The 288,358-nt window shown below is 38.0% G+C and overlaps 2 pseudogenes across 2 annotated transcripts; one reads left to right on the forward strand and one right to left on the reverse strand.

Moving 5' to 3' along the window:
* Positions 1–147,340: 147,340 nt before the first annotated feature.
* LOC308620744 (non-histone chromosomal protein HMG-14-like) lies at positions 147,341–147,647 on the reverse strand (annotated as a pseudogene). Its single transcript has one exon. The product of its transcript is annotated as a non-histone chromosomal protein HMG-14-like (transcript).
* Positions 147,648–165,754: 18,107 nt separating this feature from the next.
* Positions 165,755–166,224, forward strand: LOC308620213 (large ribosomal subunit protein eL34-like; annotated as a pseudogene). The gene has a single exon. The product of its transcript is annotated as a large ribosomal subunit protein eL34-like (transcript).
* Positions 166,225–288,358: the final 122,134 nt, after the last annotated feature.

Below are 288,358 nucleotides of genomic sequence, written 5' to 3' on the forward strand. Positions count from 1 at the left end.
AAAGAAAGGTCAAGAAACACTGCTATGAGAGGACCAAACTAGCTTGAGATCACTGGAAATCAATAGACACAAGGATGGACATGGAGGTTGGATTTTGAACCAAGGGGTGGTCTGATCCATTTGTGATATAAGAGGACTTTTGCAATAAAGATGGGACCAAAATAAAAATTAATTTGACCTCAGGAAATGCTAAGAATTAGCTTCTGAATTACAAGAAAGATGGTGATGGTAACGTCACCAAGGAGGTCAGTCTCTAAAAATGAATTGTATAATCATTAAAGCTACCATAAATACAACCCCTAAATGTCTTTCCCAACGCTACTCTTATGACTGTGATTCTCACTTAGTTATACAGAGTTTTAGCTTATTTATAAGATGCTGCTGACTCAGATAAACTGCCTCAAGTTAAACCACAGGGAATTTTGGAACACAAAAGAATTGGTGAACACTAAATTTCACACAATTATAAGCGAAAGTATATGCTGCAATTCTTCTCACAGAATATTATGGTCGACTCTGAAGCTAGGAAGCAAGGCCTCTATGTTTATTGACCCCAGAGCTTCTGCCAATGGGTGTCAGAGTTATTCGTTTATTTGTGAGCCACATATAGTAAGTATCTTTAGTCTGGAAGAGCTTATATTTGTAGCTTAAAATAACAAATAGAGCACCCATGTGAATCAGAATCAGAGAAAAGAATGCTTGAATTAAAAAATAGAAAACAAAGCATGACTGGATGCTGTGATGCCCCCAAGAAGTTTCTAGTGCTGTCTTTGCCAGTGCCTGTCTCCAGTGGTCCTTGGAGAGAAAGTTAACAAAGCAAAAAACAAACAAAAAACAGTCTAATTCAAGACAGTAAACCAGCAGGAGCTTCGAAAGATGGAAGTTATGATGATTCTTCCAGGATTCCTTACCCCAGAACATAATGCAGGGAAAGGTAGTTGTGAGATAAAGGAGCCCATAGCATCAGAGATTCCTTTTTTCATTGATACAGTGGAATAGGAATAAGCAGAGACCCAGTGCAAAACTAGGTTTTGATCCCATATCAGACACAGAATTTTGCACTTCTTTTTAGCAATGCTGTAGATGTGAAAGTACTCAGTAAGGTTGCAGGTATCCAGGTAGGTCACAGCTGAGGTCAGTTATGTCCACATGTGCTGTTGGAGACACTCCACTGATGCACATCCTTGAAATCCAATTCGGCCGGAACACAGGAACCTCACTGGTAAAAACAGCTCAAGCCCTGACAGCAATAAAGGCTTAGGCACATATACACAAGTTTAATGGATTTGGGGAATTATGTAAAAGAATCCAACTTTCAGGAAGAAACAAAGCTCCTCAGAATGGGAAATCCCCATTTGTGAGGGAGTCAGGCAGGAGGACCCTAGTCAGCCATCACAGTGAGGGGAAGAGTGGCCATGTTTCTAGGAGCAATGTGAGCTGTTCTTGAACTTACTTTGTATTCACCCTTCTAGAGAATATCCAGGCATCCTGGGGTAGAGAGAACTGAAAGAACCCTGACCTTGGGTGACCACATAACCACACTAGGGCATCACACACAAAAACCATCCCCACAGGACAGGAGAAGAAGATGTATTTCCCTACCTGTTAGAAAGAAAGGCAGCATTTATTGTTTGTAGAAGTTTTTGATGAAGGCCATTCTGACTGGCGTGAGGTGATACCTCATTGTAGTTTTGATCTGCACTTCTGGTGTGGAGAAAAGGGAGTCCTCCTGCACTGTTGGTGGGAATGTAAATTGGTATGGCCACTATGGAGAACAGTATGGAGGTTCCTTAAAAAATCTAAAAATAGAGCTACCATATGATCCATCAATCACACTCTGGGCATATATCTAGAGAAAACCGTAACTCAAAAAGATACACACACCCCAGTGTTCATAGCAGCACTATTTACAATAGCCAAGACACAGAAGCAATGTAAATGTCCATCAAAAGATGAATGGATAAAGAAGATGGGGCACATTTATACAATGGAATATTACTCAGCCATAAAAAGAAACGAAATTGACTTATTTGTAGATGGACTTAGAGTCTGTCATACAGAGTGAAGTAAGCCAGAAAGAAAAAAACAATTACCGTATGCTAACACACATATATGGAATCTAAAAAAAAAAAAAAAAAAAAAAAAATGGTCCTGATGAACCTAGGGGAAGAACAGGAAAAAAGATGCAGATGTAGAGAATGGACTTGAGGACATGGGGAGGGAGAAGGGTAAGCTGGGAAGAAGTGACAGAGTAGCAATGACATATATACGCTACCAAATATAAAATAAATAGTTAGTGGGAAGCAGCTGCATCACATAGGGAGATCAGCTCGGTGCTTTGTGACCACCTAGAGGGGTGGGATAGAGAGGATGGGAGGGAGGGAGATGTAAGAGGGAGGGGATATGGGGATATATGCATACATATATCTGATTCACTTTGTTATACAGCAGAAACTAACACACCATTGTAAAGCAATTATACTCCAATAAAGATGTTAAAAAATAATTAAGTTAAAAACAAAAAAAAACCCAAAACAACAACAACAACAAGAACATTTATACAGTACTCACTATACTCCAGGCAATGTTCTCAGGACTTTACATTTTCCTATCTCATTTGATCTTAACCCTAGTAATTAAATAATATTATTACTCTATTTTTCAGATGAGGAAACTGATCCATAGGGAAGGAGGTTAAACAATGTGGTCAAGGTCACATAGTTAGGAAGCTATGGAGTTAGGATTCAAACCCATATTTTCTGTCAACTGTATATCTTTAACCACAATTCTATGATAACCTACTTTTTGTTCTTGTGGTTTTGTGTTGCTAACATGCAAACATCACCTAAATTAAGAGTAACAGTCACCTCCATAATTGTTTTAACAAAAATCTCCATAATGATTTCAATTAAAATTCCACAAGATTGGAAGACAAACTGGATGTCAGAATATTTCCAGTCTCTAAGATTATTTTAGCTCATGTCATGGAGAGGCTAAGGCCCTTTATTGGAATGATGGACTCCATCTTGTGTTCCTGGCCTTTTAAGTTTCTTTGCCTTCTAGGTAATTTCTTCCTTTCCTCATAGCTCCTCAGATTTCTTTCTTTTTTTGTATTCTCTCCTCTATTTTTGTTGTTGTTGTTGTTCTCCCTGTCAACTTGTCATCCTATTGTTATTGTGCTGTACCACATATTAACCTTCTTCCTAGAAATAAGCAACAAATTAACTCTTTAGGAATCATTCTACTATCCTTGGGGTGTGTGTCAAATGTATCAACAACATTTAAACCTATCTGACACCAGCTTCTATGTGCGGGTTCTTTCTCCACACCAAACAATTCTTCAACACCACCTGGGTGTCCTACAATTCAACTCAGTTCTGAAGCTATCTACCTGGAGTTCACATCAGATCCCACAGGTTAAGGGCTCAGTCCCATGAGACTGCTACCTGCTACCCCCTACTTCAGATGTCAATTGAAAGTCCAGGTTGTTACCTGTGCTCCTGACTGACTGGCTATAAATCAGAAATTCCCAAGAACCCCGCCTTGGGTTTGATTAATTTTCTAGAGTGATTCACTAAACTCAGGACACCAGTTTACTTGCCAGATTATCAGTTTATTACAAAGGATATTAAAGGATGTAAACTAGGTGAAGAGATACATATGGTGAGGTCCTGAATGCAGGAGTTTCTGACCTTGTGGCATGGAGTTGCAGAATTTGGGGGCCAGCATGGCAGCACATTGATGTGTTGTGGTTCACCAACCTGGAAGGTCTCCCAGCCCAATATTTTTGGGTTTTTATAGAGGCTGAATTCCATAGGTATGATTGATTAAATCATTGGCCATTGGTGCTTGAACTGAATTTCCAGCTCCTCTCTGCTCCCCAGAGGTTGGGAGTGGGGTTGAAAGTGTCAACCCTCTAGTCAGAGGGTTGGTTCCCCTGGCAACCAACCCTCACCCTTAGGTAACCTAGGGGTTTTCCAAAAGTCACTTCATTAACATAACAAAAGACACTTTTTGGCTCTCATCACTTAGGAAATTCCAAGGGTTCCAAGAACGGGAAGAAGACAAAATATACATTTATTATAAATCACAATATGACACGTCTATAATTTTTTTGCTATAGTGTAGATATACAAACTAGTGACCATACTAGTGGAAATTTTCTTAAAATGAAAAAAGAAGGGGGTTGCATTGCCTTTAAATACTGATCTATTACTAATTTTTTTAAATTGAAAGTAATTAACCACATGAATTTGCTTGCTAGGACTGCTATAGCATAGTAGCATAGAATGGCTGGCTTAAAAAATTTATTTCCTTACAGTTCTGGAGGCTGGAAGTCTGCTGTCAAGGTGTCAACAGGATTAGTTTCTTCTGAGGGCCATGAGGAAAGGATCTGTTACAGGTTCCTCTCCTTGGTTTGTAGGTGGCCATCTTCGCTCTATGTCTTCATTATCACCTTCTCTCTCTGTGTCTCTGTGTCCAGATTCCCTCTTTTTATGAGGAGACCAGGCATATTGGATTAAAGCCCACCCTAATAACCTAATTTTCACTTAATTACCTCTGTCAAGACACTGCCTCCAAATATAGTGACATTCTGAGATATTGGAGGTTAGAACTTCAACATGTGAATTTGGGAACAGGGGCATAGTTCAGTTCATAACACCATACAAAGTAAAAATTGTCCAGTAGATTTACTTCTATCCTGAAAAATAAGAGATTTCATGGGGAGGTTTTTCTTTCAGTGGCATTAGCAGAGTATGTAGAAAAAATGATTGCAAGTACAGACCATGCTGTGTTTCTGGAAATTATCACAATATCACCAGTGTCTTAAGGTGGATTCTTTTTTTCAATAAAAACAGTGTTATAACTGGGGATTGCATTTCTGACAATAGTTTTGGTAATAAGTGTTTTCCTCCATTTTCCCCATCTGGTGTAAGGTCCAGCTTTCCAACCCTTTCTTTTGTGCCTTCTGATTCTTTAGATCATAATGACATCTGAGAACTTTTTTACTGGGACCTCCTTTTCCACATTTTAAAAATAATGAAAAGGTCCCCGGAGGAAGATGGTGGAAGAGTAAGACGCGGAGATCACCTTCCTCCCCACAGATACATCAGAAATTCAACTACACGTGGAACAACTCCTACAGAACACCTACTGAACGCTGACAGAAGACCTCAGACCCCCCAAAAGGCAAGAAACTCCCCACATACCTGGGTAGGGCAAAAGAAAAAAAGAATAAACAGAGACAATAGGATAGGGACGGGACCTGCACCAGTGGGAGGGAGCCGTGAAAGAGGAAAGGTTTCCACACACTACAAGCCCTTTCGCGGGCGGAGACTGCAGGTGGCGGAGGGGGAAAGCTTCGGAGTAGCGGAGGAGAGCACAGCAACAGGGGTGAGGAGGGCAAAGCGGAGAGATTCCGGCACAGAGGATCGGTGCCCTCAGGCACACACCAGCCCGAGAGGCTTGTCTGCTCGGCCGCCGGGGTGGGCGGGGCTGGGAGCTGAGGCTCGGGTATCGGGTTTCAGTCGGAGCGCAGGGAGAGGACTGGGGCTGACGGCAGGAAGAGAGCCTGAAGGGGTTAGTGCACCACGGCTAGCCTGGAGGCAGTCCGGGGAAAGGGTCTGGAGCTGCCGAAGAGGCAAGAGACTTTTTTCCCTTTTGTTTCCTGGTGCGCGAGGAGAGGGCATTAAGAGGGCTGCTTGGGGAAGCGCCGGAGACAGGCGCGAGCCGCGGCTAAAGGCGCGGACCTCGGAGACGGGCGTGGGACGCTGGGGCTGCTGTTGCCGCCGCCGCCGCGGGGCCTGTGTGCGAGCGTGGGTCACTGTCCGCCCCGCCTTCCGGGGGGCCTGTGCACCCCGCCACTGCCGGGGTCCCGGGACCCGGGGACGGCTTTCCCGGGAAAGCGCACGGAGCGCCTCGGGCTGCTGCAACGTCACGCCGACCTCTGCCTCCGCAGGCCCGCCCCACTCTGCGCGCCCCTCCCTCCCCTCTGCCTGAGTGAGCCAGAGCCCCCGCATCGGCGGCTCCTTTAAACCCGTCCTGTCTGAGCGAAGAACGGACGCCCTCCGGCGACCTACGCGCAGAGGCGGGGCCAGGTCCAAGGCTGAGACCCGGGAGCTGTGAGAGCAGAGACAGGGAAATCTCTCTGTGCAGCCTCGGAGGCAGCGGATTAAAGCTCCACGGTCCATTTGATGTGCCCTGCGTCTGTGGAGTGCATAAATGGACAGTGAATCATCCCAAATTGAGGAAGTGGGCTTTGAGGACAAGATTTAAGACTTTCCCCCCTTTTCCTCTTTTTACAACGAATTATCCCAAATTAAGGAGGTGGACTTAGAGAGCAAGATTTCAGACTTCTCGCCCTTTTCCTCTTTTTACAACGAATTATCCCAAATTGAGGAGGTGGACTTGGAGAGCAAGATTTTTGATTTTTCCCCCTGCTCTCTTTTAGTGAATGTGTATGTGTAATCTTCCGTGTAAGATTCTCTCTGTATACCTTTGATTCCACCATGTGCCAGGGTTCTATCTGTCCGGTTTTTTTCAATAATTACTTTTTAATTTTAATAACGCTACTATATTTCATACTTTATTCTACTTTACTTTACCTACTCTTTCTATTTTTCCTACCTTCCCTCCCTCCGTCCCTCCCTCCGCTCCTCCTTTCCTTCTTTCTTTTTCTTTCCTCCCTCCCTCCCTCCCACCCTTCTTCTTCCCACTCTTTTTCTTTCCTTCCTCCCTCCCTCCCTCCTGTCTTTCTTTCTTTCTTTCCTTCCTCCCTCCCTCCCTCCCTTCTTCCATTCACTCGTCCTTTTGCTTTCATTCCTCCCTCCCTCCCTCCTTTCTTTCTTTCTTTCTTTCCATCCTTCCTCCCTGCCTCCCTCCTTTCTTCCTTCCTTCCTTCCTTTCTTCCCTTCTTCCTTTCTTTCCCTCTCTCTTTCTTTCTTCTACTAATTCTTTCTTTCTTCTTTTTCTCCCTGTTATTCTGAGCTGGGTGGATGAAAGGCTCTTGGTGCTGCAGCCAGGAGTCAGTGCTGTGCCTCTGAAGTGGGAGAGCCAAATTCAGGACACGGGTCCACAAGAGACCTCCCAGCTCCACATATTATCAAGCAGCGAAAATCTCCCAGAGATCTCCATCTCAACACCAGCACCCAGCTTCAGTCAACGACCAGCAAGCTACAGTGCTGGTCACCCTATGCCAAGCAACTAGCAAGGCAGGAACACAACCCCACCCATTAGCAGAGAGGCTACCTAAAAATATAATAAGGCCACAGGCACCCCAAAACACACCACCAGACGTGGACCTGTCCACCAGAAAGATAAGATCAAGCCTCAACCACCAGAACACAGGCATTAGTCCCCCCCACCAGGAAGCTTACACAACCTACTGAAACAACCTTAGCCACTGGGGACAGACACCAAAAACAACGGGAACAACGAATCTGCAGCCTGCAAAAAGGAGACCCCAAACACAGTAACATAAGCAAAATGAGAAGACAGAAAAACACACAGCAGGTGAAGGAGCAAGATAAAAACCTACCAGACCTACCAAATGGAGAGGTAATAGGCAGTCTACCTGAAAAAGAATTCAGAATAATGATGGTAAAGATGATCCAAGATTCTATTTCCAAGATCCAAAATCTGGGAAATAGAATAGACAAAATGCAAGAAACAGTTAACAAGGACCTAGAAGAACTAAAGATGAATCAAGCATCGATTAAAAACACAATAAATGAAATGAAAAATACTCTAGATGGGATCAATAGCAGAATAACTGAGGCAGAAGAACGGATAAGTGAGGTGGAAGATAAAATAGTGGAAATAACTGCTGCAGAGCAAAATAAAGAAAAAAGAATGAAAAGAACAGAGGACAGTCTCAGACCTCTGGGACAACATTAAATGCACCAACATTCGAATTATAGGGGTTCCAGAAGAAGAAGAGAAAAAGAAAGGGACTGAAAAATATTTGAAGAGATTATAGTTGAAAACTTCCCTAATATGGGAAAGGAAATAGTTAATCAAGTCCAGGAGGCACAGAGAGTCCCATACAGAATAAATCCAAGGAGAAATATGCCAAGACACATATTAATCAAACTGTCAAAAATTAAACACAAAGAAATCATATTAAAAGCAGAAAGGGAAAAACAACAAATAACACACAAGGGAATCCCCATCAGGTTAACAGCTGATCTCTCAGCAGAAACTCTACAAGCCAGAAGGGAGTGGCAGGACATAATTAAAGTGATGAAGGAGAGAAACCTGCAACCAAGATTACTCTACCCAGCAAGGATCTCATTCAGATTTGATGGAGAAATTAAAACGTTTACAGACAAGCAAAAGGTGAGAGAGTTCAGCACCACAAAACCAGCTTTACAACAAATGCTAAAGGAACTTCTCTAGGCAAGAAACACAGCAGAAGGAATATACCTACAATAACGAACCCAAAGCAATTAAGGAAATGGGAATAGGAACATACATATCAATAATTACCTTGAATATAAATGGACTAAATGCTCCCACCAAAAGACACAGAGTGGCTGAATGGATACAAAAACAAGACCCATATTTATGCTGTCTACAAGAGACCCACTTCAGACTAGAGACACAGACAGATTGAATGTAAGGGGATGGAAAAAGATATTCCATGCAAATGGAAACCAAAAGAAAGCTGGAGTAGCAATTCTTATATCAGACAAAATAGACTTTAAAATAAAGACTATTAGAAGAGACAAAGAAGGACACTACATAATGATCAAGGGATCGATCCAAGAAGAAGATATAACAATTATAAATATTTATGCACCAAACATAGGAGCACCTCAATACATAAGGCAAATACTAACAGCCATAAAAGGGGAAATTGACAGTAACACAATCATAGTAGGGGACTTTAACACCCCACTTTCACCAATGGACAGATCATCCAAAATGAAAATAAATAAGGACACACAAGCTTAAATGGTACATTAAACAAGATGGACTTAGTTGATATTTATAGGACATTCCATCCAAAAACAACAGAATACACATTTTTCTCAAGTGCTCATGGAACATTCTCCAGGATAGATCATATCTTGGGTCACAAATCAAGCCTTGGTAAATTTAAGAAAATTGAAATTGTATCAAGTATCTTTTCCAACCACAACGCTATGAGACTAGACATCAATTACAGGAAAAGATGTGTAAAAAATACAAACACATGGAGGCTAAACAATACACTACTCAATAACGAAGTGATCGCTGAAGAAATTAAAAAATACCTAGAAACAAATGACAATGGAGACACGACGACCCAAAACCTATGGGACGCAGCAAAAGCAGCTCTAAGGGGGAAGTTTATAGCAATACAATCCCACCTTAAGAAACAGGAAACATCTCGAGTAAACAACCTGACCCTGCACCTAAAGCAATTAGAGAAAGAAGAACAAAAACATCCCAAAGTTAGCAGAAGGAAAGAAATCATAAAGATCAGATCAGAAATAAATGAAAAAGAAATGAAGGAAACAATAGCAAAGATCAACCAAACTAAAAGCTGTTTCTTTGAGAAGATAAACAAAATTGACAAACCATTAGCCAGACTCATCAAGAAAAGAAGGGAGAAGACTCAAATCAATAGAATTAGAAATGAAAAAGGAGAAGTAACAACTGACACTGCAGAAATACAAAAGATCATGAGAGATTACTACAAGCAACTCTATGCCAATAAAATGGACAACCTGGAAGAAATGGACAAATTCTTAGAAATGCACAACCTGCCAAGACTGAATCAGGAAGAAATAGAAAATATGAATAGACCAATCCCAAGCACTGAAATTGAAACTGTGATTAAAAATCTTCCAACAAACAAAAGCCCAGGACCAGATGGCTTCACAGGCGAATTCTATCAAACATTTAGAGAAGAGCTAACACCCATCCTTCTCAAACTCTTCTAAACAATATCAGAGGAAGGAACACTCCCAAACTCAGTCTACGAGGCCACCATCACCTTGATACCAAAACCAGGCAAGGATGTCACAAAGAAAGAAAACTACAGGCCAATATCACTGATGAACATAGATGCAAAAATCTTCAACAAAATACTAGCAAACAGAATCCAACAGCACAGTAAAAGGATCATACACCATGATCAAGTGGGGTTTATTCCAGGAATGCAAGGATTCTTCAATATACGCAAATCAATCAATGTGATACACCATATTAACAAGTTGAAGGAGAAAAACCATATGATCATCTCAATAGATGCAGAGAAAGCTTTCCCAAAATTCAACACCCATTTATGATAAAAACCCTGCAGAAAGTAGGCATAGAGGGAACTTTCCTCAACATAATAAAGGCCATATATGACAAACCCACAGCCAACATTGTCCTCAATGGTGAAAAACTGAAACCATTTCCACTAAGATCAGGAACAAGACAAGGCTGCCCACTCTCACCACTCTTATTCAACCTAGTTTTGGAAGTTTTAGCCACAGCAATCAGAGAAGAAAAGGAAATAAAAGGAATCCATATTGGAAAAGAAGAAGTAAAGCTGTCACTGTTTGCAGATGACATGATACTATACATAGAGAATCCTAAAGATGCTACCAGAAAACTACTAGAGCTAATCAATCAATTTGGTAAAGTAGCAGGATACAAAATTAATGCACAGAAATCTCTGGCATTCCTGTACACTAATGATGAAAAATCTGAAAATGAAATCAAGAAAACACTCCCATCTACCATTGCAACAAAAATAAAAAATATCTAGGAATAAACCTACCTAAGGAGACAAAAGACCTGTATGCAGAAAATTATAAGACACTGATGAAAGAAATTAAAGATGATACAAATAGATGGAGAGATATACCATGCTCCTGGATTGGAAGAATCAATATTGTGAAAATGACTCTACTACCCAAAGCAATCTACAGATTCAATGCAATCCCTATCAAACTACCACTGGCATTTTTCACAGAACTAGAATAAAAAATTTCAAAATTTGTTTGGAAAAACAAAAGACCCCGAATAGCCAAAGCAATCTTGAGAACAAAAAATGGAGCTGGAGGAATCAGGCTCCCTGACTTCAGACTATGCTACAAAGCTACAGTAATCAAGACAGTGTGGTACTGGCATAAAAACAGAAAGATAGATCAATGGAACAGGATAGAAAGCCCAGAGATAAACTCACGCACATATGGTCAACTTATCTTTGATAAAGGAGGCAGGAATGTACAGTGGAGACAGGACAGCCTCTTCAATAAGTGGTGCTGGGAAAACTGGACAGGGACATGTAAAAGTTTGAGATTAGATCATTCCCTAACACCATACACAAAAATAAGCTCAAAATGGATTAAAGACCTAAATGTAAGGCCAGAAACTATCAAACTCTTAGAGGAAAACATAGGCACAACACTCTATGACATAAATCACAGCAAGATCCTTTTGGACCCACCTCCTAGAGAAATGGAAATAAAAACAAAGATAAACAAATGGGACCTAATGAAACTTCAAAGCTTTTGCACAGCAAAGGAAACCATAAACAAGACCAAAAGACAACCCTCAGAATGGGAGAAAATATTTGCAAATGAAGCAACTGACAAAGGATTAATCTCCAAAATTTATAAGCAGCTCATGCAGCTCAATAGCAAAAAAACAAACCATCCAATCCAAAAATGGGCAGAGGACTTAAATAGGCATTTCTCCAAAGAAGATATACAGACTGCCAACAAACACATGAAAGAATGCTCAACATCATTAATCATTAGAGAAATGCAAATCAAAACTACAATGAGATATCATCTCACACCAGTCAGGATGGCCATCATCAAGAAATCTAGAAACAATAAATGCTGGAGAGCGTGTGGAGAAAAGGGAACACTCTTGCACTGCTGGTGGGAATGTGAATTGGTACAGCCACTATGGAGAACAGTATGGAGGTTCCTTAAAAAACTACAAATAGAACTACCATATGACCCAGCAATCTCACTACTAGGCATATACCCTGAAAAAACCATAATTCAAAAAGAGACATGCACCAAAATGTTCATTGCAGCTCTATTCACAATAGCCCGGGGCTGGAAACAACCTAAGTGTCCATCATCGGATGAATGGATAAAGAAGATGTGGCACATATATACAATGGAATATTACTCAGCCATAAAAGAAACGAAACTGAGCTATTTGTAATGAGGTGGATAGACCTAGAGTCTGTCATACAGAGTGAAGTAAGTCAGAAAGAGAAAGACAAATACTGTATGCTATCACATATATATGGAATTAAAAAAAAATGTCATGAAGAACGTAGGGGTAAAACGGGAATAAAGACACAGACCTACTTGAGAATGGACTTGAGGATATGGGGAGGGGGAAGGGTAAGCTGTGACAAAGCGAAAGAGAGGCATGGACATATATACACTACCAAACGTAAGGTAGATAGATAGTGGGAAGCAGCTGCAGAGCACAGGGAGATCAGCTCGGTGCTTTGTGACCGCCTGGAGGGGTGGGATGGGGAGGGTGGGAGGGAGGGAGATGCATGAGGGAAGGGATGTGGGAACAGATGTATATGTATGACTGATTCACTTTGTTATAAAGCAGAAACTAATAAAAAATAATAATAATAATGAAAATAGGAACATCCCTGGTAGACCAGTGTTTAAAACTGCACACTCCCAGTGCATGGGGCCTGGGTTTGACTCCTGGTCAGGAAACTAGATCCCACATGCCACACCTAAAGATTCCACATACTGCAACAAAGATCCCTCCTGTGTCAAAAAAGATCCCACGTGTCGCAGCTAAGACCCAGCACAGCCAAATAAATATTTAAAAATAAATAAATAAAACAAAATAGTGAAAATAATGACCTTCTCCAGGGGTTGTTGAGGGCTACATAAAATTAACTGTGGAAAGACTCTTTCTCTTAATTGTATATAACTGGGTTTGCTCCCTATTTAAATTGTGAACTCCTAGGGAACAGGGAATGCATTCAACTCCCAATGGTTAAAAGTAGGCACTAAAATAAATGTTTGTTGAGTAAACAAATCAATTCTATGATAAAAAGCATTATACTTTGTTTTAAATTCTAAAATAATCTAGTTTCAACAAGGTATAAGATCCAAGGAGGAATATAAACCTGGGAACAGGCTAAAGGTATGACTTTGGAAATGGAAGGTTGTAATGACAGGATTATCAGATACAGAGCTGTGTCTTTCAGGAAAATGTGTTCCCATTGGATCTAGGAAAGAATCAGTAGTATGGGTTGAATAGTATCCCCCCAAATTCATATGTTGAAGTCCCAACCCCCTTTACCTCAGAATATGACTATGAAAATAAGGTCACTGAATATGGAATCAGTGAGGATGAGTCATACTGGAGAAGAGTATCCAATATGACTGGTGTCCTTATAAAAGGGGGAAATTTGGACCCAAAGGCAGGCATACTGGGAGAACGTGATGTGAACATGAAGGCAAAGATGAAGTGATACTTCCACAAGCCAAGGAATCTAAAGATTGCCAGCAACTCACCAGAAGCTAGGAGAGCAGATTCTCCCTCACAGTCTTTAGAAGGAACCAATCCTGCCAACATCTTGATCTTGGACTTCGGACTTCCAGAACTGAGACAATAGATTGCTGTCATTTAAGCTGCCTAGTCTATGGTGCTTTTTTGTGTCAACCTAGGAAACTCAAACAATAGGACTGGCAGCAATGAGGGCCAACTGGATAGGGTACAAGTCAAGGCTCTTGCATCCTAAGAATCACTGTTTTGGGGTAAGGAATGGGACACCAATAAATCTGAAAAGAATGTGAGAATGGGAGTTTGGTAGATTGATACATGAGGCAGCTCTTGAGGACTTTAGCCCTTTAGTATGGAGGACTCAAAACTATTTAATGGGGATAAAAACCAACTATAAACTTTTAAAATTTTTGGCAGGATCCTACTGGGTTTCAGAGGGTTGGGGTGAGAATGGATAACAAGGTTGAATTAAGATGGTTGTTTGACCATTATGGATGAAGAGATATATCAATGAGGATAGGTTAAATTTTATGTTATGTTGTGGCAACAAACAGCCCCAAATCTTAGTCATTTATAACAACAAAGGTTTATTTTGTGTTTGGGCCATATATCCAACATGGCTTGGGAGGAAACTGTGCTCATCAGTGTACTGGGATGATGGGTTCTACATTTTAAAAGATGCTTCTATGACCACCACAGCAGAGGGTACGATGCACAACAAATAACATAGTAGCTCTTGAAACATCTATCGGAAGTGGCACATGTCACTTCCCCTCACATTGCATTGATCAAAGAAAAATTTCAGGGGGTGCAATCATTGAACTTGAAGGTGGTCTTAGGGACCCCCAACAAAGCTTCCAAGTGTTAAGAGGCATTAGAAATAATTCCACAGATGAATCCTTTGAAACCAGCCAAGTAAAACAGAAAGGATGCTAAGAGATGCTGGGAGTAGAGGCAACAGATTGACTGCCAACCTGACACAACTTATAAGAGGCCAAGACAGGCTGCTCTGGGATTTAACAGAGAACATTTGGATGCACATTAATGTCGACACAGATAAACATCAGAATAAATAGTTTACCAATGAGGTAGCTGAAGGTTATTTGGATGTTAATGTCCACTATGGGAAAGAATAACACACATATAGCACATCTCCAAACTGGGTCTAAAAGAGTATTTTTAACCAAAGGTAACTATTTGTTTATTTGCTAAACCACTGCCTTTTCTAATTATTCTGTTCAGAAAAAGTTAATGGAGATTTGCTCCAGGTTATAAAACAGAAGATTTGTGAAATGCAAACATGCCATGTTTGTGAAATGTATTTGCAGCTAACAACTGGCAGTAATCAAGGTTGCTATTTTCTCAAAATTGGTTACTTTTGGGAAAGAGAAGTAGAAACATCATCAGGTTTAATGAATTTGCCAATTGTTCTTACTGAATATTTGAATTTGTATGTCTCTATGTAATCAGTCAATAAATAAAAATAAGCTTTGAATTTAAAAAAGCCTACTAATTACTTTAAAATATATTTTTAATGTACTTTATTGTTGGTGCAAATATTTACCTCCTTGATTGGAGAATGTCTCAAGTGCCAGTTTGTAAACGGACTGTTCTCTTGCAGAGAATCATTTTGCTATTTGAACATTGAATTATTCATTCAAATTAAATAAGGTATTATGTTAAATTGCTTTGCCCCTCTAAAGTGTTACGCAAAAGTAAGCATTACCAGTCATTCTTATGGGCAGTGGCCCACAGTATTCTGTGTGTAATTTCTTATGCACCGTACTTTTTTTAATCTCAAGCATGTCTTTTTGGTAAATGGAGGTGTCAAACCTTGGGGTTTGACTAGATGTGTTCTGGTTGACAAGAGCAGGTTGGGGCAGACAGGAAGGGCTGAGGCCTGGAGAAAGATCTGTCCCTGAGGGTGGGGAAGCCACAGAAGTGAGGGAAATAAGTCAGGGAAATATTTTGACATATAGAACACAAAATCCATGTGTATAGAAACTGACCAATGGGGTATTGGGAAATACATAGACTATGGGGACAGACAGTATAGGATCAGGCAGCATAGAGGTTATGAACTTGGCCCATGGGGTCACAGAGATATAGATTTGAGTTTCAGTTTTACCAGTCAAAAGCTGTATGATTGGGATACATGAAAGTCTCTTTTTAAGCTTCAAGTTTCTCAAATGTAAAATGAGACAATAGCAACATTCTGAAGGCGTCATTGTTAAGACAAACTTAGACAGTGTATGTAAGGCATTAGCACAGTTCCTGACAAGTGGGGAGTGCTCATTAACTCTTAGCTCATATATATTTTAGGAGAGCTATTTTCAAATCAGAATCAATTGTTTTCAGCTGTGTGGAGAGGGTCACTTTCGCTGTTTAGGATCACGCAAATCCTCTTAGAGAGGAGGAAGGGGAAGATAGCTCAGTCAGATCAACAGGCCACCTGTCATCATGTGAAGGACGATGCACACTACCTGGGTGGAGGAGACACATTTGCTATTTGTCTTGCTGCTGTGGAGGTGAGTCTTCTCTCAACAGCTGCTGTCCCTCACCTTTGCTCATGGATGAGTCAACAGAAAGTGCTTCATGGCTTTGCTGAGCACCATCAAAGCACCAGTCTCTTTCTCATCAGCCTGATGTATTTTTATGATGCCTGGATCACAGATGTGTATGTGTTTTTGGGGGGAGTTCCTGACACACAGGGAGGTAGAGGTGGTGTGGAAGGAAAAGGGCATTTCAGTGGAAATGAACAGAGCAGCTACACACCCCATTACAACGTGTCAGAGGTAACAAGACATTTACAGTGCTGAGGTCCTCTGACAATGTGTTTCAACACTTCATTTGAATTAGAATGATCTTAATTATTCTTCACACTTGGGCAAAACAAATCCAGCCACTTGCAAGGACACATGGACCATAAAATGCATTAAATGAGCCCAAGGAAAGAACCTCCAGACAATGGAAAGTGCATTAGGTCTTTACTCCCAGATCTGGGTAGGAACAGCCCCTCTAACTAATGAAGGAGTTGAAGCTGAGTCAGAGTGTCACTCAGGCAGCTAAGTGGGCAGCTCTGAGGCCACACAGTTCATTGATACCATGGGTGCACCTTACCATGGTAACAATGAACAGCAGAGATGGTGCCTCATGCTGAGGAAGAACTTGGAGAGGTGGAACAGATGGCCTGTCATCTGTTTCTACTTTTGGCATGACAGATGAGCAATGGATCCAATTATATCACTGGAGGGGAAGAACCATCTAAGACATTTGTGGCCTATGGGGCTGGCTGTGGAGCCATGGATCAGTACCAGGTGCATTGCCCGGTCCACCAGTCTTGTAGGGCCTGCTCAGGAGTAGACGTGTTAACTATAACCAACTCTGAGAAGCATATCCTGGACCACACGTCACTTGGGAAAGGAAGTGTGAGGCTAGAAGTGACTACCACCAAGCCCAGCAGATGGTTTCTGTAGTCTGTGCAGACAATATGGATATGAACGCTTTACCTTCATCACGAGACTGAATAATAAAAAAAAGACCTTCATTTTTTAATCCCTTTGTCAAAGGAAAAGTACTCACTTGTTGATCTTACTTAGTTTAGTGATTCTTCAAGTGTTTCCCAAGAATGCTGAGAATTATTTCACATTTAAGTAAATGATGAGCATATGTCCTAAAAGTGCTTTCTCTAAAGTTGGTTTCATAGTGCATTATAAGTGAAACTCAATAAAAGTTTCCTTGTCAAATAAATTTGACAAGGAATCCAAAATTAAACAGGTCTCTTCACTAAAAGACTTTATAGTCTTTAATTTATGATATGCATTATGGATATGTGAGTACAGCATATAAAATACAGTATTCCCAAAGCTTATTTGACTAAGGAGTGCTTTTAGTCTGAAGCATTTAGGGGAAGAGGGAACAAGGGTATATTTTGGACTAGTGTTTTGCAGATACCCCTTTTGGAAAAGGTCACTGTGCAGTACTTTAGGAATAATTGGGACAAAATCACACAATTTAGCACTGTACAAATGGTTGAGTTTAGTTAAATCTCTATGCTCTATTTAAGACCATGAAGAGTTCTTTACTTGCACTTGCTCCATGTGTAAATGAGAATAGTACCTCAGTTTTGAATTTTTTCATCAAAACCTCTATATATGTAGCAGATATTGTCCTGGCTTCCTTCATGTTTCTATTTAGTCCTTCAAGTCATGTGAAGGAAAAAGTAGCTGATTTATGGAAGAGTTTTCCAAATACGAGGCAGTGAATGAAAAGAAAAGTTATCTAGTGATTGACATGTCATATACTACTTTGTATTTCAGAAGACTTAAATTCCAAGAGCCTTGATATTCTCAAAAACTTCATTGAAAAATACCATAACCTAAGAAATAGGGTCTATGCTCTGTTAAATATTCATCCCCCATAATCTTTTGCAGCCATTGTACGGCACATTCCCAATCAGAGATTTGATAAAGAACAAGTTGTGCCTCAGAAAGGGTATCCTGAATAATGTAAAATTAATGGCTATATAATTCGCCCCACATATGCTAGGTAAATATACTCAGTTATGGTATATTTTCAGAGCACTAATAATCAGATCAGCCTAGACATTTCTCTGCTTTGTTTGTATTCTTGTGACACCAAATTGATAGCAGACCTCTAGCTCAGTATTTAATAAATCTTCTCAGGAAATCTTCACCGATAATGAAAAGGACAATGGAGCCTGCAGTGTAGCAAGTTCACAACCCAAAATACCGCAACTGGGGTCGGTGAGCAGGATGGAAAGAGGAACGTGCTCACTCTGAGGCTGCTGGCATTAATGTGTTCACAGGTGAGCAGGGGGCTTCTGAGTCTGCCAATCCCATGACAGAGTCTCCTCTTAGCACTGGGCAGAGCTGCAGAGGCTGGTTGGGAGATGAAGGAGGAGCATGGTCAGGAGCAGGGAGGGGACACTGCCTAGAGGCGCCATCTGGGCTGAGGGGTCAGGAGCAGAGATCCACGTTCTGCTCCAAGCTTTGCTGTCATTTACCATTCCCCTGGGGGAGTGTCTGGGCTCGGAGCCGCAGTCCCTGCCTTCCACACTGCACCTTGTAAATCACAGCCACGGTGGCCTCGGGGCCACTGGGTTCCTAATGTGCCCTTATATATTGCACTGAGAGCTGCCCACTCAGATGACCTCCACAAATCTTGTTACTTGGAGCTGAGTGCACTGGAGAAATAAGTGTTGTATTTGGAAGGAAAAATTAATCATCCAAATTAAGTGGGGAAGATTCTGGTGTGATGTAGTAAAAGCATTATTGAAAGGGAAGGAAGAGGTTATGGAGGGGTGTGAAGAAGAATTCACATATACGTGTGACTCTATGGTTATATACAGGAGCTGTTTGTACTGTGAATAACAGAACCTAGATGCAGTAATATTATAATAATTAAAATAATAATAATAACCATTTATTGAGTGCTTATGATGTACCAGGCACTGTGCTAAGGGTCCCACAGGCTTCATTTCATTTAATTTTCACTAAAATAGGCACTATTATAATCCACATTTTACTTATTAGGAAACTGAGGCTCAGAGGGGTTGAGTAACTCACTCAAGATCACACAGCCTGTTGACAGTACAGCTTGGTTTTCAGACTCTAATGATGGAAGGTCTTAATTAAAAGCTGTGCTGATAATGAATCATATTATTTGGGGTGTGAGGGTAAAACAGATTAAAAAAAAACAGAAGACATATTTCTTGCCAACATGGAGTTTATGCTCAAGCAGCGAAGATAGACAAAGTATTTCAAATAGTTAATTAGATGTTTATAGAGATATATGGGGCTGAGAAAGAGAAGTGCAGGATGCTGTCAGGGCACTTCACAGGGGCCCTTGACCAAACCCATGCTCTACGCCCTACATCATTCTGCTTCTCTCCACAGCTTTAGGGACCAGCTTATGTGTACAAATAGAATGAGTTAGGAAATTCAGGTTCATCCCTCCCATCCCAACTCATATTTTAGAGTGTACACTGATTATCAGTTCGAGAAGAAGAAAATACCATGTCAGTGTGCATATTATCATCTTCTGTGCCTTAAATGTCTACTGGATAAAAAGTATATCTTTTTAGCTGGTTTGTCTACTTGATTTTTATGCCATTTTGACCTTCTTAGGTGTGCAAGAGAACAGAGGCACATCTAGAATTCTGATTCCCAGTCTTTTTCACCTGCCTGATTGTGTCATTCCTTTGGGAAGAGCCAGAGGCAGAATGTGGGAGTACAGATCTGGGTGCCCCTGCTCACTTGGGTTCCAGTGGGGTTGAATCTCATTGGCCAGATATGACTCTGGAAACTGTGCAGTCAGCGGTGAGTTCCTTCTCTTCTGGGGTATTTTAGGGATTCCTCCCGAAGGAACGTTCCTCTCAGCTGAACCCTGCCACCTGTTCTTGTCTGCCCTGGCATTGGGAGGGAATAGTTTTGTCTCAGGTCAGGTTCTCTAGAAACAGGCCCTGGGACAAAGTGCTCTTTGAAAACACCTAAGGAAGGGAGCAAACAGGGTCTGGAAAGGGACGGGGTGAGAGCCCAGGAAAGGTGTGGTCTCAGGCCTGATCCCTGAGGGTTCTGAGTCTAAATCACGTGCAGAGGTGTCCCACTTGGAGGCCAGCAGGCCAGGCTCTTATATTCCATGTCAGTCCTCTCACCCTGAGGAGAGCTAACCTCCTGGGGGCGTCTCAAGAAGCCAAGGAGGTAGGGGTGGGTACAACAGCAGCAAGATCTGAAGGGAACCTCTGTTCCAGACATAGCAGGGAGCACTCCAACCACCCCTGAGTCTCAGTTCTTCAGTAGGGGTTGTGGAGGTTTATAGCACAAACACAACATAACATATTTTTACCTTTCTGATAACAGCCCAGCAGGTGGAGATTGGGGTGCTCAGATGCTGACATCAGAAGGCTCTCTAGATCCTGTGTTTCCTACTTCTAAGTGGGGAGACAGTGGTCCTGCCAGTGGGAGCGCCTCCAGATGATGATCACTCCTGGAATGCAAAGTTGTTTTAAAGCATCTGCTCTTCAGGACAGACATCCTCTGGTTTGGAGTCAATAAGTGACATTCTATTGCTTAGGGACAGTCTCCACATGGGCCACAGAAAGAGGAACCAGTTTAATACATTTTAAACTTACTCTCACAAGTAATAAAGATTCTTCCCACCTCTGTACATTTCAAACTGCAAATATGACAATACAGGAAACTCTTATAATTCATTAACTTTTCTATATGCAAATAGTTAATTCCAGTCAATATACAATTTAAATAATTGCTTCAATAATTTGTTTATGCATATCAGTCCTCCCAGAATGGCTTCCTTAAACCAATCACCTGGTCAAATTTTGTAAAGTGTCTTCCCAAGAGTAAATGCTCCCTTTAAAGGAGATTTCTTTCCCAAGTCTTGAGGTGTGGGGGGAAAAAAAAAAGTAAGGTATCTGCTTTCTAAGTCCTTGAAGCATATTTTGTGTCTTTGCCAGAAAAAAAATGCTAAATGCTGGGTTCCCTTCTGAAGGGTCACTGTGATTTTTTTTTCCCTTGATGTATGTATCTTCCAGAATCCTAGATTCTGCAGTTAATGTGTGGATAGCTGTTTAGAATGCCATGCTTCACTGAATAATCTTCTCTCCTCCCATTTTTCATGGAGCGATGTCTAATTAATTTCGCATTGTATTTTTGATGGTTGCAACCAATTGGTTGTTTCAAGTCAGAAGTTTTTACCCAGAGAAATAACTATGGTGAGTAAAGGAGACTATATAACCAAAATAGAGAATCCACTTAGCCTTTGTTTGCATGCTGACACTTCTAATTTTTATATACCTGACTTCAATCAATCACAGATTCTTTTCAGAAAAGATGTGCATCCAGAGTCCCAATTTATAGATTTGCTGGTTGTTTATATGTTGGAAAACTTACCTGATGTTTTGTCTTAAATTTACAATTTATACTCTGTGTCATTTGCTGCTGTTCTCCAATTGCAATGATTAACTGAATTACATGTTTTTTGAGCAGATGAAGACAATTTATGTAAGGAAGCAAATGCCTCCAAAGATGAAGGATCTATGCATCTGTGTATGGGCCTCAGTGAGCCTTCCTATGTGCCCATGCCAGGCCAGTGTTTTCCTTCAAGGTAGGAGCCTCCACCGTAATGGAATGCATCCCCTTATAATGTCCAGGAGCTATGGGAAGACAGATCCATAGTTCCTAATTAAAGCAGGGGTCGGTGACTGGTAAGACAACTTTCAAAATACACTGAACAAAGAAAATAAATTAGATTCAAGGGAAGTGGAAATCAATACTGGCTCAAAGAAACTATAAATCTTGATATTCCATACAACAAGTATACATGCTTATCATTACTCATTCAAACACATGAGCCAGAATCACATTTAATGCCTCCTGGAAAGTAGCCAGATTTCTACTTGCCTGTAGCAAATGATGATTTATGCCAGGTAAGTAGTAGAAAAGAACTGATTTAATTAATTTTGTCACCAGGGTTTCTCAACCGAGGAAGGGTAAATTGGGAAAAAGGCTAGCAGTATATTTTCTAATATTTTTATAAGAATAATTTAAAATAGCCTACTGTATCTTATGTATGCTTGATGTTAACTATCTGTCTTCAAATTGTATAACTACCTTGTTTACTCTGACCATCATCAAATCAGGTCAGTGAACCCACCGATTTTCTTCTCCACTTGAATAGTCATGGATCACTTCTATATGGGCTTTAGGGTTGTTCATTAATTATAATTATTATTAGTTATTTGATGTTCATTATGTGACAGGCTGTTCTAGGTGCCGGGGACATGATGATGAGCCAAATGGGCAAAGCTGCTGCTCTCACAGAACTTACTCTCTAGTCTTTATGATAAACAAGAAAGAAGGAAATGTGTATATGTCCCATGTTTCCAGCTCAGGATGAGTGCTATGAAGCAAATGAAGCAGAGTAAGGAGATAGAGTGTGAGGGAAGGGGGTGTTGTTTTAAAAGGCCTCTCTGAGGAGTTGCCCTTTGAGCAGAAACTTTAAATGACATAATCTATATGATTACATTAAGTATGTAAATTGAGATGAATTAGAAAAGATATAAGCTACATGAATATTTGGGGGCATAGAGAACACAAGTGCAGAGGCTTGAAGTGGACATGTGCTTGCCTTGGGGTTCTGTGTCACTGGCATCAGCTCAGATGAGCTGGCTAAATTATTGTCTAGGTTGAGGGTAAGGGAATAAGAGTGGGAGGTAAGGCAAGATTTTAGTGCTGAAACAAAAAAGAGATTCCAGAAACATTGTCCTGATGGGGCCAAAGTCTGAGCTGTTTAGGCAGTCCTAAAGCTGGCTGTGAGATTTAACAGATCCAACTGCAAGAGGAGCCAGCATGAGGGGAAGCCTGTGAGAGGAGTGTTGATATAGACTCACAGAGCATGGAGTAAGGGGGTGGTGAACTGGGGACAGTTCCTAAGCCAAAGGCTGATAATCTGTGATTACTTAAGGCTTGTATGTCTGTCTCACAGGTGTGCCAGGTGCACTGGAAATGTTGGATGGGTGGTCAGTGGAGTCAGGCAGGATGAGATAAAAGAACCAGCTGAATCCCAGAAGTATCAGCTCTAGTTTGGAGCATTCTATAAAAAATTGAGGTGTGGGAATAATGGGAGAGTATCAGAGAGGAAGTAGAGTTTCTAGGCTTATCAAGGGCTGGGGATAAAGTTGGCTGTTCAGAGTGGAAATGGCCACTATGTTACCTTTGTTACCCACATAACATGGGTTAATTATCTGACCAATTTTACTGTAGGATGCAAACGTTTTTTAGCAAACATATTATTTGCTTGGTTTGGCCCAGAGCATAAGGATCTTTCCAGACCTTGTTCCCTGGACCTCAGAGCTGTTTTCTCATTCATTCATTCCTTCATTCATCCATTTAACAAACAATTATTGAATAGCTATTTTGTGGCAGGTCTGAAGATACAAAAATAAATAGCAACTGGTCCCTGACTTTAAGGAACTTATGCCTTCTAATTCCAGGCCGAGCTACTTCCTTCAAACCCTTTTTAATTATTCAAGGAACATGTTTTTTCCTGCTGGACTTCATGCCACCCCTTAGGACTCTGACGGCACACTGCTGTTCTTGCAGGTCGTTTGCTAGCTTTTTGGGCTCTGCCCCAGGAATGCATCATTTTCCCTTTCTCTTGTCCCAGAGCCAGGCTCCTAGACCCTATTTAAAGTCTATTATTCCAAGATTTGCTGCTCTCTAGTCCTGTCTTTTCCTATTATAGTTGACAATATCACGCTTGCCCTGCCCATCCCCACCCAGCAACATATAGCCACTTGGAGTTTAAAGCATCCCACTCAGAGATTTCCCCAAACTCTTGAAACTTATAGCCCCTATCTCTGCTGCCTCCTTAATTCTCTCTCGTTTTATCTCAGGGGCATTAGGAGGGACAAGGAGAACAAAGAGATATCCATTCACATTGTCCTTCAGGTAGTAACACCACCTTCCTCTTCTAGTAGGTTTAAAATTTAATAGAACAGTTCCTACAAAAATAATTGTTTGGGCTATAATTAATTAATCTCACTTAGATTTTCTTATTATTTTTCTTATTCTTGATCCACTTCTTTAAACAAGAATACGAAATAGGGTAGAGATAGAAAGTTGAAACAGAAGTATAAGATTTTGAGCTCAAAGAAAATAAGGATGTTCTTTTATATCTTTCCTGTGGTACTTAGAGAAGAAAATGAAAAGAAATAACACATTAAGCTCCTCCTATGTGCCAGATGTTTCACATAAGCTCCTCATAATAATTAAAAACTAGAGAGCATGTTCAAGGTGGTCAATCAATTTATCAAATGTTATACAACTAATAAGTGGAAAGTTGGGATTTGAATTAACCTGTTTGTGATGTTGGAACTGGTCGTTTATTCTTTACCTTATTTTGACCTGGATCTGGAATTAGCTAGTTGAGTGACCCTGGCCTTACAGGCCTCAGCATTGACTTTGGGAAAATGGCGAGATTAGACCCAGGCTAATCTCTATCAGATTCAGAAGGAGAAACAGGTTTAAACAGGTTTGACCATTTGAATAGCAATGTAAAGTAAAATTGACAGACAATTGTGAAATGCCTCTGCTCTACCTAGTGATTTCTAAGATGAACCAACAGATCAGCTGATCAAGAGATTAAAGAATCAGTGGGAAATTAGGATAATGTCTATCTCAAAAAAGATGACTTGACACAATGTTGTAATAACTTAGAGCCACCAAAGCACTTTAAAAATTAATGTGAAATTCACCATCGATCATTTTAGATTTTTATACAAGGCACTGCATTTGTATAACTCGATTGCTCAATTGCAGAGCAGCATTAGGTTTCAGACCAGAGAAGAGGAATTAGATGAAATGAGCACTGACCTTTGTGACTGATGAAAATGAGAATCAGCATCTCTGGGCACTTCTTGTTTCACATTGTTCTTAACTAGACAATATTACAGAATGACAAGAAATGGAACTTGATATTGATGGAAACTGCTTTAACAGATGGGAGTATTTTGACACAGTAATTCCATGGTTTCCTAATTTGAAGGTGGCTGAACTGTATTTTTTTAAACTAAAAAGTATTTTTATAAACTAATCTCTAGAGGAGACATATGCAACAAATGTCTAAAATTGATCTATAAAATTTCAGTGTCCCAGGGATCCAATTACATGAAAACTCAGGTCATCTAACTATGTGCATGAAAGAGACAATTCGTTGGGTGTCTAACAGATTCAGACAGAAATGCCAGACAAATCTGAGACTCGTCAGCATCATACATACCGAAGCCATATATTGGGCTGTCAAAAGCCAGTCCCCTTTGATAATAAACCTGTATACACCAAACACACTGGGATCTACAGGGAGCAGAGAGCCCTTGAAAAAGTCCTAACAGGCTCAGGCAGGAACTCCAAGCAAGCTGCACTGGCATGAACAGAAATTGCTAAGAGATTTTAGAATTAAGGTCAAACACTGGACTGGACAACCTCACAAGAAATTGCCCATAGAACAGAATGTCTGAAGCTCTGTGACCTTCAAGGTTCTGCTAATCCTCCTCTGTGAGGCTTAAAGCTCTTGCTTTGCACCCTAATCTGTTACATGCTACACTGCCCCCCGCCCCCCCCACATACTCATAGAACACCTCCCTCCCCTACACACACACACACACACACACACACACACAGAGAAAATAACCAACCTCTGTCAGGGAAATGGTCATATCAGTAACATAATTGTTTGCTTGGCCTCTCTCTCTGACTCTTTTTATCTTCATGAGTGTTCTCTTCCACTCTTGGGTACCAAGACCTCACTGCTTTATGAGCCTTCTTCCAAGAAAAGCAAGCATTGATCTATATCACTCTTAGCCTTTGACATAAATTCATTCACTGGTCTGAGAAGAGATGTGAACCATGCCCTTCCCCATAGCCAGTACACCTTTCTTTGTGAAAGATGCTTTATTCCATGGGATGGTTATCTATAGACTTTCAGAGCAAGCTAGGAGGTCCAGGACCTAGAGAACTGGAACTTCCTCTTGGGGAAGGCAGGCATGGGGAAAAGAGATGCAGTGCAAATAAAATAGTTTGCCAGGTGGGCATGGAATCCAACAGGCATAGCAAGGATTGAGGAGGTTGAGTACGTAGGAGGCGGGTAGCAAACCCAAGATTAGGTAATATGGGCTAATGTGGATTTGAATAGAAGCTCCAATGCCTGCTAAAAAATAGATGAAATATTGTGCTTGACCCTAAATTTGTCCTATACCTAGGGATTCTCTAAAAATATAGAGTATAGTCATTTTAGGCTAGCCAAAGAGATAATCTACTTGTTGTCACTGAGCACGGACTCCATATTTTAACCATGACATCTCTCTCCATGTACTCCCTTCCTGTATCTTCACAGCTCTATACTTTTCCTCTGATTCACCACTGTCAGTCACTGCCACACCACCACTGCCTCCAGCTCCACATCTTGGTGACTGCTGGACAGACAACCTAGAGCCTCATGGCCCAGGATCTCTGCTGCCATAAACCACCTGATGGCCAGGACAATGAGCAGAGTTAGAGAGTATCTGGTATTAGGACTGGTGAGATGACAGTAAGAGAAAGAGCAAAATATGCTCAGAGTGAGGGCTCAAAGGATTAGTTACAGAAGTGGGGTGATAATAGACTGTACTATTTTTCACAACATTTGCTGCTTTTCCTGGGAAAGCATTACCTTCCTTGCCCCGTTGCAACTTGTGTTGGTAAATGAAATGAGTGGAAGTGGTTGGTGTCATTTCTGAAAATAATCTCGAGAGGCTAGCATATGGTAATCCATGTTCTTTCTCTGTTTCTTCTGCCACAAAGACCAGTACTGATCCAGAACAGAGACTTCTTCATTAGCCTGGGTCTCTATCTATCTATTTACCAATGAATAAACTTATTTTGTAAGCCGCTATGATTTGGGTTGTTTGTTATCTTATTTCAACTTAGCCTAACCTATTATACTGTTATAAGAGAGTGCCAGTAACAAGGTAATTCTAGTCACTGATAAATAATATTTAGGGTGTGTGTGTGTGTGCATATATACCTGTGTGTGGTAGAAAAATACACATGAAAAAAGGTCAACAGTAACAAAGATGACAAATATTGAGAACAAATGAAGTAAAAAGAAAAAAAATAAAACTTTAATGTGCTTTGGCTGTAATAGTAATGTTGATTATAATAATTTTTGTGAACTGCCTGCCATTTAAGACTAATTTGTATGCAGCATAATAAAAATTATGCATAGCATTAAAATATGCACCTGATTAACTCCATTGCAAACTTTGATTACAACAATAACCTCTCTATGTGTATATTCAATCTTTGTAATTTGTTGTTCATAGAGCAATTTAAAGTAACCTGTGAAAACATTCCCATTAAAAGGGTCAAATTAGTATGCATGCTGCAGGTGAGTGTATAAAACAGAAAGACGTGCAACTAAGAAGAGAAAAATGGGAATCTGAGTAAATGAGTAGGACCAATCTGACCCTGGCCCAAACTGTGCAAACACTTACTTATTGCACTGCATTTCCTCTAGGCTCAGTTATAGGCCTTGTATCACTCTAGTCAATCTCATCTATACTCATGGCTTTGACTACCAGCAACTGATAAATATCTTCCAAAATTACATCTCTGATCTGTATTGCTTCTATGAACTCTATACATATACATCCAACTTCCTCTTCATCATTTCCACTTGGATGTCTCCAAGGTACCCCAACCTCAACATGTTCAAGATCACATTCTTGGTCTGCCTCATAAGCAGGTTCTCTTTTTCCCCTTTCACTTTCCTACTCCCAATTCATCTTCAGCTGCTTGTTGGTTTTTATCCCTAAATATTTTTATTCTATTTCCTTATTTATAGCTATGTTTTCATCACTCTAGTTTATCATCATCTCCAGCCTGAAAGAGCTTAACTAGTCTCTCCACATCTACTATGTCTCCTCCAATTTATCATCTGCATTGCAGCTAGGGTGATTTCTATCAAAGCACAAATATGATTATTTGACTTCATCCTTTAAAATCCTTGCATTGTTTCCCATTGCTCTTATGGTAAAGACCAAAATGTTTAACATCCTGTAAATCTACCTGCAGTGAATATTTATTAGGTTCCCTCCTCCTTCCCTCTATCCACTCTTTGCTTTCAGAAATGCCTCTCCCTGATCTGGTGTGTTATCTATCACTTAGCTCCACCTTTTCTACATAGGAGGGACAAGCGACCCAACCTGGCACATCAGAGCACTCCAGTGACTGGTTCAAAGTTGGGCACTATATCCAAAGTGTGAGTCAGTGAGAGCCCTATTCAGACATTTAATGTAAAACCTAGGAGAAGAAAGACTTCTTATCTTCTGAGAACAGAGCTCTTAGGTCTGCCTCTAGGGCAAGTCTTTTCTACCATGCAGAGAAAGCCTACCTGAGATGGAGCTAATGCAGAGAAGAAGTAAGTCAAAAGATAAAGAAAAGAAACAGATGACTGGGAACCTGTTTTCGGGCCAGTGCTGAAAGCTATTATCAGTACTTGGGCTTCTCAATTACATGAGTCACTACACTCTTTTGATCTATGCTAATTTAAATTGAGTTAATATCATAACTAAAAGTTTCCTTCATAAGAGGGAATCTTATTCTTTGTTCTACATCCATATCTCCTCCTCACCTCACACTAAGTTAATTTCTTCAGAGTTTAGCTTAAACATTACTTCTTTAGGAAAGTGCTTCTTAACCCTCAAAACAAGATAAGGTATCAATTTTATGTTTGCTTATACTACTTATTTCCATTTGTAATTATATATTTACTTATGCTTTCATGTCTATGATTACATGATTCTTCTCTGTCTTCTCCACATGCCTCTAAGCCCCATGAAGGGACATTGTGGTATCCTCCAGCGCATGCTTGGTCCCTTGCTCAGTGCCTGACAATGAATATTTATTGAATGAATGAATGAATGAACAGAGAATAACTTGGTGTCAGGCACTGTGCTATGTGCTTTTACATATATTATCTTATTTAAACTTCACAACAATCTGGTGGCAGAAGGTCTGTGATCCATTTACAAATGTGGAAACTAAGGAATGAATATGTAAAGAAGCATTGTCAAATGAATATAAAGAGAGAGAGAGAGAGATCCAGGACATAAAATGAGGTCTTGTTCCAAATGCAGAGTTCCTTTTCTCATGCCACCTTCTAAGGGCCTCCTAAATGTCTATTTGCACTTTCTCCTTTCCCTACAAAATGCTTATCTTGACTCCAATTCCTACAGCATTATACTCTCTTCTACCTTTCATTAAACTGGTGGTTCATTAGGTTTAACATGTTTCAGGAATATTTTCATCTTTACCTGGAACAACTGAAACACACCTCCTTCACCCCAATAAAGCAAGAAAGAACATATTTTAGAGCAATGGCCCTGGTTTGGGGATGTATGGGAAGGGTCTGTCTTGAGATTGCCTGTACTTTTCTATATTGGTCAGTGACTTTCATGTCTACTCCTAAAGCCATCCATGAGTAAAAGAGGAGAGGTGAAAGAATAAGAGAGATTGGGAGAGGGGAGGAGCAAACAGAACCCATCTATGTTATTGATCTGGAATCCCTGAAGTCCTCAATGCTTCAAACCCCCTTCCCACTCACAGTGCCCCAGCCACCCAGCATTTTGGTCATCTGTACATTGTAATGGTATGATGACAATATCCATTAAATGGCAGAAGAATTTCAACCTAGTAAAGTGATGCTAGACAGCTCAGTGGACATTGATAATACACTTGGTATGTACTGCTCAGAACTATAACAATAAATGTTTAGATTACATGCCCAGGCTCAAAAGAGGCTACAGAAAAGTAAGAATTCCAAAGATTTTTGGATATGCTGTAAAGACTTATGGCAGTGCTACTCAAAGAAACAAACCTCCACATTCTCTGTTACAGATGTATGACAAGATGAGGAGCTTTCACCAGAGAGTAGATTGATGAACTACTTCTTTCACTGAGGCAGTCTTGGTATACAAAGAAAATGGCAGCTGAACCAAAGTGTGTAATGACATAGTTGATGCTGGCATAAACTTCTTATCTTGTCTCAAATGGCTAACAAGTTCACTCTCTAGCACTAGTCTCTAACTGCCCTTTGAGCAGTCAAGGCCTTGAAAAGTGGTGTGCAATGCTGGCCATATATTAGAAGCACCTGGGAAGCTTTACAATATATTTACCAATACACAATGAACTTATCCAGAGATTCTGTTTCAGTGAGTTCGGGGTGGTATCCAGTATGTTTTAGCATTACCCTTGGTGATTCCAGTGTGCAGTCAGGATCAAGAACTACTAGCCTCAGTTGTAGCAGGACTGGGAGACGTGAATTATTAATGCTGACCTTTGGCAAAGTATTGAGAGATAAGTATAGCTGACATAAGTGGAGGAGCTTGTCTTTGGAAAAACTTCTTGCTTCTTGGATCTTTTATTAGCCATTCAGGGAAAGGAAATAGAACTGAACAGAGTTACTAAGAGATAGGTGATGTGTGGGGGGAAGGAACACCTACAGGCTGTTTGGAACCTGAGGCTTTAAGAAATCTGAATTTAACAAGTGAATTGGTAGATGGGATGTTACCCCACTGCACAGGGAGAGTGACACAGAGCAGGCAGTTGAAGGCAAAAAAAAGTCATAATACTCTCATCATTCCCCCTCCTCCTCCACGGTAGTTTTCTGGGGATAATGGAGCTATCATTGATATCAGAAGGAAAAGTGAGGATTTGGGAGACGAGGGCTATAAATATGGCAGTATGTAGAACAAAGGGGATCTGCCATCTATTGAAAATACCTAAGTTCAGAGTTGAGCCTGGAAAATATGTAGTTCAAAGTTAACGAATGGATGCAGCAGACCTCCAGTTGTTCAGGCCATCCATCCCTCTAGCCATACAAGCTCGCAAAGCACCAACCATTATTCAACTCACCTACTAAATGAGGAAGGAATAGAAAGATAAACCTTATAAACACTTGTAGCGCAGTTGGAGCCTCTGCTTAATACTAATAACCCCTCAGACCCTACATGCCAAAAAAATTCATTTTGGAGGCCAAACTGATCTCCTTTGCAACACTGTGTTGCCCACAGTCACTGCCAAGTTTCCTTCCTGGCAAACACCCCCAAAGGAGTTGTTGTAGGATTCTTGTCCCTTGCATACTCATCTACTGGCTTATTACAAGTATTTAACACACTCGAGTGTATTAATAGGTAATTAATAGGTAGCAGAGCATAATGGGGAAAATATAAGCTTTAGACATTGGCCCTTTAACTTGTTAATGAGATCTTGGGTAAATTAATTTACTTTTTTGAACCTTGGTTTCTTTGTAAAAAGGTTTAATAATCTCTATCTCTAGGATTACTGTAAAGATTAGATGTGAGCTGACCACAGCTGTTGAACAAGCTGCATTTAGTAGGGTGCAAGTAAGAAGCAACTTTGCTTTTTGTCAACATTGCCTTTCAATCTGGTCTGCTGAGGCTTCCTTTCCCACTCCATTCTTGTCACTTCCTGGCATTAAAAAATCAACTTAAGAAATATGCCCCAATCTTACATCAAGCTTTCTTTTCTCCTACAATTTGAAGCATTGCTCTCCTCTGGATCAGGCCTGACCAGTCTTTAGAAATCTGCCTGACTCCTCCTGCAAAGCTCTGGGGCTTCTGAATTCTTCAGGACTGTAATGGGAGAAGGAAAAAGGAAAAGTTTTACTTACTTATCTAGCTCTGGGCTCCCTATGTGATAGACACTCAAGTGCTGGTGTTGTCTTTTGCAGAGAGCTTTTGCAGACCCTCCAGGGTACCAAAGAAAGCACAAGAAAACAGGAAATGATGGCTTATGTAAACCCTAAATGACTGGTGCCTGGATTTAAGCAAAGCTTGTGATGACAGGTTTGTGCAGACCTAGGCAGAACATTTGCCTGCTCTTTACAGAAAACACTCTTATGGACTATTTCAGAGATATGGATGTATATTTGCTTTCTCTTTATTTGACAGTTCCCTCCGCCATAACATACATAGTAGTTTCCTTGTCTCTTTCTTTTGTGTTGTGGCAAGATATACACAACATAAAATTTGCCATGTTAAGCAGCTTTAGGTGTACAGTTCAGCAGCATTAAGTACACTCACATCGTTGTGCAGCCATCACCGACGTCCATCCAGGACTTTTTGTATCTTCCCAAACTAAGGCTCTGCACCCATGAACCAACAACTCCTCCTTCTTCCCTCTCCCTCAGCCCCTAATCAGCACCATTCTACTGCCTCTATGAATTTCACTGCTCTAAGTACCTCATAGAAGTGGAAACATACAGTATTTGTCCTTTTGTATTTGACTTATTTTGCTTAGCATAATGTTTGCAAGGTCCATTATGTTGTAACATGTATCAGAATTTCCTTCCTTTTATTATTTATTTATTTATTTTACAGATCACATTTTTGAGTAGCAAGGACCCACTGTGAATCAAAGCCAGCTGTCTTTTCTTTTCTTTTTTTGTTAAATGTTGGGGGTAGGAGTTTATTAATTAATTTATTTATTTTGCTGTGTTGGGTCTTCGTTTCTGTGCGAGAGCTTTCTCTAGTTGTGGCAAGCGGGGGCCACTCTTCATCGCAGTGCACGGGCCTCTCACTATGGCGGCCTCTCTTGTTGTGGAGCACAGGCTCCAGACGCGCAGGCTCAGTAGTTGTGGCTCACGGGCCTAGTTGCTCCACGGCATGTGGGATCTTCCCAGACCAGGGCTCGAACCCGTGTCCCCTTCATTAGCAGGCAGATTCTCAACCACTGCGCCACCAGGGAAGCCCTCTTTCCTTTTAAAGACTGAATAATATTCCATGTTTTTGTATACACATTTTGTTGATGCACTCATGTATTCATGAACATTTGGGTCCTTCCCACCTTCCTTATCTCTTAAATGCCATTTTTAGATAAAAAAAGTTTATGCCATAAGTAATCATCAGTTGTTGGAGACACTTTGTCAACAGAGGATTCCTTCTCTGGCCCATCTCTTTCTCCATTTTTCTAAGTGGTAGACAAGCACTGGGAAGCAGTTTGACTCCTGTTCTCTGGGAACTACTTACCCTCAGGGAAGGTCCCTGGTAACCCAGGCATCTTCTCAGGGTACCTCCTGCCCCACCCCCACTCTCCAGCAAAATCAGCACTTGACTTTGGCTGGTCAACACTGAAATACACAGACACTGGGCATTGATAGCTGGGTCCTGTCCAGTAGGAAGGTCCACAAACACCCGTTGCAAGGCTTCCCATCCTGAGGTATGGTGACCCTCAAGTGGCAGTTCGTGTATTCAGTTCCCTCCAGTACTTCTCACACTTTTCTTGATTTAGTTCAGCTCAAAGAGGTGTTTTCTTTTACTTGCAACCAAATCACTTGACTAATGTTGTCTGTATTCTCTTTCTCACTTTCCTCTTCTCCAATGCATTTTTCTTCTCAGATTTATTCTCTGCTGGCAAAGGCATCCACCAGTTTTGCTCAGGACTGTTTTAGCCAACATCCCTTAAGGCTAAAGGGATTGTAAACTCCAAGCTAGACATTTTAAATTCAGCTGGTTCTTATTCTCCACCCTGGCTCCAGGCTAAGCCCTGGGTAATTTAATCTGACTTGCTGGCCCAAAGGCAGGAGACACAAGACATCCACTCAGGTCTGTATAGTGAGAAATACTCATGGTTCTCAGATGGTGGTATATAAAAGCCTGGAGCAAACGTCACTAGATTGGGTACACAATCAGCTTTCAGAAACCATAACTTTCTTTTACTTTTTCAGCAAGTTTTGTCCCTGACTTTCATACAGTAACTGGACACATTTGACCATAAAAGGTGCCTGAGGTTTCATTCTGCATGGTTGGATTTCATACTTCAACTGCTTCTTTAATTTCAAGTTTCTTCAGTTTATGTGGGATTCATCTTCCCTCCCTGTTCCCCCCTAATAATTTAGTAGTTTAAGGCTTTTGTTCTTTCTTTCTTTAAAAATTTTAAATCCACTAGGAACACTATATCAAAACAAAGACTGACTTCTTGATTTGGCACTTTGGAAACTGAAACTCTGGTGGGTCCCTGGGCAATCATCCTCCCTCGGCATTTTCTGTAAATGATGCAGGGGGCTGAACAGCCAGCCTCTTTCCACTCATTTTACTGCTCTTTTGTAGGAAATGTATCAAACATCCAAGTGTTAAATCTCCCTTTGTACAGTCTGTGCACTCTCCTTTATTGGAATGTTTGTTTGCTAAGGCTGGAGGGATGAAGAGCTGCTTTTTAATAATAATGATACTACTTCCATTTCTCAAGCATCTGCTAATGCAGGATATTTTACTTGCAAGATGGGATTTTCTTATGCCTGTTTATAGATGAGGCAACAGCCTCACCAAAACAGGCTAATAGATTTGCCTAGAATCACACAGCTTCAAGAAATGGGGCAAAGTTTTAACTGTAATTTTAAAGAAGTACAGGTATGATATGTTGCAAGATTGGCAAGAGCTGGGCCTCTTGAAAGATATCTTAGAACTCCCACACCAAAAGGCCCAAGGAGGGGGCATGTTGACTCTCCATCACGTGGGTGTGTCCTGGGACTTGGCTGCACTCTCTGTCCCCCATTATTTACCCAGACAGTCTGCCCTTGAGCTGTGTCTACAGGCACTACGAGCTGAGAGTGAATAACAGCACAGCTGTACTGTGCACACACTTCAGGGGTCAACCCACTGCCCTGTCTCTGATCGCATGCAGACCCCCAGCTGCCTCTGTTGCTGTAAGCCTGATTTCTGTAGTTGATCCAAATGGGAAGTTAGACATCTCCCTGTCATAAATAATTGGTCACAGAAAAGAACTAAATTCATTGGGTGACTTTGAGCTCTCACAATAACAAGGTTAGAAAAAATCCCCATTCTGTTTGGAAACAAACTCCAGTTCCTATTGAAATTAAAAATGACCTACATCTATACTGTTTGGGAGTGCATGTGAGCTACCTCTCAGGAAGAAAACATGATTCATCTTGTATGAGTGTGACTTTTGCCATGAGGTGCCCGTCATGCAGACCTGCCAGGATCGTCAAGCAGAGGCACAAAGAACTGCTGAGGCAGCTGTTTCAGTTAACCCTCACCCAGGCTTTCCAGGTCCCAACATCTTAATTGGTTCCCAGTGGCGGGTTGTCTCTCTGATCTCCCTGATCTTTCTGGTGACAAACACATCCTCCCTAAACCTATCTCTTTCAGTTGGTTTCTGTGACTCTGCACTAATTTCATTGGCTCTGCATTACAACTTCTTTGTTCTTACACCTCCAAAATGATAGCATTCTCCAAGGCTCTGTCTCAGGCTTCTTGGGCTTCTCTGGACATACTCCGCCCTCTGGCTAGCACGTAGACTCCCACAGCCTAGAGCATCCCTGCCTATGGTTACCATGGGCCTTTGCCCTGGGGGTCAGACCCCCTACTTCCCAGACTCTGCTCCTGACTTTCCCAGTGTCTGACATTCATCTGCTCTGGAATTCCTTTGTGCTCCCTTCCTTCTGTCTTGCTGGACATGTTATTTTGCTGGCCCTTCCTGATCCTGAAGATGACCTGGCCAGCATCTGTTGTCTGGTGCTTTCTTGCTGCACTGGACTTTATTCCAAGCCTGAGATGGGGCTCTCCCACTGTGTGCATTTGTCTAATTCCAAGTCATGCCTCCTCCTGTTCCCCCTCCTAGCCACATCTGAGAGGTGATATCCTCTATCAGATGTTACCTTCTCTTTCAACATTGCAGTCTCTATAACCTAGTACACTGTCTTGCACATAGTAGATTTTCCATTAATAGTTCAATTTAAGTAACAAATACTCAACAAATTGAAGTTATCATTCACCACACCAGGATAACATTAAGTAGTGTATATACAAGATTCTAGAAAGAAAGAGAGTGGGAAAAATTAAATTTGATAAGAAAATGTCACTTAAATGCCTCTGCAAGTTAGTTTGTTCGTATAGTGTGGAGATGTTTTTGGATCTGTGTTTATCATGTGAGGATGTGAGGATGAAGACAGATTAAATATGTCACAAAAAGTTGGTATTTTTTCCTCATTCAAAAAATTTTCCTTTAAGTCTAAACTAAGCATGACTCCAAGACTAAATTATTAACTGTGTAGAAAGCATCTCTTAATAACAGTGTACCCTTTTCCTCTTCAGGAGTTTTCTGGGCAGGTTGACATTTTACACTGCACAGTTTCACAGTTGCAATCTAGCATTTTTTCTTGTCACAGTTTTCTTGGGTTGGTTGGTTTCTCTTCATTACCTGTGTGATCACTGAGGACTAGACATCGACTAGCTCCTGTTTCGGCACAGCCCCAGCCACAGGTGGACCAAGATACATACCCAGATAGGCTAATAATTTGGCATTCTTTCAAACTGATATTCTCTAAACATTTAATGGACCTGAGGATAAACTGATTTTCTATTAACATGTATTATATCCTGAAACAAATTCACTTACTAAGTCATTTCCCCTGGCAGAAACAAGTCAATGCTGTGAAAACAATTCTATAAAAAACATTTTCCTATAGTTCTGTTCTCTTTTCAGCTCTTATTTGTGATTTCCTGAAGCAGATGTGCCTTCTTTGGGAGACATATTAAGGATTTGAAATGTGTATTAAAATGTGTGCCATTTGTTTTTGTTAAATAGTTCTATGTCATCCATGATAGTTTTCAGATGTTGCTGATTCTGAGGAATGATCTCAGGCAACTGTCAGTGGGCTGGTTTGGGGGTCATAGCTGCTCTATGCAACTTGCAAAAATGCTCAAAAGAGACATGTATCCTTGGTGAGGAATTTTATTTTTTTATCTTCATTAATGGACACTGCTCAAATCAGCTACAGTGGAACCAATTTACATTTCCCTAGTTTTGTGGGTTGTCCTGTGTAGATGTCATGTGTGAATTAACTGGTCCCATGTTTCCAACCTATTTCAATAACGCTTTAGTGTCTGTGGTGGATCGGCACACTTTGCAGCTGGCTTGCCTCTTGAATCCAGCTCTAACTTCATCCTGGGGCTCATTTCTGTATTCATTCCTCCTTCTGGCCTGACATTTTTTCTTTCTACTTGTACTTTGTCTTTTCCCCTCCATAATTCACAGTGCCTCCATTATCCTCTTGGATATTTTGACAATTCTGTTTTAAGGCCTATAGAAATTCTCTTCTGTGATAAACCTACGTTAAGGTCTCTGTCCAGTTCCTGATTTGAAGTTGCCCTGCCCATAAGCCACTTCTGAGGCCACAAGACCTCTGTTTCTGGCCAGGACTAACTGAATAGAGTGAAGGTCATAACCACCTGATTTTGGGGAACCACAGGTAGGTTGGATGAACCAATGTGATTCTCTTTCACAGGTATTTAGAATTGTGACCCAAAAATTGAGCAGTTGGATGGTGGCAGACATTCATGCAAGACCAGGTAAAGTCAGAGCTGTAACCCCAAGTGGGGTTATGCAAAGGAGATGAAGCCAGACTAGGAAAGAAGGAAGAGAATTGGAGAGAAGACGGGAGAAACCACATGCTTTCCGAGAACATGGTGACTTCTGCCATTTTTGGAATTCAGTCTGTCCTTGTCTTGGCCAGACATACTTCATTTTGTCTTTTGATAGTTCTGAGAAATATTATCTTTAATTAACTTCCCCTTTTACTTAAGTTACCTTGAGATAATTTCTGTTTCTTTTAACAAAATATCCTTTAACCAAGTCACTTTCTTCTTTCTGCCATCCTGCCTTGCTGCCTGAGTGTCTTCTAGGGCTCAGACTTTCTCCTCATCACCTGCTCTATTTGAGGTGGCAGCATTGCCCTAGGGACAATGCTTGTGACTGAGAATCACTTGCCCACTTTGTTAATCAAAGAAATTAATGATAACTGCCTCAACAGACAATCCCCCAAAGGTGCAAAAAGTATATTTCTCATTCACCTAACATCTGGTGTGAGTTGGGAGGCCCTCCTCCATCCAATAACTACATCATCTGGATCACAGGGCCTCTGCGGTTGCCAAGGTGGGAAAGGAGAGAGATGGAGGAGGCAGAATAACTCTGACTTGACTTGTGTAGGGATTGACATATGCCACTGGTGACTCTAAGCACAGGCCATTGTCCAGAATCACCTTAACTCTACGACCATGTGGGAAGCATAAGGGGGCACACAGAACTCTGGGTGAGTCCCAGCTGTTTATGCCGTACTCATGTTTGCCTACTACATCCAATGGCTTAGTTGGGTGCCCTGATAACTGGCTGTGGGGAAGCTTGGAGGGTGAGCCTTGTTCTGGGTTACTGCAGTGTGCTGCAGACAGTACAGCTGTTCAAGAAGACAGCAGGGGAGAATGCAAGGCCTAGCAGGTAAAAGCATGACCTCTCAAGGAGCCAGGCCATAGACTGGCTTGATCAGACCCTTCTTCCCCAGGCCTGGGAAGCTGCACCTCCAGACGTCTGATACACCCTCCCAGATCACCCCTCACTTGCCCATCTCCCAGTCACGCTTTCCACACAAACCTTGTGAGGGTCATGCAGTAAAGGAATGACTATTAAGGTACATGGCTTTTAAAAGAAGTTTAACAGAATTTATACTTTGAAATGGTTGTGGATCAGAGGGAAATATAGCAAACGATTGAGAACATGGGCTCTTATATTGTTATCCTTGGGTTAAAGTCTCAGCCTTGCTATTTGTCAGCTAAGTGAACTCAGGCAAGTTATTTAACTTCTGTGTGTCTCACTCTCTCATTTTTAAAATGAGAATAATAACAGCGCTTAAGCCCAGATTTGTTGTAAGGATTAAGTGTACTAATATATGCAAAATACTTAGAGTAAAGCCTGACACATGGCATGGGTTTTGTGTTATTGTTATTATTTAAAACAGGCATGATGGGAGGCTGTACAATTATTCCACTTCTGCTACTTTGGCGTGAAGCTCATTGGGAAATTCCTCCAAGTAGTCTTTCAAAACCAAGTCATAATCATATAAGATCAGCATCTCACAATACCTTTTGAATTGATTAACTGAAGGTGTCATTCATCCACTTGACAACTGTCTTCCTTACATGCTAGACTCCAGCCTATCTAAACTACTTCCCATTCCTTCAATGCACTGACTTTTGCTCTACACAGCTCCATGCATCTGTGCCTGTATATGTTGCTTTTTCTACAATACTGTGGAAGAAAGAGCCTTGCTCACATCTAGGATCAGCCTATCTTCTTGTGCCCCAGATCCCAGCACATCTCATTTTCTCAAAGGCTTTGCTTCTTCAACCATCAATTTCCCTTGACTACTTATTCTTTTCTATTAGCAATAAAGTATTTTGTGGTATTTCCTATCTTAAAAAAACATCTTTCTGGACCAAACATTCCCCTCTAGTGAATACTTTATTTCTCTGCTTTTCTTTGTTACAAAAATTCTTACCAAATTATTTATATCCACAGTGTCCACTTTCTTTCCTCCCATTTTTCCAGTCTAGTCAAGCTTTTGCCCCTACCACCTTACCACATCTTCAAAGACCTCCATGTTGCTAAACCCAATGGTCAATCCTCAATCCCCATCTTAGAGATATGTGACACAATTGATAAATTCCCTCCTTTCAGAAACACTTTCTTCAGTTGGTTTCTAGGTCATACTTTTTTTGGTTTCCACTTATTTTCAAGTGCCTTTGTTAAAACTCTCTCCTCTTCCCAGTCTCTACTTGTGGTTGGGGTGGGCTAGGACTCAGTTCTTAGATCTCTCTTTATCTACTCTTACTTCCTAAGTGATAACATCCAGACCTAGTTCTCTAAATACTCTCTTACTGTGATGGCTTCTCAGTGTGTACTTTTAGCCTTGACTCTTCTCCTGAATTCCAAAGTTGTATATACTAAAAAGTAGTCAAACATTGAATGTTCAGTCAGAATCTCCAACTTCACTTCTCTAATACTGAACTCATGATTCCCAGTCCTCCTCCCCAGTGCTCCCAATCCTGTTTCTTCTTTCCTGTTTATCTCAGTAATAATATCACCATTCACTCAGTTGATTAGGTTACTAACATTGATATTGTCATCATCATCCTTTCACATCTCACTTTCAGCTCATCAGTAAATTCAGGCATTTGCACCTTCAAGATATATCCAGAATCTGACCCCTCTGTTGCAACCTTAATCCAAGCCACCATCCTCTCTCTTTCATGATGCTTTGATACTTCCAACCTTGCCTTCTCATCTTCTTATATGTCCTGAGCACCACATTCTTTGCTTTACACAGCAACAAAAGCTATCTTTTTCAAGTTTTTACCAATGTCTATAAAACCCTATGTGATCCAGATCCAGGCTACCTTTCCTACCCCCATTTCAACCACATTGGTCTTCATGCTATTCCTCCAACACATCAAGTATGCTCCTGCCTCAGAACAGTACTTTCTGTTCCCTCAGCCTGGAAAACAATTCACTCACAATATTTTATTTTATTTTATTTTTTTATGTTATTGTATTTTTAATAGAAGTATAGTTGATTTACAATATGATATTAGTTTCAAATGTGCAACATAGTGATTCAATATTTTTATAAATTATATTCCATCTAAAGTTACTAAAAAACAATGGCTATATTTCCCTGTGCTGTAAAATATATCCTTGTTGCTTATCTATTTTATACATAGTAGTTTGTATTTCTTAATCCCATATCCCTATCTTGTCCCTCTCCCTGTTGGTAACCATCAGTTTGTTCTTTATATCTGTGAGTCTGTTTCTGTTTTGTTATATACATTCATTTGTTTTATTTTAGGTTCCACCTATAAGTGTTAACACAGAGTATTTTTCTTTATCTGTTGGACTTACCTCACTAAGCATAATACTCTCTAGGTCCATCCATGTTATTGTAAATGGCAGCATTTCATTCTCTTTTATGGTTGAGTAATATTCCATTACATGTGTGAATATATAGAATTTACATTCCCACCAACAGTATACAAAGGTTCTCTTTTCTCCGGGTACTTGCCAACATTTGTTATTTGTAGGCTTCCTGTACCCATTCTGACAAGTGTGAGGTGATATCTCATTGTGCTTTTCGTTTGCATTTCTCTAATAATTAGAGATATTGAACATCTTTTCATGTGCCTTTTGGTCATCTGCATTTTGTCTTTGGAAAACATGTCTCTTCAGTGCTTCTGGCTATGTTTTAAATTGGGTTGATTTTTTGATATTCAGTTTTATGAGCTGTTTATATATTTTGGATATTAACTCCTTATTGGTCACATCATTTGCAAATATTTTCTCCATTCAGTAGGTTGTCTTTTCATTTTGTCAGTGGTTTCCTTTGTTGTGCAAAAGCTTTTAAGTTTTATTAAGTCCCATTTGTTTGATTTTGCTTTTATTTATTTTGTCCAGGAGATAGATCCAAAAAATATTGCTATGATTTATGTCAAAGAGTGTTCTGCTTATGTTTTCTTCTAGAGTCTTAGCTTTTCAGGTCCTACGTTTAGTCTTTAATCCATTTTGAGTTTATTTTTGTATTTGGTGTGAGAAAATATTCTAATCTCATTGTTTTACATATAGCCATCCAGTTTTCCCAGCACCACTCACTGAAGAGACTGTCTTTTCTCCATTGTGTTGATATATTCTTGCCTTCTTTGTCATAAATTAATTGACCATAGGTGTGCGGGTTTATTTCTCAGCTCTCTATTATGTTCCATTGATCTATGTGTCTGATTTTGTGCCAATACCATTCTGTTTTGATTACTGTAGTTTTGTAGTATAGTTTGAAATCAGGGCGCATGATACCTCAAGTTTTGTTCTTCTTGCTCATGATTCTTCTGGCTACTAAGGGTCTTTTGTAGTTCCATAAAATTTTTAGGGTTATTAGTTTTAGTTTTGTGAAAAATGTCATGGGTCTTTTGATAGGGATTGCATTACATTTGTAGTACACTTTGTGTAGCATGGACATTTTAACAATATTAATTCTTCCAATCAAAGAACACAGCATATCTTTCCACTTCTTTGTATCATTTTCAAATTCCTTCATCAATGTTTTATAGTTTTTAATGAAATGGTGTTTCACCACTTGGCTTAAGTTTATTCCAAGGTATTTTATTCTTTTTGACACAATTTTAAATTTCTTTTTTTCTCTTTCTAATGGTTCATTATTAATGTATACAAAAGCAAGAGGTTTCTGTATATTAATCTTGTATCCTGCAAATTTACTGAATTCATTTCTTGGTTCTAATAGCTTTTTGTGGAGATTTAAGGGTTTTCTATATATAGTATCATGTCATCTGCAAATAGTGACAGTTTAACCTCTTCATTTCCCACTTGGATGCCTTTTATTTTTTTCTTGTCTTATTGCTGTGGCTAGGACTTCCAATACTATGTTAACTAGAAGTGGTGAGAGTGGGCATACAAGTCTTATTCCTGGTTTTAGCAAAAAAGCTTTCAGCTTTCACCACTGAGTATGATGTTAACCATGAGTTTGTCATAAATGTCCTTTATTATATTGAAATATGTTCCCTCTATACCAACTTTGATGAGAGTTCTTTTTTCTTAACATCTTTATTGGACTAAAATTGCTTTACCATGGTGTGTTAGTTTCTGCTTTATAACAAAGTGAATCATGTATACATATACATATATCCCCATATCTCCTCCCTCTTGTGTCTCCCTCCTATACTCCCTATCCCACCCCTCTAGGTGGTCACAAATCACCGAGCTAATCTCCCTGTGCAATGAACCTGCTTCCCACAAGCTATCTATTTTACATTTGGTAGTGTATATATGTCAATGCCACTCTCTCACTTGATCACAGCTTACCATTCCCAATCCCCATGTCCTCAAGCCTTTTCTCTACATCTGTGTCTTTACTCCTGTGCTGCCCCTAGGTTCTTCAGAACTTTATTTATTTATTTATTTTAGATTCCATATATATGTGTTAGCATACTGTGTTTGTTTTTCACTTTCTGACTTACTTCACTTGATATGACAGACTCTAGGTCCATCCACTGCACTACAAATAACTCAATGTTATTTCTTTATATGGTTGAGTAATATTCCATTGTATACATGTGCCATGTCTTCTTTATCCATTCATCTGTCAATGGACACTTAGGTTGCTTCCATGTCCTGGCTATTGTAAATAGAGCTGCAATGAATATTGTGGTACATGACTCTTTTCAAATTATGGTTTCCTCAGAGTATATGCCCAGTAGTTGGATTGCTGGGTTGTATGGTAGTTCCATTTTTATTTTCTTAAGGAACATCCATACTGTTCTCCATAGGGCTATATCAATTTACATTCCCACCAACAGTGCAGGAGGGTTCCCTTTTCTCCACACCCTCTCCAGCATTTACTGTTTGTATATACTTTGATGATGGCCATTCTGACTGGTGTGAGGTGATACCTCATTGTAGTTTTGATTTGCATTTCTCTAATGATTAATGATGTTGAGCATGCTTTCATGTGTTTGTTGGCAATCTGTATATCTTCCTTGGAGAAATGTTTATTTAGGGCTTCTGCCCATTTTCGGATTGGGTTGTTTGTTTTTTTGATATTGAGCTGCATAAGTTGCTTGTAAATTTTGGAGATTAATCCTTTGTCAGTTGCTTCATTTGCAAATATTTTCTCCCATTCTGAAGGTTGCCTTTTCATCTTGTTTATGCTTTCCTTTGCTGTGCAAAAGGTTTTAAGTTTCATTCGGTCCCATTTGTTTATTTTTGTTTTTATTTCCATTACTCTAGGAGGTGGGACAAAAAGGATTTTGCTGTGATTTATGTCATTGAGTGTTCTGCCTATGTTTTCCTCTAAGAGTTTTATAGTATCTGAACTTACATTTAGGTCTTTAAGCCATTTTGAATTTATTTTTGTGTATGGTGTTAGGGATTGTTCTAATTTCATTCTTTTACATGTAGCTGTCCAGTTTTCGCAGTGCTATTTATTGAAGAGGCTGTCTTTTCTCCATTGTATACTCTTGCCTCCTTTATCAAAAATAAGGTGACCATATGTGTGTGGGTTTATCTCTGTGCTTTATATCCTGTTCCATGGATCTATATTTCTGTTTTTGTGCCAGGACCATACTCTCTTTATTACTTTAGCTTAGTAGTATCGTCTGAAATCTGGGAGCCTGATTCCTCCAGCTCCATTTTTCATTCTCAAGATTGCTTTGTCTATTCGAGGTTTTTTGTGTTTCCATACAAATTGTGAAATTTTTTGTTCTAGTTTTGTGAAAAATGCCATTGGTAGTTTGATACAGATTGCACTGAATCTGTAGATTGCTTTGGGTAGTATAGTCATTTTCACAATGTTGATTCTTCTAATCCAATAACATGGTATATCTCTCCATCTGTTTGTATCATCTTTAATTTATTTCATCTGTGTCTTATAGTTTTCTGCATACAGGTCCTTTGTCTCCTTAGGTAGCTTTATTCCTAGGTATTTTATTCTTTTTGTTACAATGGTAACTGAGTGTTGCCTTAATTTTTCTTTCAGATTTTTCATCACTCGTGTACAGGACTGCAGGAGATTTCTGTGCCTCAATTTTGTATCCTGCAGCTTTACCAAATTCATTGACTAGCTCTAGTAATTTTCTGGTAGCATCTTTAGGATTCTTCATGTATAGTATCATGTCATCTGCAAACAGTGACCACTTTACTTCTTCTTATCTGTTTTGGAAGCTGTTTATTTTTTCACTTCTCTGACTGCTCTGGGTAAAATTTCCAAAACTGTATTGAAAAATAGTGGTGAGAGTAGACAACCTTGTCTTGTTCCTGATCTTAGAGGAAATGTTTTCAGTTTTTCACCATTGAGAATGATGTTGGCTGTGGGTTTCTCATATATGGCCTTTATTATGTTGAGGTAAGTTCCCGCTATGCCTATTTTCTGGAGGGTTTATCATAAATGGGTGTTGAATTTTGTTCAAAAGCTTTTTCTGCATCTATTGAGAGGATCATGTTTTTTCTCCTTCAGTTTGTTAATATGGTTTAGCACATTGACTGATATGCATATATTGAAGAATCCTTCCATTCCTGGGATAAACCCCACTTGATCATGGTGTATGATCCTATTAATGTGCTGTTGGATTCTGTTTGCTAGTATTTTGTTATGGATTTTTGCATCTATGTTCATCAGTGATATTGGCCTGTAGTTTTCTTTCTTTGTGACCTCTCTGTCTGGTTTTTGTTTCAGGGTGATGGTGGCCTTGTAGAATGAGTTTGGGAGTGTTCTTTCCTCTGCTCTATTTTGGAAGAGTTTGGGAAGGATAGGTGTTAGCTCGCTTTCTCTAAATGTTTGATAGAATTTGCCTGTGATGTCATCTCGTCCTGGGCTTTCGTTTGTTGGAAAATTTTTAATCATGATCTCAATTCCAGTGCTTGTGATTGGTGTATTTATATTTTCTATTTCTTCCTGATTCAGTCTTGGCAGGTTGTGCTTTTCTAAGAATTTGTCCATTTCTTCCAGGTTGTCCATTTTATTGGCATATACTTGCTTGAAATAATCTCACATGATCCTTTTTATTTCTGCAGTGTCAGTTGTTACCTCTCCCTCTTCATTTCTAATTCTATTGATTTTTCTCCCTTTTTTTCTTGATGAGTCTGGCTAATGATTTATCAATTTTTTTTCTTAAAGAACCAGTTTTTAGTTTTATTGATCTTTGTTTTCATTTCCTTCATTTCATTTTCATTTATTTCTTATCTGATTTTTGTGAAGTCTTTCCTTCTGCTAACTTTAGGAGTTTTTTGTTCTTCTTTCTCTAATTGCTTTAGGTGTAAGGTTATGTTCTTTATTTGAGATGTTTCTTGTTTCTTAAGGTAGGATTGTATTGTTATAAACTTCCCTCTTAGAACTGCTTTTGCTGCATCCCGTAGGTTTTGGGTCATCGTGTTTTCATTGTCATTTGTTTCTAGGCATTTTTTGATGTCCTCTTTGATTTCTTCAATGATCTCTTAGTTATTTAGTTGTGTATTGTTTAGCCTCCATGTGTTTGTTTTTTTTACAGATTTTTTTTCCTGTAATTGATATCTAGTCTCATAGCATTGTGGTTGGAAAAGATACTTGATATGATTTCCTGTTTCTTAAATTTACCAAGGCTTGATTTGTGACTCAAGATATGATCTAACCTGGAGAATGTTCCATGAGCACTTTAGAAGAAAGTCTATTCTGTTTTTTTTGGGTGGAATGTCCTAATAATATCAGTTAAGCCCATTTGTTTAAAATAACATTTAGAGCTTGTGTTTCCTTATTTCTTTTTAAATTTGGATGATCTGTCCATTGGTGAAAGTGGGGTGTTAAAGTCCATTACTATGATTGTGTTACTGTCGATTTCCCCTTTTATGGTTGTTAGCATTTTTCTTATGCTTTGAGGTGCTCCGATGTTGGGTGCATAAATATTTACAATTGTTATATCTTCTTCTTGGATTGATCCCTTGATCATTATGTAATGTCCTTCTTTGTCTCTTGTAATAGTCTTGTTTGAAAGTCTATTTTGTCTGATATGAGTATTGCTACTCCAGCTCTCTTTTGGTTTCCTTTTTCATGGGATATCCTTTTCCATCCCCTCACTTTCAGTCTGTATGTGTCCCTAGGTCTGAATTGGGTCTCTTGTAGGCAGCATATATATTGGTCTTTTTTAAAATATCTATTTAACTTGTTTATGTCTTTTGGTTGGATCATTTAACCCATCCACAATTAAAGTAATCATCAATATCCATGTTCCTATTACCATTTTCTTAATTATTTTAGGTTTGATTTTGTAGGTCTTTTCCTTCTCTTGTGTTTGCTGCTTAGAGAAGTTCCTTTAGCAATTATTGTAAAGCTGTGTTGGTGGTGCTGAATTCTCTTAACTTTTGCTTGTCTGTAAAGATTTTAATTTCTCTGTCAAATCTGAATGAGATTCTTGCTGTGAAGAGTAATCTTGTTTGTAGGTTTTTCCCTTTCATCACTTTAAATATGTCATGCCACTCCCTTCTGGATTGCAGAGTTTCTGCTGAAAGATCAACTGTTAACCTTATGGGGATTCCCTTGCATGTTATTTGTTGTTTTTCCCTTACTGCTTTTAATATGTTTTCTTTGTATTTAATTTTTGATAGTTGGATTAATATATGTCTTGGCATGTTTCTCCTTGGATTTATGCTGTATGGGATTCTCTGCCTTTACTTTACTTGAGTGACTAATTCCTTTCCCATGTTAGGGAATTTTTCAACTATAATCTCTTCAAATATTTTCTCAGTCCCTTTCTTTTTCTCTTCTTCTTCTGGGACCCCTATAATTCGAATGTTGGTGCATTTAATGTTGTCCCCCCTATAATTCGAATGTATGTGCATTTAATGTTTCCCCAGAGGTCTCTGAGACTGTCCTTAATTCTTTCAATTTTTTTTCTTTATTCTGCTCTGCAGCAGTCATTTCCACTATTTTGTCTTCCAGGTCACCTGTCCGTTCTTCTGCCTCAGTTATTCTGCTATTGATTCCTTCTAGAGAATTTTTAGTGTCATTTATTGTGCTGTTCATCATTGTTTTTTTGGTCTTTAGTTCTTCTATGTCCTTGTTAATTGTTTCTTGTATTTTCTCCATTCTATTTCCAAGATTTTGGATCATCTTTACTATCATTGTTCTGAATTCTTTTTCAGGTAAACTGCCTATTTCCTCTTCAGTTGTTTGGTCTGATGGCTTTTTCCCTTGCTCCTTCCTCTGCTGTGTGTGTCTCTGTCTTCTCATTTTGCTTAACTTGCTGTGTTTGGAGTCTCCTTTTCACAGGCTGCAGGCTTGTAATTCCCATTGTTTTTGGTGTCTGCCCCCAGTGAGTAAGTTTGGTTTAGTGCATTGTGTAGACTTCCCGTGTAGGGGACTGGTGCCTGTTTTCCTGTGGATGAGGCTGGATTTTGTCTTTCTGGTGGGCAGGAACGTGTCCTGTGGTATGTTTTGGGGTGTCTGTGCCCTTATTATGATTTTAGGCAGCCTCTCCTCTAATGGGTGGAGTTGAGTTCCTGTCTTATTAGTTGTTTGGCGTATGGTGTCCAGCACTGTAGCTTGTTGGTTATTGACTGGAGCTGAGTCTTAGTGCTGAGATGGACATGTCTGAGAGAGTTTTCACCATTTGATATTATGTAGAACAGGAAGGTCTCTGTTGGAACAATGTTCTGAACTCAGCTCTCCAACCTAGAGACTCAGAGCTGACACCCAGCTGGAGCACCAAAACCCTTTCAGGCACATGGCTCAAAAGAAAAGGGAGCAGGGTTTCCCTGGTGGCGCAGAGGTTGAGAGTCTGCCTGCCGATGCAGGGGACATGGGTTTGTGCCCCGGTCCGGGAAGATGCCACATGCCACGGAGCGGCTAGGCCTGTGAGCCATGGCCGCTGAGCCTGCATGTCTGGAGCCTGTGCTCCACAATGGGAGAGGCCACAACAGTGAGAGGCCTGCATACTGCAAAAATAAATAAATAAATACATAAATAAATAAAAGGGAGCAAAAAATAAAAGAAAGAAGAAAATAAAATAAAATAGAATTATTAATATAAAAAATTGTTATTAAAATTAAAAAAGAAAAAAATAAATAAAGGGACAGAGAGAACCCTACTACAAATGGTAAAAGCAATGCTATATAGACAAAATCACAAAAAGAAGCATACACATACCCACTCACAAAAAGAGAAAAAGGGAAAAAAATATATATATATTTATATATATAAAAAAGAAAGCAACCAAATCAATAGACTAACCTACAATGATAATGAACTCTAAATACTAAACTAAGATAAGCATAAAACCAGAAACAAATTAGATGCAGATAGCAAACCCCAAGTCTATAGTTGCTCCCAAAGCCCACCGTCTCAATTTTGGGATGATTTGTTGTCTATTCAGGTATTCCACAGATTCAGAGTACATCAGGTTGACTGTGGAGATTTAATCCGCTGCTCCTGAGACTGCTAGGAGAAGTTTCCCTTTCTTTTATTTGTTTGCACTGCTCCTGGAGTCCAGCTTTGGATTTGGTCCCACCTCTGCATGTAGGTCACCTGAGGGCATCTGTTCTTTGCTCAGACAGGATGGGGTTAAAGTAGCAACTGATTAGGTGGCTGTGGCTCTCTCAGTCTGGTGGGAGGGAGGGGTACGGAATTCAGGGTGAGCCTGCAGAGGCAGAGGCCAGCATGATGTTTCAAAAACCTGACTCCCACCATGTGTTCCCTCTGGGGAAATTGTCCCTGGATCACGGGATCCTGGCAGTGGCGGGCTGCACAGTCTTCCAGGAGGGAAGGTGTGGATAGTGGCCTGTGCTTGCACACAGGATTCTTGGTGGCTGCAGCAGCAGCCTTAGCATTTCATGCCTATCTCTGGTATCTGCGCTGATAGCCACCACTCGCTCCCATCTCTGGAGCTCATTTAGGTGGTGCTCTGAATCCCCTCTCCTCATGCACCCTGAAACAATGGTTCTTGCCTCTTAGGCAGGTCCAGACATTTTCCTGGACTCCCTCCCAGCTAGCTGTAGTGCACTAGCCCCCTTCAGGCTTTAGACTGTTTTCACGCAGCCAACCCCAGTCTTCTCCCTGGGATCTGATCTACCAAGCTGGAGCCTCAGTTCCTAGCCCCCACACGCCCTGGCAGGTGAACAGACAAAGCTCTCAGGCTGGTTAGTGCTGGTTGGCACCAATCCTCTGTGCAGGAATCTCTCCACTTTGCCCCCTGCACCCCTGTTGCTGTGCTCTCCTCCATGGCTCCAATGCTTCCCTCCACCCACCCTCCTGTCTCCACCAGTGAAGGGCTTCCTAGTGTGTGGAATCCTTTCCTCCTTCACAGCTCCCTCCCCAAGGTGCAGGTCCTGTCCCTATTCTTTTGTCTCTATTTTTTTCTTTTTTCTTTTGCCCTACCCAGGTACATGCGGAGTTTCTTGCCTTTTGGGAAGTCTGAGGTCTTCTGTCAGCGTTCAGTAGGTGTTCTGTAAGAGTTGTTCCACATGTAGATGTATTTCTCATGTGTTTGTGGGGAGGAAGGTGATCTCCACATCTCACTCCTCTGCCATCTTGAAGGTCTCCTGTTGAGAGTTTTTATCATGAATGGATGTTTAATTTTGTTAAATGCTTTTTTTCTGTAACTGTTGAGATGATCATGTAATTTTTACCCTTCCTTTTGTTAAAGTGGTGTATCACATTGCTTGATTTGTGAATATTTAACCACTTTTTGCCTCCCTGGAATAAATTAAACTTGCTCATGGTGTATGACCATTTTTATTTATTTTTGGTTTTGGTTTGCTTATATTATGTTTAGAATTTTTCCATCTATATTCATCAAAGATATTGACTTGTAATTTTCTCTTTTTTGTGTGGTGTTTTTGTCTGGATTTGGTATCAAGGTAATGGTGGCCTTGTAGAATGAATTTGGGAGTGTTCTGTTGTCTTCAGTTTTTTGGAATAGTTTGAGAAGGATAGGTATTATTTCTCCTTTATATGTGTGGTAGAATTTCCCTGTGAAGTAGTCCAGTCTTGGATTTTGTTTGCTGGGAGCTTTTTAAATTAAAAATTCAGTTTCACTACTAGTGATCAGTCTGTTCAGATTGTCTGTTTCTTCATGAATCAGTCTTGGGAGGTTGAATATTTCTAGAAATTTGTCCATTTCTTCTAGATTGTCCAATTTGTTGGCATATAACTATTTGAAGTATTCTCATGATTTTTTTGTATCTGCGTTTTTATTTTTCCCCTTTCATTTTTATTTTGTTAATTTGGTCCTCTCTTTTTTCTTCTTGGTAAGCCTGGCTAGGAGTTTGTCCATCCTGTTTCTCTTTTCAAACAAACCAGCTGTTTCTTTGATATTTTCTATTGTTTTAAATCTCTATTTTTTTCATTTCCTCTCTGTTTTTTTTTTAATTATTATTTCCTTCCTTCTCCTGATCAGGCTTTGTTTGTTCTTATTTTACTAATTTCTGTAGGTGATATGTTAGGTTGTTTGTTTGATTTTTTTTTCTTCTTCTTCTTGAGGAAGGCCTATATCACTATAAACAAACCTCTGAGAACTTCTTTTGCTGCATCCCATCAATGTCCAAAAGTTGTGTTTCCATTTTCATTTCTCTCGAGGTATTTTCTGGTTTCCTCTTTGAATTCTTCATTGACCCATTGGCTCTTTAATAGCAAGTTATTTAGTCTTCTCATGGTTGCACTTTTCCCATTTCTCTTTCTGTAATTGATTTCTAGTTTCATACCATTATGTTTGGAAAAGTGCTTGATATAATTTCTATCCTCTTAAATTGATTGAGGCTTGTTTTGTGACCTCACATGCATTCTATCCTGGAAAATGTTCCATGTGCACTTTAAAAGAATGTGTATTTTGCTGTTTTTTGGGTGGAAAGTTCTGTAGATATCTATTAAATCCAATTGCTTTATTGTGTCATTTAAGAACACTGTTGCTTTACTGATTTTCTGTCTGGCTGATCTATCCATTGATGTAAGTGCAGTGTTGAAGTCTCCTACTGTTATTACATTATTGTCAATTTCTCCCTTTATGTCTGTTAATATTTACTTTATAGATTTAGGTGTTCCTGTATTGGGTGAATATATGTTAATAATTGTAACATCCTCATCTTGTATTGATCCCTTTATCATTCTATTATACCCTTCTTTGTCTTTTGTTATAGACTTTTAAAGTCTATTTTGTGTGATATGTGTATTGTCACCCTCACTTTCTTGTCACATCCATTTGCATGAAGTATGTTTCTCCATCCCCTCACTTTCAGTTTGTATGTCTTGGCCCTGAATGGGGTCTCTTGTAACCAGCATATTAAAGGGTCTTTTTATTTTATTCAATCAGCCACCCTATGTCTTTTGATTGGAGATTTTAGTCCATTAACATTTAATGTAATTATTGATAAGTATTTACTTATAGTCATTTCATTACTTATTTTCCAGTTGTTTTCATTATTCTTCTCTCTTCTTTTCTTCTTCTTTTTGTTTCTTCCCTTGTTCACACCAAATATTTTAATGTAGTAGTTCTATGCATTTCATTTCATTTCCATTAATTCCCAAGCCAATTCACATTTTGTCCCCTCAATTAATTCAAATGTTATTTTTTCAAATGCCACCTCCTCAGAGCTGTCTTCCATGATGATTTTGTCAGAAATATCCTTCCTCAATCTTCTCATTCCTCTACTCTGCTTTATTGTTTATCAAGCATATATTTCTTTTTTTGGATGTGAAAAAAGTCCATGATTTATTTTTAAATGGAAAAACAGATTGCAGGGCAGTTAAACACAGAACTGAGAAAAGTGAAATTATTTATTACATCTAGCTTGTAAACAGGGATCTTACCTCATCATCTCTGAAGATTTGGTAAATGCCTACCTTCAGCTGACTCTGGGTATTTATTTATTTTTTTATATTATAAAGCAAGTATGATTCCATTATAGTTATTTAGGAGAAGCCACATGAACAAGCTGAAATAGCTCAGTTGGGAGAGCTTTAGACTGAAGATCTAAAGGTCCCTGGTTCAATCCCAGGTTTCAGCAGTAGTTTTGAGTTTTTGCACTAAATGTAGTTTCCTGGCAGTCTTAACCAAAATATAAGCTTTAAGTGGAATATTTGGTTATTATGTTTTGAGTGGGTCAATGACTTTTCAGGGAGGGGTGGTGTCAGGTGCCCTGGTGGGCCTTTTTACTAAACTCCCAATACCTTAGTACTTCCTGACTGTAATAATAATAGCTAACTTATCTTGAGTACTTGCTATATGTCAAGCTATCCTTTAAGCTTTTTCTGTGTATTAACTTATTTAAAATGACCACTAAAATTCTTGATAACTACTTGTTAAATAAATGAACAGTTTGGTGCCAGAGTCCTGACATGTAGTTGGTACAAAATGACCTTTCAAGCACATATTTCTTAAATATACATTGTAGATATATATGTATATATTTTTATATATCTTCTCTCCCACAGACACTCTTAACTAGTATCCAAATGGGTAGAGAATCTGTATGCTTTATCTACCACTATATGAATGATTCGCACGGAGTTTCATCTCTCCCTAGATCTTTCCTTTCTCTTTTTCTTCTGCCTAACTCCTTCTCATTCTTAATAAGTCAGTTAATTTATTATTCACATCTTTTGGGAAATCTTCTCTAGGTATGTTTTCTATGGGTTCATGAAACACCATTTCCAATCCTTATCATGGCACTCACTACATTGTACAGCAGTTTTCTGTTTCTCCAGCTGAGCAACACACAGACAGGCTTTCTGGTGCTTGGCTACATTTGTTTCTGAACCATTTCCCCAGGAAGAGTCCATGAGAAGAGCTCCATTTCTCTGCAGATAGGAGGAGACAATGTCTTCTTCCCACAGGACAGGGAGAGATGCCTTCTTCTTCTATGACCAAGGAGCTCCTTTACAGGGACTCTGTCAGGGATCAACCATCCAATCCCCAGAAAAGCTCAGTTTTGTCTACTATCGTGCAGTGACTGTCATGTGAGAGCCTGTGAAGTTGTAAGAAGCAATAAATGCCACTGAGCTGTGAAGGGATGGAAGAGCTGACTGGATAACAACCCTGTATTTACCATAATGACTTAGATTAGAGCAGAAGGAAATTCCAGTCGTTTTTCAGTCTGTCAGTTTTTCTATTATCCTCAAGACTGAGCATGAAACATTCATTATACAACAGCCTTATTGATTCAACTGATGAAAATATATTGGTATTAATAACATGAAACTCTAAGGCACTGGGGATAATACAACAATTGATTGGAAACATAACATGTTTCAGAATATTTTTATGTGGTAGTTCCATGCATTTCATTTCCATTCATAACTAAGCCAGCAAGTAGGTGATTTGGGCATCACCTCATCAAGCCATATAACCATCTTTATTTAGTATTTACATGATTATCCAGAATAAATAGTTTGATCGGTTAACAACAGAGTTTAATTTGAGGCAAAATGAAGAAAATCTGTTTGAAATGACTAACTCACTGATTAAAAATATGGAGCTTAGGTTTTAAATGGCTTAAATATGGTCGTTGAAAATAATGTTCTTTGGGGATATTTTTAATATTGTGTCCTCTTAGGAAGTTTCAAAAACAGAGTATCCTTTTTTTGGTGGGGAGGGAATCTAACTTAAGTTCTTGTCATTTGGTATTCAGATTATTATAATAAGGCATAGGAAAATAGAACTTTTTATCATGGATTTGTCTTTGTGGCTACACTTTTACCTTAAGAAATACTTTTTTGATCATTTTCTCAGTTCATATTACTCAATACACTTTTTTGATCATTTTCTCAGTTCATATTACTCAATAAGCGGCTACTGTCAGCTTATGGCAAGAATGAGCTCACCAAGATGTATGATGTCAAAAATACTATTTTCTAATGAATTGAGCAAAATAATTATAAAAAATTATGAGTTAAAAAATATCTAAATTCCACTGATCTCCAATCAATTTTGCCATATTGTTTTCTGGATTTTATTTCTATGTGTACATATTCTATGTCTTCATATTTAGAATATCATATGTGTTTAGAATACATATTTAGAATGACATTCATAAAATGTATTTTGTTTTATTCTTTTATCATTTTATCACATTTTCTTGTTTTTATATTAATTTTATGACAGTATAATATTTCATACAACTCTATAGTTGTCCCTTCCATTTTTCATCTTGTAAATAATATTGCAATGGAAATATTTATGCCTATGTTTTTCACATAATTTATTCTTTTATTAAGATATTCCTACGAGTAATTTTACTGGGTTAAATTGTATGACATTTTTTTAACCTCATAAAGTACATTTCCAAATTACTTTTCAAGAGGGTTGAACAAATTAAATTGCCCCTATTGGTGTATATAGTTAAAAATATGTTGGTCAGGATTATGGATTTTTACTTAAAATATTTGTTAATGTACAATGTGAAAAACAATACCCTGTTTCTCTTGGTATTTTTGGTGGTTTCAGAGACTATTAAAAGTTGGTTTAGCAATTGTCTTTCCTCTTGTGTGAACTGTCTTTTCATATCCTTTGTTTATTCATTGGGTGTAGGTACTTTTTGTGTCAAATTTTATGAGCATTCATGTTTGCTTCAAATATTATCTTAGTCTTTTGTTTTCTTTCATATTTTAGTTATGTTATTCTTTATTGTACCAGGGATTTAAATATTTATGCAATTGAATCTGTAGATTATTTATTGTTTACAATTGTCATTTCTCTAAAGTTGGACATAATATTTTTAATCCTATAGTCTGTTGATTTTCTTTGATTAAAATTTTATAGTTGTCTTATCATGTAGAATTTATTGTGGCAAAAGGGTGAGATGATCACTTCATATTATGTACTTTTATTCTTACATCAATTATTACATAACAAAGGATCATTTAAAATGCCCTGTTGGCAGTATTATATTTTTGAAGCTTATTTGATAATATGCACTGTTGAGTTAGGTAGTGTTCTAGGCACAAAGAAATGAAAATGGTCTCATTTTGGTCATTAAGGAGCTCAGAGTTTAGGTGAGGAAGGAGGTCAGGGAACAGTTTCTACATAACAATTTTCTGGTATTTCACACTGACCACTGAGTCACTATGATGGGAAACTGAACTCTGTTCTCCTCTGATTTCTATTTCCTTTTCTTTTTGTCACTCTCATTTGCTCTTGCCTGTTCTCTTTGTTCTCCTGCTCTTACATGCTCTTTGGCTTGCTTTGTCTTTCTCACTCTTTCCCTTTTCCCCTCCTTCCTGCTTTTTTTTCTTTCCCTCCCTCTTTATTCTTCTTCCTTCCACCTCCATCAGCACTGCTTTCTTCCTCCAAACTCCCTCCCTCTACCTCTCCTTCACCCATGCCTCCTCCAGAAAAAATAAATTTTGTCTCTCTCTGGAGAGACATGCATTTCTAAATCAATGGTAAGGCATTAGTCAAAGCATGGTCTTAGGAGCTAAGCCAACTAGAATTCAAATCTTGACCTTGTCTCTACCAGTTGTATCAATCTAAGCAATTGCAGGAAGTCCTTACTTTGCTCAGTTCTGATATGCATAAATTTAAATTCCCACAGTTTAGTTTAATAATACTAGTCCTTCAACAACATGGTTCAAATTTAAGTTACTTCAGTATATTGACTGTGAGTAATTGCATAACTTATAAAATTCACTACTAGCTTCTCAGACTACAAATCAAGTAGTTGTGTTGACTTCTTGTGTTCTAGTGATAAACCAAGATGAGTTTTTACAAAAATGAATAAGCAAAAGAGGAAACTGACCAAGAAAGATGAAAGTGCAGCAAAGAAATAAAATGATATTTCTAGAATTGAACTGAGCATAAATGGATTTATTAAAGAAACAGCTGACCTTGAGAATACTGACACTGCCACTATTCAAGAGACTCCAGACATACAGTCCAAGGAACTTAGTGAAGATGAGCTTACATACAAAAATGAAGAAATTGGTGGTGATGAAAAGGATAAAGATATCCCAGAGGACATGATGTCAGCAATAAACTTTACATTAAAGGAGTTCTTGGAGATATTTCACAACATGAAATGAGGAAAAGGTGAAATGTTAGAAGGTCATCCAAAAAGAGACAGAGTATGACAATTTACAAGGAATAGAAAAGATGCTCACTCTGTATCATAAGTTATATAACAAGAGGGTAAGCACAGTTCAAACTACTCTTGATACATTTTTTTTGAAGAAACTAAACACTTTAATTCTCTTAAATTACAGTGTCCTAAATAAATATTGTATTACTCTTTTTCATTTTGCTATAGATTTATAACAGATAGTTATAGAGTTCTTAATGTTTTGAAAAACATTTTTAAAGGTCACAAAATAAGAGTGATATTGATTGATTGATTGATTATTAAGATTGTTTTGCAAGATTTCTTGTATGGTCATTTTTATGACCCCAAACTAGTGTGCAAAGTGGCAACTGCCTATTCTTAACTTCTTTAAACTTTAGTTTCTCTGTCTGTGAAATGAAAGAGGATAACTCATGAATATTGCGAGAGTTAAGTGAGATAATGCATATAAAGTGCTTGGAGCAGCTGGAATTTGGTAAAGTTTCAATAAAAGGTAGCTATTATTAATGTTAGTATCATTACTATCAACCAACAGGTAAAGCAATATGGCATAATTCTACCAAGTTGAGTTTAATGAAACTTTTATTGTTTAAGCCAAATAACTCATGCAAAATATCAGAATTAAATGAGAAAACATAACAATGAATTACTAAAAAAGTAAATATTTTTCTAGCCATCAGGAACCTGCCTCCCCTCCAAGATACTCACTCTTAAACAAATCACATTGTCAGTCTTGATAATAAAATAAAGTGCTTTAACTTACCTTCTTGGACTTACCTAGACTAATTTCAGGAAGTTCAATTCTTTTTTGTTCAAGCTCTAGTATTTCATTTCTGTTTTCTTTTTGAACTAAGAAACACCAGTATGGAGGAGCCCAGAATTCATTATTAGAAGAGTGAGGAGTTGTGGTGGGTGGAAATTTAATCAAATTGCACTCTACTGTATTTCTATAGAAGCTCATAGCTATTCTCTGGTTGAATTGTGCCCACCTATTTATAAAAACACATATTAATGAACAAAAGAGAGAGAGAATTTCGTTAAAATCCATGTCAATTTAGCCATTGTTTTCAGACTTCTTCCTTCTTACATTTTTCATACCAAAGTAAGTATGGTTGATTTAAATTTTTACTACTTTCTCTACTTTAGTCTGAAGTCATTACTTAGAAATAAAAAAAATGTAGTTTTCACAAAGCAGGGAAAAATATAGAGTATATTTAAAGACTCCATCTGTGATTAAAACTCAGTGGTTCCCCATTGCCAATGACCAAGTAAGTCTACATGTGTGAGCACAGCACTAAGGCCTCTCTTTTTTGGGTACCGTCTTGCTCATCCACCCTCATCTAATACTCCACCCTACATTTCAGCTACCTCATTTCCTTCCTGTCCTCCAAACAATGTTAATTCCCCACGCAGTGTCCTTACTGTTGCCTTCTTGTCTTAAATGACCTTCCCTCTCTTCTCTGTCCAAGTGATGCTCACTCTTCCAAGTCCAGATCAAGCCACATCTCCCAATGAGGTCTTCCTCACTGTTCCATTTCCCACCAACCTGAGCTTTCTCTGACCTTCTCTTAACACTTATGGTTCACACCAGTGTTCTTTGACATTGAGTCTTTCAAGGACTTGTTATATTGCTTACTCATAGTTAGAGTTTCTGGGGGTCTCACAGCCTACTGTATATTTCCATTTAGTTTACAATTAGCTATACACAGAGTTTGCTAGAGTGGCTCCATGAAGGCAGAGGCATTGTCTTGTCTGTACTCTCTATAGTGTTTAGCATATAGTAGGAGCTCAATAAATAATTATTAAATAAACTAAGAAACAGATATAATTTAACATTTTAAAAATGTTGTTCATCCTGATATTTCCCCTCCATGTGGGGAAATATGTCTGCTTTAAGCATTCTAAAAAAAATCCATCATTTGTCTCTTTCAGTCTTTTTGGGAGATAAACTTCTCAGAGAGATGTGTCAACAAGCTGGGTAACTATTACATAGTGTGTCACCAGCCCCTTTGTGTGGGTCCATGGGGAACTGGTATTCTCCTTAGACAGGTTTATAGAGTCTTGAACCACAATAGAGTTAATATTTTTTTTAAATTACTATAAGGTATTGCACAGTCAATTGAAATGTGAAAATGTAATCAAACTTTTTTTGTTCTACACAACAAAGATAGCTAGCTGAATATATATATATATATATATTTTTTTTCTTTTGGAATTGATTGACTATTTTCATATAATTTAGATGTAGTCTAAACACTCCCCAATCAGCTAATTCTAGATGACATTACCATTCTAAAATTACAGCTGCAGAATGAACAGTATCAGTAAGCTGTACTGTCTTTTTAAGTTAAATGTATTTTTCTGTAAGTGCATATGTGTTGACTATATATATATATATATATATATATATACATACACATATACACACATGTGCATATACAATTTATATATATCTATTTGCCCCCTAATATAATCTGCTACACAATTTCTCTTGAAAATAGTACGTACATTGATATAATACAAATAAAAACAAACCACAGCAAAAGAAAATGTAAACTTCTTAGATGTTTTATATTCAGGTAAGAGTGACAGATAGGCTGAGATTTAAAAGTTCAAAAATGGATTTCTGAGGGACTCATGGGTGGTCATTTGAATGTTCAGAGGAGAACAGGTAGGGAGTGTCTAGAGTGGAAGGCCCAGTCATGTCCAATTTTTCAATCTTTCTCACTTTAATAGTTTAAATTGACATCAATAAAAAGAGGAGAGAGGATCTTCAAAGTTTTCCTGATTTAAATATGTCTGCATTAGTGACGCTGCATTTGATGGACCAACAAAGTGAAACTATAATCAAATACCTATCTTGTCATAAATTCCGTCTTGTCCTAAAGGATTTTCAACTTGCCAATCAGTCAAACCCAATTTAAATGATGGCTGCCTGCAGTTTCACACAGGTCGACCAGGCAGAATCATCCAGCTGCGGCCCAGCCCCAGCCGGGTGATTACACCATATGCCTTTCAGGATCTTTGTCAAGGGTACTGTCTCACTGGCTTGGTTACCCACCCCATGAAGACCACTGTGCTCAGATTGCGGGATAATGAGAGGAAGAAAAAGTTATCTTTTTTCTGTGCTCAATCACAACAGAATGGAGGAGACAGATTGCATTGAAATAGAAAGTTCATCTTGATCAGACAAAAAAAAAAAAGAAAGAAAAAAGAAAAGAAAATGACCCAGTCTTTGATTTTATGTGTTGGGAGTGTATGCACATGAGTGTATACATTTCAAAAAGACACTCTTACTATTCTAAGACACTCGTAGGACAGCCTTACACAAATATAGTGTCTTTTTCTTTCTTTTTCCTTTTGCTTGGAGTTATTGAAATCAGGCATGTCTGATTTATGAGGCCATTCCAGGTCCACAGAACACAAAGTCATGAGGTTTAACATAGTTAGATGGTCTTTCCAGCACATTTTATGAGACAGTGCTAAGCTGCTTCTTAGGCCAGACTATCAATCACCCCCACTATGACCACGCTCAGGTAGGACCAAACTGGAATTCTGAAACATTCCCAGCAATTTTTGAGCTGTCACTTAGCATGAGGCCCTACTTTGCCAAAGAAATTTATCAAAGCTTAAACTCATTCATATTCACTGCAGTTTTCTGGCGAGGTGGCAGCAGCAGGGAGCTCCTTATAGTGCTCTTTTCAAAAACTGCTTATAATTCAGGGATGGCAGTGAAGATTCTTATGCAGCATAAGAAATAACAGCAATAACCTTTCTAATTACAAGGAAGACTAATGCATTGACTGAGAAAATCACTAGAAAGAAGGGCTGAGCTCTTCCTTGAGGCTGTAGTTGCTCAGTAAAGAGTAGACCTTGTGCAGAACATGAGACTGTGCAGAGTGAGAGAACGCTTAGGGAGCTTGAATTGGAGGGAAAGAGCGTCCAGCCAAATGAAATTCTGGGTCCAGTGGAGCAGTCTTGGGATGGAAGTTTGCACCTAGAATTTGAAGCCTGGCAATGTGCCACAACTAAATGAGGCCAGATGCCAATTCTAAGGTGGAAAACCAGGCAGAGACTAGCCATAGTTATCAAATGGTCTTCCAAGGCCTTCAAAGTTGCGTAGCCAAATTTTAATTAATGTGTAAAATTTACTTTTGCTGCAACCAAGGATATGTACAGTTTGTATATGTACAGAATGCCTGTACATTAAAACATTGAGATAGGATGGTTCTGTAGCAAGCGTAGAGAGGGTATGAAATTGTCTGCCATATTCCAGTGAATAGATAATCTTCCTCTGTTCCTGGCTTAGTCTCTTCGTTTGCTCATTCTTTAAAATATATTATTCACTTAGGAATGCTTACCCCCTTCTTGTTCCTACACAGTATCCTTGGAGTAGTATAGCTTTACCTGTGGCTTCATTTAGCACATAGGCACTGATGACTTCTCACAGGTCTTGAGTCATGATCCTACCACTTATTACCTCAGTGATTAAGGAAAAGCTACTTTCTGTATAAAGTGGGAATTATGATATCTGTTTTGCAGAGTTGATGTGAGAATAAAGTAGTGTAAGTAAAGTACCTGCATGCAGTCAAGTGTAAATAAATATGAGTATTACTATAGGTGAATATGCCTCTAGCTCAGTTCCTCAGCCTTTTTTTAAAATTAGTTTCTGCTTTATAAAAAAGTGAATCAGTCATACATATACATCTGTTCCCCCATCCCTTCCCTCTTGCGCCTCCCTCCCTCCCACCATCTCTATCCAACCCCTCCAGGCGGTCACAAAGCACCGAGCTGATCTCCCTGTGCTCTGCGGCTGCTTCTCACTATCTATCTACCTTACCTTTGGCAGTGTATATATGTCCATGACCCTCTTTCGCTTTGTCAAAGCTTACACTTACCCCTCCCCATAACCTCAAGTCCATTCTCAAGTAGGTCTGTGTCTTTATTCCTGTTTTACCCCTAGGTTCTTCATGACATTTTTTTTTTAATTCCGTATATATGTGTTAGCATACGGTATTTGTCTTCTCTTTCTGACTTACTTCACTCTGTATGACAGACTCTAGGTCTATCCACCTCATTACAAATAGCTCAGTTTCGTCTCTTTTTATGGCTGAGTAATATTCCATCGTATATATGTGCCACATCTTCTTTATCCATTCATCTGATGATGGACACTTAGGTTGTTTCCATCTGTGGGCTATTGTGAATAGAGCTGCAATGAACATTTTGGTACATGTCTCTTTTTGAATTATGGTTTTCTCAGGGTATATGCCTAGTAGTGGGATTGCTGGGTCATATGGTAGTTCTATTTTTAGTTTTTTAAGGAACCTCCATACTGTTCTCCATAGTGGCTGTACCAATTCACATTCCCACCAGCAGTGCAAGAGTGTTCCCTTTTCTCCACACGCTCTCCAGCATTTATTGTTTCTAGATTTCTTGATGATGGCCATTCTGACTGGTGTGAGATGATATCTCATTGTAGTTTTGATTTGCATTTCTCTAATGATTAATGATGTTGAGCATTCTTTCATGTGTTTGTTGGCAGTCTGTATATCTTCTTTGGAGAAATGCCTATTTAAGTCCTCTGCCCATTTTTGGATTGGGTGGTTTGTTTTTTTGCTATTGAGCTGCATGAGCTGCTTATAAATTTTGGAGATTAATCCTTTGTCAGTTGCTTCATTTGCAAATATTTTCTCCCATTCTGAGGGTTGTCTTTTGGTCTTGTTTATGGTTTCCTTTGCTGTGCAAAAGCTTTGAAGTTTCATTAGGTCCCATTTGTTTATCTTTGTTTTTATTTCCATTTCTCTAGGAGGTGGGTCCAAAAGGATCTTGCTGTGATTTATGTCATAGAGTGTTGTGCCTATGTTTTCCTCTAAGAGTTTGATAGTTTCTGGCCTTACATTTAGGTCTTTAATTCATTTTGAGCTTATTTTTGTGTATGGTGTTAGGGAATGATCTAATCTCATACTTTTACATGTCCTTGTCCAGTTTTCCCAGAACCACTTATTGAAGATGCTGTCCTTCCTCCACTGTACATTGCTGCCTCCTTTATCAAAGATAAGTTGACCATATGTGTGTCAGTTTATCTCTGGGCTTTCTATCCTGTTTCATTGATCTATCTTTCTGTTTATGTGCCAGTACCACACTGTCTTGATTACTGTAGCTTTGTAGTATAGTCTGAAGTCAGGGAGCCTGATTCCTCCAGCTCCGTTTTTCATTCTCAAGATTGCTTTGGCTATTCGGGGTCTTTTGTTTTTCCAAAGAAATTGTGAAATTTTTTGTTCTAGTTCTGTGAAAAATGCCAGTGGTAGTTTGATAGGGATTGCATTGAATCTGTAGATTGCTTTGGGTAGTAGAGTCATTTTCACAATATTGATTCTTCCAATCCAGGAGCATGGTATATCTCTCCATCTATTTGTATCATCTTTAATTTCTTTCATCAGTGTCTTATAATTTTCTGCATACAGGTCTTTTGTCTCCTTTGGTAGGTTTATTCCTAGATATTTTATTCTTTTTGTTGCAATGGTAAACGGGAGTATTTCTTGATTTCACTTTCAGATTTTTCATCATTAGTGTAGAGGAATGCCAGAGATTTCTGTGCATTAATTTTGTATCCTGCTACTTTACCAAATACATTGATTAGCTCTAGTAGTTTTCTGGTAGCATCTTTAGGATTCTCTATGTATAGAATCATGTCATCTGCAAACAGTGACACCTTTACTTCTTCTTTTCCAAATTGAATTCCTTTTATTTCCTTTTCTTCTCTGATTGCTGTGGCTAAAACTTCCAAAACTAAGTTGAATAAGAGTGGTGAGAGTGGGCAGCCTTGTCTTGTTCCTGATCTTCGTGGAAATGGTTTCAGTTTTTCACCATTGAGGATGATGTTGGCTGTAGGTTTGTCATATATGGCCTTTATTATGTTGAGGAAAGTTCCCTCTATGCCTACTTTCTGCAGGGTTTTTATCATAAATGGGTGTTGAATTTTGTCGAAAGCTTTCCCTGCATCTATTGAGATGATCATATGGTTTTCCTCCTTCAACTTGTTAATATGGTGTATCACATTGATTGATTTGTGTATATTGAAGAATCCTTGCATTCCTGGAATAAACCCCACTTGATCATGGTGTATGATCCTTTTAATGTGCTTTTGGATTCTGTTTGCTAGTATTTTGTTGAAGATTTTTGCATCTTTGTTCATCAGTGATATTGGCCTGTAGTTTTCTTTCTTTGTGACATCCTTGCCTGGTTTTGGTATCAAGGTGATGGTGGCCTCATAGAATGAGTTTGGGAGTGCTCCTCCCTCTGCTATATTTTGGAAGAGTTTGAGAAGGATAGGTGTTAGCTCTTCTCTAAATGTTTGATAGAATTCGCCTGTGAAGCCATCTGGTCCTGGGCTTTTGTTTGTTGGAAGATTTTTAATCACAGTTTCAATTTCAGTGCTTGTGATTGGTCTATTCATATTTTCTATTTCTTCCTGATTCAGTCTTGGCAGGTTGTGCATTTCTAAGAATTTGTCCATTTCTTCCAGGTTGTCCATTTTATTGGCATAGAGTTGCTTGTAGTAATCTCTCATGATCTTTTGTATTTCTGCAGTGTCAGTTGTTACTTCTCCTTTTTCATTTCTAATTCTATTGATTTGAGTCTTCTCCCTTTTTTTCTTGATGAGTCTGGCTAATGGTTTATCAATTTTGTTTATCTTCTCAAAGAACCAGCTTTTAGTTTGGTTGATCTTTGCTCTCGTTTCCTTCATTTCTTTTTCATTTTTTTCTGATCTGATTTTTATGATTTCTTTCCTTCTTCTAACATTGGAGGTTTTTTGTTCTTCTTTCTCTTATTGCTTTAGGTACAGGGTCAGGTTGTTTACTCGAGATGTTTCCTGTTTCTTAAGGTGGGATTGTATTGCTATAAACTTCCCCCTTAGAGCTGCTTTTGCTGCGTCCCATAGGTTTTGGGTCGTCGTGTCTCCATTGTCATTTGTTTCTAGGTATTTTTTTTATTTCCTCTTTGATTTCTTCTGTGATCACTTCATTATTGAGTAGTGTATTGTTTAGCCTCCATGTGTTTGTTTTTTTTACAGATCTTTTCCTGTATTTGATGTCTAGTCTCATAGCATTGTGGTCGGAAAAGATACTTGATACAATTTCAATTTACTTAAATTTACCAAGGCTTGTTTTGTGACCCAAGATATGATCTATCCTGGAGAATGTTCCATGAGCACTTGAGAAAAATGTGTATTCTGTTGTTTTTGGATGAAATGTCCTATAAATATCAATTAAGTCCATCTTGTTTAATGTATCATTTAAAGCTTGTGTTTCCTTATTTATTTTCATTTTGGATGATCTGTCCATTGGTGAAAGTGGGGTGTTAAAGTCCCTTACTATGATTGTGTTACTGTCGATTTCTCCTTTTATGGCTGTTAGTATTTGCCTTATGTATTGAGGTGCTCCTATGTTTGGTGCATAAATATTTATAATTGTTATATCTTCTTCTTGGATCGATCCCTTGATCATTATGTAGTGTCCTTCTTTGTCTCTTCTAGTAGTCTTTATTTTAAAGTCTATTTTGTCTCATATGAGAATTGCTACTCCAGCTTTCTTTTGGTTTCCATTTGCATGGAATATCTTTTTCCATCCCCTTACTTTCAGTCTGTATGTGTCTCTACGTCTGAAGTGGGTCTCTTGTAGACAGCATATATATGGGTCTTGTTTTTGTATCCATTCAGCCAATCTGTGTCTTTTGGTGGCAGCATTTAGTCCATTTACATTTAAGGTAATTATTGATATGTATGTTCCTGTTCCCATTTTCTTAATTGTTTTGGGTTCGTTATTGTAGGTCTTTTACTTCTGTTGTGTTTCTTGCCTAGAGAAGTTCCTTTAGCATTTGTTGTAAAGGTGGTTTGGTGGTGCTGAACTCTCTCAGCTTTTGTTTGTGTGTAAACGTTTTAATTTCTCCATCAAATCTGAATGAGATCCTTGCTGGGTAGAGTAATCTTGGTTGCAGGTTTCTCTCCTTCATCACTTTAATTATGTCCTGCCACTCCCTTCTGGCTTGTAGAGTTTCTGCTGAGAGATCAGCTGTTAACCTGATGGGGATTCCCTTGTGTGTTATTTGTTGTTTTTCCCTTGCTGCTTTTAATATGATTTCTTTGTGTTTCATTTTTGACAGTTTGATTAATATGTGTCTTGGCGTATTTCTCCTTGGATTTATTCTGTATGGGACTCTCTGTGCCTCCTGGACTTGATTAACTATTTCCTTTCCCATATTAGGGAAGTTTTCAACTATAATCTCTTCAAATATTTTCTCAGTCCCTTTCTTTTTCTCTTCTTCTTCTGGAACCCCTATAATTCTAATGTTGGCACATTTAATGTTGTCCCAGAGGTCTCTGAGACTGTCCTCTCTTCTTTTCATTTTTTTTTCTTTATTTTGCTCTGCAGCAGTTATTTCCACTATTTTATCTTCCATCTCACTTATCCGTTCTTCTACCTCAGTTATTCTGCTATTGATCCCATCTAGAGTATTTTTCATTTCATTTATTGCGTTTTTAATCGATGCTTGATTCATCTTTAGTTCTTCTAGGTTCTTGTTAATTGTTTCTTGCATTTTGTCTATTCTATTTCCAAGATTTTGGATCTTGGAAATAGAATCTTGGATCATCTTTACTATCATTTTTCTGAATTCTTTTTCAGGTAGACTGCCTATTTCCTCTTCATTTGTTAGGTCTGGTGGGTTTTTATCTTGCTCCTTCTCCTACTGTGTGTTTTTCTCTCTTCTCATTTTGCTTATCTTACTCTGTTTGGGCTCTCCTTTTTGCAGGCTGCAGGTTAGTAGTTCCCGTTGTTGTTGGTGTCTGTCCCCAGTGGCTAAGGTTGGTTCAGTGGGTTGTGTAGGCTTCGTGATGGAGGGGACTAGTGCCTGTGTTCTGGTGGATCAGGCTGGATCTTGTCTTTCTGGTGGACAGGTCCACGTCTGCTGTTGTATTTTGGGGTGTCTGTGGACTTTTTATGATTTTAGGCAGCCTCTCTGCTAATGGGTGGTGTTCTGTTCCTTCCTTGCTGGTTGTTTGGCATAGGGTGTCCAGCACTGTAGCTTGCTGGTCATTGAGTGAAGCTGGGTGCTGGTGTTGAGATGGAGATCTCTGGAAGATTTTCGCCATTTGATATTATGTGGAGCTGTGAGGTCTCTTGTGGACCAGTGTCCTGAAGTTGGCTCTCCCACCTCAGAGGCACAGCACTGACTCCTGGCTCCTCAATTTGGGATGATTCGTTGTCTATTCGTGTATTCCACAGATGCAAGGTACATCAAGTTGATTGTGGAGCTTTAATCTGCTGCTTGTGTGTAGGGCAAAGCGGAGAGATTCCCGCACAGAGGATTGGTGCCAACTGGCGCTCACCAGCCCGAGAGGCTTGTCTGCTCGCCAACCGGGGCGGGCGGCTCTGTGAGCTGAGGCTCGGGCTTCAGTTGTAGTGCAGGGAGAGGACTTGGGTTGGCAGCGTGAACACAGCCTGAATGGGCTAATGCACCACAACTAACCCAGAGGGAGTCCGGGAAAATGTTTGGACCTGCCGAAGAGGCAAGAGACTTTTTCTTCCCTCTTTGTTTCCTGGTGCGCGAGGAGAGGGGATTAAGAGCGCTGCTTGGAGGATCTCCAGAGACAGGTGCAAGATGCGGCTGAAAGCGTGGACCCCAGAGACGGGCGTGGGACGGTGTGGCTGCTGCCGCCGCCGCGAGGCCTGTGTGCGAGCGCAGGTCACTGTCCACGTCCCCCTTCTGGGGAGCCTGTGCAGCCCCTCACTGCCAGGGTCCCGGGATCCAGCTCCTCAGCCTTAGATTTACATATCCAAATGTCTGCTGGACATCTCCCCCGGATAATTTATACACACATCACTGGTCATTCCCACAGTTAACATTCTCTCCCTAAACTTCCTCCTCATGTCTTCTCTGTCATCAGTTAATGACTCTCTCATGAACTTGCCAGTCATCTGAGGATCATTTTTGATTTCCTTCTCTTTCATTCACCACACCTAACCAATCATTAACTTTGACCAGCTTAACTTTGAATCTGATCTGAACCCTCTTTTCCATCCTTTTTTATGACCACATGGACCCACGATCTTTGCAACTGTCAGATTACTCCAGAGTCTTCCAAACTGGTCTGCTTATTTTAAGCCTTGTTCTCCTCAGATGCATTCTTGACTCTGCTGCCAGATTAATATTAGTGAAAGACAAACCTGAGCATGCATTTCTTTACTTAAAACCTTAAAGGATCTACATCTCCTATAAGATAAAGTACAACAGAACACAGATTATAAGATCCTCTTCCTACCTCTACAGGTTTGTCTTCACTCATTCCCTGCCATACACAAACCCACATCCTTCCTCCCTCCGATCTCTTACAATGAAGGTGTTTCTTTTCCATGTTCAGGGTTCATCCCTTACTTTTATTCCTCTGAATCTCTGCCCATCAACTATTTCCCTTCTCTCCTGTATCTGTAATTTCTCTCTCTTCTCACTTATTCTCCTCAGAACATTTAAATGTTATCATGTATCTAACCTTCACTTATAGTCCTATGCTTTCTCCTCTTTGAAATCCTATTTTCTGAGAGAGATGTCTTCATGTATGGTTTCCTCCAACTTACTTCCCAACCATCCCTCCTCCCAATTCAACCTGACTTCCTCCCTTACGAGCTAGGTGAGCCCACTCTCTCCTGATGTTTCATTCAGTGAAGGACTCCCAGTCCTTGACTTCTTGGCACATTCAATGCCATTGCCTGGTCCCTTCTTCTAAAACCCTCTATTCACTGCGTCTCCATGGTATCCTGCATTCCTGACTTTGCATCCATTTCTTTGGCTTCCTCTTTTGTTTCCTTACAAGATTTCTCTTCCTTTACATTTGGTATTTCTCCGGATTCTATCCTTATAGTCTCTCTCTGCGGGATCTCATTTTCTCCCATCACCTCAACAGCCATTTATGTCCTGATGGCTCCTGATCTCTGTCTACAACCTAGAGCTCTCTTTTGACTTTAACCATGTAACCAGTTGCCATCTGGACATTTCCACTTTGAGATTTAACGGGTACCTTTAACTCAATATGTCACAAACTGAACTAATTTATGATCTGTTTTCCCATCTTGAATGCAAGCTTAATGACAGTGAGGCCTTTGAAACACTCACTGCTGTTTTATTTTCATTAGAAGAGTGCCAGGAATTGAGTGGGCACTTGTTAGCTCTTTGTTGAGTGAATAAACAACAACTTTATCTCTGTGAATGACATCATATAGTTGCCGAGGCAGGAAATTCAGTTTCAATTTCGACTCCTTCATCTCCTTTACTTTCAAAACACATCAAATCAGTTATCAGTTCACTGATTTTACTTTCTACTGAATTAGTAAAAAATGTTAAGCTTGCTCTACTTGTTTGTTACGTGATTTGTCAAATTCAACCCACAGTAGAGCAGGAGGCCAATACTGATGTAGGTCTTTCTTGCCATTTGCAGCCTGTCTCTAGCTCCAGTTGGTTCCTAAAGAAAAATCCAGAAGATCATATGGTGCCTGATTCCAGCAGATTCTGACCTGTGAAATTTCATTTCATGTTAAAAATTCATTGTAGGAAGTAATATCATGCTGTTTCTCAGAAAGTAATTTTTTTAATGTAAAAATCATCAGTGTCAAGAGGATTTTCCTTAAATCTAATCTGAGGTGTTCTTAATGTACTTTACACTCATGTTCTTTGTCTGTAATGGAGAGAGAGGATTGTCCAAATTAATTTTTTTTATTGTAATACAAAACCAGAATTTCTCTTAGAATCCTTGGAGGCCATGATTGATAAGAGAGGGGACCAAAGAAAGCTTGGGTTTATAATAGCAATGGTTAACATGTATTAAGTACTTACCATGAACCAGGAACTGAGCTAATTCTTCATATAACTCCTGTAATTCTTGGAACAATGATATAAGTACAATTATTTCCATCTACGAAAACTAGGACACAGAATGTTTATGTAACCTAGCAATGTGCATACCACTGCAAAATGGCACCCCGGGGTCTGAAACAGTTTAGAGCAGTCTGGAGCAGTCTGGTTCTGGAGTCTCTGCCTTGGGCACTGCTATAAAACTTCTTTAAATGACAAATTTATTCCAAACAATGTTGTTACTTCATTTCATATCCATGAATTTTTCTTTTAAAAACAGAGCTAGAAAATATGTCCAAGAAAAGTAAGAGACTGATTTTGGAAGGAAAAGAATGGTCATTAATCTAAAGCATTCTTTTCATAACCCACAAAACAAACCGTATTCACTATTAAGACATCATGAGTACCTTGGTGCCAGAGGCTACCTAAGGGTTAGAGAGATAAAACCAATAGGAGATCAGTTCCCTGTATTAAGACATCTGTACCTACCATGTGCTTAATGAGCTTATAGTGTAGGAAAACAGTTGAATGAAGTTTTTGTCACATACTATGATTGTTTAAGAGCCTGAAAGAAACTTGGGAGAAATATCAAGCAGCCAAAATATTACTTATAAACTTCAGTATTCTACATTTTGAAATCCCAGGGCTGTAACTGGGGAGTGAGAAATGCCCACAACCCAAGTGGGCCCTGACCCCCTTACCTTAAACTATGTAATTAATATGACTCCAAATACTAAACACTGTGCTAAATACTTATAAAAGCCAACAAAAGCCAGTGTAATTATCTGAAATGAAATCATATCATAGCACTCATTCAAAATGTTTCTATGGCACTAATGACCTGAAATATCAAGTTCAATGTCTTTGATATATTACTGGTATATAAGACCATGTGTAATTCAAGCCCAACCAACATCTCTAGCCCCATCACCTCCCGCTTTCCACCATTCCTGTCAAAATCCCATACCTTATCCCTTTAAACACTTGCTAATTTGTGACAGGAAACCATGCTTTTAGATTTCTGTTCTTTTGAACAAACTGTTTCTTTTATCTAAAGCTATGCTGTCCAGTAAGGTAGCCACTAATGATTTAAATTTAATTATAAACTAGTTAAGATTGATAAAATGAAACATGCAGTTCCTTGGTCACACTATGCACATTTTTAAGTGCCCAATAGCCACATGTATTGGATAGTGCAGATACAGAACATTTTCGTCATCATAGAAATTTTTAAGGGACACCCTTGCTTTAAAGTACCTTGATTTCTTCCCAACCCTCAACTTCTGAATCCTTCAGAGTCTTACTCATTTTCAGGTTTCCACTAAAAAGTGACCCTGTTTGTGAAGCCTTCTTTGATGCCTCCCTATAAGCTATTTCCCACTGCATTTTTCTTATACTTCTGCTACAGTGCATATCAATTCTCTTATTGATGTGGTTATTTAGAAACATGAGAGAAGGGACTTTATGTTCTCATCTTTATATCCTCATCACAGTTCCTGAACTATAGTGATGATTTTTGGATGAATGAATGGTTTGGGATTAAAGACAAAGCTCCCTGAACTTAATTTTATTTTTCTTCTTCATTCCTCTAGAGTAGGAAAGAGAATGTTACATAACCTTTTCATGGTGTTTCATGGAAGGTTGAAAAAGCAGGAGCCCAGCTTTCTGACCCCTTTATGAATCTGAGTTCGTAAAGTGTGCTGGGCTCAGGGGACTTGAATTTATTGCAGCCTGTAAGTCTTCCCTGATTTCTGACAGGTGAATGTGGAGGTGGAACTGGTGATGCTAACTAATTATACCCCTCAGGGTTTTGTGAGGTTCTTACATCTGGGTCATCACCTCTGCGGATGTTGCTGCTGTGGTCCAAAGATACAACTTCCTTCCTTATTCTTTGGCTTTCAGGACCATCCAGATCCCTAGTTCTCAACACTATGATACTTATTGCCTGCAATACGTTGAAACACATATGTTATACTATTTCCTGAAATGAAATTTCACCCATAATTTAAAAAAAATCAATAATGTTCTCTAGTTTAAAAAGAACTGAGGAGAAATAAAAGTAAAACGATTAAACAAATTTATTATAAAATAGTACAAATTTAAATATGTAAATGTGAGGAAATGATTACACTAGAAAACGAAATGAGGTAGTCAGTTGCATTTGCATGAAGAATTGCTGTGAATGTGACAGCTACAAATGTACTTTGACACAAGTTTGTTGCATTGGTTACACAAATAGTGTGAGTGATGTTGTCAGTAACAATTTTCTCAAATGATGAAAAACTCTTGGTACACGTCCAAATAAAACAAAGTATAGTCTTCTTTCAGGTTACATGGTAGTTGCATTCCTGGAAATTCAGCATATATTGAAATGAATCTGCAAAAACATACTTTGAATTTATACATAATACAGAGTTAGATTCTAGGCTTGGAAAATCATCAGTGGTTTTCCTTACTTACATGAATATTGAAAAGGACATTCAAAAGTCATGGACATGGGACAAAAATGGAAAATGGGATAATTCCTTGTTGTATAGGACCGTACTATGCCTTGCAGACTGTCTAGTACCACTAGTCTCAGTGCACTAAAAGCCTTTAGGACTTCTTAATAACTGTGATAGCCAAAACATCTCCATAAATTTTCAAAACTTATTCCTTTGAGAACTACTAATTTAAAGAAGCAAAAAATTAAATTAGTCAAAAAAGAATAAGCAGAGGAGAATCCTGGGAAGATGGCAGTAGGAGTAGCATCACTTTTGAGTCTCTCTAAATTCACCTGTAAAAGTAGACAGAGGTGCTAGAAGAAACAACATAGGTAAAGAACAACTATCAAAAACGGAGCAGGGAAGGCAAATAGGGAGAGAATTTGAAGTTGCTGATTGGCTTACAGTTGTTAATATAAGTGTAAAAAGATATTATTTCAAATCAGATGCTAGGAAAGAAAAACAGGAAGGAAAAGAAGGGCTTTAACTCTATTTCAATATATTTATGGTGGGGAATCACTAGACAATAATCAAAAAAAGAGAGCTTAAGATGGTGAGTAAAATATTAGCATAAAAATAACCATTTGAACAAAAATGTAAACACTCCTAAATACCAAAAATATACTTAAGAAAAAGAGGACAAAATAGACATGTAATTAAAATACTGAGATAATTGGAAATATATACTATATGAAAAAAGGTAAATTTACATCCATCTTTCATATCATTAAAAAGGAAAAAGTTCAAAAGGACCTGAAATTTAAGTTAACAAAATAGAATCCATGAAAGTACTAGACACAAACATGAATGAATTCCTTTATAACCCAGAAATAGGGACAACATTTACCATAATTCAAAATCCAGTAGCAGTAAGAGAAGAGAGAAATAAATTTAATTACATTAAAAAATTAGCATGGAAAACAAAAACTGTAAATGAAGGAACAAGACAACAAATTGGGGGAAATATTTGTAATTTTATATCACAAAGAAAGGATTACATTTTTTAATATAAAAAAGTTTCTAAAAATAAAAAGAGAAGATAGAAAAAAATAGGTTAGAGAAATAGTTTTTTTTTCTCAATCCAGCACCATTTATTATTTTTATTTATTTTTTACATCTTTATTGGAGTATAATTTCTTTACAATGTTGAGTTAGTTTCTGCTGTACAACAAAGTGAATCAGCTATATGTATACATGTATCCCATATCCCCTCCCTCTTGAGTCTCCCTCCCACCCTCCGTATCCCACCTCTCTAGGTCTTCACAAAGCATTGAGCTGATCTCCCCGTGTTATGCGGCAGTTCCCCACTAGCCATCCATTACATTTGGTAATATATATATGTCAAAGCTACTCTCTCACTTCGTCTCAGCTTCCCCTTTCCTCACTGTGTCCTCAAGTCCGTTCTCTACATCTGCATCTTTATTCCTGCCCTGCCACTAGGTTCATCAGTACCGTTTATTTAGATTCCATATATGTGCATTAGCATAAGGTATTTGTTTTTCTCTTTCTGACTTACTTCACTCTGTGTGACAGACTCTAGGTCCATCCACCTCATTAAAAATAACTCAATTTTGTTCCTTTCTATGTCTCAGTAATATTCCATTGTATATATGTGCCACATCTTCTTTATCCATTCATCTCTCAATGGACATTTAGGTTGCCTCCATGTCCTGGCTATTGCAAATGGTGCTGCAATGAACACAGTGGTACATATATCTTTTTGAATTATGGTTTTCTCAGGGTATATGCCCAGTAGTGGGGTGTCTGGGTTATATAGTAGTTCTGCTTTTAGTTTTTTATGGAACCTCCATACTGTTCTCCATAGTGGCTGTATCAATTTACATTCCCACCAACGGTGCAAGAGGGTTCCCTTTTCTCCACACCCTCTTCAGCATTTATTGTTTGTAGATTTTTTGATGATGGCCATTCTGACTGGTGTGAGGTGATACCGTGTTGTGGATTTGATTTTCATTTCTCTAATGATTAGTGACGTTGAGCATCTTTTCATGTGTTTGTTGCCAAATTGTATGTCTTCTTTGGAGAAATGTCTATTTAGGTTTTCTGCCCATTTTTGGATTGCATTATTTGTTTTCTGATATTGAGCTGCATGAGCTGCTTGTATAGTTTGGAGATTAATCCTTTGTCAGTTGCTTCATTTGCAAATATTTTCTCCCATTCTGAGGATTGTCTTTTTGTCTTGTTTATTGTTTCCTTTCCTGTGGAAAAGATTTTAAGTTTCATTAGGTTACATTTGTTTATTTTTGTTTTTATTTCCATTACTCTAGGAGGTGGGTCAAAAAGGATCTTGCTGTGATTTATGTCATAGAATGTTCTGCCTATGTTTTCCTCTAAGAGATTTATAGTGTCTGACCCTACATTTAGGTCTTCAAGCCATTTTGAGTTTATTTTTGTGTATGGTGTTAGGGAGTGTTCTAAGTTCGTTCTTTTACATGTAGCTGTCCAGTTTCCCCAGCACCATTTATTGAAGAGGCTGTCTTTTCTCCACTATATATTCTTGCCTCCTTTGTCAAAGATAAGGTGACCATATGTGCATGGGTTTATCTCTGGGCTTTCTATCCTGTTCCATTGATTTATATTTCTGTTTTTGTGCCAGTACCATATTGTCTTGTTTACTGTAGCTTTGTAATATAGTCTGAAGTCAGAGGGCCTTATTCCTCCAGCTCCATTAGCAAAGATATGCAAATTTCTTTTAACCAGATGAAAGGTGATCAACCTCACCCATCATAATATACACACAAATTAAAACTGTACTGAGATACCATTTATAACCTATTAGGTTGGTTAATATAGAAAAGCTAGACAACATAATATTTTGGTAAGGCTGTGAGGAAATAGATACTTTCATACACTGTAGTAGAAATAGAAGATGAAACAAACCCTATGGTAGGAAATTTTTCAGTACCAAGCAAAATAAATAATTCACTTACCCTTTAGCCCAGCAACCAAACTTCTAGAATTTCATTCCAAAGATATACTGGCAAAAATATGAAAAGATGTAGGACCATGACTAGTCACTGCAGAATGATTAGTAATAGGGAAAGACAGAAACAGTATAAATATCTATCAAGGCAGAACTGGACAAACAACTATGGTATATCCACCTAATGAGTTTCTATGCAGCTGTAAAGGAATTAGAAAAACCCATACACTACTGTGAAATATGTTGTAGAATATATGGTTTTGTGGAGAAAAAGAAAAAACAGGAAATACTTATACAGAATGCTTAATCTGATGCAGGGAGGAGCATGGATATATTTTGTTTAAAAATAAAAGAAAGGAAAGGATAAACTATAAAAAGGAGGTTGTCTATAGAGGGAAAGGGAATAGAGTAGAAGGGACAGGGATAAAAGCTAGACCCATTTGTTTGTATTATAGATTTGACTTTGGAATACATATATAATATATTTTGCATAATTATGAAACAAGATTAAATTAAAAAATAAATCTCAAGATTTAAAGTAAATATGTACTGAGTTGATAGTATAACCACACAGAGAAGAACTATTCCAAGTGACCTTGAAGCACCGTTATTTGCATGTATTTCCTAGTGAGATATAACCTAAGGACAACATTTGTTGAAAAAACAACTAAAGTATTTACAATGATTGTATTTTTGGTGGTAGTGTTGGTATTGCTATCCTGAGATTGGTGTCTGTGTAGTGTAGGATAAAACATATGAGTACTTACATACTATTCTACCTTTCTCATTCCCAGTGTTTTCAAGAATTGAAATTCTTTGCATAGAAGAAGGAGATATAAATGTAAGTTATAAGAAATTACATAAAATCTCTGTGATCCTCAAGTTAATCAGAAGTATAAGTTTAAATCCATGATTTATTTTAACTTGCACATATATATATATATATGTAATTTTTGTTTCATAACTCTGTTTACTCAAAAGGCCTAGAAACAATGATTTCTCTGTAGCAATAATATTCCTGGCTCCCAGATTGTTGTATTAAAAATACCATTTTCCACTGCAAGAAAACCAGGGCTTCTTGGATAACAAAGTGATTCCAGGTTTGGGGCAGAAAATGTACCACATGAGCTTGGAACATTTTGTCATTAGTAGATCAAGAAAACTATTAAAGACCACAGAGTCATGTCAAAAGGATTGAGGAGGAAACTTAGACTCCTACGGGTTAAACTTGAGACAATTTGAGCATCGATAAGGATAAGAACTATAAATTATTGGAGCTTGTCAATGGATTTATGGTTAAATCACGAGTTCACAAAGTTATTTAAAAAAAATTCCCATTGATCACTGTTGGGAGATGGTAGTGGACCAAATCATTATTTTGAAATCTGGCAAAGTAGGTAAAGAATAAAACACTCATCCTATCATTTCCACTAGAACTAATTCACCACATGAATGAAAAGTTGATGAAATAATTTCTCTTTGTAGAAGTTTTCAGCTCATAAAAAAGAGGGATCATGAAATTTTATTACCATTTTCAACCTCTACTTAATTAATGGATCTAGACATTGACCATTAATGTCTGTCAACAACCTCAAAATAGAGACCATCACTCACAATATGTTTCCAAGTTGGACAACAAGGCACAATCTATGAAACAGCCATGCCAAAAATCAAATCTGAATTTGATCAAATCTCTGTATTCAGCTATCAATTTAAGTAATACAAAGGAGAGAGAAGCATGTTAAAAAACATCATGGGAATGAATGAGCAAAATCCAAAATGTAGGATATTCTACACAACAAATGAGTGGTTTCTTTGACAATAAATTGCTAGAAAAATAAAGAACTGGAAGAAGAATGCATAGGTTAAAAGAGAGTTAAAAGACAGATCACCAATATCTAAGGGTCTTATTTGGATACATATTCAAGAAACAACAACCATAATAAAAAACTTAAAAAATATAAGCATGGACATTTATAATATGATTAGAAATTTAAGTGCTGATGCTTTGGTATTATTAGAAATTAGTATTATATTTTAGATGTGATAATAGTATTGTGGTTATATTTTTTAAAATACATTATGTCAGAAATTCATACTGAAATATTTGAAATGGCATGATGTCTAGAGTTTGCAAGAAAATAATGCAGGAGTGGAATGATGAGTGAGGAAAGAGATGGACCGAGTTTGGGCCATATATTGGTAATTGTTGGGGCTGGATCACAGCTTCATGAATTTCATTACATTATTCTTTCTATGTACATTTAAAATGTTCTATATAAGAAACTTTTCAAAGTACATTAAAAAAACACATATATTCAGAATGGTAGTAGATGAAATTGCTACTACTTTAGCTAGATGGGCATGGCAACATATATACCTACAAAGTTCCTCCGTTTCTCTCCCCTTACGAGATCCTGTTCTGTATCCACTTTCTTCCCAGGGTCTCTTTCTCTTTTTCCTCTTTTCAGCAATATTCTTTTGTTCTCTGTTATGTCTACTGTGTCCTTCCCCTACTTTTCTATCTCCCTTTCTATTTCTTCTACATTGTGCTCTCTTCCTCTTTCTCTACTACATCCTCTTTTTTCCTGATCCCACTAACAACTGGCCATAACACTGAACTGAGATTGTTTTCTCTTTAAAATGGTGAAAACAATGGATTAAAGTTTATGCTTTTGATCTTGTTTGAAAAGTAGGTGAACTGACTAATTTCCTGATGGGGAAGTTGCAGCTTCTTACTCAAACCTGATCGTGGAAAAGTTGAAATCAAAACCGAAACTATTCCAGCTCCCTCTCTGTCCACGGTAGCTGAGATGAGGGGCATCCACACTTATGGGGTCTCCTGATAAAGAGGAAAGACTAAGGGGTACCGAACCTTCCCACTCTGTAACCCACTCGAGTGAGATCTCACAGCAGCAGTCCTGGATGTGCAGAGCTCTGCACTGACCTTCCACCAGGAAACAGAATTTCTTTGGGAGCTGGTGTAGGGTGTGTTTCTGGCGCCTCCCTGTCAGCAACATGGTTGATCACTGCTGATAAACAGCCGAACCATTAAGAAAGTTCCTTCTTTTTCTACTTTATGTCTACTCATGTGAAGTCAGTTGAAAGCTTTCCTTGATCAAAGGCTGCTGGAAGAGGACTACAGGACTTTTATTATTTATTATTTATAGAGCATCACAAGTGTTACACAGTGGTTTGCAAAACATAAAACACCAGAGAGAAGAGCCATGCTGTGAGGAGGTGACAATGTAAATGAAATGTAAACATCATCACGGACAACAGTAAAACCTTTCAGAGGTAGAAATATGGGGTCTTTAATCTGGGGGGAGTCTGGGCAGAAGCAGATTCTAAGAGGAATGTACCTAGAGAAAATCCATGGCAGAATGCCAAATTAATATATATTCCACAGACCATGTATAATTTAATGCTCAGTGGACCTATAAAATCAATGCAAATGAGAATGAAGTATTTCTCATCAAATTATCAAAGGTTTAAAAACTTATACTATGTAATTTTTGTGAAGATGCTGAAACAGTGTCATCATCATACTCATTTCTGGAGCATTTTATATTGGTAGAACACTTTAGGAAAGCAATTTAGTATTGTATATCTGTTAGGATTCTTATGTAAGACTTTAATCCTTTTGCAGTATTTATAACTTTAACATATTGCAGAAGAGAGTACAGTACAATTCAGCCTTTATATACAGCACAGCATTGAACATCCTGTATTCCTATTATCAAGTGCATTTCTTCTCTCTGTTATATCACACTTCCAGACAATTTATTCTAGTCCCCATGAGCTTTTATTCATTACAAGTTTTTTTTGTAACACCCAATATCTCCCTATTATATCAAGAGGTATAGAAGTAGTTTTGCCTTTTAACCCTGTATTTCAATTTCTAGGATCATACTCTAAAGAAATCAAACTAAAAGAAGAAAAAGTAATCCGTATAGATAAAGATATTCATAGCACTATTTATAGTATAAAAATATAAATAACCTGATATCAAGTGGAAGATTCAATAAGTAATTATGATACATTCAATTGATATAGCATTTTTATAGTATTTAAATAATGATTTTGCAGATTATATAGTAATGTAAAGGATACTTAGACTATAATATTAACAAATAAAAGCAAAATATAAATTAAATATCTAGGACTCCCCTGGTGGAGCAGTGGTTAAGAATGTGCCAGCCAGTGCAGGGGATACGGGTTCGAGCCCTGGTCCAGGAAGATCCCATGTGTTGCACAGCAACTAAGCCTGTGCACCACAACTACTGAGCCTGAGCTCTAGAGCCTGCGAGCCACAGCTACTGAGCCCGCGTGCCACAACTACTGAAGCCTGTGTGCCTAGAGCCCATGCTCTGAAACAAGAGAAGCCACCACAGTGAGAAGCCCATGCACCACAAGGAAGAGTAGCCCCTGCCTGCCGCAACTAGAGAAAGCCCGCACGAAGCAATGAAGACACAACGTAGCCAGAAATAAAAATAAATAAATAAAGAATTTAAAAAAGAATTAAATATCTAATGTTACTATAACCAAATCAGAAAAAAAAATGGTCCAGACGAAGAAGAGAGAAGGCACTATAGTAACCTGCTAAATGTGGTCAGAGTAGGATGGTGGGGTTACAGATGATTTGTTTTTGTTTCTCCATTATTTAATATTGCTTGATATGCTAATAAATGTGGGTTTTGCTAATATATATATATATTTTTTAATTTATTTATTATTTACTTTTGGCTGTGTTGGGTCTTCGTTTCTGTGCGAGGGCTTTCTCTAGTTGCGGCAAGCGAGGGCCACTCTTCATCGTCATGCACGAGCCTCTCACTATCGAGTGGCTGCGGAGCACAGGCTCCAGATGCGCAGGCTAAGTAGTTGTGGCTCACGGGCCTAGTTGCTCCGTGGCATGTGGGATCTTCCCAGACCAGGGCTCGAACCCATGTCCCCTGCATTGGCAGGCAGATTCTCAACCACTGCGCCACCAAGGAAACCCACTAATATACTTTTGAAATAAAGGAAATAAAGGAAGTGTAAGTGACAGAATAAACATTGTGTGTCATCTTTTGTGTAAATCTCTACCTACAGTGCAAAGTTAATAAATCTTTAAAATTGGTCAGAAAAACTATTCCAGGGCTTTCTGGACCACTGTCCATGCAAGGACTCTTTGTGGAACGCTATGGAGCTGACTTCTCTAGGGAAGGAATTTGATTTTTCCTATATTATATTTATCTTAATATTTGTACCGATAATAAAAAGGATGCCTGTTCCATAGTAGCTACTTTAGGATTTTCTGTGTGATACTTGTATAATCAAAAATCCATAGCACTAAAATGTCCCTATATAAAGAGATCTTGTGTTTAATAATACAACTGATGACAAAAATAATAAGAAGGAAGTAGTGTAATGAAATTTGTAGAAAATAGTCAAGAAACTTCAAAATGAGATATGTATGTAGGGAAGCTTAGCCCAAACGTCCTCCTATTAAGCTCCCAGGGGCTTGAAGAGGTATTGCTCAGATTCTGAATGACTAATCAATATTGGTCAATAATGATTCTATTTTGATGAAAACAGCACTGCATATTTCTATTTACTCTTCTGACATTTGATAGCATCTGGGCCTCTTTTGAAGTGCTATGTCCTGGGCAGAATGTGAAGTTTGGAGACAGATAGATCTCAGCTCAAATCCCAGCATCACTACCACATACTGGCTGTGTGACCTTGGGCAGGTTACGATGTTTACGTAACACAGCGACTCACAAGAGGTAAAAACAGCCCCCAGCTGGCTGCAGGAATCAGGGCAATAGCTTAAATATAAGGTGCTTTCTATTGATGGTGAATCCCCTGCAGCCAGGTAGAAAGCTTCCTGGCCTCTCACATTGTCACTTTAGAAGTGGCACGAACTGCCCATTAGTGGGAGCGATGTGGTTAATATGCAGCAAGAAAGTCTCCTCAGTGTCCCAGCAAGAACATTTCCACTACTCTGCTCTGAACTTCGACATTCCCCTGCCTCCTGCCTCAACTCCACTCCATTCTCAGCACCATCTGATTGTGTCCTCCTTTAAATCTTCAATCGGCCTCATTTATCAGGATCTCCATACACTTTCATATTTAAATCTACAGTGTTTCTTTGGAACAGACTTGCTTGACCCTTGGTTTTCATTGAAGTTAAATCTCTAACTGACCTATTTCCACCTACCCATTCCCACATTTTCCTTAACAGATCCCATTTATTACCCCCCTGTGCTGCCATGCTCCCCTTGTAAGTTCCAGCCCTCCCATAAGCCCAGCCAGTCCCTTAGCTGACATTTGGCAATAAATCTCACAAACCTATGCCAGGAGCACATGCCTTTCTCTTCCTGGAAAGGGAAAATCAATGATCAGGCCAAAGGATGCTGATGTAGGTAACTGTGTGCTAATTATCAGCTAATAAATCAGCCCTCCCACCCCTTTCACATCACCCACAACCAACTCCTTCTGAGCATGAGGCAGTATTGCAAAGTGGATATGAAGTGAAGGCTCTGGCATCTGAGTCCTCAGGAGAATCATGATAAAAAAATGTAAAATTCGTAGTGCCTGGAATTTGGTAAGCACTCATCAAATGTGAGCTATTGTAACATCTCCACATACTCTACAAGGAAGCTGTGGCCAGCTGTTGTTTGACCTCATGGAGGTCACTCAGTGCAGCTTCTAGGACCCTCTATCTTTCACAATTCTCACCCTTCTTCTCCCCTCTTTTCTGAATTTCCCAGTTGACCTGACCAGAGGCTATTTACTGTTGTGGAATCCTAAACCTCTTAGAACGTGAAAAAGCTATGGGCCCATAATTTTGCATGTAACTTTTGGAGTTCACAAAACTTCTAAATACCATCTCTGAACCTCAAGTTTTTTTTTTAACTTTTAATTTTATATATATTTTTTATTTTATATTTTATATTTTTAACACAATATTGATTAACAATGTTGTGTTAGTTTCAGGTATACAGCAAAGTGATTCAGTTATACATATAAATGTATCTATTCTTTTTCAAATTTTTTTCCCATTTAGGTTGTGACGTAATACTGAGCAGAGTTTCCTGTGCTAAAGAAGATATGGCACATATATACAATGGAATATTACTCAGTCATTAAAAAGAATGAAATAATGCCTTTTGCAGCAACATGGATGGACCTAGACCTCAAGTTAAGAGCCCTAGGTTTTAGGATTAATTTTTCCAGTGGAGATTTTTCTTTAAGTATTTTAAATCACCATCATTTAAGTTATTAATATATCTCTGTTGGTATACGTATATTTTTACATAAAGTAAGGCATTTCCTTGATGGGGGCTAATCAAGTCAAATAAGCAAATCATTTTGATCTATACAGGCTGAATTGGATCAACTTGTAGAAGAGGTTTGCATTGCCCTCGAGGGCATCGACAGATAGCCAACCTAGATTCCAGCCCCCAGTGCTGTCTCTTACTGTGTTATCTGACAGTAAGAAGTGCCTAACTTCCCTGGTTTTTGTTTTTCATCTATAGAATAAAGATAATAATTCTAACAATATGGGATCCCTCAAGTGATTAATGATTAAGTAAGATAATACTTATGAAGCCCTTACCATAGCACCTGGCACATTGTATGTTTTCCGTAAGTGTTAGCTACCATTAAATGACAAGTCTATCTCCTTTTCCTATTTAAAATCATTTGCATAATTTGACAATGCTGCAGATCTTGTGGAGTTGTGATAGCAAATAATGATTTGCCCAAAGCTTTTTAGATGGACAGGCACAAATCCAAGAACAATATCTTGGCCAGTGAAGTAAACCTCCTTCCATCCTTTCTGACCCCAAAAAGAAATCAATGGGCAAGGATAAATGTAACATTTGCTATATTTAAGGAAACTGATTTTGGAGACATTTTCTCTTCAGCCATAAATTCTTTAATACCTAAGTACTTATAAATAAGCTGCCACCATTCTGTGTTTGTTTAATGGCATTCTTAGGTTTCACCTTTGTATTGACAAGTCCTGTTGTGGGGAAGCTGCCTTTGAATAGCAGGAAGGACCACAGTGCTGTGCATGACATTTATTTACCCAGCTCTGGTCCATGGTAATAACTAATTTTATAATAAGATTTAGCTACTTTGCTAGGTAGAAATAAAATTTCATGTTTAGTGGCTTATTTCTTATTTAATTTACACTAATCACTGTTTTAAACAAAACACATGACATACAGCATGTGTTTTGTTTAAAAGCACATCATAGCATGTCAGCATGTGACATACACAGGAGACCCAGGGTCTTCAATCCTCCTGTCTGGGTGCAATGCTAAGCCCAGCTTCGAGGTGAAAGACATATACATTTTCTGAGTGAATCAATATTTCATAGAGTGTGCCTGTGATTTATAAATAAATTAATCTATATGTGTTGAGGCTTTTCTTACTGTGATTTGCATCTATTTTCTAGCTCTAAGTTCCTTAAATTTGAATGGAGAAAGCCTCATTGGGACTTTCCTTTTATTTGCAAGACCTAGAAAGAGCCAAGATAAATCTTCCCGTGACTAGGAAGCAAACTTTTATTTCAGGAGAAATTACTTTACATCTAAATTAGCTTGTATCTCCAGAAATCTTGTCTCAGGTGTGATAAGCCATAAATAATTACCAATGTCATGTTGGTGAAATTAAAATCCATGAAAAGCTATTTGAAGCAATTTACAACTTGACAGAGGAAAGAGATTCTGTTTAAAGGGTAGTAAATTTTTCCTCCACTGAATTTAGACTAAGGTGCAGAGAGGATGAGAATTGGAAGAAAACAAATTAAAATTTTGTCCTTTCTTCCCTGGAACTTTAATATTAAGGTTGAGTGTATGCCCATCTTCCCAAGTGAAAAACCAGTTTCCACATCCTTTCAAACATTTTCTTTCCTTTGAATGATTTCAGGAACATTGCGAGGTCATTTTGTTTGGATTTCTATTTCCTAAGTTTTCTCATTTTGGTTTGTACTTCGACATGGGTGCTAAACTACAGTATCTTTGGAGAAAAGCACCTTAAGGCTTATTGCAGGTTCTGGTCGCATAGTAAATGTTCCTTTCTGGAGCTGGCAAACTGTTATCTTGACTCAAATGCTAAGCTTCTGTCACAAGCCATCCATTCACATGGATGTCAGGCATGGCTGGACAGTGCCTCACAGTGAGCAATGTGGATCATATATCTGCCCTGAAAGAGAAATTTATTTGTCTTAGGTCTCTGACAACACTTGATTACAAGCCAGGCTCCTAGCACTGCAGAAGCTCTCACCAGACAGGCAAGCAACCAGCTTAGACCAGACGCAAGAGGGAAGAGATATGGGAACATATATGTATGTATAACTGACTCACTTTGTTATAAAGCAGAAACTAACACACCATTGTAAAGCAATTATACTCCAATAAAGATGTTTAAAAAAAAAAGAAAGAAATCAGTCTTTTATTCTAGTCTGCTCTTGCTGTTGGTATTTCTTCCATTCTTAATTATCACACTTGTCACCTAGACCCTGGAAAGATGAATGTCATATCCCATATCATGCTGCAGAACCATTTTCTGAGCAAATACCCTCTTGCAGACATCAGAAGTACAAAGAACAAGAAGGAGAAACATCAGCTAAGGTCAAGCGAGGGAAACAGCATATTGAGGTGAGTGAGGTAGGCTCTGCTAGCTCTTTCCTTGGGTCACTGAATCTTCCTGAGGAACTTAGATCCACGAGCCTTTACAATTACTCTGTAGGCTGCAGTGTCAGCAGGAAGGTGTCCCATGTGACTCCCTGGGAGTCTTGGTCTAGTCTTGCAGTAATCTGCTCTTAAAGTTGTTAAAGTGGGTCAAAAGGGCATGACAGCCAAAGTTGGCCAAAGAAAAACACGAGGTCTGAGTTTTAATTGTCCACAGGCTACTTATCCCTATTTATTATTATACATGTATATATTTTATTGGAATATAGTTGATTTACAATACTGTGTTAGTTTCAGGTGCATGGCAAAGTGATCCAGTTATATATGTATATATATAATTTTTTCAATTATAGTTTATTGAAGATATTGAATATAGTTCCTGTGTTATTCAGTAAATCCTTGTTGCTTATCTATTTTATGTATAGTAGTGTGTATCTGTTAACCCCATACTCCTAATTTATCCCTCACCCACCCCTTTCCCCTTTGGTAACCATAAGTTTGTTTTCTATGTCTGTGAGTCTGTTTCTGTTTTGTAAATAAATTCATTTGTATTATTTTTTAGATTCCACATGTAAGTGATATCATATGATATTTGTCTTTCTCTGTCTGACTTACTTCACTTAGTATGATAATCTCTAAGTCTATCCATGTTGCTGCAAATGGCATTGTTTCATTCTTTTTTATGGCTGAGTAATATTCCATTGAATATATATACCACATCTTTTTTATCCATTCATCTGTTGGTTGGCACTTATGTTACTTCCATGTCTTGGCTATTGTAAATATTATTTTATATTTTTATTTTTGCTGAGCTTTGTTTTCTTTTTATCTATTCTGATTCCATGTTCCTCCCTATTTTGTTCACCTCAAGTAACTATTGTTACATATCCCCAAACACATATAGCAACAGAATGCCCATGTTCACTGATCTGACATCTTGTTTTGAAGAAGACTATTTTTTAGAGCAGTTTTAGGTTCACAGCAAAATTAAGAGGAAGGTTCAGAGATTTCTCATATGTCTCCTGCCCCCACACATGCATAGCCTACCCAGTTATCAGCATCTTCCACTAGAGTGGTACATTTATTATAGCTGATGACTTACATTGACATCATAATCACTTAAAGCCCATACTTTACATTACAGTGCACTCTTGGTGTTGTATATTCCATGGGTTTGGACAAATATATAATGACACATATTCACCATTGTATATCACACAGAGTATTTTCACTGCCCTAAATATCCTTGTGTTCTGCCTATTCATCCCACTCCACCCATGCAGCCCCTGGCAACTGCTGTGGCACCTCATTTTTTTATAGATTTCCATTCATAACTCATTGTGTATAACAAGAAGAATGTGTCACTTTTCAAAAAAATCCTCCCCAACTTCACAGAGTGAAGTAAGTCAGAAAGAGAAAAACAAATACAGTATGCTAACACATATATATGGAATCTAAAAAAAAAAAAAATGGTACTGATGAACCTAGTGTCAGGGCAGGAATAAAGATGTAGACATAGAGAATGGACTTGAGGAAAAGGTGGAGAGGGGGAAGCTGGGGCAAAGTGAGAGTAGCATCGACATATATACACGACCAAATGTAAAACAGTTAGCTAGTGGGAAGCAGCCGCATAGCACAGGGAGATCAGCCCTGTGGGTGGGATAGAGAGGGTGGGAGGGAGATGCAAGAGGGTGGGGATATGGAGATATATGTATGCATATGGCTGATTCACTTTGTTGTACAACAGAAACTAACACAGTATTGTGAAGCAATTATACTCCAATAAAGATCTACTAAAAAATAATATGGCTGTTTGTGTTTATTTATGACTTCATTCCTATATTCTATGGCTGCAGGTCTTGCATCTTATTTTGCCTTACTGGGTAGAATTTTATGAACCTGTCACTTCACTTTCTTTACTGTTTTTCTTGACTGTAATGGGAAATGAGTTAATATATAGCCAGAGGCACATCATTATTGGAAGAGTTAGGACAAATTAATGGTGATTAACTAAGATCATGTGGTTCAAAGTTAAATTTGATGTTAAGTATTTTTGCCCCTATGAAAATTTTTGTAATTAAATCATGAAATATTAAATTGGCCAGGAATGATATTCAGCTACCATGAATCTGGAAAGTGCCACGTTCATTCTATAGTTTTACATATGCTTAATTACTTTTACTAAGAAAAATTAAAATTATTTTAAAAATGTAATAATACATCCTTACATCTCCATGATACTTCAATATATCTTGACATACATATATTTATTCTCAATATCATTAAACCATTTTAATTTCTTGAAAAACAGGTGATACATTTAATTAACAATATAATTCTTTAACAGGTGAATGAACTAACTTCTGTTAAACCCTGATTATTTCTAGCTATTTCACATAAGCTATTTAATTTAATCCCATAGCAGCCCTGAACATTTATCTTTACTTTTCGGTTACTCTCATTTTCCAGATGATGAAATTTGAGGCTTAGAGAAGTTAAGCAAGGTAGAAGGTAGTAGGGCTAGGATCAAAATTCAAATCCACCTAGATCTTAAATCATTGCCTGAAAACTCATATTCATTGCCTATGCTGTTAATCAGGATTTGTGGTTTATTGTAATTATAAATAAATTCATTTGGATTGGCTTGTAATATTGTTTCATGGTTTGTCATGTCTGAATATGGGGTCTATGGGTCTAGCTTTATGAAAAGGTCAGGTTGTTGAATCATTTACCTCTCCTGGCAGCCTAGAGGGATTAATTAGTTGTATATGAGGGAAGAGCCTCTAGTAGTGTAACAGGCCGCTCAAGCACTGAGAAGGGAAGAGTAATTCAGAGGTTTGTGGTTTCAGGGAGATCAGAGAAGAGACAGGCTGATTTTGAGAAAAGGCAGAACAAGAAGATCCATGGCTCTGTGTTGTCATTTGGTAATTCAGAGAAATAACAAGGTAGTGTCTCTTGGTTTTTAAATATTGGGACTTGTTCTACTTGATTGATAATAAACTTAGAGAGAATCAAAACAGAATAATTAAAACTGAGTTAGGAAGATACAAAGAAGCAAAGAAATAGGACTGAAGGAAAATACAGTACTTCAAAATATTATCAGTAGTTATGTCTGGGAGTAGAAGGGCAAATTATGTTTCCCTTTTTTTTTTAACTTATGAATTATTTATATTAAATATGCACTGTAAACACAATTTAGAAAAAAGTACATTATTATTATTACTATCATTTTTTGGTAACATAACATGATGATTTTTAAGTACTCTGGAAGCAAAGACTGATTGAGTTTTAAAACTAGTTTTACAACTTACTAGCTTTGCAACATTGGACAAGTTATACACCCTCTCTGAGCGTTGGTATTTTTACTTATTAAGTTACTACTGAGTACTATTTATTGAAAAAGTGACTGCTATTATAATTAATATAATTACAATTATTATTCCTAGTGTCTAGAATGTGTTGTTAATTATTAGTGGAATCGTTTAGTTTTCTTCTTTTTATGAGTTAACAACTTTATTTTATTTTAAATAATTAATAATTAAAAGTGTGATATTTCCTAAAGATTTTTTCCCCTAAAAATATCCAGATCATAACTTCAAGGTTCACCTCAGTACCCCCACCCCGCCAGCATCACAAACCAGCTACTGGCTGTGCAGAGATGGCAGGGAAAGCTTAGATGAGGGAGCGCTCTTGCTCAGCCAGGATATTTCAAACCTTCAGTTGGTGACTGTAATACTGGGAAGCTGTAGGAACTGCATATCTGTGCTATCAGCTCACCCATGGGGCCTCAGAAGTTCCATTTCTCTCTTAATTTTGAGAAACTCAATAAGCATTCAATACATGTTTAAATATAAGATTTTGACTACATGTAACCCAAATATATTCCAGGTTCTATGTGGCCCACATTTGTCACAGTGTCACAAGAGAAGAAATACAGTCCTGCAACTAAAAGTAATAAAAGTGATTCCAATCTCTACTTACTCTCTCAAAGAACATCACTATTACCAGTCACAACACTGACATAGCACTACAAAAAGCTATTTTTTTCCTCAAGAGGAATTTCTCAAGACTTAATTTTTCTTAAAATTCTTTTCCCTATTCATCTTGCTCTTCCCCTCTCATATCCCAAGGCTTCCTCTAAGACTCTCCCACCCACAATATTCACCTTCTCTTGTCAAAACTGCCTCTCACTTTATACCAGTCAGGCTTCCCTTGTGTTCTCCCACCCCAACATTTTTATTCTTATTTTTCCTCTGGAGTAAACCATGGCCTTTTTGACTAAAAATATTCTAGTTTTCTCTTTTCCCACCCACCACAACAATACACCCATCTACTGAATATGACCAAGGGCCTGAAGAGGATATAGAGAATAAAATATTCTGTATACCCATTACACATGACAGCTATATCATGTTTAAAGCAAGCACAGGGATGTTGTAGTTTCCAAAGATATTTTATTATATTAAATGACTATATATGCAGCAAATTGCCTTCATCCCATTATACTTTTCTATTATCAATAGTACTAATAGGTACAGTTAGTCAAACACCTACTATGAGCTAACTATTGTATAACCTACTATGTTATCTATTCTTCATAACAAACTTCTGAGAGTTTAGCTAGCTTGCCTAAGGCGATATAGTAAGTGGTAGAATTAAGACTTAATCTGAAAAAAAAGGGATTTAATCTTGATCTCAGATCTACATAACTCCAAAGCCCATTAGATTAACCACTATACTATTTCTAAGTAATTATAAGAGTACAGCTTCTGGTTAAAAAAATAATCATCCATGGTCCAATACTGGGTTAGTACCTGAGCTTATTAGCAGCTGGAAGACACTACGTTCTATTCCCTCATATAGAATGGAATTAATTCGATGATTTTATGGGTGCATAAACAAAGGCAAGAAGAGAAGTGGATAGTGTTACATCTGTTATATCTGATTTCTCCTCTAAAGGTTTATGACTCTGATAAATTTCTGAAGAAGAGTGTTAAGGACAAAATGACAACACTCCTTTGTTGACTGCTTCAGATTTTCTAGTTCTGAATTTTACTTTTAAGTGAATAAAGCCTCCTCAGTCATAAATCCTAGAATATTTGAGCTCCTGGGTTTAGATGCAAGTATGTTTGAGCCCCTATTGCACAAGTTGGCTCTTGCTTTTGACACACTTTGAACATTTCCTTATGGGACAAGCATGTAGAACACAGGCCTGTAAAACTCAATCATTCTGAGTTTAAAAACATGTGTGGAGGAGACCAACGTCAAATGCATCAACATCTTTTTGTTCATCCTTTCTGCCAGCTGCCACTAAAAGTTAACTTTGCTTTAGATTGCTGGTCGATGTGTGTGTGTGTGTGTGTGTGTGTGTGTATGTGTAAATAAAGTATTTAATATGCATAGCCTGTCTTACTATCTATATAAAATGCATCAGCCTGGAAATCTTATAAGGATAAATCTTTCCCTCTAGATTTTGAAGCTATTTTTCCCTCTAATCTTGGCTGGAGACATTGTGAAAATGGCTTCTTACCCAGTTCAGCCCTACTCCTGTGGCCAACCATAGCAGAGAGTGGAAAATGCATGGGGTATAAATTGCTGAAATAAAATGATTGAAGAGCTTTCAGGCCCCAAGGAAAACCTGGCTTCTTTAGCTGGATATGAGTCAAAAGGCATGTCTCAGTTGCTAAGACAATTCTTTCATCCCTGGTGAGTAAATACAGAGCCCACGACACGTTCTGTCTTCACCCATGGACTTCACCCAGATGGTTCTAGCAACTCCAGGGAGACGATATAAGATTAGCCCTAGGTGTTATAAACAGAGTCTGAGAGTTCTTAGCATGTTTCCACCTATGTTGACTGTGTTACAGTAGTATGTCTGAGCTAAACCCAAGTTGATATACTGAACAGTAATGATTTACCATGGCAGCAAAAGGCTTTCACAGGCTGTCTTTCCACCAGCTAGTACCAGGCAAGATTAGTCTTGTCTCTTCTTCTCTTTTCCTTTAGCTTCAAACAGCATAAGTTGTCTTCAAATATACTTGAGTTGTCATATTTTCTCTCACTCTAGTTACAGCTATCAGAACTTTTCACTGTGGCCTTTTCAGATTCTTGTCTTTCTTTGCCACAAATTAGAGTCACAGGTATTGCCTCATTTGTTTACTGTAAGAATTAACTTCAAATTGTCTCAAAATATCTACTATTCCTCCAAAATGCTTTCTTGCCTATAAACCTTTCATATGATACCATCTAATTCTGTTGCTTCCTAGCAACAAGGCCTGGTGAGTTGAGGATGAATAGGCTGTATTAATTAAGTAGGATGGGCCAAAGCTGATGACAGAGAGGAAAAGCCCTCTCTGTTTCTTTTCCCCCACAACCTTGGGTTTGGACAGATAAATATATTAAATCTAAATTGCACTGTGTATGTGAAAAAAAAAATTTGAGAGCATATTTTTAACAGAGGGAAGACTACTCTTAAATATTAAGTTAGAAGAACTCAAATTCTAGCACCTATTGTATGAGGCCTTGATGGAAACCTAGACTTGACTTCTGGTTGGGTCAGTCCATGTTTCAGGGGAGTGTGTGTGTGTGTGTGTGTGTGCGCGTGTGTATGTGTGTGCGCGTGTGTACGTGTGTGTGTGTAACAGGTACAATGATAGACTAAAGAGTTGTAATTAGAGCAGAGTGACACAGAGAGGAGAAATCAAAGACCAATTCACATGTGAGATATTTGATGCAACTGGGAAAGAAGAGAAAACTGAGAGGCGAATAATAAACCCAAGGAAAGCCGCCTGACTTCTGGGCCCATTAACATGTGATCAGTTTAATATACAAGTTAAAAATGTATTTCTTGTAATTACTTTTACAGTAAAGTTGAAGATAATTATTTTCATAGACTAAAAACTGTTACTCATACTTTCACAATTCAATCCAAATATTTTCATTCATAAATATTCCCTCCCAGTTTTCACCTCTATACATTGATTTTTACATAATAGTCATAGTAGAAACAATTTGTGTTCTTTGTTTAATAAACATCATATCAAATGTGTTCCTTGCTGTCTAGTTCTCAAAATCATTTTCATTTTTAGTCGCTACAGCTTAAGTGGTTGTTGGATATTTTTAGACTGTTTTGACATGTAGCTATTATAACTAAAACTGCAGTAAACATATTCTTGAGCACAACTTGTCTTCTTTTTAATTCTTTACTTAAGATAAATCCACAGAAGCTAGTGTTTGGGTCAAAAGCATGAGTTTTTTGCTTACGGTTCTTGAAATTACTTGCCAAATCACTTTCCAAAAGGACAAAAAATAATGCCAATATACAAGTTTATATATTACAACTTTCATAATAATCCTATTATTGTGTTTTATAATTTAAAGGTAATTTTCAAGCTGAAGATTGCATCTCTACTTATTTAATATATTCTTTGTTTAGTTGTAAGGTAGAGTACATAAACTTATCATACTATTCATTTTTTATAAGATTTACTTCCTGCGATCATTTTGTTTTATTTTGTTAAATTTATTCTTTCTAGCTTTGTACTATCACCCCAATTTTAAAATCATCATCTATCATTCCCTCAAGTTTTGTAACTTACATTTAATAAACATGATTTCTTACATCATCATCCAAACTCTGGATTTAAAAACAAAATTAAAAACAAAACCCACCACCTACAAAACTCAGATCTTCCAACTCTACCTCTATTTCTGTCTTAGATTTATTTCTTATGATGTTTGCTTTTCCACTGAATTTACTTTATTTTATTTTTTGTTTATTTTTGTAGTTCTAAACATTCCAAGAAAGTATACCTAAGTGTGGATTTATTTTGACTGCCTGGCACATAAAATGAACTTTATACATATTTATGTATAGATGATTTCCCAGAGTTAAAGGACATGACTCTCCAGAATGAAAAAGCCCAAGTGCCCAAGAAAATGAATTGCTTCTGGAGAGTTTTTTGTCTTTCTGTTCTGGGAAATTATCTCTATTATTTTTAAAATACTTTCCTCATCTCCATTTTCTTAGTTCTCTCTTCCTGAAATTCCTGGATTAGGTCTCCTGGATTGATTTCCTGTTAGCATCATTTTTTTTTTTCTCCTCAGATTCTGTCTTTGACTTTTTGTTCTACTTTCTGGGAGATCCTGATTTTAGCCTCTAAACCAATGGGAGATCATAGCCTATAACCCAGACCCCCAATCAGGACTGAGACAGTCATCTGCCAGGGTTGGTGCTGAAGATGCTCAACAGAGTCCCACTCCAAGAGTTGCCCTCGCTGGCTTTCCTGAAAGCCATATAGCCCATCTTGGGGGCTGTCTGCATCCAGTGACTGGTCAATGTGGGTTATAAGTACCTGGCCTCTTGCCTCAGTTAAGACAATTCTAAAGGGTCATACCAGCTGAACAACCCCCTGAGGTCTCTATGGCAACTGCATCCATTGGACAAGTCAACTTCTCTCTCTGCCTAGTCCTGCTTCTTTCACTCCACAAATGTGTTTGTCCCAAAAGTTCTCCCCAGTCAACATTCTGCTCACAAATTTCAGTTTCATTCAGTCTCATCAGGAAGCTGACCTATAACAAAACTGTTCTTTTGAATTTCCAATTTCTTAGCTTTCTCTTCCTAGGTATTGGATAACTTGGATTTTTTTTTTGCAGTACGCGGGCCTCTCACTGTTGTGGCCTCTCCCGTTGCGAAGCACAGGCTCTGGACACACACGCTCAGCGGCCATGGCTTCACAGGCCTAGCCGCTCTGCAGCATGTGGGATCTTCCCAGACCGGGGCACGAACCTGTGTCCCCTGCATTGGCAGGTGGACTCTCAACCTCTGCACCACCAGGGAAGCCCTGCCCTTGTTTTATAATTTTTTTTGTATTGTTTTAGTTCTCATATGTTGTCTCCATTATGGCATTTTAACTCTCATGTTGGAGATGTTTCTTGAGTGTTTTTTGACCCTCAGTTTTTGGAAGCAATGTACACATTTGTGGGTTTTGTTCCCTGGAAGGTTTTACTCTATAGAATGAAGAGGTGACCATTGTTATCATATACTCGCAAATGCCAGGAGTTTTTCTCTGAGGCATTTAATCTCCAGAGATGAATCCTCCATCTTCAGCCTAATGAATGGGATCTGTAGTCAAGCATTCCAAAGAGGGAGTAGTCAGAAGAGGGGAGTATGTGTAGGTGTACATTTCTACATTCTGCATTTTAACTGTGCATCTCATTCAGCTTTTATTATTATTGCATTTTCTTTTTCTGGATCACTATTAGGTTCCTGTGGTTTTTTAAAACAATAGCTTCACTGAGATATAATTCACATACCAAAAATTCACTCTTTTAAAGTGGACAAAGAAGTATTCTTAGTATATTCACAGAACTGTACAACCATCACAACTGTCTAATTTCAGAACACTTTCATCACCTCTCCTCCAACCCCAACAAAAATACCCTGCACCCCTTAGCAGTCAGCCTTATTCTGCCTTCTGGACAGCCTCTAATGACCACTGGTATACTTTATGTCTGTATGGGTTGGTCTATTCTGGGCATTTCATATAAGTGGGATCACACAATGCATGACATTTTGTGTCATAGCTCTTTTCACTCAGTTTTCAAGATTCATCCATGTTATAGCCTGCATCAGTATTTTATTTATTTATTCCATTATATAGCTATGCCACATTTTGTTTATCCACTTGTCAGTTGGTTGATATTTGGTTATTTCCACTTTTGGACTTTTATGAATAATATTGCTATGAATATTTGTGTACAAGTTTTTGTGTGAACATATATTTTCAGTTACTTTGAGTATGTAATATATCTAGGAAAGAATTTCTAGGTCACATGGTAACTCTATGTTTCATGTTTGGAGGAACTGCCAAACATTTTTCCAAAGTGGCTGCACCATTGTACATTCCCACCTGCAATGTTTGAAGGTTCCAATTTCTCCACATCCTCATTGACATTTCTTATTTTCAGTCTTTTTGATTATAGCTATCTCATCATGGTTCTGATTTTCAGAACATCTCATGTGCTTATTGATCATTTTTATTTCTTCTTTGGAGAAATGTCTGTTCAAAACTTGCTCGTTTAAAAATTAAGTTAATTGCCTTTTTATTATTGAGTTGTAAGAGTCTTTTTCATATTTTAGCTGTGAGTCCTTATCATATAAAAATTTATTAAAATTTTCTCCCATTCTGTGCATTATCTTTTCATTTTCTTGATGGTGTCCTTTGAATCACAAAATCTTTTAATTTTGATGATGTCAAGTTTACCTATTTTTGTAAATAGTGCTACAATGAACCTAATAGCCAGGACATGGAAGCAACCTAAATATCCATCAACAGAGGAATAGATAAAGAAAATGTGGTACATATATACAGGGGAATATTACTCAACAATGAAAAGGAACAAAATTGGGTCATTTGTGGAGATGTGGATGGACCTAGAGACTGTCAGGAAGAGTGAGGTAAGTCAGAAAGAGAAAAATAAATATCATATATTAATGCATATATGTGGAATCTAGAAAAAAATGGTATAGATGACCTTATTTGCAAAACAGAAATTGAGACACAGACATAGAGAACTAACATATGGACACCAAGGGGGGAAAGTGGTGTGGGATGAATTGGGAGATTGGGATTGACATGTATACAATATTGATACTATGTATAAAATAGCTAATTAATGAGAACCTACTGTATAGTTCAGGGAACTCTCCTCTGTGGTGTCCTAAATGGGGAGGAAGGGAATATATGTATATGTAAAGCTGATTCACTTTGCTGTACAGTAGAAACTAACACAACATCGTAAAGCAACTATACTCCAAAAAAATTAATTTAAAAAATATTTACCTATTTTTTTAATTTTGTTTCTGTGCTTTTTATGTCATATCTAGGAAACCATTTCTTCTAGGAATTTTATAGTTTTAGATCTTACATTTGATCCATTTTGAGTTAATTTTTGTACATGGTGTGATGTAGCATTCCAATTTCATTCTTCTATGTGTGGATATGCAGTTGCCCCAGCACCATTTATTGAAAAGACTAATTCTTTCCTCCTTAAATTGTCTTGGCATCCTTGTCAAAAGTTAATTGACCATAGGTATATAGATTTATTTCTGGACTTTCAATTCTATTCTATTGACATAAATATCTATCCTTATACCAGCACAACATAGTCTTGATTGCTTTAGCTTTGTAGTAACTTTTGAAATGGAGATGTGGGAATTCTTCAACCTTATTCTTTTTCAAGATTTTTTGGCTGTCCTAGATCCCTTGCATTTCCATATGAGTTTTAGGTTCATCTTGTCATTTTCTGAAAAAATGGCAGCTTGAATTTTGATAAGGTTCTCATTGAATCTGTAGATAAATTTGGGGACTACTGCCATTTCAACAATATTAAGCTTTCCAATACATGAACACCGAGTGTCTTATTTGTGTCTTCTTTAATTTTTTTCAATGATGTTCTGTAATTTTCAGTGTACAAGTCTTATACTTCTCTTGTTATTTTTTCTAAGTATTTTATTCTTCTTGATGCTAACTTAAATGAAACTGTTTTGGATTTTTTCAGTTTTGGATTTTTTATTACTAGTGTGTAGAAACACAACTGATTTGTGCATATTGATCTTGTATCCAGCCACCTTGCTGAATTTATTATCTCTAATTATTTTTTGGTAAGCTCTTTAGGGTTTTCTATATACAAGATCATGTCACCTACAAATAGAGAAATGCTTGCTTCTTTCTTTCCAATCTGGGTGCCTCTTATTTCTTTTTATTGCCTAAATTGTTCTGACTAGGATCTCCAGTACAATGTTGAGTAGAAATGGCAAGAGTGGACCTCCTTGTCTCATTCTTCATTTTAGGAATGCTTTCGGTTTTTTCTACCATTAAGTATGGTGTTAGATGTGTGTTTTTCATGGATGTCATTCATCAGGTGGAGGAAGTTCCTTTCTATTCCTAGTTTGATGTTGGTTTTACCACTGTATCTCATTCTTGCCCTAATACCTGGTGATACCAAAATCTATCAGTGCTTAGAATTCTATGGGTCAAATGGAGCTCCTCTCAATTGTAGACTCTCCCTCACACATTTTAGACTGTGGATTCCTCTGCCCTGCCTATGGCAGTCACTATTAATATAATGTAGTGTTTATGTGGAAATGTGAGACTTCAAAAAATATCACAATTTTTTATCAATTAGCACACATAACACACACTAACAATAGACTCTCTTTTGTTCTTCCCCTTTTCTACAGTGTATTGACTTGATACATCATAGTTTACATAACTTACTGCCTTCCAAAACTAACTTAGTCATGACTCCCTTTTTATTTTGCTATTTTTTCATTCTTTTAACTTTTTATTCATTGTCTTACTTTTTTATACTCCCATTTTCTTTAACCTGCTTTTTTTTCTCAACATTTTTTCAGTTCAGTGGTTTCTGTCAAACCTAACATTAAACAGAGTGCTATGGAAATCTTCATCCTTCATCCTTCATGCACATTATTGCATTCTGAGCTTGAAAGCCAAGACTTTTCTGGACTAGAAATCAGAAAGTGTGGTGTTAAGACATGGCTCTGGCACTTAAATTTGTGATCATAGGTGAATCAAGATTCTCTGAGCTTGGCTTTTATTATCTATTTCATGTGGTAGTTTTAATAACTGAATGAGATTTCATATACAAAGTTTCTATTACATTGCCTTGCATGATCCAGTGCTCCATTAAATTTTAACTTCCTTCCCTTTCTCAGCTACTAATATGTAAGATGGGTTTTATTCTTCTATGCATCTCTCTCTCTCTACTGAGTCATAACGACAGAATGTAAATGCATTAATTTACTGACTTACTGTTAACTTTCTTTGGCTTTTCTCCAGGAAACTTCAGAAGGTACTCTACAGCTATAGCTCGCATAGGTAAGTGGCAATAATCTTGCGTTGGGAATGAATCACCATTTGGTGCATTTTTTTCTTAGTCTTTAACACCTTATGGCTAACTTTAAGCTCATTGTAGCCAGGGTTTTTTGGCATGACTTAGAAACTCATTGTGAATATTCATCTTCTCACATTCCTTTTGTAAGATCTGTTCACCTCAGGTTTAATCTTTGTGTTAAACAAGATCGGAATTATCTTTGCGTCTCCAGCTTCCAAACTTATTCTCTTGGGAGCTCTGGTCAAGACGAGATTTTCATAAGAGTAGTAGCTTAGTAGCTACAAGCAGGTCCAGTGATAATGTGATTTCCTAGGTTTAAAATGTGTTTCAGCCTTTCCTATTCCATCAAAAGTCATTTTAGTCCTTTTATTAAAAATTAAATGCAAACTTTTTTATATTAAAAAATGCTCTAATTGTTTACCGTAGAAAAAGTAGAAAACATGAGTAAGTATAATGAAGTGTGAATATTTAAAAATCCACTCATAATTTTACTATCTAATACATAATAATATTTTCAGATATTTTTCTATAGTTTTATACTTGATTCAGGTCAGTGAGTGGAAGCTTCATATGTCTGTGTGGACACCACCTAAATATGAAATATGTGTAATCAAATTGGCTGCCAAATATTCAGAAGATTTGGTAGAAGGGAGTGGCAGCCTTATTTTTCACATGCTTTTTAGTACATATGCAAACTAATAACTCACTACTGTATGATGTGAATCAGGTTAGCTGTTTAAAATTCTTTCTTTTCTAATAATAATGTGTTGTTTATAACACATTTAATGGTTTCTCTTCAGTGTTCCTACAAAGTTCCTCTAAATAATAAATATTGTACTTGAGAATGTTTATAGCTAAATTCTCAGATTAAGTTAAATTTCACAAATGTGGCAAAGATCAGAACTGTGAGATAGGATATTTGCTGTCACTTTTGGAGGTTAACTTTGCAAGGTCAGGATATAACACACTATTTTGTTTCTCCAAAACAATCTCTTGCTAGTAGATGGATGGTGGAGAATGATCTCTAAAAATGAAAACCTCTCTTGCAGGTATAATGAAATGCCTCAATCTGATTTCACTGGACTACCTCTTCTATTAAAATACTTTATTAGTCTTTAAAGCACAGCAAACGGTGGATATTATCATATGTAAATTTTACATATCATGAATATGTGTACTATTTTGAGCCTAATTTTAAGAAATACAAACACTTGGGACCATTTAGCTTTCTTCTTCACTAAGTTAAGACTTTTTAAATCCTTTGACTATTTCTTAGAGTTAGGTAGAAAACTGCTTTCTTATCTACTCTGTACATTTAGAGTAGTGAGTCTCAACCTTGATTGCATGTTAGAATCATGGAGCTTTTGAAATCCTAATGTCCAGGATATATCCCAGAATAATTAAATCAGAATTTCTGGATGTGAGACACAGGTATATTAATTTCTTAGGGCTGTCATAACAAATTACCTCGAGCTTGTTAACTTAAGCAATAGAAATGTATTCTCTCACAGTAGTCTGAAATCAAAGTGTTGGCAGGGCCATGCTCTCTCTTGAGGCTCTAGGGAAGGGTCCTTCCTTGTTTCTCCCTATATTCTGATGGCTGCCAGTGATCCTTGGCATTCTTTGTTTTGTAGTTGCATCACTCCATCTGTTGTCACATGGCCTTCTTCCCTGTGTCTCCTCTGTGTCTCTGTATCCAAATCTCCCTCTCCTTTCTCTTATAAAACCACAGTTAGATTAAGGACCTACTCTAACCCAATATGATCTCTTCTTAACTGGATGACATCTGCAAAGACTGTATTTCAAATTAGGTCACATTCACATGTAATAGAGGTTAGGAGTTCAGCATATATTTTGGGGGGACACAATTCAGCCCATCAGAGTAGGCACTAGTAGTTTTGTTTCCCCTGGGGGTTCTACAGCTCAGTAGCTAATGCAGAGAGACACTTCTTTCAGAAAGGTGCTTCTCAAACTTTAATAGGCATATGAATCACTTGGGGATCTTGTTAAAATGTAGATTCTGGTACACAAGTTCTGAAGTGAGGCCTGAACCCTGCATTTCTCACAAACTCCTAAGTGGTGCCAGTTGTATGGTCCATACCACAAGGAGCAAGCACTCAGAGTAAAGGCTTTGTAGGTTTCTTTGTAGCTCCACCTCTGGCTCCCCTTCTAGAGTCAGGAGCATCTCTGTGTTAAAAGTCTTTACAAGAAACTCCCATTAGGTTAAACATCTAGCTGAGGAAGAGATTAATTTTTCCTTCTGAATTACATGCTCTAGCCCTTGCTTCATCTCTTCTCTTTGTGGCAAAACTGAAATGTGAAAAAAAGTAAAAGTGTAGACACACAATGAACTTTCAGGGAACATACTTTTTAAATGAGTGAGAGTTTCCTGGTAACCACTTTTAAATCACTCCATCTTCACTCTTCCTTTCCTCATCCATTCCCATAATAAAAATCAAGAACTTCCATTTAATTTTAAAGAGACTTTTATCCTCATGCTAAAATTCTAAAGCACATTTAAACAGAACAAAATTCAGATTGACTAGAGATATAAATTGATATGGACAAGCCCTGCTAGGGTCGGTTTCACTTATCCTTCTAAAACAAATTTAAACTTCTCTAACTGGGATTAGTGACATAACTTGCTGGGCACAACAAAAACATGAAATAAACTAATATTTTAACAGATGATTTTTTTTCCTTTTGGATCACAGATGTCATTTTTTTTCATGTGACTCTTCTCTGAAATTTAACCAGAAATAATCTTGTGTTTATGAAAACAATATTGGCCAATTAAGGAGAAATCACAAAATCTACTTAAGAGACCTGTGAAGGATGCTGGCACATAGTCCTTTTTAGTTGAGCTGAAATATAAGACTTACCAACATGAAGAGTTGAGGTTTTCTTTCCTAAATTTTTAATTTTGAAATATGTCAAACCTACAATTTAATGAGTCGTATACTGAACACCCATATACATGTCAGCTAGATTCCTCTATTGTTAATATTTTGTCATATTTGCTAGAATATTCAAATCATCCAGCAAAAATAAAAATGGAAAGAGACAGATAAAAAAGACAAATATGACAAAATATAATATTCCAGCACACCCAAGAAATTTACCATATATAATAGTATTATCCAAAATACAGTCCATATGAAAAAAAAAACCTTTAGTTTTCCTCTTTATTTTCTATATAGCTGAGTTTTTCTTTTCCTTCTTTTGCTTTTTATTATTTTAAAAATTCAGGTTACAACCAAGCATGTGCCCTGTTTCTTTACTTCCCCTTATTCTAGAAGAGTTACCTCTACCATCCCACTTCTCACCCAGGTCTTTTATGACATCGACATAAATCAAATGACATTGTATTAAATGACATATGACATTGACATATGACAAATTTGGTCTGTGGGAGACCCTTCAGGCCAGTTCCTGTCCTTTTGATATGTCCCCATAATTGAGCGCTTCCTTAATTTTTGGCATAGCCCAAGGTTGTATTTTTGTTGTTGTTCTATATCTGAAATCAGCTATTTATTTCTCCAAGGAGCTCTGGAGTGAAGAATGGTATTAGAAATCAAGATCTGACTGCTAGGCATACTCACTGCAACCAAGCTTCATTGCCTCTAAGTCTTGTAAGTGGACAGAACTGAAGAAATGTAATATAAATAAACATCGATATTGATAATTCATACCTTAATTTCATGTCTTTTCCTTACCTTTCCCCTTTGCATGTTTCTATTTTCCTACTGCTACAGTCAAAATTCTGGTCCCCCAAACATAAATGCATTTAAGTCATTAGTTCTGTCTTTTTTATTTATTTTATTTTATTTCATTATTTATTTATTTCATTATTTATTTATTTATTTATTTATTTTTTGCGGTATGTGGACCTCTCACTGTTGTGGCCTCTCCCGTTGCAGAGCACAGGCTCCAGATGTGCAGGCCCAGCAGCCATGGCTCATGGGCCCAGCCGTTCCACGACATGTGGGATCCTCCCAGACCGGGGCATGAACTCGCATCCCCTGCATCGGCAGGTGGACTCTAAACCACTGCGCCACTAGGGAAGCCCTATTTTATTTTTTAAAAGTTTTATCAGCTTTATTGATATACAATTCACATCTAATACCGTTCACCCATTCAAAGTGTACAGTTCAATGGCTTTTTATATTCAATATCTACTGAATTGTGCAATAATCACCACAATCAATTTTACAACATTTTTATCACCCCTGAAAGGAAACCCTACATTCCTTAGTCACCCCCCTACCCTACTCGCCCATACCTCCCAGCCTTAGGCAACCACTAATCTGTTTTCTGTCTCTATATATTTGCCTATTAGGATATTTCATATAAATTGAATGATACAATATGTTGTCTTTTGTGTCTGGCTTCTTGCACTTAGCATGATTTTTCAAGGTCCATCCATGTTGTAGCATGTATCATTACTTCACTTCTTTTTATCAACAGATACTAATCCATTGTATGGATATGCCACATTTTATTTATTCATTCACCAGCTGATGGTCATTTCATTCTTTTTTAGTTTTGGTCTATTATGAATAATGCTGTTATGAACATTCGTGTACAAGTTTTTGTGTGGATGTATGTTTTCATTTCTCTTGGGTATTCCACCTAAGAGTAGAATTGCTGGGTCATATGGAAACTCTTTGTTTAAACTTTTGAGAAACTTCTAGAATGTTTCCTAAAGAGACTGAACCATTTTACATTCACATTAACAGTTTATTAGGGTCCCAATCTCTCCACATTCTCGACAACACTTGTTATCTAACTTATTGATTCTAGCCATCCTAGAGGATGTGAAGTGGTATCTTGTGATTTTGATGCACATTTCCATGATGGTTAATGATGTTGAACATTTTTTATATGCGTATTGCTCATTTGTATTTCTTCTTTGGAGAAATGTCTATTCATATCCTTTGCTCATTTTAAAATTGGATTAGTTGTCTTTCTATTACTGAGCTGTAATTGTTATTTTTATATTCTACATAAAAATCTCTTATCAGATATATGATTTGTAAGAATGTTCTCCCATTCTGTAGGTTGGCTTCTCACTTTCTTGATGGTGTCCTGTGAATATATGTGTGTGTGTATATATATGTACATATACATATATAAATACACATATATATATCACTGTGTTCCAATGATAGTAATAAATACACTTTACTTTCAAGTTCCTATAGAGCATGTAGGGAAAAAAAAGACACTATGTATGATCACAAAGAAAACTTCAATAAATAGCAAAAAGTAGCCACAATTCAGCTAATGATCTCTGACAAAAATGCAATAAAAGTAGAACAAAATTTTAAAAAATGGCCTTTCATCCTGTAAATATTTTAAATATCTCTATTAAATAACTCATAGGTCCAAAGGAGATATAAAATCCAAATTTCAGAATGTTTAGAAAATCATAATAATAATGCTACATGTCAGAAACTATGGAATATTGCTAACACAATAATCAAAAGGAAATTCATCACCTTAAATACCCGAATAACAGTAAAGCTATAATACATAATTTAAGCATGGTGACAAAAAAGAACAACAAAAATAAACTAAATATGGGGAAAAAATTAAAGCAAAACTGAGTTATAAATCAGAAAACAAATAAAATTTTAAAACATTTTTTGATCTTTTCAACAAATGGTAATAAAACAACTGGATATCCACCTGCAAAAGAATTGGGATCCCTACAACAGATCATATATAAAATTAATTCAAAATGGATCAAAGATCTTAATGCAGGAGCTAAAACTATAACACTCTTAGAAGAACATAGAGTCATAAATTGTTGTAACCTTCAATTAGGCAATCATTTCTTAGTTATGGCACCAAGAGCATTCTCAACAGAAGAAAAAGTAGATAAATTGCATATCATCAAATTTTAAAGCATTTCTTTTCCATCTTTTAATATACACAAAATGTTTTCAGAATTACTACATCAAGACCATGATCAACAACAAATCAACTAAATGTAGTTCAAGATGTCTTTACTGTTCTTTTTGTCTTTAGATTACATCCTCCTAAGGAGGCACAGTCAGAGAACCATATTCAAAAGTTGTTGAATTAATATTTTTTCTCTGTGATTAATGTTATCAATTTGATATAAAGCTAGATTCACTTAGTTTTGTTTGTATTTAATGCTTCAGTTTGTGTTTAGGAATATTTTTGATTTAATTTTCTGTTTTTTGACTATGTATAGCATATACATGGTTGAAAAGTTAAAATTATATGGGAGAGTATACTCAGAGAAGTCTCACTCCCATCCCTAACCCTTTCAGTCCATGTTTACCCATCCCTTGTAGGCAATCATTTTTATTATTTCTGGTTGGTCTTCTCCATGTTTATTTTCAGAAAAACTAAAAAAAATACTTAAGACACATACCCATTTTTTTCTTATTTTCCCTTCTTTCTTACACAAAAAGTTTATGGACCCTTGTGTGAATATTTTCATCTTGTCCACAACTTTTTTATCCTATCCCTGTTCTTCAGTATACATTTTCCAAACAAAAATCAACAAGGTATTTAGAAGCTTGTTAAAGCACAGAAATCTTTAATTCATAAGATACTTTTACTAACATATCATAGAAGTTAGAAATCATCTTAAGAAAGACTTATTCCCACTGTGCTGTTTATATCAGTCATCAGGAGAAAACCAGGACTTTCTCAGCTCTTATTCTCAACCCCATCAAGCTCCTCACATCCCCCTTTCTGACCTTATTCCATCCCTCCCAGCTCCTAAAACTAATGAGTTGCACTTTCTGAAACTCAAGATCAGTTTTCAGCAAAATTCCCTCATCATCAGAACTTGTTCTGAATGTTCCTTCCAATTAGAACTGAAGTTTGGTTCTAATATCCAAGTTTGGTACCCTTGTACCACTGGGTTTAGAGGTGGGGTGGGTATCTTCCTTGCTCTTTCCTTCCAGAAATCCACCATCATTGGGATTCATGTCATCTACTACCTCTCCTTGTTGTAGACATCTACCAACCTCAAAGTAAATCCTCCTGTTTCCTTGAGTATTTTAGCTTATAACTAATCATTTTATTTCTCTCATGCTTTTAAAATGCATTTATAATGGGAGAAATTCAGGGCTGCATTTGTATTCAGCATGTATCATGTTTGGAAGTGGACTTAATGCCAATTATTGGTCAGTCTCTCAGGAGACTGTGTATTTCATTATTTTAAAAGCTGAATAATTAGAAAAAACTGTCAAATTAATTTGGACATTTAAATAGTGGGACAGCATCACTCATATTACAATACAGAAAATTACTTTATGTTTGAATATTGAATTGTAACAGCAAAAAAAAAATAGTTGATTGAGATAAGCAGAATAGATGGAATATAAAGAATTGGCTGCAGGCAAGTACTCATGTTTTTATTCTTTCCTGAGAGAGAACAATGGGAGAAATTGATGAAGACCCAGAGGTAAGTACAGATAAGTAAAATGTAAGTAGACTGTAGATGTCAATTAGTCTTACAAATTTGTGTGTGTGTGTGTGTGTGTGTATTTCATATATATGCATGGCGTTATCTGTTAATATTTCACAACCTACTGTCAAGGAGTTTAATTTGTATTCAAAGACTAGTTTACATTTTCTAAATTCAAGAAAGTTTCAGGTCTGAGAATTTATATTGATTTAGAAAAATTATTTTGATTTCTTCTCTGAAGAATTGATTCCAGTAAAATCTATACCAGTGAGATGTCTGTAACATAAATTAGCTCAAATGTTTCTTCTTGATCAAATATGACAGGTCTGTGGACTCACTGTTGGCTAACACATAGACAACTTACCATACAGATTTAAAGGAATTTCTTCTTATTTGGAGAATTTGTGAGATGAATGATGTACTGGACTCCATTTTTTTGTATTTATTCCAGAGGGATGAAAATTTTGCTGTATCAGGTTATGATTCCTTATGTTACTATTTTAGAGGCTTATTTAACACAGTAAGGAAATGTAGGAAGTGTTTAATTTTCCTCCTCCTCCTCACTGTACAGACTACTATTACATGCATAGACCAGCATTTGTAATCCCTAGCCTGATCCCAGGAATCTTCTTTAAGGTGACTGCAAGTATGACTGGGTTGGTGTATAAATCTTTAGAGTATTTACACCAAAATATGAACAATTTTCTCCCTTAAATGTGGTAAGACAGACATGGTCAACATAGATGAGTAACTTCATTTACTAGACTGGATAAACAGAATTAAACATCTCCTAAGCTAATATACACCACCTTGTATTTTGCATTCTGTCCAAAAGAAGGCTTTAGAATATGTGTTGTTCCAGAATTTCTACTAGGCTTATCTCCTTGAGAGTGGTTGAAAGCAGTTTCAAGCTCTTCTAGCCCTAAATTTTTGGCCAAGACATTTAACTCTTGAAGGTAAATATTACTGTTCTGAAAGCTAGTTTTTCCTTGATATTTGGGTAGGAAGAGAACTTGATGAGATGGCATCAGTGGTAAAATCCACAGCTTATGAGAGACCTGCATTTTAAATCCTTTCCATAAAATTGATAAGCATTTGTTGGTTGCAAGTGGCAGAACTCTGGTCATGTTCATTTAATAAACACAAGAATTATTATTGACTTATGCACCTGCAAAATGCAGTGATGCATCTGACTTCAGGACGATTGGATCCAGAGGCTCAAATGTTAACAAGAAGATACTACCTGTCCATCTCTAGACTGGCTTGCCTTTCTGTATATTGGCTTCATTCTGAAATAAATTATTCCTTTTATGGTAGTTACCAGCAGCTTCAGACTTATTACCTTAGCAGCCCCAGTGAAAAGAAATAATTTTATTATCAATAATTTCAAAAGCTCATGTATGTTCCTCATTGGCCCTGCCTGGATTATGTACCCATACCTGAACTAACCATTTTGGTCAAGGAGATGGTGACCTCATCAGCTAAGCCTGGATCATCACATTACTAGGTGTGGGAAGAGAGGAGTTCCTTAAAGAGAGCATGGCCAGTCAAAGGCATAATATAAATTTATCTTTAATTCATTGCAGCATAAAATGAATTGGAGCTGCTCTAATACATGAATTCTTCAATTTGGTCTAAAGACAAATCAAACAGTCCCCTTTTCAAAAGAGTAGCTTCTGACTTGATCAGCATAACATATAACCATCTTTAATATTCAGAGTTCATATAGATTGATGCTTACTCCTCAGGCTGCACAATGGAGCCAGACTTCTGACCTTATACAGAAGTCAAAATGGTAAAGTATATAACAACATAAATATATAAATACAAATAACTAGATGGATACACACATTGGCATATATATTTATATATATATGTATATACATATAAAATTCAAAATAAACATTTGTGTGATGCATTATAGTTTACAAAGACTGTTTATATTATCCCTTGGAAGCTCTTTGGCTCATGTAATTTTTTTTAAAATTGTCCCAGAAATAAACTCTAGAAACACTCAGACCCTTTTTGATTTCTATATTCTGCTCCTTATGCCTTCTACATCATCAGGATACATTTTGTCCATAACTATTAGTTCTTCTGAGATGTACTAAAGGATACTTAGTTTTTAGTGTTATCCGTGTTTCATACTTTACAAAGCTCATTCACTTTCATTATTTCATTAGTTCCTCTCATAACAAAAAGCATATGCTTTATACATATTTACAAGTCTTCTCAACAATCATTAAACAAAGAACTCTCCCAACACCGAGTTACATTCAGTTTTGCATAACTATAAAATAAAATTATCTTGTTCCTCATCCTTGCTGCTACTTTCTGCAGAGCTTTGTCAAATAGAGTTCCTAAACTTCTGTATTATAGGCTTTCTCATAGTCAGTTATACCCACAAAGCCTGAGTAGGTTTAGATAACCCACTATAGCTTCCTTGGATATCTGTCTTCCTTTGATGCCTTTCTTTCTATTATTTGTACTGGTCTCAAGGTCTATCCATTATGTTCTGGTTGCTTCCATTGTTGGTCCTTTTGTTTTTGGTATGTTCTCTAGGTCAGCAGAGGCCCATCTACTCAACAAGATGCTACAATGAGTCAGGAGGAGGCAAGGACAAAGCAGTCTCTTGGGAAAGAAGGATCACCTTGAGCAAAGGTGAAGGACACTGCTCTTGTTATTACCTGAGATTAAGTTGGGGTGTTATCGAGATGGAATTTAACTAGGGGCCCAGTGATGCTCAAGTTGTGTTCCAGACCAGAGCTAAGTCTCTCAAAGGACCCACAGGAAAACAGATGAATAGAATCATGAAGAATTAGATGATTACAGTAGTTGTCCTAGAATATTCTTAAACAGCTTTATTGAGTTACAACATACTATAAACTGCATGATTTAAAGTGTACAGTTTGATAAACTTTGACATGCAAATCACCACTGAAGTTAACATAATATACTTATCTATTGTTCCAAAAGTTTCATCATATCTACCATAAGTAGAACTCTCTCTAAGAAACCTATTCCTCTATATTTTGTCATATGTTCCTGTCCAGAGATAAATCTGCAAAGTAAAAAGTGAATGTTGATTATGTATGTTTCTTTCACCACTCGGAGGGTCAAGGCTGAGCCAAGGCTGCATGCCCAAGTCAGTTTATTATACCCTCTTTTATGCACACATGACCTTTACCTTGGTTTACATAGATATACATTGATTTCTCTTCAAATATTTTAAAAAATTTGTAGGTTTATTTGGTTATGTCATAATCTCTCTTTTCTTTTGGGCTTACTTCCAAAAATTGTCTGTGGAACTATCTTCTAAATTTTAATTAAGAGTACTTTTTGTTTGGGCCATAAATTAAAATGTTCTGAGTTTCTTTTCCCAGTGTCAGTTTCAAGGAAGGCAGCCAAATGTGAAGCACAACCAAAGAGATAGATTCTCTATAAATGCCTCCCCTCTCTCTGTAGTCATTGATGTAGAACATAGATTAAAGAAGTGTTAGAATTAGAATGCATCTTCAAGAGATAGTTGATAAGACAATGAGGAAGTCATTAAAACACCCCAAAGGGCAAGGCTACTTGCCTAGCGTCACACAGCTAGATAGCGGCAGAGTACTCATTCAAACCCAGTTGTCTTGACTTTTAGCCTCATGAACTTGCAACTGTAACTTCTCTTGCTTGCCATCTCTCAGGACTTTACTCTTTAAGATGAGACGGTAAGATGTAGATGTAGATAACCGCTTTTAAACAAAGAAGTCTTATATATATATATATATATATATATATATATATATATATATATATATATATATATATATATATATATATATTGAAGGCATCCCAGAAAACTAGAGATAGGACATTCACTTTATTGGAAGTTCTTCGGCACTCAGTAAATACTACTATCACTACTACTACTACTACTACTACTTCATATTTATTGAATGCTTACTATATGCCAATAAATACTTTGAGTAGTTTGTATGTACTGATTCATTTAATCACCACAAAATCATGTTGTTGAAACTTGGGCACGGATTGGTCAGGTAACTCTTCCAAAGGATCAACATGGGTTTTGGAGGAGTATTTTTGTTATTATAGTTGAATGAAGCCAACTATACAACAATTTTATGTGTATAGAGATTCCTCTCACCTGTAAAAGAAGATTTGGAAGAGATGTTCTTAATCTGGGGTCAAGGGGTCAGATTTAGAAAATCTTAGAGCTCCCTAAAATGGTAAGAATGTGTTTCACAGATCAGAAGGGTGCAAGTAGACGGAGGGAGTGGGAACAGGGTAGGGTAGTATCAAACCAACTCTGGGCCAAGCATTGCTCCAAAGGCTTTTCATATGTTGTATGCCTCACAGCAACCAGCAAGATAGGTATTATCATTCATACTAATTTATTTTTTTTCAGATGAAGAGTCTGAATTTCAGAGAGATTAGATAATGTGATTAAACCACCCAACTAGAAGAGACATAGTTAGAATTCAAACTATTTCAAATTCTCTGCTGTCTCTATACTATTCTTTCTTTTTCTTTGGGGGACCAGGAGGTGAACAGGAAAGAAAACAAAGAGGGGAAGAGAAGAAAAGTGAAGAAGTGTTCATAGGACAACCAGGTACTTAGGGCATTCTGTACATAGTATTTTACCTTCCAGTCTCAGGAAGTGATGGACAAGAGAGGACCAGGAATTGCTCCTGTAAATCAGAGACCTTATACAAATTGAGAAAAAAAAAGTCAGGCAAAAGGAGAATACTCAAGAAGTATAGAAGCTAGAGACCGAGGCATTTAAAGATCATTTGTGGCTAGAGAGGTGTTCTGTAAATTCCACTGATTTCAAAAACAGCTGGCGTATTCTTGCTACAATGACATCTTACATTTGAATGGCAAAAAAATATTTTAAATATTTAGGAAGACTTCACAAGCTTTTTCTCACTTGATAATCTTCAAACCCTTGTGAAGGGTATGGGAACATCGTAACTCTCCCTAAACCCCTCTGCCTCACATGTTACCACCCCCACCCCTCCAATGCCAACTCCCTCCACTTCCCCACACTCCATAAACACAGAATCACAGGGTGTGATGGGGCTGGTGTTAGAACTCACATGTCTTAAGATTGCCTTCTACTCAGGGCTATAGCGAATGGCTTCTGTCTGCAGTGCCTCCTACCTGGAGCTCCACAGTTGCTTACCTATTTTTGGTCTCTGTAATCAAAACATGAGACAGGTTCAAGGAGGTGTCAATTACCAGAAGAATTTGCATTCAGTACTTAACTGCAATCAGCTAGGGAGCCAAAGCTTTCCAGCTGGGCCACTGCAGACTGACTCAGGGAGAAATGGCTTCATCAACACAACCGACTGTGCTCTTTACCTGTTGGGGCAGTGCTCTGCCAGCAGGATGTCATATGTGATTTTAGAGAGCAAAAGTAGAATTAAAAGAAAGCACTTTTCCTTAGATATCCTGCACATTCCCCAACAGTTACTTAGGAAGGAGATGATTTAGAAGATAAGCTTTTTTTTTTTCATGCACAGAACCAAATGTGTTCTGTTCCCAGAATTTATATAATTCATGCTTCTTTAGAAATTTCCTTTGGCCCAGGCTTGGAGGCTGGCTTTGCTGAAGTAATAGCCTCTGTTTCTTTGGATCCATGGCAAAGTCAACAGCAGAGAGGGAGAGATTGGTTGTGAAGAAATGGCACTTAGCCACCCTCTGATGTTTACTACCAAGGGAAGGTTTGGGATTTAAATTTTTATATATTCACCTGCTGGCATGTACGTAGTAAGAAGCAAGGGTTGCTGAATAAACATTTGTTGGATGTGAGCATGTGGAAACAATGCTTGTTTTCCCACCTTTATTCCCGACTCAAAATCCCATCAATCAACAACTCAGTGAGAACAAGGTTATCAGAGCATTCCTCAAGAACTGTTTAGGACAGGGGGCAAGTGAGCACCCCGGGCATCTTGTGATGAGAGTTCTTTCAGGAGCTTAGAGCTCCAAAGATAAAATTTGCCAACTTTAAGGATTTGCCTGGGCTGTCTCATTATGGGTCAATCATCTAATAGCAGAACAAAAGAAGAAAACAAATGTGATATTTCAAAGCTAGAGATATTTTTGTATTATAAAGGAAGGGACAAGGAAGACCACCATCATTAAAACAACCCCTGTGTAGAAAAACATTTTAAGGAAAGGAGCATTGCTCTTGTAATAAAGTGACAATCCTTTCTGCCAAGCATGTAGAGAAATAAGGAAGAGTGTAGATTCTAGTGACATGGGAATTAGTTTGGGTTTAGGGAGAGAAACAAGAAATAAGAGAGCCCCTGAGGCAGGAAATGGCCAATGGGCTTAGGAAGAGTAGTGTCCAGATTAGTTCCCAGTTTTCTTCCATAATTACCTTCTGTTTGCCTGTTGTGAACTGATCTTAGATCATCTCACCATGCACAACTCTGAGGTTCTTTCTGATAATAACAGTAGGCTCAAAAGAAGTTTGAAGTAAGTGAGAGGTAGCTATTCCCCACGATCTTACTACCATGAGGTTTAAATTATTACTAATGGGAACAAGTCTCAGACCACATTTTGCATACAGGTCAACATTTATTAACATACATGCTTTAATAACCAAGCTCAGTATGGTTGATTAAGTGTGTCCTTTAAGTTCAGTGATGTCCCAGCTCTTTGTCATTGCTCTGTGTGCCACTTCACATGAAGGGTCACTTGAAATATTCAGACAAGATTCCAGAGGCAGGATTTCTGTTACTTAACAGTTGACGTCAGCCCATCAGAAATCCTTGTATGTACTGGCTGAATCTAGGACAAAGGGTACAGCCTCCAGGCTTGCAAGAGTCTTATACTCTCTTCAAGCAAGGGCAGGAAATATTTCTAAAATACCTAAGCCAATACACATATATTGAATGCCTACAATTTCATTAGTGAAAGTCCATTTCTAACATTTATCATATTAATTGACAAGCCACTATTTTCACCAATAATATAGCCATGTATATTATTTATGTCAATTAGCCAAGACTTAGGTGTTGAGTGGGACCTGGATAAAGATCCAATGCAGTTGTCTTAGCTTGCGTGTGACCCTTGATGCACAACTAGCAGACTACTCCTGCAGTGTGATCTTCAAATCAATCAACTGATTATTCCTAGAGCTGAATCTTAAACTGCCTACGACATAAATGATAATGTGCTTGTATTTAGATGTCAAAGCATTTGAAGACAAAATATAGACAAGTAACAATTTCCAAAGTTTTATGAAAAAGTGTTTCAGATAATAGTTGTATATCCTTGGGATAGGACAGAAGAGTAGAAAGAGTGGTGGTGAGAAGGGAATGGGCAAGAATTGCACCTGGAGCAGTTTTTCAGGGTGAGAAGAGTATAGCAACCGTCTGAACAGTATAACTGTCACAAATGTACCCACTTACTAGCTCTCCTATTTACTCAATCTCTTAATGACCCCAGTTTCTTCATCTACAAAATGCAGACAATAGTACAAAGCTTATAAGGTTGTTGTTACAACAATTAAATGAATTAATATTTCTAAAACACTTAGAATGGTACCTGGCTATATAAATGTTTGCTAAATAAATAAATCACAAATGATGAAAATATCTCTTGGTGGCAATCTTATGCAGTTGCTCCTGGCTTTAGAAAACAGGTATTTTGTTTTGTTTTGTTTTTTCTGAAATCAGAGGAAAAGGAAACTGTTAATGAAGTAGATACTAAATATACTTAACTTTCATGGATCAATAATCTTAAAATGCAGTGTCTATCAGTGATATGGCTTATTCAATATGAAATTCCATAAGACACCTCTGATAACTTTGGACTTCGGTATGGAGACAGAATGATGGTAGCTGTCAATACTACTTTCTTCAATTGTCTGGGGCACTTGGGGATAAGAGAGATAGGCTGTGAGTGCTGAATCTACCATCTTGAACAGAAACCTAAATTTTCTTCTTCCTGTGTGTTTTCCAAAGTTTACATAGTGAGCATGAACTCCATAAAAATCCTAATAAAACAACATGTTTTATTTACAAGTTAGTTTTTTAATGACCCAATTCCTATTGTCTATTATTTTCTTGGAGGAGTAGGGGTAATCCATTGGTTATCCAGATCAGCATTTCTTTTAAATTGAATTAAAAACTAATTCAATTTATCTTATTTCACAGCTTGGTTTTAAAACTCTGCTTAAAATCATCTTTAAAACATGGTATTTGTCAAAGCAGTCGTGTCTCTGACGCAAGTGTGCAAAAGTTTCCATAGCTGCTGTTCTACTCTGGGAAATTGCTAGGCTATCTCCATGGAAACAATTGTTTCAAATGATTAATAATATAAGTTTGAGCTCAGAGGCAAAAATCTAAGGTTGGGAGAAAGAAAGTGTATCTCTTCTCTAAGTAGAGAGAATATTGAAAGATTAGAGCAAGAGGCATTTTATTAAAATTAAATTTCATTCTCATTGTTGGGTTTGGCTTTGTTTTGTTACGTTTGCTTCAGGGACCATGGACGTTTCTATCTCTCAAGTTGTTCAGGCAGGACTTGGAAGGCTCAAAGGGCCCAACCTGTAAAACTCACTGCTTTTTCTGTCTTACTCAAAGGATCTGGGAATTCAGTAAGGAATAAATATATGCGAAGGTTGTCAGGGTTCTCTAGGGACCTGGAAATGATTCCAGGAAATCATTCATTCATGTATTCATTCATTTGTTCATCATTTATTGAACCCTGTTATGTAAAAGTCACTGAGCTAGGTACAGAGATAAAATATATGACTCTTGTCCTCAAGGAGGTCACCAGCAAGTGAAGCAGACAGAGAATTAAACAGAAGTTATCATCCAGGGATAAGAGTTTGCACACCGAGGCATGAAAATCCTGCACCAGCATAAGGTATTTCATGTAAATTCCATGGCAGCAGGAGTTTGTTCTACATATAGGCAGAAATTGACTCATATCTGGAATATTAGTAAACATTCAATAAATATTTGTTAAATGAATGAACAAATTAATGGAACTAATCCATCTGCAATTGTGAAAGATGTCAGCTCACAATGTATGTCCCAGTTATATTACCATAGGATGCTGCCTGCTTGCAGAGCCCCCAAGAGACAGTGGAAAGTACACATAGGGCCACCCAGCCCAGTCATCATTCACTCATCATTGATTTGGTCAATATTTAGTAATCTTCTGCTGTGGGAGTACTGTAAAGGGCCTGTGATACAAAGACAAGTAAGAAATGATCCCTGACCCCATAGAGTGTATAATTTCTGAAGGAGGAGAAAGGCACTAATAGCTATTATTTAAGGTTGTATATTATGAGTCCATTGAATGAAAACTTGTTTAAGAGGTATAAACAATAATAACTAATGTTTCCTGAGTGTCATGTACACTGTACTAGGCATGTTATACATATTTTCTCACAACACTAGATGGTTGGTTCATTTTTATCCTCATTTGATACATGAAGAAACCAAGGTTTAGTAAACTACCCTGGGTCATACAGTTACTATGTAGCACAGCCAAGACTCAAACCCATATCTTAACTTCTATATTTTATCAATAAATAGAGGTCAAGTAAATCCTGAATTGTTTCTATTGGGTCAGAAGACTCCAAAAGACTCATTTTAGAAAAACAGTGCAAAGATTCCCCCCCACACAAGTTTTCTTCAACCCCTCACCTCTTTTCCAAAATGACAGGAACTCCAAATTCATCCTGATGACATAGTTCATTTCACCACTCTGGAAAAATCAGGTTAGAACATGATAGTCCCAAGGAATCCAAGGATATGGAAATAGGGATCTGATTCCATCATGTCTCCCTTCCCGCTCTGGGCTGGGTCCTCCTAAACTCTGTCTGCCAAGAATTCCACTTCTTCTCAGAACTGTCCCCTCCATCCCCATTTGCATGGTTAGCATGGGAGCCACAGTATTAATCTGGCCTGCTTCAGCCCTCATGGCCATGGTGGCTGGTCCAGGCCTGGGCACCTGATACAAGCTGTGCCCATCACAGACATGGTTGTTGTCTAGGGGTGGCTACCTTGTCCAAACTGGGCAATTACTGTCTTTCCTTGATTGTTTGTAACTGGATCTCACAAAGATAAGTTAGTCTGGTTCTACGTACCTAGACTGTAAACTGTAAACCCAAAAATATCTTCTGCTGCTTGGATTCCACTGTTACACGGCTCCACAGTGATGACCTCAGCAAAAGAGGCAATGAAACAAACTTAGAAGAAAAGTTTAAGGACACAGTCCAGGCTCTAGTAGCAACTCCCGTTGACTTTCTGAGCACAAGCTTAGCTCTGTTCTGCCTTGGGAACAGAAAAAGAGAATCCTACTCAACAAAGCAAAGCAATTGGGTCCCTGCCTTCTGATTCTGGTTATTACTGAGACCCAGCCGCATTTCTCTTTGAATTTTCCTGAAACATTCTAACATCCTTAAAATAAATTGCTTCTTCTATCTTTTTCTAGTTCAAGCTGTTTAGTTTAGTTTGTTTGTTTTTGTCATGATTATGTGCAATGCCAGAGAGACTGATGGCCTAGAGTAACGGCCACTGTACTCTGGGACTTTCTACCTCCCTTAAGAATAAAGTTACAATAGCCTTGAGAAGAGAGATGCTTTTCTTCCCAGCGCCTATGACACTACTACCACCACCAGTGACCTATTGAGTGCTGGGCAAGTGACAAACACCTTAAAAACATTATTTCCCTTAATCCTCACAAGTACCTTCTAAGATTAAGTTTTATTATAACATTCATTTTGTTCCTGAGAAAAACTAGTTTACTTTAGGTGACAAAGGTCCTGAATGAATAAGAAATGACTGAGCTTGGATATGAAAATAGGTCAGCGTGATGCCAACCTCTGTAGCTGTTCTCCTTTTAGTATGCCAGAGTGCTGAGCAGAGTCCTCCAGCCCTACTCTGTCCCACAGTCTCCCTTTCCTCTGGCCCCCAAGTTTCAATTTTCACTGGACACCAAGGGATGTTGCCAACAATAGTGGTTTGTTTCCACCCCCTTTTGGCCTTTTCCTTATCTTTTTCCCAATGGTTCTCTATTCAAAGAGAGAATGTGACTTTTCTTCTGCACATGGTGCTGCTCTTCTGATTCACCCACTTGCCATATAGCCCCACCCCCAGTCCAGGTTGTTCCTCAAGGATGTGAATAGTTACATCAAGTTTCCAGGAATCTCTGAGATGTTGGTAAAGCCAATAAATTCCATTTAAATCTGATATAGTAGAGCAGCAACTCCATTTGGCTTCTCACTGACTTAATTCTGTGCTGCTTCTTGAAAGAGAGAGAGGAAAAAATCAGATTCACGAGACAGAGTAATTGAGCTTAACCTCCATTTTGAATGGGTTTCACTATAGTTTAAAACACTGCCATCTAAAACCATAAATTAATATGGCCTCTCTGAGTCAAGGGCAACTATTATTTAATCTCTGCAGCTGCCCAGCATGTAGTTGCTACCTGGATCTAAAGCCCACATGGCAGATGCTATGAAGTAGAGACTGTAGCTGATTCATAAAAAGGGTGGGATACAACTACCTGACATGGGCCTTTCTCTTTGGCTCATTGGGTCTGCATATTAGAGTGAGCCTGTTTGAAACCACCCATCATTGCTGCTGGATGCCTTCCCAGCTCACAGAATGAGCTCTTCTGGAATCTACCAGCCCATCACAAAAGGGTGGGGCTTCTCAGTTGCTCTGCTCCATCCAGGAGGGTTCCTTCCCTCCTACAATCACAGAAGGTACTGATTTACCTTCCACTTCCTGGAAACGTGCTGATACATCTAATTAGCCAAAACATTCTCTGTATTTTTAGACTGTCCATGCCAAGAAGAAAAATATTATTAAGAACAAGTCCAGTACACCCTTGAAGTGTGTCCCACACCCCCATCTGGGCTCTAGGCATAAAATTACACAAACATTATGAAGCAATCACACAGGAATTGGGAATTTAGACCTCAAATTTCTCTTTTCTTTTACTCCCCACAATCTTTTCCACCTGTCTTTGGACAAACTTGGCTTGCCATCATCTCTGCTGAAAGATGGAGAGTAAGAATAAAATTTGAATCTATCAATTGCATTGCTATCAAAGTAGCTCTGGTAAAAGATTCAGGCAGAAGAGGATCAAATGATTAAAAGGAAGAGCAGGGATTTTCCTTATTGCTCTTTTCTCTATTCCTGTCCCCATGTTTTCATGAAGAATTGCACCCTGCATTTTATTCCATTCTGTCTTTACTTATGAAATTGGGCTTTAAGAAATCAGGTTTATTTACGCCACATCAGACTTGGAAAATGTGTTACCTTGAAAAAGGCAGAGCTAGTTATTACACAAGCTAATATGAGGTAATCTTGCCATCTCGGCCTTGTCTGTGCTACAGGTGAAAAAGTGGCTGCTACAGGTGAAAAGCTGGCTGCCACAGGCCATGAGCAGGCTTCCTAGGGCAGTACACCTCAGTGGGATCCTCCCAAGAGTCCCCTAAGCGTCATGGACTGGGTCACCTGAGGCCCCAGGAATGGGAGAAGGCCAGAAAGAGTGAATGGCTCCAAGAAGGAGTTGTTTTCCCCAAACTATAACCGAGCACTTGAACAACCAGAGATCAGAAGTTGTTCCACTCCATGTCTGAGGCCACCTCCTTTTAGACAACTTAAGCCTCTACATTGAGTTGGGAGAGCTCCTCCATGTAGTGGAGTGAGTTGAGAGGGCTCAGCCTCAAGTCTTTCTGGCCACAGTGGATGATTGGACAAAGAGTTTATACTTGAACTTTAGACTTATTCATGGTGTCTATCTTTTAATATTCAAGAAACTGCTTTGTTTCACGTATGATTTATTGGCTGAAACAAAGAATCCTTAAGGGACAAAGAAAATATATCTGTTAGCTTTTAAGGTCTTTTAGTTTTTTGTATTATTTAGATTAGAAACAAAGTATTTGAAACAAAGGATATAGAAAGACTGAGGACCTAATTTTGCAGAGGTTCAGGAATTGAAGAATGAAATAATTTATTCAGCAGTTTTCAAATTTTTAATGCTTTACATACAATGGAAGGTTTTGATTGCACAAAGAATCCACGAGTTCAGAAAGTCCTTAGGAACATTGTCTTATTGATGTGCTGATGACCTATATTCAAGCCGAGTTTTCACTGATATTCAGGGATTTGACCATTTGGTTCACTTATGCTTAGAAAAAGAAGATAAAATTTTTGATGAATTCATTGTATAGTTTTTCAACCTTGAATAAATCCATTATATTCTACCATTCTCTCTCATCTTATTCTCAGGAATAACCTTGCCTCTGTTGTCCTGTGTTAGGTCCCATTGTGTCTGGAATCATAGTGCAGTGGCCCCCTCTACTACAGGAAAAGAAAAATCTTAGTAGTAAAAAAAGGTCTTAGTAGTAGCCACTCATGAATGCATTGGGATTACTGAGATGTATACAAAACATTTCTTAGCAGTTGCCACTGATCAACTTTCAACCATAGATTCACTTTCCAGTGAAGTGTCTGGGTCCCATTTCTCTTGATCCCTTCCTCCTTCCATACTCTTCTTCCCTTGGGTACTATCTTCCCAATTTCTCCTGCTCTCTTCTCCTTTTGTCAAGGCTGGTGAGCTCTTCCTCTTGTGTTGCAGGTTGATACTGGACATATTTCAGCACCTATAGGATGAAAACCCTATCCACAATAATATGGATCAGTTCTCAATGCCTAACTTTGGTATATTTTTTGTTTGTTTAATGTAGGAAAACCCCCCTCTGAAGAAGGTTAAGTGCCTTTGTCTGAAATTCTAGTCTGAATCCATGCAGTGAGGATCGTTCCTTGAATGTAAATCCCTTGCTATCCATTTCTTTTTGTTGTGTATCTCATGAAACCATGTTTAAGCTTTTGGCTTCAGCAAACTCTTACTTTAAGATTAACTTGGTAGACAGCATTTATTCTGCTTCATCCTGGAAACCTCACAAAAATGAAAGTAAGAAATTTTTTTAAATTGCAAAATTACACAAAAAGGAAGAAAACAAAGCAAAAAACAGCAACAAAAGAACAAAAGCAAAAGGCGGTGTGGTTATTGACTCAGCAGCAGAGTAAGCAAACCAAATTCATAAACACCTTAGGAATTGGAGGCAATAGTTGGGTAAGACAGAAAATAAAAGAATTAACTTAAGTAGCTAGGAACCCAGGTCTACATCCTCCATCCATTCCGTACAGCCAGGCAATTACCCATCTCCTACCAATAGAAAACTGGAAGTTATTTTCTAGAAACAGTACAAGAGAGAGTCCTTCAAATGGGAGTCACCTTAGGTGTAGTTCAGGATGGGGAACGAGGTCAAGGGGGGTGGTAAATATTTATATCAAATGTATAGCACATTTTTTTCCCAATTCAATTGCCAGGACAACATGGCCACTAGGCAGGAGCTTTGTGCATCTGAGCAGCCCAGTGTTAAAGCCCCAAAGACAGCACTATCAGTTACTAGTGAAAGTGCCTAGCAAGAACTCATCCAGTGATGCCCAAAACAGCAACCCCCTTTATGAACACCTGGATCATTATAAATTCATAAGAAGTTGCAAAATATAGTATAGAGAAGTCCTATGTGTCCATCACCCAACTTCCCCAAATGCTACATCTTAATTCTAGTGCATTATCAAAACTAGAAAATTGACATACTCACAATATATCCAATTAGTTTTTTAAACAATTTCATTTTTAAGTATGAACAGATGGCTAAGGATAGTCAGATATATCAGGAAATATTTTTCTTTAATTAGAAAGAATATCTTAGAAACCAATATTGTGAGTGACAGTGAAAACTTCAAAACATAAGAGAAAAGAGAAAAAAGAATATCCAAGAACCAAGAACAGGATTAATAAAGGAACTTTAGTGAACAATAAAGAGAACCCAGAAATTAAAAATAATTGAAACATAAAGTAAAACAAACAAAACAATAAAAATGAACAAATGAAACTTCAGTGTAAAGGTTGAAAGAAAAATTAATGTATAACATGGTGACTGTAGTTGAGAACACTACTGTATAATTAGAATTTTCAAGGATAATAGAACTTAAATTTTCCTTAACTTAAATTTAAACTTAAATTTAAAGAAGTAAATATGTGAGATGATGGATTATTAACTCAATGGTGAGAATCCTTTCACAAGGTGTATGTATATCAGATTATCACATTGTACACTTTAAATTTCTTGCAATTGTATTTGTCAATTATATCTCAATAAAGCTAAAAAAGAAAAATTATGATAATTTCACAGAAGGTAGAGGGAATAAAAGGGAAATAAGAGATAAAAGAAGAACATTAAAGAATCCATTCAGGAGGTTCAATATCCCAATAATAGAAGTTACAGAAAGAGAAAACAGACAAAAGACAGGGGGAAAATAAGTAATGAAATAATGGCAAAAAATGTCAAGGCCATGAATTTTTACTGGAAAAAAACAGACAAATTACTCCACCAACTAAAGACCATGAGTTTTTAGATTAAAGGATTCCATTGAATATTTAGCACAATGGATAAAAAAGACTCACATTTATATGCATTACTGGGAATTTAAGAAAAATACTATAGACTATTAGAGATTAAAAACATGTCATACATATAGTATAATGATTCAGAATGGCTTTGAACTTGTCAAGGCAACACTGAGAACCAGAATAAATCCATGCTTCCACAATTCTGGAATAAATTCAACATAAAATTCTATATCTAGAAAATTTATTGATTAAGTGTGAGGATAGACTATAGATTTTCAAACATGCAAGGACTCAGAAAGTCTATCCCTCCCACTCACACACAGGCTCACATGCACCGACACTCTTTATGAGGAAGCTGCTAGAGAATGTGCTCCATGAAAACAAGGGACAAGGCCAAGAAACGAGGAAAAAACAGGATCTAGTGATCAGATCAAACTCAAGGGAAACACAAAGGAATCCCCAGCTTAATAATTAAGGGCAACTCCAAGATGACAGCCATGAAACATAGAGACCATATTTCATATTCGAATAGAGCAGAAAACTATGAGAAAGATGTTTCAAGGATATGAAACTGATAAGATGTCTGATGTGCTGCATATATTGAGAGAAAGTTTTAGTTGACTGGGAGAGAGTTTGTTGATGAATTGATAGGTGCATAGAAAACTAAGCAAACAGAGTACAACACAATTTTTAATTCCAGGAAACAAAACAAATGCAAGAAAGTAAAAGTAATTTTAGTATACTACAAGTCTCAACTGAGAATAATGTCTACATTGTCATACTAATGTAAGTACTGAATGCTGGTTTAATCATAACTTGTTACAATCATTTCAGAAAAATGAGGCACAAATACAGTGGAGGGCTAAATCCTCATCTTCCATAGAACCACAATCATTAATACCAAAACACTGTAAATTAAAAAGTGGTCCAATAATCATGTTACTTATAGATGTGGAGGTAAATGCTGAAATAAACAACCAAACAAATTTAGAGTCGCTGCCCCTGGGAGCAGGAAATGGGCAAAGTGTTGGGCAGATGACAGCTGTTTTGTTTAATTTTGTTTCAATAATAATAATTATGGAAATTTTGATGTTTTTAAATTGTGTGCATTTATAGCTCTGATAAAAATAAACATTAAGTAAAAAAGATTAGAAAGAATAAGGATTAGCCCAGAATAGATAAGTCTCAAGCAAATAGTAATATGATAACCTGAGTTTAAAGGAGACTGACAGTATTTGGGGGCAGTTTTATAGGACCTATCCACATTCAAGAAGTGGAGATTAATTATTTTAAGTATTCTCAGACACAGGTGCTAAATGATAAAATGATAATCGAGAAGCCAGATGTTCATTTATGTTCCTGTTTCATCAAGTGCAAGAGTCATTCTGATAGGAGGGGCTATGTTTACTACTAATCCAGCATGCTCTCCTCTACTCTTCTTCAGCCCATCCAGCAATACTCATCTAAGAAGAGCACGCGGGAGAGGCAAAGTAAGGAACATCTTCTGTGGTATGAGCCCTCACTGTAATACATCCACCATAATAAGCAGAGACTTTGCTCTTTGCCAAGAACAAGATTCTTTAATCTACCCTATTTATAGAGTCTTTGTCATTAGCCATATAGATCAAGAGAAGTCTAAGGTGTTGTCAAGTTTAGAAATCCTGGCAATGTATAATTTATTTGGAAAACAAATAGTCTGAATCTTATACAGTTAGAATGCTAGCTTTGTAAGCATTTTAGAGATGTAGATGGAAATGGAGATAAAGAACACACAACATATTAGAATGATATCATTAACTTATTAACACATTAAGCAAGAAAAAAAAAATGTGTCCCTAGCCAAAGGGGCTGATTAAGCAAGAAAAAAAATTTGTCCCTAGCCAAAGGGGCTGATTAAGATAAGGTTAAGTGATTAACTAGAAAAAATGTGCTCCACGTGCTTTAAATATTCTTCTAAGGCTCAGCAAATATCATGAACCTGTGAATGCAGGATGTATATAATAGATTCAAGGGGTGTCTATATAGACAGGATGTATTTATAGGAGGGGTGAGGTGAGAGTGGGGGCTGAAAAGGTAATAAAATCACTATCCAGATTTTAAATATACATTCAAAGGTATTTTACTATATAAATTGTGATTTTGGAGATTTGTTCAAGATGGTGGAGTAGAAGGACGTGCATTCACTTGCTCTTGAAAGAGCACCAGAATCACAACTAACTGCTGAACAATCGACAGGAAGACACTGGAACTCACCAAAAAAGATACCCCACATCCAAAGACAAAGGAGAAATTTCAATGAGATGGTAGGAGGGGTGCAATCACGAAAAAATGAAATCCCATAACCACTGAATGGGCAACTCACAAACTGTAGAACAATTACACCACAGAAATCCACCCACTGGAGTGAAGGTTCTGAGCCCCAAGTCAGGCTTCCCAACCTGGGGAAGGGACTCCACTCTTGGAGGGCACACACAAAGTAGTGTGTGCATCAGGACCCAGGGGGAAGGAGCAGTGACCTCATAGGAGACTGAACCAGACCTACCTGCTACTGTTGGAGGGTCTTCTGCAGAGGTGGACAAGGATATTGGCAGCAGAAGTTATGGGAAGTACTCATTGGCATGAGCCCTCCCAGAGTCTGCCATTAGCCCACCAAAGACCCAGTGCTGGGTTGCCTCAGGCTAAACAACCAACCAGCAGGGAACTCAGCCCACCCATCAGCAGACAAGTGGATTAAGGTTTTACTGATCTCTTCCCACCAGAACAAAACCCTGCTCTATCCACCACCAGTACCTCCCATCAGGAAACTTGCACAAGCCCCTTAGATAGCTCATCCACCAGAGGGCAGACAGCAGAAACAAGAAGTACAATCCTGCAGCCTGCAGAACAAAAAACACAATCTAGAAAGACAGACAAAATGAAAAGGCAGAGGCCTATGTCCCAGATGATGGAACGAGATAAAACTCCAGAAAAACAATTAAATGAAGTAGAGATAGGTAAGCTTCCAGAAAAAGAATTCAGAATAATGATAGTGAAGATGATCCAAGACCTCGGATAAAGATGGAGGTAAAGATGAAGAAGATGCAAGAAATGTTTTTAAAAGACCTAGAAGAATTAGAGAACAAACAAACAGAGATGAACATACAATAACTGAAATGAAAACTACACTAGAAGGAATCAATAGCAGAAAAACTTAGACAGAAGAACAGATAAGTAACCTGGAAGACAGAATGGTGGAAGTCACTGCCACAGAACAGAATAAAGAAAAAAGAATGAAAAGAAACAAAGACTGCCTAAGAGACATCTGGGACAACATTAAACACACAAACATTCACATTATAAAGGTTTGAGGAGAAGAGAGAGAGAAAGGACCCAAGAAAATATTTAAAGAGATTATAGTTGAAAATTTCCCTAACTTGAGAAAGGAAATAACCAGCCAAGTCCAGGAAGCACAGAGAGTTCCAGGCAGGATAAACCCAAGGAGAAACATACCAAGACACATATTAATCAAACTAGCAAAAATTAAATACAAAGAAAAAATATTAAAAGCAGCAAGGGAAAAGCAACAAATAACATAGAAGGGAATCACCATAAGGTTAACAGCTGATCTTTCAGCAGAAACTCTGCAAGCCAGAAGTGAGTGGCAGGACATATTTAAAGTAATGAAAGGGAAGACCCTACAACAAAGCATACTCTACACAGCAAGGATCACACTCAGATTCGACAGAGAAATGAAAAGCTTTACAAACAAGCAAAAACTAAGAGAATTCAACACCACCAATCTGGCTCTACAACAAATGCTAAAGGAACTTCTCTAAGTAGGCAACACAAGACAAGAAAATGACCTACAAAAACAAACCCCAAACAATTAAGAAAATGGTAATAGGAACATACATATTGATAATTACCTTAAATGTGAATGGATTAAACCATCCAACCAAAAGACACAGACTGTCTGAATGGATACAAAAAGAAGACCTGCATATAAGCTATCTACAAGAGACCCAGTTCAGATCTAGGGACACATACAGACTGAAAGTGAGAGGATGGAAAAAGATATTCAATGCAAATGGAAATCAAAAGAAAGCTGGAGAAGCAATGCTCATACCAGAAAAAATAGACTTTAAAATAAAGAATGTTATGAGACAAGGAAGGAAACTATAAAATGATCAAGGGATCAATCCAAGAAGAAGATATAACAATTATAAATATATATGCACCCAACATAGGAGCACCTCAATACATAAGGCAAATGATAAGAGCTACAAAAGAGGAAATCAACAGTAACACAATAATAGTGGGGGACTTTAACACCTCACTTACACCAGTGGACAGATCATCCAGACAGAATATTAGTAAGGAAACACAAGCTTTATATGACACAGTAGACCAGAGAGATATATGTTACATATATACAATGGAATATTACTCAGCCATAAACAGGAATGAAATTCTTCTTTCGGGTCATTTGTAAGGACGTGGAGGGATCTAGAGACTGTCATACAGAGTGAAGTAAGTCAGAAAGAAAGAAACAAATATCATGTATTAATGCATATATGTGGAATTTAGAAAAATGGTATAGATGAACCGGTTTGCAAGGCAACAATAAAGACACAGATATAGAGACCAAATGTATGGACACCAAGGGGGAAAAGCAGCCGGGGGGGTGGGATGAACTGGGAGACTGGGATTGACATGTATACACAAATATGTACAAAATAGATAACTAGTAAGAACCTGCTGTATAGCACAGGGAACTCCACTTCACTGTACAGTAGAAACTAACACAACACTGTAAAGTAACTATACCCCAATTAAAAAAAAATGTGATTCTACCACATCTAAACTAGATACAGTGAATTCCAATACATAGCCAAATCATCTGAGAGTGAAATATTTCATTTCTTCAGGTAAGTGGTAAGTAGGTATGGGTTGGGGTTTGAAGTTAGCTTTGTAATATAGCAAAGAGTAGAAGAATTGTATCAATTTTAATAGACTTAACCTGCTATTTTAAATAATACTAGTCCTCTTTAATCTTGGAATAACCATATGAGTGAATGCTAGCTCAGAAGCCAGATAACTGTTTCTCCTGGGAGAAGTCTCATTCCCTAATGCCAACCTCTGATTTTCAAACCATCTTATTTGACTTCAATCAATATCTCAGATTTGGCCAATATTTTTAAAGTGCACACATTCTGTTATTTCTTGGAAGCTTTTCTTAGCTACTAATCCTTCTTGGAACCTTTATTTATTTCACAGTTTGAAAGTGATACAAAAGATAAACTCACAGGGACCATCCCATTTATTTAGTGAAACATTTCATTAGCTTTATATCAAATATCTTTCAATTAAAACACTTGTGATAGAGCCATTTTCCTCCCCAAAATCCCAGATCAAAAATAATTTTAATTGTCTGTAGATCTATTTCTATACTATGATGCCAATTCACTGAAAGAATAAAGGATAGGGCAAGGAAAGTTTATCACTACCATTATATATATATATATATATATAATGGTAGTGATAAACTGAGTGGCTCTGTTGAGGAGAAGAAGAGAAGACAATAATATAGCCAAAGAATTCCTTTTCTTGACAAGAAAGAATATCCAGGCAGATGGTTATCGTGGAATGAAATTGCATCTTTTCTTTAACTGAATCTCAGGTGGAGAAAATACTCAAAGACCTTCCCTCCAGTGGCAGCATCTTCCCCCAGCAGTTTATTGTAGGCTGCCATGAATTATGTAAACCATGCCTACCCAAAAATTGCCCCTGACCCAACAGAAATCAGACCCAACTGTTGATTAGAATTCAGCTCTCAGGACGAAGGAGGATTCATAAGGGAATTATAATTTAGGATGGTAAGTATCTTGTATTTTATCTGGTAATAAGGAATCATTTTTTTGTACTAAGAAAAACATTTGTAGGTTTTCAGACTTGGAAGGGAATATGTAATTCCTTCAGTTCCCTTTCCCTTTCATCCTACCTTAATAAACTCCCTTTCATATCTTTTTCAGATCAGGCTCACTTGGATGCTTGAAATATCAGGATGCTCCTTCCACTGGTAGCCTGTTTATTCACTTGGCTCCCAAAAGTGGATTCAGAGTTCAGCAGATGAAGCCTTTCTATCGTGCTCTCCAGATAGTGAGAGTAGCAGACGGGGCATCCTTTTTTTTTTTTTTTAATTTATTTATTTATTTTTGGCTGTGTTGGGTCTTCATTGCTACACATGTGCTTTTTCCAGTCGCTGTGAGTGGGGGCCACTCTTCATTGTGGTGCACGGGCCTCATGGGGGTGGCCCTTCCTTGTTGTGGAGCATGGGCTACAGGCACGTGGGCTTCAGTAGTTGTGGCGCACGAGCTCAGCCGCCCCACAGCACGTGGGATCCTCCCAGACCAGGGCTCGAACCCGTGTGTCCTGCATTGGCAGGCAGATTCTTAACCACTGCACCACCAGGGAAGTCCCCAGGCGGGGCATCCTTACAGTTTCAACTCATGAGAAAATAAAATCAAAGAAGTAGCAATTCACTCAAAATAGAAAAAGATTAAGGTAAGTAGAAAATATCTATATATTTAAATTTTATGCCCCTAAATCCATTCCTTACTGGAACTAACCCCTTCCTCATCTCCTTATGGTTCTATGGAGTTATTAATCAACGGATCTTACCATTCTTACCACAATAGTAGATATGTGACCTAGGCTTGCTAATCAGAATATCCCATCAAAGTTTGGATAGGATTGGTCAAAGATAAGCACATAACCCAATCAGCATCATTTTGGGGTATTGATATAGATATTGGGAAAGAATAAATATGTGGAAACTCAGAGCTTTCAAGGTCCACCTTTGCTACTCCTTAGGGATAACCTTCCAGAAATGGAAACTGATCAGAGAAAAACAGTCAAGGGAAGAAGAAATAAAGTCCTGTGTGAGTACTTGGATCTTCTTGTGCTTTCCATTAAATAAGCCAATACATTATCTTGTTTTAAGTTACTGTACGTTCTTCCCTTAATGGTTTCATTTCCTCTCTAGGGTATGTATTGTAGTCTAGATTGCCTTATAACTCCCAAGATGAAACACATATCTTAAAAGAATAATGAGAGACAAGTACCACTGAAAATAAAGATTATGCTAAAATATCCAGTGAAACCTATTATACTTCTAAGTGGGGTCTCAAAAAAAAATCAGATAGACAAATTCTTACAAGACTTCAAAACAAGACCAGACAGCTCTCTAGAAAGAAAAGCAACAGGGAACCCTAGTCTCAGCAGGGGGAAACAGCATAAATGAACAAATCTCTTCAGTCTCTGCTTTCAATAATTCTATAATAATTGTCTGAAGCTGTTCTTAATTAGATTCAATTATGGGATTAGTTTGAATTATATTATGAGGCATGGATTTACAGAATATAACCACTGAAGACCTAGGTGCTGAGTGCAATAAATGTGTTACAATCTTGTGTAACGAAATTGCAGCAGGGACCAGAGGGATTATTGATCTATTTATAATGAACTTATGTCCAAATTGCTTTTTATTTCCAGTTAATAAATCTAATGTGGGTAGGGAAGAATTTATTTAGAAGTGGTGCCCATTCATTAAGGAGAGACAGAGAAATGTGCTGGGGAAATCCAGTTGCAGGAGCCTCTGAACTTGCAGGTTTCTGGAAAGATAGTCTTAGAGGAGAGAACTGGAGAAGTAATATTCAGCACTTCCTTCATGAATTTAGTATAAAAATTCCTACAATCTTTCTTTGAGGAGTTTCTCAAAATGACATACGTGGTAAAGTTCAAGGAGACATAAATATGGTATCATGTGGAAAGCAAATCAGATTCATTTCAAAAGCCATGGCTAATTCCTAGGGTGTAAGTTAGTGATACTCCAATGTTGAAAAGCTGAGGGAGGTATTATAAGGGCATTTATTTCGACCTAACCCAAGAAGAAATAATATTGATAACAGTTAATTTTGTCAAATGGTTACTTACTATGTGCCAAGCTGTGGGCTAAGCAATATACTCCTCTCAATAATATCATTATTAGCCATATATTGTAGACAAGGAGGTTGATAAAGTAAAGATGGCTAATCTTCTGGGACATAAATTTTACATCCATTTACAGGGGAAAGTGAGTTATTTGCCTATGTATTTAAAACATGTTTAGGGCTTCCCAGGTGGTGCAGTGGTTGAGAGTCTGCCTGCCGATGCAGGGGAAACGGGTTTGTGCCCCGGTCTGGGAAGATACCACATGCCATGGAGCAGCTGGGCCCGTGAGCCATGGCCACTGAGCCTGCACATCCAGAGCCTGTGCTCCGCAATGGAAGAGGCCACAACAGTGAGAGGCCCGCCTACTGCAAAAAAACAAAAAACAAAAACAAGTTTATACTCATGGTGGATTACATTAATGGCTATGATTCTTCACCATCCTGCAGCCATGATCTTTGCTAGTGATTCCTCAATTATGCAGTATATTACTTTGCCCCTGACTTTGGATTTAGCCATGTGACTTATTTTGACCAAAGAAATGTTAGTGGACTGGACATGAGCAAAAGCTTAAAGACTACTTACATGATGGGACTTACTTTCTTGGATCCCAGTTATTGTTCTTCTTCCTCACTGGTCACAAGAGGAAGATGAGAGACAGGTGGATTCCAGTTGAGCTGCCCCAGCCAAGTCCTGACCATATCAGTCAACTCCTATCTACCTAGGAGTCCCTTAGTCCAGTCAAGTTGACACATAAAATTAACTATTGTAGGGTTAGATTACAAAATTTTGTGTCAGAGAGACTTGGATTCAATTCTTTTCTCTACCACTTTTTAAACTGTGGGAACTTCTGCAAATCACTTGAATTGTTGTTTCCCCACCTGAAAAAAAAGGGGCTCCATCTCCCTCATGCTCTAGCTGGAAGGAGTAAATGAGTTACATGTGTGAACTGTTTAGGCTGAGATTAACACATAATAACTCTTTTGATAATTTATAGTTATTATCATTATCCTCATTATTTCTGGAATAAGCATAAAATCTATACCCATGTTGTCCCATCATCAAATTTTTACACCTGTTGGGATGTTAAACATACACCCTAAGAGTTAGTTATAGATCTTGCAATAACACTTCTGGGCATATATCCAGAGAAAACCATAATTTGAAAAGACACATGTACACCATTGTTCACGACAACACTATTTACAATAGCCAAGACATGGAAGAAACCTAAATGTACATCAACAGATGAATGGATAAAGAAGATGTGATATATATATATATATATATATATATATATATATAATGTAATACTACTCAGTCATAAAAAAAGAATGAAAAATAATACAATTTGCCACAACATGGATGGACCTACAGATTATTATACAAAGAGATTACTATACTAAGTCAAGTAATCCAAACAGAGAAAGACAAATATCATAATATCTCACATATATGTGGAATCTAAAACAAGATACAAATGAATTTATTTACAAAACAAAAAGAGACTCACAGACATAGAAAACAAATTTATGGTTAACAAAGAAGAAAGGACAGTGCGGGGAGGGATAAATTAGAAAGTTGGGGTTAACATATACACACTACTGCGTATAAGATAGATAACCAACAAGGACCTACTCTATAGAACAGGAAACTATATTTTTTAATAACCTAAACCTATAAGGGAAAATAATCTAAAAAGTCATATATATATATATATATATATATATATATATATATATATATATGACTGAATCACTGTGCTGTACACATGAAACTAACATATTATAAATTAAGTATACTTCAATTTTTAAAAAGTAGCCTCTGAGAAGAGAACTGGGATATAAAGAAGACATTGTATGCTTTTAAAAATATTGATTTGGGGGGCACCTTCAAGATGGTGGAGGAGTAAGATGTGGCAATCAACTTCTTCCCCACAAATACATAAAAACTACATTTAAATGTGGAACAGCTCCTACAGAACACCTACTGAATGCTGGCAGAAGACCTCAGACTTCCCAAAAGGCAAGAAACTTCCCACATGCCTGGGTAGGGCAAAAGAAAAAAGGAAAAACAGAGACAAAAGAATAAGGATGGGACCTGCACCTCAGGGAGGGAGCTGTGAAGGAGGAAAAGTTACCACACACCAGGAAGCCTCTTCACTGGCAGAGACGGAGGGGTGGGCAGGGCAGAAGCTTTGGAGCCATGGAGGGAAGCACAGCAACAGGGGTGCAGAGGGCAAAGCAAAGAGATTCCTGGACAGGGGATCAGTGCAGACCAGCACTCACCAGCCTGAAAGGCTTGTCTGCTTACCTGCCAGGGTAGGTGGGGGCTGGGGGCTGCGGCTAGGGCTTCAAAGGTCAGATCCCAGGGAGAGAACTGAAGATGGCTGTGTGAACATAGTCTGAAGGGGGCTAGTGCACCACAGCTAGTCAGGAGGGTGTCCAGGAAAAGTTTGGACCTGCCTAAGAAGCAAGACACCATTGTTTTGAGGTGTGCGATGAGAGAGGATTCAGAGCACCACCTAAATGAGCTCCAGAGATGGGTGTAAGCCTTGGCTATCAGCATGAACCCCAGAGAAAGGCATGAGATGCTAAGGCTGCTGCTGTAGGCACCAAGAAGACTATGTGCAAGCACAGGTCACTATCCACATCTCCACGACCAGGAGCCTGTACAACCTGCCACTGCAAGGTTTTGTAATCCAGGGACAACTTCCCCGGGAGAACACATATCATGCCTCAGGCTGGTGAAACACCACACCGGCCTCTGCCACCACAGGATTGCCCCGCATTCCATAACCCTCCTGCCCCCCGACCTGAGAGAGCCAGAGCCCCCTAATCAACTGCTCCTTTAACCCTGTCCTTTCTGGGCAGGGAACAGATGCCCTCAGGTGACCTACATGCAGAGGTGGGGCCAAATCCAAAACTTAAGCCCTGGAACTGTGTGAACAAATAAGAGAAATGGAAATTTCTCCCAGCAGCCTTGGGAGCAGGGGATTAAATCTCCACAATCAACTCCATGTATCCTGAATCTGTGGAATACATGAATAGACAATGAATCATCGCAAAATTGAGGCACTGGATTTTGGGAGCAACTGTAAACTTGAGGTTTGCTTTCTGCATCTAATTTGTCTGTGTTTTTATGTTTATCTTAGTTTAGTATTTAGAGTTTATTGTCATTTGTAGATTTGTTTAGTGATTTGGATGCTGTCTTACTTTTTTTAAAGTATATATATATTTTTTTCTTTTCTCTTTTTGTGAGTGTGTATGTGTATGCTTCTTTGTGTGATTTTGTCAGTACAGCTTTGCTTTTGCCACTTCTCCTAAGGTACTGACTGTTGGGTATTTCGTGTTTGTTTGTTTGTTTGTTTTAGTATACTTTTTGGTGCTTACTATCATTAGTAGCTTGTTTTTTGGCTTGATTGCTCTCTTCTTTCTCTCCTTTTTTATTACATTTTTATTTTCAATAATATTTTTCTATTTTAAAAACTTTATTATGATTCACCAGAGGGCAGAGAGCAGACTCAAGAAGAACTACAATCCTGCAGGCTGTGAAAAAAAAAAAACACATTCACAGAAAGATAGACAAGATGAAAAGGCAGAGGGCTATGTACCAGATGAAGGAAAAAGATAAAACCCCAGAAAAACACTAAATGAAGTGGAGATAGGTAAACTTCCAGAAAAATAATTCAGAATAATGATAGTGAAGATGATCCAAGACCTCAGAAAACGAATGGAGACAAAGTTCGAGAAGATGCAAGAAATGATTAACAAAGACCTAGAAGAATTAAAGAACAAACAAACAGAGATGAACAATACAGTAACTGGAATGAAAACTACACTAGAAGGAATCCATAGCAGAATAACTGAGGCAGAAGAACGGATAAGTGACCTGGAAGACAGAATGGTGGAATTCACTGCTGCAGAACAGAATAAAGAAAGAAGAATGAAAAGAAATGAAGACAGCCTAAGAGACCTCTGGGACAACATTAAACACAATAACATTTGCATTATAGGGGTCCCAGAAGGAGAAGAGAGAGAGAAAGGACCAGAGAAAATATTTGAAGAGATTAGAGTCAAAAACTTCCCTAACATGGGAAAGGAAATAGCGACCCAAGTCCAGGAAAAGCAGAGAGTCCCATACAGGATAAACCCAAGGAGAAACACGTTGAGACACATAGTAATCAAATTGGCAAAAATTAAAGACAAAGAAAAATTATTGAAAGCAGCAAGGGAAAAATGACAAATGACATACAAGGGAACTCCCATAAGGTTAACAGCTGATTTCTCAGCAGAAACTCTACAAGCCAGAAGAGAGTGACATGACATATTTAAAGTGATGAAAGGGAAGAACCTACAACCAAGATTACTCTACCCAACAATGATCTCATTCAGATTCGACGGAGAAATTAAAAGCTTTACAGACAAGCAAAAGCTAAGAGAATTCAGCACCAGCAAACCAGCTCTGCAACAAATGCTAAAGGAACTTCTCTAAGTGGGAAACACAAGAGAAGAAAAGGACCTACAAAAACAAATTGAAAACAATTAACAAAATAGTCATAGGAACATACATATTGTTAATTACCTTAAATGTGAATGGATTAAATGCTCCAATCAAAAGACACAGGTTTGCTGAATGGATACAAAAACAAGAACCCTATATATGATGTCTACAGGAAACCCATTTCAGACTTAGGGACACATACAGACTGAAAGTGAGGGGATGGAAAAAGATATTCCATGTAAATGGAAATCAAAAGAAAGCTGGAGTGGTTATACTCATATCAGATAAAATAGACTTTAAAATTAACAATGTTATAAGAGATAAGGAAGGACGCTACATAATGATCAATGGATCAATCCAGGAAGAAGATATAACAATTATAAATATATATGCACCCAACATAGGAGCACCTCAGTATATAAGGCAACTGCTGACAGCTATAAAAGAGAATATCGACAGTGACACAATAATAGTGAGGGATTTTAACGCCTCATTTACACCAATGGACAGATCATCCAAAATTAAAATAAGTAAGGAAACAGAAGCTTTAAATGACACAATAGACCAGATGGATTTAGTTGATATTTATAGGACATTCCAACTGAAAAGAGCAGATTACACTTTCTTCTCAAGTGTGCATGGAACATTCCCTAAGATAGTTCATATCTTGGGTCACAAATCAAGCCTCAGTAAATATAAGAAAATTGAAATCATATCAAGCATCTTTTCTGACCACAACGCTATGAGATTAGAAATGAACTACAGGAAAAAAACCCGTAAAAAACACAAACACATGGAGGCTAAACAATACGTTACTAAGTAACCAAGAGATCACTTTGAAGAAATCAAAGAGGAAACCAAAAAATACTTAGAGACAAATGACAATGAAAACACGACCATCCAAAACCTATGGGATGCAGAAAAAGCAGTTCTAAGAGAGAAGTTTATAGCTATACAAGCCTACCTCAAGAAAGAAGAAAAATCTCAAGTAAACAATCTAAACTTATACCTAAAGGAGCTAGAGAAAGAAGAACAAACAAAACACAAAGTTAGCAGAAGGAAAGAAATCATAAAGATCAGAGCAGAAATAAATGAAATAGAAACAAAGAAAACAATAACAAAGAGCAATAAAACTAAAAGCTGGTTCTTTGAGAAGATATACAAAATTGATAAACCATTAGCCAGACTCATCAAGAAAAAGAGGGAGAGGACTCAGACCAATAAAATAGAAATGAAAAAGGAGAAGTTACAACAGACACCGCAGAAATACAAGCATCCTAAAAGAGTACTACAAGCAACTCTATGCCAATAAAATGGACAACCTTGAAGAAATGGACAAATTCTTAGAAAGGTATAACCTTCCATGACTGAACCAGGAAGATACAGAAAATATGAGCAGACCAATCACAAGTAATGAAATTGAAACGGTGACTAAAAATCTTCCAACAAACAAAAGTCCAGGACCAGATGGCTTCACAGTTGAATTCTATCAAACATTTAGAGAAGACATAATACCCATCCTTCTCAAACTCTTCCAAAAAACTACAGAGGAGTAGGGCATTCCTGGTGGCACAGTGGTTGAGAGTCTGCCTGCCAATGCAGGGGACACAGGTTCGTGCCCCAGTCCGGGAAGATCCCATATGCTGTGGAGCAGCTGGGCCCATGAGACATGGCCACTGAGCCTGCACGTCCAGAGCCTGTGCTCCACAATGGGAGAGGCCACATCAGTGAGAGCCTGCGTACCACAAAAAGAAAAAAAAATTTGCAGAAGTAGGAACACTCCCAAACTCATTCTATGAGGCCACCATCACCCTGACAACAAAACCAGACAAAGATACTACAAAAAAAGAAAATTACAGACCAATATCAGTGATGAGTATAGATGCAAAAATCCTCAACAAAAAACTAGCAAGCAGAATCCAGCAACACATTAAAAGGATCATACACCAAGATCAAGTGGAATTTATCCCAGGGATGCAAGGATTCTTCAATATATGCAAATCAATCAATGTGATACTCCATATTAACAAATTGAAGAATAAAAACCGTATGATCACCTCAATAGGTGCAGAAAAAGCTTTTGACAAAATTCAATACACATTTATGATAAAAACTCTCCAGAAAGTGGGCATAAAGTGAACCTACCTCAATATAATAAAGGCCATATATGATAAACCCATAGCAAACATCATTCTCAATGGTGAAAAACTGAAAGCATTTCCTCTAAGATCAGGAACAAAGCAAGCATGTCCACTCTAGCCACTTTTATTCAACATAGTTTTGGAAGTCCTAGCCATGACAATCAGGAAAGAAAAAGAAATAAAAGGAATACAAATTGGAAAAGAAGATGTCAAGCTGTCACTGTTTGCAGAAGACATGATACAATACATAGAGAATACTAAAAATGCCACCAGAAAAGTACTAGAGCTAATCAATGAATTTGGTGAAGTTGTAGGATACATAATTAATGCACAGAAATCTCTTGCATCACTATATACTAATGATGAAAACTCTGAAACAGAAATTGTAGAAACACTCCCATTTACCATTGCAACACAAAGAATAAAATACCTAGGAATAAACCTACCTAGGGAAACAAAAGACCTGTATACAGAAAACTATAAAACACTGATGAAAGAAATTAAAGATGATACCAGCAGATGGAGAGATATACCATGTTCTTGGACTGGAAGAATCAATATTGTGAAAATGACTATACTACCAAAAGCAACCTACAGATTCAATGCAATCCCTATCAAATTACCAATGGCATGTTTTATGGAACTAGAACAAATCATCTTCAAATTTGTATGGAGGTACAAAAGGCCCCAAATAACCAAAGCAGTCTTGAGGGAAAAAACGGAGCTGGAGGAATCAGGCTCCCTGACTTCAGACTATACTACAAAGCTACAGTAATCAAGACAATATGGTACTGGCAAAGAAACAGAAATATAGATCAATGGAAAAAGATAGAAAACCCAGAGATAAACCCACGCACCTATGGTCAACTAATCTAACAAAGAAGCCAAAGATACACAATGGAGAAAAGACAGTCTCTTCAATAAGTGGTGCTGGGAAAACTGGACAGCTACATGTAAAAGAATGAAATTAGAACACTCCCTAACACCATACACAAAAATAAACTCAAAATACATTATAGGCCTAAATGTAAGACCGGACATTATAAAACTCTTAGAGGAGAACATAGGAAGAACACTCTTTGACATAAATTACAGCAAGATCTTTTTTGATCCACCTCCTAGAGTAATGGAAATAAAAAGAAAAATAAACGAATGGGACCTAATGAAACTTCAAAGCTTTTTCACAGCAAAGGAAACCATAAACAAGATGAAAAGACAACCCTCAGAATTGGAGAAAATATATGCAAATGAATCAACGGACAAAGGATTAATCTCCAAAATATATAAACAGCTCATGCAGTTCAATATTAAAGAAACTAACAACCCAATCCAAAAATGGGCAGAAGACCTAAATAGACATTTCTGCAAAGAAGACATACAGATGGCCAAGAAGCACATGAAAAGCTGCTCAACATCACTAATTACTAGAGAAATGCAGATCAAAACTACAATGAGGTATCACCTCACACCAGTTAGAATGGGCATCATCAGAAAATCTACAAACAACAAATGTTGGAGAGGGTGTGGAGAAAAGGGAACCCTCTTGCACTGTTGGTGGGAATGTAAATTGATACAGCCACTATGGAGAACAGTATGGAGGCTCCTTAAAAAACTAAAAATAGAATTACCATATGATTGAGCAATCCCACTACAGGGCATATACCCAGAGAAAACCATAATTCAAAAAGAGACATGCACCCCAGTGTTCATTGCTGCACTATTTACAATAGCCAGGTCATGGAAGCAACCTAAATGCCCATCGACATACGAATGGATAAAAAAGTTGTGGTACATATATACAATGGAATATTATTCAGTCATGAAAAGGAATGAATTTAAGTCATTCGTTGAGACATGGTTGGGTCTAGAGACTGTCATACAGAGTGAAGTCAGTCATAAAGAGAAAAACAAATATCATATATTAACGCATGTATGTGGAACCTAGAAAAATGGTAGAGATGAACCAGTTTGCAAGGCAGAAGTTGAGACAGAGATGTAGAGGACAAAGGTATGGACACCAAGGTGGGAAAACTGCAGTGGGTTGGGGATGTTGGTGTGCTGAATTGGGCTATTGGGCTTGACATGTATACACTGATGTGTATAAAATTGATGACTAATAAGAACAGGCAGTATAAAAAAACAAACAAAAAAACCACTTTTCTTTTCTTTCTTTCTTTCTTTCTTTCTTTCTTTCTTTCTTTCTTTCTTTCTTTCTTTCTGTTTTTTCTCACTTTGCTTCTGAGCCATGTGGCTGACAGGGTTTAGGTGCTCCGGCCAGATGTGAGGCATGTCTCTCTGAGGTGGGAGAGCCGAGTTCAGGACATTGGTCCACCAGAGACCTCCCGGCTCCACATAATATCAAATGGCAAAAACTCTCCCAGACACCTCCAATTCAACACTAAGACCTAGCTCCACTGAGCGACCAGCAAGATACAGTGCTGGACACCATATGCCAAACAACTAGCAAGACAGGAACACAACCCCACCCATTAGCAGAGAGGCTGCCTAAAATAATAATAAGTTCACAAACACCCCAAAGCATACCACCAGTCATGGTCCTGCCCAACAAAAAGGCAAGATCCAGCTTCATCCACAAGAACACAAGCACCAGTCCCATCCACCAGGAAGCCTACACAACCCACTTAACTACCTTAACCCACTGACAGCAGACACCAAAAAAAAAAAACGGGAACAATGGCCCAGCAGCCTGTGAAAAGGAGACACCAAATACAGTAAGTTAAGCAAAATAAGAAGAGAGAGAAATACACAGCAGATGAAGGAACAAGGTAAAACCCCACCAGACCAAAAAAATGAAGAGGAAATAGGCAGTCTCCCTGAAAATGAATTCAGAATAATTATAGTAAAGATGATCCAACATCTTGGAAATAGAATGGAGAAAATACAAGAAATGTTCAACAAGGACCTAGAGGAACTAAAGAGCAAACAAGCAATGATGAACAACACAATAAATGAAATTAAAAATTCTTTAGAAGGAATCAATAGCAGAATAACCGAGGCAGAAGAAAGCATAAGTGACCTGGAAGATAAAATAGTGGAAATAACTATCACAGAGTGTAATAAAGAAAAAGAATGAAGAGAATTGAGGACAATCTTAGAGCCTTCTGGGACAACATTGAATTCATCAACATTTAAATTATAGGGGTCCCAGAAGATGAAGCGAAATGAAAAGGGATGGAAAAAATATTTGAAAAGATTATACTTGAAAACTTCCCTAATATGGGAAAGGAGATAGTAAAGCAAGTCCAGGAAGCAAAGAGAGTCCCACAGAGGACAAATCCAAGGAGAAACATGCCAAGACACATATTAATCAAACTATCAAAAATTAAATACAAAGAATAAATATTAAAAGCAGCAAGGGAAAAGAAACAAATAATATACAAGGGAATCCCCTTAAGGTTAACAGCTGACCTTTCAACAGAAACTCTTCAAGTGCAAACTCTTCAGTGGAAGGACATATTTAAAGTAATGAAAGTGAAAAACCTACAACCAAGATTACTCTATTCAGCAAGGATCTCATTCAGATTGGACAGAGAAATTAAAACATTTACAGAAAAGCAAAAGATAAGAGAATCCAGCACCACCAAACCAGCTATACAACAAATGATAAAGGAACTTCTCTAGGCAGGAAACACAAGAAAAGGAAAAGAACTACAATAACAAACCCAAAACAATTAAGAAAATGGTAATAGGAACATACATATCAATAACTCCCTTAAATATAAATGGATTAAATTCTCAAACCAAAAGATATAGGTTGACTGGATGGATACAAAAACAAGACCCGTATATATGCTGTCTACAAGAAACCCACTTCAGACCTAGGGACACATACAGACTAAAAGGTAGGAGATGGAAAAAGCTATTCCATGCAAATGGAAATCAAAAGAAAGCTGGAGTAGCAATTCTCATATCAGACAAAATAGACTTTAAAACAAAGACTATTAAGGAGACAAAGAAGGACACTACATAATGATCTAGGGATCAATCCAAGAAGATATAACAATTGTAAATATTTGTGCACCCAAAACAGGAGCACCTCAATACATAAGGCAACTACTAACAGCCATAAAAGGGGAAATCAACAGTAACAAAAACAGAGTATGGGACTTTAACACCCCACTTTCACCAATGGACAGATCATCCAAAAGGAAAATAAAAAAGGAAACACAAGCTTTAAATGATACATTAAACAAGATGGACTTAATTGATATTAATAGGACATTCCATCCAAAAACTCCAGATTACACTTCTCAAGTGTACACGGAACATTCTCCAGGATAGATCAAATCCTGGGTCACAAAATAAGCCTTGGTAAATTTAAGAAAATTGAAATTGTGCTACACATCTCCTCCTACCTCAACACTCTGAGATTAGAAATAAATTACAGGAAAAAATGTAAAAAACACAAACACATGGAAGGTAAACACTACACTAATAGAAAACCAAGAGATCACAGAGAAATCAAAGAGGAAATTTAAAAATATCAAGAGACAAATGACCATGAAAACATGATGATCCAAACCTATGGGATGCAGCAAAAACAGTTTTAAGAGGGAAGTTTATAGCACTAAAATCCTACTTCAAGAAACAAGGAACATCTCAAATAAACAATCTAACCTTACACCTAAAGCAATTAGAGAAAGGAGAACAAAAATCCCCAAAGTTAGCAGAAGGAAAGACATCCGAAATAAATGAAAAATAAATGAAGGAAATGATAGCAAAAATCAATAAAACTAAAAGATGGTTCTTTGAGAAGATTAAAAAAATTGATAAACTGTTCGCCAGACTCATCCAGAAACAAAGGGAGAAGACTCAAATTAATAGAATTAGAACTGAAAAAGGAGAAGTAACAAGTGACACTGCAGAAATACAAAGGATCATGAGAGATTACTACAAGCAACTCTATGCCAATAAAATGGACAACCTGGAAAAAATGGACAAATTCTTAGAAAAGTACAAACTTCTGAGTTTGAACAAGGAAGAAATACAAAATATAAACAGACCAATCACAAGCACTGAAAGTGAAACTGTGATTAAAAATCTTCCAACAAAAAAAGCCCAGGACCCAGATAGCTTCCCAGGGGAATTCTATCAAACATTTAGAGAAGAGCTAACACCTATCCTTCTCAAACTCTTCCAAAATATAGCATAGGGAGGAACACTCCCAAACTCATTCTATGAGGCCACCTTCACTCCTATACCAAAACCAGAAAAATGTCACACAAAAAAAGAAAACTACAGGCCAATATAACTGATGAACATAGATGCAAAAATCCTTAATAAAACACTAGCAAATAGAATCCAACAGCACATTAAAAGGATCATACACCATGATCAAGTGGGGTTTATTCCAGGAATGCAAGGATTCTTCAATATATAAAAATCAATCAATATTATAATCCATATTTAAAAATTGAAGGGAAAAAAAAGTATGATCATCTCAATAGATGCAGAAAAAGCTTTTGAAAAAATTTGACACCCATTTATAATAAAAACTCTCTAGAAAGTAGGCATAGAGGGAACTTACCTCAACATAATAAAGGCCATATATGAAAACCCACAACCAACATCCTTCTCAGTGTTGAAAAACTGAAAGCATTTCCACTAAGATCAGAAAAAAGAAAAGGTGGCTCACTCTCACTACTATTATTCAACATAGTTTTGGGAGTTTTAGCCACAGCAATCAGAGAAGAAAAAGAAGTAAGAATCCAAATCAGAAAAGAAGAAGTATAACTGTCACTGTTTGCAGATGACATGATACTATACATAGAGAATCCTAAAGATGCTACCAGAAAACTACTAGAGCTAATCAATGAATTTGGTAAAGTAGCAGGATACAAAATTAATGCACAGAAATCTCTGGCATTCCTATACACTAATGATGAAAAATCTGAAAGAAATTAAGGAAACACTCCCATTTACCATTGCAACAAAACGAATAAAATACCTAGCAATAAACCTACTTAAGGAGACAAAAGACCTGTATGCAGAAAACTATAAGATGGTGATGAAAGATATTAATGATGATACAAGCAGATGGAGAAATATACCATGTCCTTGGATTGGAAGAATCAACATTGTGAAAATGACTCTACTACCCAAAGCAATCTACAGATTCAGTGCAATCCCTGTCAAACTACCAATGGCATTTTCATAGAACTAGTGCAAAAAATTTCACAATTTGTATGGAAACACAAAAGACCCCAAATAGCCAAAACAATCTTGAAACAGAAAAACAGAGCAGGAGGAATCGGTTCCCGGACTTCAGACTATACTACATAGCTACAGTAATCAAGACAGTCTGGTACTGACACAAAAATAGAAATATAGATAAATGGAACAGGATAGAAAGCCCAGAGATAAACCCATGCACATACGATCACCTTGACTTTGATAAAGGAGGCAAGAATATAAAATGGAGAAAAGACAGCCTCTTCAATAAGTGGTGCTGGGAAAACTGGACAGCTACATGTAAAAGAATGAAATTAGTACACTGCCTGACACAATACACAAAAATAAACTCAAAATGGATTAAAGACTTAAATGTAAGGCCAGACACTGTAGAACTCTTAGAGGAAAACATAGGCCGAACACTCCATGACATAAATCATAGAAAGATCCTATTTGAATCACCTCCTAGGGAAATAGAAATAAAAACAAAAATAAACAAATGGGACCTAATACAACTTAAGGTTTTTGCACAGCAAAGGAAACCATAAACCAGATGAAAAGACAACACTCAGAATGAGAGAAAATATTTGTGAATGAAGCAACTGACAAAGGATTAATCTCCAAAATTTACAAGCAGCTCATGCAGCTCAATATCAAGAAAAACAAACAATGCCATCCAAAAATGGGCAGAAGACCTAAATAGACTTTTCTCCAAAGAAGATATACAGATTGCCAACAAACACATGAAACGATACTCAACATCACTAATCATTAGAGAAATTCAAATCAAAACTACAATTAGGTATCACCTCACACAGGTCAGAATGGCCATCTTAAAAAATCTACAGACAATAAATGCTGGAGAGGTTGTGTAGAAAAGGGAACCCTCTTGCACTGTTGGTGGGAATGTAAATTGATACAGCCACTATGGAGAACAGTATGGAGGTTCCTTAAAAACTTAAACTAGAACTACCATATGACACACATCCCACTACTGGGCATATACCCTAAGAAAATCATAATTCAAAAGGAGTCATTTATCACAATATTCATTGCAGCTTTATTTACAATAGCTAAGACATGGAAGCAACCTAAGTGTCCATCGACAGATTAATGGATAAAGAAGGTGTGGCACATATATACAGTGGAATATTAGCCATAAAAAGAAATGAAATTGAGTTGTTTTTAGTGAGGTGGATGGACTTAGAGATTGTCATACAGAGTGAAGTAAGTCAGAAAGAGAAAAACAAATACCATATGCTAACACATATATATGGAATCTAAAAAAAAAAATGGTCTGAAGAAACTTGGGACAAGACAGGAATAAAGACCCAGATGTAGAGAATGGACTTGGAGACATGAGGAGGGGGAAGGGTAAGCTGGGACAAAGTGAGAGAGTGACATGGACATATATACACTACCAAATGTAACATAGATAACTAGTAGGAAGAAGCCACATAGCCCAGGAAGATTAGCTCGGTGCTTTGTGTCCACCTAGAGGGTTGGGATAGGGAGGGTGGGAGGGAGAGGCAAGAGGGAGGAGATATGGGGACATATGTATATGTATAGCTGATTCACTTTGTTATACAGCAGAAATTAACACACCATTGTAAAGCAATTATACTCCACTAAAGATGTTAAAAACATTATTTATTTTTTAAAAAACCCTATGAATGTCAGAAAAAAAAGTTAATTATAGCCCATACTAGGGTTACCAATGTGTTTTCCTAGAATATACATTGTAACAGGCCAAATTCTAATATTTTTGCTTTCCCACCCTGAGTATATGTAGGACACTATATGATCATTCTTGAGAATTGCTTCCACAGAAAGAGAGAAATTAGAAATCACTTTGTCAAGGTAAATTTTTTTTTAGGTAGCAAAGCAGCCAAGAGTGGGAACAACTGCCCCCTACTCTCCAAATCTATATCTCCTTTAGACAATTTCTCTGAGAAATAAACCAAGGCCCTTTGTCTCATGTCTGTCATACCTTTCAACTAAGGTTTGCAAAATAATATTTTCAACGCCCTTGATGGTGTGATCTTCTCTCTTATATGCCAGGCACATCTATTGAATACAACGGGACCTGACTGCTTTCCCAAAGTTGACTCAGCAAGAGCACTCAGAACTCAGTTAAGGCCCCAGGAGGGCAAGTGTTGGGAGTTCATGCTTTGCCCTTGGGAAGAAATCTCCTCCTGCCTACATTACTAGAAAATAATTCCTAACTGTTTTTTTACTGTATTTTTAAAAGGGCCTCTGGAGCCCAATCTTCCTGTATATTGAGAAAAGAGGTTGGAATGAAATCAACACTAATATTACAAATAAAGTTATTATCCAATAGAAGAAAAATTGGAAGTTTGAATAACGAGTATTACAGCCACTGCCTGTTCCTAAAAGCATGTTCATACAGGGCAGATACTGATTACAGCATGCTGTATTTATGTAATCCAACAGAAATAAGCTAATTTACTGACAGAGGGAAGAGAATGGATCTCAGAAAACAAGAGCCAGTGACATGTTACAACTTTGCTTTCTTTCTCTTGGTTTAACATATTTGTAAGCTATCATTCGTTATAATAATTGACAAAACTGTGCAGACGTTTTGCTTTCTGGAAAGTTGGATGTCATATGTTATGCCTAAGATCCATCAGTAATGAGTTAAATTGGGCTATTGGACTTGTGGAGGCACTTCTGTTCTTAGCCTAATGATTTGTTTATTTAACCACTTTTGTTAGAGACAGCCCATAAAAAAGGAGATTTTTTTTTTTTTTTTTTTTTTTTTTTTTTTTGCAGTACGCGGGCCTCTCACTGTTGTGGCCTCTCCCGTTGCGGAGCACAAGCTCCGGACGCGCAGGCTCAGCGGCCATGGCTCACGGGTCCAGCCGCTCCACGGCACGCGGGATCCTCCCGGACCAGGGCACGAACCTGTGTCCCCTACATCAGCAGGCGAACTCTCAACGACTGCGCCACCAGGGAAGCCCAAAAAAGGAAATTTTATTTTAAAAATTAATCTTGAGAATAAATGTGTAAACACAAAAACAGTGTTTTGTGGCCAATTCAGTTCTCAATCAATACCATTTTGAAATGCTAATTGTAATGAAGACAATGGACACTAATTAAATAAGCAAGATATACATCATCATGAAAAGGCCAACTTAACTGACCCAGCTTATTAATTTTCTGATGGTTATATTTAGAACAATAGCAACAAAATAAGTCTTTTGCATCCATTGGAACTCTGCACAGTCTTTCAGTACTAGATGTTATAAAATAAACAAATCTTCTAAATATGCCAGTCAATTGGAGGTATATTTACAAGATGGTTAACTCTTATGTCTTTATAAGGTCTTTGGAAGCCTACAGAAATTAGCTTTTCCCTATGTTTTCTTATAAGACATTGTTTAAAATAATCTCACCCACTAATAATTAATATTTCTTGACCTTCTTATGTCTAAAGTTAGATAGCCCAGAGTTCAAGTGCAAATTCTCCCACTTATTAGCTGTGTGATTCTGATATCTTTTATACCTCTGTAAGCTTGGCACAAATAAGTATTAATATATATTAGCTTCTATTATTATATTATTATTATTAATATAACAGCCATCAATGCTGGCTGTTCAATGGTGGTTTCATCACTCCTTGTTCTACTCTGATCCCTCATCTGACGATGCATGTGCATTCAATCTTACTTTAGTTTGTGCAGTTACTCAGTGCTTATGCTTGGGTCAGAATGTGCCTGGCCACTCTCCACTTCAACCTTGTCATTTGGTGGATGGAAGATTGCAGAGGGTAAAAAGGGTCATTGCTATTTTGTGAGCCCATTATACAGCAGACATCTCACTAACCATGTAGCAAATGTTATCTTATCATCATTTAACTCTTATAGAACTGTTATGTAGGTGTTATTACCTCCATTTTTATAATGAAGAAATTGAAATTTTAAAATGGCAAGGCAACTTGCCCCAAGTCACAAAGGAACAATTGGTAGGATTCTGACTGAAGTCAAAATCTCCACATCATGAAAACTTACTTTATTATGTCAGACTGTTTTCAGATGTCAGGAGCTCAGTCCATTAACTAACTCAGTGCCTAAGATAACACTAAATGCTTAGTAAATAATATTTCTGATGGCTGTTATAGTAATAATAATGATATAATAATAGAAGCTAATAGATATTAATACTTATTTGTGCCAAGCTTACAGAGGTAAAAAAGATATCAGAATCACACAGCTAATAAATGGGAGAATTTGCACTTGAACCTGGGCTATCTAACTCTGAAAACCATATCTTAAATTTCTATGTCATAGTACTCCCCTAAAGCCTTAGCAGCATAAATTAACATCCTCAGAGGAAGGCTGATGGGAAGGCAAACATGCTTTACAAGTAAGTTTTATTTTTCTAAGGTTCTTGAGGATCTATATATTTCATAATTGGAACCGCATCTGCACTCCCGGTGACTGGTTTTCAGTGAGTGTAAAGGCTGCTAGTCCTGTTCGTATCCTGCCATTGTTTGTTCATGATTACACATCCCATTTAGGTTGATTTCTCAACACTCAACATGCTGTGGGTGCTCTATTGGAACTACCAACTGACGTACAAATACAGACGTTTCTATTGGTTTTGTGATTTTCTTTATTCACAGACATATTTTGGTCGCATTTTAGCCACTTACTCCTTAGCCTCTGCTTGCATAATTACTCCTCCTTATATATAGGACCTTGCAATTTTTATTTTCTGCTACATATCTTTATTTATCTATTTTTCTTTCAAAATTGAGATTTTATTGGTTGTTTTGAGAATCAGTACTCAGACATTTCAATTTGTACACAATTCTTTTTTTTTAAGTTAATTAATTAAATAATTTATTTTTGGCTGCACTGGGTCTTCGTTGCTGTGCACAGGATTTCTCTAGTTGCAGTGAGCGGGGGTTACTCTCCGTTGCGGTGCCGGGCTTCTCATTAAGGTGGCTTCTCTTTGTTGCAGAGCACGGTCTCTAGGCATGTGGGCTTCAGTAGTTGCGGCATGTGGCTCCGTAGTTGTGGCGCACGGGCTTAGTTGCTCTGCGGCATGTGGGATCTTCCCGGACCAGGGCTCGAACCCGTGTCCCCTGCATTGGCAGGTATTCTTAACCACTGCACCACAAGGGAAGTCCCTGTACACAATTCTTAACATACGTACCAAAAATCTAAAAAATCCTGTAGTTATGGTTCTTTTCTGAACAGTTATTGCAGTGAATTTCCAACTTAAAATTTGGAGGCAAATTTTCCTTAACAGGATAGCAAGTACTAATATCTTCAAATATTGATATGCTGTTCCGTCATAAGTCCCACTAACTCACAATTTAATATCATATACTGTACATACTCAAATTGTCAATTGTTCACTGTACATTAACAAAGTTACTAGAACTGTACTACCGCGACCAAAGATGTTACAGAACACACAAAATTCTGACCAGGAGAGTCAAGATCAAGGAGTGAGTGGTTTGCTCTAGGAAAAATTCAACCAAAAACAATATGGGAAGAGAAGTAATTTAAAGTTGGGAGTGGGAGGGTGGGATGAATTGGGAGATTGGGATTGACATATATACATTACTGATACTATGCATAAAATAGATAGCTAACGAGAACCTACCGCACAGCACAGGGAACCCTACCCAGTGCTTCGTGATGACCTAAATTAGAAGGAAATCCAAAAAAGAGGGGATGCATGAATATGTACAGCTGATTCACCTTGCCACACAGTATAAACCAACGCAACACTGTAAAGCAACCACACTCCAACAAAAATAAAAAAAAAAAAGTGTTCAAGACATTAAATGCACAACTTACTCCAAATGCCATTTAGTATGCTGTGTATTATAGTATATAAAAGCTACCCCCATCTGTGGAATGTTAAGCTGACATCAAAGACAATCAAAGCCTCCCATATTCAATATCCCACTATTTTCTGGTTGTACCAAAAATAAACGACCAGCAAATGATTTCACCTTAAAAAAAAAATTACCCTTAAAAAATTTTTAAGGGTAAAAAATTTACGATGAGGGGGTATTCCCTCCTTTTTAAAAATGTTTCTAGAGCTACTAAAAAACGCATTTACAAAATAGTTGATAAAAATATTCCTCTGGATTGTGCAAGAAGAGAGACAGGGACCACTGATAGGACCAGGTGCGTGATATTAATCAGACTTGGCTTCTTTCTTTCCTGCTTCCTCAGAAGCTGGGCTCTCCTCGTTTTTAGTTTCTCCATTTTCTGCAGGTACATCTTCTTTAGTCTCTTGGTTAGCCTCTTCAGCCTGTTTTCCCTTTGCTCCCCTTTTCCCTTTTGTTTGCACTTTTGTCTGAAGATTTATTCTTTCCTGCCACATTTTTGGGCTTCGTTTCCACTTTTGCAGGAGCCGGTTTAGCTGACAACCTCGCCGATCTCCTCTTGGGCTCCTCCTTCGCCGCCCCCTCGGCGGAGTTGAGCTTCCTCTCGGGCACCATGGTGGCGGTGAAGCTGCCACTTGCCGCCGCCCTGCTGCATATCGGCGGCTGCCAGGCGACTAGGCGGAGAATGCCGGCGGGGACAAGAGCTGCTGAGGCCGAGGGGGTGGCCCGGCCCACCCGACCTGACAAAACCCGCCGGCCCAGACCTTGCACTTTCCTTCTTCTTCTCTCCGGTCATCTTTTATGTTGGTCAGATCATCATGGTCACAGACAAGCGGTCACTGGTGTTATGACCTTTAGCATGAGAAGAGTCAGTCAGGGGCAGTAAAAGTAAAAGTTAAAAATCACTTGCCACTTTCAGCAAAGGAAGAAAAATGTAGCTTAAAAAGACGTTTATGAAGTAAGCTAAGCTTTTAAAAATTTCTGTATGGTTCGGACTGGGATGGTGTAAATATACTGTACATCCGTGGGCAATTATAAATTAAACCTGAGCTGTGAAATCTGACCTCTTTACCTACCTGATCATGAACAAACGTGAGAAAGAAAAACACTTAGATTTGAATTTCTTTTTTGATTCCTCTACATCTCACAGTTTGGCTGAATTGCTAATAAGGAGTGAAATGTCCAAAGAGGTTGCCTCAGAAAGGCAGAGAAGCAAAGAGTCTGTATGATCCACACTGAATAATTATGTCTCAAGGAATCAGATGTGCGATGTGCTGCCTAATTATAGGAAATGGCAAATTGAGAAAAACACTGTAGTCATGAAAAATCCCCAGAAGATATCTGACAATGTCCCAGAAATCTGTTTCCATTCCAAATGCTGCCAGTTCTTAATGTGGGGGAAATGCGAGAAGGAAATCAAACTTTGAATCTCCTTGTAAGTCATGAAATCAAACCCAATGGACAAAAGGCTGCTCTTGCCTGGGTTATGACACCAGCTGTCTGGAGGGACTGTTCTAATTATCACTAGTCTTATTCGTTCCAAGGTTATTTTATTTATTTATTTGTTTTGCTTAAACGTTACCATGTATGGACATATTCCCTTGAAAACTGCAGTTAATGCATTTTCTTTCCCTAGGTACACAGCTGATATTAAGAAAGTAGGCTGTGTTGCCTGCTAGAATCAAAAGGTTAAGAGGGCATTGAGAATAGTGACAGAAATTTTAAATAACCTAAGGGAGTGTTTTGGAGTCGGAGGCACAAAGGTCCCTGATTAAGCACTGAATTAAGAGCATGCCCTAGACAATTACTACTTGAAGGAATAAGCAGAACATCTGCAGAATGGGGGTCACTGTAGCAGGTTAGCCCATGAGAGCTTCAATATCCAACGACTAAAAGCAGTTCTGAGATTGAGGACCAACGGTGTTTGCACAATAGAATCTTCTAGGGATTTTTTTTTAAGTATTTGTGTTTAAACTTCACCCCAGATCAATTATATCATAGTTTTTGAAGTGGTACCCATATATTTTAAAAACTGTCTAATGTGCAGCCAAAGTCATGAACTATTGGATGAAAGTCTACAATAAAAAGATGAAATGATTTCTTAACTCTTTTTGAAAGTCTGATGAAAGTCATAGATTATTCATTTTACCAGACCAAATTAACATAGGGAGATACATGGTTAGATAGACAAAACTAGGATTCATGAATACCATGAAAGATCACTCATAGACCTTGTAGGAGCCAATGAGCTTCAGACTAATAACCACTGGTTAGAGTTCTAGCAAAGCTAGAGGATCAGGTGGCATAATTTACCCATCAGCCAATGTGTTTATTGTTTATTTTCTTCATTAAACACATTGTCCTGGAAACCCTTGGAGTAGGGTTCAAAAATTACATTTAACGGATCTTTAAAGGGTTCACAACCTACTGTGGGACATAGGACATGCACACAAATACTTCACTACAAGGGGGTAAAAAGCACCCAGAAGGTTAGCACAGATTAGATCTGCTCCAGTAATTTAAAAGAACAAGCAAGTCCTTCCATCTGGGAAAATGAGGGAGAATTCCATCAAGAAGGCAGAATGATCATCTCAGAAGGGAAATGTCAAATGCACTGGAATTATAGAATTCCCTCACTGTTAAGACTCTTCCAGAAAGGCCTGCTGACTCAAGGTGGGAAAGAGGTATGGCACAGTTAACACTTTATGCCTTTCAGACAAATCTAGTTTTGCATGATTATTTTTTATCATTTGCACATTCTTCCTCACCCTACCCCATCCCCAAATAAACAAAAATGCTTGATCATATGTCTAAGTATTTTTGAAATAAAGTGATAACTAGTATTGATGGACAGTTTTTATTTTTTGATCCTGAATCTATACCTCTTCAAGCAGAGCATGAATTTGAGAGCTCACCCATAGTATGGCACATCCATAGCAGATAGAACTACTGCCCCCATCTCTTCTAGTCTAACACTGTAGGTATGAAGTCTTCACAGTACTTATAAATGTGGTTAATGTTTTTCACAAGTGTCCCTTAAAAAATGAAATAGTACTATCATTTTGTGCGTTTAAATGCATTTGCATTTCATTCAAGGGAAATGAATTTTCTGTTTTAATTTCATCTCAGTTCCACTTAAAGCCTAGCTCATTGTGTCATTGAACACTTTCTTAAGTGTTAGTTTTGCTAAATCACTCAATGGGAATTTGAAATTTGGGTAAGATTTTTCAAGTTATGAATAAATTTGCATCTGCTGCTGATTCTCAAATCTATAGATTCCCTTCTCTTAATATTTTAACTTAATATTTAAGTTAATATTATTAATTAATTAATTTATTTTTGCTGTGTTGGGTCTTCGTTTCTGTGCGAGGGCTTTCTCTAGTTGTGGCAAGTGGGGGCCACTCTTCATCGCGATGCATGGGCCTCTCACTATCGCGGCCTCTCTTGTTGCGGAGCACAGGCTCCAGACTCACAGGCTCAATAGTTGTGGCTCACGGGCCCAGTTGCTCCGCTGCATGTGGGATCCTCCCAGACCAGGGCTTGAACCTATGTCCCCTGCATTAGCAGGCAGATTCTCAACCACCGCACCACCAGGGAAGCCCCAATATTAATGCTTTGTATTTCTCAAGGTAAATTTTCATACATTATTTCACATGATGTTTGTAATAACTCTACAAGGCAAATAAATCAAGTCTCATTATCTGTATTTTACAAACAGAATACTGATATTCAGACTTACCTGAATTAGATGTAGGTTTGCCACTGAATTAGAGTTAGAACCAGATCTTCTGTTTACTAGTCCAGTGCATTTTAAATGTATTGTTCTTTCTTTCCTTGCATCCATTTTGTTAAGGAAAATATGCAAATTTATCATTTCTCGACACTGAAAAAATATCTTATAATTTGGTTGCCATATATATTAGGAGATTCAAGCTGAATTCTAATGGTTCTAATGCCTATCATGTGGCAAGCACTGGGGCATGTGCTTACCAATATTATTTCTAATCTTCATCTTAATCTTCATCTTCATTTTACAGAAGAAAAAATGAAGCACGCAGACACTAAGTAACTTGTTAAAGTCACATACCTGCTAAATTTCTGCCCTTCTTAGTTCTCCCTCAGGCTATGGCTGACTTGGCAAATCCATCTAGTCTAGCCTCTACTCTAGAACCCATGGCCAGATGTCTTACCAGATTCTCCCAAATATCCTCTAGCAATATTATTATTGTTGTCATTGTCAAGACAAATACTTATTTACTGTTTATATCTAGAAAACACTTCCGTAGATACTAGAAACAGAAATATGAGTGCAGTGTTTGCCTTCTAGAAGTTTAGCATCCAATAAAGGGATATAGTGCAAACATAACAGCACAAAAATCAAACAATAGAACAACAGAGGGTCTCATTCCCCAGGTATAAGATAAAAGTTTCAAACTTTAGGCTGTAAATACAAAACAGAAAGGGGATCAATGTAGACTAAGATAATAGAATCTCTCAGAAAGGAGATAATATTTAACAAAAGATGGAATTCAGATAAGAGGAGAGAAATGAGAGGGAATTATATGTAGGAGCAATTCTAAAAAGATTAAAGAAGTCAAGAAATATAGTATGTTCAGTGGATTCTAAGATGATTCCTTTGGTTGATTTATCTGTTAAATTGGATATAGCTACAAGTAACTGAAACCTCAATTTACAGTGGCTTAAGCAAACAAGGGTTTGTTTTTCTTATATAACAAGATGTATAACCATTAGAAGGTGGTTGCTGGAACTGTTTCAGCTGCTCAATGATGCTGTCATTTAGCATGTTAGCTTTCATTGTTTATGTCTGCAGCATCATGGTCATGTGAAAGCTGCTGCCATTTGACATATCTGTACTTATTTGAGGCAGGAAAATTGTGGTGAGAGAGAACACACCAGCATCTGCTCTTTTCCTCTGGGAGAGGCTGTGACATAGGGAGCCAGATTGCTGTGTTTGATTTGGATCATAGAAACACATTACTGACCCAACTAAAGCCAGGGTTTCAATAGTAAGGAAAAAGGGGAAATTAACATTGAGTGGCTAAATAACAGTGTCAGTAGCACTTGATTATCAGTAATAGAAATGTACTCAGTTCCTTCAGTTAGTGGTTTTTTTTTTTTGCACAAAATCATGAAGCAGTAGAAAGCCCGGGTAACAGTCTCAACAGGGCATAGTTAGAGTTCCTAAGGAACTGGGGTGTTATAACGGGTACCTCAGCATCCTTTTCACATAGCAGCAGCTCTAGTGGTTGGGTTATCTTTTAGTTCCTCCAGTAATAGGTGATGATAGCTTCCTATTTATGAATTCCATCCATTTTCTCATCTCTGTCTCTTCTATTACTTCTGCTGTTTTTTCTCTATTACCATGTAAGTTTCTGTACTGGGTTCCAATCTGACTAGAGTTGCCAGATGAAATACAGGACACTCAGTGAAATTTGAATTTCTGATAAACAGCAACTATATTTTTGTATAAATATGGTCCATGCAAATTTGTGATGTACTTACACTAAACAATACTGTGTTATCTGTCTGAAATTCAAATTTAATTGGGAGTCCTATATTTTCTTTTGCTAAATCCAATAGTCCTAAAGCAGATCTATTTGGCTAATTACCAGTTAAGACTGTCTCTTGTGGAATACTTCTAATATCATTCCACCTGATAGACCTCTGTCTAGCACATAGATAGCAGCCTCTGGCTTAGAAATCTATCCTTAGCACAGTCATCTTAGATCACTATGGTAGGCTCATGTGGGCAATGCATGGAAACATATACTTAAGGAATTTCTTGATTCTTCAGCTCAGTCAAGCCAGTCTGTGGGAACAGAATTCCCAGAGTACTGAGTTTTGTTCAACAAAAAACATATTTCTACTCTATGCTGCTTCTTTTAGATAGAAGATATGCGGGTTCAGGTATGCTGGTTTCCCTCCATCTCTTTCACCTTTGTTTGTATCAGTCAAAGATTCCATAGCATCTTTTTTTCTAGGCACAAAGTCAGCTTATATTCCAGCAGGCATTTGTTGACCTCTACAATGGGTAGGGTGTGCATAGAATAAAATGTTTTCTTTTACATTATGCACATAATTCCCTCTAATTTCTCTCTATTTATCTGAATTCTGTCTTTGGTTAAGTATTATCTCCTTTCTGAGAGATCCAACAATAGCTTCTCTGTGCCAAGAATACATGGTAGATGCTGGACTGGACAAGTAGAAGAGTAAGACATAATCACTAAGTTCAAGGAACCCTAAAATCTACCCTAACTGATTTCAGTTTTATAATCTAATTACACAATCTTATTGTCTAATCTTGTCATTCTCCCTCCTGTTTCTTTCTTTCGCTTTGATCTAGAAGTATAGATTTATAAACTGTTGATCCTTAAGTTTCAAAAATATCTAATGTAAGAAGGCAGCATCTTTAGAAATCTCATTTCTGACTGGCCTTCCAGACTAGATCAGTGTTTTACTCATGTTCTTTTTAATGTTCATTTCTCTGCATCATCTCTCTTTTTGCTCCAGGACTGCTGATACCGATTATACTTCTACACCAAAATCAAAAAACCTTAGCTCCCACAGAATTATAATCATAGAATCAAAGAATAATGGTGGGTGCTACAATGAGTTAAACTCATCCTATTCTCTGCTCAGTACGGAAGTTCCCTTTCAGTCTCTCAGACAGGATTGTTAAACCTCTGTGTCAACACCATATCATGTAGCCTATTAGGTTTGGAAATATTATCAAATTACAATAAATCATTTCTTATGGTGGGCTGATATTTTCCTTTTTCTAACAGTTATCTATTCATCCTCAGAATGTGTGCAATCTTTCTGTCCTATATAAGCCCTTCTTACATTAAAGATGCTCATCAAGCTCCTTGATCAGGCCTCCTCCATTTCCTCCCTTTCTTTGACTTTTCCTTATGTCAAAATGTCCAGATTCTTCCCCATCCTGGTCACCCTTCTTCAAAATGACCTTCAATATTATTTATTGAGCCCCCAAATGTAGAATACAAGAAAGTGTATCACTACATACTCTGCTGCAGGAGTGTCACCTTTTAATTGCAACTCTTACAATTGGTTATAATGAAGAAAGTAATGAGTCTAATTTTTCTTATGTGTTAGCATGATATAGAGGAGAGAAAATGGCTTCTAGAGCTCGTCTGATCTGTGGTAGTATTTGAACTCTATTTTTTTGAGACCATGTACACGTTTCTTTACCACTTATAACTTCAGTTTCCTCTTCTGTAAAATGGAAGTAATAAAACCTATCTCCTATGAGAATAAAGAAAAATATGTTAAGTGCCTTGAAAAACACTAAATTGGGGCTTTGTAAATCATTCTTGCTTCCTCCACTTGGGGACCACAGAATAAAATGGCATACCCATAGAACATCATGGGAAAAAACAAAAACAAAAAAACTTGCTTTTCTTATATTTCTGATCTTGATGGGAAAGTTCATGGTTAAGGATTTTCTGCTCATTCTGATGATTTTCGGAGCCTTAAAAGGCAGGTTTATGGGTCTAGTAGTCCCCTATGATTGTTGTCCCCACTTCTTATTCATGACCATTAATGTAATGTGCCCTATTTGGCCTGGGTTGCAGCTATTTTCCAGTCCTGCAGAAAATCACAGAAGGAATTATTTTCCGTAGCTCATTTCTTTACTTCCCCCCACATGATTGGTTTCAGCAGGCATTAGCCACAAGGAAGAAGGATGATTGTTATTTCCCCTCTCATTTGAGGAAGCAGCATATGTTGCCGCCATGAGAATTGGTCACTACAGGTAATAGAGGCAGCATACCAGTAACTAAATAGTAATGGGATGACAGCCTCAGCTTTTTAAATGACTGTGAGAGCCACCCTGGTTATTTTCTTAAAGGAGGTGAGATGTAAATATTCAAGCACATGTTTTGCATATCTGTGCTGAATCCAATCCATTTTTAAACTCAAACCATTTCTTTTTATTTTTTTTAAAATTGGGCCTGAGGGCAAAAAATCAGGACCTGGTGAGGAAGATTTTATTTTTAATTAATTAATTAATTATTTTTTGGCTGCATTGGGTCTTCATTGCTGCGTGCGAGCTTTCTCGAGTTGTGGCGAGCAGGGGCTTCTCATTGCATTGGCTTCTCATGTTGCAGAGCACAGGCTTTAGGCTCATGGGCTTCAGTATTTGTGGTCAAGCCATTTCTTATTGTATATTTTAGTGAATTAAAGTCTCATTTTTTCCCCAGAGATAACATGTCTTTAAACAATTGTGCATTATATAAAAGGAAACCCTATTATTCTATGCATGTCATTGTGGAGCATGGTGAAAATTATCCCAGAGCCTGTGTTAAAGAAACTGTATCTGAAATGTGCCTAAATTCCCTAGTGATGAAATTTGTGGGCTATATTTTGATAATATCAGTGAAATTTACTTGCTCTCCATGATCTCTTCCTCTGGGGAACAATGTAGAACTCCCTTTTCCAATTCAGAACAGATCCTGCTTTCACTATGCCAGAATGGAAAGAGTTTGAAGGCTGTGGTGGCCACATGGTGGCTCTGGGATTTGTGCCAAAGCTGTGCCTGGCATGGGACAATGACAAAACCCTGTTCATTTGGGATTCAGAACACAGGAGCAAGAAGATACATTTACCCTTATGCTGTCCCTGTGTGGCACTAAAACAGCTAGTCAATCCAGTCAAAAATATAGCCCTGATGCTTACTCGGCAACAGGTTGTCCAAGCCCCTGTCACATTAGAGCTGGACTTGGAAGATACTCAAAACTTGTGTATGAACTATTGGGCACAGGAGGCTATTTCCTGGCTGAATATATTGTCCTATTGACTTGAGTGCCTTGGTAATGATCAATTTAAAATTGTGTGCAGACTGCTAAACACTGTATGCATATTTTCTCTTGCCTGTTTTATCTTCTATGTGTAAGGCAGCATGGATTATGGACAGAATTATGCTGAATCCTGACTCTAGTTTTGCCACTAAAAGGCTATACGCAACTTGTTTAATCTGTCTGAGCATCATTTTCTCAATCTGTAACATGGACATAATGATATCTTTATGACACCTTTTGAGGATAATATATATTATATATAAAAGATGTATATATGATACTAGATAATAAAGAATAATGTTTATATATAGAATAATAATATATAGGATAAAATATGTTTAGGAATATATATAATATGCATTATATGTATGTGTATATATATGTATGTATGTATGTATGTGTGTGTGTGTATATATATATATATATATATATATATATATATATATATATGCAAAACACATAACAATATGCTTAGCACACATTTAAGGTACTCAATAAATTTTATTTCCCTTCCAAATTCCCTTCTCAGATATCCATAAATGAACTATAGTGGACTCATGTCATATGTGCAGTTTATTTAACTGACCACAGCTATAAGGACTCAGAAAAATGAGAGGGGGAGAGACAGACAGACAAACAGACAGACTGTCATTTGCCAGTTTTCATTTTACTTCTTTTAATGCAAGGCATGAACATGCACCACTGAAAATACTTGATTTCACATTTTCTCTAGCAACAAGGGAATGGCCGTGTTCTGTTTAATACGACCTCTGAAAAAGTCCTTGGGGAGGGCATCTACATAGCCTCTCTGGAAAAGGTACTTTTTCCTCTTAACCTTTTTGTCCTTCTTCCTTTTCTGCCTAAGTGTGAACGTGAGGCCTGAGCCCACGTCATCTTGAGTGCACGTGGCTCTAAGAATAAGGACAAAGGTCAATGTGCTAAGGACAGTGAAGAGTTAAAAACTAGGTCTCTGGTTGTGTGGCTGAGCCCCACAAAACCATCTCTAGACTTCCTATGGAGCTCTTCTTATCATATGGAGAAAGTCAGTTCCCATTTGCTTATGCCACTGGAGTATCTTTGTCTTGTGTTGTTGTTCTAAGTTGAGGCAAACACAATCCTAACAGAAACATGTAGATGATTTCACCTGCCAGTCCTTCAGTGATCATTTGCTCTGCATGATAGGAGATAGGAGAGAAGCAGATCTGACTCTGCCTTTCATAGTATATGCATCTCACTGGTCTGCTGTGAGTCTAGTCTTTAGGTTTCATATTTTTCATATAGCTTGACCCCCAACACAAGCCATGGTTTCCTGGGGTGCTCATCTGAGAGCAGAATCTGTTCTGATACTGGAGGAAAACCTGCTGTGTTGGACTTACTAAGTGGTGCAAGTTGCTTTCCCAAGGGAATTTTCATGGATAGTTTTCTCCATAGGGAATTCTGGAATCATGCCCTGAGCCTAAATCTAACTCTTGGATAAGAGGTGGAAACAGTGCATTGAACTGGGGAGCTGAGTTGACGGTGGCTGAAAGCAGAGAACAAAGCTGAGGTGTGTGTGTATTTGTAAACTTATCTGAATCCATCCAACCCTAGATGTGTGTAATTCCAAAATACTACAGTAAAGTGAATTTTTCTTACAAGAAAAAAAGGAAAAAGTGGAAGATATACTCTAAAATGCTTTTAAAACCCAGTTTATGTTCTTTTATGTATTAACATAAAAAGTAAACATTTTCAGGAAGTGGCACATGTGATTATATAATGATGTATCCTGAAATAAACAAAAAATGTTACCAAAAATGACCAGTGGTATTGCAGAAAGCATTAGTATATAATCTTCAGTTCGCTGTACAGTAGAAACTAACACAACATTGTAAAACAGCTATACCCCAATAAAAGAAAAAAAGAAACATCAACAGTGTTGTTCTCTACTTTCTGCATTACAAGAATCCCTGATTAGTTCAATATATATGGAATCCTCATATTCAAAGTATTTGAAAACTTTCACTCTTCTAAACCTAAACTTTCTTTAAATTCTTTAAAAATATATTTTATTGAAAATAATAGCCCCATATAGTTGCTTCTTCTAGAGCAATGTTTTCCAGATGGTAAGTTGTACCACATTAAACATGAAATATTCAGGTGGTTGTGATTCTCACTTAAGAATTAAATAGAATGTAAAATCACATGTAATAAGGGTATTATTTTGTGATGTTTGTTTTGGTTTTATATATGAATGTATGTATTTAATGGGTCACAGTGTTAAGTATATTCTTAATTGTAGATTTCCCTCAAAGTTTGAAAGCCACACTGTTCCAGAGGGTCAGTATACACCCAGGTATGAACAGCCCTCTAGAGGTGGTGCCCAGCTTGAGTAAGATAGTAATTTGGTGCTGTCCAAATACAGAGGATATTTGAGGAGGCAAGAAGCATCATGGATGTATAAGAGCATCTAGTGGCTGATCCTACCCAGAGCAGTTGGGATTACCACATTCTGGGAGTTACTATGGACATGAACAGCTATATCTAGAACATCAGACCTAAAGCCTCCTTACTCTTTGGCCTCATACCTTTCAGACATCTCAGAATAAGTTATTAGTTAGGGAGAGACAGAGAGATCAGGCTCTGTATCTATTTATTATCTGGGAAACATTTGTTATTTTCTATCCAATTACGTATCACAAATAGGTAACCACTAATTACCCAGGGGATTTGATTCATTTGGATCCTCAACACTCAATACTTTTAATACTACATTGTAGTTTATCCAAAAATCTAAGTTAAATTTATAAAATCATTAAAAAGGTAAAATAAAATAATTGAAGTAAACTTAAAAACTCCAGCTCTATTAGATAATGAAACAAACTCCTAACATCAAGGCCTGGTATCTAAGCTTCTTGGCTTAGTCCAAAATTGTACTTCTGTGATTTTTTAAACTTAAGGTATATCATGAAATCATAATATTATTGACTATAATGCTAACTCATAATTAAGTGGATGGAAAAGGTAAGCCATTTAAAGTGACTAAATGGTGACTCAATCCTCAAATTTCCAACAGAAAATAATCCAGGACACTGTTGTCACATAAGGGGTACTCAGTAAATATTGATTAATAATAGTACATTATCATATGGAGTATAAAAAGGTTTTCCACCCCAAACATCCAAAACATATTATTGCCTTTAATGCTAAGTTAGCAGTAGAGGCAATGATATTATCATGTCATAGGATAGCTTATTTAAAACAAAAACCATAGAATATATTTTTTGACTAAACCATGAAGTCTAGATACCAAGACGATGTTAGGATTCTATTTTGTTATCTAATATCTATTTTGTTATCTAATATCCTTGTTCCACTTTACCTCCAATAATTTATTTTACCTTTTTATGATTTTATAAATTTAGTCTGGATCTGTTAAATCATTTTGGATAATTATGCTATGAAGTAGTATTAAATGTATTAGGATTAGGATCAGAATGTCTTTTTTTTTTTTTTTTTTCCTGAGCACTGCTTCATTCTTCCTCAGTGACTTTGAGACAGATATTTTTCTGGGTTCTGTTTCCTCTTCTGTAAAATAATGGTAGTGGGATTCTTTATATCTAAGGTTTTTACTTTCTGGCTCAAAAAACTCACTAACTTAAGGGAAAAACTTCATTTTATCATATTAATGATTAATTGAGACAGAGCAGGGATTTCATAGCCAACTGCAGATCATAAATGCTTTTTTAATCAAGGTGAACTATCGAAATTTTAAACGTGATTTAATGTTTTGATAAAGGTATACACGAATATAACCAATACCTCCATACTCAAGATATAGAGTATTCTCATAATTCTCAGAAATTTTCCTCCTTGTCACTTCCAGGCAACTCCCACAACCCATGGGCAACTACACTTCTGATTGCTACCACCATTAATTAGTTTAGCATAGCCTTGAACTTTATATAGATAGAATCATTAAGAATATAATATTTTATATGTGAATTAAATGATTTTTTGAGATTGGCCTATGTTAATGTATGTATCAGCAGTTCATGTTTTTATTGCTGAGTAGTATTCCATTATAACAATTTATACTAAAATTGTTAATATGTTACCCTGTGCATGGACATTAGGTTATATCCTCTTGTAGTCTATTATGAATAGACTATTATGAATAGACTGCTGCTATGTTATTTATACACATAATTTTGAGGACATATATTTTCATTTCTCTTAGGTAGCTATCTAAGAGTGAAATTGCAGGGCCACTGGGGAGGAGAAATTTTAACATTATAAAAAACTGCCAAACAGTTTTCCAAAGTAATTTTGATGTTTTACACATCTTCGAAAGATATATGAGTTTCAGTTGACTCATATACTTGCCAAATATGTGCTGTTGTTATTTTTAATTTTAACCATCACAGTGTGAATAGTGATATCTCATTATGATCATAATTTGAATTTCCCTGATAACTAGTGATGCTGTACATCTTTTCATTCCTTATTTGTCATGGATATAACTTCTTTACTGACCTATCTGTTCAAACCTTTTGCCCATTTTTATTCAGTTTTTATCTTTTGTTATTAATAGCTAGAAGTTCTTGTATACATTCTGGATAGAAATTCATATGCATATATTTTCCTTTTGAACTTGGTGCCTGCTTTGTATTTTTGAATGGTGTTCCTTAAAAACAGAAATTTAAAAATTTTTAATTTTTAAATTTAAAAAATGCTTTTCTTTTCTTTTTTTTTTCATTGACATATAAACACTACCAAATGTAAGGTAGATGGCTGGTGGGAAGCAGCCCCATAGCACAGGGAGCTCAGCTTGGTGCTTTGTGAACACTTAGAGTGGTGGGATAGGGAGAGTGGGAGGCAGATGCCAGAGGGAGGGGATATGGAGATATATGTATACATACAGCTGATTCACTTTGTTATACAGCAGAAACTAACACAACAATATAAAGCAATTATACTCCAATAAAGATGTTAAAAAAGAAAAAATAAAAGAAAGCATTAAAAGTTTAAAAAAAGTTTTCTTTTATTATTATTGTTTTTTGTGTTTTCTCTAAGAAATCTTTGTCTCTAAGCTTTCTTCTATAGTTTTAGCTTTTATTTTTAGGTATTAATTTTTGTTTATCATGAGAAATTAATTGAAAATATTTACTTCCCCATTGAAATTTCTTGGTTCATTTGTTAAAATCAATTGACCATATACTTGTAGATGTATTCTGGAATCTCTACTCTGTTCCATTGATCTATTTTCTATCCTTATGCAAATATGGCATAAGGACATGACAGTATTAATCATAGTAATTTTATAGTTATATTTATGATTATGTTTATGTTGTTTTGAAAGTAGTTATTATAAATCTCCCTACTCTGTTTTTTTCAAGATTATTTTGACTCTTCTACATCCTTCATTTTTCCATATCAGTTTTAGAATTAGCTTATAATTTCTGCAACAAAAAAAACACTGCAGAAAAAATCTTAATTTTTATTGTAATTGTGTCAACTCTACAGGTCACTAAAAGGAGAATTGATATCATTGACATTATTGTGTCTTCCAATGCATATGATCTATCTTACTGGTTGGAACTTTAAATTTTCTCAGCAATGCTTTGTAATTTTCAGTGTAGAGATATTGAATATCTTTTGTTAAATTGATTATTAAGTATTTTAAGTTTGATAAAATTGTGACAAACTGCTTTTTCCTTAAATTTCATTTTCTAAATGTTATCTTTGTATTATAAATACAGTCAATATTAGTATATTAATCTTGTATCTTGTGACCTTACTTATTATTTCTAGTAGCTTTTTCTGGGTAATCTACATGAGCAATCGTGTGGCCCACAATAAAGATGGTTTTACTTCTACCTTTTATTTATTTTTTTTATTTTTTTTGCGGTACGCGGGCCTCTCACTGTTGTGGCCTCTCCCGTTGTGGAGCACAGGCTCCGGACACGCAGGCTCAGTGGCCATGGCTCACGGGCCCAGCCGCTCCCTGGCATGTGGGATCTTCCCGGACCGGGGCACGAACCCCTGTCCACTGCATCAGCAGGCAGACTCTCAACCACTGCGCCACCAGGGAAGCCCCTACTTCTACCTTTTAAAATGTATTCCATCCTTTTCCTTGTATTATTGCACAGGCTAGGATTTTCACTACAATGTTGAATAGAAGTAATAATTGATCTTGATCTTGATCTTGATCTTAGGAGAAAAGTGTTTATGCTTCATCATTAAGCATGAGGGTAGCTGTGGGCTTTTCATAGATGTCCTTTATCACATTGAAGAAATTTCCTTCTCATCTTAGTTTGTTTGAGCATTTTTGAGCATTTTATCATGCAAGGGTGACAAATTTTGTCAAATGCTGCTTCTGTGTCCATTGATAATCATTGATTCTTATCCTTTATTCTAGTAATGGGTTCAATTACATTGATTACTTTATAAATGTTAAACTAACTTGCATTACAGATATAAAACCCCCCTTTAGGCATGGCTTTTCATCCTTTAATACATTGCTACATTTGATTTTTTATATTTTGTTAACATTTATTGCAATTATGTTAATGGAGGCCATTGATCTGTAATTATTTTTACCTATAATATCTTCTTCAGGTTTTGATAATAGGGTTATGTTGACGTTATAAAATATGTTGGGTTGTGTTCCCTCTTAAGCTTGGGATCCATAACCCAACTTCCTGTCAGGAACTACCTGTAGGCAGAAATCTAGGGCAAGTAAGGGGATAACCTTCAATGTTCCTTCTCTCAAATATCATGTTCTTATACTGTTTATTGTTCAATGATTGAAAGCATACATATCTATCTAACTAGATATTTCCAGTTTTATCATGGTTTATGGCAGGGGTAAGTCCAGTGCTAGTTACTCTATCATATCTAAAAGCAGAATACACGTTGTGGATTCTTGTTTAAAAAACAAGATTTTTAAATTTCTAGGTATAGTCAGTTTTATTTGTAACTCTGAATTAGTGAAACCACATTTTTTACAGTTTAATAAAGAAAGTTCAGAAATATTGTTGTGACAGAAGGATCTGTACATAGAAGAAACTGCAGTGTAAATAATAGATACTAGAAAATAATGAATGTTAGGAAAAGGAGTGAGACAGGAATAGAATTTCTGATTGGAGTTGGTCATTTAACTCAATAAATACTTACTGAATAAGTATTATACAGAAAACATTATACCATTCTCTTTGGTTTGGTTTATAGGAAGAAGTGCTATGGAGAGACAAAAGAATTAGGGAGATGTGAAAATAGAATGACTTGCATATATGTTAGTATCCTATATGTTTACATTTATCAAGTGCCTGGAGATTAATTCATTGGTTTGTCTATTAATTTAGTAAATATTTTTTGAACATTGACTTTGTGTCATGCACTCTCCTAGATGTTGGAGACACAGTAGTAGATGTTATTGAACAGGACTTTACACATGTACTGAATAATGAAAAAACCTGTAGCAACTAGAAAACATTGAATGTTTCCCACCTCATTCACATTTGATGTAGTTATTATTTCTTTTATTTTTTATTGTGAAATGGCTTCCATACCACAAAACCTATTACACAGACTTTCTGTTCAAGTTTTGTAACTAAGCATTGAGAAAAAGAGAGTTTAGGCTGAAATTATTTATACATTCATCATATATTTCATGTGACTTTGAATCCTGACAAACATATATAAAATAAGTAGATGAGACTTCTAGATAGGAGGTAGTAGATTAGAACAGAACAAAACTCTAATTATAAAACTAGAAACATTCAGTTGATTTGCAAAGTCATATTTTTAAAAATACCTAAGAACTGTGGAAGTAATGAGGAGTACAAAAAACTAAAATTACAGAATGGTGAAAACTGTTCTAAGCCTTTAGGGTTGAGGAAACAATGGTTATTCAAGGTCCTCAATAAAAGTCCAGGATGGCCATGCACAAAGTACAGGGATGAATCAGAAGTATACAGAGTTTTACTGAAATCTCAATCCACTCAGGTCAATTCTTGATTGGATTGAGGTTATCAAACTCTACTGAAGGAAAAAGCAAATTATCTCTACTAGAAGATTACATGATATATGGCAATCTATGGTTCTTTAATTAATAATGACTTACACTACAATAAAAAATTAGCAAACAGAGGGACTTCCGGGTAAGATGGCGGAAGAGTAAGACGCGGAGATCACCTTCCTCCCCACGGATACACCAGAAATACAGCTACACGTGGAACAACTCCTACAGAACACCTACTGAACGCTGGCAGAAGACCCCAGACCTCCCAAAAGGCAAGAAACTCCCCACATACCTGGGTAGGGCAAAGCGGAGAGATTCCCGCACAGAGGATCGGTGCCGAGCGGCACTCACCAGCCCGAGAGGCTTGTCTGCTCGCCCGCCGGGGCGGGCGGCGCTGGAAGCTGAGGCTCGGGCTTTGGTCAGAGCCCAGGGAGAGGACTGGGGGTGGCGGCGAGAACTCAGCGTGAAGAGGGCTAATGTGTCACAGCTAGCCGGGAGGGAGTCCGGGAAAACTCTGGAGCTGCCGAAGAGGCAAGAGACTTTTTCTTCCCTCTTGGTTTCCTGGTGCGCAAGGAGAGGGGATTAAGAGTGCTGCTTAAAGGAGCTCCACAGACGGGCGCGAGTCGCGGCTGAAAGCGCAGAGCCCAGAGACGGGCATGGGACGCTGGGGCTGCTGCTGCCGCCACCAAGAAGCCTGTGTGCGAGCGCAGGTCACTGTCCACACCGCCCTTCCGGGAGCCCGTGCAGCCCGCCACTGCCGGGGTCCCGGGATCCAGGGGCGGCTTCCCTGGGAGAATGCACGGCACGCCTCGGGCTGGTGCAACGTCACGCCCACCTCTGCCACTGCAGGCTCGCCCTGCACTCCGTGCCCCTCCCTCCCGACCAGCCTGAGAGAGCCAGAGTCCCCGAAGAGGCTGCTTCTTTAACCCTGTCTTGTCTGAGCGAAGGACAGACGCCCTACGGCGACCTACATGCAGAGGCGGGGCCAAATCCAAAGCTGAGACCCAGGAGCTGTGAGAACAAAGAAGAGAAAGGGAAATCTCTCCCAGCAGCCTCAGAAGCAGCGGATTAAAGCTCCACAATCAACTTGATGTACCCTGCGTCTGTGGAGTACATGAATAGACAACAAATCATGCCAAACTGAGGAGCCAGGAGTCAGTGCTGTGCCTCGGAGGTGGGAGAGCCAACTTCAGGACACTGGTCCACAAGAGACCTCCCAGCTCCACATAATATCAAACGGCGAAAATCTTCCAGAGATCTCCATCTCAACACCAGCACCCAGCTTCACTCAACGACCAGCAAGCTACAGTGCTGGACACCCTATGCCAAACAACTAGCAAGACAGGAACACAACACCACCCATTAGCAGAGAGGCGGCCTAAAATCATAAAAAGTCCGCAGACACCCCAAAACACCCCACCAGACGTGGACCTGCCCACCAGAAAGACAAGATCAAGCCTCATCCACCAGAACACAGGCACTAGTCCCCTCCACCACGAAGCCTACACAACCCACTAAACCAACCTTAGTCACTGGGGAAAGACACCAAAAACAACGGGAACTACGAACCTGCAGCCTGCAAAAAGGAGACCCCAAACACAGTAACATAAGCAAAAGGAGAAGACAGAAAAACACACAGCAGGAGAAGGAGCAAGATAAAAACACACCAGACCTAACAAATGAAGAGGTAATAGGCAGTCTACCTGAAAAAGAATTCAGAATAATGATAGTAAAGATGATCCAAGATTCTATTTCCAAGATCAAAAATCATGGAAATAGAATACACAAAATGCAAGAAACAATTAACAAGAACCTAGAAGAACTAAAGATGAATCAAGCATCAATTAAAAACACAATAAATGGCAGTCATATTTGACCCTTGAACTCGCGGGTGCTTTCTTCTTCCTCTTCCGGGGACGGTACCTAGAGGCATTCAGGATGGTTCAGCGTTTGACGTACCGTCGTAGGCTGTCCTACAATACAGCCTCTAACAAAACCAGACTGTCCCGAACCCCTGGTAATAGAATTGTTTATCTTTAAACCAAGAAAGTTGGGAAAGCACCAAAATCCGCATGTGGCGTGTGCCCAGGCCGACTTCGAGGAGTTCGTGCTGTGAGACCTAAAGTTCTTATGAGGTTGTCTAAAACGAAAAAACATGTTAGCCGGGCCTATGGTGGTTCCATGTGTGCTAAATGTGTCCGTGACAGGATCAAGCGCGCTTTCCTCATTGAGGAGCAGAAAATCGTTGTGAAAGTGTTGAAAGCACAAGCACAGAGTCAGAAAGCTAAATAAAAAAATGAAGCTTCTTTGAGTAATAAAAAAATCAAAAAGCAAAAAAAAAAACAAAAAAAAACACAATAAATGAAATTAAAAATACTCTAGATGGGATCAATAGCAGAATAACTGAGGTAGAAGAACGGATAAGTGAGATGGAAGATAAAATAGTGGAAATAACTGATGCAGAGCAAAATAAAGAAAAAAGAATGAAAAGAACAGAGGACAGTCTCCGAGACCTCTGGGACAACATTAAACGTACCAACATTCGAATTATAGGGGTTCCAGAAGAAGAAGAGAAAAAGAAAGGGACTGAGAAAATATATGAAGAGATTATAGTTGAAAACTTCCCTAATATGGGAAAGGAAATAGTTAATCAAGTCCAGGAGGCACAGAGAGTCCCATACAGAATAAATCCAAGGAGAAATACGCCAAGACACATATTAATCAAACTGTCAAAAATGAAACACAAAGAAATCATATTAAAAGCAGCAAGGGAAAAACAACAAATAACACACAAGGGAATCCCCATCAGGATAACAGCTGATCTCTCAGCAGAAACTCTACAAGCCAGAAGGGAGTGGCAGGACATAATTAAAGTGATGAAGGAGAAAAAGCTGCAGCCAAGATTACTCTACCCAGCAAGGATCTCATTCAGATTTGATGGAGAAGTTAAAAGGTTTACAGACAAGCAAAAGCTGAGAGAGTTCAGCACCACCAAACCAGCTTTACAACAAATGCTAAAGGAACTTCTCTAGGCAAGAAACACAACAGAAGGAAAATACCTACAGTAACGAACCCAAAACAATTAAGAAAATGGGAATAGGAACATACATATCGATAATTACCTTAAATGTAAATGGACTAAATCCTCCCAACAAAAGACACAGATTGGCTGAATGGATACGAAAATAAGACCCATATATATGCTGTCTACAAGAGACCCACTTCACACCTAGAGACACAAACAGACTGAAAGTAAGGGGATGGAAAAAGATATTCCATGCAAATGGAAACCAAAAGAAAGCTGGAGTAGCAATTCTCATATGAGACAAAATAGACTTTAAAATAAAGACTACTAGAAGAGACAAAGAAGGACACTACATAATGATCAAGGGATCGATCCAAGAAGAATATATAACAACTGTAAATATTTATGTACCCAACATAGGAGCACCTCAATACATAAGGCAAATGCTAACAGCCATAAAAGGAGAAATCGACAGTAACACAATCATCATAGGGGACTTTAACAGCCCACTTTCACCAATGGACAGATCATCCAAAATGAAAATAAATAAGGAAACACAAGCTTTAAATGATACATTAAACAAGATGGACTTAATTGATATTTATAGGACATTCCATCCAAAAACAACAGAATACACATTTTTCTCAAGTGCTCATGTAATATTCTCCAGGATAGATCATATCTTGGGTCACAAATCAAGCCTTGGTAAATTTAAGAAAATTGAAATTGTATCAAGTATCTTTTCTGAACACAATGCTATGAGACTAGATATCAATTACAGAAAAAGATCTCTAAAAAATACAAACACATGGAGGCTAAACAATACACTACTTAATAACGAAGTGATCACAGAAGAAATCAAAGAGGAAATTTAAAAATACATAGAAACAAATGACAATGGAGACACGACGACCCAAAACCTATGAGATGCAGCAAAAGCAGTTCTAAGAGGGAAGTTTATAACAATACAATCCCACCTTAAGAAACAGGAAACATCTCGAATAAACAACCTAACCTTGCACCTAAAGCAATTAGAGAAAGAAGAACAAAAACATCCCAAAGTTAGCAGAAGGAAAGAAATCATAAAAATCAGATCAGAAATAAATGAAAAAGAAAGGAAGGAAACGATAGCAAAGATCAATAAAACTAAAAGCTGGTTCTTTGAGAAGATAAACAAAATTGATAAACCATTAGCCAGACTCATCAAGAAAAAAAGGGGGAAGACTCAAATCAATAGAATTAGAAATGAAAAAGGAGAAGTAACAACTGACACTGCAGAAATACAAAAGATCATGAGAGATTACTATAAGCAACTCTATGCCAATAAAATGGACAACCTGGAAGAAATGGACAAATTCTTAGAAATGCACAACCTGCCAAGACTGAATCAGGACGAAATAGAAAATATGAACAGGCCAATCACAAGCACTGAAATTGAAACTGTGATAAAAATTCTTCCAACAAACAAAAGCCCAGGACCAGATGGCTTCACAGGCGAATTCTATCAAGCATTTAGAGAAGAGCTAACACCTATCCTTCTCAAACTCTTCCAAAATATAGCAGAGGGAGGAACACTCCCACACTCATTTTACAAGGTCACCATCACCTTGATACCAAAACCAGACAAGGATGTCACAAAGAAAGAAAACTACAGGCCAATATCACTGATGAACATAGATGTAAAAATCCTCAACAAAATAGTAGCAAACAGAATCCAACAGCACATTAAAAGGATCATACACCATGATCAAGTGGAGTTTATTCCAGGAATGCAAGAATTCTTCAATATACGCAAATCAATCAACGTGATACACCATATTAACAAATTGAAGGAGAAAAACCATATGATCATCTCAATAGATGCAGAGAAAGCTTTTGACAAAATTCAACACCCATTTATGATAAAAACCCTGCGGAAAGTAGGCATAGAGGGAACTTTCCTCAACATAATAAAGGCCATATATGACAAACCCACAGCCAGCATCGTCCTCAATGGTGAAAAACTGAAACCATTTCCACGAAGATCAGGAACAAGACAAGGTTGCCCAGTCTCACCACTCTTATTCAAGTTAGTTTTGGAAGTTTTAGCCACAGCAATCAGAGAAGAAAAGGAAATAAAAGGAATCCAAATTGGAAAAGAAGAAGTAAAGCTGTCGCTGATTGCAGATGACATGATACTATATATAGAGAATCCTAAAGATGCTACCAGAAAACTACTAGAGCTAATCAAAGAATTTGGTAAAGTTTCAGGATACAAAATTAATGCACAGAAATCTCTGGCATTCCTATATACTAATGATGAAAAATCTGAAAGTGGAATCAAGGAAACACCCCCATTTATCATTGCAACAAAAAGAATAAAATATCTAGGAATAAACCTACCTAAGGAGACAAAAGACCTGTATGCAGAAAATTATAAGACACTGGTGAAATAAATTAAAGATGATACAATTAGATGGAGAGATGTACCATGTTCTTGGATTGGAAGAATCAATATTGTGAAAATGACTCTACTACCCAAAGCAATCTACAGATTCAATGCAATCCCTATCAAACTACCACTGGCATTTTTCACAGAACTAGAACAAAAAATTTCACAATTTATATGGAAACACAAAAGACCCCGAATAGCCAAAGCAATCTTGAGAACGAAAAATGGAGCTGGAGGAATCAGGCTCCCTGACTTCAGACTCTACTACAAAGCTACAGTAATCAAGACAGTATGGTACTGGCACAAAAACAGAAAGATAGATCAATGGAACAGGATAGAAAGCCCAGAGATAAACCCACGGACATATGGTCAACTTATCTTTGATAAAGGAGGCAAGAATGTACAGTGGAGAAAGGACAGTCTCTTCAATAAGTGGTGCTGGGAAAACTGGACAGGGACATGTAAAAGTATGAGATTAGATCACTCCCTAACACCATACACAAAAATAAGCTCAAAATGGATTAAAGATCTAAATGTAAGGCCATACACTATCAAACTCTTAGAGGAAAACATAGGCAGAACACTCTATGACATAAATCACAGCAAGATCCTTTTGGACCCACCTCCAGAGAAATGGAAATAAAGACAAAAATAAACACATGGGACCTAATGAAACTTGAAAGCTTTTGCACAGCAAAGGAAACCATAAACAAGACCAAAAGACAACCCTCAGAATGGGAGAAAATATTTGCAAATGAAGCAAGTGACAAAGGATTAATCTCCAAAATTTATAAGCAGCTCATGCAGCTCAATAACAAAAAAACAAACAACCCAATCCAAAAATGGGCAGAAGAGCTAAATATACATTTCTCCACAGAAGATATACAGACTGCCAACAAACACATGAAAGTATCCTCAACATCTTTACTCATTAGAGAAATGCAAATCAAAACTACAATGAGATATCATCTCACACCAGTCAGAATGGCCATCATCAAAAAATTTAGAAACAATAAATGCTGGAGAGGGTGTGGAAAAAAGGGAACACTCTTGCACTGCTGGTGGGAATGTGAATTGGTACAGCCACTATGGAGAACAGTATGGAGGTTCCTTAAATAACTACAAATAGGACTACCATATGACCCAGCAATCCCACTACTGGGCATATACCCTGAGAAAACCATAATTCAAAAAGAGACATGTACCAAAATGTTTATAGCAGCCCTATTTACAATAGCCCGGAGATGGAAACAACCTAAGTGTCCATCATCGGATGAATGGATAAAGAAGATGTGGCACATATATACAATGGAATATTACTCAGCCATAAAAAGAAATGAAATTGAGTTATTTGTAATGAGGTGGATGGACCTAGAGTCTGTCATACAGAGTGAAGTAAGTCAGAAAGAGAAAGACAAATACTGTATGCTGACACATATATATGGAATTTAAGAGAAAAATATGTCATGAAGCACATAGAGGTAAGACAGGAATAAAGACATAGACCTACTAGAGAATGGACTTGAGGATATGGGGAGGGGGAAGGGTAAGCTGTGACAAAGTGAAAGAGCGGCATGGACATATATACACTACCAAACGTAAGGTAGATAGCTAGTGGGAAGCAGCCGCATAGCACAGGGAGATCAGCTCGGTGCTCTGTGACCGCCTGGAGGGGTGGGATAAGGAAGGTGGGAGGGAGACGCAAAAGGGAGGGGATATGGGAACATATGTATATGTATAACTGATTAAATTTGTTATAAAGCAAAAAAAAAAAAGAAAAGATAAAAAGACAACCTTCCTTGCAAACTAAAAAAAGAAAAAAAATAAGAAAGTGGGCATGAGCTTTCTTTTTGGAGTGGTGGAAATGTTCTAAAACTAGATTGTGGTGATGGTTGCACAACTCTGTAAATATACCAAAAATCATTCAATTGTACACTTAAAATGGGTGAAATTTTTGTTATGTAAATTACATCTCAATAAAGCTGTTTAAAAAAAATTAGCAAACATACAAAAGCCAAAATTATGTGGTTGATAATCAAGGTAAAACTGTACATCAAAAGCAGCGATACATATAAGTCAGAAGTGATAAATATGGTCAAGAAAATAGTGGAAAAGGGAAAGACAACAAATGAATAACTAGATACTTAAACTGAGAATAAGAATTTTGAAAAAAGAATTAAATAGTCATTAAGTAATTAAAAGTTTACAATATATTAAATCAAAACTCCTTAAGTTAAAAACCACACTGGACATGGTTGAAGACATGGTTAATGAATTCAAACACAGACATAGATAAAATACACCTTAGCACAGAGAGAACTAGAATGGAAGAAATCGAAGAGAGCTTGAGAAATATGTGGGACATAGTCAAAAAGTCTAAGATGTGTGTAATTAGAGCCCCAGAAGGACAGAGAAGAGAAAATGGGGAGAAAAGTATATTTGAAAAGACAATAGACAACATTTTCTGTAAGCAATAAAAAATATTATAGCTGACTTATCAACAGAAATGATGGAAGCCAAAGACAATAAAAAGACATAGTTAAAGTAAGTGAAAAAGAACTGCTTACCTAGAATTTATAAATAGCAAAAAATCCCTTTAGAATAAAAGGAAAGTAAAAGCATTTTTAGGGTAAAAAGCTGTAATTTTATCACCAGAATATCTATTATTCAGACTGAACAAAAAATGATTCAAAGTGGAACTACAAAATTACTGAAAAAAAATAAAGATTACTAGAATAATTAAACCTGTGAGTTGATTTAAAAGAATGTTGACTATTTACAAGAAAAAAATAATGTCTTCTGGGTTTATAACATATGTAGAAATTATGATAACAATATCACAAATACTGAAAGAAAAGAAATGGAGTTAATTTTTCTTTAACTGTTTGAGCAATGGTAAAAGTAGTAAGAAGGTAGACTGCAGTAAATCAGTGATGTATTCTGTAACTTCTAGAATAACCATTAAAATAATTATACAGGAATGTAAAACTAAGGTTTGATAGAGGAGAAATAATGAATAAGACATACTTGTTTGATTCAAAAGAAAGGCAAGAACACAGGAAAACATGGAAAATTTTAAGAAAATTTTTCTAAAAATTTGGTACACTTAAATCCAAACGTCAGTATTTACACTGAAGTTTAATTACACATATCAGTTGGTTGTCTACTGAAAAGAAATGTATAACATCTACAATTAAAGACAAAGTGAGAATTATGTTTATAAATATTATATATAGTAATAAGGATTAAGCTTAACCTCTAAACATAAACAACTAGAAAACAATTATTTTCAGACATTAATCAGGCAATGCAGAACTGTGAATGAGAGAAAGGAAATACATAAAATGAATCTTTTTATTACCTTGGATTTCTGCACTGAGGAAATTTCTGGACCATGGCACAGGGAGGGGGAGAATAACTAGAAACTGATTTGTTTGTTTGTTTGTTTGTTTTCTTAATAATATTGGTTTCTGAATGTTAAACCAGCCTTGCATTTCTAGGATAAAACTTCTTTGGTTACAATGAATTATCATATATATATATATGTATATTCCTTCTTAAAGAAACAGCTTTTGGTTTTGTTGGCTTTCTCTATTTTTTTTTCTTTGTGTGGTGTGTCTTTTTTTATTTCATTGATTTTATCTCAACTTTTATTATTTTCCATTTTCGATTTAGTTTTAATTGGCTTTTATTTTTCTAGGTTCTTAAAGTTTATAGTATACATCTTTAACATATCGCAGTTTGTTCAGATGATAATATACCACATTCATTACAGAGTAAAATCCTTACAATAGTTATACTTCTAATTCTTTCCTTCCAGCCTATGTGCTATTGATTTGACACTTTTAATTTTTATACATACTATAAATCCCACACTATGCTCATTGATGTTATTTTAGTCAATTATCTTTTAAAGATATATAAACAAAATAATAAATTGTGTATATTTCTTAGTAGTTATTATTTCCAGTGTTCTTTATTTCTTTATACAGATTTATAATTCCACTTGGTATAATTTTCCTTCTGTCTGAAGGACTTCCTTTAACATTACTTGTGGTGTAGTTCTGTCAGTGATGAATTTTTTTCTACTTTCTTATGTCTGGAAAATTCTTTATGTCACTCTCACTTCTGAATAATATTTTTGCTGGTTAAAGAATTCTTTTTGTCTTTCAGATTTTTTCAAATCAATTTTTTTCACTCAGGATTTTAAAGATATTGCTCCACTGCCTTCTTGTTTATATTATTTGCAGTGAGAAATGTGCTGTCATCTTAATCTTTGTTCCTTAGTACATCATGTGTTTTTTTTCCTAGGGCTGCTTTTAAGATATTTTTCTTTATTATTAGTTTTTAGCAATTTGATTATGATGTGCTTTGGTGTAGTTTTTTTTTCAAGATTATATCAATCAGTTTTATTTTATTTGTTTTATATATTCCTGTTCCCTGTTTTTAGAATTATTGGGCTTGTGGATTTATAGTTTTCAACAAGTTTGTAAAACTTTTAGCTATTCTATATATTTTTTCAAATACTTTTTCTATCCCCCAACTTTCCCCTCTTCTTTGGGACTCCACTTAACAATATGTTAGGTCAAATGAAGTTGTTTTACAGGTCACCAATGTACTATTTGTCTAGAAACGTTTTTTTTAATTCTTGTTTTATTTAGGATAGCTTCTCTTGATATGTCTTCAAGTTCACTAATATTTTCTTCTGCAGTGTAAAATCTGCATTTTTATAATTTTTATTTTTTTCTTTTTTTTTTTTTGCTTTATAACAAATTTAATGTTATACATATACATATCTTCCCTTATCCCCTCCCTTTTGCGTCTCCCTCCCACCCTCCCTATCCCACCCCGCCAGGCGGTCACAAAGCACCGAGCTGATCTCCCTGTGCTATGCGGCTGCTTCCCACTAGCTATCTAACTTACGTTTCATAGTGTATATATGTCCATGCCGCTCTTTTGCTTTGTCACAGCTTACCCTTCCCCCTCCCCATATCCTCAAGTCCATTCTCTAGTAGGTCTATGTCTTTATTCCTGTCTTACCCCTGTGTTCTTCATGACATTTTTTTTCTTAAATTCCATATATAAGTGTTAGCATACAGTATTTGTCTTTCTCTTTCTGACTTACTTCACTCTGTATGACAGACTCTAGGTCCATCCACCTCATTACAAATAGCTCAATTTCATTTCTTTTTATGGCTGAGTAATATTCCATTGTATATATGTGCCACATCTTCTTTATCCATTCATCCGATGATGGACACTTAGGTTGTTTCCATCTCCGGGCTATTGTAAATAGGGCTGCTATAAACATTTTGGTACATGACTCTTTTTGAATTATGGTTTTCTCAGGGTATATGCCCAGTAGTGGGATTGCTGGGTCATATGGTAGTTCTATTTGTAGTTTTTTAAGGAACCTCCATACCGTTCTCCATAGTGGCTGTACCAATTCACATTTCCACCAGCAGTGCAAGAGTGTTCCCTTTTTCCCACACCCTCTCCAGCATTTATTGTTTCTAGATTTTTTGATGATGGCCATTCTGACTGGTGTGAGATGATATCTCATCGTAGTTTTGATTTGCATTTCTCTAATGAGTAAAGATGTTGAGGATACTTTCATGTGTTTGTTGGCAGTCTGTATATCTTCTGTGGAGAAATGTATATTTAGGTCTTCTGCCCATTTTTGGATTGGGTTGTTTGTTTTTTTGTTAGTGAGCTGCATGAGCTGCTTATAAATTTTGGAGATTAATCCTTTGTCACTTGCTTCATTTGCAAATATTTTCTCCCATTCTGAGGGTTGTCTTTTGGTCTTGTTTATGGTTTCCTTTGCTGTGCAAAAGCTTTCAAGTTTCATTAGGTCCCAAGTGTTTATTTTTGTCTTTATTTCCATTTCTCTAGGAGGTGGGTCAAAAAGGATCATGCTGTGATTTATGTCATAGAGTGTTCTGCCTATGTTTTCCTCTAAGAGTTTGATAGTCTCTGGCCTTACATTTAGGTCTTTAATCCATTTTGAGCTTATTTTTGTGTATGGTGTTAGGGAGTGATCTAATCTCACACTTTTACTTGTCCCTGTCCAGTTTTCCCAGAACCACTTATTGAAGAGACTTTCCTTTCTCCACTGTACATTCCTGCCTCCTTTATCAAAGATAAGTTGACCATATGTCCGTGGGTTTATCTCTGGGCTTTCTATCCTGTTCCATTGATCTATCTTTCTGTTTTTGTGCCAGTACCATACTGTCTTGATTACTGTAGCTTTGTAGTAGAGTCTGAAGCCAGGGAGCCTGATTCCTCCAGCTCCATTTTTCGTTCTCAAGATTGCTTTGGCTATTCGGGGTCTTTTGTGTTTCCATACAAATTGTGAAATTTTTTGCTCTAGTTCTGTGAAAAATGCCAGTGGTAGTTTGATAGGGATTGCATTGAATCTGTAGATTGCTTTGGGTAGTAGAGTCATTTTCACAATATTGATTCTTCCAATCCAAGAACATGGTACATCTCTCCATCTATTTGTATCATCTCTCATTTCTTTCATCAGTGTCTTATAATTTTCTGCATACAGGTCTTTTGTCTCCTTAGGTAGGTTTATTCCTAGATATCTTATTCTTTTTGTTGCAATGGTAAATGGGAGTTCTTCCTTGATTTCACTTTCAGATTTTTCATGATTAGTATATAGGAATGCCAGAGATTTCTGTGCATTAATTTTGTATCCTGCTACTTTACCAAAATCATTGATTAGCTCTAGTAGTTTTCTGGTAGCATCTTTAGGATTCTCGATGTATAGTATCATGTCATCTGCAAACAGGGACAGCTTAACTTCTTCTTTTCCAATTTGGATTCCTTTTATTTCCTTTTCTTCTCTGATTGCTGTGGCTAAAACTTCCAAAACTAAGTTGAATAAGAGTGGTGACAGTGGGCAGCCTTGTCTTGTTCCTGATCTTCGTGGAAATGGTTTCAGTTTTTCACCATTGAGGACGATTCTGGCTGTGGGTTTGTCATATATGGCCTTTATTATTTAGAGGAAATTTCCCTCTATGCCTACTTTCTGCAGGGTTTTTATCATAAATGGGTGTTGAATTTTGTCGAAAGCTTTCTCTGCATCTATTGAGATAATCATATGGTTTTTCTCCTTCAATTTGTTAATATGGTGTATCACGTTGATTGATTTGCATATATTGAAGAATCCTTGCATTCCTGGAATAAACCCCTCTTGATCATGGTGTATGATCCTTTTAATGTGCTTTTGGATTCTGTTTGCTAGCATTTTGGTGAGGATTTTTGCATCTATGTTCATCAGTGATATTGGTCTGTAATTTTCTTTCTTTGTGACATCCTTGTCTGGTTTTGGTATCAAGGTGATGGTGGCCTCGTAGAATGAGTGTGGGAGTGTTCCTCCCTATGCTATATTTTGGAAGAGTTTGAGAACGATTGGTGTTAGCTCTTCTCTAAATGTTTGATAGAATTCACCTGTGAAGCCATCTGGTCCTGGGTTTTTGTTTGTTGGAAGATTTTTTATCACAGTTTCAATTTCAGTGCTTGTGATTGGTCTGTTCATATTTTCTATTTCGTCCTGATTCAGTCTTGGCAGGTTGTGCATTTCTAAGAATTTGTCCATTTCTTCCAGGTTGTCCATTTTATTGGTATAGAGTTGCTTGTAGTAATCTCTCATGATCTTTTGTATTTCTGCAGTGTCAGTTGTTACTTCTCCTTTTTCATTTCTAATTCTATTGATTTGAGTCTTCTCCTTTTTTTTCTTGATGAGTCTGGCTAATGATTTATCAATTTTGTTTATTTTCTCAAAGAACCAGCTTTTAGTTTGATTGATCTTTGCTATCGTTTCCTTCATTTCTTTTTCATTTATTTCTGATTTGATTTTTATGATTTCTTTCCTTCTGCTAACTTTGGGATGTTTTTGTTCTTTCTCTGATTGCTTTAGGTGCAAGGTTAGGTTGTTTATTCGAGATGTTTCCTGTTTCTTAAGGTAGTATTGTATTGCTCTAAACTTCCCTCTTAGAACTGCTTTTGCTGCATCCCATAGGTTTTGGGTCATCATGTCTCCATTGTCATTTGTTTCTAGGTATTTTTTAATTTCCTCTTTGATTTCTTCAGTGATCACTTCGTTATTAAGTAGTATATTGTTTAGCCTCCATGTGTTTGTATTTTTTAGAGATCTTTTTCTGTAATTGATATCTAGTCTCATAGCATTGTGGTCAAAAAAGATACTTGATACAATTTCAATTTTCTTAAATTTACCAAGGCTTGATTTGTGACCCAAGATATGATCTATCTTGGAGAATGTTCCATGAGCACTTGAGAAAAATGTGTATTGTTTTTGTTTTTGGATGGAATGTCCTATAAATATCTATTAAGTCCATCTTGTTTAATGTATCATTTAAAGCTTGTTTTTCCTTATTTATTTTCATTTTGGATGATCTGTCCATTGGTGAAAGTGGGGTGGTACAGTCCCCTACTCTGAATGTGTTACTGTTGATTTCTCCTTTTATGGCTGTTAGTATTTGCCTTATGTATTGAGGTGCTCCTATGTTGGGTGCATAAATATTTATTGTTATATCTTCTTCTTGGATCAATCCCTTGATCATTATGTAGTGTACTTCTTTGTCTCTTCTAGTAGTCTTTATTTTAAAGTCTATTTTGTCTCAGATGAGAATTGCTACTCCAGCTTTCTTTTGGTTTCCATTTGCATGGAGTATCTTTTTCCATCCCCTTACTTTCAGTCTGTATGTTTCTCTAGGTCTGAAGTGGGTCTCTTGTAGACAGCATATATATGGGTCTTGTTTTTGTATCCATTCAGCCAATCTGTGTCTTTTGTTGGGAGGATTTAGTCCATTTACATTTAAGGTAATTATCGATATGTATGTTCCTATTCCCATTTTCTTAATTGTTTTGGGTTCGTTACTGTAGGTATTTTCCTTCTGTTGTGTTTCTTGCCTAGAGAAGTTCCTTTAGCATTTGTTGTAAAGCTGGTTTGGTGGTGCTGAACTCTCTCAGCTTTTGCTTGTCTGTAAACCTTTTAACTTCTCCATCAAATCTGAATGAGATCCTTGTTGGGTAGAGTAATCTTGGCTGCAGCTTTTTCTCCTTCATCACTTTAATTATGTCCTGCCACTCCCTTCTGGCTTGTAGAGTTTCTGCTGAGAGATCAGCTGTTATCCTGATGGGGATTCCCTTGTGTGTTATTTGTTGTTTTTCCCTTGCTGCTTTTAATATGATTTCTTTGTGTTTAATTTTTGACAGTTTGATTAATATGTGTCTTGGTGTATTTCTCCTTGGATTTATTCTGTATGGGACTCTCTGTGCCTCCTGGACTTGATTAACTATTTCCTTTCCCATATTAGGGAAGTTTTCAACTATAATCTCTTCAAATATTTTCTCAGTCCCTTTCTTTTTCTCTTCTTTTTCTGGAAACCCTATAATTCGAATGTTGTTGCGTTTAATATTGTCCCAGAGGTCTCTGAGATTGTCCTCTGTTCTTTTCATTCTTTTTTCTTTATTTTGCACTGCATCAGTTATTTCCACTATTTTATCTTCCACCTCATTTATCCGTTCTTCTGCCTCAGTTATTCTGCTATTGATCCCATCTAGAGTATTTTTCATTTCATTTATTGTGTTTTTAATCGATGCTTGATTCATCTTTAGTTCTTCTAGGTCCTTGTTAACTGTTTTTTGCATTTTGTGTATTCTATTTCCATGATTTTTGATCTTGGAAATAGAATCTTGGATCATCTTTACTATCATTATTCTGAATTCTTTTTCAGGTAGACTGCCTATTACCTCTTCATTTGTTAGGTCTGGTGTGTTTTTATCTTGCTCCTTCTCCTGCTGTGTGTTTTTCTGTCTTCTCATTTTGTTTATGTTACTGTGTTTGGGGTCTCCTTTTTGCAGGCTGCAGGTTCGTAGTTCCCGTTGTTTTTGGTGTCTCTCCCCAGTGGTTAAGGTTGGTTTAGTGGGTTGTGTAGGCTTCGTGGTGGAGGGGACTAGTGCCTGTGTTCTGGTGGATGAGGCTTGATCTTGTCTTTCTGGTGGGCAGGTCCACGTCTGGTGGTGTGTTTTGGGGTGTCTGCAGACTTTTTATGATTTTAAGCAGCCTCTCTGCTAACGGGTGGCATTGTGTTCTTGTCTTGCTAGTTGTTTGGCATAGGGTGTCCAGCACTGTAACTTGCTGGTCGTTGAGTGAAGCTGGGTGCTGATGTTGAGATGGAGATCTCTGGAAGATTTTCGCCATTTGACATTATGTGGAGCTGGGAGATCTCTTGTGGACCAGTGTCCTGAAGTTGGCTCTCCCACCTCCGAGGCACAGCACTGACTCCTGGCTCCTCAATTTGGGATGATGTGTTGTCTATTCATGTATTCCACAGATGCAGGGTACATCTAGTTGATTGTGGAGCTTTAATCCACTGCTTCTGTGGCTGCTGGGAGAGATTTCCCTTTCTCTTCTTTGTTCTCACAGCTCCCAGGGCTCTGCTTTGGATTTGGCCCCGCCTCTGCGTGTAGGTCGCCAGAGGGCGTCTGTTCTTCGCTCAGACAGGACAGGGTTAAAGGAACAGCCGCTTTGGGGACTCTGGCTCACTCAGGCCAGGGGAGGGGGAGTGGCACGAAATATGGGGCGAGCCTGCAGCGGCACTGCCCGGCATGATGTTGCACCATCCCGAGGCACACCGTGCGTTCTCCCAGGGAGGCCGTACCTGGATCCCGGGACTCCGGCAGTGGTGGGCTACACAGGCTTCTGGAAGGGTGGCATGGACAGTGACCTGCACTCGCACACAGGCCTCTTGGCGGCGGCAGCAGCAGCCCCAGCGTCCCACGCCCGTCTCAGGGCTCCGCGCTTTCAGCCGCGACTTGCGCCCGTCTGTGGAGCTCCTTTAAGCAGCACTCTTAATCCCCTCTCCTTGCGCACAAGGAAACCAAGAGGGAAGAAAAAGTCTCTTGCCTCTTCGGCAGCTCCAGAGTTTTCCCGGACTCCCTCCTGGCTAGCTGTGGTGCATTAGCCCCCTTCAGGCTGAGTTCTCGCCGCCAGCCCCAGTCCTCTCCCTGCACTCTGACCGAAGCCCGAGCCTCAGCTTCAAAAATCGGCATTTTTAAAATCTCTCACTTTGTAGTTTTCATCTACAAAAGTTTTATTTAGGTTCTATAATCTCTCTTTACTTAAATTTTCATATATATGCAATAAAGTTATTCCATAACGTCCTTGTCTGCTAACTCTAAACTCTGTGTCACTGCTGGGTTAGTTTCACTGAATTGATTGTTTTCATTGAGAATCTTATTTCCTGCTTCTCTGTGTATCTGTCAGTTTTTATTGGAGGCCAAGCATTGTGGATTTTAGCTTGTTACATGGTGGATATTTTTGTATTCCTATAAATATTCTTGAGATTTGTTCTGAAATGCAGCTAAGTTACTTTAAGCAATTTGATCCTTTCACATATTTTTAAGATTCATTAAGAAGAACCATAGAATTTCTCAGACCAGGACTAACAGTTTTCCACCCTTGAGGCAGGACCCTTCTGTGCATTCTATACCATGCCCCATGAGCCATAAAGATTTCCAGTCTGGCTGTGGTAATAGGCACTAGTCCTAGCCATATGTGAGCACTGGACACAGTTATTCCTATTCTTTTCAGGTAGTTCTTTCCCCAGTCACACATTGTTTTTCACAGGTATGCATTAATAAGTGCTCTACTGAATACTTGAAGGGGACCTTCTGTAGATCTCTAGGTGTCTCTGATTTCTGATATGCTGTCCTATGAATTCTAACCATCTTGGCCTTTCTGGACTTTCAGCTTCATTTTGCCAACTCAGAGAGTATTCCAGGTTCTTCCTGATTTCCCCTTCTTGATGCTGCAGCCTGGAAATTCTTTCAAGGCATTAAGATGAGGTAATTATAGGTCTCACCTCATATGTTTCCCGTCTCAAAGGGATCACTATCCTTTATTGTCTGATGTCCAGTGTCTTCAATCCATTGTGTGATTTGTATTGTCCATATTTTTGGTTTATTCAAGAGGGTATTTATGGTCCCTCTATCTTGGATGTAAATGGAAGTCCTCTCTTTGTTAGATTTTCTATTACCACAATGCCTAGTGCAGCATTGATTAAATGTTTATTAAATGAAAGAGTTTATGATGAAAGCAGTGTCTTTTTATTTCCAATGCCAACAGTATGAGATATTTCACTAAGAAGGAACTATTGGAACTAAAAATACTATTAATTTTCAGAATAAGACCCAAGAACTAAGAATTGCTTATACCAGCTGGTGCAATATTCAGATTTCATTAGGTAGGGGAACTTCATAGAAACTTGCAAAGAATATTTTTGTATGCAAGATGGGGAGAAATCCTTTTACTCCTCTGAGGGAAATTTTTATAGGAAAATGAGATGCATTAGTCTTGCTTTTCCTCCCTGTTTCATGCTAAAAGCAGTTATACATCTCGAAAAAAAGGAAGCAGAGCTGAATGAATTTTCCAAGGATCTAGAGCACAAAAAGTATAAAAGATAGCATAATGAGATTAGGCTTTATTCATTTTCTGTACCACATTCTTCAGATACATGAAAGTCAGCCTATAAGAAGTACCAACTCCCTTTAATGCTATCCCTTCTCTCAACCTTAGCAGCCTTTTCTAACTATGTAAGGTGCCACTTTCAACGTGTTAAAATATAAAAGATATGTGAGATTTTATGTATTTATATAACCTGAATTAAAATTATGGTCTAATCTTCTAATAAATCTTTCTTTTCATAAGGGTCTGAGGTCAGTAGGTATGTTAATTTTGACTAAACTCTACCTTACACAGTGAAGCTTCAGCAAGCCTGGTTATGAGCTGGGAAGCAGATCTGGAACCATGTCCTGCATTTTGGTAGTAATAAATATAGTGTTTATCTAGTTAGACCCTATAGGGGCTTTGGCCTCATATTGCTAGAGAAATAATTAATGCTAATATTTGTATAAAGATTCCAAGTTTTACTTCTTGTTGTTACTTTTCTATATCTGGTCTCATACTTTGAGGAAGAAAGATATTTTATTACAACTCTTTGGCTTTGAGCAAATAATAGAAAAGGTTGTTTTAGAGTGTGTTGGGGAAATGGCCAATTACATGCCCATGGCAGGGCAAAACAGCTGTTCCTTATTTTTTTTAATTAAAATTCTGTAAGTCTCTTAGCTTCGAAAGACCTTGGGGTTTTACATCTCTGGAAGGCTTATGACTGTCTCGGGACTTGTAGTTAGTCCAGTAATAATTCTCTTAAATTGTCAGTTGCCTTTCTGATTTGCTATTAAAGACTCAGCTGAAAACAGCTTGCTGGTTTGACTGAACCATCAGACTTTAAGATGTTCATTTCTTTTCTTTTCTTCTTCTTTTTTTTTTTTTTTTTGTGGTACGCGGGCCTCTCACTGTTGTGGCCTCTCCTGTTGTGAAGCACAGGCTCTGGACACGCAGGATCAGCGGCCATGTCTCACAGGCCCAGCCACTCCACGGCATGTGGTATCCTCCTGGACCAGGGCATGAACCCATGTCCCCTGCATCGGCAGACAGACTCTCAACCACTGCACCACCAGGGAAGCCCGTGATGGGAATTTTTGAATAAAGAAAAAATGTTGACAGTTGTTGAGCTTACTCCTTTCTTGGGGTTCCAGCTACAACTGCAAAGTTTTTCTCAATTCATTAGTTGTATAAATGTTTGTTGAGTACTTTCTACGTGGCAAAGACTTTACTTGGTGCTGGTGATCATGGCAGCAACACAGACCTGGTCCCTGCCTTTATTAAGCTTACAGTCTAATGGGAGTGATAGATAGTTTTTAAAAATTAATCAATTCCAGTTGTGACGAGTATTGTGAAGGAGAGGTGTAGGGTGATGTGTAGTCTGAAAAAGGGGGAACCAACACACTCTGGTAGGGACTGGAGTGGGTGGGTGGTCACAGTCTCTCTGAAGATATGCCATTTTGGTTGAATATTGTACAATGAGTAGGAGTCAGCCATATGACAAAGACTGAGGTCTTCCTTCCTTTCCCTCCAGTGCTGCTGGCAGAAGTTGTCTGAAAAAAATTGGTTACCATTCAACCATAAAAGGAGTTTCATGTACAAGGAAAGGATGGGGCCTGAGAATCTGATGCCATGGTCAGCCTCATTAGTTGAGTGCAAGCCTAAGGCTAAGCTCCATACTAAGCAAGAGAAGCCGGGAGCAAAGGGATATATGAATTAGCTGTGTACTCAACACAAAAGTGGAGTTCATATAAGTTTTCCCATTAATAATAACAAAAAAGTATAAAGCAGATAAAATTGTCTTCATTTGATCTGTGAGAGAAGTAAAGCATAGAGAGTTAAAGCCCTTGCTTCATATTCACAGATAGTGAGATAGTATTCAAACCCAGATCTCTGGTCATTCCATGTTGCCTTCCAAGACTGCAAAGGAAATAGGGTATCACGTTAGGTCCTGGATGTGATCGACTTAGTTAAGACCCTTAAAAGGGCGTGATAGGGGCTTCCCTGGTGGCGCAGTGGTTGAGAATCTGCCTGCTAATGCAGGGGACACGGGTTCGAGCCCTGGTCTGGGAGGATCCCACATGCCGCGGAGCAACTAGGCCCGTGAGCCACGACTGCTGAGCCTGCGCGTCTGGAGCCTGTGCTCCGCAACAAGAGGCCGCGATACTGAGAGGCCCGCGCACCGCGATGAAGAGTGGCCCCCACTTGCCACAACTAGAGAAAGCCCTCGCACAGAAACGAAGACGCAACACAGCAAAAATAAATAAATTAATTAATAAAAACTCCTACCCCCAACATCTTCAAAAAAAAAAAAAAAAAAAAAGGGCGTGATAGTCAAATATTGTGTATTTATTTATTGTGTTTCCTACACTAGACTGAAAGTTCTATCAGGGCAGGATCATGTCTTCCTTTGTCCACTGTTCTTTACCCTGTGCCTTGAACATTGTATGGTAAGTCGTAGACATTCCATAAATATTTTTGTATAAATAGATGTAAGGACAAATAAGACAGTCTAGAAGTGGAGAAACATCTGTAAACAAGTAACTGATATAAGGTAGAAGATGATAAGACTGGTAAGAGAAATTCATCTATAGCACTCTGGGAGTTCAGAAAAGGGAGGCATCTCTCTGACTGGAAGAATCAGGACATTCTTCCTGGCATGTGACTCAGTCTTGAAAATGAGTAAGACTTAGGAGAATACAGATGTGAACAAGAGTTCACAACACTCTACACTCTTATGCACAACAAAGAGATAGGATGAAAAGAGATAAGATGATCAAGCATACAAAGATTGGGAATCTAAGATCAAACATAGAGAGCAGCAGAAATTTAGTTTGACTGAAATATAGCATAGTATGAAAGAATGTTCTGGATGTTTAGACTGAAAAAGCTCCAGACTAAGGAACCTAGAGTCTGGCTGGGAAGAGATGTGACTGTGAATTCACATAGCAAAAGAGAAGATAAGATAGGAGTTGTTCTAAGTATCCATTGCAGCATAACACACCAACCCAAAACTTAGTCTTACAACAACAATGATGATTTATTTAGCTCCTGAATCTGCAATTTGAGCAGGGTTTAGCAGAGAAAGTCTGTTTTATGAGCATTAACCAGTAGAGGGGCTCAAGAGTGGGAGGGATGGGTTGGAATCAATTAACGGTGATTCATTTACATGTCTGAGGAGGTTGATGTGAGTTCATAACTGGGACCTCAATTCCTCCTCTAGGGCTGTCAGTGGAAATGCTTACCTATGACCTCTCCATGTGACTTAGGCTTCCTCACAACATGGTGGCTGAGTTTCAAGTGCAAGCATCCAAAGAGAACCAGGTGGAAGGCATATTGCCATTTTACAACTTAGCCTCAGGAGTCACATAGTGTCACTTTGCTTGTAGTTACAGGCCCACTCAGAATCAAAGGGAGGACACAAGACCCTACTTCTCAATGGGAGGAGGGACAACATCACTTTGTAAGCAGAGCATCTGGACCGGAATATATTGGTTCAGCCATCTTTGGAAAATACAATTTAAAGATGTGTTCTATTGCAAATCTGCTGGTACTAAGGGGTAAATGGAGGTACAAAAATATTTGCCCTTGCCTCAGAGGAATATACAATAGAATGTGTTGGTGGCAGGGAATGGGATGGGTGTACGTGTGTGTTGGGGGGTTGGGTGGGGAGAAAGCCACACATACAATACCAGTAGGAATCCATATGTAGGAAGTGCTGGTTCAAGTCTGCACTGGTCATGCTCTTGAGAAGAAGGATTCACTCGTGTTTACTCACTGAACTTGCACAAACAAGCCTGCATATGTAAGACACTCAATCTAAGATTTAGTGAACAATAAAATCTGTTGTGGAAACAAAGAAGGCATAGATCTGTATCAGTCAAGTTTTAAGAACATTTTGGGCAAGTGCTACTTGCTATTCAGTAGACCAGATTCAGTTCTGCCAAAATTTTGGAATGCCAGGCCGACATCCCTAACCTCACTTGTACTCCAGAGTAAGACAGAAGGTGCAGCGAAACCCTTCCATTAGTTGCTTATATAGGTGCTCAAATATCTGAGCACAACTGTTTTCAAATATTTCCCCTGTAGCTTCAAATCCTGCATGATACGTGACTATTTTCCTGTGATAAAGTCCAGTCCAACGTATGTGAAATTCATAACCCTACCTAGGTTACTTAGTTCCCTTAATGTCCATATTATCCCCAAAGTTCTTTTTCTCTCTCTCATGCTCTCTCTTAACTCATTCTAATGTAAGCGGAGCTGACAGCCAGAGGAATCAGAAGAATCCTCACAGGTCTGGTAGAAATCAAACTAATGAAAGGAAAAAGCAACTGAATGAGCATGGGTGTCAGGTGTGGACAGAACTGGGGCAGAGGTGCATATGAAGGTGAGCAGGAGACCAAGGGAGACTGTGTTGGTAAGAGAAGTCTGTGGGGAGAAGGAATCTCTGAGGTTAACATGAAGTGTCCAGTTCCTTGACAGCCTGAGTCTCTGCACTGGAGCAGATTTAAAACAAGTGTATGTGAAAAATCCAAGCCTTGTGGGTGGATACACACTTGGCTCACCATAGAGCTTGGGTGGGCTCACCTTCTATTCAGGCCTTGTCTTTGTTATTGTCCTCAGCTTTCACCCAATAATTGAAGCCTCTCTTCTGGCTGGATGGTCTGGTTCAGGTGGCTGCACTCAGCTGGCACCAGCAACTAGCTGCTCTCTAGGAGCTTACCCTACAATATACAAGCATCACAGGAATCACTAGTCCTCCCACCTGAGTAGAGACTGGCCTCTACACAATGATCTCTTTATTCTCTTTGCACATGACCCCTTCTTGACTTTAGGCCTGAAACTCCAGATTCTGCATTTAGTGTCTCCTCAAGACATGGTTCCTGAATCCTCTCTTCTGTGGTCACTGGCCACCTCACTCCTACGGCCCTGGGTGTAGCCATTTGCATTCCCTCAATTTATCTCATGGGAACATGGCAAGAGAGAAGGGAACCAGAAGGAAATATTATTCCTGTCCCCAGTAGAGGTGGAAACGAACTGCATATTCAAAGGAAAGTAAAGGAATGTTTTGAATTGCCTTTTCACTCTACATATGTTCTTGATTAGATAATATCATAAATCCTTCCAGTAAGAGGCAGTATCTGCACACTCTTCCACTGCTGAGGTCATGAATTAGGAGTTATTTACCAATCAGATGCCTCTGGCCTCCTAGCTGAACTCCCCATCTCTAGTCTCCTTATTCCAATCCTTCCCCAAAATGTTTCCAGAATGACCTGCCCACAATAGAGATCTCACATTATTCACCTAGTTCAGACATTTGAATGGATCTCGACTGCCCTCAGAATAAGCTCCAGAGCACTAAATGGAGCTAGAAGGTCTTTCATAACCTGGCCTCTGGTACTATGTCAACCTTAACTATCGCTGACAACCATGTATTCTGTTTCTTCTCTGTGTCTATATATGCAAGTCTATGTTATGTACTTCTTGTATTAGAACCATTATCAAGCTAAATCACAATATACTATTTAGTTGTCTTAGTACTAGAGGAAGTAAGTTCCCTGAAGATAAGGACTATGCCAAGTTCTTGTTCACCATAGTATATCAGCTCTAAGGACAGCACTTGCACATAAGGAGGGTCTCAAAAACACATTGTTGCTAAATGGATGGATGGCTTAGACACTGCGAAGTCAAACTTTATATGGAGATTAAGTATGGTCTAATATTCTAATATACATTGGAGATGTGTATACATGTTAAGTTGACAAGGGGTAGTCTTCTGATAGTTATTTTACATGTCAACTTGACTGGGCTAAGGGATGTCTAGATAGCTGGTAAAACATTTCTGGGTGTGGCTGTGAGGGTGTTTCTGGACGAGATTAGCATTTGATTCAGTAGACTGAGTGAAGAAAGCTGCCTTCATCATTTGAGCAGTTATCATCCAATCCACTGGGAGCCTGAATGGAACAAAAATTTGAAGGAAAGGTGAATTCTCTCACTCCTTGAGCTGACATATTTATCTCCTCTTGCCCTCATACATGAATATAGGCATTCCTGATTCTCAGTTTGGTCTTGGGCTGAGAGTTGCACAATTAAGTTTCCCTGGTTCTCGGGCCCTCAGACTCAAACTGAAATATATCACTGTCTTTTCTGGTTCCCTAGTTTGAAGACAGCAGATTGTGGGACTTCTAAACCTCCATAACTGCATGAGCCAATTCCAATAATAAATCTCCTCTTATATCTATCTATGTATCCTAGTGGTTCTGCTTCTCCCAAGATCTTAATACACTAATAATCTCTCCCACAGCCAATAATGTCAGACACCAAAAAGATAGATTCCAAGGCAGACTCAAGACTCAAACCCAGATGTATCTTACAACAAATCTCATCACTTAACCCCAATCTGTGAGAGGAGACACAGGAGATTTTCCCTAACTGCCTAACTATCCGTGTTCACGTGTTCCGTGGTCTTTGTGATTTGGGAAACATCATCTCTGTTTCTGCAGCGTAGTCTTCCAAAGCCAATCCTACTCCAGTACAAACATATTTTGAGTTTAGTGTCATCATTAGGAAGGCTGACAAAAAGAAGTTAGGATAGAACCAGAGTCAAAATCCTGGTGGCTTAAAATAGAGAGTTTATGTCTCTCTTACACAGTGATCTGTACACAGGCAGACCAGGACTGACATGGAGGCTCTATGATATCAGGGACTCAGGCTCTAGTAGAGATTTACTATCATCAACATGCAGCTTCCACCGTTGATCTAAGATGACTTCATGAGTTCCCACCTTTATCCCAGAGAGTGAGTGGAAAGGAGGAAAAAGAAGTGGATGATACAACTGGTAGTTGTAAACATCACTTCTCTTCATAATCCATTAGTCAGAATTTAGTTGCATGGCTACATGTAGCTGAAAGGGAAGCTGAAAATGCAAATGTCAAGCAAAAGCCTGAGGTTCTATTACTGAAAGACGGGGGGGGGGGTAGATATGGGGAGATCACATGCTATCTCTGCCACAGACAATAAAATTAATGAATATTAAATTTGACTAAGCATGGATGTGTCTTAAAGGTTCAGAAGAGGGTGAGCATTGATACGACAAGGACAGTAAATTTATCTATTCATTTTCTCACACAGGTTAAGACAGGTCACCATTAGAACCAGGCTGTTTTTATCTCAGAACTTCAGTCTTCCATGTTACTTTTTATATTAAATTTTTTAATTTAAATTTTAAAATATCAAAATGTATACATTTATGTATATATTTCAGTTGAAAGAAGTGTTAGATGTTCATACAATAACAGTTTTTGGCAAATGCCTACCTCATATGTGGTAACATACAAACACATAGTCAATCATTTATTTAGTAATAATAGCAACATATGTGTGTTTATACATACACACAGCAATGTATATATATTATATGTGATTATATATTAATACTTATGATATATTAATATATTAATTTTTATTTTACTATGGAAATGGCAAATATAAGGTAATACAAGAATCTAATATATTTGCAGATGTAGAAACTGGGGCTACCACATTATTGAAAATAAAAGCTTCACAACATTTATAATTTTTTCTCAGGATACAGAATTCATTATATCTGAAATGTGAAACATTTCACAATGTTTTCTTTATATTTTATCCCATTTCACATTACTTCAGCTGAAGAAAGAATTTTCAAAGAGTGTATTGCATGGATGTGCTCTCATTTTAAAGAATTTAGCCTATATGACTCTGGTTATAGAAACCTAAGAAGTTAAGAATAGAGGAAAAAAAGATGAAAATCTAAGCAGAGTGGACTTCTAAATCTATATCTCTGCAACCAGACTTTTAAAAAATAACATTTTCTAAATTAGGGCAGATATGAAAAAGTCACAGCATGCAAAGGTCCTTGATGTGTCATGCATTCCTTAATTCTTTAATTAGATATGCCTCTAACACTAGACTAAGAGGCACCAGTACCTCATCCATGCCCATGTCAGGCATTAGTAATCAACCACTGCACTGCACAGTCTGTTTCTAGCCAGACACTTTCAGCTGATGAGAATTAATATGTAAAATGACATCTATTTGTCATCTGTCTTTTCATGCAAGCCTTTAGTCTAAACTCATTTAACGGATACATTAGTATACTGGAGTTGTAGAGATAAACAGTTATTTCCCTCAGGAGGAAAGTAGGAACAAGGGTAAATATAACACAGTTTGATAAGATGTTTAGAGATGAGCATGGGATACTATGGGAACCCAGAGGAAAGCAGAGGGGAGGGCAGAAATTACACAGGGAAGATTTCATGGAAGAGGAAGCCATTAAGCTCATATACTCAGGATAACAATTTCTGACACAGAAACCCAAGTCATGTGTGTGGTTGTTTTCTCTGACCCACTCTACACAGTGAATTTGACAGTGATGGTTGCACATTATTGCCCACACTGACACACCTTCTCTTGCAGCTATGAATGAATCACTATGCCTGAGAGAACCTCCACAATCAAACTGACCTCCAGCACTACTGAGGGCAGAGAATTTCCATGGACTCAAGTGATAATGACACAAATTTTGAAAGCTCAGCAAAATAATCATCATCTTGAAAATTTTCTTTCTTACACAAAGTGGAAACAAAACTTAGTGTGCAGGGTTGGATACTTCCTGGGTCAAAGCAACCACACTATGATGAGTTCATCCCTGTCCCTACCTCATAAAATGGCATGTGGCTTGTGGGCTCATAGAATAAGTGATGAATATCTGGTCTGGCTCCAGATGGAGAGAAAAGAGCCAGCTACCTCTGACTTCAATGACTGCAGTGATCAGGAGCCATACTCTGGCCCGGAGCTTCTTGGGAAGCTACTGAAGCATTTAGGATAGGGGAGGAAGTGGAATGGAGAGGCTGAAGAAACCTACATGATAATTCATAGTGGCAGTAAGGCTTAAAATAATATTAAATCCTTCAAATAATGTAAACAGCAATTTCCTAAGGATGTTCTATCAAAAGGCAAAAAGAAAAAAAAATTTCACATGAATAGTTTATTACACTCATTCTCCCTAAAATCATTTCCCTTCAATCCCATTGTAGCCGCAAGGGAAGACATTGGGGTCTGGCTCCTGACCTTGGCACGGTTGGCCTAACTTACATGAAGGAGCCATTTACTAGAACCAAAGCAATTAGAGTCTATTAAAAAGCAATGCCTCTGGAGGGGAACTTCAAGATGGTGGAGAAGTAAGACTTGGAGATCATCTTCCTCCCCACAAATACATCAGAAATACATCTACATGTGGGACAACTCCTACAGAACACCTACTAAACATTGGCAGAGGACCTTAGACTTCTCAAAAGGCAAGAAACTCCCCCACTTACCTGGGTAGGCAAAAGAAAAAAGAAAAATCAGAGACAAAGAATAGGGACGGGACCTGCACCTCTGGGAGGGAGTGGTGAAGGAGGAAACGTTTCCACACACTAGGAATCCCCTTCACTGGTGGAAACGGGGTGTGTGTGTGGGGGGGGGGAAGCTTCAGAGCGAGCCACGGAGGAGAGCACAGCCACAGGGGTGCAGAGGGCAAAGCGGAGAGATTCCCACACAGAGGATCCATGCCAGCACTTACCAGCCTAAGAAGCTTGTCTGCTCACCCGCCAGGACAGGTGGGGGCTGGGAGCTGGGGCTGGGGTTGGCTGTGTGAACACAGCTGTAAGGGGGCTAGTGCACCACAGTTAACCAGCAGGAAGTTCAGGAAAAAGTCTGGAACTGCCTAAGAGTCAAGAGAGAATGGCTTTGGGGTGCACAAGGAGAGGAGTTTCAGAACACCACCTAAACAGCTTCAGAGATGGGTGCAAGCCGCAGCTATCAACACAGACACCAGAGATGAGCATGAAACACTAAGGATGCTACTGCAGCCAACAAGAATCTTGTGTGCAAGCACAGGTCACTACCCACACCTCCTCTCCCAGGAGCCTGTGCAACCTGCCACTGCCAGGGTCCCATGATCCAGGGACAACTTCCCCAGGAGAACACAGGGTGTGCCCTAGGCTGTTGCAATGTCATGCCGGCCTCTGCTGCCACAGACTCAGCCCGCATTCCATACCCCTCCCTCCCTTCGGCCTCAGTGAGTCAGAGCCTCCGAAATAGCTGCTCTTTAACCCCCACCTCTCTGGGCAAAGAACAGATACCAGAGGGGAAACTACATGCAGAGGAGGGGCCAAATCCAAAGCTGAATCACAGCAGCTGTGCGAACAAAGAAGAGAAAGGGAAATTTCTCTGTGCTGCCTCAGAAGCAGTGGATTAAATCTCCACAATCAACTTGATGTACCCTGCATCTGTGAAATACCTGAATACACAACGAATCATCCCAAAATTGAGGTGGTGGACTTGGGGAGCAACTGCAGACTTGGGGTTTGCTGTATGTGACTGACTAATTTCTGAATGTTATGTTTATCTTAGTATAGTTTTTAATGATTTTTATTATTGGTGGATTTGTCTATTGGTTTGGTTGCTTTTTTCTTCTTTTTTTTATTTTTTATATTTTAATATTGTTTTAAATTTTTTATCTTAATAAATTTTTATTTTATTTTATATTATTTTATTTTATTTTTATTTCCTTTATTTTCTCCCTTTTCTTCTGAGCCATATGGCTGACAGGGTGTGGGTGCTCCGGCCGGGTGTCAGGCCAGAGCATCTAAGGTGGGAGAGCCGAGTTCAGGACATTGGACCCAGGCCACATGTAATATCAAACGGTGAAAGCTTTCCCAGAGATCTCCATCTCAGTGCTATGACGCAGCTTCACTCAATGACCAGCAAGCTCCAGTTCTGGAAACCCCATGCCAAACAACTAGCAAGATAGGAGCACAAACCCATCCAAAAGCAGAGAGGCTGCCTAAAACCATAATAAGTTCACAGATACCCCAAACACACCAGTGGCTGTGGTCCTACCCACCAGAAACACAAGATCCAGTGTCATCCACCAGAACACAGGTGCCATTCCCCTCCACCAGGAAGCCTACACAACCCACTGAACCAACCTCACCCACTGGGGGCAGACACCAAAAACAACAGGAACTACCAGCATGCAGCCTGCAAAATGGAGACCCCAAATGCGGTAAGGTAAGCAAAATGAGAAGACAGAGAAATATGCAGCAGATGAAGGAGCAGAGTAAAAACCCACCAGAACAAACAAAGGACGAGGAAGTAGGAAGCCTACCTGGAAAGGAATTCAGAGTAATGACAATAAATATGATCCAAACTCTTGGAAATAGAATGGAGAAAATACGAGAAATGTTTAACAAGGACCTAGATGAACTAAAGAGCAAACAAACAATGATGAACAACACAATAAATGAAATTAAAATCTCTCTAGAAGGAATCAATAGCAGAATAACTGAGGCAGAAGAATGGATAAGTGATCCAGAAGATAAAATAGTGGAAATAACTACCACAGAGCAGAATAAAGAGAAAAGAATGAAAAGAATAGAGGACAGTCTCAGAGACCTCTGGGACAACATTAAATGAACCAACATTCGAATTATAGGGGTCCCAGGAAAAGAAGAGGAAAAGAAAATGACTGAGAAAATATTTGAAGAGATTACAGTTGAAAACTTCCCTAACATGGGAAAGGATATAGGAGATCAAATCTAGGAAGAGCAGAGAGTCCCATACAGGTTAAATACAAGGAGAAACACTCCAAGACACATATTAATCAAAATATCAAAAATTAAATACAAAGAAAAAAATGTTAAAAGCAGCAAGGGAAAAACAATAAATAACATACAAGGGAATCTCCATAAGGGTAAGAGCTGATCTTTCAGCAGAAACTCTGCAAGCCAGAAGGGAGTGGCAGAACATATTTAAAGTGATGAAAGGGAAAAATCTACAACCAAGATTACTCTACCCATCAAGGATCTCATTCAGATTTGATGGAGAAATTAAAAGTTTTACAGACAAGCAAAAGCTGAGAGAGTTCAGCACCACCAAACCAGCTTTACAACAAGTGCTAAAGGAACTTCTCTAGGCAAAAAACACAAGAGAAGGAAAAAACCTACAATACCAAACCCAAAACAATTAAGAAAATGGGAATAGGAACATACATATCAGTAATTACCTAAATGTAAATGGATTAAATGCTCCAACCAAAAGACATAGACTAGCTGAATGGATACAGAAACAAGACCTGTATATATGTTGTCTACAATATACCCAATTCAGACCTAGGGACACGTACAGACTGAAAGTGAGGGGATGGAAAAAGATATTACATGTAAATGGATATCACAAGAAAACTGGAATAGCAATTCTCATATCAGAGAAAATAGACTTTAAAATAAAGACTATTATAAGAGACAAAGAGGAATACTACATAAAGATCAAGGGATCAATCCAAGAAGAATATAGAACAATTGGAAATATTTATGCACCCAACATAAGAGCACCTCAATATATAAGGCAAAAGCTAACAGCCATAAAAGGGGAAAATGACAGTAACACAATAATTGTAGGGGACTTTAACACCCCACCTTCACCACTGGACAGATCATCCAAATTTAGAAATAAATAAGGAAACACAAGCTTTAAATGAAACATTAAACAAGATGGACTTAATTGATATTTATAGGAAATTCCATTCAAAAACAGCAGAATACACTTTCTTCTCAATGCTCATAGAATATTCTCCAGGATAGATCATATCTTGGGTCACAAATCAAGCCTGGGTAAATTTAAGAAAATTGAAATTGTATCAATTATCTTTTCCTACCACAATTCTCTGAGACTAGATATGAGTTACAGGAAAAAATCTATAAAAAATGCAAACACATGGAGGATAAACAATATACAACTAAATAACCAAGACATCACTAAAGAAATCAAAGAGGAAACCAAAAAATACCTAGAAACAAATGAAAATGAAAACAGAATGGTACAAACCTATGGGATACAGCAAAAGCAGTTCTAAGGGGGAAGTTTATAGCAATACAATCCTACCTCAAGAAACAAGAAGCATCTTAAATAAACAACCTAACTTTACACCTAAAGCAATTATAGAAAGAAGAACAACAAAAAAAAACAAAGTTAGCAGAAGGAAATAAATCATAAAGATCAGATCAGAAATAAATGAAAAAGAAATGAAGGAAACAATAGCAAAGATCAATAAAACTAAAAGCTGGTTCTCTGAGAAGATAAACAAAATTAATAAACCATTAGCCAGACTCATTAATAAAAAAAGGGAAAAGACTCAAATCAACAGAATTAGAAATGAAAAACAAGTAACATATGACACTGCAGAATTACAAAGTTTCATGAAAAATTACTACAAGCAACTATATGCCAATAAAATGGACAACCTGGAAGAAATGGACAAATTCTTAGAAATACACAACCTGCCGAGACTGAACCAGGAAGAAATAGAAAATATAAACAGACTAATCACAAGCACTGAAACTGAAACTGTGATTAAAAATCTTCCAACAAATAAAAGCCCAGGACCAGATGGCTTCACAGGCAAATTCTATCGAACATTTTCAGAAGATCTAACACCTATCCTTCTCAAACTCTTCCAAAACTTTCATCCCATCTCCTCTAGTTACTAGCCAAGTGGGCTGGAATGGCTGGGTCTGTTTCCTTTTCTGATCAGGAATTTCCTCATCGTGCTCTCTCTACATTCTCCTCTGATCATAAGACTTCAGCGGCAGTGCACAGGAAAGCTTTTTGTATAAACTATAACATGATGTGTGAGGAAAGCACTGACACTAATATGATTATCCACTATTTCTACAAAAAGACACCTCAAATGTAGGATGATGGGTCAACAGTTTAATCTTCCTATATTCTATCCAAAGCAAAATCTGACATTTAATTTGAGATACACATTTTCTTTCCTTGATGGAAAGAAAGGAGGAAAAATGAGGAGGATTGTTCTTTTGAAAGATTTGCCTGTATTCTTAACTAATTTGAAACCCCAGCTTCAAAAGCAGTTGTTGTTTTATTTAATCAGCAAGAAAACATATCCCGCAAAAGGCAGCTCCCTGAAGGGGAATCTGCTCAAACACCATTTCCATGGCTGCCGCTGTAACAATATTTTTTACTGAACTAAGCATTGCTAATTTTAGCCACGGATTATCTGGAAAGCAAGGAAGAAATAGTTGAAAGGCAATTTTTACCTGAGCCTCTGAGAACTTCTACTAAGAAAAAGATGCTTCTAGAAAAAGCAACTACATAACTCCAATGCCTTGGGGACATTTGTCAACTGCTCTCCAGCAGCCTCTGCAAGAAGGAGGGAGGTACCATTTTTCTAATTTAGGAAGAAATTGAAACTCAGTGGTGAAATGATTTGATTCAAATCACTACAGCTTATATAAGAAAGAAGTGTATCACCCCAGCAACCTTAATTCCCAGCCTGGCCTCTGGTCCCAGACTTTTCCGTTAACGGCATGACATTTGCTTAGAGATCTAAGCTATTTTGGATGCTGGTTTCAGTAAGCTGCCTCATGAAGGGACTTGAAAAAAAGAGATCTGCATTAAATGGACTGGAAGTAATATCTGCAACAGGTTACTTTGATTTTGAACAAGACAGTAAGGTAAACAATAGTAATAGATAGACTCTGTCCCATTCATGAAGAGTCAGAGATTGCTTAAGTAAGTGACCTTAAATGACCTGCAAAGGAGTCATAGAGAGCCAGATACATTCCTTATGATCTTAGCTGCTGTATCCTCCACAAGCAACAAATCCTCCAGGCAGCAATGAATATTTTTCAGACTGCATTTGGAGGTGTCTAGCTCCAGGTGTGGGGTACAGAAGTAGTTCTTGTGTAATCTTTGAATGAGGAGGAATGGGGCCTAGATAGCCAAGTTAGGTCCCAGTGGGTACTGACCAGCTGCTTTTACAGAAATTGAAGGCAAAAGTGTAGGGATTGCCCTTGTCACCTAGTAGAAATCCTGGTGAGTTTCCAGGCCCAGGTTCCCCAAGGCTCACTCCTCTGGGGTTGGTGGCTGCAACTCTGAGGGTTAGATGTAGTCAGGGAAGGACTTTGGAAATTTCAGAATGCTCTGTTGTTTTCCTTCACTGAATACTTCTTTCAGACCCTCATTCATACTAAGGAATAGAGAACAAATAAAAGTTTGGCTGACTTCTGCACCAGTAAACTTGGCAGGTTACTGGGGGAGATGGGCAAAAAGAGACAGTCAAAAGCTGCCCTCCCAGGCTTCCCTGGTGGTGCAGTGGTTGAGAGTCCGCCTGCCGATGCAGGGGACACGGGTTCGTGCCCCGGTCTGGGAAACTCCCACATGCCGCGGAGCGGCTGGGCCGGTGAGCCGTGGCTGCTGAGCCTGCACGTCCAGAGCCTGTGCTCCTCAACGGGAGAGGCCACAATAGTGAGAGGCCCGCGTACCGAAAAAAAAAAAAAAAAAAAGCTGCCCTCCCCCAGGGTTCTCTCATGATCCAGGGAAATTGATTCCTATGGGATTCCACAAGATCACTCGAGTAGAACTAGACTCCATAAAGCAAGCCTGTGGAATATTCAAATATAATGTCTAGGCTGACCTTGTCCCTGAATGGATTTATTCCCAACATGCGAGGGGTCCCCAAGTTTTTTTCTTGTCCCTGGGTGCCATGTGATGACACAGATGGTGATCATATACCCAGCTCAGAGTGTGGTGGAGTCCAAGAAAAAACTCTTCCTGGAGGAAATAATTTCTGCATAGGGTCTTAAATAATTAACAGGTTAATCTGGGGAAAAGGAAAGAGAAAGCATTCCAGGAAAGAGGACTATTAAAAACTAGGGTACAGGAGAATACTATTCAGCCATAAGAAAAAAAAAAAGAAATCCTGCCATTTGCAAGGATGAACCTCGAGAGCATTATCTTAAGTGAAATAAGTCAGACAGAGAAAGATGATCTTACTTATATGTGGAATTAAAAAAAAAAAAAACAAGCTCATAGAAGAGATTGGCTGTTGCTTAAGGGAATGGGGGCTGGGTATGGGGTGGGGTGGGGGGTGAGTGAAATGGCTGAAAGGGGTCAAAGGGTACAAACTTCCAGTTACAAAATGTCATGGCAATGTAATGTACAGCATGGTGACTGTGGTTAACAATATTGTATTGCATATTTGAAAGTTGCTAAGAGAGTAGATCTTAAAAGTTTTCATCACACACACAAAAATTATTTTTAGCTATATACGGTGATGGATGTTAATTAGACTTATTGTGATGATCATTTTGCAATATATACAAATATTCAGTCATTGTTGTACACCTGAAACTAATATGTTTATGCCAATTAAATTTCAATTAAAAAGAAAACTAGAATATGGGAAATAGTATGGTAGGGAGCCTTAAATTTTTCTTCAGGGTGACTATAGGGCATCCAAGCATGAGTATAGCTGGGTCACAGAGAGCATGTGGTGTGCCCTGCAGAGGAACTTGGATAATATCCTATAGGAAACAGGAGCCCCTGGAAGTTGTAAGCAAAGGGATAGCATGGTTGCTTTCATATTAGAGAGAGAACTCTAGCTGTGGTGTGGAGGACAATTTGAGGGAACAAAAATGGAAACAAGTCAACATTGTAGACCTCTTCTTTTCATGTCTCATTGCTTCCTTTACTGTCATTTTATTGATTTAGCTTTTGTTGTATTAACATTTACATAGAATTTTTAAATAAAATGGATAAATGATTATGATAATATGCTGGTAAATTAGAAAGCAGGATAAAAAATTGCAGGCACAGTTTGATCTCAACAATGTACATATGCAAAGAAAAATTATTGGAAGAAAATGTATCAAACTTTAATCAAGGGCTAAGAATTTATCTTAAGAAAATAACCAGTTAGATAAAGGAGGCTATGTTTAAGAATGTTCACTTTTGGGCTTCCCTGGTGGCGCAGTGGTTGAGAGTCCGCCTGCCGATGCAGGGGACACGGGTTCGTGCCCCCGTCTGGGAAGATCCCACATGCCGCGGAGTGGCTGGGTCCGTGAGCCATGGCTGCTGAGCCTGCGCGTCTGGAGCCTGTGCTCCGCAACGGGAGAGGCCACAACAGTGAGAGGCCCGCGTACCGCAAAAAAGAAAAAAAAAAAAAAAAAAGAATGTTCACTTTTATTTATAAATGAAAAAGTAGAAGCAAATTAAATATTTATTAATAAATGGTTAAGAAAATTATATTAAATCTAAAATATATATACAGACACATATTTATTATATATTAATAATGTGAAAATATACAATAAATAAAGATAAATGCAAAAGGAAATTTCCAAAGAATTGCAGAGCTTGATCTAAAACATATATTTACAAACATATATGTGTGAGTGTGTACATGTGTGTAATAGTGGGAAGTATTTATATATTATTGTAATTAAGAGCAAAAGCTCAAGAGTCACAAACAGTAGCTATGTACCAATGGACAAGTTTCTTACCCCTTCTGTGCCTCAGTTTCTTCATTCATAACGTGAGGATAATAACAGTACCTTCTTCAAAGTATTATTATGAAGATTAAATAAATTAATATGTGTAAAGTATATAAGCAGTGTCCACAATTTTATTATGCTAACAATTATTGCTATTAGTTATACAAAAAATGGTAGAAAAAAAGCATGCTAAAATATTTTCAACATTCAATCTCCAGGTTATTTGTTTTGAGTGATTTGTATGCATTTTATTTTGTGTTGTAAATATCCCATAAAAGCCATAGGTTAATTAATATTCAGGGGAAAGAAAAACAAAAAAATGGATTGGTCTAAAGGACCAATGCTTCTGATCCTGACCCCAGATCATTTAATAAATAAGACTTCTAAAGTAGAAATACAGGTGCTGGTTTGTGAAGTCTCATCTCTAAGGCATTCCATGAGTGTAATCTTGGACTGACCATAGAACCTCTCTGAGTCTGAGCTTTCCCACTCATTGGATGTGAATAACCATGTCTCTTCCATCTTACAGCATTCCTGGCAGACACAAGACAATGAATGTGAAAGTTCATTGTGAGCTACAAAACCCAGTACACACGTGAGGATTTCTTAATAAATCAATTCCTTTACTGACTCTATTTCTCATTTCTCCACCTGCAAATTGCAAATCTCCTCAATGCGGGAGATTGTGCTTACAGATTAGGTAATTACTGTAGAGTTTGCCGTCTTTGAAAAAGCAAGGGGCTGTTTGGGATGCATGAAAATTTTGCAAATCAGCAGCTCTTGATTTTTCAGAGAAAGTTTGTGTTGTTTGGGATTATCCATACCATTTACTTCTCTGCTTCTCTTTCCTATTGTCTGCCCTTGCTCATTTTATTACTTATTAGTAGCTGGCTGTGAGGTAAGGAGGAAACTATAAAGGGGAATGAAACATAAGCCATAATATAATGCAACTCTTTAGTGAAAATAGCATCAGTCAGGGAAGATGCTGGAACTTGCTGTGTTTTTATGAAGGAGATCCAGTTAATCTGTGACTTTTATTTCTCCTTGATATAATACCTGGGCAAAGTGTATGCACTCTTCCCACACACTCAGAGATTGGTGTTGCTGCTTAAGGCTCATGAAACATTAGTGTTAAGAATGTGGCCTGCAATTTCAGGTTTCACTTCTCATTGTTATGCTCTGAGTTGAAAACATCTTCTCCCAGAAGAGTGAAAATATCCTCTATGCATGCTGACACTCCATTATATATCACACCTGTGATCTTATAAGCCTGGTCTGAGTCACATAACCACCTTTCCATGACACAAGGCTCTCCCCATACCTGACTCTAGTATCTCTGACATAAATTGACATTTCCCACTTCAAGTTGAAGATGGAAAAGCCTATTGTCCATGGTTATTCCTCCTGGGGATCATGGGGCATGAGGACTTCTCAAGGTGGTTTCAACCAGACAGAAATCGAAATCCTGTAAATAGTCTTCAGAGAGAGAGAGAGGTTTGCATGCAGAAATAGAAGAATGTGGTGTTACTGTATTACATGATGACAGTCCAGGCTACCTTAGTCAGGTCTTTAGTTCCAAGTAACAAAAAGACAACTCATATTAGTTTAAGGAAAATCTGGACTCACTGAAGGATAGGAGCTCCAGGGACTTGTATCCCCTCAGAACATTCTCTCTCTTCCACACCTCCTTTACCAACTCCATTCTCTTTGGCTGGTTGTCCTTACACCCCATGGCAACAAACATCACCAGACTTCATCTTTCAAGCCTAATAACCAGAGGAGAGGGCCCTTGCCTCTCTAAAGGAATCATTCTTTTCCAGAGGTTTTTTTTTTTTTTTTTTTTTTTTTTTTTTTTTGTCAGTATGGCTGTTGGCTTTCAAAGAACCAGGACTTTATGGTACGCTCTATTTTCTCCATGATTTTCCTAATGCATATGAACACAAGTGTGTGATACATATGTAAATAGATACATATAAATGATTAAAGAACAAAAATTTAGGAAGGCAGCAGGAGGAGAGACTTTAGCCTCACTTACTGCCCATGAGGGGTTGGGAAAATTTTTGAGTGAGACACAGAATTCTGTCTCTTCAATTTCCTTGAGGAATGACAGGTAATAAAGAAACATACTGAAGTCCTATCTGACAATTATCTATACTTGTTTCATATGTGTATTTGAAAATTTAAATGACCTATTTTATAAAAATTCTTCCAAAGCATGAGATCAGTAATTCTTAACTAATTCTGATGTTGAATGTATGAAAGTGTAATTTAAATAAACTCATTCAGGAAAGTACCTGAGCCAGGTGAGTGCAGCTAATATTTAAATTTCTGTGCTCACAGAATTCAGTGCGAATGACACATGGAGTTGTACAACATGGTAACCTTGTCTGTGTTGGGGGGTGTATGTGTGTGCAGATGTGGTAGAAACTGCAAGTTGCCTACCCAATGTCCATTCCACCTTTCTTCCCTACTAATAGAATGCTCCTTTTCCTTCTGGGTTATAGAATGCCCAGCTAAAAAGTTACATTTTCCTGGTAGCTTGGTGTCAGTGGGATATAAGCAGAAGTTGTTGGTGGAACATCTAGGAAAACTCCTTTGCTCTCCCTCCCTTCTTCTTTCCTCAATATGGATATGATAGCTGCAGCTCCAGCAGCCTATCTGAATGACTAAGAGACATGGGAAGTATGGCAGAGAACAAAGATAGAAAGTGCCTGGGTCATGAAGACCATGGAATGGAGTGGTTATACCTGTCCTAAACTGTCTAACCTCTACACCATTTTAAAAAAGTAAGATCTGCTTTTTTTATGTAAAGCCATGGATGGTTTCAATTTTCTCATTTATCTAGCCAGTTAAACAGTGACCCTTATAGAACAAGTGTAGGGCAGGACATTTGGATGGATAATCAGCATAGCTCAGGAAGGTCCTCACGAGGCTAAATTCTTTGAGATTTCTGGAATTTTTATGTGACATGACTTCTAGACATGAATGATATCCTAGGTTTCTCCAGAGTTAGGAATAGAGGGAAGGCAGAAATAGAACGCAGATATCCTGGCCACTGCTTTCTCTACAATCTCCATACCCAGGTATAAAAACAAGTTGACCTGTCAAATCAGAAAAGTGCATTCTTGTGCTTCCCAGCCACAGTGCTGGTCCAAGAACTACAGGACATGTGTTATGGAACAGTAAAAATAATAAAGTGTGTACACCCGGGTTCAAAGTTTCATTCTTCCATCCACTAACTATATGGCTTCAGACAAGTTATTAACCTCTCTGAGACATTTTCTACACCTGAACATGGAGATAATAAAAGCTTTCATTGGGTTTTCAAGTGGACAAAAATCCTAGATTTTATGAATATCTGAGGTGAGATTTTGGACTGCTGTGCATACAGTAAGTGAGCCACTAGCATGGAGAACCAGGACTACCTCTCAGTTACTGAGCACACAAAGTCCAAAGAGCAAGTCAGAGAGAATTTAAAAGTCCAAGGTTCTGAGGCCACTTTTGTGCAAAACTATAAACACATAAACTCAGTACAATGGACAAACCCAGACCATTAGACACCAGGCTCTAGTCATATCACAAATTAGAGCACTCTTCTCCCATAGAGAGAAGTCAGTGAGAGAGAGGAGAAAAAAAAAAAAAAAGACAAGCAATTTCCCCACAATTCTGAGAATTCTGAGAGGTCAAAAGTTCTTATTTTATGGGCCCAGGCAAAAAAGCAAGAAGAGCTAGATACTTCTTTACCCTACATCCAGCTTTCAGGGTTGGAATGAGGATTAGATTATATAATCAAGTATATTTTCTAAAAAATCCATGTATTTTTGTAACACAGAAATCCTGAAAAGAAATTTGACTGTAGCAAAAATAGAAGAATGCATCATTGTCTTCTGGGCTTTGCTGTCACTTGGCTTCCCTTCATCCATGAACAATCCACCCGCCTTTCTCATAGCCTACTTTCACCTTGAAAGTTGCACAGGGGAAAAGGAAGAGAAAAGCAGGGGAGGTGAGCTGAATGGAAAGGCTGCAGGCTGGCTTCTTCAAGTTCACTTCTTAATCTCCTGTGTGGATGCTCATGGTTGGGAAGAAATAAAAGTAGTGAAGGCCATTGCTTTACTTTAATCTTAAATCTTATATTAGAAAAGCTTTCAGATGGAAAAAAGAAAGACTTAAATAAAATCCCTTGCCAAAAAGAGTTGCACTGAAGCTTGAAAATGGAACTTATATCTAGTAATATATTTGGGGTTATAGCAAGAGTCCTGAGATACAAATTCATTCATTTTATCTTCCAGTGTCTCACATTCATGTAAATGGCTCAGGGCACATATTTGAAAATTCTCATGGAAAAAAAGTCACATTCTAAAGTACACTCAGATTATGGTTATAAAACTAACTTTTTTTTTTTTAAGGGGGGATGACCAAGCATTCCAGGTTTAAAGTGGAAATGAGATCAAAATATTTAGGGAACAAAGTGTGATTGCATTCCTGAATAATTAAATTAGGTCTTTAAAAATAACTGAGATTAACAAATACCCAAAATCCAAGCTGATCTCAAGAACTAATCAACATAAGATGATACAGGGAGCTTCAGTTGAAAACATTGAAAACTAATAGGATTTGAAATGTAAATACCTGGGATTTTTGTGCACTGCTTGGTTTGTTTTTTAGTGAGAACAAAAAGTACAGTTTCTAATTTATTTAATATTCCTAAAATTTTTGTTTGTTAACTATCAACAAAACAAAAAAGACAACCTACTGAATGGGAAAAATATTTGCAAATCATATATCTGATAAGGGGTTAATATCCAAAATACATAAAGAACTCATACAACTCAGTAGAAAAAAACCCAATCTGATTAAAAATTGGGCAAGGGTCTAAATAGACATTTTCCAAAGAAGACATACAGATGGCCAAAACACACATGAAAAGATGCTCAACATCATTAATAATCAGAGAAAAGCAAATTAAAACATGTAAAGGTGCTCAACATTACTAATGATTAGAGAAATGCAAATCAAAACCACAGTGAGATATCACCTCACACCTGTCAGAATGGCTACTATCAAAAAGACAAGAAATAATAAATGTTGGCAAGGATGTGGAGAAAATGAACACTTGTGCACTAATGGTGGGAATGTAAATTGGTGCAATCATTATGGAAAACAGTATGGAGGTTCCTTAAAAAATTAGAAATGGAACTACTATATGATCTGTAATTCCACTTCTGGGTATTTATTTAAAGAAAATCAAAATGCTAATTCAAAAAGATATATGCACCTTCATGTTCATGGCAGCATTATTATAATAGCCAAGATATGGAAACAACATGTGTCCATCAATGGATGAATGGATAAAGAAGATGTGGTGTGTGTGTGTGTGTATATATATATATATATATATACATATATATATATATTGTATATATATGTGTATATATATATATATATATATATAGACAATGGAATATTACTGATCCATAAAAAAGAATGAAAATTTGCATTTGTGACAACAAAAATGGACCTCGAGGGCATTATGCTATGTGAAATAAGTCAGAGGAAGACAAATATCATATGACCTCTCTTATATAAGGAATCTAAAAAACAAAAACAAAATATAAACAAACAAATCCAAGCTCACAGATACAGAAAACAGATTGGTGGTTGCAAGACGTGGGAGGTGGAACAAAAAGGTAAACTGTTTTTTTAGTCTAAATAAATTGAATAAAATTTTTCTAAATAAAATAAAAACTAATTAGCTTATATTGTGCATTTTAAGAATATATAACTTGATTCACTTGCTCTCTCTTTCAATTTTAAAAATAAACATAATACTGACTGGAAGGGTGTGGATAAGAAGAGTCTTTTTTTCTCTAGCTATTGGAAATACTTATTATAACGCCTTGTGAAATATAACCTAAGCTACATTTTAATCAGACTTTGTTTTCTTTCTGAAGAGAGCATCTTGGAGAATAATTTGGCTACATTTCCCACAATAAAATGACCTATTGTGGATTATTTCAAAATACACCTCACAACCATTAAAAAGAGTAGCCAAGTTACCAGCTTCCGAAGTTGCCTGTGGTCATCAAATGAGGGAGATGCATTCTTAGTGGAACCATCCATATCAACTATCAAGAGACTATATCTGTATGACATGAATAAAGCTTTCCTGGTCTATTTTGACAAAGTCTTCAATGGTAATTTATATAACTGGCTGTCAAAATCCTGACTTTTGTTGCAAACAGAATGAGCCAGATTGGGGGCAGGATAGAAGTCTACACCCCCACATGGCATGCCACTTCCTTTTCTCAAAATATTCAAGGCTTTCCCATTGCTAATAGGTAGAGATCAGACTTCTTACCTGTGTGATCTGGGCTCCAACCCACTTCTCTCTCATTTCTCATTTTCTCAAGCATGTTTTCAACCAGCTTCAAACGTGCCATGTTCTCTTTCTCTCATCCCCTGGCCTTTAATCTAGTTTTTCTGCTTGATATCATCTCTCTTTACCCCTTTTCTCATCTTTTGCCAGTTGTCTGGCTTAATCTTCCGGTGTAGGTTTAAATGTCACTTCCTTCAGGATGTCTTCTGTCATACCCAAAGTTCATGTCAGTTTTTCCCTAAATTCTTCCATAGTACCCAGCATATCCCTTACCACAGCTCTTTCACACTGTTGTAATTGCCATCTCCTTGCCTGCATGTCCCACTAGATGAAAAATACTGTGATCATGATGTCCTGTATCTTATACAATATTTTGTCCAAAGTGCCTACCATAGACACTCAATAATTTTTTTTGAGTGAACAAATTTCCAATCGTGTGAGGTGGCACCAGTATTAGGGAATTAGAAACAAAAATGGACAGGTGGAGTGTTAAAGAAGGCTAAGTAGAAGTTTGACCCAAAGCATAGTGTATATTGGGTAGATATTTTAGTGGTGCCAGCTAAGGGCTGTAGGTAGGTGTCCCTGAGACAAGCAACGCCTGCATCAGGGGTCTGGCTTTGGGTTTCAAGTACCTCATATGGGAATTAGCATTCAGAGCCCAGATTCTGGTCCTCAAGAAGATTACCCAATGCAAGAGAGAAGTCTAGTCCTGAAGGAACCTGTCTGGGTCAAGATACTAAGCTAAGGTAAGGATCCAATTACTGGAATTAGTGTTTAACACAAATGTTCAGGCATTAAGAACAAAGTGAGAACACATTTATTACGCCTGCAGCACAAGGTCAGAACATGGCTAGAACAAGACCAGTGATACAGAACCTAGGAATCGTGTACTTCCTAAAATTCATGAAAATAATTGGTTCTAGAGCCTGGGGAAAAGCTAGGCCTGCAGAAGAAAGTGAAAGGATATGATAATCTGAGGGATTTGAGGACAAGGACTGAGGAATTCATTACACCTGTCAGGGAATTCAATCGTCAGGAAGGCCAAACTGACTTAAAGCCAGACTGCGTATAGTGGTTGCTTCGCACTGACTATCACTGAACAATCCACATTGAGACTGGCAAGGGAAGCCAGGTAAGAACAGACGCCTAAGTCTGCAGTGTGCACTGTATTTATTATTTCCTCTGAGGATTGTCTACTTATTCTAGGACAAAGTTGCAAAGAACTTTTGTCCTTCTCAGGCGTGTGTGATGGTACTCTTGCCAAACAATATTTTTAAGTTGCATCCCATGTCCAATTCACTCTGAGTCATCACAACTTTAGGAGAACTATCTCATGATCAAAGAATTTCAGAGGAGTAGAATTTGTTCATGGTACTTCACTAGATGCCATCCTGGTCTCTACCATTTTAGACAAGCCTCCACTAAAAACCTCCCTGGATACGCCAGAAAGGAATCATTTTAGCTCAGACCAAGTAGAAAATATATTAGCCTTAAGAAAAAATAAGACAAAGCAACCAAAAATATTGTCAAACATGTAATAGAATTAGGGCATTCATAATGATAACCTTATGGAGAGTTTTGCCAAGAAATCAATACTTCCTAACATTGTATTTAAGACCTGGAATTGGATCTAATTCAAACTTCACAAATTTTTCTGTAATGTTGACATATTTTTCTTTCAACATGAAAATAAAAGGGGACTCAACAGTAGTGAGCCAATGCATTCTAAGAGACTGGAACAGTCAAAGAGTTTCTTGATTTAAGAATTCCAGAGAGGACATTCAAGATGATGGAGGAGTAAGACATGGAGATCAGCTTCCTCCTCACAAATACATCAAAAATGCATCTACATGTGGAACAACTCCTACAGAACACCTACTGAATGCTGGCAGAAGACCTCAGACTTTCTAAAAGGCAAGAAACTCCCCACGTACCTGGGTAGGGCAAAAGAAGAAAGAGAAAACAGAGACAAAACAACAGGGACGGGACCTGCACATCTGGGAGTGAGCTGTGAAGGAGGAAAAGTTTCCACACACTAAGAAGCCCCTTCACTGGTGGAGAAGAGGGGGGGCAGGGAGGAAGCTTCAGAGCCATGGAGGAGAGCACAGCAACAGGGGTGCAAAAGGCAAAGTGGAGAGACTCCCCCACAGAGGATCGGTGCTGACCAGCACTCACCAGCCCAAGAGGCTTGTCTGCTCACCCGCCAGGGCGGGTGGAGGATGGGAGCTGAGGCTCGGGCTTCGGAGGGCAGATCCCAGGGAGAGGACTGGGGTTGGCTGTGTGAACACAGCCTGAAGAGAGCTAATGCACCACAGCTAACCAGGAGGGAGTCCAGAAAAAATGTCTGGAACTGCCTAAGAGTCAAGAGACCATGGTTTTGGGTGCATGAAGAGAGGAGATTCAGAACACCACCTAAACAGCTTCAGAGATGGGCGTGAGCCACAGCTAACAGCGTGGACACTAGAGATGGGCATGAAATGCTAAGGCTGCTGCTACATTCACAAAGAAGCCTGTGTGCAATCACAGGTCACTATCCACACTGCCCCTCCTGGGAAGCTGTGCAGCCCATCACTGCCAGGGTTCCGTGATCCAGAGACAACTTCCCTGGGAGAACACACAGCACACATCAGGTTGTTGCAACATCATGCTGACCTCTGCTGTGGCAGGCTTGCCCTGCATCCCATACCCCTCCCTCCCCCTGGCCTGAGTGAGCCAGAGCCCCAGAATTAGCTGCACTTTTAACCCCCTCTTGTATGGGTGAAGAACAGATGCCAGAGGGTGACCTAGATGCAGAGGCAGAGCCAAATACAAAACTGGATCCCAGGAGCTGAGAAAGGGAAATCTCTCCCAGCAGCCTCAGGAGCAGTGGATTAAATCTCCACAATCAACTTTATTTACCCTGCACCTGTGGAATAGGTGAATAGAAAATGAATCAACCTAAATTTGAGGCAATGGACATTGGGAGCAACTGTAGACTTGGGGTTTGCTGTATGTGACAGACTAGTTTCTGATTTTTATGTTTATCTCAGTAGAGTTCTAAACACTTGTTGTCATTGGTAGATTTGTTTATTGGTTTGGCTGCTCTCTTCTTTTTTTATTACTTTTTTACATTTTTAATACTTTTTTATTTTAATAACTTTCATTTTATCTTATTTTTCTTTCTCTCTCTTTTTTTTTTCTCACTTTTCTTCTGAGGCATGTGGCTGAGAGGGTATTGGTGTTCTGGCTGGGTGTCAGGCCTGAGCCTCTGAGGTGGGAGAGCTAAGTTCAGGACACTGGAGCACCAGAGTCCTGGGACCATCTCCCAGCCCCATGTAATAACAGTTGATGAGAGATGTCCCAGAGATCTCCTTCTGAACGCTAAGACACAGCTCCACTCAACGACCAGCAAGTTCCAGTGCTGGAAACCCCATGCCAAACAACTAGCGAGATGGGAACACAACCCCACCCGTTAGCAGAGAGGCTGCCTAAAATCATAATAAGTTCACAGACACCCCAAAACACACCACTGGATACAGTCATGGCAACCAGAAACACAAGATCCAGTGTCATCCAACAGAACACAGGCACTAGTCACCTACACCAGGAAGCCTACACAACCCACTAAATCAACCTCACCCACTAGGGGCAGACACCAAAAACAACAAGAAATGTGAACATGCGGCCTGTGAAAAGGAGACCGCAGACATAGTAAGTCAAGCAAAATGAGAAGACAGAGAAATAAGCAGCAGATGAAATAGCAAAGTAAACAACGACCAGACCAAAGAAATAAGGTGAAAATAGGCAGTCTACCTGAAAAAGAATTCAGAGTAATGATAGTAAAGATGATCCAAAATCTTGGAAATAGAATGGAGCAAATATGGAAAACAATTAACAAGTACCTAGAAGAACTAAAGTGCAAACAAACAATGATGAATAACACAATAAATGAAATTAAAAGTTTTCTAGAAGGAATCAATAGCAGAATAACTGAGGCAGAAGAACAGATAAGTGACCTGGAAGATAAACTAGTGGAAATAACTACCTCAGAGCAGAACAAAGAAAAAAAGAATGAAAAGAATCGAGGACAGTCTCAGAAGCCTCTGGGACAACATTAAATGCACCAACATTCAAATTATAGGGGTCCCAGAAGAAGAAGAGAAAAAGAAAGGGATTGAGAAAGTGCCCAAAGAGCTTTTAGTTGAAAACTTTTCTAATATGGGAAAGGAAATAGGCAATCAAGTCCAGGAAGAGCAGAGACTCCCATACAGGATAAATACAAGGGGAAACATGCCAAGACACATATTAACCAAACTATCAAAAATTAATATAATGAAAAAATATTAAAAGCAGAAAGGGAAAAGCAACAAAAAACATACAAGGGAAACTCCATAAGGATAACAGCGGATCTTTCAGCAGAAACTCTGTAAGCCAGAAGGGAGAGGCAGGACATATTTAAAGTGATGAAAGGGAAAAATGTACAACCAAGAATAAGCTACCCAACAAGGATCTCATTTAGATTCGATGGAGAAATTAAAACCTTTACAGACAAGCAAAAGCTAAGAGAATTCAGCACCACCAAGTCAGCTTTACAACAAATGCTAAAGGAACTTCTCTAGGCAGGAAACACAAGAGAAGGAAAAGACCTACAATAACAAACCCAAAAGAATTAAGGAAATGGTAATAGGAACATACATATCAGTAATTACCTAAATGTAAATGGATTAAATGCTCCAACAAAAAGACATACACAGGTTGAACAGATACAGAAACAAGACCCGTATATATGTTATCTACAAGAGACCTACTTCAGACCTAGGGACACATACAGACTGAAAGTGAGGGGATGGATAAAGATATTCCATGCAAATGGAAATCAAAAGAAAGCTGGAGTACCAATTCTCATATCAGACAAAATAGACTTTAAAATTAAGACTATTACAACAGACAAAGAGGGACACTTCATAATGATCAAGGGATCATTCCAAGAAAAACGTAGAACAATTAGAAATATTTATGCACCCAATATAGGAACACTGCTATACATAAGGTAAATGCTAACAGCCATAAAAGGGGAAATCGACAATAACACAATAATAGTAGGGGACTTTAACACGCCACTTTCACCAGTGGACAGATCATCCAAAATGAAAATAAATAAGGAAACACAAGCTTTAAATGACACACTAAGCAAGATAGACTTAATTGATATTTATAGGACATGCCATCCAAAAACAACAGAGTACACTTTCTACTCAAGTGCTTATGGAACATCCTCCAGGATAGATCATATTTTGAGTCATAAATCAAGCCTTGGTAAATTTAAGAAAATTGAAATTCTATCAAGTATCTTCTCCGACCACTATGCTATGAGACTAGATATCAATTACAGGAAAAAAAATAGTAAAAAAAACAAACACATGAAGGCTAAACAATACACTACTAAATAACCAAGAGATAGCTAAAGAAATCAAAGAGGAAATAAAAAAATAGCTAGAAACAAATGACAATGAAAACAGGATGACCCAAAACCTATGGGATGCAGCAAAAGCAGTTTTTTTTTTTAACATCTTTATTGGAGAATAATTGCTTTACAATGGTGCGTTAGTTTCTGCTTTATAACAAAGTGAAACAGTTTTACATACACCTATGTTCCAATATCTCTTCCCTCTTGCAACTCCCTCCCTCCCACCCTCCCTATCCCACCCCTCTAGGGGGTCACAAAGCACCGAGTTGATCTCCCTGTGTTATGTGGCTGCTTCCCACTAGCTATTTTATGTTTCGTAGTGTATATATGCCCATGCCACTCTCTCACTTTGTCCCAGCTTACCCTTCCCCTTCCCCATATCCTCAAATCCATTCTCTAGTTGGTCTGTGTCTTTATTCCTGTTTTACCCCTGGGATCTTCATGACATTTCTTTTTTTCTTAGATTCCATATATATGTGTTAGCATACGGTATTTGTCTTTCTCTTTGTGACTTACTTCACTCTGTATGACAGACTCTAGGTCCATACACCTCACTACAAATAACTCAATTTCGTTTCTTTTTATGGCTGAGTAATATTCCATTGGATATATGTGCCACGTCTTTATCTGTTCATCTGATGATGGACACTTAGGTTGCTTCCACCTCCTGGCTGTTTTAAATAGAGCTGTAATGAACATTTTGGTACATGAGTTTTTGAACTATGGTTTTCTCAGGGTATATGCCCAGTACTGGGATTGCTGGGTCCTATGGTAGTTCTTTTTGTAGTTTTTTAAGGAACCTCCATACTGTTCTCCATAGTGGCTGTATCAATTCACATTCCCACCATCAGTGCAAGAGTGTTCCGTTTTCTCCACACCCTCTCCAGCATTTATTGTTTCTAGATTATTTGATGAGGGCCATTCTGACAAGTGTGAGATGATATCTCATTGTAGATTTGATTTGCATTTCTCTAAAGATTAAAGATTTGGAGCATTCTTTCATGTGTTTGTTGGCAATCAGTATATCTGCATTGAAGAAATGTCTATTTAGATCTTCTGCCCATTTTTGGATTAGTTTTTTTTTTTCGTTATTGAGCTACATGAGCTGCTTGTAAATTTTGGAGATTAATTCTTTGCCAGATGCTTCATTTGCAAATATTTTCTCCCATTCTGAGGGTTGTCTTTTGGTCTTGTTTATGGTTTCCTTCGCTGTTCAAAAGCTTTTAAGTTTCATTAGGTCCCATTTGTTTATTTTTGTTTCTATTTCCATTTCTCTAGGAGGTGGGTCAAAAAGGATCTTGCTGTGATTTATGTCATAGAGTGTTCCGCCCATGTTTTCCCCTAAGAGTTTGATAGTTTCTGGCCTTACATTTAGGTCTTTAAAATATTTTGAGCTTATTTTGTTGTATGGTGTCAGGGAGTGTTCTAATCTCATACTTTTACATGTCCCTGTCCAGTTTTCCCAGCACTACTTATTGAAGAGGCTGTCTTTTCTCCATTGTATATTCTTGCCTCCTTTATCAAAGAGAAGTTTACCATATGTGCATGGGTTTATCTCTGGACTTTCTATACTGTTCCATTGATCTATCTTTCTGTTTTTTTGCCAATACCATACTGTCTTGATTACTGTAGCTTTGTAGTATAGTCTGAAGTCAGGGAGCCTGATTCCCCAAGCTCCATTTTTCTTCCTCAACATTGCTATGGCTATTCGGGGTCTTTTGTGTTTCCATAGAAATTATGAAATTTTTGGTTCTAGTTCTGTGAAAAATGCCAGTAGTAGTTTGATAAGGATTGCATTGAATCTGTGGATTGCTTTGGGTACTAAACTCATTTTCACAAAGTTGATTCTTCCAATCCAACAACATGGTATAACTCTCCATCTATTTGTAACACCTTTAATTTCTTTCATCAGTGTCTTATAATTTTCTGCATACAGGTTTTTGTCTCCTTAGGTAGGTTTATTCCTAGATGTTTTATTCTTTTTATTGCAACAGCAAATGGGAGTGTTTCCTTGATTACACTTTCAGATTCTTCATCATTAGTGTATAGGGATGTCAGAGATTTCTGTGCATTAATTTTGTATGCTGCTACTTTACCAAGTTCATTGATTAGATCTAGTAGTTTTCTGGTAGCATCTTTAGGATTCTCTATGTATAGTATCATGTCATCTGCAAACAGTGACAGCTTTACTTCTTCTTTTCTGATATGGATTCCTTTTATTTCTTTTCCTTCTCTGAATGCTGTGGCTAAAACGTCCAAAACTACGTTGAATAATTGTGATGAGAGTGAAAACCTGATCTTAGTGGAAATGCTTTCAGTTTTTCACCATTGAGGACGATGTTGGCAGTGGGTTTGTCATATATGGCATATATTTTGTTGAGGAAAGTTCCCTCAATGCCTACTTTCTGCAGGGTTTTTATCATAAATGCTTGTTGAATTTTGTCGAAAGCTTTCTCTGCATCTATTGAGATGATCATATGTATTTTTGTTTTTTTGTTTTTTTGTTTTTTTTTTTGCGGTACGCGGGACTCTCACCGTTGTGGCCTCTCCCGTTGCGGAGCACAGGCTCCGGACACACAGGCTCAACGGCCATGGCTCACGGGCCCAGCCACTTCGCGGCATGTGGGATCTTCCCAGACTGGGACACGAACCCGTGTCCCCTGCATTGGCAGGCGGACTCGCAACCACGATCATATGTTTTTTTTCCTTCAATTTGTTAATATGGTGTATCACGTTGATTGATTTACGTATATTGAAGAATCCTTGCATTCCTGGAACAAACCCCACTTGATCATGGTGTATGATCCTTTTAATGTGCTCTTGGATTCTGTTTGCTAGTATTTTGTTGAGGATTTTTGCATGTATGTTCATCAGTGATATAGGCCGGTAGTTTTCTTTCTTTCTGGCATCTTTGTCTGGTTCTGTTATCAAGGTGATGGTGGCCTCGTAGAATTAGTTTGGGAGTGATCCTCCATCTGTGATATTTTGGAAGAGGTAGAGAAGGATAGGTGTTATTGCTTGTCTAAATGTTTGATAGAATTCGCCTGTGAAGCCATCTGGTCCTGGGCTTTTGTTTGTTGGAAGATTTTTAATCACAGTTTCAATTTCAGTGCTTGTGATTGGTTTGTTCATATTTTCTATTTCTTCCTGATTCAGTCTTGGCAGGTTGTGCATTTCTAAGAGCTTGTCCATTTCTTCCAGGTTGTCCATTTTATTGGCATAGAGTTGCTTGTATTAATCTCTCATGATCTTTTGTATTTCTGCAGTGTCAGCTGTTACTTCTTTTTCATTTCTAATTCTATTGATTTGAGTCTTCTCCCTTTTTTTCCTGATGAGTGTGGCTGATGGTTGATCAATTTTGTTTATCTTCTCAAAGAACCAGCTTTTAGTTTTATTGATCTTAGCTATCATTTCCTTCATTTCTTTTTCATTTATTTCTGATCTGATCTTTATGATTTCTTTCCTTCTGCTAACGTTGGGGGTTTTTTTTGTTCTTCTTTCTCTAATTGCTTTAGGTGCAAGTTTAGGTTGTTTATTCGAGATGTTTCCTGTTTCTTAAGGTAGGATTGTATTGCTATAAACTTCCCTCTTAGAACTGCATTTGCTGCATCCCAGAGGTTTTGGGTCATCGTGTGTCCATTGTCATTTGTTTCTAGGTATTTTTTTTTAATTTTTTATTTTTTTATTAGTTTCTGCTTTATAACAAAGTGAATCAGTCATACATATACATCTGTTCCCACATCCCTTCCCTCATGCATCTCCCTCCCTCCCACCCTCCCCATCCCACCCCTCCAGGCAGACACAAAGCACCAAGCTCATCTCCCTGTGATCTGCAGCTGTTTCCCACTATCTATCTACCTTACGTTTGGTAGTGTATATATGTCCATGCCTCTCTTTTGCTTTGTCACAGATTACCCTTCCCCCTCCCCATATCCTCAAGTCCATTCTCAAGTAGGTCTGTGTCTTTATTCCCGTTTTGCCCATAGGTTCTTCATGTCATTTTTTTTTTAATTCCGTATATATGTGTTAGCATACGGTATTTGTCTTTCTCTTTCTGACTAACTTCACTCTGTATGACAGACTCTAGGTCTATCCACCTCATTACAAATAGCTCAGTTTCGTTTCTTTTTATGGCTGAGTAATATTCCATTGTATATATGTGCCACATCTTCTTAATCCATTCATCCGATGATGGACACTTAGGTTGTTTCCAGCTCCGGGCTATTGTGAATAGAGCTGCAATGAATATTTTGGTACATGTCTCTTTTTGAATTATGGTTTTCTCAGGGTATATGCCTAGTAGTGGGATTGCTGGGTCATATGGTAGTTCTATTTTTAGTTTTTTAAGGAACCTCCATACTGTTCTCCATAGTGGCTGTACCAATTCACATTCCCACCAGCAGTGCAAGAGTGTTCCCTTTTCTCCACACCCTCTCCAGCATTTATTGTTTCTAGATTTCTTGATGATGGCCATTCTGACTGGTGTGAGATGATATCTCATTGTAGTTTTGATTTGCATTTCTCTAATGATTAATGATGTTGAGCATTCTTTCATGTGTTTGTTGGCAGTCTGTATATCTTCTTTGGAGAAATGCCTATTTAAGTCTTCTGCCCATTTTTGGATTGGGTTGTTTGTTTTTTTGCTATTGAGCTGCATGAGCTGTTTATAAATTTTGGAGATTAATCCTTTGTCAGTTGCTTCATTGGCAAATATTTTCTCCCATTCTGAGGGTTGTCTTTTGGTCTTGTTTATGGTTTCCTTTGCTGTGCAAAAGCTTTGAAGTTTCATTAGGTCCCATTTGTTTATCTTTGTTTTTATTTCCATTTCTCTAGGAGGTGGGTCCAAAAGGATCTTGCTGTGATTTATGTCATAGAGTGTTCTACCTATGTTTTCCTCTAAGAGTTTGATAGTTTCTGGCCTTACATTTAAGTCTTTAATCCATTTTGAGCCTATTTTTCTGTATGCTGTTAGGGAATGATCTAATCTCAAACTTTTACATGTTCCTGTCCAGTTTTCCCAGCACCACTTATTAAAGAGGCTGTCCTTTCTCCACTGTACATTCCTGCCTCCTTTATCAAAGATAAGTTCGCCATATGTGCGTGGGTTTATCTCTGGGCTTTCTATCCTGATCCACTGATCTATCTTTCTGTTTTTATGCCAGTACCAGACTGTCTTAATTACTGTAGCTTTGTAGTATAGTCTGAAGTCAGGGAGCCTGATTCCTCCAGCTCCGTTTTTCGTTCTCAAGATGGCTTTGGCTATTCGGGGCCTTTTGTTTTTCCAAACAAATTTTGAAATTTTTTATTCTAGTTCTGTGAAAAATGCCAGTGGTAGTTTGATAGGGATTGAATTGAATCTGTAGTTTGCTTTGGGTAGTAGAGTCATTTTGACAATATTGATTCTTCCAATCCAGGAGCATGGTATATCTCTCCATCTATTTGTATCATCTTTAATTTCTTTCATCAGTGTCTTATAATTTTCTGCATACAGGTCTTTTGTCTCCTTGGGTAGGTTTATTTCTAGATATTTTATTCTTTTTGTTGCGATGGTAAATGGGAGTGTTTTCTTGATTTCATTTTCAGATTTTTCATCATTAGTGTACAGGAATGCCAGAGATTTCTGTACATTAATTTTGTATCCTGCTACTATACCAAATTCATTGATTAGCTCTAGTATTTTTTCGGTAGCATCTTTAGGATTCTCTATGTATATTATCATGTCATCTGCAAACAGTGACAGCTTTACTTCTTCTTTTCCAATTTGGATTCCTTTTATTTCCTTTTCTTCTCTGATTGCTGTGGCTAAAACTTCCAAAAGTAGGTTGAATAAGAGTGGTGAGAGTGGGCAGCCTTGTCTTGTTCCTGATCTTAGTGGAAATGCTTTCAGTTTTTCACCATTGAGGACAATGTTGGCTGTGGGTTTGTCATATATGGCCTTTATTATGTTGAGGAAAGTTCCCTCTATGCCTACTTTCTGCAGGGTTTTTATCATAAATGGATGTTGAATTTTTTTGAAAGTTTTCTCTGCATCTATTGAGATGATCATATGGTTTTTCTCCTTCAACTTGTTAATATGGTGTATCACGTTGATTGATTTGCGTATATTGAAGAATCCTTGCATTCCTGGAATAAACCCCACTTGATCATGGTGTATGATCCTTTTAAAGTGCTGTTGGATTCTGTTTGCTAGTATTTTGTTGAGGATTTTTGCATCTATGTTCATCAGTGATAGTGGCCTGTAGTTTTCTTTCTTTGTGACATCCTTGCCAGGTTTTGGTATCAAGGTGATGTCGGCCTCGTAGAATGAGTTTGGGAGTGTTCCTCCCTCTGCTATATTATGGAAGAGTTTGAGAAGGATAGGTGTTAGTTCTTCTCTAAATGTTTGATAGAATTCACCTGTGAAGCCATCTGGTCCTGGGCTTTTGTTTGATGGAAGATTTTTAATCACAGTTTCAATTTCAGTGCTTGTGATTGGTCTATTCATATTTCCTATTTCTTCCTGAGTGAGTCTTGGCAGGTTGTGCATTTCTAAGAATTTGTCCATTTCTTCCAGGTTGTCCATTTTATTGGCATAGAGTTGCTTATAGTAATCTCTCATGATCTTTTGTATTTCTGCAGTGTCAGTTGTTACTTCTCCTTTTTCATTTCTAATTCTATTGATTTGAGTCTTCTCCCTTCTTTTCTTGATGAGTCTGGCTAATGGTTTGTCAATTTTGTTTATCTTCTCAAAGAACCAGCTTTTAGTTTGGTTGATCTTTGCTATCGTTTCCTTCATTTCTTTTTCATTTATTTCTGATCTGATCTTTATGATTTCTTTCCTTCTGCTAGCTTTGGGGGTTTTTTGTTCTTCTTTCTCTAATTGCTTTAGGTGCAGGGTCATGTTGTTTACTCGAAATGCTTCCTGTTTCTTAAGGTGGGATTGTATTGCTATAAACTTCCCCCCTAGAACTGCTTTTGCTGTGTCCCATAGGTTTTGGGTCGTCGTGTCTCCATTGTCATTTGTTTCTAGATATTTTTTAATTTCCTCTTTGATTTCTTCAGTGATCACTTCGTTATTGAGTAGTGTATTGTTTAGCCTCCATGTGTTTGTATTTTTTACAGATCTTTTCCTGTAATTGATGTCTAGTCTCATAGCATTGTGGTCGGAGAAGATACTTGATACAATTTCAATTTTCTTAAATTTACCGAGGCTTGATTTGTGACCCAAGATATGATCTATCCTGGAGAATGTTCCATGAGCACTTGAGAAAAATGTGTATTCTGTTGTTTTTGGATGGAATGTCCTATAAATATCAACTAAGTCCATCTCGTTTAATGTATCATTTAAAGCTTGTTTTTCCTTATTTATTTTCATTTTGGATGATCTGTCCATTGGTGAAAGTGGGGTGTTAAAGTCCCCTACTATGAGTGTGTTACTGTCGATTTCCCCTTTTATGGCTGTTAGTATTTGCCTTATGTATTGAGGTGCTCCTATGTTGGGTGCATAAATATTTACAATTGTTATATCTTCTTCTTGGATTGATCCCTTTATCGTTATGTAGTGTCCTTCTTTGTCTCTTCTAATAGTCTTTATTTTAAAGTCTATTTTGTCTGATATAAGAATTGCTACTCCAGCTTTCTTTTGATTTCCATTTGCATGGAATATCTTTTTCCATCCCCTTACTTTCAATTTGTATGTGTCTCTAGGTCTGAAGTGGGTCTCTTGTAGACAGCATATATATGGGTCTTGTTTTTGTATCCAGTCAGCCACTCTGTGTCTTTTGGTGGGAGCATTTAGTCTATTTACATTTAAGGTAATTATTGATATGTATTTTCCTATTCCCATTTCTTTAATTGCTTTGGGTTCGTTATTGTAGGTATATTCCTTCTGCTGTGTTTCTTGCCTAGAGAAGTTCCTTTAGCATTTGTTGTAAAGCTGTTTTGGTGGTGCTGAACTCTCTCACCTTTTGCTTGTCTGTAAAGGTTATAATTCCTCCATCAAATCTGAATGAGATCCTTGCTGGGTAGAGTAATCTTGGTTGCAGGTTTCTCTCCTTCATCACTTTTATTATGTCCTGCCACTCCCTTCTGGCTTGTAGAGTTTCTGCTGAGAGATCAGCTGTTAACCTGATGGGGATTCCCTTGTGTGTTATTTGTTGTTTTTCCCTTGCTGCTTTTAATATGATTTCTTTGTGTTTAATTTTTGACAGTTTGATTAATATGTGTCTTGGTGTATTTCTCCTTGGATTTATTCTCTATGGGACTCTCTGTGCCTCCTGGACTTGATTAACTATTTCCTTTCCCATATTGGGGAAGTTTTCAACTATAATCTCTTCAAATATTTTCTCAGTCCCTTTCTTTTTCTCTTCTTCTTCTGGAACCCCTATAATTCGAATGTTGGTGCGTTTAATGTTGTCCCAGAGGTCTCTGAGACTGTCCTCTGTTCTTTTCATTCTTTTTTCTTTATTTTGCTCTGCAGCAGTTATTTCCACTATTTTATCTTCCACCTCACTTATCCATTCTTCTGCCTCAGTTATTCTGCTATTGATCCCATCTAGAGTATTTTTCATTTCATTTACTGTGTTTTTAATCGATGCTTGATTCATCTTTAGTTCTTCTAGGTCCTTGTTAACTGTTTCTTGCATTTTGTCTATTCTATTTCCAAGATTTTGGATCTTGGAAATAGAATCTTGGATCAGCTTTACTATCATTATTCTGAATTCTTTTTCAGGTAGACTGCCTATTACCTCTTCATTTGTTAGGTCTGGTAGGTGTTTATCTTGCTCCTTCACCTGCTGTGTGTTTTTCTGTCTTCTCATTTTGCTTATGTTACTGTGTTTGGGGTCTCCTTTTTGCAGGCTGCAGATTCGTAGTTCCCGTTGTTTTTGGTGTCTGACCCCAGTGGCTAAGGTTGTTTCAGTAGGTTGTGTAGGCTTCCTGGTGGGGGGGACTAATGCCTGTGCTCTGGTGGTTGAGGCTCGATCTTGTCTTTCTGGTGGACAGGTCCACGTCTGGTGGTGTGTTTTGGGGTGCCTATGGCCTTATTATGTTTTTAGGTAGCCTCTCTGCTAATGGGTGGGGTTGTGTTCCTGCCTTGCTAGTTGCTTGGCATAGGGTGACCCCCACTGTAGCTTGCTGGTCGTTGACTGAAGCTGGGTGCTGGTGTTGGGATGGAGATCTCTGGGAGATTTTCGTTGCTTGATATTATGTGGAGCTGGGAGGTCTCTTGTGGACCCGTGTCCTGAAGTTGGCTCTCCCACTTCGGAGGCACAGCACTGGCTCCTGGCTGCAGCACCAAGAGCCTTTCATCCACCCGGCTCAGAATAACAGGGAGAAAAAGTAGAAAGAAAGAATTAGTAGAAGAAAGAAAGAGAGAGGGAAAGAAGGGAAGAAAGGAAGGAAGGAAGAAAGAAAGAAAGGAGGGAGGGAGGGAGGAAGGATTGAAAGAAAGAAGGAAAGAAAGGAGGGAGGGAGGGAGGAAGGAAAGAAGGAAAGACAGGAGGGAGGGAGGGAGGAAGGAAAGAAAAAGAAAGTGGAAAGAAGAAGGGTGGGAGGGAGGGAGGAAGGAAAGTAAAAGAAAGAAGGAAAGGAGGAGCGGAGGGAGGGAGGGAGGAAGGGAAGGTAGGAAAAAAGAAAGAGCAGGTAAAGTAAAATAGAATAAAGTATGAAATATAGTAGCGTTATTAAAATTAGAAAGTAATTATTGAGGGGAAAAAAAAAAAACCACGGACCGATAGAACCCTGGGACATATGGAGGAAGCAAAGCTATACAGAGAGAATCTTACACAGAAGAATACACATACACATTCACAAAAAGAGAGCAGGGGGATAAATCAAAAATCTTGCTCTCCAAGTCCACCTCCTCAATTTGGGATAATTCGTTGTAAAAAGAGGAAAAGGGCGAGAAGTCTGAAATCTTGCTCTCTAAGTCCACCTCCTTAATTTGGAATAATTCGTTGTAAAAAGAGGAAAAGGGGGGAAAGTCTTAAATCTTGTCCTCAAAGTCCACTTCCTCAATTTGGGATGATTCGCTGTCCATCCATGTACTCCACAGACACAGGGCACATCAAATGGACCGTGGAGCTTTAATCCGCTGCCTCCGAGGCTGCACAGAGAGATTTCCCTGTCTCTGCTCTCACAGCTCCCGGGTCTCAACCTTGGACCTGGCCCCGCCTCTGCGCGTAGGTCGCCGGAGGGCGTCCGTTCTTCACTCAGACAGGACGGGTTTAAAGGAGTCGCTGATTCGGGGGCTCTGGCTCACTCAGGCAGAGGGGAGGGAGGGGCGCGCAGAGTGGGGCGGGCCTGCGGCGGCAGACGCCGGCGTGACGTTGCAGCAGCCCGTGGCGCTCCGTGCGCTTTCCCGGGAAAGCCGTCCCCGGGTCTCGGGACCCCGGCAGTGGTGGGGTGCACAGGCCCCCCGGAAGGCGGGGCGGACAGTGACCCGCGCTCGCACACAGGCCCCGCGGTGGCGGCCGCAGCGGCTGCGGTGGCGGGCCGCGGCGGCGGGCCGCGGCCGGCGGCGGCGGTGGCGGCGGGCGGCGGCGGGCGGCGGCGGCGGCAACGGCGGCCCGCGCCCGTCTCCGAGGTCCGCGCCTTACCCGCGGCTCGCGCCTGTCTCCGGCGCTTCCCCAAGCAGCCCTCTTAATGCCCTCTCCTCGCGCACCAGGAAACAAAAGGGAAAACAGTCTTTGCCTCTTCAGCAGCTCCAGACCCTATCCCCGGACTCCCTCCGGGCTAGCCGTGGTGCACTAACCCCTTCAGGCTCTCTTCCTGCCGCCAGCCCCAGTCCTCTCCCTGCGCTCCAACTGAAAGCCGATACCCGAGCCTCAGCTCCCCGCCCCGCCCGCCACGGCGGCCGAGCAGACAAGCCTCTCGGGCTGGTGTGTGCCTGAGGGCACCGGTCCTCTGTGCCAGAATCTCTCCGCTTTGCCCTCCGCACCCCTGTTGCTGTGCTCTCCTCCGCTACTCCGAAGCTTTCCCCCTCCGCCACCTGCAGTCTCTGCCCGCGAAGGGGCTTGTAGTGTGTAGAAACCTTCCCTCCTTCACGGCTCCCTCCCACTGGTGCAGGTCCCGTCCCTATCCTATTGTCTCTGTTTATTCTTTTTTTCTTTTGCCCTACCCAGGTATGTGGGGAGTTTCTTGCCTTTTGGGGGGTCTGAGGTCTTCTGTCAGCGTTCAGTATGTGTTCTGTAGGAGTTGTTCCACGTGTAGATGAATTTCTGATGTATCTGTGGCGAGGAAGGTGATCTCCGCGTCTTACTCTTCCGCCATCTTCCTCCGGCGCCCTGTTTCTAGGTATTTTTTGATTTCCTCTTTGATTTCTACAGTGATCACTTCGTTATTAAGTAGTGTATTGTTTAGCCTCCATGTGTTTGTATTTTTTAGAGATCTTTTCCTGTAATTGATATCTAGTCTCATAGTGTTGTGGTTGGAAAAGATACTTAATACAATTTCAATTTTCTTAAATTTACCAGGCTTGATTTATGACCCAAGATATGATCTATCCTGGAGAATGTTCCATGAGCACTTGACAAAAATGTGTATTCTGTTGTTTTTGGTTGGAATGTCCTATAAATATCAATTAAGTCCCTCTTGTTTAATGTATCATTTAAAACTTGTGTTTCCGTATTTATTTTCATTTTGGATGATTTGTCCATTGGTGCAAGTGGGGTGTTAAAGTCCCCCACTATGAGTGTGTTACTGTCGATTTCCCCTTTTATGGCTCTTAGTATTTGCCTTATGTATTGAGGTGCTCCTATGTTGGGTGCATAAATATTTACAATTGTTATATCTTCTTCTTGGATCGATCCCTTTATCAGTAAGTAGTGTCCTTCTTTGTCTCTTGTAACAGTCTTTATTTTGAAGTCCATTTTGTTTGATATGAGAATTGCTACTCCAGCTTTCTTTTTATTTGCATTTGCATGGAATATCTTTTTCCATCCCCTCACTTTCAGTCTGTATGTGTCCCTAGGTCTGAGTTGGGCCTCTTATAGACAGCATATATATAGGTCTTGTTTTTATAACCACTCAGCCAGTCTATGCCTTTTGGTGGAAGCATTTAATCCATTTACATTTAAGGTAATTATCGATATTTATGTTCCTATTACCATTTTCTTAATTGTAATATGTTTTATTGTAGGTATTTTCCTTCTGTTGTGTTTCTTGCCTAGAGTAGTTCCTTTAGCATTTGTTGTAAAGCTGGTTTGGTGGTGCTGAACTCTCTCAGCTTCTGCTTGTCTGTAAAAGTTTTAATTTCTCCATCAAATCTCAAAGAGATCCTTGTTAGGTAGAGTAATCTTGGTTGCAGGTTTTTCTCCTTCATCACTTTACGTATGTCCTTCCACTCCCTTCTGGCTTGCAGAGTTTCTGCTGAAGGATCAGCTGTTAACCTTATGGGGATTCTCTTGTGTGTTGTTGTTTTTCCCTTGCTGCTTTTAATATGTTCTCTTTGTATTTAATTTTTGATAGTTTTATTAATATGTGTCTTGGCGTGTTTCTCCTTGGATTTATCCTGTATGGGACTCTCTGTGGTTCCTGGACTTGATTAACTATTTCCTTTCCCATATTAGGGAAGTTTTCAACTATAATCTCTTCAAATATTTTCTCAGTCCCTTTCTTTTTATCTTTTTCTTCTGGAACCCCTCTGATTCGAATTTTGGTGAGTTTAATGCTGTCCCAGTGGTCACTGAGACTGTCCTCATTTCTTTTCATTTTTTTTTATTGTGCTCTGCAGTAGTTATTTTCATTATTTTATCTTCCAGGTTACTTACTTATCCAATCTTCTGCCTCAGTTATTCTGCTATTGAACCTTTCTAGAGTATTTTTAATTTCATTTCTTTTGTTGTTCATCGTTGCTTGTTTCCTCTTTATTTCTTCTAAATCGTTGTTAAATGCTTCTTCCATTTTTTCTATTCTTTTTCTATGATTTTGGATCATATTTACTATCATTATTCTGAATTCTTTTTTCAGGTAAACTCATTTCTTAGGTCTGGTGGGTTTTTACCTTGCTCCATCTGCAGTGTGTTTTTCTGTCTTCTCATTTTGCTTATCTTACTGTGTTTGGGATCTCCTTTTTGCAGGCTGCAGGTTCATTGTTCCCATTGTTTTTGGTGTCTGTCCCCAGTGACTAAAGTTGTTTCAGTGGGTTGTGTAGGGTTCCTTGTGGGGGGGACTAGTGCCTGTGTTCTGGTGGATAAGGCTGCATTTTGTCTTTCTGGTGGGCAGGTCCATGTCTGGTGGTGTATTTTGGAGTGTCTGTGACCTTTTTATGATTTTAGGCAGCCTCTCTGCTAATGGGTGGAGTTGTGTCCCTGTCTTGCTAGTTGTTTGCCATATGTTGTCCAGCACTGTAGCTTGCTGGTCGTTGAGTGAAACTGGACCTTGGTTTTGAGATGAAGATCTCTGGGAGATTTTCGCCACTTGATTTTACATGGATCTGGGAAGTCTCTGTGGATCAGTGTCCTGAAGGTGGCTCTCCCACCTGAGAAGCATAGCACTGACTCCTGGCTGGAGCACCAAGAACCTTTCATCCACACGGCTGCTAGTGTTGGAGGGTCTCCTACAGAGGTGGGGGGTGGCTGTGCCTCACCAAGGGGAAAGGACACTGGCCGCAGAATTTCTGGTAAGTACTCCTTTGCATGAGCCCTCCCAGAGTCTGTCATTATCCCCAACAACAAAAATCAGCTCTAAGAGGGAAGTTTATAGCACTACAATCCTACCTCAAGAAGCAAGAAACATCTCAAATAAACAACCTAAACTTACACCTAAAGCAATTAGAGAAGAACAAAAAATACCCAAAGTTAGCAGAAGGAAAGAAATCATAATGATCAGATCAGAAATAAATGAAAAGGAAATGATGGAAACAATAGCAAATATCAATAAAACTAAAAGCTGCTTCTTTGAGAAGATAAAGAAAATTGATAAACCATTAGCCAGACTCATCAAGAAAAAAAAGGGAGAAAACTCATATCAACAGAATTAGAAATGAGAAAAGAGAAGTCACATATGTCACTGCAGAAATACAAAGTTTCATGGGAGAATACTACAAGCAACTCTATGCCAATAAAATAGACAACCTGGAAGAAACGGACAAATTCTTAGAAAAACACTGCCTTCTGAAACTGAACCAGGAAGAAATAGAAAATTTAAACAGACCAACCACAAGCACTAAAATTGAAACTTTGATTAAAAATCTTCCAACAAACTAAAGCCCAGGACCAGATGGCTGTACGGGTGACTTCTATCAAACATTTAGAGAATAGCTAATACTTATCCTTCTCAAACTCTTCCAAAATATAGCAGTGGGAAGAACACTCCCAAGCTAATTTTATAAGGCCACCATCACCCTGATACCAAAACCAGACAAAGATGTCAAAAAAAAAAAAAAAAAAGGAAAACTACAGGCCATTGTCACTGATGAACATAGATGCAAAAATCCTCAACAAAATACTAGAAAACAGAATCCAAGAGCACATTAAAAGGATCATACACCATGATCAAATGGAGTTCATCCCAGGAATGCAGGGATTCTTCAATATACTCAAATCAATCAATGTGATAAAGCATATTAACAAATTGAAAGATAAAAATTATATGATAATCTCAGATGCATACAAAGGTTTTGACAAAATTAACACCCATTTATGATAAAAACTCTCTAGAAAATAAGCATAGAGGAAACTTACCCCAACATAATAAAGGTCATATATGGCAAACCCACAGTCAACATCATTCTCAATGGTGAAAAACTGAAACCATTTCCACTAAGATCAGGAACAAGACAAGGATGCCTAGTCTCACCACTATTATGCAACATAATTTTGGAAGTTTTAGCCACAGTAATCAGAGAAGAAAAAGAAATAAAAGGAATCCAAATTGGAAAAGAAGTAGTAAAGCTGTCACTGTTTGCAAATGACATGACACTTCACATACAGAATCCTAAAGAGGCTACCAGAAAACTACTAGAGCTAATCAATGAATTTGGAAAAGTAGCAGGATACAAAATTAATGCACAGAAATCTCTTGCATTCCTATACACTAATGATGAAAAATCTGAAAGAGAAATTAATGAAACACTCCCATTTACCAATGCAAAAAAAAGAATAAAATACCTAGGAACAAACCTACCTAAAGAGACAAAAACCTGTATGCAGAAAACTATACAACACGGATGAAAGAAATTAAAGATGATACAAACAGATGGAGAGATATACCATGTTCCTGCTTTGGAAGAATCAACATTGTGAAAATGACTACACTATACAAAGAAATGTACAGATTCAATGCCATCCTTATTAAACTATCAATGGCATTTTTCACAGAACTAAAACAAAAAATTTCACAATTTCTATGGAAACACAAAAGACCCTTAATAGCCAAAGCAATCCTGAGCAAGAAAAACGGAGCTGGAGGAAACATGTTCCCAGATTTCAGACTATACTACCAATCTACAGTAATCAAGACAGTATGGTGCTGTCATCAAAACAGAGACATAGATCAATGGAACAGGATAGAAATCTCAGAGATAAACCCACGCACACCTTGTCTTTGTTAAAGGAGGGAAGAATGTACAATGGAGAAAAGACAGTCTCTTGAATAAGTGATGCTGTGAAAACTGGACAGCTACATGTAAAAGAATGAAATTAGAACAGTCCCTAACACTATGCACAAAAATAAACTCACATTGGATTAAAGACCTAAATGTAAGTCCAGACAGTTAAAACCCTTAGGGGAAAACATAGACAGAACATTCTATGACATAGATCACAGCAAGATCCTTTTTGACCCACCTCCTAGAGTAGTGGAAATAAAAACAAAAATAAACAAATGGGACCTAATGAAACTTAAACGCTTTTGTACAGCAAAGGAAACCATAAACAAGACGAAAGGACAACCCTCAGAATGGGAGAAAATATTTGCATATGAAACAACTGACAAAGGATTCATCTCCAAAATATACAAGCAGCTCATGCAGCTCAATATCAAGAAAACAAAAAATCCAATCCAAATATGGGCAGAAGACCTAAATAGGCATTTCTCCAAAGAAGATATACAGATTGCCAACAAACACATGAAAGGATGCTCAACATCACTAATCATTAGAGAAATGCAAATCAAAACTATAATGAGTTATCACTTCACACCAGTCAGAATGGTCATCATCAAAAAATCTAGAAAAAATAAATCCTAGAAAGCTTGTGGAGAAAAGGGAACCCTCTTGCACTGTTGGTGGGAATGTAAATTGATATAGTCACTATGGAGAACAGTATGGATGTTCCTTTAAAAACTTAAAGTAGAACTACCATACGACCCAGCAATCCCACTACTGGGCATATACCCTGAGAAAACCATAATTCAAAAAGTCATGTACCACAATATTCATTACAGTACTATTTACAATAGCCAGGACATGGAAGCATCCTAAGTGTCCATTGACAGATGAATGGATAAATAAGATGTGGCACATATATACAATAGAATATTAGCCATAAAAAGAAGCGAAATTGAGTTGTTTTTAGTGAGGTGCATGGATCTAGAGTCTGTCATACAGAGTGAAGTAAGTCAGAAAGAGAGAAACAAATACCTTATGTTATAGCACATATATATGGAATCTAAAAAAAAAAAAAGGTTCTGAGGAACCTAGGGGAAGGACAGGAATAAAGACACAGAGGTAAAGAATGGACTTGAGGACATGGGGAGGGAGAAGGGAAGGGTAAGCTGGGATGAAGTGAGAGAGTGGCATTGATATACATGCACTTCCAAATATATAACTAGTGGGAAGCAACCGCATAGCACAGGGATGTCAGCTCGGTGCTTTGTGGCCATAGAGTGGTGGGATAAGGAGGGTGGGAGGGAGACGCAAGAGGGAAGGGATATGGGGATAAATGTATACGTATAACTGATTCACTTAGTTATACAGCAGAAACTAGCACCACTTTGTAAAGAAATTGTACTCCAATAAAGATGTTTAGAAAAAAAGGAACAGCACTTCTAAATTTTAAAAATTTATGTATATTATGACAGCAAACAGGGTATAATTTGTGCCATGGAGAACTTCTGTGGTGCACGATTTTAACAACAACATACACCCATCACCTCCATGTGAGCTGATTTTCTTTTCAGTGTGACTTGCAGGAATAAACTATGGTCCAACATTCAAAAAAATAAAAGATCGGAAGGATTTTCTGCTACACGTTCAACAATTTGAAAGTAGCCTCAGCTTTTTCATGTTGGTGTTAATGTTCTGTAGCAGCAGTTGTGATGGCAGATTTTTTTTTTAAAAAGAAGCAGGAAAAAACTATATAGAGAAAGGGGTGTTTGTTTGTTTTGCTTGTTAACAGCCTTCATTATTCTGCTGAGGTCTGTAGAAGCATTTCCCTATTTCAATAAACCCTGAACTTTCTCAGAATAGGGTCTGCATTTCATTCACCTCTTTAACTTATGTGTGACCCAGAGAGCAGGTATCCAATAAATAGTTGTTGAACAATTGAATGAATGAACGAAGGTATCAGTTTTAAAGTGACAATTCCCCTAGAAGCACTGTCAGGAAGCTATTTCCTTTCCTACACGAGGAGAAAAAGATAAATCCACCTAGCCAACATGCTAAAAGTAGAACCACTCAGAAACAAGTCCACCAAGAGGAAAACTGGTCTGAGCAGCTTACAGGGAAGTTAATTAGCCTTGAGGGAACTGTTTGTTCTCTGTGACACCTCCCCAAATGCCTTCAGTCTTCTCTTTACACTCCCCCTGACTACTCCTCTGCATTTATCATAGCCCTTTCTCATTGCAGACTTAGATGTATTGGGCCTTTGAAGAGGGTGAAATGAGAACAGAGAATAGGGCCACTTCTTGAGACCAAGCCTGTACCTTATGGCCAGCACACAGCTTTACTTATACGGTGTTGTCTAATCCTCAAGTGATCATTAAAAAAATGGGTATTAGTTCTCTTACCATTAGGCAGTTAGAGGAAACTGAGGTATAGAGAGGGTATAAAAAGTTACACAGCTAACCAATGGGGATTCTGATCCCAAAGTCTCCGTCTTTAGTGCCCACAGAGAAACGTGGCTGTCTTCACAATTTTGCCTCATCTCAGAACCGTCACCTCATCACTTTGTTGCCAGAGGGGTGAAAAATATTTTCCGAATAGACCGGTATTTTAGAAAACTCATTGAAGTTGTTTCACTGAGTCCTCCTGCTATTCTAAAGGCATGTAAGTTCAAGTGCATGGGGCAGAGGTAGGGCAAATGGGAACATGAAGGTGATCTCGAAGCATTTTCAAGCCAGCCAGAGCTGAATTAACAGGCGTGTCAAAGGGCTGGAACGCCGAGCTTGGGGGAAGGCAGGGAGCCTGCCAGCTTTCATCTTCCTGCCTTTTCACTGTCACAGACCTCCTTGCCACCAGTAATTTCCAGCTCTAGCGCCCTGCCACGTGTCATAGGGTCTCCATCCTCCTGACCGTAATGAGCAATTTGCTCTAATCCGTGAGTAGAAATGGGAATTTAATTCATTTTAGTGGCATTTCAAGAAGGGAGATGCTTAAAAAGCTGTCTGGTGTCCTCTATATTGCTATTGAAGGTTAATCGCTCCCCAATGTGCATACTTGAGCTCCAAACTATGTTCTTGAGAAAATAGATTAATTAAACCACAAGAGGTAATTATTTGTATTTTAGTGGGCTTCTTGCTGTAGCAACATTACTAAGTAATATCTTTCCTAAGTTAATATCCAGCTCTTAAATTTCTATTTTCAAATGTGTGTGCTATCTATTAATTTCTGCTAATTTTTTTCCCTATTGAAAATGGAAAGAGGTTGTCATCTGACTGACATCTGAAGTTGGTATTTTGTACTATGGCTTATTCTCCTGATAGAACTCTTGCTTCAGAAATTTGTCTCCACTTGAATATATTCTAAACATATAAACACAGCGCTATTAGAAACAATTCTGAATTTATTTTAGAAATGTGGCTCTGATACGTCCATGTAGACTGAATATTTCACAGCCACTTAAAATTCTATATTTACTGACATGCAAAACTGTTCATAAAATGAGTGGGAAATAGATTACACTTTATATAGAGAATGAGCATCATTTTCAAAATATAATTCTATATGTTCACAGATATACACATAGGAAAAACTATTAGAAAGAAATATGCCAGATACCACAGGATGGTGGATTTTAGATAGCTTTAATTTTTGAAACTTTTCTGTATTTTCTGGGTTTTGTAATGGATACATATTACTTTCATACTTTATTATGTTTATGAATAGTTTATAGAATACAAGAAGTGTCTTATTTAAAACTCAAACTCTACAGATAGAGCTGAAATACTCTTTAAATATTTAACCATTTCAGTCCCTCACCAGAAATTAACATTGTTACTAATTTTGATGAATAACAGTGTACCTCAACAGTGGCAATGTGGACATTTGGGGCCTTGTAAGGTATTCGTAGCATCCTTGGCCCCTATCCCCTAGATGCCAGTAGCACCCATCTCTTAGTCATGACCACCAAAAATGTCTCCAGATGTTATCAAATGACCTCAGGGGACAAAATAACTCCCTGGTTGAGAACACTGGTGTATAGCCTCCAACGCCTTTTTTTCTCTGCATTGGCACACGTATTAACTCATTTAGAAATATATCATTAAAATATAAATGATGTTATTCTGTACATATTTTTAACTTGCTTTTTAAAAATTCAATATTACACCTTAGTGGCCTTTATAAATTAATCTATACAGATCTCACATATTACATTAATAATCAGACAATGAAAAGAATGTAATAAAAAAATAAAATAAAATAAAAAGAATGTAATAAAAACAAAGAAGTGTGTGCAATCATAATCCAGTCAAGGACATTTATGAAACCGTCAGTCTACATAAATATAATGTGGAAAGTTTCACCGGGGCATGTTCAACCCTCTAATGAAAGGAAAAGTTCCAGAAAGCAACCATGACTGAGAACCGAATTAAAAGAAAAGAATGGAATCATAGGATGTCCTATCTAGGAAGAATGTGGGGAAAAAAAGATGTGACCCTTGAATTCCAGAAGCAGCAGTGTGCCAGTCCCCAGAACAAAGCTGGCCAAAGGATCCCCCTGAATTGTCTTCTCATCGGTTACTGTAATCCAACAGCAGCCAATCCTGTGTCCACTTTTCTCCAGCAAAATTTACTACTACAAACCTTCTTTTTTGATGAAAATAGAGATTCCAGAACCCACATTAAGGCAATATTTAACCTTTGAGTTCAGAATCAAATTTTAAAAACAAAATATAGGTTCGTTCCTCTCCCCCAATGTATAACAGTTAGCTTCTTCAAGAAACAGAGCAGTCACACTTCCCTGGCCGTCCAGCGGTTAAGACTTCACCTTCCAATGTGGGGGGTGTGGGCTCGATACCTGCTTAGGGAGCTTAGATCCCACATGCTTCGCAGCCAAAAAAACCAAAACACAGAACAGAAGCAATGTTGTAACAAATTCAATAAAGACTTTAAAAAACAAAAAATGGAAGAAACAGAGCACTGACAGATCTCCAGAAGCTCTCAACCCTAGGTGGCTCTTCCTTATTCCAACTCCAATCCTTCTTCCAGAGGTAATGACTATTCTGACTTTCTAGGTGGTCATATTCCTTTTTTTATGGTTTACTACCCATGTATGCATCCCTCCACAATACGGTGGCTTGGCCTATTTTAAACCTTACTTAAATAAAATAGCATTGTATTTTCTTCCCTCTTTGATTCTTTCACTCATTGTTATTTTTGTTTGTGAGAATTGTCTACAATGTTAGCCAAAGTTGCAATTTGGTCATGTTCACTATTGTAGGTATACTGTTTTATACAATTTATTTATATATTCTATTTTTTCTGGATATTTGTATTTTTCCAATATTATTTTTTACAATTCTGTAACACATGTATTTCTCTTCAGGGATCCTGGGCATATGAGTATAAGTTATTCTAGGGTGCGTACCTAGGAGTGGATTAACCATGTCAGAGGATCTGAATGTGATTTAAACTTCTGATAACTCAGAAGAAAAATTCCATTGCTCCACAAGCCCACCAACAATTTGATGTCCAAAGACATTGCAGCTCTTGCAAAATGCTGTTGCAGCTCTTGCCTTTTAATACTGTACAATGGAATATAAACACCCACGAATAAGATAGGTGGATGACATATAGGCCTCTGTCTTAGGTAAGGCTGCTATAACAAAATACCATAGACTGGGTGACTAATAAACAACAGGAATTTATTTCTCACACTTCTGGAGGTTGGGAAGTCCAAGGTCAAAGGTGTCAGCAGATTCAATGTCTGTTGAGGACCTGCTTTTTGGTTCACAGCTGCCTGTTTTCTTGCTGTGTCCTCACGTGGTAGAAAGAGCAAGAGAACTCTCTAGGACTCTTATAAAAGCCATTCATAAGGGCTCCATACTGATGACCTAGTCACCTCCCAAAGGATTCACTTCCTGATACCATCACATTGGGGGTTAGGATTTCAACATACACATTTTTAGGGTACACAAACTCAGTCCATGACAGCCTCTAAACAGAAAGAACACTAGAAAAAGTTATCTCAATGATCTCCTCCCCATCCCTGGGTGACGTGAGGCCAGTGCCTTACAAATTTCTCCATCTTCCCCTTGACAGAAACTTGTGAGAGGAGATGAAAATGAGCTACCAATGGCAGAGTCTGGAGAGTGCGAGGATTAAAGCTAGAGAATATTTCAAATGCGCAGTCGCCAAATCCAGGAGGTTAGCTAAAAAGTATGTATTGAGAGGGGGAACATGGCGGAAGAGTAAGACACGGAGATCACCTCCCTCCCCAAGGATACATCAGAAGTACATCTACACGTGGAAAAACTCCTACGGAAGCCTACTGAACGCTGGCAGAAGACACCAGACCTCCCAAAAGGCAAGAAACTCCCCACATACCTGGGTAGGGCAAAAGAAAAAAGAATAAACAGAGACAAAAGAATAGGGATGGGACCTGCACCAGTGGGAGGGAGCTGTGAAGGAGAAAATGTTTCCACACACTAGGACGCCCCTTCGCGGGCAGAGAATGCAGGTGGTGGGGGGGGAAGCTTCGGAGTCGCAGAGGAGAGCACAGCAACAAGGGTGAGGAGGTAAAAGTGGAGAGATTCCCGCACAGAGGATCGGTGCCAACCAGCACTCACCAGCCTGACAGGCTTGTCTACTCACACGCCAGGCTGGGCTGGGGCTGGGAGCTGAGGCTCGGGCTTCGGTCGGAGCGCAGGGAGAGGACTGGGGTTGGCGGCGTGAACACAGCCTGAAGGTGGTTAGTGCACCACAGCTAGCCGGGAGGGAGTCCGGGGAAAAGTCTGGACCTGCCAAAGAGGCAAGAGACTTTTTCTTCCCTCTTTGTTTCCTGGTGCACGGGGAGAGGGGATTAAGAGCGCTGCTTAAAGGAGCTCCAGAGACGGGCGTGAACCGCAGCTAACAGCGTGGACCACAGAGACGGGCATAAGACGCTAAGGCTGCTGCTGCTGCCAACAAGAAGCCTGTGTGCGAGCACAGGTCACTATCTGCACCTCCCTTCCAGGGAGCCTGTGCAGCCCACCACTGCCAGGGTCCCGGGATCCAGGGATAACTTCCCTGGGAGAATGCATGGCGCGCCTCAGACTGGTGCAAAGTCATGTTGGCCTCTGATGCCGCAGGCTCACCCCGCAACCCGTACCCCACCCTCCCACCAGCCTGAGTGAGCCAGAGTCCCCGAATCAGCGGCTCCTTTAACCCCGTCCTGTCTGAGTAAAGAACAGACGCCTCCGGGGACCTACACGCAGAGGCGGGGCCAAATCCAAAGCTGAGTCCCGGGAGCTCTGTGAACAAATAAGAGACAGGGAAATCTCTCCTAGCAGCCTCAGAAGCAGTGGATTAAAGCTCCACAATAAACTTGATGTACCTGCATCTGTGGAATACCTGAATAGACAACGAATCATACCAAATTGAGGAGGTGGACTTTGAGAGCAAGATTTATTATTTTGTCCCCTTTTCCTCTTTTTGTGAGTGTGAATGTGTATGATTCTGTGTAAGATTTTGTCTGTCTAGCTCTGCTTTCACCATTTGTCCTGGGTTCTATCCATCCATTTGTTTTTGTTTTTTTTTTCTCAATTTAAAAAAAGTTTTTTACACAATAATTATTTTTTATTTTAATAACTTTATTTTATTTTTTTCTTACTTTATTTAATTTTCTTTTATCCTCTTTCTCTTTCTTTCTTTCTTTCTTTCTTTCTTTCTTTCTTTCTTTCTTTCTACTTTTTCTCCCTTTTATTCTGAGCCATGTGGATGAAAGGCTCTTGGTGCTACAACCAGGAGTCAGTGTTGTGCCTCTGAGGTGGGAGTGCCAATTTCAGGACACTGGTCACAACAGACCTCCCAGCTCCACATAATATCAAATGGCAAACATCTCCCAGAGACCTCCATCTCAACACCAACACCCAGCTTCACTCAACGACCAGTAAGCTACAGTGCTGGACACCCTATGCCCAACAACTAGCAAGACAGGAACACAACATCAACCATTAGCAGAGGCTGACTAAAATCATAAGTCCATAGACACCCCAAAACACATCACCAAACGTGGACCGGCCCACCAGAAAGACAAGATACAGACTCATCCAACAGAACACAGGCACTAGTTCCCTCCACCAGGAAACCTACACAACCCACTGAACCAACTTTAGCCACTAGGGACAGAAACCAAAAACAATGGGAACTATGAACTTGCAGCCTGCAAAAAGGAGACACCAAGCACAGTAAAACAAGCAAAATGAGAAGACAGAAAAACACACAGTAGATGAAGGAACAAGATAAACACTCATCAGACCTAACAAATGAAGAGGAAATGGGCAGTCTACCTGAAAAAGAATTCAGAATAATGATAGTAAAGATGACCCAAAATCTTGGAAATAGAATAGAGAAAATGCAAGAAGCATTTAACAAGGATCTAGAAGAACTAAAGAAGAAACAAGCAACGATAAACAACACAATAAATAAAATTAAAACTACTCTAGAAGTGATCAATAGCAGAATAACTGAGGCTGAAGAACGGATAAGTGACCTGGAAGATAAAATACTGTAAATAACTACTGCAGAGCAGAATAAAGAAAAAAGAATGAAAAGAACAGAGGACAGTCTCAGAGACGTCTGGGACAACAATAAACGCACCAACATTCAAATTATAGGGGTTCCAGAAGAAGAAGAGAAAAAGAAAGGGACTGAAAATATATTTGAAGAGATTATAGTTAAAAACTTCTCTAATATGGGAAAGGAAATAGTTAATCAAGCCCAGGAAGCACAGAGAGTCCCATACAGCATAAATCCAAGGAGAAATACGCCAAGACGCATATTAATCAAACTGTCAAAAATTAAATACAAAGAGAACATATTAAAAGCAGCAAGGGAAAAAGAATAAATAACACACAAGGGAATCCTCATCAGGTTAACAGCTGACCCTTCAGCAGAAACTCTGCAAGCCAGAAGGGAGTGGAAGGACATACGTAAAGTGATGAAGGAGAAAAACCTGCAACCAAGATTACTCTACCTAACAAGGATCTCTTTGAGATTTGATGGAGAAATTAAAACTTTTACAGACAAGCAGAAGCTGAGAGAGTTCAGGACCACCAAAGCAGCTTTACAACAAATGCTAAAGGATCTTCTCTATGCAAGAAACACAAGAGAAGGAAAAGACCTACAATAACAAACCTAAAACAATTCAGAAAATGAGACTAGGAACATACATATTGATAATTACCTTAAATGTAAATGGATTAAAGGCTCCCACAAAAGACACAGACTGGCTGAATGGATACAAAAACAAGACCCATATATATGCTGTCTACAAGAGACCCACTTCAGACCTAGAGACACATACAGTCTGAAAGTGAGGGTATGGATAAAGATATTCCATGCAAAAGGAAACCAAAACTAAGCTGGAGTAGCAATTCTCATATAAGACAAAATAGACTTTAACATAAAGACTATTCAAACAGACAAAGAGGGACACTTCATAATGATCAAGGGATCGATCCAAGAAGAAGATATAACAATTGTAAATATTTATGCACCTAACATAGAAGCACCTCCATACATGAGGCAAATACTAACAGCCATAAAAGGAGAAAGTGACAGTAACACATTCGTAGTAGAGGACTTCAACACCACACTTTCACCAATGGACAGATCATCCCAAATGAAAATAAATAAGGAAACACAAGCTTTAAATGATACATTAAACAAGATGGACTTTATTGACATCTATAGGACATTCCATCCAAAAACAAAAAAATACACATTTTTCTCAAATGCTCAAGGAACATTCTCCAGGATAGATCATATCTTGGGTCACAAATCAAGCCTTGGTAAATTTAAGAAAATTGAAATTGTATCAAGTATCTTTTCTGACCACAATGCTATGAGACTAGATATCAATTACCAAAAAAGATCTTTAAAAAATAGAAACACATGGAGGCTAAACAATACACTACTTAATAACGAAGTGATCACTGAAGAAATCAAAGAGGAAATCAAAAACTACCTAGAAACAAATGACAATGGAGACACGATGACCCAAAACCTATGGGATGCAACAAAAGCAGTTCTAAGAAGGAAGTTTACAGCAATACAATCCTACCTTAAGAAATAGGAAACATCTTGAATAAACAACCGAACCTTGCACCTAAAGCAATTAGAAGAAGAAAAACAAAAAAAACCCCAACATTAGCAGAAGGAAAGAAATCATAAAGATCAGATCAGAAATAAATGAAAAAGAAATGAAGGAAACGATAGCAAAGATCCATAAAACTAAAACCTGATTCTTTGAGAAGATAAACAAAATTGATAAACCATTAGCCAGATTCATCAAAAAAAAAAAAGGGGAGAAGACTCAAATCAATACAATTAGAAATGAAAAAGGAGAAGTAACAACTGACACTGCAAAAATACAAAAGATCATTAGAGATTACTACAAGCAATTCTATGCCAATAAAATGGACAACCTGGAAGAAATAGACAAATTCTTAGAAATGCACAACTTGCCAAGGCTGAATCAGGAAGAAATAGAAAATATGAACAAGACCAAACACAAGCACTGAAATTGAAACTGTGATTAAAGATCTTCCAACAAACAAAAGCCCAGGACCAGATGGCTTCACAGGCAAATTCTATCAAACATTTAGAGAAGAGCTAACACTTGTCCTTCTCAAACTCTTCCAAAATATAGCAGAGGGAGGAACACTGACAAACTCATTCTATGTGGCCACCATCACCCGGATACCAAAACCAGCAAGGATGTCAGAAAGAAAGAAAACTACAGGGCCAATAATCACTGACTAACATAGATGCAAAAATCCTCAACAAAATACTAGCAAACAGAATCTAAGAGCACATTAAAAGGATCATACACCATGATCAAATGCAGTTTATTCCAGGAATGCAAGGATTCTTCAATATATGCAAAACAATCAATGTGATACACCATATTAACAAATTGAAGGAGAAAAATCATATGGTTATCTCAATAGATGCAGAGAAAGCTTTTGGCAAAATTTAACATACATTTATGTTAAAAACCCTACAGAAAGTAGGCATAGAGGGACCTTCCTCAACATAATAAATTCCATATATGACAAACCCACAGCCAACATCATCCTCAATGGTGAAAAACTGAAACCATTTCCACTAAGATCAGGAGCAAGACAAGGCTGCCCACTCTCACCAATCTTATTCAACATAATTTTGGAAGTTTTAGCCACAGCAATCAGAGAAAAAAAGGAAATAAAAGGAATCCAAAAGAAGAAGTAAAACTGTCACTGTTTGCAGATGAAATGATACTATACATAGAGAATCCTAAAGATGCTACCAGAAAACTATTAGAACTAATCAATGAATTTGGTAAAATAACAGGATACAAAATTAATGCACAGAAATCTCTGGCATTCTTTTACACTAATGATGAAAAATCTGAAAGTGAAATGAAGAAAACCCTCCCATTACCATTGCAACAAAAAGAATAAAATATCTAGGAATAACCCTACCTAAGGAGGCAAAAGACCTGTATGCAGAAAATTATGACACTGATGAAAGAAATTATGGATGATACAAATAGATGGAGAGATATACCATGTTCTTTGATTAGAAGAATCAACACTGTGAAAATGACTCTACTACTGAAAGCAATCTACAGATTCAATGCAATCCCTATCAAACTACCACTGGCATTTTTCACAGAACTAGAAGAAAACATTTCACAATTTTATGGAAATAGAAAAGACCCCGAATAGCCAAAGCAATCTTGAGAAAGAAAAACGGAACTGGAAGAATCAGGTTCCCTGACTACAGACTATACTACAAAGCTGCAGTAATCAAGGGAGTATGGTACTGGCACAAAAACAGAAATATAGATAAATGGAACAGGATAGAAAGCCCAGAGATAACCCCATGCACATATGGTCACCTTATTTTTGATAAAGGAGGCAGGAATGTACAGTGGAGAAAGGACAGCCTCTTCACTAAGTGGTGTTGGGAAAACTGGACAGGTACATATAAAAGTATGAGATTAGAACACTCCATAACACCATACACAAAAATAAGCTCAAAGTGGATTAAAGACCTAACTGTAAGTCCAGAAACTATCAAACTATTAGAGGAAAACATAGGTAGAACACTCTATGACATAAATCACTGCAAGATCCTTTTTGACCCAACTCCTAGCAAAATGGAAATTTAAAACTAAATAAATAAATAAACAAATGGGACCTAATGAAACGTCAAAGCTTTTGCACAGCAAAGGAAACCATAAACAAGCCCAAAAGATAACCCTCAGAATGGTAGAAAATATTTGCAAATGAAGCAGCTGACAAAGGATTAATCTCCAAAATTTACAAGCAGCTCATGCAGCTCAATAACAAAAAAACAAAAAACCCAATCCAAAAAATGGGCTGAAGACCTAAATAAACATTTCTCCAAAGAAGACATACAGACTGTCAACAAACACATGAAAGAATGCTCAACATCATTAATCATTAGAGAAATGCAAATCAAAACTTCAATGAGATATCATCTCCCACCGGTCAGAATGGTCATCATCAAAATCTAGAAACAATAAATGCTGGAGAGGGTGTGGAGGAAAGGGAACACTCTTGCACTGCTGGTGGGAATGTGAATTGATACCACTATGGAGAACAGCATGGAGGTTCCTCAAAAAACTACAAATACAACTACCATATGACCCAGCAATCCCACTACTGGGCATATACCCTGAGAAAACCATAATTCAAAAAGAGACATGTACCAAAATGTTCATTGCAGCTCTATTTACAATAGCCAGGAGATGGAAACAACCTAAGTGTCCATTATCAGATGAATGGATAAAGAAGATGTCACACATATATACAATGGAATATTTCTCAGCCATAAAAGGAAATGAAATTGAGTTATTTGTAGTGAGGTGGATGGACTTAGAGTCTTTCATACAGAGTGAAGTATGTCAGAAAGAGAAAGACAAATACCGTATGCTAACACATATATATGGAATCTAATCTGTAGTTTTCTTTCTTTCTGACATCCTTGCTGGTCTACCCCTTACCCAGGGGTAAGACAGGAATAAAGACACAGACTTACTAGAGAATGGATTTGAGGATATGGGGAGGGGGAATGGTATGCTATGACAAAGTGAGAGTGGCATGGACATATATACACTACCAAACGTAAAATAGATAGCTAGTGGGAAGCAGCAGCATAGCACAGGAAGATCAGCTCGCTGTTTTGTGACCCCCTGGAGGGGTGGGATAGGGAGGGTGGGAGTGAGCGAGATGCGAGGGTGTAGGGATATGGGAACATATGTGTGTGTGTGACTGATTCACTTTGTTATGAAGCAGAAACTAGCATACCATTGTAAAGCAATCATACTCAAATAAAGATGCAAAAAAAAAAGATATGGGAACATAAAAAAAAAGTATGTACCAAACTCTTAAATAAAATTATCAAATCCAACAGACCAAGGAAACAAAACAAAACCAAAAGAAAACAAGAACTTATTTAAGAGCTCAAACACTGGACTGGAATGGAACACATCCAATTTCCTCCCCGCACACATCTGCTCCTTCAAGAGTGTTCGCTATCTCAGGAAATGACACCACCATCCACCCTGTGGTCCAAATCAGAGAAAGAATCTTTTTATGGAGTCAACCCCTTCTTCACCACCCACACTTAATAACTTTTTCTCAAGTATGTCCACTTCTCTCTATCCCCATCTCCAATACCTTAATGTGTCCTTCAGATTTCTAGCTTTGATAGCCCTCCTTGACCTATCACATCAGAGTTAGGTGCCCACCTGTGTGTTCCTATAACAAATATCTTTCACTGCCTGATAATGATAAAGGTTACCCTGAATTATTCTTACTTATCTGGTGTTGATTACAGTGCTTCCAAAACTTTAATGTGCATTTGATTTACCCAGAAGTCTCATTCAGGTGCAGAATCTGACTCAGTGGGTCTGAAATGGCATGTGAAATTCTTCATTTCTAACAAGACCCCAGGTGATATTGATGCTGCGTGGTGAGCCCTGCACACCACAATTTGAGTCGTAAGGATCTGTCTCATCCCCTGAGCATAAACTTCTCTGAGGACAGGGAGCATATGTATTTTCTGGTTGTGGAATCTCCTGAACCTATAAAGACAAGTTATTAGTCAGAAAAATCAAAGAATGAAATCTTCTAGGCAGGCGAGGGGGAACAACCTGAAACAATTTCTGAATCTGAGGGTAAGGAGCTGCGAGCAGCTTTTCCTCTATTCTGGTGAAGGGGGGCAGGTAATAGTTTGTGTCACAAGCAGATATATAAAGTGGACACAATAAAATAGAGATGATTTATTTGACAATGACACAGTGAGGTAGTTTATGAAGAGGTAGTTATGAGGTTGCAGATTCAAAGGATGGATACTGGAAGAAATAATCATTTCATTTCCTAATATGGAGGAGATGGGATTTTAAGGATGGTAAAAAGGAGACATTGTGGCTGTTACTTTTTGAAAGGCTAGAGATGAAGTATTTTGAGGGTTCTAGATTCAAGTTTCTAGAAGATGTTGAATAGTTGTTATGAAAATTTTGCTTATTAGCATGAAAGACTTTCCCCTCTTCAAATGTACATTTACAGACAAAATATTGCACAGAAGAGAAATGAACAAACTAGGTGTGTGTGTTTCTGTGTGTGCATGCGAACATGTGTGCATGTGCATGTGCGTGTGTGCACCTTAGGAAAACTCAGCAGTGGGTGCAGAACATTCTCATGTTCTTAATACTGGTAGGCATTAAAGACTCAGGGAGAAAAATACATTGGGTCCAGACTCTTTAAGAAGTGGAGAGTGATTTTGGAAGAACTGGCCTGACTGAGAAACCAGGGTTTTTGCTATTTATGCCAGCCAATAAACATTGCCCTTGGAAAAGTCATTTCTGATTCAGACTGTAGTTTCCTCAACCCTAAATTAGTGTTTACAGATTTATATCCATGAATCCTTCAAGCCCTATGTCTCTTGTATGGGGAGGGTTTCCATGGCTCCTCTCACTCTCTCTTTCCCTTCCTCCTCTAGAGGAGACCAGGATCCAAATGCTTTTTCCCATAACTGTGTCTTGCCATCAGGAATAGTCTCATAAACACAAGAGACAACTTTCCTTCTCAGTAACACCAATTCTGCTTCAGAATACAAGTGTCCATAATGCATATGCTTTGTTTGCAAGTAAAATAATCAGTGACTCTTAAATTTGTTTTTAAAAATAAGCTTCTGCTCCAGAAATGACACATAAAGAATCCGTCATCCTGATTTTCTTGGCAATACGCTAAAGTGCATGTAGCTAGTTCCTAGACTGGCCCAAAGGGTGTGTTATGACCAGCATAACAGTGCAGGGTGTGGGGAGTTACTTTGGAGGCTTACTTAATGTGTAGGATAGAATAGCCACTGAAAACATCCATCAGTCAGGATAGGAAAGGATTTCAACTGTGATTGTCTTTTGGGCCTGTCTCTCCCTCTCCCCTTCCCTCCATATCTCTGTTTCTTCTCTGTCTCTCTCTCTCCTCTCTTACCTTCTCTCTCATATGCACTCTCACTCTCTTTCCTTCAGTCACTATCTTCTGTTTTTGTTGAGTATCAAAAATAACTTAGGAGGGTTTACTTTGTTGGCAAGTGGGAAAAAGATCCTGTATCATCATCTCCCCCACCTCCTCCTTTTTTTTGTCTTAAATATTATAAGATGAAAACAGAGCATTCTTGAAACCACAAAAACTTTTTCAAAGAAAGAGCCTTTTTAGCTTCCACGTGGTCTGAAAGAAAGGAAAGGTTGTTCGCTCTTTTTCTTGGGGTCATATGCCCTTTAAAGAGGCTGGGAAGGGGCTAGCAGTTAGGGAAACCACCCCACTTTTCTTCCCCTATACACCCTTCGGCAGCCACTGTTCCCAGGATCCTCTCTGACTCTGCTTTCTATTCCTTTCACTGCTCTCTTTACCTGTACTTCACTCCTGGAAGTCTTAGTTTTTCCCACCTACAGGACTTTTTGATGAAGATGAAAACTACTGAGAGCTCTTTAGAATCAGTTGGTATGAAAACAATATACATTGATCAGAAACATCTTAGGAAATTGTTCAAATTGCAGAGTTGAAACATTATTCAGACATGATGATTGGGGATATTTATGAGAACAGGGAATGCTTTTCAACACATCATTAAAAGGAAGAAAAAGTGTTCAACTAGTTTTCTGCATTTTACTCAACCTGCTAGCTCAAAGCCAATAAATAGTACATAGTTATGAAACTTGATTTGATAGAGTTGGCACCATCTTAAGGTTGTTTCCTCATGGAGCTATTATTTTGTAGCTTATCCCTTTCCAAAGAAAACTCAAGGGTTGCTGTGTATATCCAACATGCAGAACCAAAGCATGTATTTGCTTCAAGTCTGTGAGTGAAAAGAATCTTAGTATATGAATTTTGAACTTTAATTTTTTCCACAATATTGCTTTCCTTTGAGCCTTTCAGATACAGTTTCTTAATGACCTGGACGAAACAACAAGGATTAGATTGGATTAAGGAACAGGATAACAGGGTAGCAATTTATTACTGTACACAGTCTACTTCTGTTCAGGATGATTTTTATTTTATTTTATTTTTATTTTGTTTTTCTATTTTATTAGTTTTTATAAAGAAGGTTCTTATTAGTTATCTACTTTATACATATTAGTGTATGTATGTCAATCTGAATCTCCCAATTCATCCCACCATCACCACCTCACTTCCCCACTTTCCCTGTTGGTGCCATACGTTTGTTCTCTACATCTGTGTCTCTATTTCTGCCTTGCAAAGCAGTTCATCAGTGCCATTTTTCTAGATTCCACATATATGAGTTAATATACAATATTTGTTTATCAGTTTTGTTTATCTTCTCAAAGAACCAGCTTTTAGTTTTATTGATCTTTGCTATTGCTTTCTTTGTTTTTACTTCATTTATTTCTGCTCTGATCTTTATTATTTCTTTCCTTCTACTAACTTTCGGTTTTGTTTGTTCTTCTTTCTCTAGTTCCTTTAGGTATAACTTTAGATTGTTTATTTGAGATGTTTCTTGTTTCTTGAGGTAGGATTGTATTGCTATAAACTTCCCTTTTACAACTGCTTTTGCTGCATCCCATAGGTTTTGGATCATCATGTTTTCATTGTCATTTGTCTCTAGGTGTTTTTTGATTTCCTCTTTGATTTCTTCAGTGATCTCTTGGTTATTTAGTAATGTATTGTTTACCCTCCATGTGTTTGTGTTTTTTACATTTTTTCCCTGTTATTGATTTCTAATCTCATAGTGTTGTGGTTGGAAAAGATGCTTGATATGATTTCAATTTTCTTAAATCTACCAAGGCTTGATTTGTGACCCAAGATGTGATCTATCCTGGAGAATGTTCCATGTGCACTTGAGAAGAAAGTGTAGTCTGCTGTTTTCCAATGGAATGTCATATAAATATCAATTAAATCTATATGGTCTATTGCATCATTTAAAGCTAGTGTTTCCTTATTAATTTTCTGTCTGGATGATCTGTCCATTGGTGTAAATGAGGTATTAAAGTCCCCCAGTATTACTGTGTTACTGTCAATTTCCTCTTTTATAGCTGTTAGCATTCACCTTATGTATTGTGGTGCTTCTATGTTGTGTGCATATATATTTATAATTGTTATGTCTTCTTGGATTGATCCCTTAATCATTATGTAGTGTCCTTTCTTGTCTCTTCTAACATTCTTTCTTTTAAAGTGTATTTTATCTTGTATGAGTATTGCTCTTTCAGATTTCTTTTGATTTCCATTTGCATGGAATATCTTTTTCCATCCCCCGGGGTGATTTTTAAATCCCAGTCATAAATTTATCATAACAGCAGAAACCATTTCATTCTAATGCATCCGAAGTTTTCAGAATATAATTCATTTTTGCCAAAGTAAGACAACATTTAGAATGAAATATAAAGGGGGTAGTGGTGGGATGAGTTGGGAGATTGGGATTGACATACATACACTAATATGTATAAAGAAGATAACTAATAAGAACCTGCTTTATAAAAAAATAAATTAAATTAAAAATATATATATATATATATATAAATATTTGCACCAGTGTCAATCATGCCTATGTTGTGATGAATGTGAAAACATTAGTAAATTAAAACAAACTACTGTTGCTACTTCTGTTACCTGAATAATAAAATGAAATCCTTCATAGCTAACATTTACTGAAATGTTACTCTATATCAAGTTCCATGCCAAGGGTTTCCTACCTTGGCATGGTAGGAACATTCAGCCAGAACTCTGATGCAAATCTCTGTTAGTATCTCCATTTAACAAATGCAGAAATGAAGTTTCACAAAGTTTGTGTCATAGTCAATGTTACTCAGCCTTTATACAGCCGGGCCAATGCTTGAATCTTTGTCTGTTCAACTCTAAGCCCATGCCCACACTCAGAATAAAGATTAAGCTCAAGAATTCTGGAATCAGAATGTCTAGGTTTAAATTTCAACTCCACATTTCCTGGCTCAAGGTCTAGTTGAGGACACTTCTTAATCTTTCTGTGCCTCCATTGCCTCTCTGTGCCTCATAGCTACTTGTGAAATTGTTAAAATGATTAAATGAGATAAAATATATAAATCATTTAACAAACCAAATGGTATTTAGTAAGTGCTCAATAAATATTAGTTATTATCTTTTACTGTCCCTATTTTCCCTGCAGACCAACCCTCCCAGAAAAACCTTGAAGTCTTTTTTGTTTTATGCTTTACTTCTCTTCCTCAGTAGAGCACAAAATGGTAACTTAAAAATAAACTTTAGTTAGGGAGGGAGGATTAAATAAAATCCTAACTACAACAGGTGGATTACTAACAGGCTTTGCTAACCGTATTTTGATGCTCAACCTTCCCTACAATGAAGACAGACAATAGTAAAGTTAATCAGGTTCAAACCGACCAATGCCATATGTCATCTCCATGCTGTGCTATGAATGTTTACCTGGCCATGCCGATCAGCAGTCCCAGAGCTGAGAGGTCCTTCCTATGTTGGGAGCTTTGACTGTGTGTTGTCAATGCCCTGGGATGATGGTAAAGGGAGCAGAGCTGAGAGTCTGAGAGAGGCTGAAGGAAATGGGAACAGATAGGCAAATACAGAACAAAATTGGTGGAGAAATTATTTCATTTGATCCTAATGATAACATCCATCTTACCCCTCTCTCCTTCCCTTCCTCCCTCCCTCTTACCCTCCCTCCTCTCATTTCCTTTCTCTCCCCCATCTCTCACGGTTTCTTTCTCTCTCTTCCCCTTCCTCCCTCCCTTCTTTCCTTCCTTCCTTCCTTTATATTGTTTAAGCACCTATTTCAATTTATGTTCATTTTGCTATTGAAGAAATTGAGTCAAAAACGCAATAACTGGGCTTCCCTGGTGGCACAGTGGTTGAGAGTCCGCCTGCCGATGCAGGAGACACGGGTTCGTGCCCCAGTCCGGGAAGATCTCACATGCCGTGGAGCAGCTGGCCCCGTGAGCCATGGCCGCTGAGCCTGTGCATCCGGAGCCTATGCTCCACAATGGGAGAGGCCACAACAGTGAGACGCCCGCGTACCACAAACAACAACAACAACAACAACAACAAAACGCAATAACTTATTCTAGGTTACATGGTGTGTTTGTGATGGAGATTTGTACCATGTTCATTTTGGTTCATAAGCTGTTGCTCTTTCTCCTATACTTTTCTACCTACAAAGAGGACAGGGGACATGTAAGAGGAGGGGGATGCATCTATCTAGGAAGACGGAGAAGGAGTTGAAGTGCCTCCAGTAATAGCCTGGGGCCCACCCAGTGTCTTTTGGGGCATAGTTGCACTAGCCTATTCTAGAACTTTGTTTATTCGTACTTTCCACTTCAGGAAAATACTGTATTGACTATCACCTGGGACACTGATGACCTTTTCTTCTTGTCTGCCTGACAAGAAAAATCTCAGTCATATCTTTACCAGTTCTTGGACATTTGAATTCTCAGAGAGTAATATTCTGTTGCCTCTTTGAGGGTTGGGATTTTTCCCTCATTGCTAAACCGCACAGTTTGCTGCATTTTGCTGGATTTGCAAATTATGAAGATGGGAACAACTTCCTTGGGGACTGATTATATTTTTCAAAAATCTGCATTTTGTATTATTAACTCTCAAGAAGGCAAAAAAAAGACTTCCTTCCATTAAATGAATACTGCTCTGTGCTTGGTAGGTAAAATTAGGCTGCTAGAATAATAAAGTCCTTTAGGAATTTCCATTATACCTTTTGGACAAGCAGGTATACAAGTTTGAGTTAAAAATGTATAAAGTACAAGTTCTGCCTTATACAAGAGAGGGCTTTCTAAATGCCCTATTTTTGTCTCGCCTTCCCTTAAAATACATTTGCCTTGTCACTTTTTCTGAGGACGATAAAAGCGCTTGTCAAATGCCAGCAAGTCTACCATGCCTCAGTGCTGGTTATTTCTGTCTATTAATAGTTGCAACTATTTTGCACAGACGGTGTTTATGTGTTTGTTTAAAATGCTAAATTTTTTTTATAATTTGATAAATAAAACATTAGCAAACACTATGGAAAAATCTATAAGAAGACTGAGTGAGATAATTAAAGATGATCAATCAGTGATGGATGTATACAGCATACATGATGATTTATCAAATAAACACTTAGAGGAAATGGCAGGAACCATTGGGATGGGATGCTAGCCTTCCTGTTAATACTCAAAAGCCTTAGTAGTCCTCCTGAACACTGAAGGAGGAAGCACATCTTACTTATGACCAAGAAAGGAAACATTTACAAAGCAATTTCTCCTGATTGATGATTTGAAGCAGTGAGGTATTTCTGATTTAAAAAGAAAAATCCAACCAGTTTGTCAGTAAAATGTTGGAAGGAGCAAAGTTTCTCATATGATTTCATTGACTTAATACATCCTGGGAATAACAAGTACCCTGATATTCCCCAAACATGGAGAAGGCAGATGCATGCAGAATAGCAGCTTAATAGAAGCACTGTCATTTGTTAAAAGAAATGTCTGCTCACATTTCCTTGGGCTCTTTAGGAGTGGGAATAAACCAAGCATAACCGCATTTGTTTTTGTAGTACAACTGCAATGCCATAAACAACCAAGGTAGAAGTAAATATGTTTCTGCTTTTTAACAGGAACACATTTCTGTTTAGCTCCTTGTTTTTACAAATATACTGTTCCTGGGTTGGGTTTCTTAGGGACATCTTTAACTTTTCCCCTTAATCAGAAAGGAAGGGACCAATAATGATTCCAGTGAGTCTAAGCACTGCTGCAATGACCCTGCTGGAGAAGCTTCTGATTGCTTGACTTATGTATACTAAGTGGTCATGAATATTCATCTCGGTCTGTTTCTTCCAGTGTTTGAATAAGTGCTGCACTTTACTGGAGCTACTTATGTTACCTTGTAGGAGTCCAGAGTAATCTATAAAAGAAGCAGAATTTAAGTTCAATGTGAAGATGATATAGGTAGGTTTGAGGAAGGGTAGTTCAAAAGGTTAGCATGTCTCAATCCTTGGAGATTAAATCTCCAGGGCAGATTTTAAAACATACTCCATAGGAATTAAATCAGAGTCTTTGGAGGTGGGGTTATGATGTCATATTTTTTGAAACTCCTTAGATGAGCTTAATGTACAACCAGGATGAAAGCCACTGCTTTGCATGTTCAAGCTCCTAAGTATGATTTTACAACCTGTAAGAGAATGGATTTCATTGGGAAAAGTACCTGAAGAAGCAGTTTACTAAAGAAGACATAGAAATGGCCAATAAACATTTTTTAATATATTAAACCTCAATAGTATTCAAAGAAATGCAAAGAAAAACAGCATTGGAATGCCATTTTTGTCTATCATATTGGTCAAGTTTTAAAACTGACAATATTTAACAAGATGTAAAGGACCTAGTGGTTGCCTTGCTAATGCCCATTACATACCTTGGCTGTCATGAGCAACAAAATGGCAAGGTGGGTCTGATGCTCACTCTGCTCCTGGGCTGCTCTCTGAGTAATAGTGCCCATCAGGGTAACAGGATGTCCCCAGCCCCATTGTTTGGAGTTCCTAGCCCAACATGGCCAGTCAGAATGTCTTTTATCAATAGTTGTGGGACTTTCTTCTTTAGTTGTAAAAGAACCAGCACATCACTAGCAGCCATCTTTTAACTGCAAGGAAATCAGACTGAGGATGAAACTATCTGGGGGAAAGAAGAATGAAGCTGTGACCCTCCAGTTACATGAGCCAATAAATCTCCTTTCTGTTTAAGCCAGTTTGAGCTAGTTATTATTATTATTACTTGTAACTGAAAGCATACTGATTGCTTCATCTAATAAGGCTGCCATGGGCACTAACTAACTCGGCAGTTGGAGTTGCAAATTAGAAGCAAAACAGCAATATATATATATATATCAGAAACCTCAAAAATAATCACACCTTTCACTCTATAATCCCACTTCTAAGAGTTTATCCTAAGGAGATAATGACAGATAGTCAAAAACTTTTGTTAAAGAATAGTCATGAGAGATATTTTAATAGCTAAAAATTAGAAATCACCAAAATGATCAATTTAATAATCTTACATAAGTAGAACTGTGCACATTTACATGGAGCAATCATTAAAATCAAGTTTTTACCTAGAGTCTGTCATACAGAGTGAAGTAAGCCAGAAAGAGAAAAACAAATACTGTATGCTAACACATATATATGGAATCTAAAGAAAACAAACAAACAAAAAAGGTTCTGACGAACATAGGGACAGGACAGGAATAAAGACACAGACGTAGAGAATGGACCTGAGGACATGGGGAGTGGGAAGGGTAAGCTGGGACAAAGTGAGAGAGTGGCATGGACATATATACATTACCAAATGTAAAATAGATAGCTAGTGGGAAGCAGCCACATAGCACAGGGAGATCAGCTCGGTGCTTTGTGACCACCTAGAGGGGTGGGATAGGGAGGGTGGGAGAGAGATGTAAGAGGGAGGGGATATGGGCACATATGTGTACATATAACTGATTCACTTTGTTATACAGCAGAAACTAACACACCATTGTAAAGCAGTCATACTCCAATAAAGATGTTTAAAAAAAATCATGTTTTTTACAATATTTACTAGTGAACATGAACGATATTAAGTGTAAAAAAAAGTGTATATCTGAAAGGAAATATAACCCAATATATAATTATTCTGGCTAATGGGGTTACAGGCCACTTTGATTTCCTCTATGGACCTTTTCGTGTTTTCCAAATTTTCTATAACAGAACACATATTAGTTTTATAACCAAGGAAAAAATGGTTCTTAACATATATGATGATGAAGCCCTCTCCAAACCCTATACCTTATCTGTCTTTCCCGGAGGATATCCCACTCCCAAGAACCACTCTAATCATTCCAGGGCCCAGTGATGCACTGAGAGTCCAGTCACATCATGCAGAACTCTCTCTGAATTTCTAGCCTTCTCTAGCTGAGCCATGTGAGCACTAGTCTCAGCAGCCTTGGGAGCCAACCTTCATTCTCCTGGGTCATCATGGGCCTGCCTCCCAGCTCGAAGTTCTTCTGTGGCCTCTGATCAAGGCTGTGATGAGGGAGGAGTGATGGAGTGGGGTCTGGGAAACTTGCCTATTCTGCTGACCATTGACAGCATCTCTAAATCATAGAATTCCTCAAAAAATTAAAAGTGGTCTATTGCCATTGATTGATCAGCATCAGAGACAGCTTGCCCTCCTATTTTCACCCACCTCAATGCAACTTAAGAGCATTATATTAAAGAGATACTTGAAATCTCTCTTTTACCTTAGTTAAAGACCCAGTGCCCCTCTGTTACTACCTTAAATGAATGAATTCCCCTTCTCTGCCACACTTTGTGGTGCCACACTTTAAATAGCAGGGGCCCAGACCTATGGAATGGATGAGGCTTGGATCTCAGCTGTGGGGCTGCAGATTCTCCAAGGAATCCAGCATGGCGAGGGTTTATGGGAAGCTGGAACTGCCAGGGAACTTTGTGACCACTGTGACAGGGAACAGGGACAATGAAAGCTGCACAGAAGCAGGAGAGCCCAGCACAACATAGTTTAAGTAGTTAAAACCATCATCTTTGGAGTTGGAATCCTTGTATCTTTCAATATAGTCATATCTCCGTCAGGTTACTGAACACCTCTGAGTCTTAGTTTCCTTCTCTGTAAAATGGGATAATGACTCCAAAAGTTTTGTGTGAGATAACATGTGAAATATTTGATATGGTCAATACAAAGGCCGTGGCAAAAATGTAGCAGTTGTTAATAAGATTATTATCTTCCTGATTATGGCCACGTTTGGGGCATGATTATATATAAATTAATATAACTATATAAAAAAGAGGCTTCCAGGGTTAAAAGGTTAAACCACTAGAAATGTGTCCCCATGCTTTCCTTGATCCATGATTCTAGTACACACCTTTTAGATCCAAAGTGCCTCTTTGTTGTCTTGAAAGTTGTAATTAAGTATGCCTTTTATTGGAAGAGTGTGATATCCTGTCTTGATCTGTGCATAAAAGAGTGGGAAATACCTGCCCCAGAGAGAGGAGCCGGTAGTATTTCTAGAGATGCCCACAGAGTGTTGATTTTACTCTAAGGCAACTATTTTTGTAATGAGATTTGAGTGAAGGACATGAGATTTGAGTGAAGGGTGGGGGCGGGTGATTGAAGGATTATCATTCACTGAAATCCTATGACTTCTGGGTACTTTACATACTTGCATACCTTATCTTACTTAATATGGCAACTCTATGGGGCAAGTAGAAATGAGACCATTAAAAATGCAAGAACAGAGATGCCAAGCAAATTTCCAGGTTCTCACAACCCAAAGTAATGAAGTTGGAACTCAAATACAAATCTTTCTGAATTATGTTTTACATTAAGACCTTCCTGACGTCAAATGCCTCTTGCCTACTATCTGGCACTCTCATTATTTGAGTCACTCCTTAAAGTCCTTTTGAAAACAAGTACCCTTTGTTGACTGTGAGGGGTTCCATGTTTGCTAGATGGTGTCATTCAGACCATAGCTGAATAAATGAGAGTTCATAGCTAGGAAGGTACAAATAGCAATGGGGATACTTGAAATGAGTCTGCAGAAAGTTCTACTGCTGACAAAGAAAGAAGATGGTGATCAGAGAAGAAAGCTTTGGACAGTCTAAGGGCAGCATCCAGATGGAGATAAGCGAGGAAGCCAAGAATACCGGTTGACCTCTCAATTTCTCCCAGGATTCTTCCTAACCAAGCCCTTGCCAATACCTTAGGGCCCAGTCCTCAAAGCTTCTCTGCTCACTGGAGTTCTGGGACTCACTCAGAATTCCAGGGATCCTTAAGGCCAGACTATACTACCAGCTCCAAAGGGAATTAAGTGGGCCTCAAACTCCAAAAAATTTAATCAGAACAAAAAATGGCTCTAGGACTTGGCTCCACTAGTTTTTATCTGGGATGGCTGTATTGGGCCCATGAAAAAGTGAGCAGGGAAAGCTGGTCTTCAGAGAGAAAAAATGAAGCATATATGCAGAGAGAAGCAAAAATAAAAGGCTATGTGACTCCAAGGACTGATGTGGAGACAAGCTGACAAGCAGTCAGGCTGCCTTGGCTCTTGTCCAACCTCTGGTTCCAGCCACCTGTGAGGCTGGCTATCCTCCTTGCTCTGAAAAGCATCTTTCTTAGCAATTAATGCCTCATTTGTATTAAAGTAACTTTCAGTGGGTTTCTGTTACTGGTGACTAAGCAATTCCTGACCAAGGTAACCACAATCTCACTTGGCCAACTTTAGCCCATGAAGGTTGTTTCTGCTTCCCTGTTCCATTTTTCACACACAGAGAGCAGCTCCTCAGCTGAAACCACACAGTCAATTCCAATCAGCTACTGCTCACCAGCAGATAGTCCCCAGCAAATGGGTTTTTCATTAGAATGTTCCATAGCTCTAAAGGGCAATCCCACCTAGCTGGTCAATTTTAATCAAATTCTTTTCCCACAAAGTCAGAAAGGTGTAGGCTGAACTTGGTCCCATGGAAATTGTTCTCAGCTAATAAAAGGTATTTCATTTAAATTGTTAACGGTGTATATTTAGTGCAAATCTATTTCAATTACAAGAAGCTAAAGGAGAACTCCGACTATCAAATCCCTCTGTAACTTCAATGCATTAAATCAGAACAATTTCTTTTCCATCTTTTGCAATCATGAATGCGATAATGAGGTGGGAAACAATAAAGACAAAGAATAATTCAATTTAAAGAAATCGTGAGCCACGATTCTAATTAAATCTTCTCACATTCCTAGTAAAATAAACGTCGATCTTCTGTACTGTAGATTTTAAATGAGATTCATGTGCAAAATAAGCAAATGAATTAGAATTCCATGCAAGATCTCAACATGTTAAGGATATTTCTACTGATCACTTCCTTCATATTAGTTCCAAGGAACATCTATTGCTTAGCTGGTAGATTAAAAATTCCACGTTTTCAAGGGGCCATCGGTACATAATCAAGTACAGTGACCTATGTTCAAGGCTCAACACATTGGTAGTTGTATAAGCATATTTTCATTTTCACTTTCAGTGTAGTCTTGATGACTGACTCACAGTACTCCAAAAATACTACCACATTTTCTAAAGCCTATATAATCCAACGTTCCCTGTTAGGTCTGGCACTGGAGAGTACCTGGGAATTTGCATTTAGTTTGAAGCATCCCAAGATTTATTGTTTACTCCAAGGGCTATAGAACTTCTGAGAACCAGGGATTCTTTGAAGTGGCCCAAGAATGTAACTAGATCTTGTGATTCTAGGTCACCCAATACCAAAGGTTCTCAAAGCCAAGGGAAGTAAATAAAAACTCTGGATACCCTGGTATATTTAAGCTATCTTATATTGCATTTAGAAATTTAAGAATACTTATAAGAATGATGATAACTAAGGTTTGTATTTTAGGATGTATGGCATTCTAGAGTTTTTAAAACACTATATTCACTATCTATTTTTTATATGCACTATCCCATTTGTTCTTCTCAAGAACTATGTAAAGTAGCACTTATCATTTTGTTCATTTTAAAGATGAGGAAATTAGGGCTCAGCCTACTTAAGTGACTTTCCACAATTCCCAAATCTATAAGTGTCAGAGTTAGAACGAAAATCTAGGTATTCTGATTCCTAGATGTATGTTTTCCACCATTATACTTTTATTCATTTGTTTGAATCCATTTTTCCTCAAGTTATTAAAGTTCCACTGTTCCAAACATAGAGTTTAGCTGAAATTCATCACCAAATTCTTTTAAAATGCCCATATAGTGTTGTGGCATTGGGGAAATTAGTTTAGTTTCCTGGATTGGAACAACCCACCTCTAACTATAGGACCTTCCCTTATCTTCTTCCCCTCCTCTATCCTACACAGACCCAAGAGGACAGTATATCACCCCCCTCTCTGAGCTACTGGGTCAAGACATATGAAAGGTCCTCTTGCATTCTATGAGAATTTTTTCCCTCACTTTTTCTTTTTAGTCCCTCAAGACTGTGGTTTCTTAGATGACAAAATCTCCCACGCTACCTTGTAAATAAAACAGGCTTCAGTTCCCCACTGGGTATACATGGAAAGAATATGATCCCTACATTCAGCAATGTCTGTACTGTAGAGCTCTGACTTTTTGAGCAACTTAACCCCAGTTTCCTTTTCTGTAAAAAGGGAATGACCATCCCTACTCCACATAGCTATGGTGAGATTCACGAAGAAATTGTACCTGGAGGTGCCTGATCCATAAACTGTCAGTCCCTTTCCCTTCCCCTTGCTACAAATGACACTAAGCCCTGGGGAAGCTTAGAGTTCATCATATTCCTCTTAGATGCCTCTATGGAGCTTGGCATGCAGAAGGTGCTTTCTGAGTACATACTGAATGAATCAGAGTTGTTGGGCATTAATTATTTCTTTCAGCTGCAGACTGAATGGGAAAGAGACGGTTTTAACCTCACCATTTACCAGCTAAATTAGCAGATTTTTCTTATAATGTTTGTTTTTTGTGGAAAATTAACATATAAACTAATACAGATGTCTGTTTTTTAGACATTGGCAGGGTATTCTCCCAGATTGAAATGAGCCTGAGACATAGCAGGATGGGCCCTTCCTTACTTGGAACCATAATAGCTGGTTTCTTGTCCTGGACTTGTTTAACTGGTTTTCTGATCTCAGTTATGTCATTTTAATCTCTAGTTGAAGTTACCAATTGTTAAAATGTACACATGAAGTTAAATCATCTTCAAAGTTGATTTTAGCCCTATATTTTGTGATTTTTCTAAGCATAATCCTTATACTAAACATGAAGTCTTAAATGATCAAAATTTCATAATTTGGCCACCAAATTATTATATTAATTATTAAACTGGCAATGTTCTTGTAAGAGTAAATCAATATTGCTTTTGAATCTTTACTTTGGTTTCCAGTTTCCCAGCTCATGATTTTACAGTTTGGTTTAAGTCAAACTATTCTGATTGATACCTTAGTTAGATTAAGGAAAATTTTCTCCTGAAAGAATCCTATCTCTGGCAACATTTAACTTCTTATAGAGGAGCACAACAATATAGGTACCCACATTTTAGTCTATGCTTACAATAGGCATGTAGTTTTTATTCCTCCAATAAAGATAATGAAGTTATACAGATTATGGGGATATAATATTTTTATCTTCTTACAAATAAACAAAAAAACAATATCATACTCTCTAACTTCAGTTCCATTTCTCTGATTGCTTTAAAGAAATTTCTTTAGAAGAGTTGTGTATACTTATTGTATCCAATTTCTCTGCTCATGTTCTCTCTCAAACCCAATCTAATCAGGCTTTCTTTCCCATTGTTCCACAATGAAAATGGTCCCTATCAAGTCACCAATGATTGCTATGATGCTAAGTGCAATGATCAATTCTCCATAGTCATTCACCTTGATCCATTGCAGTATTTGATACAGCTGACGGCTCCTTCGGTAACTCTTTTGCTTGGCTTCCAGAACACCACACAGTCCTGGTTTCCCTCCTACCTCACTGGCCACTCTCTCTTAGACTCTCTCGCTAATTCCTTCTCCTATTCACAAACTCTAAGTATCATGGAACTCCAGGACTCTCTTTTCTATTTAAACTTGTTTCTTTGGTGATCTCATCCAGTCTCATGACTTTAGATACATGCTGATGACTCAAAAATTTATGTCTGCAGTATGGATTTCTCCCTCTAACTTCTAGTCTCTGATACCCATCCTACTTGAATATTCAATAAATATCTTAAATATAACATGTCCAAAATTTTATCTTACCTCAGAACTTGCTTCTCCCATAGTCTTCCCCGTCCCAGTTAATGGCAAATAGACAGGTCAAAACCATGGAGTCATCTTTTACTTTTCCCTTTCTCTCCTGTCAAAAATCTCATCCATCAGCAAATCATGTTGACTTTTTCTTCATACTATATTCAGATTCTGACCTCTTCTCATTACTATCTACCACTACCATCCTGGACCAAGCCACATCATTTTTCACCTGGATTACAGAAAACCATCTCCTAACTGTTCTCTCTAATTCTACCTTTGCTCCCCCAAAGAATATACTCAATACAGAAACCTAGATTATCCCACTGAAATGTAAGACAGATCATGCTTTAAAGTTTCAATGGTTCCCCATGTCACTCAGAGTTAACGGTAATATACTTACAAAAATGTGAAAGCTTTACAGAGTCTGTCCCCTAGTTACCTCACTAATCTCATATTCTTCCCCTCATTTACTTCATTCCAGCCACTTTGGCCTCCTTGATGTTCCTTAACTGGGCCAAGCATAGTCCCACCTCCGGGCATTTGTACATGCTGTTTACTCAATGTGGAATTCTCTTCTTCTGCATATTTACATTGCTTGAGCCTTTGTCTCTTTCACATTTTGGCTTGATTGCCTCCTTCTGAGTGAGACCTTTTCTTTTTGTTGTTGTTGTTTTTGTTGTTGTTTGTTTTTGTTTTTGTTTTTTGCAGTACGTGGGCCTCTCACTGTTGTGGCCTCTCCCGTTGCGGAGCACAGGCTCCAGATGCGCAGGCTCAGCGGCCATGGCCCACGGACCCAGCTGCTCTGCGGCACGCGGGATCCTCCCAGACCGGGGCACGAACCTGTGTCCCCTGCATCGGCAGGTGGACTCTCAACCACTGCGCCACCAGGGAAGCCCCTGAGTGAGACCTTTTCTAATCAGCCTATTTAAAAATGCAACTTCTTACCCCCACCCAATACTCCCTACCTCCCTTCTCTGTTTCTGTTTTATTTTTCTCCATAGAACTTTCCCTTTCTAATGTACTATAAAATTTACCTATTTATTTGCTTACTGTTGATTTCCTCCTGCTAGAACATAAGCTTTAGGAGGGTAATGGTTTGTGTCAGTTTTGTTCATTGCTACAGCCCTCAGCTCCTGTCATGGTACCTGGCACAGATTAGGTTCTCAATAAATGTGTTGAATAAGGTATTAGTTATGTAGAGATTTTGCTTACTAATGTACAATGAGACATAGCTTTTCTGAACGTCTCAAATGCATGCAGAGCAAGTCTTTTTTTGTTATGAGCTCTTTGGAATCTCACACAGTGGCAAAGATGAGGCCTCTTTTCTGCAAGAGCAGGCCACAATGATCTCAACACAATTTCACGTCATTTCACAGTAATTTCTTCAAATAACAGATCACTTGTTTCCTTAAATTAGATCCTATTCTAGTCATTGAAGGTCAAAATTCCCAGTTCTGATTTAGCTCCAGGCACTTTAAACTAGTGGTCTTTTCATGCCTTGGGACATATTTGCTGCCAATAGCAGAAAAAAGCAAATGTAAGTAGGTTGGTTTCATTTACTCATCTTTTAAGAGTTGGCTCAAACCTTTCATCTTCTCTGAAGTTTTTCTTGAACCCACATTTCCCCTCATAAATAAATTAGGAATCTTTCCCTCATTTTTGCCATCCCAATAATATTCATATTATAACACCTGAAATATGTCATTGTACATGTTTGTTTTTAAGTCTGTCTCTTCCATTAGAATGTAAGTTCTGGAATTCAGAACTTCTTTGTCTTCATAACCCTATTACCTAGATAGGTAGCCTGTAGAAGACTCTCCAGAAATATTCTGAGTCAAATGAGTGAATACAATTGAACAGGTGAATTATCAATGACCAACTGGAAAGAACAGGGATCACAGCCATGGAAAGAACACCAATGAGGTTAATTAGAGATTTTATTGTAAGTATTGCTATCATCACCACCATCATATCGCCATCATCATCATCAAACAACTGTGTACCTGTTTGAGCCAGGTACTGTGCAAGGTTATGATGCCTCTGCATGAGGACGTTAACAGTCAAACTGAAGAGGTAAGCATGAGCATAAAAGGTAAATGACAGTAAAAGAGAGCATAGGATAAATGCCCAGGAAGGTGGATACAAAAGAATAGTAGATGTTCAGACTAGGGTGATCAGGGAGGGCTTTATGGAAGATAAGAGTGTTGAATTCTGTCATGAAAGACCAGTGACTGAGCTGCTTGTACAGAAGAGGGAGTGCATCTCAGGCAGGTTTGACCAGGGCACAGACTGGACATCTCCACTCATTGGGGAGGCATATTAGAAAAGAAGTTACTAAAAAATGGGGATGTTTTTGTTAAACTCAAATTCTTAATTATCAAAGAACATGAATTCTTGATTTAGACAAAATAAATGAGATATGATAGAAAACTGAGAACCAAAAGGACCACAGTTTCAGTTTGAGCTCTTTCACATTTGAGATTTTGATCTTGAGAACATTCCTGTTTCTTTGAGAACAACTTATTTGTGCAATGCAGAGCTAGACATGCCTTTGCAGATTATATAAATGTGTGTGGTAAGTAAAGCAGACCATAAGGAAGTGAATGTTTTAAAAATGATAAGTGGAATTTATCTATAGATTTTTGTAAAGATTAGATAAGTTTACACAGTTAAGATATTTGTTAGCAATGATGAGCTGCCTGCCTTCCTACAAACTCCATCTACTTGTTAGCTTTATATGACTCATATGATATAACCAAGATAGGTACTTCTACAATGCTGCTGGGATAATATAACTATAGCTTAGATTCACAGAGTATTTATTGCATTCTAGGTATATTTCTAAGCACTTTACATGGTCATTTCACTTAATCATCTCATACTTATTATTATTATTATCTGTTTCACAGATAGGGAAACTGAAACTCAAGCGGTATAAGCCTGCCATACTATCCCCAAAGCCATTCTCTTAAGCATCATGCTTAATCAATCTGAAAAGTCACTAAAAAAGTAAAGTCATGACCCTTAATAAAAGCTATGGGGTCTTAACTTTGATATCAACAAAACTGGCATAGAAAAAAAAAAGAAACTCTTCTGCTGGTTTAAAATCATACAACAAATACAATGAAAAAAAAAACACAAAGTCATTTTTGAACATCAGATAAGAGTTTTTGCAGCTAAAATACAGGTAAAATCAAAACCTAAAGAGAGGTTGCATGTAACAGGGCCCACTACATTGCCATCCAAACATGAACTTATCACTGCATTGTGTGAGAAAGTATGATCAGAGAGAAAGGACAGATGAGGTGTCAGAAGGGAATAATTCCATAAATTTTACTTTAGTAAAATAAATCCTCTAATGTTATCAGCAGAGAATGCATAGTTAGTGAGTAAAGAATGTTAACAATGCAAAAGAATTTGCCACAGTTTGTTCTTTGGTGTCAAGTGTGTTATTGGGCATGCAGTTTTAATAGTTTAAAGATTCCTTAAAATCATGAACAAATGATATATCATGAATGCTCCCCTGCCCCCAAATGAGAAATGAATCTCTAAAAATGATAGAAACTAATCTCTTTCCTTACAGCAAGGCCTTTTTATGCTAATCAATTATGTCTGTTTCTTTCATGAGAGATATGAGCAGCTCCTTGAAAGAAAATAGGACTCAGCTTATTTGTGTTTGTTAATCTCAGTATCTAGCACCTAGCCTGACACTTAGCCAATTTTCAACGGAAGTTTGATGAATACAAGGAAGAGAGAGAGAGAGAGATTTATTTTTGACAATGAAGACAGCCTTTATCTCCTAGCCTGATAATGTCTCATCAAAACTGAAGATTAGACAACTCATTCCCATTTGGTCTTTAAATTTAGGGGGAGTCCTTTTAAACTTAACACCATCATTTTCTAACTGCCTGTCAGGGTTGGAGTTTTATTGTAATTCATAGACTCATAGTCAATAAATTAAAGCTATAACATGATAAAATTTGAGTCTGCAGAGTTGTATTCAAAAATTTTTCAGATGAGAAAAGAGTTTTTATTTTTACATGCAACAAACCCACCTATCATTCAGGTTCCATAAGCATGGAATTGGCTTATGCAATTGTAGGGGCTGGCTAGGCAAATCTAAAATCTGCAGGGTAGACCATCAGGAAGGTCAGTCTGGAACTCCCGGGCATGAGCTGAAACTGCAATCAGCAGGTAGAATTTCTTCTTCAGGGAAGCCTCAATTCTGCTTTTTAAGGCCTTTAACTACTGGAATCAGGCCCACCCAGATTATTTAGGATAATCTCCTTACTTCGAGGCAACTGCTAATGAATGTTAATCATGTCTACAAAATGCTTTCACAGTAACACCTAAATTTGTATTTAATTGGATAAGTGAGGACTGTAAACTTGCCAATTTGACACATAAAACTGCCTATTGTTTCCTTTTCCAAAGTTAGTTTAACATCCCTGAGGTTTTGAACTTCTCTTATCAGCTAAACATTCTAGCAAAATAGGCCTTTACACTGGGAGATCCCTTGGACTTGACTCTCTTCATCTCATATTCCCAGACGCTCCTGCTCAGTATTTAGGAAATCTCACTGACATTTTCTTTCAGGCTGAGTTACTTCTACAGTTAGTTTAAGTGCCATGGTTATATCTTAGAGTGTTCTCATCCTTTCATTGAGTTTTAACTGGCAAATACTTTCCGGGGCCAACTTCCAAGATTAAGTTATTTTTAATTAAACATTTTATTTTAGGTTAATTGTAGATTTATATGCAATTGTAGCAAATAATACAGAGAGATCCTCTGTGCCCTTTACCTTTTTTCCCCTAATGGTAACATTTTGTAAAACTATAGTAGAATATCAACTACCAGGATAATGACATTGATAAAACCAAGATGCAGAATGCTTCCATCACCACAACAGTCCTACTTGTTGCCCTGATATTGTCATACCCACTTCCCTCCCACACCTCCCTTCCCCATTCTTAACCCTAGTGATTAATCAATCACTAATCTATTTCCCATTTCTATAATTTTGTCATTGCAATAATTTTATATAGATGGAATTACATAGTATGTAAGCTCTGGGGATTGGCTCTTTTTTTCACTAGGTATAATTCTCTGGCATTTCACCAGGTGGTTGATTATATCAATAGTTTGTCCTTTCTATTGCTAGTAATATTCCATGGTATGAAAACACCACAGTGAATGGATTGACCATTCACCCATGGAAGAACAACTCTGTTGTTTTCAGTCTTGGCTATTAGAATATGGTAGTTGCATATGTAGGTTCTTTTTTTTTTGAGATATAATTCATATCATAACATTCATCCTTTTAAAGTACATTCAGTGTTTTTTTTTAACATATACACAAGGTTGTACAACCATCAGCACTATAGAATTTACCATTATATTCCAGAATATTTTTATCCCCTCTAAAAATAAGCCCCATACCCATTAGCAGTCACTGTCCATTTTCCTTCCCCCCACCCACTGACAACCACAAATCTATTTTCTGTCTCTATGGCTTTTCCTACTCTGGGTATTTCATACAATATATGACCTTTGTGTCTAGCTTTTTCCAATTAGCATTATGCTTTCAAGATTAATTCATGCTATATAGCATGTATCTACATAGTTCCTTTCATTAAAGCACATGTCTGGTTTGAGGCAAAACTTCTTGTGGAATGGAGAGGAGGGTCCAGTAAGCTCCAACATTTGACAAATGAAAAATAAAAAGATAAATCTCACAAGAAAAGAGCTGAAACCTGACATTATCTAAATATTTATTGCACAGTATTATTTGATATAGTGACTAAATTTGAAATGAAACTTTTGATTGATTTCTAAGTACCTCTGAGCTCCTGAAATCTCCTCCTTATGGCTCATGTACGCCATCCAGAGAACTTTGATTTTTGGCAAATGCCTAAAACTCATGACATTGGGTAGGTGAGAGGGATAGTATGAATTGGGGCCATCATTTAGGTGAGGGTCAAATTATTAGGGAATCTTGTATGCTATTTAAAAATTTAGGAATTCATCTTTTAAACAGTGAAAATTAGAGAAGGATTATATTTCATTAGCACAACTAGGGCAGTATATAGATGGAGTTTAGAAGAAAAGGCCAGAGGTAAGAACACTAATTAAATTGTTAAAATTATTCAGGCAAGAGAGAACACTGGCCTTTGTCCTCTGTACCATGAGGTATGATATTCTCTTCATGGGTATGCTGAAAGCAAAAGTAACAATCCTAATCCTCATCACTTAAACAAGAGAATATTTCTGACTTTTAACTAAAAAGACAAGCAGTTAGAACAGCAATATCAAGCAAAGATGAGACATGAGTGTCACCTAGGTGGATTCTTAAGCTTTCTCTGAGCATCCCTGTTCCTTTGTGTGCTGCACGGACTTTTAAAATTCTACAGTGGACCTTGGGATTGGGAAGAACATCAGAGGCTGGTGCCCTGTGAGTGAAGTGGCATGAGGAGGTCTTGGCTCTGACACTGACAACTCTAAGATGATTCTTTTGTTAGGGTCAGTTTCATGGTTTCAGTAGAACTGGGAAGCTGTCCCTCAAAATGGTTTCTAGCTACATATTTGTTAGTCAGTCTAACTGCACATTATAGTTGTTCCTCAAATCACTAGAAGGTAAGGAGGGGTAGAAGTAAACTATTAGTTGGTCTTCAAGGGGCAGGAAAAGTGAGGGATTAGCAGCTGCCATTGTAACATTAGTTTGTGTCACAGGTGGTATGTGAAATAACAGGGAGCTTGGATTACAAACATTGCCCATAGAAAAGTCTAAATAATTCAACATGTCTTTATAGTTGTTTTTAATATCTTATTCTTTTCTATTTCAGAACCAGGATTATCTTCCTGGATATAGAGATCCCCTTATTTAAAAAAAAATGGAATTGTCATAGCATTTAAAATGACAAATATCAAGCCTGAACTTAGGCGTGTGTGTGTATGTGTCTGTGTGTGTGAAGTGATTGAACAATGCACTGCAAGTCATTAATAATGAATTCTAGAAGGAAAGCAGAGTCATTAGTAGTAAAAGGAGAGATCAGATTTGACAGATATCTTCAGAGCAGAAACAACTGATTGTCAGTTTGAGGAAAAGAAAAAAAAAATCAAATCTGACTCTGAGATTTGTTATTTGGGTAAGTGTTTAGTTGATGATGCTACTTAGTAAAATGGGGAACATAAGAAGAGAAGATATTTGAGGGATTAGTTAATGACTTTGGTTTGTGATATATTGAGGGGAAAAGCTAAAAGGAAATATCCAATAGGAGATTTAAACAGAAGGTATTTAGCTGTGTTTTCAAATACAGTAGTCACTAGCCACATGTGGCTATTGAAATTGAAAATAAACTTAAAAAAACAAAAATTCAATCCATCGCACTAGCCACTTTTCAAGTGCTCGGTAGCCACATATGGCAGGAGGCTACTGTATCACACAGCATAGAAAAACATTTCCATCGTTGCAGAAAGCAATATTAGTCTAGAGTTCAGGAGAGAGGGAAAGACTGTATAGATATAAGTTTGGGAGTTGTGTGAGCATTTGAATATGGGTGAATTCACTAATGAGGATAAAGGATCCCAGGAAGAATTTATGAAATTAGAATGAAAAGAAGGCCTAGAACAGAAATCTGAGGAACACTAGCAGTAAGGAATAGAGAAATAGGATTTCATAAAAATAACTTAGAAGCAAGTAATCAGAGAGGAAGAAGAACCAGAAAGCATTTGATCCCTGGGACATAATATGAGAGTGTCAGGAAATGGGTCAGAGGCTTGAGAGGCCAAGTAGGATGACACTAAGAAGAGGTCAATGGATTGGCAGTTGGGAGATCATTAATGACATTTCCCAAATATTTTAAACAGCAAGGTGGGCCCTAAACCAATTGGATGAAGGAGAGAAAATTGGTAAGGAATAAATAGAGGGTAGTGTTCTCTTTCACAAAGTTTTAAAGTAAAAGGGGAATGGTGGAGTAGAGTGCAAAAACTTGAGAGAAAAAGAGGGCCAAGTAAGAAATTTTTCTTAGCATGGGAGAAGCTTAAATATATTTGTAGGCTGAAGAGATGCAGCATTGGAAGAGAAGTTAAAAATATTACAGAGATGGGTTAAATGATGGATGAGTGCCTGGAGGAGGTGATAAGAATTGGGATCAAAAGCACAGCTGGGAAGGAGAGGAACATTTCTCTTTGAGGTGAGAGACACGAAAGTTTGAAGGTGGAGGGGAAGAAGTTCATGATTGAGAAGGCCTGAATTTCTGCTACATTTACTGAATATCCAAGCCTGATGACTAAAATTTATGCAGGCTGAAAATTTATACCTTTGGTTGTCCATTTAAGAAATGTCTAACCGTTCAGCAGGGAGCCATCAGCTCTGTCACAATGGCATAAATTTTGAAGACATCTCATTAACACCTGAAAGCCATTGATCTCTCTGTCTACCAACAAAGACGTGACCTCACTAACATTCCACAACTTCTACTATCAGGGATTCAGGGAGCACACACTAGGGCAAAAGTTATATCTCCACAGCTTCAAAAACGGAAAAAAAAATAATAAGCAAAACCAGTCAATTAGAGATACGATGTAAGCATGTCGATATGGCTATCAAGAGATCCTCCAAATGAAACAGCTGCTTGATTACAAATGATGAGCATAACTGCTAGCTCTTCTAAATGTGTAGAGAAGTTAAATAAGGAAACAGAATCACAAAATTACCCAGGAGAAATTAGTCAGGAAGGAAGTGCAGCCAGTAATACAAAGTCCATTCTGGAAATCCAAATCATTATCTTCACTGCTGGAAATTTGCTTTCCACCCCTGTCACTCAACTGATAACTACAGTTGTAAATGTCATCAGTGACCTGCTAATGACCAGTTTCAGTAGACTTCTCATTTCACATTTTCCTCAACTTTTTTTTGCAATTCTAGCCACCATTAATTGCCTCGTTTTTTGGGGGAGGGTGGGGAGATCTGTCTGTTGGTTTCTAGTAGGCCCTGCAACCCTGTTTTCTGGCAGTTCTGTTTTTTCTCCTTTTTTGTAATTGTAGGCTTCTCCAAGGCCAGAGCTATCCTTCTGTCTTTTCCTCAGCTCATGTTCAAGGCAACATATGGGGTGGGGCAGAGAATGGACAGGGCTGGTTTAATGCTGATGAGCACAGAACAAAGATGGAACTGAAATGAAATTTCAGGAGGAGAAATTTCAGGAGGAATGGCAACATGAGACCCAGGTAGACAACATGACAAAGCATATTATGATTAACTTTTTTTGTAAAGGGTCAGATAGTAAATATTCTAGGGATTGAAAACTAGTCTCTGTGACAAGTATTTAACTCTGCCATTGTAGCATAAAAGCAAGAAGCCACAGATAGACATGAACAAATGATCATGGATGTTGTCCAATAAAATTTTATTTATAAAAAATAGGCAGCAGTTTAGGCACTGACATTTGCTGAGCACAATTCCAGTGAAGGCTAATGAGGAGGAAAAATTAAAACCAAGGTCTAAGGTTTGCAGGCAGGGGGCCATAAATGTATCATGTGGCTCTTGACCCAGATGATGAATAGTGGGTAGAACTGGAGAGATTTTCTGAGAATATGACTGGAGCTCTTTTTATAGGTGGCAAAGGAGGCAAAAGAGGTACCAATTTGGTTAAGAACATCTCTCTTGTAGAAATGCATTTGCTTCAATATTTAGGCCTTAGTTGACCTAGAGCCCATATACATGGTGCAATGGACAGAGTTCCATATATGGATTCAGTGGCACCCCATAGCTTATAATACGTGACCATACAGAAGCTAATTCACTATTCTGAGCTTCAGTTACCAAATATGTAACCAAGATTCCCTGAAAGGAGTTTTTAAGAAGCTTGCCTTAGCCAGCATGAGCAAAAATTCTAACACAGCATCTAGAATATAGTGAGTACTTGGTAAGTGCTGCTTGTCTTTCCATTCTATAGAGTTCTTAGGTGCATAAAATAAAAATAAATACAACAGTTTAAGAAATCATGCTGGAAACTGTAAAGCAGCATGCAGATACCAGTTACCATTCTTGACTGTGTGCTAAGCCTGAACTGAGCTCTCTCCTAAGCTCTAGAACCTTATCTCAGTAAGTCATGACAGCTCCCAGCCTCTTGTCACTCCAATCCAGCCTTCAAAACCACTTGCATGGAGAATTGTCCTTATGATAATATATTTTCAAATAATGTTTGTTGAATAGAATAGAGTAAAATAAAATTGTAACTTATGTGTGGTGATGGATGTTAACTAAACTTACTGTGTAATCATTTTGCATTATATTCATATATCAAATCATTGTTGTACACCTAAAACTAATACAGTGTTCTATGTCAATTATCTCATTTTAAAAAAGAAATAGGCACCACATTCTACTCTTTAATTTTGAAATTCTTAATGAGAGAGATTAATTATTTTTTCCATGGGCTTTCTGGTCATACCTGTTCCTTTGTGAGTTGACTATTCTTGTACTTTTCAATTTTTTTACTGACTTTTTATTCTTATTGATTTGGAAGAGCTTTATATATACATTATATTATCTTTTCACTGTGAGACACATTGCCAATTAAACATATTTTTCTTATTAAAAAAAAAAGAGTTGACTGCCACTCTCCTGTCAAAAAATTTCAAAGATTTTCAAATTCTATAGCCATCACTCAGACCCTCAAAAATTGAGAACTTGTTCTAAATGAAAATAATTTGCAGTTTAAGCTCATCTTTCCAGGGAACCTTATGGCCTTGTTATTCAGAGACCTCCCTGTCCTCCATTCTAAGATCAGTCCCTGGTCTTTCTCACCAACCTCAACAGGCTGAGCTGGGAATTTGGTTTCCCTAAAACAATACAAGCTCATGTCACTGCATACCTCCTTCAGCTCCCTGCATCCTGGGAGTTACCTCAGGTCTAACGTTAGGAACTCAGCTCTGGAGTGAGTTAACTGATGATAAATCTGAGCTCTGCCACTTACTACCTGGGTTGCCATGAGCAGTTTCCTTAACCTTTTCATGCCTTGATTGTCTTATCTGGGAAAAAAGTACAAATAATAGCAAAATTGTTATGAAGATGAAATAAGATAATTTATGAAAAATGCTTAGAGTTGTATGTAACCAATAATAAGTTCCTAAATGTTGCTATTACATTAAGTCAAATTAAGTTGTCTTGTCTTCTGATTTCTTCTGTTATTACAGCAGAAATAAGGGCCAAGTTAACAGAAAATCTTATAGGAATTTAAAGTGAATATAAAAAAAAGAAAGTAAATATAAAAAAAATAAAAAATATAAAAAAATATAAAATAAATCAAAAGTATCCATAATACTGTCAGCCAAAAATTTAAAAGAACACATTATTAATGTTTTGATGTGTTTCTTTCTGGGCTTACTTTATGTGTATGCATATACATACCTTTTGAGACGTGCGTATTTAAATGAGCTGCTCCTGTTTGTTCTTACCCTTTTCTCAGTTAATAAATACCCTACAAATGTATGATTTTGTAAATCTCTCAGAATGTTCCTTTGAATTAATGGACCATAATGTATTTTACCATTCTTCTATTACAAGTGAATTTTTTAAATTATCCTAGCTGTAATTTCATGAACTATTCCGGTAACATCTATGACTAATTTGAAAAGAACAACAGCAAATACTTTAAAACACACACACTACTTCTGTTTTCCCCTAAATATCTAAATCTTTGTCATTGCAATTACTTTTAAACCTGTGGTGAAGGCTGTGAAAAAACAATGAAAGCCAAATGCCTTTGTATATCTCATCTCTCTTTCACTGCCTTCTAAGACTTTGAAGTTGCAGACTTCTTCCTCTTCTGACAGGCATTATGCAAGATAAGTTAAGCTCTGAGTCCAGACTTGAGTGTGGAATGAGGTCTGGAAAGAAAAATGTCAAATTATCTCTGTGGCATATCTTTGTTATCAACAGAGCTGAGCAAAATCCATGTAGAATGACATCTTCATAAAATGTGGCTCACTGCAAATATTCCTTGTTATAGCTTCAAGACAACATGAATCTCTCATTTTAACCTTGCTAATGATTTAGAGAACATGTACCAGGTACACTGCCTATTTCATTTGCCCTCCTCACCAATCTTTGTGGTTCTGGGAAAAGGCAAGTCCATTTTAGTTGCAAAAACTGTTTGGTTTCATTTCATTCCATTTAAATAAACATTATTGTGTACCTCCTACTTGCCAGTTGCTCACTGGGTGCTGTGAGGAGGAAGGAGAAAATACAAAGATAAAAGAGTCAGGTCTCTCTGCCTGTGAAGAGTTTAAAATCTACTAGAAAGTAATAAGATGTGTGCACAAATAACTCTAATTCCAGGCAGAGTGGAATAAAGCTAAACAAAGGAACATACATTGTGCTAAGTGATTGCAAAGGAAAAAAGGAAACAATTTTAATGAAAAAGAGGTCATATCTGAGGTAAGCCTAGAAGGATATCTAAGATTTGAATAAAGGGAAAAGACAGAAAAATCCAGCCAAACCATTGAGGAGCTCCTGCTAACATTTTCCCTTTGGAATCAGGGATTACACTAAGGGATTCTGTGTATATGGGTTTATTTAATCCTAGAAAACAACACTTTGACTAGGTCTTATTATCATTTTTTTATTATTGAGGAATCCAATCTAATCAAGGTCATACCTCTAAAATAGAATTGGAACTTGATCTAAGACTGATTGTAATTCTGTCTCAAGATTTTCTAAACTTAGAGGACAACACAAGAATGAGCATAGAAGGATAAAAATGTGGGTTCAGAAAATTGCTTATAGGGTCTGCCACATAGTAGATGGTCAGCAAAATCCTCACATGGGAACAATATCTCCTTCCCTAAGAAAGGACGGATGCATATATTTCAGGTTAGTAACAAATAAACCCCACAATTTCAGTAGCGTAATATAGAAACATTCAATGCTTGCTCATGAGAACCCACTGCAGGTCCAGCGGCTCTCTGGGCAGTGATGCAGGCATCCTGCAGCTACAGTATCTAGATCATCTACAGAATTTAAATCACCTGCATCATACAGGGAGCCACAGAAAGAAAGAGGAAATTCATAGAACTCACATCTTTTTGCTTTTCTATGTTTTGGCCTTAGACAAACACACATCACATCTGCTTATATGACCCTGGGCAGATCTAGTCACAAGGCCCACCCTAAATAACATTGTCTTTTTATGTACCCAGGAAGAGGAAAATGAAAAAATATTTTGTGAATGCAAAGCATGATTTCTGGCACATGAGGCATGCAGAATGTATATAAATTTATGAATTTAATATATAATATATAAATTTATATCATATTAGTTATAATATATGATATAATAAGTATTAGATGTAAAGTACTATATACTGTATATGTAAAAATGTATGCATAGTATGTATACTATACATGTGTATATGCAAAATATAATAAATAATATATAATAAATAATGTACAAATTAATACATAAGTAAATGGGGGGAGAGAAGGAAGCTGAGAGAGTCCATGTCTTATAGCTTCTCTTTTCTCTGTGGCTATTCAGAAAATACTTGTCATAATTTCATACAACAATTTAACAAATGTTGACACAGCAAATGTCTGTGATTTTGAAAGAGCTATGGATTGAATTAGGCAAGAAGGCTGTCCAAGAATATGTAATATTAATTGTAGAAGACATTGAAAGTGTCATCAATTCCCACTTTAATGAGGCTTTTTTCATCTTCACTCAACAGGTAGAAGAGGAGAGGGGTTTTGAGGGTGTTAACCAGAGAGCAACTGGGGTGAATGGCTGAGGATTCCAGGCAGAGGTTGGGAAAGAGAAAGCAGGTGCAGGTATATGGCTCCCTGAGAGACAAGGAGGAAACAGGTGGGTCAAGGCACTTAAGCACATTGAAGTAAAGGGGAGAAAACAAAACACCAGGCAGAGTGAATGTGCAAGCTAACAGCTCAGGGTGCCATGGTTAGAAAATAAGGGAGCAGAGTATGGGATCTCAAAGGAGGGACATTTAATGTGGTGATGAGGCCTAAAGAGGAGCCATGGTAGTGGGATATGGACAATAAATGTAAACATCTGCAAGAAAAAGAGAAAAAAAAGTCTGAAAATAAGTGTAGAGAACTCAAAAAATTCTTAACCTCTCTACTTCTGATTGCAAGATAAGAGATATGGATGAAGACAAAGCCCTCGATTTTAGAGAGCCACAAAGCAAATGGCATCCCTGGAGAGGCCCAAAAATTGGTCAAGTTGGAGAAGACTTTTAGAAAGCACACCAGAAAGCAGTAGTAAGAAGGGTCCCCACCAGAACCACCTGAGTTGGTTGAGAACACTAGATGACAGGTGACCCTGTGGGGGCGGTGGGCTTTGACAATTACCCAAGGAGGATAGAGATAGAGGACATAGGTGCCATTAACTCACTTAGGTGTTCAAGGGCTTTTGAGCCTAAGCAACATGAGACCCCTGATACCAGTAAGATTTCTATCTGTTCAGGGCTTATCCTTAAGATTTATGCTTCTGGAATCTGGGAAGAAAGAGGTATCTCCTATCTTGGCCCCTAATGGGACAAGCATTAGCAGGAATCACCCCCAAAGGATTCAGACGCCACATCCAAGGAGGGGATTGGATGGGGATGAAGTGTGGCAGTCACTGGCTCTGGAGTAACAAGGCAGAGAGCTAGGCTGCAGTACATGGATAGCAGGGGAGACCAGGGAGAATTTGGAATAGATAATCTAAAATAAGTAGAGCTCAAAAGTCAAATACCATAGAAGAATCCAGGTCCTCAGTTCTTTTTTCTGTGGTAGGCTGTCTCTTGTGATGACAAGCTCTGTGGACAGCTGATATTATATTAATGAAAGAACAAATATTAGCAGGTTTCTTACCCTTGTGGGCTCCTTGCTGGGCTGAGCAATGCCCACAGGCTGCCACTGGCATTAGAAACAGGAACAGAGAGGAGAATGGGAGAAAGGTAAAAAGGAATGGAGCAGAGAGAGGGGGAAGGAAGAACAATAACAGAAAATAAAATAAAAATGGGAGTGAAAAAACTTTACAAACTTCCTTCAGTGCCCAGAGCCCACTGGAACTATAACTAACATGTGAACATTCCACAGTTTTGCCAGCTCAAAAGTATTGTATTGATGGACTAAACTTGATAAAGGAAGCATTTCTAGAAGAACAAGAGGCAGAAGGCTTTATAAAGGAAAATAAGGGAGGTCCACTCACGGCACTGCTGATATGGTTGGATAGTGTTCACTGCACAAAGTATTCTCATAGGTCTGGATCCCTAGAAGCAGAGTCCGAGATAGGGATTCTGGTGCAGGTGATTTACTGAGGACATGCTCCTTGTGGAAAACCTGTGGACAGGGGAGGGAAACAGGATAGCATAGGAGAAGGAGCCATGGATGTGGCCTCAGGTAAAGTCTAGCTTAGGTCTGATTCATGGTGGGAGATGCTGGATCATGTACTACATCATAGATGGTCTCCATCTCAAGGCAAGAGGATGGACAAGCTGTTTGTAAATAGCAGTTATGCATCGGCAGTGGGTGGACTTGCAGTGGGGCACAGACCCCCTTCCTGCCCCTTTTCTCCAGGGAGATCCTATCACCTGAGGGCACATCTCTGGAGAAGGGGCAGCTGTAACTCTTTAGCAGTTATGATAGTTTTATGTGTCCACTTGGCTAAGCTATGGTCCCCAGTTATCCAATTAAACACTGGGTATTTGTAGATGTGATTTAAGTTCTATAATCAGTTTACTCTAAATAAGAGAAAGTATCCTAGATATATAGCTGGACCTGATACAAGAAGTTGAAAGGCTTTAAAAGTAGACCTGAGTCTTCCCTGAAGAAGAAAAAATTCTCCCCCTGGACAGCAGTTTCAACCTGAGATTCCAGCCTGCCTTTCCTGATGGCCTGCCTTACAGATTTCAGACTTCCCCAGCCAGCTCTCACTATCCTGTGAGCGAAAACTTGCAGTAAATCTCTCTCTCTCTAACTGTCTGTTTACCTATCTATATCTATTTATCTCTCTATTTATCTTCTATCTATGTCCCATCGACTCTATTTCTCTGGTAGAACCCTGATGGATACCGCAGGCATTGTTGAAAGTAGCAGATGACCAGTGCATTGCTTGGTAAAAAGAATCTCTGACACCCTCTACTAATGCCACAGGGCCAAAGGTGAGGGTGGGGGCAGAAAGACAGCCCACAAGCATTCACTAAGCCATGGGTCACCCTGGCAGGGGGAATGTTTGCCAGGAGGAAGGAGCAACCTTGTCTTCTCACAAAAGCACAGGGACTTCTTTTTAAAATTTTTGTCTTTCTAAAGACAATTAGTATTGACATCTAAACATTTAACCCTTAACCCAAAGCATTGCTCATTTATGAGCAGCTGACCTTATATTACACACTAGGTGAAAAAAAAAATTGCCAGTGACTTCCCAGTATTGTCACAACCTTAGAACAAAGCAGTAGTTCCTCCATGCTTTCTACACCTGCTAATGTAGTTGAACAGACACCACCACAAATAATGCAAAATGATGTGACTTTTTTTTTCTGCCAGGGATCTAGCTTGAATAGTTGGAAGCTGAAAAGTTCAATGTGTCATCTGGGGAAGAAAGTGTTTTCTGGTGGCATCATTGCCAAACCAGAAAACACAGCTGGATATCGTGTGGTATGAATGCAGTGCAAAGCAGATTCAATAATGTATCTCTACCCTCTGAACTGCCATTAGTGCTAAGTAATAACACAGACACAGCTAAGCCAAAGGGCACAGGCATAAGCTAAAGGGAAGGAGCAGAAGAAATTAAGAAAAAGAGAGAGGTGGGAAGAAAAAGAAATGATAAAGTGAGGGAAAGTCTTCATATTGTACATTAAGATAAGGCAGAACTAGAAAGGAATTTCTTTATCTTTGCTTTTATTTCTTTGATTCTAACTGACAAGAAAAATAGCTTTAAATGTTGGAATTTTATTGAAAAGAAGTGGAAAATCATGACACGTTTCACTGTCTGAGGGTTGGAGAAAAACAGAGTGTTGAAGGAAGAAAGAGAAGCAAAGTGGAAATAGAATGAAAAGCAGAATCCAGGAAATTCAAACTTTCAAGAACTCGTCTTTAATTTGAAACCAAATGAATTTGGAAACTCACCTCCTCACATACTATTTGTCAAGTTTCTAAGGAAACTAAGTGGTAGCGTTACCTCTGGATAAGGACAGGAGGTCAATCTATTGACCAGAGGACACAGAGGCTAGACTGTGGCCCAGGCCTAATCACAGGTCATAGCATTCTCTAAAAAGCTACCGTTGTTGGCTGTGTATAACACAACCTGTTGCTCTGCCTTATCTTGTATAACTCCTTCTCTTTAAAAAAAATGCACAAATTAGCCAACCAACAACATGTTGAAGGCACTGAATCTGGTCTGGGAGTAATTACAAAACACACAGAGCACAGTCCCTGCTGTCATTGCAGAGATAATCAAGTCCAAAAAGAGAAGAAAATTGATTCATGAGGGCATGTCATCTGCAGGAAAGAATAGTTAGCAGAACCTTTGTTATAGTCTATTTTCATATAAGTTATTTGTGGTTTTTAATATCCTATTTGGCTTTTACTTTTTCACCTATAGGAATTAAGTACACTAGATATATTTAACTCCTTCAACTTGTTTGGATATCTCAGGATGGGCAACTAAGATCAGTTATCATTTTAGATGGAAACCCCTCCAAGTCTAAGTTAAAATGTGGGCATCCCCAAAATACAACAGAGTCAGTACTAAAAAGTGTCAGGTCTCTTGGGTGTGATCTGTCAGAGTCCAGTGCTTCTCCTCTGTTTATTCCTACTTCTCTTTGAAGCTGTGTGATATGGACCATTCTACCCCATCTCCACCAATCTCCCATACCCACCACTGGGATTCTGGTAACTGATTATGATGTGTGTGGGTTTTTTTCACACCATTGAGCAATTCTCTGATGCCAGCTGGGTGTCCTACAATTCAGCTCAACTCTGACACTATCTACCTGGAGACAGCATCAGATCCCACAGCTTGAGGCCTCAGTCCTGCAAAACTGCTCTCCCCCCACTTCAGATGCCAATCACAAGTCCAGGTTGTCACCTGTGCTTCTGACCAACAGGCTATAGACCAGAGGTTCCAACAACCCCCTTCTTGGGTTCAATTAGTTTGCTAGAGCAGCTCACAGAACTCATAGCAACATCTTACTTACCAAATTAAGTAAAATTAACATTTTACTTACCATTTATTTTAAGAATAATACAACTCAGGAATAGCCAACTGAAAGAGATGCATAGAGTAAGGTATGCGGAAAAGGGTGAGCAGATTCCACACTCTCTGAACGCACAACTCTCCCTGCATCTCCACCAACCTATAAGCTCTTCAAACCCCATCCTTTTGGGTTTTAATGTAGGATTCATTACACAGGTACTGTGGTTTAAATCATTGGCCATTGATGATTGAACTTAATCTTCAGCCCCTCCCCCTTCCCTGGAGGTTGAGGGGTGGGACTGAAAGTTCTAACTTTCTAGTCACATGGTTATTTCCCCTGGCAACCAGCCCTAATCCTTAGGTGCTTTCCAAAAGTAATCTCATTAACATAGCAAAAGACACTATTATGGCTCTCAATACCTAAGAAATTCCAAGGGTTTAAGAGCTCTGTGCTAGGAACAGTGAATGAAGACCAAAGATGTTTCTTACTATAAATGACAATATCACACCACCTAAAACATGCCTTTGTAAAACTTACTTTAACTGTTGCAAGATCTGATATTGACAGTCAATGTGAAGATACCCTCAGAAATAATGCAGGACAGAAAAAAGGCAGTCAATGAGGAAGGCAGTCAGGATGACCAGATGAGAGACTAAATATACAAATAGACAACAGCCAAACCGTGTATAAAAACAGAACTCTGACCCACAACCTACAGCAACTTGCCCAGGAAACCTACCCCCTTATATAAAATACTCAGTGCCTACTTAATACCCTTGAGCTTATGTCATTTTCCAAGGTCCCAGGTCTTAATTCTCAACATAACTATTCCTTATGCCAGAGATCACAAACACAAACATAATCTTTATTGAATTAAAGGTCAACTAAATAAGTGATGCAGATGCCATTGGGAATATGAAGAACTAGAGAGTTGTGCCTCATCTAAAGAGGTCAATTAGCAACTTCAGCCAATTTTGCTGAGGAAAACTATAGACATAGTGAGCGGGCTCACACTGGTTTGCAAGAGCAGATTGCACGCATCTCTTCTCAACTCCACTTGAGTAATGTCACATTGGCAGCTTGAAATCAGTCATGGTAGAAGTATTTACACCACAGAAATCTGCAAATGCTACAAATCAGGATTTTTTTTGAGAGAGAAAGCAGGATGTTAAACATCTACCAGTATACCACTGAATATAAACCAAGTGTTCCCAGGCCTCCCAATATTTCAAGAGAAACAGAAAGTCAGATATTTTTGTGAACACTCTCAATTTTTAATTCTTGGCAAATCAAATAATGTTGAAATATCATGTTGGTAGAATAAAACATTGCTGTGAGCCACCTGCTCACAACATCTGCCTTATGCCGATGCATCATAGCCTTGCTTATGGCTTCAGGCCTCTAATTTACACCAACAAAAATTGAGCGACAGAGTCTTGAAGGAGACTGAGTACATTTGTTAAGTCCCCAATGATTAATATTTATCACAGGTGATTAACATCTTCGAATGTGCACAAATATTTATTATCTTATGCTAAGGAGTCATTGTAAACATGAAAAAGTCAGTTAAGGCAAAAAAAAAACAAAGAGTCATTCCATCTGTTAAACTAAAGTGATCCATAGGTATTAATGACATATCTCTTTCTTAAATAATAATATACCTTCAAAGCAGTTGAAAGTGGTAATGTTTACTGTGATATACGTGTGTATATACATGTATGTGTATACACACCCATGTATATATATATATGCATCACACATTCATACATACACATGAACACAAATAAAGAAATAAAAACAGTACCTAGATAATAGAATGGCCATTATATGAGCAGTAAGGGAAGGCAAAAATTGAAACATGATCAATGTTACCTGAATCAGAAGGGATTACTAACTGCTGACCTGAGGTGAACACAAGGACATTGTTGGACCCAGCTGATGTCAGAGTTTGACATCAGAGGAGATAAATATTCTATCTTGTAAAGGTCCCTTGATATCCTTGTCAGAAACATTTTATTAAATCTTCCTCCGCATCTTCTGAGCACGTGCCAAAATATCTGGAACCATTATACTAATCCATTATACTAAAAACACGTGGCCACTAAAATTTCAGACAGTTTATTTTGCATTTCCAAATTGAACTTTCGGCCAATATCCATGGTGGTAATTCATCATTAATAAGGCTTACAGATTGTTATCAGGGTTTGTATTGTAGTGTAAGCAGGTTATAAAAATAAGAATATCTCCTCATGTTAATCACTGCTACAGTGAAATACTGGGATGGTATTTAGTCCAGAACCTATAATATAATTGGGAGCTATAATACCAGGCTTACTGTGCTTCAGTGACTTACTCTCCAAATGAGGTAGGAGTTTTATAAATTTTAATAATTTTTTTTAATTAAGAGCAAGAAACCACATACAGGAATGTCTAAAATGCAGTGACATTTTAAAGACTGAAATTTAATCGTGCTGGGTCGCCACTCCACAATCTCTTTTCATGTATAGTTCTCTTTGAAATGCATAGTAAATGTTTCTTATTCTTCTTTGTTTATGGTACAAATGAAAAATTCAACAGCTAGGTCACACCATAATCTGCCTTGCATACCCTTATAAATTTTCTATATTTATTGCCAGCAGAACAGTGTCCTCATCAACTTTGAAATGGAAAGTAGTCCAGGATAGAAATTTTTATCATTTTACATTAGCTATCCTGTTAAAATAATCTGAAAATCACCTTGACAGTGTGTTTCCTTTATTAGCGGACCAAGCTCCAAAATAAAGATGACACCAAATTTCTAAATTGTCATTGTAATTTAATAGATAAATATGCTAGTCCTCATTAACATTCTGAATGTATACCTGCTCTAATAATCAATTTAAAGTACAGCTGAGGCAGATAGGAGGAAAAAAAAAAAGGTTCTCAGTATATTGGGTGCTTTGAGCTGAGCAGGTTATTGAGCAGGTCCAGAGTTTTACATAATGCACTTACAGGGCAATTTAGAAAACGTTCATCATCAAGGTTCATTCATGGAAACCAAACAGTGCTGGAACTCTCATGACACTGTATACTTAGGTTAAAAAAAAAAAAAATCCACCTTACTCCAAATAAGGTGCAAGTTCTTTCTAAAATAAAAACTAAAACAATGGTACTGCGTGGGGCACGGGTTCGATCCCTGGTCGGGGAACTAGGATCCCTCAAGACACACTGCATGGCCAAAAGAAAAAAAAAAACCTAAAACTAAAACAATAGCTAATGTAATGATAATGCAGATAGCGGGGATGGCAACGATGGACAGTGAGGAAGCGAATGAGAATCCAATTAGATTATCTAGCACTCTGAATGCTAAGATTCTCAAGTGGTAAGACTCTAGTCAAAAACTCCACAGCTTTGCTTAGGATAAAAGCTAAAATCAGTTTTTCCTACTCATCCTTAGGTCTCACTTTAAAGGTAATTTCATCTGGGAAACCTTTTCCCAGCTAAGGCTTGTAGAGTATCCTTCAGTTCCCTACTAAGCCACTTATCATATTTTGTTATAATTGCTCATTTAATTGCCTCCTCTGACAGTCCCATGCGGACAGGGATCTTTTCTTCCTTGCATAACATTGTATTCACAGACCCAAAACAGGGCAGGGCACATTGGGGTATTAAATAAATATTTATAGAATGAATATAAAGGTTAATATATCAGTCCTGGCCTTCACTGCTCCAAACTATGTTATCTAAAGCATATTAACCTCTACTTTTATTTTGGTCAAATTTTAATGTCATGTATACTTACAAGAGATTTGACTTTTATTTATGGCCCCCCACTATTTGGGTCATTATAGCAAGTCACTTGTGTTTTAGACTGTATTTTCCTCATTTGCAAAATATGGGTTGGTACTCAATGATCCTTTTCAATCTTAAACAAAGATGCATTCAACAACCATTGACTGAGACCCAAATACATATAAGGAATTAGAGCCTGTTGAGGCATATACATTCATTCAACAAATATTTATTGAGCATCTACCACATGTCAAATAGTGGAGATACAAGAGTGAACAAAACAAAGATACTTCTCCTTGCAGAATTATATGCTGGTGAAGGGAGACAGTCCACAGACAAATATGTAAAAAAAAATTTTAAATATCAGAAGATCATAAATAAAAATAAAACAAGAAAGAAAAGGGTGCAAGAGGGTGGCAAGGCGGGGGCAGAAAATAATAGCGTGGTAAGAAAAATTCCTCCCTAAGAAAGTAACTACTTTTGAGTAAAGGTCTACAGGTCGTGGGTGAGTTGTCTACATACTTGTCTGGAGGGTAAGCATAACAAGTAGAAGATATAGCAGCTGCTAAGTCCTGAGCCGTGAGCCTGAAGAATGACCCCTAAGTTTTGTGCCTGGAAACTGGAAGATAAAATTGTCATTTACTGAGTGGAGAAGACTGTGGAAAGAGCAGCTTTGTGTGGGCTGGAGTATGGTGGAGGTAGATCATAGGCTGAATTTTTAGACAGTAATTTTGGAATGGCTAACATATATCTACATGGATAAGTAGGCATTTGGACAAATGATTGGGAGCTCAGGGATAAGATCTGAGTGCCAGGGGGGAAAAGGTAGTTACCAGGGCATGAAACTATTCAAAGACTGAGTCTTGGGATATTGCAAAGTTTGGAAGTCAGAACAATGAGGAAGAGCCAGTAAAACAAACAACCAAAGGAACAAACAAAATAACTAAGAAGTAACAGTCAGTGAGGCAGACAAAAAACAACGAGAGTGTGGAGTTCTAGAAGCTAAGAAAGAATAGTGTTTAAGAAGAAGACTATGTAAAAGGCAGCTGATAGACCCAGTAAGTTGTAGACTATGAATTAACCACTAGACATCATAGCATCAAGGACATGAATGGCAACTTTGACAAGAGTAAATTCAATAGATAAGTGAGGGGCAAAGACCTAAATTGTGTGGATACAAGAGAGAATAGAAGAAGAGGAATTAGAGATAGCAAACATAGGCAAATATTTTTAAATGCTTGTTATAAAGGGGAACAGAGAAATGGGGTAGTAGCCAGAAGAGAGATTAGGTTCAAAAAAGGCTTTATTTCAGATAGGAGAAAAAAATCTTTATAAACTAAGATTATGATTAAGCAGAGATGGCAAAACTGATTATTCATGAGAGAAGAGGGAATTACTATCAATATGTCCTGGGGTCAGTGAAAGGGAATGAGACTTAGTGTACATGTGGAGGGGCTAGTCCAAACTAGAAGGGTAAATTTATCCATAATAACAGGCAGGAAGGCATAAACATGGGCACAAATGCAAGCATGTAGTTAGTTGTGGTGGTGATCACCTTTGGAATTTTTTTTTTTTTTACTTCTACTTTCTCAGTGAAATAGAAGCAAGACCATCAGCTGAGATTTAGGAGAGGGAAGATGTTGAAGGCTTAAGAGTATAGCATAAAATTATGTAGAAGAGTAGAAAAATAAAAGAGCTAGAAAATATATTAGGATTGCAGAGCCATACTAAGGGTTTATTTGAGATTAGTAGTTATAAATTTAAATTTTCATCCTTGTTTTAGTCAACTCAAGCTGCCATAACAAAATACCATAGAACGGGTGGTTTATAAACAACAGAAGTTTCTCTCTCACAGTTCTGAAGGCTGGGAAGTCCAAGATCAAGACACAGGCAGATTTAGTGTTTAGTGAGGGCCCACTTCCTGGTTCATAGATGGCCATCTTTTCACTGTGTCCTCACATGGGGGAAGGGGCAAGGGTCTCAGGTCTCACTAGGGTCTCTTCTATAAGAAAACTCATCAAATTTATGATGGTTCCACCCTCATGAGCTAATCACCTCCCAAAGGCCCAACCTCCAAATAAAATCTCATTGGAGATTAAGTTTCAACATATGAATTTGAGGGGATACAAACATTCAGTCCATAGCAATACTGTTTATGAGTTTCTTTGACCATGTTTAGTTATTGGGGAACAGATACAAAATAAGTGGAAGATTGGATTTAACCAAGGCCAGGATTTTGCTAGGCAGTATGATAAATATAGAGAGGTGCCAGAAACATGAGAATGTATGCAAAAGACAGTGTTTAATGATGAGCTACGGAATTTAAACTGAGTAAGGGGGAATAGTAAGGTCATGAAGGGGTTAGGGACAGTGAAACAGCTTTGACATTAATGGATTATAGGTTCTGGAAATTAAAACACAGTTGGATATGGGGTACTTTAGGAGGTGAACTAGAACTAAAAGGTCCTTGAAATTGAGTTAATAGAGAAGTTGAAGTTATCAGTAATAACAAGACATAAGTATAACTATGAGAGTGGATTACTAGGACATGGGGGATACAAGATTATCGAAGGTGAGGTGATCCAGTAACTGACATTCCAGGATCTTAGGAGGATTATCTTTATGAAAATTGACATCACCCCAAATGATGATAGGAGTAGTATTGGAAAAAGCTAAAATGTAAAAGTGAAAGAATGTTTAGGCTGAGGTGTTAGTAAATAACTACAAGGTAGCATAGTCTGATAATATGCCATTCACTGGTGATAATTCCAGTTTGGAAGTGATAAATTAACACATATTCATAACCTGTGGTATGTGGAATGTGAGAGATAAAATGCTACCACTACAGAGGAAGCAGAAACCTCAGGGAAAACCCAGCCAAGTTTTAATTGAGCAGGGAAAGAATATTTAGAGACGATGTTAAAGAAATAGGAAATTTTGCTGAAGACTGACTACAAATTCTGAAGGACATGGTGGGAATATTTCAGTAGTTGCTGAGTTGATGTTCAATTTTGATGGAGATGGCAGGGAGTTCTTGAGCACTAGGAAGTGAGGTTTCAGGGGGTGGAAGGAAGAATGACCCAGGAATTCTGGGCTTCTAGAGATTACTGTTAAAGTCAGTCAGAGAGATAAAAAGCATAATGAGATTACAGTGGTAGTCATGAATATTGTTGAAAGGAAAGTTAGGAATATGCAGGTTCTGGATCCACTCTTGACTCCAGCTAATTGAGATATGGAAGTGAAGGAGTTGTGGTCTTTTTCAGAATGCCTCCCAATGTTCTAGCTGCTCTAGGGTTCATTTTTTACTCCTTTTTGAAACACGCTCTGCTATTGTCTCTTTTGACACACTCACATTCTCTTCTACCTACTGATGGTTCTTTTCCAGTCTCCCTCATTGCCACCATTTTTTTAAACGTCTTTATTGGAGTATAATTGCTTTACAATAGTGTGTTAGTTTCTGCTTTATAACAAAGTGAATCAATTATACATATACACATGTTCCCATATCTCTTCCCTCTTGCGTCTCCCTCCCTCCCTATCCCACCCCTCTAGGTGGTCACAAAGCACGGAGCTGATCTCCCTGTGCTATGCAGCTGCTTCCCACTAGCTATCTATTCTACGTTTGGTAGTGTATATATGTCCATGCCACTCTCTCACTTTGTCACAGCCTACCCTTCCCCCTCCCCACATCCTCAAGTCCATTCTCTAGTAGGTCTGCATTTCTGATTGACTTCTAAATGTTGGAGACCTCTTTTCCTATCTGTCTGCTATTCCCCATCTACACTATATCTACAGGAAAATGAATCCACCTCCATTGTTTTAAATATCATGTACAGACTTTTGACTCCTAATTCTTTGTCTCCAACTTGGATTGCTTTCCTGGGATACATTTTTTAGCCCATTTATTTGCTTAATACTTTCACTTGGATGTCTAATCAGCATCTCAAACTTAAAGTACCTAAAATACGACTTCTGATTTATCCTCTCCTTCCCTTACCCCCAGTCTTTCCAATTTCACCTAGTGGTTTAGATCAAGAACATAAGGGTCATCCTTGATCCATTGTTTTCTTTCAATCCCCAAACCAAAAGCCCTAGTAAGGGCCACTGGTTCTACCTTCAAACTATATTATAAATCCAACCAATTCTCACCACCTCTCCACTTAACACCACTGTCAGAACTCAATCAGAGACAATCCACTAGGGTGTGAGTGTGAGTATGAAGGTCAGTGTGTGTGTGTGTGTGTGTGTGTGTGAAAGAGAGATATCTATTGCAGGGATTAAATCTTACTCAGTTGAGGTAACTGGTTAAACAATTTTTCTAAAGCTGTTGTCTTTGCATCTGACACAAGAGCTTGAAGTCTATAGTTTAGTCAGTAGGCAGGAAGGAAAGAGATATGAAATGGGTGAGCATGAGACTTCACAAGGATGAAAGGGTACCATGTCTGTTCCTTCTTCCTTCAACCTTGATGATGTGAGTATCCTGCAGGAAAAGCTGGTGACCTTTATCACGGACCAAACTATATACCTGGTCCACCAGTCAGAGAAGTTGAAGGAAATTACAGGGGAAAGTTGAGTAGTTGTAGGCCTTGTTGCTGCATATTACAAAGCCATCATAATACACACCTTGCCAGCTTGGCACCAATACACACCTCTTCAAAACACAGCTATACTAATTGCAAAATAAAGACAATAGCAAAATCATGCTCCCACCTAACATGAGGCAGCTATTCCGTATACAAATGGAAACATCTAACCCTTTGCCCAAAGAAGGCTGCAAAGACCATTTTTAGTGTTTGGGTAATGTTCATTCTTTAGCTACTCACATTCCTGTTACTTAACTCTTGAGTTTAAATATTATTAAACATTACATCTTAGATGGTACTGAAATGGGAGATATGAAGAAAACAAGAATATTTGGTTAATATATACATAAACATATCAAATTAAGGAAGAAATACTCATAACTACAACATTCTTCCTTTCTATATTTGGTCACATTTTTGTAACTGGTATTTATAACTACCTTCCTCTACTACTCATGCCATATTCCTTTTGCCCTCAGTGAACACCTAAGCTGGTCCTGTCTCCTTGTCTGTATTGGTTATCTATTGTAGTATTACAAATTACCCTAAAGCTCCAATAAACATTTATTACCTCACAATTTTTGTGGGTCAGAAATCTGGGAATGATCTAGCTTGGTGATTCTGGCTCAGGGTATCATGTTGTTGCTGACAAGATATCAGCCAGGGTTGCCGTAATCTGAAGGTTTGATTGGGGCTGGAGTGCTTACTTTCAAAATGGATTATTTACATGACTTTTAGGAGAAGCATCAGTTCCTCACTGTAGAGCTTGTATGTCCTTGTAACATCTCATCTGGCACCCCTTTCACCAGAGACTGGGCAAAGAGGAAGGCACAATGTCTTTTACAACCTAACCTCAGAAATCAAACTGTCATTTCCACCATATTCTATTTATTAAACACAAGCCACTAAATCTGTCCCACACACAGGAAGGGGAATTAAGCTCCACCTCCTGAAGGGAGGAATACCAAAGAATTTAACATTTTAACAACTTCATGGTCATCATGATTAGATCACATGGATTATTTTAGTAACCTTCTTACTTTTCTTTCTGATCCCTGTGACATCAGCTGCAGTTCATCTATACCCAACAGATAAAGTGATTATTTAAAATGCAAATCAGATAATTTGGCTTCCCTGATTGAAGCTTTCTGATGGTTTCCCATTACACATATAATGAAATCCAAATGGTTACCAATGCCAACAGAACCAGCCTCTGCCAACCTCAGTGATTTCAATTCCAACTGATTTCACTCTCATCCTCTAACCCAGAGTTTCTCCATCTCAGCACTACTGACATATTTGGCAAGGCAATTCTTTGTCTTGGGAGTCTGTCCTGCACATAGTAGGATGTAGAGGTGCCAGTAGCACCTCTCCAGTTGTGGCAACTCAGAATGTCTATATACATTTGCTAAATGTTCTAGCTGCTTAGTTCATGTCTACACTCCTAGAATATGACAATTTTCCTTACCATATTTTTGACTATGTTAACTTGACTACACATTTATTTGTTTAAGTTTGTCGTTTACCTCCTCTTTTCTGAATACAAATATCATAAGAATAGGGCTTTATCTCTCTTCTTCATTCTGATATCCTGTGTGCCCAGAATGGTGCTGTCATGTACTAACAACTCAAAGAATCTTTTTAAGAAATGAATGAACACTTACCTCAATTTGGAATTCATGAATATCCCTGCCTTCCCTTCTTCTATTGAATGTTTTACCTTAAAAGCCCAGTTCAAACATCACCTATCCCAGGAATCCTTAAGAAAATATTGTTTATATTGCTTTTCAATACATATTTTGTTTTATCCTATTTGTATAGGTATGTTCTTTTCTGGCCTATAAGCAACTTGTATCTCATGCACATTCCTCTTACTCTGGAAATGATTTACACAGATACATATATACCACACATAATTTATGGTTAACAAAATATTATAATCTAAAAACTAAAGCCACAAAGGAAGAGGAGGTAAATATGTTGTCCATAAAATTAGTATGCTTATAGCACTAGACAACAAATTAGACTATGAGCTTCTTGGAATTCAGGACAAAAGAAAAAAAAAGGAATCAACAACTTATATAACATACATCAAAAAGTTTACTTATTATTTAAGAGAAATACCTTTTTTTTCCTTTATGAAATTCAAAATTGCATTTGTCATGTATAGAAATATGTATCGGGAGACAATATCCTCAAATTAGGGTTTACAAGAAATATAGAAACAGTTTCTATGTGGCACTGTGGTTAGCTAAATAATGGACCCAGGGCTTCCCTGGTGGCGCAGTGGTTGAGAGTCCGCTTGCCGATGCAGGAGACACAGGTTTGTGCCCCGGTCCAGGAAGATCCCACATGCCACGGAGCGGCTGGGCCCGTGAGCCATGGCCGCTGAGCCTGTGTGTCCGGAGCCTGTGCTCCGCAACGGGAGAGGCCACAACAGTGAGAGGCCCGCATACCGCAAAAAAATAAATAAATAAAATAATAATAATAATAATGGGTCCAAAAGATATTTACTTCCTAATCCCTGGAACCTGTGATTATTGCCTTATATGACAAAAGATTGAACCTTGCCTTACATGGCAAAAGATGTTAAATTAAGGATCTTGATGTGGGGAGGTTATCCAGAATTATCTGGATGGGCCCTAAATGTAATCACAAGCATCTATATAAGAGGTAAGCAGAGGAAGATACTGCTATAGGAGAAGATGATGTTACAGAAGCAAGGAGAAAGATCTGAAGATTGGATGCTGCTGACTTTTAAGATGGAGGAAGTGGTCATAAACTAAGGAACAAAAGGAATACAGCTCTAGAAGCTGAAAAAGGAGTCTCTCCTAGACCCACCTTGTCCTGTCAACACCTTGACTTCAGCCCAATGATATAACTTCTGAATTCTGACCTCTAGAACCATAAGAGAATAAATTTATGTGGTTTTAAGCCCCTAACTTTGGGGTAATTTGTTATATCAATCATAGGAAACTAACACAAGCTCTTTATTATAATTACCTATAATAAATGCTGATATCAAAGTACATTATAAAAAATAATTTTGAAAAGAAGATCATTTCATAGAAGGATAGGTAACTTGCCAAAATTCTAAATCAATGCAAATATAGGTCTTTTAACCTAGAGGTGAGAATTAATCTCTGTCCTTTATAATACCCCTTCTTCATATAGATTTGGAGTAGAAGAAGCTATTTAGTCATGAAGAATAGGAAGTATAACTAGCAGACCTGCTCACAGTGAATTAAATCAACAATATGAAACTGTAACTAACTGTATCTATACTTGAACTAAGAGATTACCTAAATAGACTTTATCTGGAAAATAGGAGAGATACTTGACTACAAGCATGGCCATATCTGGGGGTTTACATGTCAGTGGTACTCTCTTTTTATACCTCAGTCTGCTTTCTCTGAGAAATGACTGTTATAAAATGCAGAACACAAAAGTCCTGATAACAGATCTACAAAAATGTGAACATCAGGCCAGTTATTCTGTCATTCATTGAGGCTAATAAAACAGTCCTGCTTATTGATCTTGTTCTTCCATTAAGCAGAAAGCCCCCCAAGAACAGATGCAGAGCAAAGAGGAACCAAACCAAGCATGGAAGCAAATGAGGGACATGTAAATAAAACTTGTCATCTCAGCATCTGGACACAGTAATTAAACATCTTGGGATTCGGGGATTCAGTCTTCATTGACATCAGTTCAACAAAGATATTTATTTATGCTTATCACATAACTCAGAGATACTTCTTTTTGATATCAAGAGGGAAATGGATTTTGACAATATATTATTGTGTTAAAATAGAAGATACTGAGTGTGAAAATCTAATAATGATAAATGATGTACTGGACATAGGAGGAGGTATCCTGCAGTCTTTGACAACAAGATATTGGATCCAGGTGGATTTGCATTTGAGTCCAAGATTTAGCACTTGCTGTTTGTGCTAACTTAGGCAAGTCATTGGCTATCCCTCAGCATCAGATTTTTAATGTAAAAAATGTGGCTCACAGTAATAATGATGATACCTCTTCATAGGTTTGTTTGTAGGATTAAATAAGAAAACAAATGTAAACTGCTTAACACAATTCCTGACACATGAGAAATTCAATAAGTAATTATTAGTAGTATAAATCAAATGGTTAACATTAATAGATAAAATTTTCTTATCTCTAAGAAATTAGAAATTGGACTATACAGTAAGTTCCTTACATGCAAACCTTCAAGTTGTGAACTTTCAAAAATGTGAACATGTGTTCACCTGTCCAATCATGTAATTTAGTTCACGTGTCTGGAGTACATTGTCACATGCGTCCATCCTCTACAAGTGGTTGTGCTTTTGTGTATGTTACTGTACAGTACCATTGCTGTGCAACATGAGGAGCTTACTAATTGAAGACTTGATGGAATTGGAGGCCAAGAGAAAGGACAAAGAGAGACAAGAGGAAGAAGTAACTGAAGAACCAAAGAGATTCATGATGCAGGAAATGGCAAGGGGATTTTCTTTGTTTGAGGAAGAACTGTTAGTTTTTGAGGCACAGGACCTGAATGTAAAATGGTACACGAAGGTTGCATCTGCCATTCAGAATACAATCCAGTGCTACTGTGTCATCTATGATGAGAAAAAAGGAGCTACTACCCAGACATCACTGTATCATTTTTTCAAGAGTGTAGATAGAATTGAATCCAACAAGGAACCAGAAACTGTGCCATCAATGTCAGGAGTGAGTGAAATTGCAGCTTGCCTTCCGTCTCCTATTGCTGACCATCCTTCAGCTCTACCATCTCCCACCTCCTCTCCCTCCTCCAGTCAGTAACTCTTCTTGCTTGTTCATTTGATGCCAGCCCCTGGATGCCAGCTGTTGTACTATACTACTGTACTTTTCAAGATACTGCTGTCAGAATTTAAATGTTTTCTTTATTTTTTGTGTATGTTTGTTTTTTATGTATTATTTGTGTGAAAAGTATTATAAGCCTATTACATTATAGTACTATATAGCCGATTGTGTTAGTTGGGTACCTAGTCTAACTTTGCTGGACTTACGAACAAATTGGATTTATGAATGTGCTCTCCGAATGGAACTCATTTGTATATAGGGGACTTACTGTATGTTATCAAAAGCTTCCTCAAGCACTAGCATTTTGTGTCTCTGCAACTTTAATAGTCTCCAGGTCCTCCATTTCCAAGTAGATAGGAGCTGACAAAGACTGGAACTGTGTATGACTTCATTAGTAGATAATGCCTGCTTAACATATTCAGATGGTGGAGAACCACTGCTTCCCTATCTCCCATCCACTAGGATGTGGAAGAGAGCAAGTTGTGTCTCTCTTCTGCTCAGGCTCTACCTCTAGAGATTGGCTGGTAGTCATTGCTCTGCTTACTAAACTGGGTTCTTTTCTCCTTCCAGGCACAGGGAAATCTGAATTCCATGGTTCTTTGATGACTGGATGATGTCATTTGACTAATCTGGGTCAATGAGTTGTTAGCAGAAGTGACATGTGTCCACTTGAGATTGAAATATTTAATTGCTTGTGTGAAACTTCCCAGAGCACATTTTCACTCTTCAAAGACAAATTTCAAGATGATGGCTTCTCCATCAGTATGTCATTACAGAAAGATCATGCCAAGAAAACTCCCAGCAAAACTGTGATGGATATACTATAAGCATGATTAAGAAATAAACCTGCTATTTTAAGCCCCTGAAAATTTCAAAGTTGCTCCCATCTTATACATTGGCAAAACATTTGGTAGAACTGATGTCTGCAATAACTTGGAAGGTCAATACGCCCTTAATGGACTTTTAGCAACAGGGAAGAGGTTGAAAAAAGAGAATGATAGTAGTATGCATTATTATGCTAGTATGCTGTGTTCAGCAAGGTATCAGTAAAAAAGAATAGAGCAGAGAAAAGAATTGACCAGATTTTAAGAAGGAATGAAAGAAAATAGGGACGGCTGGC

Source organism: Mesoplodon bidens (genome assembly GCF_964165515.1).
Source record: "Mesoplodon bidens genome assembly, chromosome: 7".
Lineage (NCBI taxonomy): Eukaryota > Metazoa > Chordata > Mammalia > Artiodactyla > Ziphiidae > Mesoplodon > Mesoplodon bidens.